General features: G+C 36.5%; 22 protein-coding genes, 3 long non-coding RNA genes, 4 other non-coding genes and 3 pseudogenes across 39 annotated transcripts; 22 read left to right on the top strand and 10 right to left on the bottom strand.

Moving 5' to 3' along the window:
- The first annotated feature begins 924 nt into the window (after nucleotides 1–924).
- On the top strand, nucleotides 925–9,163 carry LOC145203900 (DNA repair protein Ku70-like). The gene is made up of 13 exons (XM_080076265.1): nucleotides 925–1,249; nucleotides 1,428–1,534; nucleotides 2,126–2,291; nucleotides 2,644–2,757; nucleotides 3,411–3,526; nucleotides 3,921–4,033; nucleotides 5,342–5,528; nucleotides 5,953–6,124; nucleotides 6,652–6,718; nucleotides 7,318–7,455; nucleotides 8,244–8,437; nucleotides 8,676–8,842; nucleotides 8,957–9,163. The coding sequence occupies exons 1-13, from the start codon at nucleotides 1,144–1,146 to the stop codon at nucleotides 9,104–9,106; spliced, it is 1,797 nt and encodes a 598-aa protein (XP_079932391.1). The 5' UTR covers nucleotides 925–1,143; the 3' UTR covers nucleotides 9,107–9,163.
- Nucleotides 9,164–9,557: 394 nt separating this feature from the next.
- On the bottom strand, nucleotides 9,558–21,698 carry LOC145203899 (ubiquitin carboxyl-terminal hydrolase 37-like). The gene is made up of 27 exons (XM_080076264.1): nucleotides 21,373–21,698; nucleotides 21,000–21,147; nucleotides 20,645–20,752; nucleotides 20,290–20,415; nucleotides 19,320–19,472; nucleotides 19,122–19,262; nucleotides 18,843–18,921; nucleotides 18,399–18,502; nucleotides 18,143–18,276; nucleotides 17,680–17,756; nucleotides 17,408–17,455; nucleotides 17,059–17,163; nucleotides 16,838–16,972; nucleotides 16,332–16,452; nucleotides 15,515–15,714; nucleotides 15,266–15,328; nucleotides 14,840–14,977; nucleotides 14,032–14,280; nucleotides 13,141–13,187; nucleotides 12,949–13,085; nucleotides 12,821–12,880; nucleotides 12,504–12,542; nucleotides 12,055–12,435; nucleotides 11,173–11,277; nucleotides 10,650–10,743; nucleotides 10,344–10,485; nucleotides 9,558–9,742 (listed from the first exon to the last, which is right to left on the bottom strand). The coding sequence occupies exons 1-27, from the start codon at nucleotides 21,562–21,564 to the stop codon at nucleotides 9,715–9,717; spliced, it is 3,354 nt and encodes a 1,117-aa protein (XP_079932390.1). The 5' UTR covers nucleotides 21,565–21,698; the 3' UTR covers nucleotides 9,558–9,714.
- Trnas-gga (transfer RNA serine (anticodon GGA)) lies at nucleotides 19,706–19,779 on the top strand. The gene has a single exon. It is a non-coding gene; the product is annotated as a tRNA-Ser (tRNA).
- On the top strand, nucleotides 19,943–20,016 carry Trnas-gga (transfer RNA serine (anticodon GGA)). The gene has a single exon. It is a non-coding gene; the product is annotated as a tRNA-Ser (tRNA).
- Nucleotides 21,699–21,945: 247 nt separating the features above from the next.
- On the top strand, nucleotides 21,946–25,480 carry LOC145205379 (tetraspanin-15-like). Its single transcript, XM_080078076.1, has 7 exons — nucleotides 21,946–22,236; nucleotides 22,507–22,692; nucleotides 23,035–23,109; nucleotides 23,670–23,765; nucleotides 24,139–24,309; nucleotides 24,629–24,745; nucleotides 25,220–25,480. The coding sequence occupies exons 1-7, from the start codon at nucleotides 22,159–22,161 to the stop codon at nucleotides 25,310–25,312; spliced, it is 816 nt and encodes a 271-aa protein (XP_079934202.1). The 5' UTR covers nucleotides 21,946–22,158; the 3' UTR covers nucleotides 25,313–25,480.
- Nucleotides 25,481–26,757: 1,277 nt separating this feature from the next.
- LOC145205377 (uncharacterized) lies at nucleotides 26,758–29,707 on the top strand. The gene is made up of 4 exons (XM_080078074.1): nucleotides 26,758–27,516; nucleotides 28,336–28,480; nucleotides 28,552–28,658; nucleotides 28,775–29,707. Exons 1-4 carry the CDS (start codon nucleotides 27,262–27,264, stop codon nucleotides 29,018–29,020), a joined length of 753 nt encoding a protein of 250 aa, XP_079934200.1. The 5' UTR covers nucleotides 26,758–27,261; the 3' UTR covers nucleotides 29,021–29,707.
- A 1,366-nt stretch (nucleotides 29,708–31,073) lies between these two features.
- On the top strand, nucleotides 31,074–33,124 carry LOC145205373 (arylsulfatase J pseudogene; annotated as a pseudogene). Its single transcript, XR_013853644.1, has one exon. The product of XR_013853644.1 is annotated as an arylsulfatase J pseudogene (transcript).
- Nucleotides 33,125–34,001: 877 nt separating this feature from the next.
- LOC145205372 (arylsulfatase J pseudogene) lies at nucleotides 34,002–36,413 on the top strand (annotated as a pseudogene). Its single transcript, XR_013853643.1, has one exon. The product of XR_013853643.1 is annotated as an arylsulfatase J pseudogene (transcript).
- Nucleotides 36,414–37,893: 1,480 nt separating this feature from the next.
- Nucleotides 37,894–40,153, top strand: LOC145205371 (arylsulfatase B pseudogene; annotated as a pseudogene).
- A 477-nt stretch (nucleotides 40,154–40,630) lies between these two features.
- LOC145205375 (monocarboxylate transporter 12-like) lies at nucleotides 40,631–45,141 on the bottom strand. The gene is made up of 6 exons (XM_080078072.1): nucleotides 44,923–45,141; nucleotides 43,808–43,977; nucleotides 43,297–43,514; nucleotides 42,741–42,868; nucleotides 41,837–42,065; nucleotides 40,631–40,834 (listed from the first exon to the last, which is right to left on the bottom strand). Exons 1-6 carry the CDS (start codon nucleotides 45,088–45,090, stop codon nucleotides 40,683–40,685), a joined length of 1,065 nt encoding a protein of 354 aa, XP_079934198.1. The 5' UTR covers nucleotides 45,091–45,141; the 3' UTR covers nucleotides 40,631–40,682.
- Nucleotides 45,142–52,979: 7,838 nt separating this feature from the next.
- On the bottom strand, nucleotides 52,980–61,589 carry LOC145205374 (monocarboxylate transporter 12-like). Its single transcript, XM_080078071.1, has 8 exons — nucleotides 60,762–61,589; nucleotides 59,875–60,018; nucleotides 58,860–59,035; nucleotides 57,148–57,332; nucleotides 55,497–55,732; nucleotides 54,923–55,050; nucleotides 54,017–54,245; nucleotides 52,980–53,382 (listed from the first exon to the last, which is right to left on the bottom strand). Exons 1-8 carry the CDS (start codon nucleotides 60,997–60,999, stop codon nucleotides 53,237–53,239), a joined length of 1,482 nt encoding a protein of 493 aa, XP_079934197.1. The 5' UTR covers nucleotides 61,000–61,589; the 3' UTR covers nucleotides 52,980–53,236.
- A 102-nt stretch (nucleotides 61,590–61,691) lies between these two features.
- Nucleotides 61,692–65,031, bottom strand: LOC145205376 (very long chain fatty acid elongase 4-like). The gene is made up of 6 exons (XM_080078073.1): nucleotides 64,912–65,031; nucleotides 64,651–64,838; nucleotides 64,063–64,143; nucleotides 63,380–63,551; nucleotides 63,072–63,199; nucleotides 61,692–62,524 (listed from the first exon to the last, which is right to left on the bottom strand). Exons 1-6 carry the CDS (start codon nucleotides 64,970–64,972, stop codon nucleotides 62,333–62,335), a joined length of 822 nt encoding a protein of 273 aa, XP_079934199.1. The 5' UTR covers nucleotides 64,973–65,031; the 3' UTR covers nucleotides 61,692–62,332.
- Nucleotides 65,032–66,110: 1,079 nt separating this feature from the next.
- On the top strand, nucleotides 66,111–77,879 carry LOC145205671 (very long chain fatty acid elongase 4-like). Its single transcript, XM_080078406.1, has 6 exons — nucleotides 66,111–66,304; nucleotides 67,527–67,714; nucleotides 68,245–68,325; nucleotides 71,579–71,750; nucleotides 75,030–75,157; nucleotides 75,882–77,879. The coding sequence occupies exons 1-6, from the start codon at nucleotides 66,244–66,246 to the stop codon at nucleotides 76,122–76,124; spliced, it is 873 nt and encodes a 290-aa protein (XP_079934532.1). The 5' UTR covers nucleotides 66,111–66,243; the 3' UTR covers nucleotides 76,125–77,879.
- Nucleotides 77,405–112,462, bottom strand: LOC145205670 (short transient receptor potential channel 5-like). 4 transcript variants are annotated; one of them, XM_080078405.1, is made up of 19 exons: nucleotides 112,132–112,462; nucleotides 107,219–107,284; nucleotides 106,152–106,269; nucleotides 104,828–104,904; nucleotides 100,120–100,323; nucleotides 99,285–99,483; nucleotides 96,150–96,290; nucleotides 94,439–94,586; nucleotides 93,818–93,970; nucleotides 92,558–92,677; nucleotides 91,449–91,640; nucleotides 89,469–89,546; nucleotides 88,588–88,699; nucleotides 87,846–87,991; nucleotides 86,631–86,783; nucleotides 86,005–86,077; nucleotides 81,293–81,423; nucleotides 80,825–81,035; nucleotides 77,405–79,846 (listed from the first exon to the last, which is right to left on the bottom strand). In XM_080078405.1, exons 1-17 carry the CDS (start codon nucleotides 112,394–112,396, stop codon nucleotides 81,314–81,316), a joined length of 2,355 nt encoding a protein of 784 aa, XP_079934531.1. In that variant the 5' UTR covers nucleotides 112,397–112,462; the 3' UTR covers nucleotides 77,405–79,846; nucleotides 80,825–81,035; nucleotides 81,293–81,313. The 4 variants fall into 4 exon arrangements, with proteins under 4 accessions (XP_079934531.1, XP_079934529.1, XP_079934528.1 ...); XM_080078403.1 differs by lacking the exons at nucleotides 77,405–79,846; nucleotides 80,825–81,035; nucleotides 81,293–81,423 and adding an exon at nucleotides 81,625–82,410; XM_080078402.1 differs by lacking the exons at nucleotides 77,405–79,846; nucleotides 80,825–81,035; nucleotides 81,293–81,423 and adding an exon at nucleotides 82,808–83,123.
- LOC145205672 (uncharacterized) lies at nucleotides 100,405–102,205 on the top strand. 3 transcript variants are annotated; one of them, XR_013853699.1, is made up of 6 exons: nucleotides 100,405–100,857; nucleotides 100,954–101,105; nucleotides 101,197–101,286; nucleotides 101,459–101,519; nucleotides 101,603–101,728; nucleotides 101,848–102,205. It is a non-coding gene; the product is annotated as an uncharacterized LOC145205672 (long non-coding RNA). The 3 variants fall into 3 exon arrangements; XR_013853700.1 differs by having other exon boundaries at nucleotides 101,459–101,523; XR_013853701.1 differs by lacking the exon at nucleotides 100,954–101,105.
- A 6,141-nt stretch (nucleotides 112,463–118,603) lies between the features above and the next one.
- LOC145205668 (actin-related protein 3B-like) lies at nucleotides 118,604–126,074 on the top strand. The gene is made up of 12 exons (XM_080078401.1): nucleotides 118,604–118,715; nucleotides 118,777–118,832; nucleotides 119,806–119,918; nucleotides 120,497–120,607; nucleotides 121,232–121,327; nucleotides 121,805–121,912; nucleotides 122,511–122,654; nucleotides 123,590–123,763; nucleotides 124,169–124,261; nucleotides 124,675–124,800; nucleotides 124,867–124,950; nucleotides 125,340–126,074. Exons 1-12 carry the CDS (start codon nucleotides 118,669–118,671, stop codon nucleotides 125,433–125,435), a joined length of 1,248 nt encoding a protein of 415 aa, XP_079934527.1. The 5' UTR covers nucleotides 118,604–118,668; the 3' UTR covers nucleotides 125,436–126,074.
- Nucleotides 120,756–120,867, top strand: LOC145205731 (small nucleolar RNA SNORD67). Its single transcript, XR_013853713.1, has one exon. It is a non-coding gene; the product is annotated as a small nucleolar RNA SNORD67 (small nucleolar RNA).
- On the top strand, nucleotides 123,368–123,480 carry LOC145205732 (small nucleolar RNA SNORD67). Its single transcript, XR_013853714.1, has one exon. It is a non-coding gene; the product is annotated as a small nucleolar RNA SNORD67 (small nucleolar RNA).
- Nucleotides 126,075–128,626: 2,552 nt separating the features above from the next.
- LOC145205669 (uncharacterized) lies at nucleotides 128,627–129,641 on the top strand. The gene is made up of 3 exons (XR_013853698.1): nucleotides 128,627–128,767; nucleotides 129,332–129,421; nucleotides 129,486–129,641. It is a non-coding gene; the product is annotated as an uncharacterized LOC145205669 (long non-coding RNA).
- Nucleotides 129,642–131,338: 1,697 nt separating this feature from the next.
- On the top strand, nucleotides 131,339–132,881 carry LOC145204636 (uncharacterized). Its single transcript, XR_013853516.1, has 3 exons — nucleotides 131,339–131,941; nucleotides 132,131–132,220; nucleotides 132,528–132,881. It is a non-coding gene; the product is annotated as an uncharacterized LOC145204636 (long non-coding RNA).
- An 89-nt stretch (nucleotides 132,882–132,970) lies between these two features.
- On the bottom strand, nucleotides 132,971–165,184 carry LOC145204634 (inactive dipeptidyl peptidase 10-like). 4 transcript variants are annotated; one of them, XM_080077226.1, is made up of 16 exons: nucleotides 164,981–165,184; nucleotides 144,413–144,527; nucleotides 143,648–143,835; nucleotides 143,028–143,155; nucleotides 141,814–142,022; nucleotides 140,979–141,145; nucleotides 140,709–140,797; nucleotides 140,113–140,302; nucleotides 139,382–139,492; nucleotides 138,490–138,787; nucleotides 138,064–138,234; nucleotides 137,589–137,655; nucleotides 136,561–136,752; nucleotides 135,095–135,249; nucleotides 134,354–134,488; nucleotides 132,971–133,831 (listed from the first exon to the last, which is right to left on the bottom strand). In XM_080077226.1, exons 1-16 carry the CDS (start codon nucleotides 165,038–165,040, stop codon nucleotides 133,608–133,610), a joined length of 2,499 nt encoding a protein of 832 aa, XP_079933352.1. In that variant the 5' UTR covers nucleotides 165,041–165,184; the 3' UTR covers nucleotides 132,971–133,607. The 4 variants fall into 4 exon arrangements, with proteins under 4 accessions (XP_079933352.1, XP_079933353.1, XP_079933351.1 ...); XM_080077227.1 differs by lacking the exon at nucleotides 164,981–165,184 and adding an exon at nucleotides 157,202–157,389; XM_080077225.1 differs by lacking the exon at nucleotides 164,981–165,184 and adding an exon at nucleotides 152,390–152,855.
- Nucleotides 165,185–171,040: 5,856 nt separating this feature from the next.
- LOC145205284 (protein SGT1 homolog) lies at nucleotides 171,041–173,569 on the top strand. Its single transcript, XM_080077972.1, has 6 exons — nucleotides 171,041–171,243; nucleotides 171,411–171,507; nucleotides 172,042–172,237; nucleotides 172,781–172,860; nucleotides 172,987–173,115; nucleotides 173,199–173,569. Exons 1-6 carry the CDS (start codon nucleotides 171,179–171,181, stop codon nucleotides 173,304–173,306), a joined length of 675 nt encoding a protein of 224 aa, XP_079934098.1. The 5' UTR covers nucleotides 171,041–171,178; the 3' UTR covers nucleotides 173,307–173,569.
- A 5,108-nt stretch (nucleotides 173,570–178,677) lies between these two features.
- On the top strand, nucleotides 178,678–190,640 carry LOC145204801 (uncharacterized). Its single transcript, XM_080077388.1, has 5 exons — nucleotides 178,678–179,203; nucleotides 179,663–179,875; nucleotides 180,780–181,013; nucleotides 181,983–182,063; nucleotides 189,615–190,640. Exons 1-5 carry the CDS (start codon nucleotides 178,871–178,873, stop codon nucleotides 190,035–190,037), a joined length of 1,284 nt encoding a protein of 427 aa, XP_079933514.1. The 5' UTR covers nucleotides 178,678–178,870; the 3' UTR covers nucleotides 190,038–190,640.
- Nucleotides 190,641–190,872: 232 nt separating this feature from the next.
- LOC145204800 (uncharacterized) lies at nucleotides 190,873–199,487 on the bottom strand. The gene is made up of 11 exons (XM_080077387.1): nucleotides 199,095–199,487; nucleotides 198,685–198,780; nucleotides 195,934–196,077; nucleotides 194,936–195,027; nucleotides 194,660–194,846; nucleotides 194,063–194,264; nucleotides 193,305–193,438; nucleotides 192,766–192,849; nucleotides 192,118–192,203; nucleotides 191,689–191,805; nucleotides 190,873–191,298 (listed from the first exon to the last, which is right to left on the bottom strand). The coding sequence occupies exons 1-11, from the start codon at nucleotides 199,446–199,448 to the stop codon at nucleotides 191,199–191,201; spliced, it is 1,596 nt and encodes a 531-aa protein (XP_079933513.1). The 5' UTR covers nucleotides 199,449–199,487; the 3' UTR covers nucleotides 190,873–191,198.
- Nucleotides 199,488–202,870: 3,383 nt separating this feature from the next.
- On the top strand, nucleotides 202,871–207,749 carry LOC145205158 (actin-related protein 10-like). Its single transcript, XM_080077813.1, has 10 exons — nucleotides 202,871–203,109; nucleotides 203,925–204,145; nucleotides 204,552–204,704; nucleotides 205,258–205,386; nucleotides 205,456–205,530; nucleotides 205,995–206,123; nucleotides 206,193–206,292; nucleotides 206,510–206,595; nucleotides 206,676–206,807; nucleotides 207,285–207,749. The coding sequence occupies exons 1-10, from the start codon at nucleotides 202,971–202,973 to the stop codon at nucleotides 207,453–207,455; spliced, it is 1,335 nt and encodes a 444-aa protein (XP_079933939.1). The 5' UTR covers nucleotides 202,871–202,970; the 3' UTR covers nucleotides 207,456–207,749.
- Nucleotides 207,750–209,941: 2,192 nt separating this feature from the next.
- LOC145205361 (protein THEM6-like) lies at nucleotides 209,942–212,215 on the bottom strand. Its single transcript, XM_080078060.1, has 3 exons — nucleotides 211,900–212,215; nucleotides 211,252–211,463; nucleotides 209,942–210,395 (listed from the first exon to the last, which is right to left on the bottom strand). The coding sequence occupies exons 1-3, from the start codon at nucleotides 212,150–212,152 to the stop codon at nucleotides 210,141–210,143; spliced, it is 720 nt and encodes a 239-aa protein (XP_079934186.1). The 5' UTR covers nucleotides 212,153–212,215; the 3' UTR covers nucleotides 209,942–210,140.
- Nucleotides 212,216–213,401: 1,186 nt separating this feature from the next.
- Nucleotides 213,402–218,388, top strand: LOC145205214 (uncharacterized). Its single transcript, XM_080077884.1, has 9 exons — nucleotides 213,402–213,475; nucleotides 214,486–215,030; nucleotides 215,462–215,596; nucleotides 215,798–215,904; nucleotides 216,208–216,370; nucleotides 217,028–217,178; nucleotides 217,437–217,518; nucleotides 217,587–217,754; nucleotides 218,204–218,388. The coding sequence occupies exons 2-9, from the start codon at nucleotides 214,491–214,493 to the stop codon at nucleotides 218,343–218,345; spliced, it is 1,488 nt and encodes a 495-aa protein (XP_079934010.1). The 5' UTR covers nucleotides 213,402–213,475; nucleotides 214,486–214,490; the 3' UTR covers nucleotides 218,346–218,388.
- Nucleotides 218,389–218,728: 340 nt separating this feature from the next.
- LOC145203779 (uncharacterized) lies at nucleotides 218,729–222,871 on the top strand. The gene is made up of 9 exons (XM_080076090.1): nucleotides 218,729–218,982; nucleotides 219,129–219,304; nucleotides 219,379–219,414; nucleotides 219,534–219,581; nucleotides 219,931–219,963; nucleotides 220,279–220,446; nucleotides 221,064–221,204; nucleotides 221,806–221,998; nucleotides 222,751–222,871. Exons 1-9 carry the CDS (start codon nucleotides 218,810–218,812, stop codon nucleotides 222,869–222,871), a joined length of 1,089 nt encoding a protein of 362 aa, XP_079932216.1. The 5' UTR covers nucleotides 218,729–218,809.
- A 982-nt stretch (nucleotides 222,872–223,853) lies between these two features.
- LOC145203778 (phospholipid-transporting ATPase ABCA3-like) lies at nucleotides 223,854–243,849 on the top strand. The gene is made up of 31 exons (XM_080076089.1): nucleotides 223,854–223,910; nucleotides 224,125–224,228; nucleotides 224,872–224,988; nucleotides 225,480–225,597; nucleotides 226,273–226,446; nucleotides 226,939–227,006; nucleotides 227,178–227,291; nucleotides 227,798–227,950; nucleotides 229,875–230,004; nucleotides 230,548–230,702; nucleotides 231,219–231,374; nucleotides 231,544–231,724; nucleotides 232,162–232,244; nucleotides 232,308–232,504; nucleotides 232,916–233,028; nucleotides 233,490–233,590; nucleotides 233,922–234,018; nucleotides 234,081–234,185; nucleotides 234,426–234,554; nucleotides 234,956–235,142; nucleotides 235,715–235,919; nucleotides 236,438–236,651; nucleotides 237,318–237,470; nucleotides 237,526–237,722; nucleotides 238,920–239,045; nucleotides 239,845–240,042; nucleotides 240,390–240,577; nucleotides 241,074–241,244; nucleotides 242,157–242,341; nucleotides 243,017–243,105; nucleotides 243,621–243,849. Exons 2-31 carry the CDS (start codon nucleotides 224,157–224,159, stop codon nucleotides 243,768–243,770), a joined length of 4,326 nt encoding a protein of 1,441 aa, XP_079932215.1. The 5' UTR covers nucleotides 223,854–223,910; nucleotides 224,125–224,156; the 3' UTR covers nucleotides 243,771–243,849.
- A 491-nt stretch (nucleotides 243,850–244,340) lies between these two features.
- LOC145203777 (succinate dehydrogenase assembly factor 2, mitochondrial-like) lies at nucleotides 244,341–245,861 on the bottom strand. The gene is made up of 4 exons (XM_080076088.1): nucleotides 245,716–245,861; nucleotides 245,260–245,384; nucleotides 244,686–244,832; nucleotides 244,341–244,467 (listed from the first exon to the last, which is right to left on the bottom strand). The coding sequence occupies exons 1-4, from the start codon at nucleotides 245,857–245,859 to the stop codon at nucleotides 244,404–244,406; spliced, it is 480 nt and encodes a 159-aa protein (XP_079932214.1). The 5' UTR covers nucleotides 245,860–245,861; the 3' UTR covers nucleotides 244,341–244,403.
- On the bottom strand, nucleotides 245,845–247,564 carry LOC145203776 (COP9 signalosome complex subunit 3-like). The gene has a single exon (XM_080076087.1). The coding sequence runs from the start codon at nucleotides 247,494–247,496 to the stop codon at nucleotides 246,165–246,167; it is 1,332 nt and encodes a 443-aa protein (XP_079932213.1). The 5' UTR covers nucleotides 247,497–247,564; the 3' UTR covers nucleotides 245,845–246,164.
- A 1,873-nt stretch (nucleotides 247,565–249,437) lies between these two features.
- Nucleotides 249,438–253,388, top strand: LOC145203775 (tubulin alpha-1D chain-like). Its single transcript, XM_080076086.1, has 7 exons — nucleotides 249,438–249,545; nucleotides 250,043–250,271; nucleotides 250,651–250,755; nucleotides 251,046–251,242; nucleotides 251,498–251,995; nucleotides 252,395–252,588; nucleotides 253,145–253,388. The coding sequence occupies exons 1-7, from the start codon at nucleotides 249,543–249,545 to the stop codon at nucleotides 253,281–253,283; spliced, it is 1,365 nt and encodes a 454-aa protein (XP_079932212.1). The 5' UTR covers nucleotides 249,438–249,542; the 3' UTR covers nucleotides 253,284–253,388.
- Nucleotides 253,389–256,888: the final 3,500 nt, after the last annotated feature.

The following is a 256,888-nucleotide window of genomic DNA, read 5'->3' as shown; positions in this document are numbered from 1 at the left end:
AGCCAAAAATAGAAGCTTTCCCGGTGGAAATAGAAGCCACCAATCGCCTCAAATAGAACGACGAATAGAAGGCCGAAAATAGCCCCCCGCAAACATCAAAGTCCACGCTTATATAACAATGCGAAACATAAGCCGGTGTACGAATTCTTTTTCTCATATTACTTATATTATTTATTTTAAGGTAGCCATGTAATTTACACAGGGTGGAAACGACGCGTTATACACGAATCACGACTGCGGAAATATGTGTCATAAGGGAATAAACACTATGTTTACTGTTAGATCTTTCTGGAACCCGAAAAATGGCTGAAAATAACTTATGACTACCATAGAAACGGAAATATAAACATTAGTCTATGCAGAAATGAGGGTAAACATTTCCATTTCGTGGTGTGAAACGTTATTGCGAAATAACATGCAATCGTTTTCATAAACATTGCACAATAGTGTTGTAACCGCTACACGGCTAAACACGCAACACAAAAGTCACCGCGCCACGAATCAACTGCGGGTTATCAACTTGAATGCCCAAAACTCGGTAACTTATGTACTGGTTTTAAACCTACAAGATGCAAACCTTTATAGCGCTCAGGTCACGGTTGTTACAAGTTGTAAAACAGGTATGTTGTAAAACACGTACGGCCGAGAATATTAACTGAGTTCTAAACCGCAATTATTCATTAAAATGCTTTACAGAAACGTCAAGTGTAACATGGCTGGAAGCCAAATTGGACGTGGTTTTTGTTAACACGTAAATTAGAGATACAAATACAGCCTTGAGCCAGTGTATGACCAGTGCGGTGATTAGAAAACAGGTTTAATAGCCGGTCAAGTTTCTGTGTAGAAAAAGGCGAGGTTTGACCGGGACAAATACGTCACGACAATTACACGAATTAAAATGTTTTGAATTAAAAAGTCCAAAGTCCGAAATGTTTTGAATGAAAAGTTCAAGGTCCGATACAAAATCAAAATAAGCAGCACAAACGGCAGTAAATGCGGTATCTCGATTTTTATTGATCCGGATTAAACTTTTCTCGTGAAGGGGAATCACCTGTTGAAAAACCTTTGCAAAGGAGTAAATTTTACTTTCGAAATTCCGGCGTTAAGCAGCGGTTTAAAAACTGTTGCAAATCGAGAAAAAGCATGATTTACTCAGATGATGAGCTGGATACTGGAGAAAATGAAAACCAGGAGTCGTATACAATAAGCGGACGAGACAGTGTGGTGTTTGCTATAGACTGTTGCAAAGGTATTGTACGTTTTTGTTTTACTTTAAAGTCAAGGTCATGCAGTGGCGAATCATGGATTAAATTACAGCAGTGCTTTACAAATATAAAATTCCGATATTGAATTTTTTCAGAACTTGATGATATGTGAATGACGTGTAGTTTTTCTGAATTTTCTTAAACTTAAAATATTTTTTTCAGAAATGTTTGAATCTTGCAATGATGAAGAGTCACCATTCAGTCGTGTTATCACTGCTATTCATGACATGTACTTGAACAAGATAATAACAAGCGACAAAGATCTGCATGTATGTAGTTAAAATTATGTGTTTTCTAGTTAATGCAAAAATGTTATTTAATTTGGCAAACAAATGTGTGAAAAATATGCATGAGTACTTTTATTAAAATATTTACCTAAAATATTGGATTATGCATAAGTTTGGAGAAAAATATAGGTGTTAAAAAATGTTAATGATTTCCACCCAACAACCAACCACAGTTTCAGTTAATACTTACTCCAATTTGCTTGATGTTCTCTTGCTTTTTATTAGAATATGCACTAAATTGGTATGATACCTTAACCAGTGGTGGGATTCAGCCGGTTCGCACCGGTTCTGTAGAACCGTGTCACGAAATTTTATGAGATCAGCGAACTGGTTTACATTACTGGTTACTGTCAATAAACTTTTTGCAACAGAACCAGCCGAAAAATATGACTTCTGTGATAGAACCGACTGACAAAAAAAATGAATCCCACCACTGACCTTGACTAATAATCGGCTGTAAGTTTGGTGATCAATTTGCAATGAAAAAAGCACATAACTGGATGCAATTATCCAGATTTTTTTCATTTTGCAAACATATTTTCCTATTACATAGTTTTATATTCATGTTGCTAGGGTATTATCTTTTTTGGGACTGAAAAGAGCAAAAACTCCAGTGATCTATCCAATATATATGTGTGGCAAAACTTTGATGTTCCTTGTGTTGAAAGTATTATGCAATTGAGACAATCACAAGAGACAGACTGGAACACATTCAACACCGAGTATGGCTCTAAACCAGGTATATATTGAGAGCAAGTTAAAACCATCAGCCATCAGTTAACATCCTTTTTAATTACCCTAACACTTTTATAGTTTTGGGGTTGGTGTGTTAAAGTTTGGTGATGCCCTTAATTCATTTTTTCACAGTAGGCAGGATTTTAGAGAAAAAAATATACAGCAAAAGGAAGATGATTTTGATTTTTGCTCTTTTTTATACACAAATCTGAAAGCATTCATAAAACTGAAAAAGAGAAAACATGACTTTTCTTCGAGTTTTTATAAAATCTTGTTAATGTTATAACTTTTCATTGTAGTGACTATGTGAGCCATGTTAAGTTTTTGAAGTTATCAACTTTTTTTGCCTGTTTCAGATCATCAAATAAGTGATGTACTATGGGCTTGCCTAAATATGTTCAGTGGGACAACATATAAATTGTCTTCCAAAACTTTGCTATTATTCACATGGAATGATGACCCACATTTCGGTAAGCTTGTATTTATGTCCTAATTGTGTGAATACTTTTAATAAGGAGGAACATAAATTCATAACTGGGATAATCCCTGAAGCATCTACTGTGATATACTCTTGATAAAGTTGTTTTTGTACAAACTGTTGCTGTCAGGCAATGTGCTTTTGTGAATTTACAATAGAAATAGAAACACACACACACACACAAAAAAAAAAACACTATTGGTTACACTACCTTTTATACCCTGTCAGTTTTATAATGTGCTATAAACATGTTATTTACAAGATGCAAGTGGCCTGAGCGATATATTGAAATGTTACTGCACACAAAATTACATTTGACACAGAACTAATTACAGCTGATAGTCATAAGTTTCTGTTAACAATAGATGTAAAAAAATATCATAAACCTTAAATAGTAAAGCCCCCTGGATTGGCTGCTGCCATGGGTTTGAATCCCACCACAGACAATTTTTTCTGGCCCATGTCATATATGATAATGCTTGGAAGACAGGCTTGATTCATTATTATGCCTTCAAGGGACCTGGCAAACCATGATTGATATGTGAGTATACTATGGTCACCAGTCTGCGTGAATGCTTCAGGACAGACAGATTCCTGTTATGAATGTATGTTCGTCTTAGCTGATTAATCTCATGTCTTTGACAGGAAACAATAATGCCAGAAAAAGAGCAAAGGCTAAAGCTGGAGATCTACATGAACATGACATTGATGTCCAAGTTTTATCTTTCAACAGCAATTTTAAACATGAAAAATTCTACAAGGTGTGTTGCATGACTTTTCTCAGTCCATCACATTCATATCAACATTTCAACCATCACTAATTTTTTTTTTAAACATAGTTTTAGAATAAAAAGAAAAGTTGTTAGTAATGACTTTATGGGCAGCAGGTGATTTATATTGTTAGAAAATAGAAGTAATATGAACCACTATACACTGATTTGTTTGTAAATTTAAAGGCTCTTAGTGATATTAAGTATGGACATCAATAAACATATTTTTAATAAAATGCAATTTATACAGAACTTGGTTCAACTTTTCATTAAAGGTTATTAATGTAGTTCTTTTACAGAAAACATTTCAAAAAAGGTTGTTTATTTGTAAAATTTTGTATGTATTTGTAGTAACAAAGTCAATCAACAACTGCAATATATTTAGGACATCGTTTCAGACCCAACTACTATTGGGGATATGGCAAACCCATTGAATTCTATTATGAACCTGTACAGCTACCTCATGCGTAAATGTTCCAAACAACGTGCCTTGACCAGGTATGTTCTTATTAATAATATGGGTATTAGGGATAGGCCGAGCATTTTTTCGATGACGGCGATGCTCAGCCCATCCTAATAACTGACCCGAGTATAAAATTTGCAAATTCATGCCATGCTAACGTACGGCGCTAGTGTTTGAAAGGGTAAGAAAATTTTTTTTTTTACTTGCGTTAGGTCAGGGGTGTCAAACTTGCGGGTCGCATGCGGCCCACAAAGCCCTTCAATGCGGCCCACGAACACTCAACAACAATTGTATTATTTTGTCAGATATTTGTGCGGCCGTAAACATGTTCATTAAAATATTTGTACTGGCGGTCGTGACACAATTAAAACTCTTTTGCCAAATATTTTAAATTATAACTATTCTAAACAGATTTTGTGGTACTGAAAACAGCATCACTAGCCTAGTAGCCATATGCGTCAGATTTTTTGTACGCCTATTGTGTGCAAACAATGCGGAAAAACGGGAAGCACTAGCGTCACAATATAGATTATGCGGTAATAAACAATTAAAACTGATATTAACACTGTGCAGCTCAATCTGTGCATCAAGTTGGAAATTAATCTGGGCTTCTGGCGCGTCAATATAGTTGGTATATATGTGATTTTAACCTATTGCTTTACATCTGTAATTTTAAAATAAAAAACAGCAGGTAATTGGCGGCTGTTGGCGAAATAAGGATCTGCGATGCGGCCAAAGTAGCGAAAAGGTTGTTTAAGTGTACAGAACTAGATTAAAAATCACATGCGGCCCTCGGCATAATTTCCAAACTGCTATGTGGCCCACGAACCCCACGAGTTTGACACCCTGCATTAGGTGGTTAAAAACATGTTTTTCTGAGGCCTGTATAGCTTGATATACCTCTGGTGATGTAAGGGACCTTACATAACTAACATGGAATGGGGAATATTTATGACATCACAATGCACGGAGCATGCTCAGCTGAGCATCGAGCATTACCGTGAGATGCTCGGTGCTCGACCAAACAGAACATTTGCAGTTTTGTACAGACAAATGTTTTACCACCTTTGTATGTGGATTTATTAACCTGAACTAATGTTTCATGAAGCAAGTTGCAAATTGAGCAAAGTTGTAGGTTAAGAACTTGCGATTTTTTTGCAGTAATAATGCATTGTTGATTGTTACAAATACATGTATAAGATAAAATCGTAAATCAGGGTATTAAAGTTGTATCACTCATGTGCTAAAGATAAACAACAGGATCTTTTGTATTTTTGTGAAAATTAACATACTTGTATGATAACCCTTCTTTGTTACTTACAAATCAGTACTTGTGTTTTCAGGATACCATTTCGCCTTGCTAAAGGTGTGGAAATGTCAGTTGGAGTTTACACCGTAGCTCGTCGTGCCACCAAAGCTTCAGCAGTCTTATTGGACAGTGAAACCAACAAACAAGCACACCTTCACACAAACCATGTGGACACAAACACAGCGGAAATATTAATGCCAAGTGACATTAAGTTGCTGCAGGTAAAAGCTACTTAAAATACTGTATTTGTTTAATTCCACAATTTGTAAGCCACCAATGATTGTGAGGCATGTACTGTGGTATTAGATACTATTGTTTTTTGTAATAATTCTTCTGTTGTTAGTAAAACTATTTCTCTGCAATTATAGTCACACAAATAAGTGAACTTAACAAAACATGTGTTGAAATTTATTGTATACATACAAAGAACTTAAAATATGCAAAATAAAGGCAGGGGAGAAATAATACTGGCATTTAAACTTTTATATGCATGATTAAAAAATTAATGTTATTGAATAAAAACTGAATTACAAAACATTAGAATCACTCAAGAAAGTATTGTAGTCAGTTTTAAATAACTAGCAAGAAAAACTTACAAATAGTCACTGCTGAATGTTTCAACATTAAATTTATTTGTTTTTGTAGACTTGGGCTGGTCAAGATATTGTTTTTGAGAAAGAAGAAGTTGAAAACATAAAAAAGATTGAAAAATTGGGCCTAACAGTTTTGGGTTTCAAGTCAAGGAATAAAGCAATAAAGCTTTGGTATCATGTTCGCACTGCTCAGTTTATATATCCAGATGATTCCACTGTTAAAGGTAGTAAAATATGTTGTACTAACGTTTAAACCAAGTTTGTTTTACTTTTATTCTAGGTGGGTGAGTTTATTGTCAAGCTGCCTGCCTTGTTGCACTATATTTTTTTTTTCGTTTGATGAAGTTTGTGTCTTAAATTTGTTTCTTTTTTATCTTTGGTGGGTGGATAACGCCTGAACGAGTTATGCTCTCAATAAGTCCACTATCGAGTTGAATCATTTTTTTAAATTGAACGAATCAGATTCTGCTGGGTTGGAGTAACAATGCTTAAGTTTCTTGCTTAGGAAAATACAAGTGGCCACAAGATTTAACAAGATTAAAACCGACAACCACTTTTTGACCACAAGGCTAACTTGTTACACCTAACTGATGTTTAGATGTTAAATAGCTTGTGGCCCACATATTAAATTTAGGGGGTCTTTTATTTTCACCAATATTAGTACATTACACAACTAACTTTTGTCTTAATTATTGTGAATGATGTAGCAATTTCGTGATTGTAGAAAATGAAATTTGTTGTGATTTTTTAGGCAGTAACACTCTTTTTACTGCACTGCTCACTAAATGCCTGGAAAAAGATGTTGTTGCTATATGCTGGTGAGTGAACTGTGGTAAACTGCTTTTATGACTTGCTAGTTATGACTTACAAAGCAATAACGTTTTAACAAAACAAAAACTTTTAATCAATTGTCTAAACCAGTGGTTCTTAACCTTTCATGGACCGTGGCCCCTAAGTAACCCTGTAGGACCTGTGGCCCCCTTAAAAAATGTAAATGGCTATCTCATGTTGGAATTCGGTACTAATTTCGACTTTAAACAGGTCGAATAGAATAAAAGAATCCGTAATCGTAAAAACCTCAATATAGACAAATAGTATGTGAAATAGTCGATCGAATTAGGGTATAAAGTTAAAAAAAGGAAATGGATTTTAGTGGGTGTTTCTGCTGAATATACACCCGTGCCCCCCCGGAACACACCCCCTGGGGGGCCATGGGCCCTGGTTGAGAACCACTGGTCTAAACACTATGTACATCTTTTACTGCTATGTTTTTTAAACTGCCATAATTTGCAAATTATACATACCATGTCAAGTGCACATAACATTGTAACATTATAGACTATCTGCTTTTTGTTGACATCACCGCTCAAGAGGTGGTTTAAAAGCAATTTTACAACAACAATTTACATGTTTTCAGTTATGTTCCGAGAGCGAATTCTGCTCCAAAAATGGTCGCCTTGTTGCCACAGAAGGAAGAAATTGATGACAAAACGTCGGAACAAATCAAACCTCCTGGATTCTATGTCATATTCCTTCCTTATGCAGACGACATAAGGTTAGGCAAAGTTACATTAATTTGGTGTTGTTCAAGTTTGTGGTTATGAGAACAAAGACAGGGTGGTTTTGAACCCATTACCTTATGATATTAAAGAAATCTGTGATTATTGGGTTCCGTTAAGAGTTTATTTCGCCAGTGATACAAATCGTAGCAGCACAATTGCGCAAAAATATTCACCAAGCTGGATATAGCTGTGACACATTAATACCATAAAGTGTGACAAACTTGAGGGAAAGATGGTCAATCCGCTGCAGCTACAGCATTATGTGGCAAGGACTCACATTAGAGGGCGAGGTCGGTGCATTAGGACATTGAGATTGGGGGGCAACGTTGGTAAAACCAGTCATGTTGGGACCTAAAAGCTAACAACCGTTTTAGGGAAAGAGGGTGGGGTTCAACAGGAAAAGAAACCCTGTTTGGTTTAACTTCAAAATGATTGAGATAAATGAAAAAAAAAGATTATTGGCCTTTTTTATTTCACCTGTTACAACTAAAACATAGTAAACAATTGCACTAATAGAATCACTAACTTGGATATCAGTGCACAATAAAGGAATGCTACCAAGCACAAAAAATGGAGGGTACAATCAGTAGATCACAGCCTATGTTTTCTGTCACCAAGCAAAATAAACAAAACTCAAATATGCCAAAGCTTTACCATATTACATGCAAAATGTTATGTGACTTGAGTTTACAATAGAATTTGGCCCTTTGTTGAATAACCAGTGAGACAAAACCCCTCAAAGTCCAATGTTTGTAATAGTACAGTGAATTTCTATGTGCAGGAAAGTAGATATCAACAAAACAAACACCAGAGCAACAGACGAACAGGTTGCTGCTGCAGAAGCAATGATAAAAAGACTGAGATTTACTTACGACCCTGACAACTTTGATAACCCAGCTCTACAAACCCACTACAAAAACTTGGAAGCAATGGCATTGGAAAAAGATGAACCAGATCCAATTGAAGATCACACAAGTATGCAGATATTTTTTTTATTATTCTGCAGCTGATGTACAGCTTAGTAGCGGCTCTTAAAATATCTGTTTGCGCTACCTATTGGGGGAGTTTTTTTGTGTTTTTGCTCAACAGTTTTTTAAACAGCTAGACAGCTATGTTTTTTTGCAGCGATATTTTCTACATTACCAAATAATGAGCCGCTAAGAAAGTAAAAAAACAAACACAGTAATTGAACTTTATTTTGCGTTTTTAACAGTACCAGATTTTGAGAGGATCACTAGAAAAGCTGGTGCACAGATTCAGGCCTTTAAGGACCTGGTGTTTTCCCCTGGGTACGACCCTACACAAAAACCATTGACAAAACGGAAAGCAGGAGGTACTGGAGATGCAGTGGTCAAGAAAGTAAAACCAGAAACTTCTCAAGTAAGTAAAGAGTTTGTTGTAGTGCTATCTGCATTTACATATGATATAGAGTCTAAATTTTACATATAAACCTAGGTATGTGCACTAAAATATACATTTTAATTCCCTTTTCAGATAAATGTACAAGAGTATGTCACTGACAACAAATTAGGAAAACTAACTGTGCAAGTTCTAAAGGAAATATGCAAGGAACATAATATTCAGGCTTCTGGAAAAAAGGCGGATATAATTGCTGCTATTTCTGATCACTTTCAGGGTCTTTGATTTGTTTGTACTTTTTTACTGATCAAGTTCAATTTTTACATAAACTTAGTATTTGAATTTTGTGATTTTTGCACCAGGAATATTACTATCACAGTATGTCAGACCCAGGTGTTATACCGAATTAGCTGGTCACCAAGCATTCCCATACGGCAAGGCATAGGCTAGAAAAATCTAGCCTGTGGTGGGATTCAAACCCATGACAGGAGTCTTTCCGGGACTCAAGAGGAATATTGAAAATCAGAATTTCAGATTAGTTATTTACAACACTGTGCTGAAATCAAAAATTCAATTCTGATTAAAGAGTCCTGTTCTAAAAGGTCTTATGGTCATCCCACTTTTTCACTTATAAACTCGTTAGATAAGATGACCTTCTATTTATGTTCGGCCCTGTAACTCACTCACTTAAATCATTGGGAGGTACGTGAAGCACTGGTCTACCAGCAACACAGAATAACTTTGAACCATTTTATTTCAAGAACAAAATACTGTGCAATACATAACAATCCATTAATATGCAAATGATGATTGTGCTAAAATTATACAGACAATACCAACACTGAAAAGTCAGCTACTTAGCACACTTTGCACTTTGGAGTAGTGGGTGAAGTTCAAGGTTTGTAAAGAGAAAGTAAGTCCCTGAAACAAATTAAAAACTGTAAAAATTAGTACAAAGTTTGATTCAGATAAATATCCTAATAGATTCAAATAATTTGTTGAGACTTCAAATAATTTGTTGAGATAAGATGCCAGGCCTATTAAACGTGTTACACCATATGGTAAGGCATGGCCTGAGAAATATCTAGCTCTGCGAAACCAACGACAGGGGACTTCCTGGGATTCATGCTCTCAACTGAGCTACTCCGTATGTTTAGTTTGGCCAAGCACTGTTTCTGGCATATTAGGGCTCTACACTTTGGGTAGGGGTGAACAACATGGGCTGTTACATTACAAACATCAATTCCACATTACTCAGCATCTTAGGACTAATTTATTATTGCAAGATGGCCGAGTGGTTAGCACAACCGCTTAGTGTTCACAAGATTGTTGGTTCTAATCCCATCTCAACCACTTGTGCTACCCAAAGCCCAAAAAATATTAGAGAAACATAATGGGTATTCTGCAACACTTTCAAGCCAACATGACTCAATAGACTTAGGCAAATCAATTGTAGATATTGTGACTATAACACAGTTAGGCATTGTCTGCCTACATGTACAAAAGAAGCAAACAAACTTACTTGTGCAAGTAAAATAACAAGTATGAGGTAGATTGTCGTCCCAGTAAGACTTTACTTTCTGAAACATTTTCAACATGGCTGTCATCGAAACATTGCCACTTGTGAGCAGAGATGTCACTCAAAACATCGCTAACATAATGTCCTGTAAAAATAAATCACATGTTGCTAGTTAGTCACTACTAAACTGTTCCATTGGACTATTATAGTATGACAGGCCTACTACAGGATTTGGCACCCACAAGATTTCAATTTTACTATATTTTTGTGAAAGTGTGAATGATTTTGACATTATTTTTGGATTCTTACCGACATTAGAAGATCCTCCTTTATGACTCACAACACTGACCAAGCGATATGAATTTGCCTCTGCTTCTATTTCTTGGTCACATACATCATCAACCTTCAAAATACAATAAAAAAAATTCTCAATAAAAACTGGCAGTGGTTACTGGGGATTGGCCGGGCAGAGCCAGAACCTGAGTACTCAGTACTGAGCATTGCTGGTTTTGGTGTTTGGCAGAGCAGTTGCACAAACTAATTGGAGCATTAACTTTGTATATTCATGCTATGCTCACTATATAAGCTATTGCTGCCAGGCATAGTATCAAGTTTGAAGAGCTCTTTCTGGCAAATGTGACATTTGGGGCCTGCACAGCTTAATACACCGCTGGTGATGTAAGGAACCTTGAACAGCTACAAAACTGGCGTGGAATTGGGAATGTTTGTAACATCACCATGCACCGACCTTTAGCATGAAATGCTAGGCATTAGACCAAACAGAGCATTTGCAGTTTTAGCCAATCCCTAGCGGTTACATAATTTTACAAACCTTTTGTGACAACTTCTCTGTAGTCCCCTTTGTGTCAAGTTTTTCTGATGGTGCAGTTGTTTCCAAGGACGGCACCAGTTGTTGATTGCTGTCACTGGATTTGTTCTGCAAATTAATTAAATAGTAGCAAGAGACAAGCCAGTATTGCCCAGTCACTTTATATAGATGTTTATGTGTCTACAACCAGATACTTCACATACATATCAACATATGTTAGTACATGCAAATTCGAAATATCAAATATTTTTTCAAGCTTAGTAGACAATTTTCCAGGGTATAAAAATTGTGCTTGTTCAAAAATCGTTTTTTTTTTTTTTTTTTTTAAATGTCGAAAAATACAATAAAAAAAATCGTTCTGAACCAATTCATTCATTACAGACAATTCCAATTGTGGAAAATATATATGTACTGAACTGAAGCTTTCAGTGCACTGAAATTATTCTGTGTCAACTCTATTACATTGCATAAACAAAAACCAGAACCAACCAAAATCCTTTGCATTTGGGCTAGTGCAGGGTGTAGTACAACCTTTGATACTGTGGGGCTAAATGCAAGTGCCAAAATTAGATTGTGGGTCACACCCGTGTATAACACAAGGTGATTTTACGCTCATGTTGTTCACCTCTGTCCATATGCTTAACTACAAGTAAAATTTGCATTTGATTCTAGCCACATATTGCCAGGTTACAGAAAAATAGCATGGCGCATTAATCTGTTCGAAAATATATAGCAGTTAAACTCGTTTGCCAGTACATTTGAAATCCAAGTGTTTCTGCAGGCCACACAACCTTTAATCAAGGGCCACAGGTTGCCTACCCCTAGGCTAGTGTATGTAAAAAAATCAAGTTTTGAACAGAGAGATAACAGTTAGTTCTTCTTTACCTGGTTGAACACAGGATGAGTTACATCATCGTCATGATCAGATTCGTCAGACAGAAATGCATCCAGCTTTGTAGATCCGATTGTACTAAATGATGACATTGAAGTTGATTCAACTGATCCACTGCCATGTGACTTTTGAGGATCACTGCTTTTTTTCTCTGGTGAAATTGAAGGAACAGTTTGTGCAGTTTGTTTTTCTGTTTGATTCGCTTTCGTGAAGAAGCTCGTGCATTTAACTGGAGTGTTCGACAAGCATGCATTGTTTTTTGTTGTCTGTTCGGAGGTTCCAGGCAAAGACATAATGTTTTCATTTGTGTCTATGCTTGTAGTGTTGTTGTTAAGGAATGTTGGGACTTCGTTATTGTTGTTTAAGCTTGAATCCTTCAAAAAACAAACTTAGTAAAGAGTTTGATAAAAAATAGTTTTGTTACACTATTATGCAAAGTTACCTTGTCATTTTGAAGAGACAACTGCATAGCAAGAAGAACCTAAATAATAATAAAAACATTTTATTACCAAACCAAAATATCGTCGTTTAAGTGTTAGTGCATTTAGTACTACAACTTGTATGTGCAAATTTAAAAATATTCTACAAAGATATCTTTGGAAAAGGGTTAGGAAAACATCGTGACACAATAGCACTGTGGAACAATCACCTATCCAAAACTGCACAACATTTGGACTTATTCAGCACAAAAAGTAATAGATACTTTACCACATAATAAAGGATGTCAACCTTGAGATTACTTTAATACAACCACCTTACCTGTTCATCTTCTGATAAGTTGCGTAGTTTATCATGGTGTAATATGCCGTTGTACTGTTTCTACAAAACAAAAAAACAAGTTGTTATAGTGTAACATTAGGCGTAAGTTTAATACACAATGACAATACCTGCTGATTGTCAAAAAATTCCATTTCACTCATTTCTAAAGCTTTCGTGAGTTCTTTGTCGTCTTCGCTTGACAATAAATTGATCGTTTCTGTTTTTTCCAGAGGAGTATTTGTGTTTCCATTATTATTGTTGCATTCTAAAAGTTAATTTGTTAGAAGTGATTTTTATGGCTGCAAAAAGAATAGAATTACCTTTCGACAATGGGGTGTTGTTTAAGAATGTTGCAACTGCAGGCAATCTGTAATATAAAAAAGTTCTTAAAACTCCCAAATTCAAACACTTAAATAACTGGTACACATGATTTTGCCAACTGAGAATGGAAAATATTTTCTAAGTAACCAAATCAGTTAATAAATTTACTTGGAATATATATTTTGCCTCACTGGCCTCTTCAGTTCCTACAGAACCACAGAATAAAACATAATAAAAGAAACTAAAACACAACAAAGTTAAGTATGAAACCATTAAATTCATTGACTGGTTCTGTTACTTGAAAAATATTGTTCATTCTCAGTTATTTATTCTCATAAACAGTAATCGTAAATGACAATGCTGTCTGTTGGAGGTTCTGATACTGTTCAGTATCATCCAATTATTTGAATTCATTATTAACATGAGCATAACTAATGATAGGCTGCAGTTCATTATTTAGTATGCAATAAAACAGAATTGCCTATCAACAGAATTTCAATTTACGAAAAACATGTATACTACTTAACTTAGGACTAGGGCGATTATTTTTTGACTTAAAAAACGAAAAATTTTGACCTACAAATTGAAAAAATTCTGATTCTAGAGCCGTCTCAACTGGTCCCACCAACATTCCCCCCCCCCCCCCACCCCAGTTGTGTTATACTCACAGTGCGCCAAACTCACTTTCTGGTGAGCTTCTGCCACATAACACTTTATACCTAATTAATCATTATCCACCAATTGTGCCCTTCACTGTTTTTGCGCCCCATAACGTCTTTACATTGCGCAGCTTTTCCCGACTTGGTGATTGTTCAGTGCTATTGTGTCGCTATGTGTGCTTTCACCAAGCGAAATAATCTCAACTCAACTGTACATGATAGATGACTTACTTTGTGTCTGGTTCATCGTCACTAGCAACAATCACAACTTCCATCTGTGTTGAACCTGATTGTGGCTTCTCATGATCGTTGTGAAAAACACCTTTATCCACATCAGGCAGGGTTGTGTCAATTTCAACGTCCTTTGCACAGAAGTGATTGAAGCTGACATACAAGGGCAGTGCGACAGGTAGCCTCAGCTTTTCACTGTGATCTGAAGTCTGGTTGTACGAGTATCGCTTAAGGTAGATCATCATAATCCTGGCAGTAAAAAAAATCATAAGTGGGTCCTTTTTCATTTTAAGCAACAACAAAATTTGCGGACAGGGATTCAATGAAAGAATAAAAGCCAGATGCGTGTAATTTTTATCAGTTATTATGACACAGGTTTAGTGATAGGCATGGGTTTGTTTAGTCGCAGTATAGTTTTTCCAACTAGAAGTGATCTTTATGACCAGTCTACATAATGTGTTATTTTTTATTATAGCAGACCAGTTACAAGTATCTAATGCGTCGGCACTGGTCTGCAACCTTGTGTTCACCAACCACTAGGATACAAAACTATTTTGATTGCAGTTGTAACAAAAAAAGTTTTGATCAACATATTGTTTGGCAAACGACGTTTTGAAAAAGGATAAACTTATCTGAAAAAAGGCTATTAATGTCAAATTAGAATTTGCCTTGATGATTTACAAAGTCTCTTGAATTTAATCTTAAGCTGAAATTATTTGCGAACAGAAACAAAACCCAGAAAAAAACATAAGTCTTCAAAACAAAAGTAGGTTTGTGCAATTTTTTCAGAAATCCGAACAAAACTTACCGTGGTAACTTGACAATGTTTCTTGTAACAGTGGCTTGGTTTGACTTGCAATCTTCACACACATGTTCGATATTCTCCTCAGCAAAAGATGAATTTATCAAATGTTGCAAATGAAGAGTGTCTCCTGATTCATTAGTTCTGGAAGATAAAAACCAAACTTGTTAGTGATGTGCAAAATCTTGGAGCAAAGGGTTCAACCAAATACACCTTTTTACTAATAAGTCATTTGTACCCTGTTCAAAAGCTAATAGAATAAACACCATCACCTAAAACTTCACTATCAGTTAATCAATCAACTATGCTAACAGTAATAATCTAAATTGTTTGTTGCATAGTATTTACTGCCAAACAACTGTAAATTTTTTTTACAAAAAATGTAAGCCTTATACCTGGAGTACCCCTAAATAAATAAAAATAACTTCTTACTTTTGTTGCAATTCAACAGGCAAGTCATACCATTCATCCTTAGCCTTTGCGACAGATTTGCATCTGTGAAATAAATTCAGAACTAAAAACCAATATTGCAAGCTTGAGTTTAGAGAAAGGCCTTGGCTCATGAAGTCATTAACATTTTAAAATACCAAGTGAATGAAAGCATGGGTTTAAAATGCTGTGGACCCCTGGTTTATAGCTTGAGGAATAAGAAAAAACATACAATTTTTTTCTATAACTTACTTATTGCATACTATTTGCTGCACAACAGAGAATGAAAAGTTTTTTGCAACAGGACAATCAAGATTGTTCTCTGAAGATTGTTTTGTTGGTGTGACGTCGATGTTGTTGTTGTTATTTGCTTCAGCGACATTTAATTTGTTTGCTTTGGTAACATCTTCTTGCAACAAGTCGAGACATAATCGCAGAAACTCATGGGCATCCTAAAAGATAAAAAAACATACATATGGCTGATATTTTGGGATAAACCAAACTGAGCCAGAACCCAAGTACCAGACATCGCTGTTTTTGAGGTTCGTTGTGCAGTTGCACAAACTGCCCCGAGCATTTAATTTACATATTCATGCCCTTAGCATAGTGTTTAAAAGAGTACCCAGGAACAATAATTACTGTGTTAGATGGTGGAAAAACGTGTACCTCTGGGGCCTGTATGGCTTAATACGCCACTGGTGGTGTAAGGGACCTTGTAAAGCTACAAAACTAGCAAAAGCTTGTTCAAGCACCAAGCATTAACATGAGGAGCTCGGTATTTAACCAAACAGAACATTTGCAGTTTTGGACAATTCCTATTTGATTTTCATGAAAACACAATTTAAAACTGAACACTGGTTTTGGTTGGCTGGCCTTTAGCCACACACTGAGTTTATTTAAACGCAAGCCTTTCAAAGTGGGTTCTATCTATTTATTTACCACTTTACTATTTTATGAACTTTGTACACCATAAGAACAACAAACTGTATTATTTTTTACTGGGAACCTTGATACCATGCATTTTATTGCAAGATTGCAAAATGCAGTATAACAGGAAATCAGAACTCACATGCTGCAAGAAGCCATGGAATTGTTTTGCACTAATACTAATCGCATGTTTGACTTTTCTCAGCAAAACTCTCTTTTCAGAGTTAGTGGATGTACGCTGTTTCATCAGTCTTACCATTGACCTGGCAAAAAAATTGTAGATTGATAAATATATAATTTGATTAACATGTTGTGCCTGCAAAACATCAAAGTAAGAAAGCTGTTCATTGTCTTGTAAATGAAGACAAATTTGTAAGAATACAATAATTTCCAAGTACATATAACATCACAACGTAACAAATTTACTGTTATTATCATGAGACAAAATAAACTGAAATTTTGTCTAGGATGTGTTTATTACAAGCTTTTTAACCGAAATGTTCTATAACCTTATGTTACGTTTTTACTTTTTTAAGAGTGATGCTTTACATACAAATTATTTTCTTGTATTTTTACACTTGAACTGTTTTTTAATTGTTTGTTTTGCCGAACACAACACTATCACCAATAAGTATTTTTAGGACTTACAATAATAAGCTGTCGGTCTGTAACACACGATCTAGTTTCTTTCCGACAGAATAGAGATCATACTGGAATGGCAAGAGACCGAACAAGGATTGCAGGGTAGAATTCATGTAACAAGTATTTCCGAGGTTTTGAAACCTGTAAAGAAATATTAACAAAAAACATTTTTTTTTAAATTAACAAAATATGAGAAATTGTAAAAATAAAAAATGTTTGACAATTACCCTTCGCCTGAGGTAAATAAGTTTGCAGTGTCAGCAAGCGGCTGAAAAAGGAGATTTTCCTTGTTGTTGTCATTATTGTTATTGTCCCCAAACAATGATGACGTTCTGTGAAAAGTGCATTTTACTTTTTAATTTGTTGAAACATAGTTTTTTGATGACAATTTCATTTTCACACCAAAACATAAATGATCAATGATCATACATAAAGGCACATATTGTGATTATATGCATAATCAATTTGCAAAAATACTTAAGCAATTAAGTATGCAATTTTTATTCAACAAATAATATAACAGAGAAAAACAAATTAACTGATACGCAATTAACCAGAACTGTGTGTAGTTCATACCCATCAACAGATCCAAATTGGAACGGCCCAAAATCATTTGATGTTTTTCTGTAAAAAAAAAAATAATGTCAACAAAAGAGGATTTTAACCTTTTTTCTCATTACGTGGCAGGAGGTCACAAAAGTGAGTTTGGTACACTGTAAGTATAACATGACTGGGGGACTGTTGGTGGGACCAGTCAAGAGGGCCCTAGAACCATTCAGGTGTGGAAAGAGGGTGGGGTTCAATCCTAGTTGCAAAACTATGTTTGTAACTATCAAAAAAACACTCACTCAGGCTTTTTCTTGGGGCTGTCAGACTTTTGACCAACATCTTGCAGCAAAGACCTTCGTACACCGCTTCCCATAGCCTATGAACAGCACATGTGTTTTCAAAAAATATATATCAATTGCATTAATTCTGTGAGCAAAATTACACATAGACTCAATGCTCTTTTGTAACAACCATAATCAAACATATAATCTGCAGGGGGCAGGTATTATATCTATGCCAACATTTCAAAAAACAAATTTAACTACAACCAACATGTTAATACAACCAACCAGTTGCTTGGTTTTCTTTTTTGTGCATGTACTGTGATTAACATGGGTTTATCAGGGTAATAACACAGTTTTCTAATAAGACTGATTGAGTTTAGCTGCCAATTATTATCCCGATAAAGAAACATTAATTACTTGTACTAAATTCTGCCAGAAGGACATGAAAAAAATTTAAAAAAAATTCACATTCACAAACCAATTGGAATTTTGAAGGTGTTGATAGCTTTCTGTTTGGCGATGGTGTTGTGTGAACAATTCGCACTTTATTGAGCTCGGAGGCAAAACTTGGTGCGGAGGTGTTTGCTCCATAGAATGACCTCTTGGTAAGACCTGAAGTCAATGTAAAAAACATCCAAACTGAAGTCAATTTGTGTATTTGGTTGATACATAATCAGGGATTCTTAACCTGTGACATTGCCTTGTTTTGTAAAATTAGGTAAAAAATTATTTACCCGTGGTTTTTCTATCACTGCTGCCTGATGGTGGTGATGTGTTTTCTTTTTCGTCTGTTAGATCTGTGTGAATTTTTGCTTGTCGTACTTCGGCTTGCGCTCGTCTAATGCACAATGAAGATTAATACGTTTTTTAACACAAAAATATGTGGAAGGTGACTATTTGTAACCACAAGAAACAAAAAAGATTTGTAACTAAATCTTAGCCCTTAAAATATTTTCTTGTGGATTTTTATCGTTTGTTTAGAATGCAGATGCTTGGTTGACATTTGTCTAAAGTTCAGGGCCAATGATTTTATTTTGTGTAGTGCTTGATGAATTATCATTCAACCAAGATACTAAATTGCAAAACGGTTAGCAAAAATACAAAACACATTTAATGGAATTCTAAAAATAGCAACAAACACCAAAAAAATTGGTATACACAACTGAATATCATACAACCTGAAATCATCAAATTTCCTCTGGCTTTTCTTGGTCTCCTTTTTACCAGGTGTGACCTGAGTTATCTGACAATCCACACCTAATTGTACAAATAAATTTACAAAATAATTAAAAAAAAACTCATTTGCAACTACAGATGAAATAATTAATTTGACAAACTATTTTATGCAATTAACCAGATTATGCAAATAACCAAACAATTCTCAAAACAACAAAAGGCTGCAGTTTGAACTTATAATATCTTAAAATCTATTATTTGCAAACAAAATACATACTCACCTGATGTGGAAATGTCCTTTTTTGCACTTTTTGGGCTTTGTAGTTTGGAACCAAGCAAGTTCCTTCGCCCCAAAGGAGATTCTAGTGTTGGTAAAATGACATCAGATCTGGCATCAATTTGTGTTGTGTTTTTAAGGGGTGCTGCAACAAGATGGGAAGGTTATGTAAAGTAAAAATTATAGCAACTAATGAACTTACAAGTGGAAAGACGATTTCTCTTGTGTAAATTGTATTTGGGGCTAAGTGTTTTTCTTTTGCCATCTGTTGCCGTTTTCCATGGTGGATCTTTTGTAGGTGTCACAATTACACTTGTTTTTGGAGTGTTTGTTGTCATAACCAACCTAACATCACCTTCATAAAAAATATTTCAAGGCTCATTTCAATTTATTACCTACGAACAACATAAATGAAACATATTACAACAATGGGGCTATGGGATTTAGGTTTTAGATCTGTTTATTTTAAGTTGCAACCCTTAACGTAAACGGTGCACATAAAGCAGTTGAAAAAATCTTTATAACAAACTGTTAAGATGAACATAAATTCATAACTGGGATCAGCCCTTTCGGCGGATTCTCCACTGAGCCTGTGTAGCTCAGTTGGTAGAGCGCGAATCCCGGAAAGACTTCTGTTGTGGGTTCGAATCCCACCGCAGGCTAGATTTTTCTAGCTGGATTTAGGTTTTAGATCTTTTTATTTTAAGTTGCAACCCTTAACGTAAACGGTGCACATAAAGCAGTTGAAAAAATCTTTATAACAAACTGTTAAGATGAACATAAATTCATAACTGGGATCAGCCCTTTCGGCGGATTCTCCACTGAGCCTGTGTAGCTCAGTTGGTAGAGCGCGAGTCCCGGAAAGACTTCTGTTGTGGGTTCGAATCCCACCGCAGGCTAGATTTTTCTAGCCTACGCCTTGCCATATGGTGATGAATGCTTGGTGACCGGCTGATTCGGTATAGCGCCTTCAATGGCCCTGGCATACTGTGATTTATAACAAACTGTTTATAGTTCACACACAAACATGAAAAAAATATTTTACTATCTTACACACAAACCTCTGTCACAAAGCCACCAAGAAAAAAACGTTATTTCCACCCAATCTCAGGTTATTTCGGTGCGCAATGAAACAAAATGTAATTAAATAAGAAGAAAAAGACACAACCAACTTGTTCTTTTTGGGGCATTGCTCCCAGCTGGTGGCGTTGTATTTTCCTTTTCAGCAATATTTGCAACATTTTGGGGTATCTTTACTTTAGTTGCAGTTGTGCTGGATTTATCAATTAAACTCCCAACTGCACAAAAAAATATGTAAAAATAAAACCAATGGGAAATTTATTCTTAAAAATATGAGTGCTAAAAGTTTTAAAAATATTCTATGTTCTCTGAAAGCTACAAAAAGAAATTTAGACATTTAGTTGTGTACTCACTAGTCAGTTCCCTTTCTAAGCAATAAACATGTTCTAAATTCAAGCTTCAAAACTTCAAAAAATTATAACATCAAAATAAGTTTTTTAAGGGTACCTTTATCCAAGTTATGTGCTTTAAGTTTACCAGCAAGAACATTTTTGGATGGTGAAGCCTTGGCCAACTTAGTAGGAGTAGTTACATTGGTTTTACTTGTTTTTTCATCTAAAAACAAAAGCTATGAAACTATTTTGCATGTGCAATAGGAAGAAATATTGTAAATATCATCAAATAACAATCTGGGTAATTTTTTAGGCAAAAAATAGTCAGATATACAATCATGTTTACCATTTGGCGAGAAATTCCTAATAATCCGGATTACAATGTAAATTACTCAATGGATGTTATAACTGACGTAACAATTCTGCAAACTCACACCCCAACTTTAGATCATTTAAAAACAGTAACATACCTAAAACCTTTTGAAGAAAAACATCCATTTTATGAGCATCATCACGTGAGACACTTTTTATATTAAATGTTGAGCGTTTCTTGTGGGATGTAATTGTCACTCGACCAACAGAATGTTGCACTTGAAACTTGTCCATTTCTTCACCAATCTTTAAAAATAAACAATATATGCATTTGTTACCTGTTTAAATCATGTTAGCCTGTAAAATAAAAGTGCTGTCAACCCAATTTTGCTGCTATTAGTTCATTTGCACCGACAAAGACAAAAAAATAAAAATAGTTTCAGGCTTCACTCCTTAGTGTTGGTTTTTCTTTATTCAACAATTATTTACTACACTTATGTGCCAATACTTGTCATACTTAACACTACTTACTGGGATATCAATACGTTTTCCATAGGTAAACTCTACAGTCATCACATGTTCGCCTTTGGCAAGACTATTTGTAGAGAAGCTAATATGAGCTTGTTTCCAGGCCCGTTCAAACTTCCATCCTGCTTCACCCGACTTTAAAATACGAAATTCGACGTTCTTTGCTCGTACAGATGTCATCCACTTTTTACTCATTGATTTAAAGGTACAAACAGACAGCCAGAAATGTTGTTGTTGACTAAACAGAACATAAAACCCAAAACACTGCTCTAAGTTTACTAATCACGCGTCGACTTTGATACGCTTGGTGAACCTTTGGCGGGGAAACTCTGATCAAAGAAGATTTTATTTGCCGATCGTTTTCAATTTTCTTCACATATTTTTCAATTTGTGACCAGAAATAATACTATAAAACATAAAAACCCAAAAATAAACCACTATTTAGAAGAAATGGCAATGTTTTATCTATTTTTGGGGGGTTCTGCTTTGGGTGATGAAAATAAATGGTAAATTCATAAAGATCATAAAAAATATATGATTTTTGTGCTGAAGGTGTTTTGTCACGGTTGAGTGCACGTTAGTAAACAGTGGAAAACGAGAACCGCTAGTTTGGTTGTTTTTTTGTTTGTTTTGCTACTGAATTTAGGTCGTAAAACGTTAAATAGAGATCAGAAGTTAAATAGAATCTCAAACGCTCGCCAAATCTGGCTTTACCGAAGTTTATAGTCTGTCAGCAACCACTGTCCACTAGATTAACCATAAACGTAACTACAAAGAAAATCGACAACAATGTGCTGCTGTAAAAATCTCAGAAGTGTATATTTTTGGACCAAGTACATACTGATATTCTACAACTTCATTTTTCAGGTGTGTATTTAAGACATCCACGGATTTGAAAATTTTCTACAATTTTATTTGCAAAGTTTGCCAAAATTTAAGTTTAGTTGGGAATGTTAACAGTTGTACAGTGTTTTGCCCACTATTTGTAGCTCATTTGACTGGAATTACTTTTTTTAATCTTTCCACTGAATTTTGGGAGAATAACATGAATCAATCAATCAACAACTAGATTAGACAATATGGAAGTTTTAATGTGACATGAAACTGTACAAATTGCAAGTTTGTTTTTACCTACAGGTGATTGGACTTGCACTGGTCGCCTTGGGGGTGTATTCTGAAATCATGCGATCAACATTCACTGATACAGATCATGTCTTGGTTACCCCATCTGTGTTTCTCTTTGTAGTTGGCATTGCTGTGTTCAGCTTTGCATCGATTGGTTGCATTGCAGCACTTCGAGACAACTATTGCTTGATATATTGTGTAAGATTCTATTGTTGTACATGTTTGCTAAAAATAAGCCTTAAATGTATTTTTGATTTTGTTATTGCAAACTATTTTTTCATTTTGGGGGTCACCAAAGTACCGTGGCTAGGAGGTCTTAAACCAGATGATCAACCTCTTAGCGGCCTATTAAAAAGGTTTGGAACAGGCCATGCAAGGACGGAAACTATGTGGCCCCCGGGCGTCATTATTAAACTTATCCGGCCCGCTTTAAAAAAAGTTTGGTGACCCCTGATGTAAGCCATAGAATTTGATTCCAAGCTAAAAAAATTCATTTAGCAAACCATTAAATTCTTTTAGCAAACCACTTTTTTTTCACAGTTCATTACTATCGCTTCAGTCAGCATAGCCCTAGAGGCTGGAGCTGGAGTAGCTGCTTTGGTGTTTAAAGACCCTGTAAGTTGTAATGATTGACAATTACTGAGTGTGCATCCTTAATTCTTCACTTAGAGATTTTGCAGCAATTTCCGCTAACAGCAAAGGTAATTGTGCTTTTTTATATGTTTGGTTACAGAATGTAAAGTATCTCATGTCCAAACATTTTTAACACTGCATGTGACTGAGATTTTAGTCTTTTATCGCAAATGATTTGGTACAATCAGCACTTTTGCACAATTTCTAACCTATTTTTTACTCTTGTCAAAGTGCTTTGTTTATTTATGTAAAAAACACCTCTATTGCCACATGCTGTTTAGGCATTTGGAAATGCATGCAGATGCAAAGAAATTCAGCATGGTAAATTTCAAAGTTTTAGTAATTGAGAACGTTGTCATTCACTTGTTAGTCTAAACCTGCTTTGCTTGAAAACTAATTTTTTATGACATGGAACCTAATTGGCATCGCTTTGTATTGTTTTTAATTGTTTACCAATTTTACATGTACTGTATTGAAAGTTCTTACTAATTGCAATTAACACGTTCATGTGTATTAATTTGTCAACCTCTTTCATTTTGCAGGCAAAGAATTTTGTCAATGATTATGTAAAAAAGGGTTTGATAACATACTATGATGACCAAGATCTCAAAAACGTTGTTGACTATATACAAGTGGAGGTAAAAAATGTTTTTTTTAAGCAATTAAGACTGTTTTTTGGTTCTGCATAAAAAAAAACAGCACATGTCTTATGCATCCATTTACAGATTGTTGTGGATATGTTGTTTTTTTCTACATTTTTAAAGATATTTACTGCCAAACTTCTGAAACATATTGCTTTCCCCGTTTTATGCCTATTTTTAAAAAAATTACTGACAGGCTTACTACAAAATATTGCTTTTCAGTTTTATCCCAAGACAACTGATGTGTTTGACACCTTCTTTTTCCGATGCCTTTGTTAAATGTGTCTTACATTTGACTGCATTTATGTCTAGTGTTTATACAGCAACATTACTCCTCACTCTAACTTAAAAATATTAACTACTTGTTTAGTTTGAATGTTGTGGTGGAAGAATCTATAAAGACTGGCAAATAAATCCTTATCACAACTGCTCTGCACCAGGCCCTGCAGCTTGTGGAGTCCCATTTTCATGTTGTGTTCCAAACTTTGAGGATGATTATGTCATTAATTCAATGTGTGGATATGACACAATGGAATTAAAGGTTAGAAAAAGCATGTGTTGTTTTATCTAAAGACAGTGCATACCGTTTCAACCTATATAGTTTCATCAGTGAAGCTAGTGATGCATTGGCTAGTGTAGCCATCCAGTAGCACTCCAGTTTGTTGGGGGTATCAGGCTAAAAAGTCATGCGTCACATATTCTGTTCATGCCACAATTGGGCCTAAATTACAGAGAAAACTGGTTTACAATGGCCAAGCAACTTCTATATGTGAAAAAATTGTATACTCGCTTAGTGACTTTCCGTATCACTGTAAGAGTAAGGGTTGATTTGAGTGTACATTTTTGTATTCATCACTTAGATTTTTGAAGCTGTTCAAGTTATACATGTCTATGGATGTATAGATGCTGTCCTTGATTTTGTGTGGAACAATTTGGACATATTGGCAGGCCTTCTACTTGGGGTTTTTGTTCCACAGGTAACTTGTTTGTGTAAATCCTAATTGTTATATTTGTGGAGTCAAGGTAATGAAACAGCAAATGTCTTTCTGAGATCTGTGCAAAAAATCACAGGCAAACAATGACAGTCGATTCGAAGCCAGATCACAGGGTGTGCAATAAACTTGAAATAAAACAAGTCATGTTGTATGTGTTCTGACTACTGATGTGTGTTGTCTATTTTATTTTCACCTTACTTTCTATGCCATGGTAGGCTACTGTCATAGGTTCAAATGGGTTAAATTTTCTGTTGCTTGCCTGATTAGCTATGTTGATTCTGTTGAACATTGGGTCTGTAGTTATAAATAAAATAACCCGCCCTCAAGATTGCTTTGTCTTGCAATAAAACTAACAGTTTGACGGAGGACTCCTTGTGAGCATAACATATTGAGGCATTGCCCTCCCACCGAAGAATGAAAAAAAAAAAACAGTCCTAAGTACATTGTTCTTTACAGCTCGCTGGCATAATTGTGGGTCTAGTATACTTGGATGTTCTGAAGAAGTTGAACACAAAACCAACCCCTGAAATGGGATTGATGATTGGCTGACACTGGAGACATCAACTGTTTTTCAAGTCTACAATAAAATTTTCTTCAACTAGGTTTACTTTTCTGTGCCTTACAACTATGTACCACTGTGTCCCAGACATTAATCAATGTTCCTACCTTCTTTGTAATGTGCAACAAAAAATAAATAATGTCCGCTGTATTATTTAACACTTTATAAATTGTAGCTACCTACAACTTGAATGGTGTTTTACCTTCAGCACGTAGCAAAATGCTTCATGCATGTATTAAAACTTCTGGCATGTGCCATGGTACTGCGAGGATACAGATAAAGTATTGTAACAACAGTGTCTAGTACAGGTTTGGTTTACTATAGTGGTAAGAGATGATTTCAATCAATTTGCACGAGCTCGTAACTCCAAACACTATGTTGACAATGTGACTAGAGTTGTAAGTCGGGCCTGACTTTACACCCGATATATAATTTTTGTGGCATTTCCACCTATGGGCATGCTTTGCTTCGTTTTTTTTTTGGAAAAAAGATCGGGTTTGGTCTAGGTTTCGGGCTGGTACCTGCTGGTCCAATTTAGGCCCACTTGCTGCCCAAGATATCCTTTTAAGCTAGCGACTAATGTCCCAAGATCTTGGAAATTTTAAAAGCAGTTGTATCAGCCCTGCCTTGGACTGACAGCAGGTCTGAAAATATTTCCTTTAAGAGTTTACTGTACTAGTCTGACCTTGCATAAGAATACGGTACTTTCTGCCATTGGTTTGTATGTTTCGTTGCAATTGGTGCATGTTACCATTATCACATCTGGTATTATCACTACAGTAAAACCTTGGGACGTTAATACGAATGGGTTCAGTTGCAGATGAAAGGAACAAATATGACGCCTTAAAGTTATCATCGGTTCTTTAATCAAATAGAATCTGATACCTCTGTGTAAGAAGATTAGCCTTTCGACTGCGTAAAACCAAAACGAGATATTGCTTATATGTATTGGTAAAATACCACAATATTAAAAATACGCCCCCCGCAAGACTAAAGATCTTGAAAGACTGATTGCAAAAATTTGTTTTACACGATTTATAATAATTCCAGCCGATTACCCAAAAACATGTAATTGATTCAGATTTTATGTGTATGCAGGCCATATTTACCAAAAACTGTATGAAAGAAAAAGTTAACATTTATAATTACAATGTTTTTTGCGAGAACTGCGTTTACAGGTTTTATTTTACAACAGTTTAATTTACTGGAAACTAACTTTTCTGCGAAACGCTGGTTACATGGTAAAGCCAGCTAATACAGGGTTTTGTGTTTGCATAAGCACGGGGCAATCAGTTTGACCAGCACCGATGCCAAGACAAACAAACACGCACCGTGGCTGAGTTCCAATTAATATAAAGAGTAAATGTTACCAGAGCGTAGCACTTTGTTTTCGAAAAACTCATCTTAGCGGAAAGTCTAATCATTAGACTCTAATGTACAGAATCTGACCTTGACGGTAGGCTATATAAAGTCGGACATTGTGAGGTAAAAAGTAGCCTAATCTTAGTGTTCCAGCAGAGTGGTGAATTGGAGAAGGTGAAAGTACAAAACCAACTCGAAGTTGTAGCAGAAAGTTTTTTTTGTGTGGATTTTTTAATGAATTGTTTTTAATATTCAAAGATGAGCAGAAACTTATTTCGATAACTTTTCTTTTCTAACCTGACGCTACAAGCTTATTTTAGTAACCAAAACAATTAAATAAGTACCCACTTGGGCTACAAGCTACTTGACCACACAATGACCTTCCAAAAAAGCAGGAGACAAAACATGTTTCAAATGTGCGGCCTCTTTTTTTACCAGGGTTTAAAATTAAATACTCCGAGATTTGCTTTGTTGAGGTGCAAAAATCTCTCAAGCACTAAAAAGTTATGGGCTGAAAATCACCTTTTTAACCCTTGTTGTGTGTAACTTTGTAGAGTACACCCAAAAGACCGAAACCATGAAAGTAATCGTAGCTGGGTTGCCGAAAACCGGCACCAAAACTATGAACTGTGCCCTACACTTCTTGGGTTATAACAGACTCTACGATTATCCAGAAAATTCATACTTCTTGCACAAACAATGGATGAAGATATTCAAGGAAGGACCGACTGTAGACCTTTTGAGGCAAATGTATGACGACGTAGATGCGATTTTTGATACGCCCGCTTGTTTTTACTGGGAAGAGCTAGCTGAGGCCTTTCCCGAGGCAAAGGTAAGTAGGCTACGGTTTTTATTAAAATCTATACAAAACAGGCTGTTCAACCAATTTGTTACGCGATAGAGCAGGGGTCGGCAACCTTTTAGGTGACGCGTGCCAATTTACTTGTTATTTCCATGTGTTAATGACCTCGCGTGCCAACGTTTTTCTAAATAATAGTGGTTCGTGCCAGCAGATATCAATAATAAAGAGAAAGCAGAGTGTTTTGTGCATGTAAGGCTGAATTTTAAGACAATGACATGACAAAAACTATAAACAAGCAGTGTGACAGGTTAAATTGTTACTTCAATATAAACACGCAAACTTTGGCACGCGTGCCAGGGGTTGCCCCTGCGATAGAGCCTCAGTCTAACTCTAACATAATGGGAATACGCATAAATTGTCTGAATTTTATAAACTAGAGAGCTTTAACACAAATTTTACCGGCCAAATTGAATGAAACTTTTGTTTTCCAACAACTTGGCTAATCAAATTCGCGTTAAAGCTCCAAGTTTGTAAAAAATCGGACAATATATGATTTATGTTTTTCCCTAAATCCTCTGTATTATTTTTGACCAAAAACGGCGCCTGTGAAGCATATTCGCTTAAAATATGGTTGGAAAATGTGTTTTCTGAATACTTCGGTTGTAGCCTACTGCGAGATAGGTGCAAAATAAACCGAAATGTTTGCCTTGTTTACTATAGCCAATGTCGTATCTGTTTGTACAAATCCTAATTTGGTTCATGCAATTTGTAACTTAGCCTTAGTGCAACATATTAGGTTAATTACAAAGTGTTTGGTGCTATGTCTTGAACTTATTTATTTATTTTTAGATCATTTTAATGGACAGAGACGAAGATCAATGGTATCCGAGTTTCGTAAAGCAGATAAATGCTGTTAACAGTAGTTTGGTGTTGCGGTTGATACAAAACTTTACTTTAATGGGGATTTCGAGGCTGAACTACCGATGGCATTGTTGTAAGTTTATTGTTTTCATTGTTTGTGTCTAGCCGGCATGTAACCAGTTGCTTAAAAGATTCTGTTTACAGTTGCACTGTGCGGCGGTCGTTCATGTTGGCCTTTCGACCAAGTTACTCTGCTGAACGAAAATTCGATCAGGCGGATGTTCAGACAACATAACCTTTATGTAAAGGAGGTAAGCTGGATTCTTCCGTAAATTCTTCCGTGGTCCTGTTTTTCTTATCAGCTAAGTTTTGGACTAAAATCATATAGTCATAGTGTCATAACTTGAATTGTGCCTTTGTTTTAAAGCGAGCCCCAAAAAACAGACTTTTGGTCTACAAACCCTCTGATGGCTGGGACCCCTTGTGCAAGTTTCTCAATGTTGATGTGCCCGAAGTTCCATTTCCACACAAAAACAAAGGTGCCGAAATGTTTGAGGAATACAGAAAAACGAACGAATCAGTAAAAGCCTTTGAACGACATTTAGTGATGTGTATGTTTTTCTATGCAGCACTGGTTGCTTTTCTTGTTTACAAAATATTTACCTGGTTCTAACTAATCAAGAAATTGTGTTTGTCGACATACAATTCGTTTTTGATTGTTTTTTGCTGTTTTGCATTACAATTTAATCAAATTTTTATTTTACACAAAATCCAACCTAAATTATTATGATATGATTGTGTAGGCTATGGTTGTTATGCAATACCTCGTATTGTTATCTATAACAACTGCATATGTGATTTTTTGTGCTGCATTGTAGCCTATCTACATGTAGGCTATTATACAGTGTATGTATTCTCAGCCCTGTTTTTGCTGTTTAAAAATATTGTAAGAAATACCACTTTCATGGCTATATGTGTTAAGCTGGTTTTAACCGGTTGTTTATAATATGTACGGATGTAATCATGATAAACGCAATTGTTTCGAAGTTTGTTACACAACGGAAAAAGTAAGGATTATTGGTATAACTGTGTGATTAAAAAACAAAACAAAACGAGTAAACCCAAAATTTGTCATTGTGATCAAGGACACCCATTCAAACGCATGCGCTGCAACAACGGTTTAAAAACACAACAGCTAACGGAATGGCATGTTTCCAAAACCTGAAGGTTACATTCTCAATTTTGCAAATAATTAACAAATCGACGCCTATATGCCCAGCATCGTATAATTACAGCCATACAGTCAATATTATAACACAATAGAGGATTAGAGTACACTGCTGGCAATGTATGAGATGTATCGTGATAAATTAAATCTATGATACTATGATGTTTTAAACCAAAGGTGGGCAACCTTTTTGCATGCGCGGGCCAAAAAGTAATGATATATTGAGGAGGCGGGCCGCAACGATGGTCATGCAACATAGCACTGCTAGGCAAAGTCAAACACACAACAATTTTGTCATTGTATGTCACAATACTTATTCTTAGTAATCAACTAATAACTATCAACGTTCAATGCAACAACTCTTTGGTACAAAAATGGGATTTTACACACACATTCCGTCTGACCGATTAAAATAAAATACGAGTCGCGGGCCGCTCCAAAGTTGCTCGCGGGCCGGATGCGGCCCGCGGGCCGTAGGTTGCCCACCGCTGTTTTAAACGAATAAAAGTAAAGCCACTTTATGACAACGGTGTACAAAAATACTTATAGTTGTTAACTCAATGGAACGCATTTATGGAATACGGCACATATGTTAAGGCGTAAAGCTTTGTTAAACCTTTGTTGACTACTGGAGTAAAACCATTATGTCTATGCGGAATTTTTTTTGCGTTCGCAGTCAATAGTTTGGTTGGATAATGATATGATTTACTCTGGTACAAAACCTAAAAACGACTCTAAACCATTAACCAAGAGGGCTTTAATGATCCATTGTGTTTAAGACTATAAAATATTGCTCTGTCATATTTTGTGTGATCAATAGAATGCATTCTATTGATGTGCGGGTCGATTGTTTTGAAACAAATGTCCATTGTTTCTTGTGCGTGAGACAATGATAGCGTTTGGTTAACGTGGCATTTTTAAAGGAAGTACCGACAATCGTGTGGGTGGCAAACATTTCATGCCTTATTCTACTATTTTATAATGGGTTAGTCTATTTCATTACATTATAAAACTTTTTTTAAATATTCTTTGGTCCATTTAAATCGAGATTGACTGTAGGAATTTTGTCGTTGAAACAAAAGAAGATAGCAGTATAATGTTTTATTAAGCCCACATGAGATTAACATGGGCAAGATTTGGGTTTATTTTAACTGATTATATGCAAGACATGTTAAAAACCTTCCGAAATTTGACGTAGTTAGTTACCAAGTTCAGTCATGCGCATAATGTAAACAAACGTGATTGCAAATTTGCAACTGGTTTGGGAAACGAATGAATTTTGGTGATCCGAACTTTTGGGTAAGCGCTGTTTAGCAGCGAATAATGCAACACCTATTGCTATGTAGTTTATGTGTACGAATACAAACTTTTTTCAATAGTTTTGGTTCAATTCTTTTGGTTATGAATGTTACTAATGTCGTATCAGTATTGAAATTTCAAATAAACTTTAACTTGCTTTTGGTTGAGTATATTTTGATAATTAAAAAATCAGTACCCATTGTAGAAGTTTCTAACATTATTAGATCGGTTCTTTGACTATTCTTGCCTTTGTGTGGGGTAAAACTTTTTACTTGTTGCAAAGTGGCTGCAGACTACTTAAGGTTTTACACACTTCTGCAGACTAAAAGTTTCTGATGTTAGCAATTTGATGATTTGGTTGGGCATGCAGTAGAAATTTGGTGGTGTTAGCATTTTGTTGTTTGTACTCTCAGGTAATAGTAGGAATGTACCACGTAAATTTGCTGTTAGCATTTGCTGCTTTTGTTTTAAGCAGTATATGCATTTGCAATGGCAAACCTCACATTGTTGTGATACTTGCTGATGACTATGGTTTCAACGATATTGGCTACCATGCAGTGCACCATCATTCAGACATGAAGACACCATTTCTTGACTCGCTTGCTATGTCTGGTATAAGACTGGAAAACTATTACATCCAACCCATTTGTTCCCCTTCCAGAAGTCAACTAATGAGTGGCAGGTATCAAATCCACACTGGCCTACAACATTCTGTCATAACACCAACACAAGCCAATGGTCTGCCACTAGATAATATAATACTGCCGGAGCAATTAAGGCAGTGTGGGTATGATACACATATGGTGGGAAAATGGCATCTTGGTTTTTATGAAAACAGCTACTTGCCATGGAACAGAGGGTTTAATTCCTATTTTGGTTATTTGACTGGTGGTGAGGACTACTATACTAAATATAGGTGCTGGACTAAAGACTGCTGTGGTTTTGATATGGATTCCAATGAAGGGCCTACTAATGAAACATATGGGGAGTATTCAGCCCACCTTTTTGCTAGGAAAGCAAAAGAAGCAATTGATAAGACTGATAAGTCGAAACCTATGTTCTTGTATATTGCTCTTCAGTCTGTCCATTCACCAATGGAGGTACCAGATTCTTACTTAAAACCATTTGAACATATTAAAGACTACAAACGCAGAATGTATGGTGGCATGGTTGCAGCAATGGATGAAGCTATCAAAAATATTACTGACCATTTAAAATCAGCCAACATGTGGAATGATACCATTCTCATATTTTCAGCTGACAATGGTGGCCAGACTCTATCTGGTGGAAATAACTGGCCATTAAGAGGTCGCAAAGCTACCCTATGGGAGGGTGGTGTTCGTGGAGTAGGGTTTGTCCATAGTGAAGCGCTAAAACTGCCAAACCCCAACAACAAATCCAACAAAGAGATGATACATATATCTGATTGGTTTCCCACTATTATGTCTGCTAGTAATTGCCCCTTGGTTAACAACACACAACCTCTTGATGGCTTTGACCAGTGGCAAACTATTTCAAAGTATGCACCTTCCAAGAGGTCAGAAATTCTGCATAATATTGACCCATTGTATACAAAGTTTTATACAGGGACCAAATTTCAAGGCAATACTGTAAGATTGGGATTTGATACATCTGTGCATGCTGGTATCAGGTCCGATAATTGGAAGTTACTGACTGGAGAACAGGGAGATGACAGGTGGATTGAACCTCCAGAGTGGAACCAAACTGAAAGTTGGGTTTCACCCCTTGAAAATCCAGAGCATCCAGGTTTTCCAACCAATTCTGATCCTGCCAAACTTGTGCGACTTTTTGACATAGCAAATGACCCTTATGAGCGAGTAGAGGTCTCTGAGAAGTACCCAGACATAGTTGATACTTTGCTTGTAAAATTGGCTGCTTACAATGCGACTGCTGTACCTGTCCGTTATCCTCCACAAGATCCAAATGCAAATCCTAAATACCATGGAGATTTTTGGGGACCATGGGAAAAGTAAAGTTTAAAAACTGCAGGTTCAAAACCTTGGAATGATTAAAAAAGCCAACGTGTTAGTTTGTGTTTTGTGTTGGTGCTATTTTATGATTTTTCATGAACATCTGATGCACAATTTCTTCAATATTCTTTACACTGTATATTGTATTCTATTATGCAAAATTAATGCACTTTCAAATTTCTTCATTTGCTATAATTTGCCTTTTTATTGGGAATCGTAGTAAAACAATATGGTGTTAGAAAACACTGTATAACTGTCATATGGGAGAAGATTTCAAACCAAACCAACAAAGTATGCTTGTACACCAGTGTTGGTAGAATCAAGTCTTGAAGTAACGTTGAGGTTTTCAAAGTACAGCCCTGGACATGAAGCCTGTAAAAAGGCATAACTTGACATTAGTCACGACATTGGAGAGCTAAATAGCACATTGAGCGTTTTTGATGTTTGAATCCCATTTATGTTCTCAACATATTTTGCTTTGAAAAAGGTAAAGAAAGAAAATACCTAATGTAACTAAACTCAACGTTAGAATGACTGACCTACAATCAGTCTGTTCTTCTAATTTTTGAGAACATAACTAAGCTTGCCTTGCCAGCCCGTTATGGGAGATTGTTTCAAAACAAATGCTTTTCTTATGCGTTGCAAAATGACAGCGCTTGGTAGCGTGGTATTGGTATTTTTAAAGTAAATACCAACAATCGTTCTTATTGTACTATTTTATGATGGGTCGGTCTGTTTAAAGAAATTATAAAACTTTTAAAACACTCATTGGCCCATTTGAGCTCAGATTGACTGTATGATTCCAAAACCAAATGGTATTAGGAATTCTCTCATAGTACAAACAAAAGAGGACAGCAATATAACGTTTTACTAAGTTCACCTGAGATTAACATGGGCAAGACTTGCGTATATTTTAACTAATCATACTGAAGACATGTCAAAATATTTTACTTACAGTTTATAATTTGTATGGTTCGATTGCTTCCGAATTATTACGTACCTACCAAGTTCAGTCATGCGCATCAAGTAAACAAACGTGAACGCAAAATTGCAACTGGTTTCGAAAACCAATGATTTTTGGTGATCCGAACTACTGGGTAAATGCTGTTTGGCAGAAAATAACACAACAGCAATTGTTGTGTAGTTTATATGTACGAGTACAAAGGGTCAGCACCCATTGTAGACGTGTTTCTTAACATTTTTAAGTCTGATATTCTTGCCTCTGTGAGTGTGGACCTGCCTCAGTGGAAAACTTTGTACTTATTGCGAAGTGGCCGCAGACTACTTAAGGTTTTACAGACGTCTGCAAACCTTAACTTACCAGTTTCTGATGTCAGCAATTTGATGATTTGGTTCGATTTTGAAATCAACATGGCATGCAGTAACAATTTGGTGGTTGTTACCATATTGCCGTTTGTACTTTCAGGTGTTAGTAGGAATGTACCACGTAAATTTGCTGTTAGCATTTGCTGCTTTTGGTTTAGGCAGTGTATGCATTTGCAACGGCAAACCTCACATTGTTGTAATACTTGCTGATGACTATGGTTACAATGATATTGGCTACCATGCTAAGTTCCACCATTCCGATATGAAGACACCATTTCTTGACTCGCTTGCTATGTCTGGTATAAAACTGGAAAACTACTATGTTCAACCAATCTGTTCCCCGTCAAGAAGTCAGCTAATGAGTGGCAGGTATCAAATCCACACTGGCCTTCAACATTCTGTCATTAAACCAACACAAGCCAATGGTCTGCCACTAGATAATATAATACTGCCAGAGCAATTAAGGCAGTGTGGGTATGATACACATATGATTGGAAAATGGCATCTTGGTTTTTATGAAAAGGCCTTTTTGCCATGGAACAGAGGATTTAATTCCTATTTTGGCTATTTTACTGGTTCTGAGGACTACTACACAAGGTTGAAATGCCATGGTAAAGAATACTGTGGTTTTGATATGGATTCTAATGAAGGACCTACTAATGAAACATATGGGGAGTATTCAGCCCACCTTTTTGCTAGAAAAGCAAAGGAAGCAATCGATAAAACTGATAAGTCAAAACCTATGTTTTTGTATATTGCTCTTCAGTCCGTCCATGCACCAATGGAGGTACCAGATTCTTACTTAAAACCATTTGAGCACATTAAAGACTACAACCGCATGATGTATGGTGGCATGGTTGCAGCAATGGATGAAGCTATCAAAAATATTACTGACCATTTAAAATCAGCCAACATGTGGAATGACACCATCCTAATATTTTCAGCTGACAATGGTGGTCAGACTTTACGTGGTGGAAATAACTGGCCATTAAGAGGTCGCAAAGCTACCCTATGGGAGGGTGGTGTTCGTGGAGTGGGATTTGTCCATAGTGAAGCGCTAAAATTGCCAAAACCTAATTACAAATCCAACAAAGAGATGATACATATATCTGATTGGTTTCCAACTATTATGTCTGCCAGTAATTGCCCCTTAGTTAACAACACACAGCCTCTTGATGGCTTTGACCAGTGGCAAACTATTTCAAAGTATGCACCTTCCAAGAGGTCAGAAATTTTGCATAATATTGACCCATTGTTTACTCCACTGTATACCGGAACCAAGTTTAAAGGCAATACTGTAAGAATGGGATTTGATACATCTGTGCATGCTGGTATAAGGTCAGACAATTGGAAGTTACTAACAGGAGAACCTGGAGATGACAGGTGGATTGAACCTCCAGAGTGGAACCAAACTGAAAGTTGGGTTTCACCCCTTGAAAATCCAGAGCATCCAGGTTTTCCAACCAATTCTGATCCTGCCAAACTTGTGCGACTTTTTAACATAGCAAATGATCCCTATGAGCGTTTAGAGGTCTCCGAGCGTTACCCAGATATAGTTGATACTTTGCTTGTGAAATTGGCAGCTTACAATGCGACTGCTGTACCTGTACGCTATCCTCCACTGGATCCAAATTCAAACCCTAAATACCACGGTGGTTTTTGGGGACCTTGGGAGAAGTAATGTTCAAAAACTGCAGGTTTAAAACTTTGAAATGGTTACAAAATCCTACATGTTAATTCGTTTTTGTAGTGGTGCAATTTTAAAATTCTTCATGAACATCTGATGTATACCTCTTTCTACATTCATAATACTGTTTTTTTTATTTTGTCATTCAAAATTGATGCACTTTTTTCTGGTGCCAGATACTATCCAACAGGGTTTCTTTTGGGGGTTCATTTTCCTGTTGAACCCCACCCTCTTTCCCTAACACAGGTGGTTAGCTTTTAGGTCCCAACTTGACTGGTCCCACCAACGTTGCTCCCCCTCAGTCCTGATGTTCCAATGCGCCAACCATCTATTGTGAGTCCCTGTCACATAACGCTTTTTAGTAACGGCGTAGCTGCAGCCGCTTATCATCTTTCCACCAATTGCGCCCTTACCTTTATCGCGCTTTGTAACGTCCCAACATTGCACAGCTATTTCCGGCCTGGTCAATATTTTAGCGCAATTTTTCTGATCCGATTTGTCTCACCGACGAAATAAAGTCATCTCAACTTTAAAATTCTTAATTTTGACAGACTAAACTCAACCTTAGAATGGAGCTAAAATCGGTCTGTTCTTCTACATTGTGAGAACGTAACGACGTTTGCCAGCTTGTTGTGGGAGACAGAGTTAAAGGCTTGGACTTCTGCTGGGAATAATAAGTTGTGTTTGTGCATTTGGCAAAAAGATAAAGAGATATGCAGACATCAGCAGAAACTAAAAGTGTGACCATGAACTAAAAGCAACGTTGGTGGAACCAGTCAGGTTGGGACCTAAAAGCTAACCACCTGTGTTAGGGAAAGAGGGTGGGGATCAACAGGAAAAGAAACCCTGTTGGATAGTTTCAGTATATTATTAAACAGTACTAAAAAAAGAATGGCACAAAATATACAAACAGATAAATAAACAATTAACAAATAAACAAAGAAAAATAACATTAAAAATGAGTCTTTGGGTGGTCGCGTCTCAGAGAGGGGTTCAGGGCTTCAGGAGTTGACCATGTCCTAGCCAGTTGCAGATGCCTGTGGAAACAACTGCAGCAAATTATCTGCTCATGCAACTACCAAACATTAGCACACTTGCAAGTAATTATGTTAGTTCACACAGCACGCGGTGCTTGATATGTTTAAATAGTTTCAAAGTGAGATAAAGTGCAAGTCATCACAACAAAGACGTGCAAAGACAAACCCACTCACACACATACGCGCGCACGCGCTGAAGTGCAATAACAGTTAAGTTTACATATACTTTACTGGTAATACCAATTGAATTTGTAGTTTGCGTTACAACAGGAAAATTTGTTAGTAGAAGTGATACTATAGTGACAGTGAATAATGCTAAAAAGCGGTCATTGTACAGACATCAACAACACAAAACACATGCAGGTTGTTTGCCACTGTATCGAACCTTGGTTGTCTACGACTAAAAGCTTTTAGAAGCAAAGTGCAGGTGTTATGATAATAGTAGCAGGATAGTTACATAATTCACGTCGGTGCTATTAAGATTTGTGCAAAAGATATGAAGTGAAGTGATTTGCAAACATTCTTGCGCTAGGTGCATTTCTATTTTTTTGACGTACCAACTGCTGTAAAATGAGAATCGCTTACCTTTTGAATGGCTATAAAAACGAATTTAGTCTTGAGTTAACTGCTGGCTAACCCAGCCACGGTAAGCAAGAAAAGAATTTGTAATTATAATGTCATGCGGCGTAAAAAAACGGGTGTCCACTATAAACAAGTAAATAACCGGTGTCCACTATAAAATATAAGGCTCAAACAAGTGAAAAGATGCCTTTTTAAACAATTCAAATTCCTATTCTAACGTTGACCGAAAACTATCTCCAGATTAAGATTTCTATGATTTTGCGCACTCACCACGTTCAATCATGCGTACCAAACAAAATAAACGTCATGGAATTAATCTTTCAACACTTGATTCTAAAGTTCTTACAGCTGGTTTAGTTTAGTTATTTTATTCTGATTTATTATTATTATAAAGAAACAACAGAGTATGTATTCATGTTATTTGAGTGTTTCTCTACAATAAACATTTAATTTTAATGCACTGGGCAAGTTGCCAGTTTTGACTTGCGCTTACAGAAATCGTGACGAGTGTTTTTTCTCATTTGACTTGCCGAGTGATCAGTCTAGCGTTTTGCTGATTTGTTGTTAGTTGCAAAAATTTACTGGTCAGCTCCCAGTGTTGTACGTGGAAGTAAAATATTGTGTTTATTTTCAGTCTAGTGAAACAAGATGCATTGTTGCAATCTGCTGTTGACGTTTGTTGCGTTTATTTTCTGTGTTATATCGTTATGCAATGGCAAACCCCACATTGTTGTGATTCTTGCTGATGACTATGGTTACAATGATATTGGCTACCATGCAGTGCAGCACCATTCGGACATGAAGACACCATTTCTTGACTCACTTGCTATGTCTGGTATTAGACTGGAAAACTACTATGTTCAACCAATCTGTTCTCCATCGAGAAGCCAGCTAATGAGTGGCAGGTATCAAATCCACACTGGCCTACAACATTATGTGATAACACCACTGCAAAAAAACGGTCTGCCGTTAGATAATATAATACTGCCAGAACAATTAAGACAGTGTGGGTATGATACACATATGGTAGGAAAATGGCATCTTGGTTTTTATGAAAACAGCTACTTGCCATGGAACAGAGGATTTAATTCCTATTTTGGCTATTTGACTGGTGGTGAGGACTACTACACGAGGTGGAGGTGCCAAGGTAAGGAATACTGTGGTTTTGATATGGATTCAAATGAAGGACCTACTAATGAAACATATGGGGAGTATTCAGCCCACCTTTTCGCTAGGAAGGCAAAAGAAGCAATTGATAATACGGACAAGACAAAGCCTATGTTCTTGTACATAGCATTTCAGTCTGTCCATTCACCAATGCAAGTTCCAGATTCGTATCTAAAACCATTTGAGCACATTAAAGATGACAACCGGAGAATCTATGGTGGCATGGTTGCAGCAATGGATGAAGCTATCAAAAACATTACTGACCATTTAAAATCAGCCAACATGTGGAATGATACCATTCTTATATTTTCAGCAGACAATGGTGGTCAGACTTTATCTGGTGGAAATAACTGGCCATTACGAGGGCGGAAACTTACCCTATGGGAGGGTGGTGTTCGTGGAGTAGGATTTGTCCATAGTGAAGCGCTAAAACTCCCAAACCCCAACAACAAACCCAACAAAGAGATGATACATATATCTGATTGGTTTCCCACTATTATGTCTGCTAGTAACTGTCCATTTGTTAACAACACACAACCTCTTGATGGCTTTGACCAATGGCAAACTATATCGAAGTATGCACCTTCCAAGAGGTCAGAAATTTTGCATAATATTGACCCGTTGTTTACTCCACTCTATACCAAAACTAAGTTTGAAGGCAGTACTGTAAGAATGGGATTTGATACATCTGTGCATGCTGGTATAAGGTCAGATGATTGGAAGTTACTGACTGGAGAACAGGGAGATGACAGGTGGATTGAACCCCCAGAGTGGAACCAAACTGAAAGTTGGGTTTCACCTCTTGAAAACTCAGAGCATCCAGGTTTTCCCACCAATTCTGACAATAGCAAACTTGTGCGACTTTTTAACATAGCAAATGATCCCTATGAGCATGTAGAAGTCTCTGAGAAGTACCCAGATATTGTTGATACTTTGCTTGTAAAATTGGCAGCTTACAATGCGACTGCTGTGCCTGTTCGGTTTCCTCCGCAGGATCCAAATGCAAACCCAAAGTATCATGGAGATTTTTGGGGACCATGGGAAAAGTAAAACCCTAAAATCAATTTACATTTCACTGATTAAAAATACTTATTCCATATTTTACTTAATCTTCAGGATTCCTCATGAAACAACTTGTGATGCATATATATACCTAAGTTATTTTTCACTGTTTGTTTACATTTTGCCTTGAGAAATTTTACTAGCTATATTTTTCATTCTGTGTTTAGCAATTGCAATATTGTATGATTTTTATATGCTAATACTAAATGATTGTAGGATTAAAAAGTCACTCTGTAAACCACAAACAATAAAACTAGGTGTTAGGACCTCGTGATCTAGATAACAAGTGGTACCACTTTTTTGCAATTATTAACTAGTGCCATAAAATGTTGCTGTTCAAACTGATTCACTTCATCATAGTTGTGTAATAGGTAGAACTGAGTTGTTTCCTTTCACATACAATATGACCTATTAACTGTATGTTACAGATATGTTCCCACAAATGTAACTTATTTGATGTAAAATACATGCCCACTTGAGTGCTACAAGCAACGTCCAATATCAACATTTTGCTGTACCGTTCCAGTCATTACCTTTAAGGTTGTGTAAAGCGTTCAAGGCCCAACTTTCAATGTTTAAACACATACGGTATTACTTTATGGTAAGTTTTTAAAAGTATTTGGTACATTTTACTATTTTTTGAGGACACGGAAATTCTGCAGGAGCCAGATCAATGCCAAAACGGTTGAAGAGGTACTGTATTTTACAGTGGAATGTCGTGAACTATTCCATTTTTGATTGAAGTAAGCATACACCACGAGTATTTTGGCGTTGAAAGTATTTTTTCCAATTTCAGGAAGTAACAAAATTATTTCGGACATGTATGATTTTTTTTCATTTTTTGCAAACGAATTCAAAAGCTAACTTGTAAGTGCAAATTAGACACACACACCCAAACCACTAGAAAGGTGTCAGTAAATAATGTTTAATGAATAAAATAATGATTGGTCAATTTTCTATTGAGCGACTGACTTGATTATGTTATCATCAAATTTTAACTTTAAATAAAATTTTCGCATTAAAAGGCAAAGGAAAAACGAGAGAACGGCTGCCGCGGAACCGATGAAAAACGCTGATTCAAGCTTGCCTGTTGCATCCACACATTTTCCTGCCAATCCATAAACAATACAAAACTGATTAGAATTTAACAAAGTAAGTTATTACGAGTTAACGTGTTAAGCAGTAAGTTTACTTGTGTCTTATAAATAAATCTAGTTGGGATCTCATGTAGCCTAACCAAAAGTTAAGATACTACTATCAACATGTGACTTAATGTGTTTCATGGCCATACCGTATTTACTCAATTGTGAGTCACATGTTAAGGTGTCAAAAAAGGATGTTAACCGGACATCGATTTTAAGCCGATTTTGTGATGTTAGGTGACAGTGTTTTCGGTTTCCCAAAATTTGGACTTGCAACTACAACTACAGTTTTTGGTATTTAAATGAAACACTTACGGTCTCTTAAAACTACTTAGCGGTCACCCAAACCAAACCTTAAAAAAAACCTGTTAGGTGATATTGTTTAATAACGTTTGTTATGTTGATGCATAGTACAACTATTTGTCAACAAATGTTAGTCTCGCAAATAATTGTACCCAGCAGAACGTGTAAATTTAACAAATTTGTCATTGAACTGGTGTAATGCTAAACAAAATACTAGTTGTTTTATCAAGAACATGCAAAGTCAATGTGCAAAAAATTGAACGTGAAATCAATCAAAAAGCAGGGGTGTGCAAATAATATCGGTATGACATAAAATGGTAGCCGCACAAACGGTAGGGTAAAAAAAACTTGATAAACCGCGGCTTACAATCGAATAAATACGGTACAAGCTCCCGGAGTACATTAAGGTCCACTGTGACTAAAGATGTGAACGCAGTGGTGGGATCAGCCGGTTCGCACCGGTTCTAGAGAACGGTCTCACGAAATTGTATAAGATCAGCGAACCGGTTTGAAAAATATGACTTTTGTCATAGAACCGGCTGGCGTAAAATTTGAATCCCACCACTGTGTTAGCGTTGTGATTATGCACCGGTATCTTTGGTTTTAATATGTTTTATAGCTAATGTTTAAATGTAGTCCCAAGGGTAATGATTTACTCCACTCACCTGTAAGTACAGTTGTTGCCATGCCAACTGAGTGAGTTATGATGTTGCTGTAGCCATATACGGCCGCGTATAATTTTAAACCAAAGAAATCGACGATAAACACAGAATAGATTCCGTCCATACCTCCGCCACACAAGCCCAATAAAACGCAAGAGAAAAGCAAAGCGTAGTAATTCCTTAGAGATGATAAAAGTAGAAAAGTTGCGGCCATGACCAAGCACGCCATACCCTGAAAACAATTCAAGTAGTTTTATATCTGATCGGAAAAATGCTCCAAAACATATTAATAACATGAAGTCAATGATCCTTATGAGTTTAATTTCAAGATAAATATATAATGCTTAAATAAATTTGAATCAATGAGCATAAGGTTCATTGTAGTCTACATCCACCAAGCAACGAGCTTGGTGATTTTAGTTTAAAGTATACTGGTGATTTTAGTTTAAAGTATAATAAAGTTTAAAATGATTACATAGGATTTCGAAAGGTCTGTGTACGATCATTAAATGTTCTAACTTCTTGTGTTTCGTTAATAGATATTATTACAACGTTTGATAATTCCGTGTTGATCTTTCGGCCTGATTTTGATTTTATGTCTTTTTGAGATTTACAGCGAATTGCAAGCGCAGCAGAGTGGGTTGTTAGCATAAAGTTCACTGCCTATATATAGTTGTATGTAGCGCCGGGCTTTTCGGGTGCATTTCCAGTCGGGTTCTTAGTTGGGCTTAAGTTTAAATAAAACGTGCTTGATTCACGCCTGACTTTACACTAACCAAAAAGTGAGGTTTGTGCTATAGCGAAAAAAAACAGGTAAATTTTAAATAAAAAGCACACGGTTATATATGGACGTTGAAGGTTCAGTATTTTTTTTTACAGACTATTGTTTGTTCGTAACCAAACTCACCGAAAAAATGATCTTTTTTGATGTACATATTCTATCAAAAGTGATACCTAATAAAATTCTGGATATTATTTCCCCAGTCATCATCGCTGAAACGAGATACGACGATTGCATAGCGGTAAGGTTCACAGCTACCAACAACAAAATAACACGTTCATTTCAGTTTGCAATATATTTCGGCCAAGCATGAAAATGAAATGGTATGGGATCAATTTTACTACAAAAAAATCGGTAGAGTAAACATCGTTCCGGATCTTCGGCAAATTTGCACAAAACTTAGAGTACAAATGATTTGTAATGTGGTAAGGCTTTAACTAACCGACATTAGTTAATCCAGCTCTTCGCCCAATCTGGACAATTTTTTTAGTCCAAACGGGTCCGGATTAGACGAGGTTTTCTTGGTTTAGTGCAGTATTGCTTTGATACATTGTCTAGTTTTTTACAACTAAGAATTTGGGTTGTATAAAACCACTTTGAATTATAGGCGATATTTATATAGGCCTGATGTGTACATGTCATGTTTTAGGAGGATTTTCAAATGTTCTCGAAAAACACTTACTGTTAATTCCAAATGGAACAAGGTAAGTCAAACTGGAAAAATAAGCCATTGCAAAGGTGACCCATCCGAATGTGTACAAATAGAAAAGTGGTTGCGTATAAATGTCCAGGTGCACCCGTTTGCAAAATGCGGTAAGTCTTTCCTTATTGGTTTCATATTTGACAATGTTTGGTTTTGAATTTTCGCAAAACTGGAAATCTTCTGACGCACTGGTTTCTCTGCAATGGAGGAAATATTTGGTCATCTAAGTTACAAAAAATCTACAGCCCACCTGCTGTGAACAAATTCATGTCTTTCACGGACTAGACAGAGTAAACTAATATTTATTTGTGGTAATTTTTCAGCTGACAGACTTACATGGGTTTAAAAGAAGTTTATTACAGTCTCTTGGTTTTGCAAGATCTAAGGAATTGCAAAACTGAACAGTTGATCACTAATTGGTATGTAACAACTTTTAGGAAAAATATTGGTCTTTAATTAAACACAAAACATATATGGATAACAAACGTACTGTTCGCAACAAGTGTCTGGGTCTGTGTTTATGTTTTTGGTGGTTTTTGATTTCTCGGTTAACGACATCTTATATTGCTCCAAAAAACCAGGATCGAAATCTTCTCGCAACACTAGAGGTCGCATAAGAGCACCAACAACGGCAATGTTTAGGAAAAATCCGGCGATTATCTAAAAGATTAAGCAAACGATAGATTACATATTTGTCATACTGGTGTTAAGAAAAACTTTGGTTATGATTTAGTCCACGAGACATATACATTCCTTTTGAAGAAAGGATGGCTCTAAAACGCTTTTCTTTAGGCGTTTACAAAGGTGCATTCCTTTCGGCCTAGTATTTATGGGAACGTTAACCAGCTGGCCTGAAATTCGAGCACTAACCTGGCCCGGATCCGAATTATTTTTTAGAAGCCTGTTTAGGACCAAAAGGTAATTGGCAGGCCAGCTGTAGCCTGCCTACTAAAGAAGACACACTCAATGGACGATAATAGACAATGGCCTAAACACGATTTTTTGGGGGCTGTTGTGCATTAGGTTACATCCAGCAACTAGCTACTTAGTAGGTGATCTGTATTTTTAAATGTTCGGGCCCTAACCCGACCCGACGCATAGATTTACGTGTGAAGTTATTAGACCTTGTTTTTGATTGCCCTAAGAAACACACAAACTGATTACATAGGGTGAAAAAATATGTGACAGTAAACTTTGTGTAAACCAGTGGTTCTTAACCTTTTATCATGGCCGAACCCCTATGATATTCTTCAGCCTTTGGTCGAACTCATTTTGTGCTTTTGACTATACGTTTTTGCTGCCAACAAAGATTCGTTGCTTTACTGCTTATGAACAATGCGTACAGTGTTCTTTGTTACGTCAAATGTAACCTAGTTACAACCTTCCAATGTTTTGCCATCTAGCAAATAAAAATTGCTATTTTTAGCGACTATCCCTATAGTCTGATTAAAACGTTTGCCGAGTATTTGTACTTCAAAAGACCTTCGCCGAACCCTTGATTCAGCGTTGCCGAACCCCTGGGTTTCGATCGAATCCAGGTTAAGAACCACTGGTTTAAGGCCTTATCGTAACCATCGCGAAACCCTATGAAAAGTCCATCCTCACTTGAAATGCTCCCCTCCATCCAAAATATCCTATGAGCCATTGGTAAACCGGACAATAAACAAGGGCACCAACTGTCATCCCTGTGCAGATGAATTGAGTGGCGAGATTGAGTCGTTTCTTGAAGTAGCGAGTCACTATAGTCATGCAACATATTCCCACATTCGCCATACAGATGCCTGTAAATATAACCGGATTACTTGGGTAACTTACTTTTTTGTTGATCAAGTTTAGTTGAAATATCCAACTTTATAACTTTCACTACATGTAACCAGCCCAAAAATTTAAAACTTGGACTATACCAGTGGTTCTCAACCTTTCATGCGCCGTGGTCCCCTAAAAGTAACTTTCAGGTCTCGTGGCCCCCATAGGTAAACCCGTAAGACCTGTGCCCCCCTACCAAAAAATATTTGTAGCAAATCCAACTAAACTAGTCCATGATCTATCTGGAAAATTGTTTTGGTAAAAATAAACCTCAATACGGATAAATAGTGTGAGAAATAGTCGATTAAATTAGGAAATTAATTCATTTGCAACATCCACTTATTTCTGAGCATTATAAAAGAAAATGGCTCACTGATTTTTGGTGTATGTTTATAGTACCAATGCCTGAAGCGGGCCCGAAAATCAGGCCCTCTGGTATTTATGCCCTTGCCTGGTATGAGTCCCGCAAGGATTTGAATTTGTAGTAGTTGCGTTGCCCATGATCCGATGAAAATTGTAACACAGGCCATTATACCACTGGCCATACACACCCGTCGATACCCAAATCGTTGAATCCAAAAATGCACCAATACACCTGCAATGTATTGTTGTGTTGTCAAAGTTACACATCTGTAAATGAATGTCAAATTCTCATCTTACAAGATCTCATGTTCATTAACAGAATCAGAACGTTCACAACGTATTCAAGTAGTTACCGTGACTTAAGTGCTTAATCAGCATTTTGCTATGTTATTGCGGTTGGTATGTAGCCTACACTTGAACGACATTTAAATTACTACATTATAGATTTGTGGTATAAACTTGAACAAGAATATTAGTTTGCTGGCACTGTATATAGGCAGTGGTGGGATTCAAATTTTTTTATCAACCAGTTCTATCACAAAAGTCATATTTTTCAGCCGGTTCTGTTACAAAAAGTCCATTGACGGTATAACCAGTAATGCTAACGGGTTCGCTGATCTCGTATAATTTAGTGCAGTGGTTCTCAAAGTATGGGTCGCGACCCAAAGAAGGGTCGCGCATGGTCAAAAAATGGGTCGCGCTATGGTGATTCAATTTTGCACAAATGAACTATTACTGCAATAAGTAAACACAAACGAATTTACTTAAGGCAAAAATAAAGTCACATCACTCGACCACGTTGTACAGTAAAATGAACCAATCATTACAACATACAGACAATAGCCTTCCAATTTTACTGTTACGCACATGGCGATTGTAACGTCATAGCACGGGAAATAATAGGAAGTTAATCTTGCATCCCGGTAACTTAACAGGAGATGTAACAATTAGCGTTTAAGGATGGCCTCGAAATTGTAGTCCGTCTCGTTAATACATTTTTGATGTTTGAGGCTTGGGTCGTGAGATGTTCATACGGCCCAGATTTGGGTCGCGGTCAAAAAAGTTTGAGAACCACTGATTTAGTGAGACGGGTTCTATATAGTGATGTACCGAATGGGCTAAATTTCGATTCGGCCGAAACCGAATATTCGGCGGTTTTGCCGAATAAATTCGGCCGAATCATTTATGACGTCACGCGAAGTCGTACGCTACGCGTTTGACGTGAAAAAAATGTTTATCTACCAGGCAGCCAGTGCAAAATAGTTGTGTTTCGTCCTTATTTCAGTTCTGTGGGGTTTAAAATTGCATGATTGGCAACCTGCCAATGAATTACTAATTTGTTTGACTACCGTGGGAAAAACGATAATGTGTTGAAAAAGATAAACATTGACGCAATTTTCGTTATGTTTGGGCTTTTGAAAGATTGCGTGGATCTTAATAAGCAGAAAAGACACGTTTAACGCTTTAATTTGTGTTCGTAAAAGAAAACAAATTATTCGGCCGAAACCGAATCTTTGCAAAAATGATCGATTCGGCCGAATAAATTCGGCAAACCGAATATTCGGTACATCTCTAGTTCTATAACACCGGCTGAATCCCACCACTGTATATACGCATATATGTTCAGTAAAACTATTAAAACGTGGAAGTAAAACAGTCAATGACTGGTGTGTTTTTTAAGAGTTACATGTTGAACCCCTTCCATTTTATTTGCAAACAAAAATTTTACATGCCACCCCATATCCAATCTGATATAATCCGTTGATCCATGCCACGCTGGCGTAATCAGTGCTGTAGTCCCGCTTCAATGGTACATAGAACACAGAGAAACATCTTGTTGCTGCTGACCAATTGGCAACAGCAAGCATTCCACCAACCACCAGCACCCAACCCCAACCCCCGTCTGGTGCTTCTTGTATTTCCTGAAACTTACTTAATCTTCTTAATCTCCTACTTTTATTGGTCATTTTTAGCTACAAGCTACAGTATGTGCAGTTTAAGCCAATTTGCTCTACAACAACAATAAGTTTCTGTCAGAACTGCTGCCAATCAAGGTACTTGACTAATTGACTTCCTGTTGTAGACGTGCGGGCGTGCTTTAATACAGGCGTTACTCCATAAACAAACTGTGCTAGCATTTGTTGTTGAATTACCTAGATATAAATAGCCAAACTGCATACACAGTTCAAATCACACCATATGCAGACTAATCAAACAAATTATAAGTTATATCGATGCTTATCAATGGGGACCGATTAACCAAAGCACATTTAAGCTGACTCGACGTAACGCTACTAGAAGAAGGCGTAACTACAGTGCGTGACACAGAATACTTAGCTACTTTCAACTTTAATCACATTGTCTTGCTATTGCAGTTTTGTTACTAAACAATCAGTCTCAAATACATCCACAGTTTTAGATAGCATAAATTGTATCTATTCTAAACGCAGTTTGTTGTGCCTTCTCTTGCTCTATTTAAGCAAGCCTCCCTGTGTGGCATTGGGTGTTCCGCCTTTCGAGTACCTATTCAGAACTTCTGCTGACTTCAATGGCGTTGTTGACCTTTGCCCCGTCAACAGTCGGTCTTTGTTGGGTATTCTTGGCCTTTTGTCGCCTTCAGTTGTTACTGATAAACTAAAAGTTGTAAAATCACACAACTGTCCGCTTGTAGCGGCCTCTCTCACTACCATTATCGTGTGACTACAGCGAACCGGACAGATTGTCTTCTTTCTTTCACTCTCGTCTTATGCGGCGTATTCGCAGTTTCGCACATTGTGTTATTCTACGCCAGTGGTTCTTAACCTTTTTTCCTTGCTGCACCCCTTTCAAATCACAAACCAATTTTCGCACCCCCTTTCAAATCACTAACCAATTTTCGCTCCCCCTTCTGTAATTGCTTAAATAGAATAGACCTAACCAACCTTAATGGGTCAGCATCCCCGCACCCCCTAGGAACAGTTCTCGCACCCCTTGGGGGTGCGTGCACCCCAGGTTAAGAACCCCTGTTCTACGCTGATAGTTTGGCAGCATTTATAGGCGAGTAAAACTGACAGGGGATTTACATTGATATTATCTTTTTCTATACCTTTAGTTTGTAAAACTGATTTAAAGAAACTTTTTATACCTGGAAAAAGCAGTATGTTTATCCGGTTTCTTGATTTTCATTTGGGGTTAGTGGATTGTGAAGTTTATTTTCCTTTGCAGCACAGCGAACCGGACAGCTTGCCTTTTTCCTTTGGTTCTTGTCCAGTTCGAACCGTTGCTTGCTGTTGTACATTCTACTTTCAAGTGAAGCTATGCAATTTGGAACACATACCCAACTCGAAAAAAAATCTACGAGGGTTTGTAGCGTAGGAATTGCATTCAATATAGCTATAGTCGCCAAAAGGGAAATGTGTGTTCATTATGTTGGAACTTTTGCCCTTTCAGTTTCATGTTTGTTTGAAGTGCGATGTAACCCATATGCTACAGCTACATCACTACACTAACGCAGTTGAACTAAAAAAAGGGAAGCATCTATAAGAATTACTTACCTTTTAGATGGCTATGAAAACAAATTTAGTCCTGAGTTTAGCTGCTAGCAAACACAACGAACAAACCATAAGAAAAGTAAAATCCTAAAACCAATTTACTAAAAATACTCATTGCATCTGTTACTTAATCTTCAGGATTCCTCATGAAACAACTTGTGATGCATATATATATTTATATATTTATATATTTTTCATGTTATTTTTCACTGGTTGTTTACATTTTGCCTTGAGAAATTTAACTAGATATATTTTTCATTCTGTGTTTAGCAATTGCAGTATTGTATGATTTTTATATGCTAATACTAAATCATTGAGGGATTAAAAGTGTACAAGAAACTCTGCAAACCAGAAACCGATAAAACTAGTTGTTATAGCCCCTGATGCGGAATTTCCGCTGGACTTCTTAAAACAGTCGGAGAGGTACTATATATAGCAGTGGTTCGCAACTCGTTACAGGCCATAGACCACCAGTCCAAACCTAAACAATGTCGTGACCTATATTATTTTTGAAAACGTAAGTATACACCACAAGCAGTTTTGACTTAACTGTAATTTTTAACACCAGTTTTCAAGAAGTGACGTAAAATTATTTCTCCTACTCAATTGTTTTCTGACTTTGCGAGCGAATTAAAAGTCGGCGCATACACTAAAAACCACAAGAAAGGTGTCAATAAATAATGATTGCTAAATAAATAATGATTGGTCACTTTGCTATTAAGCGACTGACTTTGCTATGTTATCATCCGATTTTGACTTTAAATAAAATTTTCGCATTAGAAGGCAAAGAAAAAACGAGAGAACGGCTGCAGCGGAACCGATGAAAAACGCTGATTCAAGCTTGCCTGTTGCATCCACACATTTTCCTGCCGTTCATAAACAATGTAAGTTTTTGTGAGTAACATGTTGAAGCAGTGAAGCTACTTGTCTCTTGTAGGTTATCAAAAAATCATAACACAGTAAACCTTGACTAATCTGGATCTTTTCCTAGTTCAAAACTTGAGGTGCAAATGATTTTAGTGGTGAAAGGCTTGAACTAATCCACACGGGTTAGTACGTATCTTCGCCTATCACAGACAATTTTTTTGAGTCCAAACGGGCCCGGATTGGCCGAGGTTTACTTATTACCACCAACATTATCTCTGATGTGTTTCATGGTCTACACACTATACAGTTCTATGAACATATTAAAGTCCACAGTGACTAAAATTAGATGTGCAGGTAGTGAATATGCACCGGTATCTTTTAAATATATAAAAGTTAATGTTTAAATTCAACACAAGGGGTTAGGTTATACCCTATAGCAATGGTTCTCAAACTTTTTTTTATTGCGACGCCCCTGGAAAAGCTTTCTGGACTTGCGACGCACCAGCAAATAAAAGTTAATGAGGAAACTTATTGTTAAAGTTGTGTTTATTGATACAACAACAAAAAGCCACGAAACGGAACTATTCTGCGACGCCCTAGGAAAATTGAAACGACGCACCAGGGCGTCGCGACGTACAGTTTGAGAACCACTGCCCTATAGGCTACTCACCCGTAAGTACAGTTGTTGCCATGCCAATAGAGTGAGTTATGATGTTGCTGTAGCCATATACGGCCGCGTATGATTTTAAACCAAATAAATCGACGATAAACACAGAATAGACTCCGTCCATACCTCCGCCACACAAGCCCAACAAAATGCAAGAGAAAAACAAAGCGTAATAATTCCTTAGAAATGATAAAAGTAGAAAAATTGCGGCCATGACCAAGCACGCCAAACCCTGAAAACAATTTAAAATATTTTTTTTAACTCGAAAAAAAAAACTCTAAAACAATTGATAAATTTTAAAATTAGCCTATAGGATTTTGACATGTCCCGTATACGAACGTTAAAAGTTCTAACTTAAAGAAAACAGAAATCTTGTATGCCGTTAATACATGTTGTTGACTGACTATATATAGTTGTATGTCGCTCCGGGCTTTTTGGGTGCTCTTCCAGTGACCGGTTTCGGGCTTGAGTTAAAATAAAACGTGCTTGATTCAGGCCTGACTATAGACTTAACCACATTTGTGCAGCTATTTCACCAACGTTCGGGCCTATTTCTTTGTTTTGATAAAGATTTGGGTTAGGATCGGGCTTGTGCTTTTAGATGCGGGCACTGATTTCGAGCCCACTTGCAACTCGGTCACTGACACACCACTTTCCATAATCTTTACTAAGGGCCCCCTCGACTGGTCCCACCAACGTAAAGTGCGCTATAACGGAAAAAAGAGGAAAAATTAAAATAAAACGCACACGGTTAGATATGATTGTAGAAATTTCAGTACTTTGTTTTACAGACCATTGCTTGTTCGTACCATACTTACCATACCGAAAAAATAATCTTTTTTGATGTACACATTCTATCAAAAGTGTAACCAAACAAAATTCTGGATATTGCTTCTCCAATCATCATCGCTGACACGAGATACGACGATTGCATGGGTGTAAGGTTCACAGCTACCAACAACAAAAAGAACACATTTAATCTCAGTTTGCAATGCAATTCGGCAGTATAATGGATGAAATTTACTAAAAACAGGTACATTAAACCACCAATAAACCGGATTCGGTTAATCTAGTTACTCACCCAATTCAGACAAAACTCGAGGTACAAATGATTTGTAATGTGGTAATACTTTAACTAACCGATATCGGTCAATTTTTACTTGCTGCACCCCTTTCAAATCACCAACCAATTTTCGCACCCCCCTGGGTTTTTGAATTTATATATAATAGACCTAACCAACCTTAATGATTCAGCATCCCCCAGGAACAGTTGTCGTACCCCTTGGGGGTGCGTGCACCCCTGACCTAAAGTAAGCCAACCGCCAAAAGGGAAATGTGGTTATCTTGTCATACATATTGTGCTATTTCATAACCAAAAAACATCTGTATTGCATCAGGAATCAATCCTTCAATTATATTCCGTTTACAGCGCGCAGAAATAATCGTAATGAGAAGGTATAACATCATTGCGTAGTTTGTACAAGAATTAATGTGGTGTGATTTTATGGAGAGGTTCATTTGGTTTTAGCTACTTTTTAGAACATTTGGTGCCAACGAATTATAAATTCATTGTCTTAACGTAACAATTGCAGTTATTCAGCCTAAAAAGTCCTACTTTGTTAAAAAACAAAACCGAAGCAAAATGCCCAAATCTGTGGCGGTTGCGATATAATTTGTGCAAATTTTGCAATAGTGGTTTTCGTAACTAACTCGTTTAACTTGCTAGCTCAAAGCTCGCAAGGAAGTCAAATGGTGCAACGGTTTTATTCAACTGGTTTGTAAAATCGTGTTTGAACTTTGAAATATTTCCTGTTGCAGTTATAGTTAGGATGTAGATGCGACTTTGTGATCTGGTGGTTGCGAAATTTAACTTTGTGTTTTGTCCTGTGCTGTGATTGGACGCTGCTTTGTGTGGTAATTGTGCAAGAGCACATGTGTACGATTTAACGCCTTTATCCGGGATATATAAAAAACCGCACTGGTTCTCTTTAGCCCGTTTTACTGGTCATTCTCTTTTACTTGGGCTCACTTATATCAGCGTGTCGCTTTCTATCGTCAAGAAGTAATAAACAAACGAACCGAAGTGCAAGACTGGAGTTTCCAGAACTCTATCCTGACAAGCTCAGGAGCTTGGGAGGTTAAGGAGGGTGGTATACCTTGTTAATTTGTAGTGACGCGGTTATAACCTTGAGACTCATTAGCGACCATTTACATAAATCGATCACTACAAATCTACTTTTTGTATTGTAGCTAACACTACTGCAAGGTAATTTTAGTTTTTTATCTGCATAAAAGTATTTTTGTCTTAAGTATGTACCTTCAGCTATGTCTGAACAATATTTTGATTTCTTTCTGTATGTTTGCCGCTGTATATTATATATTAGTGTATAATGTATATTAGTGTATAATACACTACCAACACCACTATAACAAGTAAAACGTTGCTTTATTTGCAACCAGTAACGTTAAAACGACAAGGCCCTTCTTAAAAAAAGATTAAAAAATACAATGTCTCCACAAAAACAAAACAAATGGTCCTTTTGAAGAAAGTCAAAGAAAAACATCATCATAATTTCAGCTACTAAAAGCATTTCACAGTTTGGTGCATTTTAAAATATGAACAAACAATTAATCGATAACGTATGTGCTCAAAAGGGCTTCTCAGTATCACCGTACACTGCGCAAATCATTCAAGATAGTCTGGGGTTTTTTTGTCGAGCTTTTTAAGGTAGAAATGTCGCATAAGAAGACATAAGAAAAACGAAAGAACGGCAGCAGACGATCCAATGAAAAAAGCAGATTCCAATTTTCCAGTTGCATCGACACATTTTCCTAAAATCATTGAATTATTTTATGTGACACCTTGTGGCATACTTGGGTGTTAACATAGGTTATGCATTTAAGAACACTAAAACTTAGCCTAAGACTTTATGTGCGGCATTTAGCAGTGAAACCGTGTGCCGAAAAGGATTACAAAGTATGGCGAAAATATTGCTTTTGAGATGTGCAACTTTCATATCATGTAATGTGGCTTAAATGCATAATGTGGTTAAAACTAGAAGCCTATTTAAAAAACCACGTATGCTGCAGGGACTGAAACTAACACAAAAAACAGTTTTTTTTAGGTTGATTCTATTGTTATTATTTTTATGAAGCCTCACAACAACCCTAATAGCCCTAACCGTCAGCATTTTTTTTACGGGATTCAAACCCAGGACACTCCCGGGGACGAATCAAGGTTTTTTTATGTCTGTATACGGGTCAGGCGCGCAGGACCATTCGGCCAAGTTCTGCATTAAAAATATGTCCGTTGCGCCACCTACCGGAAACGAGCAAATCTGTGGTGTGCGTTCCTGTGTTAGTAGCTCTACCTTGTTATTTCGGGTTCGGGGCCCCTGTTTCAGGCCCAATTACAACGCAGACGTAAAATGATCAAGTACCACCAATAAATAAATTTGATACTTACCAGTTAGTACAGTAGTCGCCATGCCCAATGAATGGATGACAATATTTCCGTAACCGTATACTGCAGCATACGTTTTCACACCGAAGAAATCAACGATATACACCGAATATGCACCATCCATTCCCCCGCCACACATCCCAAGCACAACACAACCGATCACCAAGGCGTAATAACTTCTCAGCAACGAGACTAGTATGAAAACGGCACCCATCACCAAGCAAGCTGTGCCCTGAAACACATACAGTTACGAAATACCTGTGCTATGGATTTATTCGTGGTAAAGTCAGGTTTTATAAAAGATAAGAACTTCTTCATTTGCTTTCTTTTAACATAATTTTTTTTTTTTCAAACTTTATGCTAAACCCTTGTTGTAGCTTTGTTGAAGCCAGGTTTAGACCCAAACTATCAGTTTAATACTGAATTATCTGATCCAAAAAAATCAGAGCCAGTATTTGTGCATAAAACCAGTGTTTGGCTTTAATTTTTTTGTTCAGATTATTCAAAACTGTGAATAGTGTACCTAAACACTGAATTACGTTTAAGGAACGGCAACCTTTTAAACGTTGCTTGCTAAATTGCTTGTCATGTCAAAATGGTCATGGATTTCGCGTCGTAACATTTTTGTGTGAAATAGTGTTTGTGGCAGCAGATTTAAATCGTATTTCGAAAGCAAGCAATTTTGTAATTGTATGTTGCGTATGAGGAAAACAAGCGATATAAAAGTTTTTCGTTTTATTAAACTGCACTTAAATATGAGCTCGGAAAACTACTTAACGTGTCATGAAATCAAACACGCGTGCCAGGCTCAATACCACAATTTATATGTAGACTATGTATACTCCTAAAATTTGAGAATATTATTAGCCTGCGCAGGTTGAACTAGCAATTGTGTGTTATAAAACATACCGAAAGAATGATTTTCCTTGGTGTTGATATCCTATCGAATGTAAGTCCGTACAGAATTCTTGAAATAACTTCTCCAACCATTAAGGCAGAAACGAGAGACGACGATTGCATTGCAGTAAGATTTGCAGCTGTAAAATATCGATTTTAGTGATTGTGACGTAACAAGGACAAAGGAATATGTAGCTTAGCGCTAATTTTAGTTCATACTGAATCTTATGTCTGTGGATAATCGCATTTTGTAATGGTTGTGTAACAGCAGAAAGCATTATGACAGACGTTTTACGTCACAATAAAACATGACGAAACAAAGAGTAAGCAATTTTTTTCAAATAAACGTGGCATACATGGGCCCAATAGTGTATTTATTCCGAGTTTTCAAATAGTTTTCAATAATTATTTCGAGTTTTTTTGAAAATGTATACAAATGTTGTATTACAAAGATTTTTCAACGACAACCTTTACGCAAATGTGTCGTTTTATGAAATGTACACAAATGTTGCATGAAAAAATTTTTACTTTCTAAATCACAAGAAAATAACAGTAAAAAAACAATTTTACAATGTGTACTACTCACTGTCTGTTCCAAACGGTACAAGGTAAGTCAAGGTTGAAAGGTATGCCATAGAAAAAGTCACCCAACCAAACATATAGGTATAAAACAAAGGTTGTAAAAAGATGTCCAAGTGTATACGTCTGCAAAATGCTGCCAGCCTTTGCATGTGCGTTGGTTTTTTTGGACCATTTGAGATAGTTTCTGATGTAACGTTCTCATCACTTTCAAAAGCTTCTTCAATTTCGGCGTTTTTTTCGCTGCGTGGAATGAAAGGTTCTTGAAAATAAAGTTAAAATGACTGGTGTGTAGCTAGCTTCAAACCAGTAATAGGGTTAATTGTAAGATAATCAATATGTACTCTTGTAGTCGCACACGCGTTCTATATACTCAACCTTATTATCAGATAAATTCGAGGTTAAATTGACATTTATTATACCTGTTTTAAATCGGCAGGTTAGAGTAAGAATTTGACGTACGAACTATCGGTAACTTATATATCTTCTTATGTTATATATTATGTTATATCTTGCATTTTTGCATAATGTTACCGCACGTTCTCAGAGCAGAGGAAAATATGTGCTTTACATTGCATGAAAGTATAGATTTTCTCTGCTCTGATTCGTAACTGGTGTGTGACCACAACGTCTAAATGTTTCTCTCTGTGAAGGGGGCTAGTGATGTATGCACAAACACTAAACAAGTTAAAGTGCACATCAGAGTATGCAGACCAGTGGTTAACATTCAAGTCAGATCATGAAATGCAATATACAGGTCCAACTAATCAGCCCTGGTTTCGGCAAAACTCGTGTCTTAGCACTTCCTTGGAATTCCAATCTTCTTGGTTTCAGCAATATGCTAGTCAAGTAAAAAAGAACAGGCTTATCCTTTGACCTACCCATCCAAAGAGGGTTTAGGTCAGGGGTGGGGAACTTACTTAGTACTGCGGGCCGCATGAATTGCACAACATTTGGGGCGGGCCATTTTTTTTAATTCCGTATCAAATACCCAGAGCACTCAAGAGGCTTTATATTTTAACGCTCCTGATTTTATTTTTATTTGCTGCTACATTTGTAGCAAACAGGGCATACAGGTTTATCCATCATTTCTATAAAAAAGGGAGTTTGTCCATTCTTTCTGGAACACACTAGCTTCACCATCGATCTTTCTTTTTTTCCAAGATTAAATTTTAAATAACAATATAAGGATCCAACGATTTGCACAGTGAGCTAATAGCTCTAAAATCAATTTGAAACTAACGTCACGTGGCAAATGAATTGTTACTGCAAGGAGAGACAATCGAGTGGCTGTTACGTTACAAATAATATAGCAAGTGGTTGAATGTATGGCAATTGTATGAAAGTTTGACTCATAATGTTGAAAGGGGAGATATTGAATATAAATCACCGATAATGTCGAAATCATTCAAGGAAATATCTATACATCAAAATTTTATTCTTTAGATCCTATTTTGTATACTTTAACAAAATTGTGACGCGGGCCACATTAAAAAGGGAAGCGGGCCACATGCGGCCCGCGGGCCGCAGGTTCCCCACCCCTGGTTTAGGTGGTACGCAGTGATAGAAAAAGTCTTCAGGTGGTACGCGATCAGCACAAGGTTTTAAGAACCACTGATATAGACTGTGTAGGTTTCAGTCTTCGACAAACAACGTACCATTCTCTGTAGGTCATTTGACCACTTTTGATTTCATCATTGTTGTTTGCATCATTTTTACCTTCGGCAAGCTTAAGCGGTTTCTCACATTCAATCAAAAATTTCGGATCAAAATCCTCCCGAAGCACAATTGGCCGCATAACGGCGCCAACGACCGCAATGTTTAAGAAAAATCCGGCTATGATCTAAAAAATACAAGAGGTACCTCAACTCGTGTTATCAGCCATCAGGAATTTCCCCGGCATGTCCGGAATTCGGGCGTAAAATCTGTGTCCGGAAATATTTTTTAAAAAATACGCTTAGTATCCGGAATTTTAACGCCAAGTCGCTTAACCCAGGCCCGGCAACCTTTTTTACACTGCGGACCGGTTTTAAACCTGAAATTTGATCGCGGACCGGCCTTAGATAAACTGCAAATATTTAGCAATAAAAACGCTTAAATTAGTTTACCTTCCTCGGGATGCACGGGGAAAATGTTTCAAAGCGTTTAACCTGAAAAAACTATACGGCCCGGTAACGAGTTCCTCGCGGACCGGCGGTTGCCGACCACTGGCTTAACCTACAGAAGCTTTTACAATTATTTTCTGGGGGACTAGAAGGTTTACATTGTAACTGTTGTCTGTGCTGATTTTGATAAGGCTAGAATGCACCCTGTCGCGTACAAGCCGTACATTCATGCGAAACTAAGCGTCTTGAAAGTTAGCAACATTCTGTAAAAGGACCGGATATTGTAAAATATTCTGCTTCGTAACTTATTTTGAACCAAAACTACGCTTGTTGTCACTGTGATTCAAATGATGTTTTATCCAAAATGACACTGTTTGGGTTGGTAACGTGTGACAGCTTGCTACATAATGCATTGAACTTTGGCGTCGCCAAACATAGTTGTTGAAACCGTCCGGAATTTTGCCCACACAGATAAGGTAACCCTTACCTAACGCATACAGTAGTTTCGCTTGTTGAAGAATAAACCGATTTTTGCAATGAACCTTTAAGCACACAAAGCAGAAGCACTTTGCAACCCAATGGCCAAGGCCAAATATTAACCGAAAGTGCACCTTTGTTTAATATGTACATAGACTAATTTGAACTTATAGGTAAGATTTCTAAGAAACCGTAGCAGCCAACGCAAAGGATATGTTTACCTTTACACCACAGTCAATAATGCGAGTTACGTTGTGCAAATCGACTTTTGATTGTTAAAGGAGGTGGCTGACCTCTTCGGGACATAAGCTTTTAACAGCAAAAACGGATCAAAAATCCTTTATTTTGCGTTTTGTTCTTCAATGACGTAATAATTGATTACTTCAATGACGTAATCATTGATACGTTGGGCCTAGGGCCCTCTTCGTTATTTAGGGCGTCACAAGCACCAGTTTCCTGCCAAAGTCAACACGATATTTGAAACAGTACTGGAGTTTTAAGCCAAACGCTTTTCAAGGCCAGATTTCGACTTGCAGTGTTGCCAGGTGGCGGCTTTCCCGCTCAATTAGGCTGTTTTTTGGCATCGAGTTGCGGGTTGATGTCACTAGTTGCGGTTTTTCGGCGGGTTGTCAAAATGCCCGTTCTTTCGTTATTTTGCATGCATTTTGAAATGCGGTTGGAATGGGATTGTTTAAATTTACTAAGAATTCGACCAGACAACATTGCCGATTTGAGTCGGCCCGTACTTAACAATGTTTTACTCCATTTCGCTCACAGCATTGGTTTACCTGTAGAGCACCTCTCCAGCCATAAGTTTCAATGAGCCATTGGTAGACAGGGCAATAGATGAGAGAGCCAAGTGAGAGGCCAGCACATAGCAGCTGGGTGGCAAGGTTTAAGCGACGTTTGAAGTAGCGGGTAACGATGGTAAAAGAACACATTGCGACACTTGCCATGCAAATCCCTGTCAAAACATAAGCGCTAATTAACTGACAATAACACGCCGGTTGATGCAAGATAACGAAAAAACAATGTTTACAACCGGTTTTCTTGCAGCACACCAAACTAGGCTAATTACAGTCATATCCACAACACACAAACTTGAAACGAAGCTTTACTAACATCAAAGTAGCAATTTGACTGGCTTGAAACGGAGTCATTTTATAACTTACGGTAGAGCTACTAACACCATACGTTTCGCCTGATCCAAAAGTGCTTAATTTTCGATAGGTGGCGTAAAAAGCTGAATTATTTATTTAGCGGCTATAATGGGTTGGGTTGGGAAATATTTACATAAAACTTTTACATTAGTAACTAATTGTTTGGGGTAGTTTTATTGAATTTTAAGTGCTAATACCTTACCCCGACCCTAATAGCCCTAACCGTTAGCATTTTTTGAGATATACCGTTTTAAAAATTAAGCACTTTTGGATCAGGCAAAACGTATGGTGTTAGTAGCTCTACCATAACTTACAGTTGATTGTCATTCTTACTAAAATATTGCTTCACAATTACACAAGTCTAACGTGCGCCTTGACGTACACCCGTATAGTAAGGAAAGCTTGGTAAACGAAACACAGCAACACAACTACACTAAAATATCACCAAACTCGAAATAGTTGCACGTTAGGGAGTAAAAAGTGGAAAATGAGTAAATAGTGCAGCTAGTGGAAAAAGTATAATATGTTGTTGCAACCGGGCATTAAAATAAAAACATAAAACATGTAGGTTTTCGGTAATGGAAAAGCCAACATATCCAAAATAACTTGCAAGAGACCAACTTCGTTTTGTGAACGCAATTACCTGGTATAAGTCCAGTAAGGATTTGCACATGCAGTAGCTCGGTTGCCCAAGATCCGATAAAGATTGATAAACCGGCCAAAGTCCCAGTTGCCATACATAGAGGTCGAAATCCAAATTGGCGAATCAGGATAGGACCAAACACACCTGAAACAAAGTAATTCTTACGTTAAACATCCACTAAATTCTGCAACTGGTTGAAGAATGTGTATAGAATTAATTAAAGTAATGTGAAAAAAATGATGGCAGACGTTTTACAACTGGTCATTTTATCGCTTGCTTAATTGTGACTAACAACTTATTGGTCCCTAACCAGTGTGATTCAAAACCCAAGGGCGCTGTTCGTATTTTTCAGTCGTGCCGCTGAGCACTCATACCCTTTGTAATAATGATCAAAATAACAATTTCCCAAGATTTATCTAATTTGTCAGGTAAAGTTGGCCAAATATCAAAAACGGTTGCAACAGTGCAGCGCTAACTACTTGTAATTTGTTTTTGTTGACAGATGCTTCCCTATTATCCGTCATTGAATGCAGTGCCGCTTGTCACGTTTCAAAGGTCAGAACCGAGTACCTTTCGTGCACGGTGTTGAAACTCAAGACCCATTTGTGTTAACAATAGCGAAGCAATCAAGCCTAGCTTGCTTTGCAGACTTTAAAGTTTAAAGAAAACCCTAGTACAAAGACCATGCTAGGCCATAACCCAATGAATCAGCGTACTGAACGCGACAGGATATAACGCACACAACAGGTTGGCACCATCGATCGTGTCTTAGATAACCGGCTTGTATATACAAAGAGCACATTAACATTGCAAAGCAATTGCATGTACTAGATCAATTAAAAACTCTACTTGTTTTCACTGAATGTTCACAACAAAACATATCTTACATGCCACTCCATATCCGATCTGATAAAATCCGTTGATCCAAGCCACACTTGCGTAATCAGTGCTGTAGTGACGTTTCAAGGGCACATAGAACACAGAGAAACATCTCATGGCTGCTGACCAGTTAGAAAGGGCCACCATTCCACCAACCACTAAAACCCAACCCCAGCCTCCATCTGGTGCTGCGCGCATTTGCTGAAATTTACTCATTCGCCTAAGATTCTTACTTTCACCCGTCATATTGTGTTGTTGTGGCTGCCCAGATGCTAGTTCTTGTGGCTAAATTAAAAGTTAAGAACACTTTTGTTTGCGTAACAATAGAGCTCATAATGGACTCCATAACATAAGGCGAACCTCATAAAATTACGTTACATTTCGCTGGAACATGTACATTGCTTTGCGTTATCGATTAACTGTGTCTGCAAAAGCGCTCGGCACATTCATATTGTAAACAGTGTCGGGTAAAACACCAATGAGTTCATTTAAAAAGTAAAAGTATCTAAAAGATAGTTTAGTTCGCTTGTAACGTTTTGTAAATTTATACATTGAAATTTAATCTCCAGTCTGAAATCAAATTGACTCAAAGCCTAGTATTCATCTCATAAACCATGTTTACACGCTAAAGGACCACATTAAAACCTTCCTCTAATGCTGTCTACATGTTTCCATGTGTACCCCTTACTTCTGTATTTTAGAAAGTACTGCACATAAAACTGACTAATCTATACTGTTCTAACTTGTGTTTTGTAAACCAACTGTACGAGCAAAACAGCTGATTGGTGCGGTACTCGGTATTCTTGCGCACTGACGCTAACAAAAGAAAGCTGGTTTCTTCAGCCAGTAACAGTGTGGTAGGCGATCAGCTGATCTAGCGCAATCAATACACCGTCCGAAAAAGGCTAGCTGCCGTATCTGTCACCACCAGCAACTCAAACATTGACTGTAGCTTTATGGAGTGACGAAAGTACGCCACTTTAAGCTAGCCAGAGAGGCAAGTGATTAAGTACAAGTGCCAAATACACATCAAAAGGGGAGTAACAATAGGCAATGGGCCATCGGAAGTCAAGCATAACGTTAAAGGGTAACGGACGAATTTTTTTTTTAAAAGCAACATTTCACAATAGCATTTAACTAAGACAATTTCAGTAACATTACAAAACCTTTAAAGCACAACGCAAATTATACATTAAAACCCTGTAGCTTATTTATTCATACTAGATGTAAACAATATTAAGAACAAACTACGAAACATTTGGTGCATGAAGAAGAATAAATCGCTTCATACGAAATGCACTTTTGCTGTCCAATATTGCGCTCTTCCGCTATTCGATACTTAATTTCTTCAGCGTTCATTGCACATTGTCAGCGATTTATACACATTATTCATAATCCCCGATTTTAATGTGACATTCCATTATGCAATGTCAAAAAACACTTAAGGGTTTTGTGACATGACAAACGGTTTATCGTGTATAATTGCCTACCAAATGTCGACAACATGACCTATTTTATATGTATATTGCAAAAGTCGTTTTGCAAGTTCAAACAAATATTATTGCAGCTTAAAAACGAGTTAATCGCGTTTTCCTTGAGGTGGCTGGGCTTTTTTAGCTTTTCGAAAAACGTAAGTTTGAAAAAAGAAGTTAAGAAATAGAATAAGAAGAGTAATCGAGTATAAAAGGCACATTTTTGTAATCCAGGGACTAAAATTACAATCAGTTGCAATCATTGTCGAGCACCATGCAAAGAGAACGCCGAACTGGATCTAAAAGAAAAGAAAAAATATGTTCAAAAGTCAGCATTAAATCTAAGCTTCATTTACTAGGAGCATATGACCAATCGGTGAACAAATTTATACAACAATATAGGCTCTCTAAAAATATTAACGGAAACCTATTTTCGTTTAAAAATCTTTACAATCAGCAATTTAAAATGGCAACACAACTTTAAACAACTTAAACCAGGGGTGGGCAACCTGCGGCCCTTCATTAAAGGTTGTGCGGCCCGCAGAGACGCTTGGATTTCAAAAGTACTCGCAAACGAGTCCAATTAATACATATTTTTGAGCTGATTAATGCGCCTGGTGCTAGTTTACTGCGATCTGGCAAAATGTGGCTAGAATCAAATACGAATTATACTTGTAGTTAAGCATATTTGGTAAGAAACAAAGCAAAATCACTTTGTGTTATACACATGTGCGGCCCGCGATCCAATTTTGACATTCATAATTGGCTCTACAGTAACAAAGGGTGCCCACCCCTGACTTAAACAATTTGGGCTTTCCGTTTTGGCGCCAAATTTAAATGACTTACAAGTTGCAGTACAGTTATGTACTTTTTCCACCAAAGGTATTTTTGCATGTGAGGTCCAATTGCTGATAAGCCGTAGTATGTATACATGACTGTGTGGACGAATGAATTGGTTCCTCCAAATACATAAGCTACAAAACAAGGTACTTATTTCAACCATTTTTAGTAGGTTAGTTTCACATTTACAAGTTATATCTAACTGGTGAGCCAGGGTGTACTTTTACAAACTTGACATTATAACTTATATACGTTATGTAACAAAAGTTTTGAAATTAAAACACTTGGAAACACTAGCAGTGGTCAAATGTTACCTGTACCGCCAGGGCTGTATTTTACGAACAGCCACCACAAACAAATCATGCTGCTATGATGGTAGACGTGCAGGAAAGTGATTTGGCTGTATTTCTTGCGTACCGAGAACATAACGGTCTCCAAAAGTTCCACATATTTTGATGCATAATACAACCAACACACATTGGCCATCTGTAATACAATAAAAATATTTTTTACCCATTTAAAGGGTAAAGCTACTAACGCAAGAGCTCACAACTGCAAAGTTTGCTAAATACCAATATATAAGGCGGAAAGAGCACAGCTATTTAAATTGAGAGTGAGACTGGGTTAGGGTTAGGAGTTGAGCTTTTAGATTGTTATTATTGCTATTATTACGGGTTCGAACCCAGGACACTCCCGGAGACAAATCCTGATCAGTTTGTTTGTGTCGGTATATATACCCATATATGGGTCAGGCGCGCAAGGCCATTCGGCCAAATTCCTGCCCCCGTTTTGCACAAATTGCTTTGAAAATATTCGCTGATGCTCTTGCGCTACCTAACGGTATTGAACAAACGTGTTGGTGTGAGTTCTTGTGTTAATAGATTTTCCGATTTGTTGCGTTAAAATGCGTTTTAGTAAAGTACGCAAGTTTAGCAATCTTGTTTAATGCTGGACAAAAACTTAAACTGCACAAACGTATGACATTATCTCTACTCACCCGCCTGGGAAGGCCATTTTCACTTTGATTAACTTCTTCGCAGATCACGTTGTATTTGGAAAGGTAGGCTGTGACGAAAAACTGAAAAATATTGGCTTATTTGAAACAAAAACACTCCTGGATTATTTGGTTTTGTTGAAAATGTCCCCTAATACATGTGCATACACTACCAAACAGTTTCTCTCATGAATGGATGTAGTATATATGCAGTGGTGGGATTCAGCCGATTCATACCGATTCTATATAACCGTCTTAAAAAAATTATGAGACCAGCGAACCGGTTACATTACTGGTTACTGTCAATGGACTTTTTGTAACAAAGCCAGCCGAAAAATATGACTTTTATGATGGAACCGACTGACAAAAATTTTAATCCCACCCCTGCCCATATGTACTGATACATGACATTTTGGTGTCCTTTCCATGTTAATGTTTGTCTGCTCCTTAGCATCAATAAAAAAGTATGCTTAATTGACCACTGAAACATTTAAAAACTTTGATACATATGGGCCCTTTAGACTCATAGGGTTTCACATAGTTTTCACTAAGCTTTTGACCAGTCACAATGCGTGCACATTGTAGTCATACCTCGTACATCATGTAGGCAGACAAAGCTACCAGAACGGCGTTGTATGCAATAAGCAACCCGCGAATTCGGTAGTTAGGCATTTTTGCTGTGAATTTCCGTGCATTCCAGCAGAAATACAAAAACACAACCACTGCAATGACAGGAGTCCATGGGCTGCACACCAATGGCCATTCGGATGTTCTTGGATCTGCCAAGACAGTTTATGTTTTAGCATCTAATCTGAAGTCTGGTCTACTTTATACTTTACTAATTGAATTCACCTGGACTTGTATTAATGATAAAGTTGTAGACTTCAAAAACGTTAATATAAGATGTGGCCATATTTAAGCTGAACAACTTTAAGCTGAAAAAAGGTTATAAAAATGTAAACACCGTACTCTTAATAGCAGAATCTAAAAAATTAAAACTGTATGCCTTAAAAGTAACAGTACAGCAAGAAGTGTCTTAACAAAACAAAGAAATTAGACAAATTGATCCTTATATGTAATTGACCATTTCCTTCCGTTGCTGAAAACTGAAAAGAAGTGGGCAACACTAGATGATGACTGCCTTTGTTTGACGGCGCTACACCGATCATGCAAGGAAAAAAAGAATGTCAGGCATTTCGTGTTATGCTCTTGTTTTTAAACGTGACCAATCTTCGTTACGCATTAGGGTGTGCGTAAAACAAGGCGCCAAAGAAACATTTATCAAATTTTGTATGTATTTTAAGTATTATTAATGTGACATGCACTAAATAAGTTTTACTTTTTTGTTTTCCTTGTAAAACAAGTCCAGTTACTTGATGTAATATGTAGGTACTAGAGGTAATTATAATTATATAGTATACTACAAAAAGTTCTTATGCATTAAAAACACAAGTTGTCATAAAATGCAAACCGTTAGACGTCGCTATGGAGCAAAATGCTTTGTTGCATGCGGCAGTGCTGTTCAGTCAGCCATGAAACGCGTGACAACCGCATGTAATTTCGATAGCTTGTGGCATTTTCCAAGCCGCGTGTTCAACACCGATTCTTCGGTTGGACATTAGTGTTATACTGGTAGTGCTGTATGCAGTTTGCCGTTACTTGGGCCCCATTTTCTGTGGCAAAGCCTAGATTAAGAATACTGTGCAATTGCTTTTGTAGTGAAATCTTATCAATGAGTTAATGCAGAAATGTAGCAAAAGCAACATTGCATAGATTAAATTTAAAGTGATTGGGGTTGCAGTATAGAGAATTTTAACTTGGCAACAAACTCAAGGCTTGTGTATTGCACGATATACATACTTAAGTTAACTAGCAACACTTGGAAGTTAGAATTCAGTGTGGATGGGCATTTGTGAAGTCAAGCAGTCACAAGACTTGTCTGATTTTGGGCGTACGGGGGGTCGGTTGTGCAAGAACAGGCGGCTTGTCTCTGCAGTTAGGTGACGCAGGTCGTCCTTCCTGCCTTTGTATCCCTTTTTCATCGTTCATCGGAGTTGTATCCACTCTCCAGGCATACCTTCCTTCTGAAGCAGCTGTGCTTGTGTTAAGTCTAGGTAAAATTAGTTGCTGGCATAAGTCGTTGGAGTAGGCGATAGGCTGTAGCTTGTATTTGAATTGTCTGACATGGAGTTTTCTTGGAGAAGTGCGGTGGCCTTATACAAGACTGCCATTGACGAAAGAGCGGGTATGTATACTTATAGTTGCTGGTTAAAAAGGTTTCTAGACTGGGTAGCTTATAACAAGCTTTGTTTTGTGAGAAATATGACGGCTCAAATAAGAAGCGACATGCTTTATTAATCAAATGTTTCGGCAAATGCTAATTTCCATCATCAGTGATATGAGGGGTCACAGCAGTTGCACCCGTTTACAAACACTTGAGTCACATAAAAGATTGATAAAAAGGTGCGAAACAGGCGTCTTCGTTTTGATTACTGTGTATGGGAGCACGTTTTCAAACTGACTAAATATCTTTTGCTGAAAATACCATTGTCCGTCCATTATTAAATGGATTCTAGTTTGTTTTAAAAAGTGTTTTATTTCAGTTGACATTATAACACAGAAAGCTAAAACGCATGATTATACATTGTGGTCACTACTTAGCGACAATAGGCGTAAATTGCACGCTCCAGCGCCCGTGGATAATATTGTCTAACTTCTATTTAATTGGCGGTTTCATTGATGTAGAACATATTTAATCCACCAGAGTTGAAAACAGCCATTCAGCCTCTAAAGTAGTACTATAGTTTTGCTGAATATTGCCTTTAAGGCTGGTGTATGGAATGGTTATTGCGGTGTTTCAAAATACGTGATGTACAATGCTAAAAATCATGTGAGCACATCGAGAAATGACTCTTTTTGAGTAAGTGTTGTGACGGCTCAAAATGCACAATCCATTGCAGCAATACTTCTTGCGTTGGATGACCCACGCGAACGGAAAAATGTTAGCTAGGGTTGCTATGTCGATGCGTTGAATTGTAAGAAATGTGTGATAACGTTTTGGGATAGCTGGGCACAGTGTAACAATTTTATAAGGTCGCACACATGTGTTATAAAATGTATGCTTTCAAGCATCGATAAAAATGCCTTGTCTGCTATTTGGCTTCTGAAACTGACCTTAATGAAATAGGATTTTATGTAAGAAGCCAACGGACACACAGGCCGCTGTTAGTGAAATAAGAAGCTGCGGACGGAAATAGCGGAAACGTTGCATGTCTCTGTTTTGAGAGATATTCGTATTTGTGGGATAATTTAATTCGTTAACTATACTGCAGCGAAAGCAAATGAAAACATTTCATGTAACACGCCAGTCGGAAAAGGAAATTTAATTTAATTTCCTGCTATTTGTCCACGTTGGCGATAATTAAATGGAAATAAATTGTTAAACGCGGTTTTTAATACTTTTACAGATCCGAGGACGGCGCAATGGCCATTGGTTCACAGTCCATGGAACCCAATCACGGCTGCAGCTTTGTATTTGTATTTCTGTATCAACGTTCGAAGGTTAACGGCCAAAATGCCGACCTACCAAATTCGACCTCTACTTATTGCATACAATGCGCTGATGGTCGCTTTATCTCTTTACATGACATATGAGGTTCGTTTAATGTATGTTAACGAGTTAAGCAAATAATACAACACCTGTAAAGTAAATAGTCACAGAGTATGATGTCACTACTAACTTATGCGCTACTTACTTATGTCATGGGAAATGCATTAGTAAAACTTCAATTTAGGCTCATTTGGGCGGACTTAGACGTTTTACACAGTGGTGGGACTCTATAGAACCGTATCACGAAATTTTGTGAGATCTGCGAACCGGTGAGCATGACTGGTTACTGTCAATGGACTTTTTGTAACAGAACCGGATTTGCATACTTGTCACAAAAAAGGGGTGCATTTTAGGCAATTGCCTTTACAAAGTTTATATTTCACATTTAATGTGTTCAAAAAGTGGCACCCTTTCACCTATATTGTAGCGAGTAATGAGAAAAGTTTACGACCCGCCCTGTACCACGTTAAACTATTGTTGAGCCCACGCGAGTTCTGTCATGCATGACTTGCTTTGCTTACCCGTCCATGCCTTTGTGTGTCGTGAACCCACCCTTATACCAATTTTTTGCTTAGTTTTTCGTCACGGCTTATCTCTCAGACTACAATCTCCTGTGTCAAGCAGTCGACTACAGCCCCACTCCGTTACCCACCAGGGTAAGTTAATTTACAAGATTTTTATTCATCTTTTTATCTATCTTGCAGTGTATTTTGCTTTGGAAAGTCATTTTTCACTAAGTTTCCAACGTTTTAGGCCCAACACCAACCTAATCAATTCAAAACTGCTAATTTTCTTGGTGATATATAAATCTTATCGCCCAAATATATTGTAGGTAGAGAAGCTCGAAATAAGATTTAAAATCAAACTAATCAAGATATGAAAGTCTCTAGAAAAAAAGACATGTACACTGCGTGAATGTTGCGTACGCGACGTTTGATTGTTTGCTCTTTAGTCGTCTTGGCGGTTTGTAGCGATACCTTGGCTATGCAAACAAAAGGCATCACCATATGAACGAAATTGCCCGTAAGGTTTACCTACTGCGTGATGCTCACACATTATAAAAAGTGGGATATATTTCAAACACAAAACGTTCCTTTACTGCCCTAATTGACTAGTTGTAACTTAAAAATGTAACATTTGCAACACATTGTATATAACATGCACAAACTTTTTAAATTTGATGCTTTTCAAACTATTTTTCTGTGATATTAAATTGGTTGGCATTAGATGTGCTGATTTTGTGGAAAAAAAATTCATGGTTGATTGCACCCGCTTGCATGAAATTCCAAATTCTTGAGGATTGCATACATTAAAACGATCCAACGTACAGCAAAGGCTAACCACTTTCAAAAGATCACACGACCAGTAAACCGATTGGGTAGTTATTCCGCACAAACAGACAATCAATCAATTAATTGTTTATGGATTAACTTCCCCAAGCGAACATACCAGTAACAAGGTCTAGTTACTTTATCAGTTACTATTTTGAACGCTTTTCCCACCACAATGCAAGAATCAAAACCTCAGAAAGCAAATAAACAACCAAGCATTTGGTACTAATAAATAGAGATATATAGTAAAACTTGATACTAGAATACGATTTAAATAGTTGTTTTGTAATGTGATTTCGTTTCTCTTCCAATACCAAAGAAAGTGGTTCTTTACAACGTGACAGAAACGCAGCCCTCAATCACGTATCCGATAAAGGACATTTTGCGAGTCCTTTCCCTTTCAGACAAACATTTATGATGTGTTACAAAGTCCACTCTTTTGAATCTGCTTTTGAATAAGTATACTGTTCGGTAATTTACCTATTGGATAACTTTAGCCACTCTGTTAAAATAGATTTGCGATAAAATGTACACAGGGCGTTTGGGCAACGATTAAACACAATGGAATATTCTAGATTATCCAGAACAACGATACTATTGAAAATTGTGTGACCGACATTTTTATGCCGCTGTAAAAATGGTCCAGTTGTTTGCTGAGACAACAATGCTTGTGTGTGTGGGTATTTTACGTGACAAGGCACGGGATAGTATTCCATACGTTTTTCGCGTTTCCTCTGCGACTGGCAAAAGAATAATATGTTGAAACTGTTACTCCAAATCCGCCAGTTCCTAATAAAACCAGTCTTCGACATATGGCATAAACACACTATGTATCATCAAAAGGCAATTTTAGGCGAATGGTTGTCACGTTATGGTAAATAAAAGCAAGCGATGCAATTTCTAAGACTAACTTGAACTGCTAAACTATTCTTGAAATACTTGGCCTTATTTCCAAATTAGATTTATCGCATATATTGGCTTGTGTACTTTCCTATTAAAGCTATGTAATGCATGTATTTGTATCTAAAAGAAGATATACGATGGAAAAATGACGACAATGCACTGAACTAACTTATTTTGTCCAGGGCACTGTTACAACAGCTGTGCACGTTAAAACACGCAGATACTTCATTAATTCTGTTTAACTCTCAAGGCGTTCAGATTTCTTTAGTTTCTTGCTTAGGTTAAGGACTAGGCAGTAGGCACTGATGGTCTTGAACAATGCTAAGATTTGTCCAGCTGTTGAAATGGTTATTGACATAAGTCAGGTTGAATCTGATTAACCTTAACAGTTAAGAATAGCACACTGGTCAAGTTTGTTTATGGATAAACCTACCGCCCACTTACAGCGTCCGTCTTTTATCCTTATCCATGAAAGCTTACAATAAGCGGCGGTTTTAGAAATAAAAAGTCATTTGTTTGCTTTTAAACCGCTATTTGGAATTCGCACCGTCACAATGACCGAATGTGAAGTCACAATAGGGAACTGTCGTATGTAAACACCTGAAGACTTTCTCCCTAATACAAATGAAAACATTAAAGAGTTTTGTTCCACATATACGACACCTCGTACAAGATTTTAAACAACGATTTATGTTGATACTTTCCATCACTATTCCCATCAAGTTTATAGAGAGCTCTTCTGGCAAAAATAATTTTTATTCCGACGTTTCGACGTCCTACACAGGTCGTCTTCATCAGGGTAAATAACACTTTTATTTCCATATTTCCAAAACACAACCGTTGTAAGTACAAATTTTTCCAAGTACGTTGCTTTACACATTTCAGAAGGAAAGTACTCAGTTGCTATTGTTATCTACCCAATTTGTAATGTTTCTAAAAAAAGCTGACAGTAATTTGATTCCACATGCTTGAGACATGAATATTTTATCATCCCATGAGAGCAGGGCAAATATAGGGCACGCCCAAATCGGTATTTTATAGATACCACACCTTTGTGTGTAAATCTACGGTTCGATTCCGTTAGTTTGCTCTTCCGTCCCTTGGTTTGTGAAACTTTCTACAGTTCAAAAGGTCGAAATTTTGTCCTTTTGTCTTGTCGCGCCTTTGCTCTGTTTTGAAACTATACTACATGCAGCTATATTATAGTGTTTTATGGTATAACACCATTCAATGTACAATTAGACGTTATTCTTACTATTTTTTTGGTGTTATGGAATCAGTTTAGTCTATAAATGATTTAATGAATACTAATAAGACACCATAGCGACAAAGGACTTTTGCTACGGACGCAATTTTAAACTAGAAAGGATGCATGTATATATATATTTCCAATTTATACATTTTATACCCTATCTAGCCATTTACTTATTACATCATTTGACCTACTAAAATGATTTTTTAACCCTTAAGGGAAGAGGACCCTTAATAAATCGAAGTGTTTGAGCCTTTAAACCTTTTTTTAAAGTTACACATTTAGGCATCGTTAACGAAAGGCTAAAAGGCGTTTGTGGTCTCCTTGGAATGTCCATATTCCCTTTGGGACTTTTTTCCCTTTTGGGACTTTTTCTTCACTTTAATAGGCCTGTTTATATTTAACAAGGGCTTTCTGTTTCAGATGGCCAGTGTGTGTTGGTTGTATTATGCCTCGAAGTATCTCGAATTGGTGGAAACTGTTATGTTCTCATTGCGCAAGAAATACAGTCAAATCACTTTCCTTCACGTCTACCATCACACCAGCATGCTGTTCGTATGGTGGCTTGCCGCTAAATACCTACCAGGAGGTCAATGTAAGTTTAACTAACTTATTGGTTCAAATTCAATGCCACAGTTCTAAGAGGGTCTGGCATTGGGAACTGAACCCGAAAGTACAAGCCTAAAACTCGGCCCGAACCAAAATTTAGTTTGAAATAAAGCCCAAATTGTTGCCAAAAAATTTACCGAGTGTGTAACCAAGCCCGATTTATTCAAATTTAAGCTCGAGCCCGACCCAAAAAGCCCATACGACTAGGTTTAAGGCATTAACACAGTACCTTTTTTTTGGTCTGTGACCACCTTTGAAAGGTTAAATTTGTCCACGACCTTTCGTGTTTGTAAATTTACCCCTAAGACAATATCAACTTACCACAATTTAAATCACAATTTATGTCCTGACGGCCGTGCATTCACCAAAGAATTGTTGATACACGCTACACTTTTTTTCAAAACCTAATTTTATCCAAGAAAGGCCAACCCCACTACAGGTACATATTTAACAAATAATTCGATTTAAAGCCAAGAGGACATTAAAGGATTGTTAGAAAGCCGCTCTTGCGTTTTGCCCTAAAAAATCCACTTCGAATTATCGTAACATGAGAAAATTGCTTGTGCGCAAGTTTTGAAATACCTAAGTTATCTGTCACAGCTTAAAATTCTTCACGCCGCCCCCTATTAGACGGGGCAGAGTAAGTCAAGCGCATCGAACCGCAAGGTTTTACCGTAAATATTTGATAGTCCTAAACTTTTTGATGACAACCCTACTTGAACAAGGTAAGGCAAAGGTTAACTAAGCAAAAAGAAAAAAACGTTTTGTACCAAAATAATGACGTTAAATTGTTAGCCACAATTTTTACGCTTTTGAAATTTTAATCACTTGATTTGGGTCCGTTTTATGTATTTTTTTATTTGAGTGTTTTTAGAAGTAATAAATGAACAATACTTAAATGGGCTATCTCCATTTAGTATTTAAGCATCATCTTCAAAAACTATAACTGTCAACGTCACCAATAAAGGAAAGGCAGTCTTAGTGGAGAAACATTTAGTTTGGCCTGTATACAATGGCCTATACGAAACAGTAAGGCCCCAATTGCTTTGATAATTTCCTCATAAAGCCCCGATTATCTTGCTCATATTTCATCAAAAACTGTTATTCAAGTCACTACATCAAAAGTTGAAATCGGGCTCAAATTCTACAGTAGCAAGCTAACAGCTGTTCACTCCGTATAGTGGCCACCTACGACCCTTAACCAGTGGTGGGATTTAGCCGGTTCGCACCGGTTCTATAGAACCGTCTCACAACATTTTATGAGATCAGCGAACCGGTTAGCATTACTGGTTACTGTCAATTGACTTAATGTCAATGAACGGCGGAAAAATATGACTTTTCTGATAGAACCGGCTGACAAAAAAATTGAATCCCATCACTGCCCTTAACCGTTCACCCCATAGTCTTTGCACAACCCTGCCAGCAGCAATGCATTCGCAGCTCCAGCCATTCTATAGGTTTCCCGAACGCCATCGTTGCCGATCAATAGGTTTGACCGACTTTTTGAAACGACCATTTTAGGGTTGGGTTCCTTATTGGGTCACGACAGCGATTGAAAAATTTCAGTTGCCAGGAAATATGGCCGTAGCATCGCCACGTTTTATACACAGGAGGGTTGGTTACCCGAAAAACAGCGTTAATTGTTTTTTTCTAGATGTAATAATGTTGCGCTTTAAAACCATATGCAAGACTATTTATAGGTGGATTGTAAATGCATAAAATATCCAAATTATAAGCTTAAAATTACTCTAGAGTGGCTTTCGCTATAACAACCTTGGTTTATTTCCTGGTGATAGGCAAAACCTATAAACGCACCTCATATTTTTTCTAAAAATATACAATCACTTATTTACTATTTTTTGTGGTCTATTTTTGTCGGTTTTTTTACACGTTGATTCTCTACAGCAAACGTAGCTCAAAATTCGTTACATATACCCGCCAATCAGCAGTTCGCAATTAAAAGTTCCTACGTTGATCATCCCATGACTTTTGCGCAAGCAACCACGCTAGCATGAATCATACCGCGGTGTGACTTTTTGGATGTGTTGAAAATGTTTGCTCAAAGTGAAGGGGCGTCCGAATCGGTGCTTCATATCGCATCCCGCCGTCTTGTACCACCTTTCTCTGAAGAAGTTATTCGTTAACCTCAAGTAATAGAAGGCATCAACCTTTGGCCGTCGGTTGTTGGACCTTATGGTGCGCGTTGTCAAAATACAGCGTAGGCAACACGTCTTTTGTCTGAGAATAAAATTACGTTTAATGAACTTGTTCCATGAATGAACTGTTTGATAAAATTAGTACAATGAATATCTAGAGGTCATCATCTTTTTTTATTTGCTTCATTTCAAAGTCCTGTACTTCAGAATGTGTATTTAAGATATTTTGTTGTAAGTTTGAATGACAACGCAATTATATTTTAATTTTCTCATTCTATTTGAATAAGGATTACCCTGAGCACTTTGCATTCAAATGTTATGCCAAGTGTAAGACTTTATATCTGTGATATTAGTTGGTGCAGAGTTGTAAGCAGGTCTAAATTAGGACACGAACCCAGCCTAACTCGAATTTTCTTTCAAACAAAGCCCGAGCTGTTACCAAAAGTTGGTGAAATTAGGTACAAATATGCGGAGTGTAACGTCAAAGACGGCACGACTTATACATACAAGATGGAAAGGTTGATTTCCTTTAAACTTGCCATTCAATAGTGGGCACGGTCCTATTCACTTCCAATCACGTCAACACCTTAAGACGCAGATTGTTTCAAGTCATTGGCTCATATACATTATGTTATGGATATAGACGAAGTTGTCCAAACGCACGCATGACGTTAATGCAAATATCAAACGAACACATATTCGAATTTTGAGTTATAACTTATTGCTTTTCATTTCAAGGTCAACAATTTGTCTAAACCAAAATGTATTGGCATGATTTTTTTTTCTAACATAGTGAAATATAGATCTTTTGACAAGATCTGTCCCGCAAGCAATTGACTTCTTATTTTGACGGTCACTGATTGTTGACTGATTTTGATTCAGAAGCAATGCTGCTTCCTAAATTATTTTTCTAACATAGACTAGTTACATACAGACTAAACACTTTGACATGTCGGTGGATGACTTCAGGCTTGTCAAAGTTTTCAGCCTGCTGTTGTCTCCATCTCTCGTATTGAGTCTCTGGTGACTCGTGATTTATAATATACTACACACAGTTTGTGGACTACATTATGATGATGATTTAATCTGAGTGTATTTCTGTTTTGTAGCTTTTCTGTTTGGTGGAATCAATTCATTCGTTCATACAGTCATGTATACATACTACGGCTTATCCGCATTTGGACCTCACATGCAAAAATATCTTTGGTGGAAAAAGTACATAACTGTACTGCAACTTGTAAGTCATAACAATGTGTGCTTTTTGTGGTAATGCTAATTAGGTAAACCTTCACGCAAACGCCAATCGTTTTGACTTTTAATAACATGCAAAAGTAACCTTTGCAACTATATGCTATAATTAGTTAAAGGACTAATTTAAATGTGCACGCTTTTGATTAGGAGTAGTACGCACAGTATTCTTAAAAATTACTGTAAACTATATTAATGTTTTTAGGAGTGTTTAAATGTTAAAATATAAAGAAGATGTACCAAAGTTACATCAGTGTATATGGTATATCATCTTTTTTAAAACGACGTTTTTCAACTTCAAATTCGTTGAGGTTTTCGTAAATGGGCGACCACCTGAAATGTACAATTTTTTCCAAGATTTTTCATTGTTGCAAGTTTGTATTCAGTCTATTAAATGATGTGTTGAGGCAAAAATTGTCCAAGACCTCAAAAGGTTGAAACCAGTAATGGGATTCAGTCGGTTATATATAGAACCGTCTCACGAAATTTTATAAGATCAGCGAACCGGTTAGCATTACTGATATGAAATATAACTTTTTGTAACAGAACCGGCTGAAAAATACGACTTTTGTGATAGAACCGGCTGACAAAAAATTTGAATCCCACCACTGGTTGGCCCACTGTTTTTAATCAAAGCATTTTAAAAAATTAGCGCCATTGTTTGTCTGTTGAAATGACTATATATAGCATTGACTCACTTTTTTACCACTCAGAGTCAATTTGTCATCCTATTCTTTTACTGTATCCGGAGTTTGACAACTGGATGTGGTTACGCTGCCTGGATGTGCACGTTAAACATCGGCTACGCTATCAGTCTTCTTCTTCTATTCCTTAACTTCTACTTCCAAGCCTACATCTACCGCAAGAGCGCCACCAAGAAACAGAAGGGTACAGCTGTGACGAATGGAGTAGCTAAGAACGGTGCTGTCGCAAACGGAAATTTAAAGCACGATTGATGATAGATGCAGAGGCGTTAGCTACAATGGTTGTTCTTTGTATTCAAGTATTCAGGGCCCCTGCCTTCACAAAAAACGTCGACATTATAGATTTGCTTTCGTTTTTTTGCAATCTAGGCAGTTTGTAATATTTTATTGAGGTTAATTTTCATTTTTTTAGTTTGCTTTTGGAACTACCCCGTAAAAATGTCAATTTTTTTCGTGGCATTTTCAACTTGTGGGTTTGTAAAATTCTGCTGCCGATACGTACTTTCAATATAAGATGCATAACACTATACCTGTCAATGAAATTCTTAAATTACAAAAAATAAGGTTTTTATTACTGACAATGTTTAGTGGTAAATTTTCTGTTTATTTCTCTGACAGGGCATTTCAATCTCTGTTATATATCGCAAATGAATTGTTTGTCTTAGAATCATCCTCAAATAGCGTATGTGGTACTTTATTTCATGCTTTTGCAATTCTTTTAATATCGAAATCGGTTTTATATCATGCAGCAAGTGCAACTTCTAAAGTACTTTTTGAACTACACATATTTTATGATGACGTTTATATCAGCAATAGTTAGTTACCATTAATCAACAAATCATTCATTTGTTTGGGGTCATTTTGCAACTGTATCGATTCTACTAGGTTTGATTTACAGCCAGTACATACGTTACAGTTAGCAAAAACATCAGCTGATTGTGCATTTTTCAGTGTTGTACTATGCACTCTTGTTTAATTTGTGCCGATATAGAACTACCATAGTCCTATATGCTATAGCAGTTTGATATTTGTATTTGCCGTGCTTCGATTAAAGGGGTATTGTGACGAATAATTTTACGACAAGTTACGAGAGATATTTAAATCAAATAAATACGGCTGTGTGGTTCTATTTTTACTGCGTTTCCATCAGTGCCGAGTTTATGTGTGCGAATACCATGCAGTACAAAACTATGTGAATCTATTTTTGGTGTTTTGCGTTTTTAGTGTTTCTTTTGAATGAACCCCTTACAAAACAATTATTAGAAATCACACTTAACTTCCGTATTACAGCCAAAAGAAATGTTATTTCACCTTCATAATGTTAATAATCGTGCAAAATTGTTTATTAGTACATTGGACCATTTTATTACGATTGTACTAATGCACAATGGAAAGAGCAACGTAAATTCGGCACTGGCTTAAGAAAGAGCTGTAAATATTTGTTCTTGGGCGCCACCTTCTGGCAGTAATTAATAAATAATTTTAGGGGATTATGCAATTGCTTGACTTTCAATTCCAAATGTGCCGTTATGTTGCAAATAACTACAGGCTTTTGCGCGGGTCGTAAGCTTATGAAACATCGCACAAACCATTTTGCTTGCATGTGTCATGTTACAATTTTGATTTTCTTTGCATTATTCTTGAACAGATCTTCATTTATAAGTTTATACTTTTTACAACTTGTTCTAAAATTATAAGTGACACCTTTTGAAACAGTTGTCAAACTGCACGCCGTGAACGGTACGGAATTTCTACATAAATTTTGTTGTGTTCAATATGCAGCAATTGGTACAATGTTAAACTATAAATAGATGTATCGGAATGTTACACTTTAATTATGATTATAATTTTTGAGACAGTATTTCTATTATCCTCGTTTTTTGTTTCTGTTTTGAAGGTTGCATGATGATGTTTTGGTACAAGTTTCTATTGGTTGTTTACAAACTTTGCAACACGGATGTGTGACCCCTATATTATTAATTTTACAAAAACCATACCTTGCTTCTACAGTCTCTGATACTCTGTATGTCCTACTGCACACTAGAATACTTCAAGATGATCATCAGTTAATGAACTGTAAGTTTAGTTTCGAATTCTAGATGTGTTTTTCAGAACAAGAAACTTTGCTATAGTACTAATAGGTTGAATCAGTGTATATTTCCAGTTTAAGAAATATACATGTGCGCTTTGCAGATGTTGTCTTAGCTTCTTATAGTTCTTACTTATGTGCATGGGGAAGGGAATGAAAAAAAAAACAGAGGAGGCTTTCTTGAGCCAAGAGCACTTGCCTTCTTACTTTAACATTTGCTTAAGTGAAGAAAGAAAGCGCTTTGGTGAATAGAACAATATCGGGGCAAGATAAGAACGAAAAGCACAATGTTTCAAGAATAAAAACACACACAAGGCAAGAGATGAACAGCAAACAATCTGCAACCGAACAGTAAAAGTGCAATGCGACCAAAAAGCTACAAAACGTTTGTGTTTAAGATGCAGAGAGCACCTTAGAAGCCAGAGCTAGAACAAATTACTGTAGACGGACCCTAAACCAGGGGTTCTTAACCAGGGGAACGGTGCCCTATGCATTTTCCCTATTGGTAACAAATTTTGTACGTGTACCTCTTGGGGGTACGAAGCACTAAAGCAGGGGGTTCGACATGCAGGGTGAAATCATACCGTATTTAGGCATATTTATAAAGAATGCGTAACAAGTTACTTTGTTATAAGTTATGTCTAAAACGGGTTGGTTTTGTATTACTTACAATACTGTTTTAATGCATGCATCCAGCACGCAAGTTATAAATAGCTATTATTACAATTATGTTAATTCCTATTATTACCATTTTATTGACTTCCGTCGGCCATTTTAGTCAAGGGGTACGAGAAAATTTTATGAAAGCTCAAAGGGTTCAAAGGGCGCAAAAAAGGTTAAGAAACACTGCCCTAAACCAATAAAAACTGTTGTTAGATGTAACACTTCTTGAAAAAGGTCTGTACACTGGATGAAATAGTCTGCACTTATGGAATGTAAATAGGTTATGGGCATGCGCAGGATTTAACCTGGAAGGTAACTCCAAATGTGAATTAAGGTAACAAAGACACCAACAATGTTCTGCCTTTGTCAAAAGTTATGGGTGAAAATGAATTTTGAACGGTACAGAAATAGTGGAGACTGCTGAATTTAGGGAACTTATGGCGTTTGAAGAAAGTGGTGTCGTAACACTGTTAAAGAAGTGCATGGTAATGAAAATGCAACAGTTCAGTAGCGATTTGCAAAGCATAAGGCAACTACAGACAGGCTACGTTTAAGCATGATCAGCTGTTGATTGTTTTTAAATGGTAAAATATTTTTTGAACTATTCTATAATACGAAAAAAAATTCACATCCAATTCGAATTTTAAATGTAAACATTTGGATTACTCAAGTTATTGTTTGAAATTCTATTTTGGGCTCCCCTAGTTTGTTAAATTTTCGCCCAAGCGTTGCTTTTAGCGTAAGAAAAACATAACAACGAAAAGTGAAAAACGTGGTACTAAATACACTAAGCTAACTTCCTAATGTTGAAAAAGTGTTTGAACCCTAAATTGGGCCACTGAATTTGATTTAAACCGGTTTAAAGCGACACTTTTAGTGTGGAGCAAAAAAACAGGCAAACACAATAATACTGAAAAAGGCGGTACCAAATGTACCAAACAAACTTTTGTTTTTAAGAAGTTACTTTAAGTCTTCGCCGCTGCCTTCTGACACGAAGATCTCTCGAATCAGCTGTTGCAGCTTTTTGTGTGGTTGTGAAAATGCTTTTCCTTTCAGCGACACTTTTACGGTGCCGTTAGATGACCATCTCCCCGTGAAGAACTTTCTTCTTGACGTAACGCAGAACTACCAATCGTAGAACTTTCGTGTACCGCGTTTCACCCTCGAATAGCATAACGGTGTCCCCGCCCAGGTTAGGATCGATGCCTGTTCTTCTTCGTTGCTGATAAATACATTAGTGAATAACATATTTACACGTTCTTGCATATTAACATGTTAAGTCACTGAAGATGCCCGTTAAGCCTAAAAAAGTTAATCAGCAAACAGTGTACGTCCAACTGGCTTGTGATATGAAAATCCAATTGCTTTATAGCCCAAAAATTCCTTAAAAATCAGTTTTAAAAGTAACTATATAACCATGGTAAAACTTCTTTCGTGGATTCGAATCCCACCGCTTGTCAGTTTTTCTTACCTAGCGTTGCCACAGACCACCTTGGCTTTATAGCAGGACTAGTGTTTATGTAAAAAGGATTTTACCACTGAATGTGACCCGTTTCAATTTGGTGCAATGCTGAGCTTACGTGTGTCAATTTGGAGTTACGAATGAGGCCAATATATTTCTATAAAGGACTTCTAACCATTACTGATGGACCAAGTACTATTAAAATGGCTAAGCCGCTGGCAGCACTCAATGTATGTTATATATGTTGACTTTATTTTGCTGAGCACCAAACACACATAAGTCAACAGCTGCCAGTAAAATTGTCAAGTGATTTTAGCCGCATTGTTGAAAAAAACACCGGACGCATGGACTTTGTCAAAAACAAAACAGAATGGATTCACTCACTAGCAATGCACTTAAATGGTTTAGCGAGCCTTTATTTATTTAAATTTTTAATCAAAGTGTCTCCGCGGGCCGTAGAGCCCTATATATTACAGACCACAGGTTTCCCTTCTGTTTTAGAAGGAACCATTTGTACCAGACCATATATTAACCCAGTACTTATGAGCTCAGTCACTTATTCGCCTTGTAATAACGGTGTAGCTGCAGCGCGTTTAGCTTTCATCCACCAATTGTGCCCTCCACTTTTTTGCGCTCCATAACGTTTCAACGTTGCACAGCTTTTTCTGGCTTGGTGTTTGTTTTAGTGCAACTGTGTCGCTATGTTGTCTTTCAGCAAGCGAAATAAACTCAACCTACCAAGTTGATGTGGTTGGTTCCATTGCCAGTGACAGGAAAGTTCATGTTGCTCATAGGAGGAGTGTTGATGCGGTACAACCTCCCTGTTGCTCTGCGGAACGAGTTACCGATACTTCTCATCATTCTCTTGACGGTCTTCAACCTCGGAATGAGATTCATTGGAGGCGGACAGTTGATCTCGTTGCGAATGAACTTCAGCCATAGTTGCGTTCTGATGAATTTTCGCATAGTTGATTAGATTAGAAGTAAAAAAACGCTATTTTTTTTCCGAGAAATCCGCCCCCAAAAATGTTTTTTTCCTTTAATTTTTGACCCCAAAGAATGAAAAAAGTTTTTTTTGCAACCTTGGGTCAATTTTTTGTTTTCTAACCGGTTTGGAGGTTCCACAAAAGGTGAACACTGAACAGTACGATAGCCACTTGGCCTTCTTGGCAACGAAAAAAATCTAAGTCATGTTATTCATCCTACCTGTGGAATTTCCATTCCCTCTCAGAGTCGTCGTGTGTTTTCTGGAAACTGTTGCTCATCATAGCGATAAGCATGTTGACAAGCAGAATGATCGCACCGAAGTGATACAGGCCAATAATAACACCACCCGTCTAACAGCACACGAACATAGTTATGTAACAGTATTACCGAAAGCTGGTTTAATCCGTCTCTTTCAAAAATATACGTGTTTAATTTAAAGAATATATGATGTTGCCAACTTTATTATATTTTTCACACTTTCATCTTTTTTTTATTTTACTGTTTATACGATGCATGAAATAATGTATTAGCCAACATTTGGAATGATTTAATGAATTAAAAGCAGGCAAGAATGCATAACCTCAACGTTAATATCATGCAAACAACGCACAAAAGGCACATTTTATATTTAATACAAGCATGCACCAGAAGCTGGCGTACAAACACATGCTAAACATAAACAAAAAGTGAATGAAACAACATGACAGTGAATGAATGTTAGTGAATTTTATCTAAATTTGTATAGGGGTTGGTTGATTGGGCTGGCAAATCGTTTTCAACAGCTTTCTTAACTTTAAAAAACGCAGTTTATAAAATCTGACACTACAGCAAACCTCGGTCAATCCGGACCCGCCTGGAACCAAAATTTTGTCCGGATTAGGCGAAGATTAACCGAGACTGTATGTCTATTTAAATGTTCCCTGCTTAAGTAACACCCGGGTTCGTAATATAACATTGCACATTATTTATTTGTCATATTTTAATACTATCGAGACAACATGCTAATCGTACCAACGGCAGGCGTTTTTTCAGCCTTGCCATAACCAAAACACGACAAAAAGTTGATCAAAAATAACATCCATTTGCATTAATCCAGTTTTTTTTCGACTGGTTCGATATCACAGGCAAACCAAACTAATTGCTGATTTCAAGACCCGACCACTATCAAGTAAAATGCTTTAAATTTGAACTAACCACTTCCTGCAAAACGTATTTTTCTGTGCATAGATCTACTGGGTACCAAGCTTGTGGGTCACCATAGCCAAACAATGTCCAAAAGAACCCAAGCATTGCTGTGTCAATTTGGGTCATTTCGAATGTTGCCGAGCTTGTCAAATCTGAGCGAAATTAAGATGTGACGTAATGTGCTTGATCACATGACATGTGACGTATAATTTCTGTGGCCCATTCGGATTTTTTTCAAAAATGCTGATTTCGATTTGGATTTTAAACTGATTTGTTGAAATCAAAGTTTCTTTCATATTTTGAGAGGGGATATACTACTGCACAGTTATTTAGAGAGATTCATTGAGAATACAGGAGTTACGTATTTAAACGACTGTAATTAAGGTAACCTGTAAATTTAAGACCGTATAATGACTCAATTTAAAGATTGCTATATATAGGTCTATTGAACGTTTGAACGTTTTTTTAGATTGATTAGAATGCCTAAAAAGTGCATTTAAAAATAACACAATTTTTAAATGTTTTTCAGGCAATAGGGGTATTTGTTTTACAAAATGTATGTCTGTTAAAAAGCAACACTATCAACGCATGACGTCATCACATATGATGTCACACAAATAACTTCACCACTAAGGAAATATGGACAACAAGTACAACTTTGCTGGAAAGGAATTCACCCCAAAAAATCAATTTAAACCACGGCAGCCGGGATAGAGACTGACCACTATTTGAAGATGAAAATCCTGTGGGCAATTATCAATTTGATACCACGACCTGGGGTCAGCCTCGCCAAACAATGTCCAAAAATATCCCACCATTGCAGTAAACAGTGATGTAGGTACCATGCTGCTGTCCAAGGTAAAGTCTATACATCAGGATATATATGACCTCAAGTTTTTTTACTCTGTTTTGAGTTAACTTTTATTCTACTTTGGCAATTGGTACAGCGTGAGCCCCGGAAGAGCTCCCGTCGTTAGTTCGAATCCCACCACAGACTAGATTTTTCTGACCTGTGCTTTGCCATATGGAAATGCTAGGGAGACCGGCTAAATTTGGTATGACGCCTTCATTGGGCCTGGCGTGCTCTGCTTGGCTATTGAGCAAATTTAGTTTTAGAGGCTCTTCGCAGTGTACCATCCAATACCAGTTTTTCGGTTTCACACTACAGGACTTTTTTATAAGCTATTGCTGCCAGGCATAATATCAAGTTTATAGAGCTCTTCTGGCAAATGAGCTCTACAAATATTGCCAGAAGAGTTCCATAAACTTTAAGGACTTTTCTTTACCCAACGAAGAAAAAGTTTAACGTTTAAAGTGCAAATAAGAACATTCTGACAGTACTGTTAAAAGCCGCATGCATTTTAAACTAGAACTTTGCAGTAAACGTTCAATTCCAGTGTTTTAGTTAGTACTGAAGTATTTGAGGCTAGATAAAAAGCGGCCCCATAAAAAGTCGTATCCAATTCGACATCAGTGATAAGGTTTCAACTCCTGACCTCAACAATAGGATCACAGCAGGTCAGTCGGATTGATTTAGGTTGAAATGAAATAGTAGTTAAACTTAGCAAAGATGAAACAGCGAAGGATTTAAAGCTGTGAGCGTTGCAGAAAATTTTACCAATTCTTGTAAGCGATGTTGTTCGGGGCAGTTTTGGACAGTGTACCAAGTTTGTGGGGCCCCGTAACCAAACAAGGTCCAGAAAAGACCAGACAGTGACGATTCAAACTCCGTCATACGAAATGATTTATCACCAGGGGCTGTAAAATTTTGTTACTGCCTGGTTAAGGGCTGCATAAACCGTTTTTTTATAGATGATAAGGGTTTATCACAAATTATGTTTTAGTTGCGTCTTGATTTTTTTAAACTGTAATATATAATTAGTTTAGAAAATAAATCTGATTATTTGGAAATTCCGTTTTATCTCAAACTAAAGCCTATTACTATAAGAAAGTTCCGATTAAATGCATTTTCGGTTAAACGCAAGAGAAGAGAATTTCGAGTTGCAATCACTAAAATCGTATGCCAGAAATTGTCCAAAAATTGAACATTTAAAAAAATACGGCTGTACGGAAATTATGCTGTGCGCTTTTCTTTTTTTGACAAAAAATCAACCCCTCATGATCTACACCATATTAAAAATATTGCGTAAAATGGTGCTTTTATAAGTCTGGAAAAAGCCTCTAACGTGTTTAACACAAAAAGTTCACCAGATGAAACAGTTAGTATGATTTGAAAACTACCACACCAAAAAAATATGCTTTTACGTGTTTGAGCGCTACTTGGTTAGTGGACTACTGCAGCATCTAATTTACGAACCCAAAAAGTGAACATATTTTTTTCAGGGCAATTAGTGAAGCCTATGGCGCTTGAAACGTCCCAATATCCAAATAGAGCCCAAAACATGCCAGAAAGGGCGTCAAAAATGTTCGTTAACCTTTGCGATGCCTCGTCGAAGTCTACAAGGCAAAAGTTTTACCCTGAATTTTCACTAAAATTAGCACGAACTATTAAAATATAGGATTTTTTTCACTATATGAGCCTTCATTATCTTTTAAAAACTTTTTGGAAAGAAATTTCAACTTTTTTCGGAATTAGTTCATAAGTTATCTAGGTTGCTATTACAGTTACTACATAAGAATCCAGTTAATCGCATAATCCGTATTATATTGCATAGGGATTGTAAAACCTAGATGTAGTCATATGATAAAAAATAGTCCGGTTAATCGCATAAATCGATTAATTGCCCAAAAAAGTTGAACAAATTGATTATGCGATTAACCGGATTTGTCTGCATAATAAATTCATATGATAAGCCACAAATGTCATGAATGTATGAAGAACGCGAAATTTGACCATACGATGAATGAAAATGGAGCAAATGGCATGCTTGCATGATTTCTATGTGAATAGTGACTGAGTTTAAGTCTAACCAGTTTGGTACTGAAACTTTTTTCAGGACAATGTTCAGTGTCCAGCCATTTCAACGGCTCCCCGTAACCGAACAAGGACCAAAACATTCCCTCCATTGTTGTGTACAAAACAGTAAGTTGCATAGACACCTTATCTTCCAAATCTAAGGTTTTGTACATTAGAGTTGTAAGCTGGCCTAAAACTGAGGCCCGAACCCGAAATTACAAATCCTAAACCAGGCCAGAATCTGAAAGTTCAAGGCTTAAACCAGGCCAGAATCTGAAAGTGCAAGGCTTAAACCCGGCCAGATCTAAAGGTGGTAAGCCCGGAATCTAAAAGTAAAATGCCTAAAGCCGGCTAGAATCTAAAAGTGCATGCCCTTAAACCAGCAAGAATCTAAAAGTGCAAGACCTAAAACCGCCCAAAATCTAAATGTGCAAGGTCTTAACCTGGCCAAAATCTAAAAGTACAAGCCCTAAACTCGGCCAGAATCTGAAAGTGCAGGCCCTAAACTTGGCCAGAATGTTTTGTGGTAATACTAAATCAACCCTTTGTTCCAAAATAACTGAATCAGCGTGTACCATATGGGTTTTAATTCCTGGATATATTACTTAATTAAATTTGCGATTAAAACCGTCCTTATATAGAATATAAAATACAGTCACTAAGTAAAAATGTACGCACTTTCTTTACGCATCCTTTTTAAGTTCTATTCTGTAATGGCTCACTGTTTATAATTCCATGTGATGCAGAGAATTATCACCAAATGCACAAGATTTGTGATTTGCATAATTTCCTAATGTTGTGTTGGAAAGAAATCAAAAAACAACATTACCTTTGCAGGATACACACGCCGGGAGTGTTGTATTGTCTTCTGGTACGATCCATTTGGAAGCCAAAGGCAGGCTCTGTAAAACAATATTAGTAAATAAATGATTAATACATGCTATAGCGGCAGTTAAAAAAACATATGTAACCAGTTGTGGGATTCAGTCGGTTCGCACTGGTTCTATAGAACCGTCTCACGAAATTTTATCAGATCAGCGAACGGGATAGCATTACTGCTTACTGTCAACGGACTTTTTGTAACAGAACCGGCTGAAAAATACGACTTTTGTGTTAGAACCGGCTGACAAAAATTTGAATCCCACCACTGTATCTAACAGAAAGCTGCATACGGCAAATACACTTAGTAAGAATATTTTTGGGAAACACTGTTGACGTATAAACTTTTTATTTAACAAGATTTTAATGCAGGCAACCTTGGTTGTCAAAAATGTCAATTTTTGTTTATTTCTTACATTTTTACATCCATGTGTCTTTGCAAGCAGTTAAATAACGTTAGAATAGCTTTGGTTTGGGCTTGTTTTTATTTTGTAGTTGCGGTTTTTGGGCTTGTTTTGACAATAAGGGTAGCGCGGTTTTTGAGAATTTGAGCTGGCAAGACTTTTGGCAACTGACCGTGTTGCAAGTCGAGGTTTCATTGCATGTGCAGTGCTTGTTGCGGGCATAGGGCGTGTACAGTTCGGTGATTCCACTTCCAAAGGCGAGAAACACGATACAGAAGATTACAGAGAACCTGAAGGCGTCGTGCAGCATCAAATCCAAAGAAACCTACAAAAAAATGTTGAATTCTCCACTTATGCCGTCTTTCGAATAGCAGCAAATAGTCACACAACAGTACATGCAGTTAGACACAGTCATATTTATCTTCGGTGGGCGGGAACGCATTATGCTCAAAATCAGTTTGCCGGGGAGCTGCCTGTTTTATTCTAAGTCTGTTGAATCATTTATTATTTGATTTTTTTCTACTTGCAGTTGGTGACTTAAATTTATTCAATCCCACTGGGTTAGAGCAATGCCCAAGTTTTATGTTCGGGGAAATACAAGTGGCCGAGAGAGGATTAAAACCCACAACCTTTTGAACACAAGGCAGTTACCATCAAATGGCTTCTTTGCTAAATCAAGAATTATCCATGCACAAAAGAGACTTAAATGAAATGATATCAGCGTTGCGGTTATACGCCAGTATTAAATGCGGTAAACCAGGGGTGGGCAACCTGCGGCCCTTCATTAAAGGTTGTGCGGCCCGCAGAGACGCTTGGATTTCAAAAGTACTGGCAAACGAGTCCAATTATTACAGATTTTTGCGCTGATTAATGCGCCTGGTGCTAGTTTTCTGCGATCTGGCAAAATGTGGCTAGAATCAAATACGAATTATACTTGTAGTTGAGCATATTTGGTAAGAAACAAAGCAAAATCACTTTTTGTTATGCACATGTGCGGCCCGCGATCCAATTTTGACATTCATAATTGGCCCTAGTGCCCTACAGTAACAAAGGTTGCCCACCCCTGCGGTAAACCAACACAAAAACACAATTTTATGACAAAATGTTTTATCGTAATTGTGCGAAACGAGCTGCTAAAAAAATACAATTACAGACGACTCTGGTTTAAAGCAACTTCAACTTGCCAAACTTATTCTTGCGATTAACCGGAACATGCTACAGAAATACGAATTACTTTTTCAAATAATCTAGGCTACAAAATACATTTAAATATAACTAAAAGTAAAAATTAACATGCTTGAGGAGGACACATAAAAGTAAACAAATTTGGTTTGTAAAATTTGGGTTTTTACGAAACTTGAACAACCATTTCCATCACTTAAATCACCTGTAGGGGTCCGAAAGTCCTCTCAGCACGGAGGAGTTCCATGATCCTCATGTGAATAAGGATGTAAGACACAGCAATGCATATGTCAGATAGTGGTAAGGGATCCCACATATTGCCCTGCCAGAAGTAATTGTTTCCTCGGCTTCCTGTGTCAAAGCAAAGTCACGAAGGTTACGTAATCATAACGAAACTACTAGAAAGCTTGTATTTTAAGTTGAGTTTATTTCGCTTGGTGAAAGAACACATAGCGACACAATTGCAATAAAACAATCATCAAAAACGTTATGGAGCGCAAAACAATTAGGGGCACAATTGGTAGATGATGGCTGAACGCGCTGCGGCTACATCGTATTATAAAGCGTTATGTGACAGGAGCTCATTAGAGAGTGAGTGTTGCGCACTAAGAGTAAAACACGACTGGGGGAAACTTTTTGTTATTGCAAACGTACTCAAACTTTAAACTTAGAAATATGTTAGTAGGCATGTTGCTTGGTGAATAAAAACTATGTGTAGCTTTAAGTATAGAAAAACATTTATTCATTCGCCCTTAAGATTTTGAGATATAGCTTATTTATTAAGTTATATATCTTTAAATCCAAAGTAAGAACAACTTTATGTTTTTCTTAAACTTTTAGGCTATAAGCAAAATTATGCATAGTTAGTTTTGAGGCATTGGTTGGTGTTTTTCATTTAAAGCTGGTCTAACCAGTGTAGTACAGGCTTAAATAAAATGCAAGGTTACCTCCTGGATTCTGAATGATATGAATCACCCGGAGAAGCATGTAGAGAGTGTAGAGCACGATCGTACACATGTCGTTCCAGTTCCAAATGTCAGATAAATACTCTCGCAAACCCTGTGAAAGTATATGAAGTGTGTACCAATGTTGATACGAAAACTGGTGGTATTTAACACCGCATGGTAAAACATGGTAACCCAGTTATAATGAACAGAAATATTCCCACAGGCAGTGTACAGTGTTTCAACCTATAAGGTCTCATCAGTGCAGCTGGTGACTAGAGATACACAATAGGTGGAATCGAACAGAATAGGTGAGTTTCTTCCAACAAATTGGAGTGCTGTTAGATGGCTACACTAGTCAATACGGCCTATGTTATGTTATCAGCTGCACTGATGACACCTTATAGGTCGAAACAGTATGCACTGTCTGCAGCTTTTAAGTATACAGGCTCAATTGTTTATAAAAATAGGCTTAATTAGGATTCACACTTTTTCAGACTTGTTTAAGTGCTGACGGTTATAGATTTTTGGGTTGGGGTGAGGTGAGGTTGTATTTAAATTAACGTTATAATCTGGTTTTAGATACACTTTTTTGTTTTTTCTTACTTGCACAGCCATGCGGTGGTTAGTAACACCCCCAGTATAGACACGAAAATAGCTTAGTCATCATGATATGATTAAGCAAGATAAAACGTTTCTAAATGACCGTGATTACATGGACATGTAATTGTCATAGTTACGGCGTCGCGGTAAACGTCAAACGTATGAAAAGGTATAGGTTTATTTTTTCAAATATTTTAAATGGACCAAATTCGATGCAATGTTCAACTTAACAACCTGCAATCAAGGAAAAGTTTTAAAAAAGACAGATTCTCCTAAAATACCTGGTGATAAATTTCCCTCGCCTCTTGAAAAAACTTGCCCACGATCCAGAAGTAAGCGATGGCGAGGAGAGGAGAAATCTATAACAAACCATAAAAATATTAAACCAAAAGTTCACCCCGAAACATGGCCAAAAAAGTCCGGTCCGACTTACAACTCCAAAGTTGTACTTAAAAAGCCGTTGACAAACAATAATGAGGATTTACTTACTCTGTACAAAATATACTTTTTTACTGATTTCAATATGAAACCCATGTAAAAGAATCAAGTCAATAGATGATACCAGCTGCACTGATGGGCCCTTATAGGTCGAAACAGTGTGCACTGTCTGTAGCTTAATACGAAACCTTGTTCTTAATATTTAGAGGAATTACTAAAAATAAGTCTTTGGTTAGAAAGAAAACAACAGGTTAAGGTTGTCGTTTCTTTAAGCAAGAGGATCTTTAGTGAATTTAGCCTTTTTTGCCTCTTTATTATCTTGGCAACTTTCAACGGCCAAAATGTCCCCTAAATGTTCATAAACGCACCAATAATCCCTACTACTTATAGTTAAATCTAATGAGCAAAATAACCGCCGAAATAGACGTAAAAAGCGACATTCTTTATTATTCAAACGTTTCGGCAAATGCTCATGCCTTCATCAATTTAAAAACAAATTCTTGCTTGCATATACCCAGGGTAGGGACTTTTGCAGCACAATAAACGCGTTTAGAAGTTCACATAAGCATTATGGCGTGTTAGTCCTATAGACCAGGTGTGGTCAACACGTCGATCGCGATCGACTGGTCGATCGTCTGCTTTCGACTGGTTGATCGCACTATTTCTCCACTATTATTCAAAAGCTTATTATATAATTAAAAAAACAAAACAAAAATATAAAACAGCACTTCTGACATATAGACGCAACGCACAAATATGCAATGAGACAATAATTATTTAAATGTCACTTTCTTTGTTTCGTAACAATTGCTGTTTTGGCACCTCATTATGTCGTAACAACTACAATGTTTGTCGTCACAACTTGGGTGTTTGCAAAGCGGTTGTAATTGATTGGGGAGATTTAAAAGTTCCTTTTGGCTACTTTAATGAAAAATATGTACATATGCGACCAAGAACTAGGTGAAGCTTGACAATAAAACTCATGACTATAAATATGTGGTACTTGTCAATCAAATCTCATGCTGAAATTTGCGTTATTGCTTTATGTTAGTGGCAGCCTAAATTACTACAGATCAGTCGATCATGTACAATTGAGAAAATTTTCGCCGATCTTAACGTTTAACAAGTTGGCCACCCCTGCTATAGACGGAAGACCAAGCGAAATCCTTTTACATTGTATGATTTCCTGCCTAGGATGTTGCCTGAGAACAGGACAAGGTTCTTGCTGCAATATTGGTCACAAACACAGCCCACGATAGGAAGCGATGACGTAAGGAAGTAATGACGTTTCGGAGCCATTCTTAGAGCTTTGATTGACATCTACATGGTGCAAGTCGTGTTTAGCGTTGAATTTCCTAACCTGACCTTTTCGCTTAATGATAAAGTTGCTCTTGAAAGTTGACCGAGAGGTTTGGGGTTCAAATACCGGGCAATCAATACTGAAAGTTGTATGCTTGTTTTTTTAAAGCTAAAATAGTCATCTTTTGAGGCACTTTTTTGCGTCTCCGTAAACAAATGACAGTGAATTAATCCAGTGGTCCCCAACCTTTTTTCGAATTCCTGCCTTAACAATTCAAAACATTTTTTCCTTCCCAATAGACTACATAGTAGACGCTAATCCATACAAGAATCAATTAAAATTAGGTCTTTTACTAACTTTACAGATTATATTTTCAGAGCTTAAGTGTCTATTTCCAAACCACATTATGCTGGGTTTTGGTGGTACTCAGCGATAGAAAAGTCGTCAGGTGGTACGCGATCAGTATAAGGTTGAGAACTACTGATTTTTTTCTGTTAAAAAGGAACAAATTAATTTTTCTTACCCCGTCTGACCCTTCAAGCACATCGTACTGCATTAAGATGGTGTTTGCAAGCAGCATAATGATGAATACGATCTCAGAGACGACCCAGCACCAGAATTTCACTGTTGGATTTCCCATAACTCTCCCTACAGCTGATTGTGGGGCAAGAATGAGGCCAAGACTCAGAAAAGGAAAGAGCAAACCCAGAAAAAGCTGCGAGACACAAATAAGTCAATTTTTAGCGTTTTAACAGAAATAAAAACGCGTTGGTAAAAACAAAATCTTTTTACATGTAAAATATGTGAAGTAAAGAGTGGGGCCTAAAAACTGTAAAGGCAAAATTTTAACATTTTTGCTTTTCAAAAAGAATTAAAACGCTTTTTTAAAACAAAATCAGTAAGTTTTATGCAAAATATTAACAATTAACGAAAGCAAAAGTAAGGACCCTATAAAAACATTTTTGATGTTTTTAACAAAATACAACGCTTTTTGAAAACTACATTACTTAGTATTTAACCTTAAGAGAATATTTTTTTTAGGTAAAATTCGTATTTAACCAAAAGGGAATATTTTTTTAACGTGATAAAAGAGGGCCCGTAGAGTGCTGTAGGATTCAAGAGGCAAATGTTTCGTTAAAATCTCGTTTGTGAAAATACATTCTGCATCACCAAAGTGCCAAAACCATATCGAAACCATATCTATATATAGTGTGTGCAAGACCTAACGGTTTAAGGTTGATAATTAATTGATTAACTAGTCGGTGGTACATTCTAAATCAATGATGCACTACTTCCTGACAGCATCATATCTTAATTAGCCTATGAAAATTTTTGTTATTGTTATTAATTTAACAATACCAATCGAATGGCTGCTTGTGACTGTTAAATGTAGCTTCAATGCATAAAAGAAAAAATAACTGATGGCACATATATATTACGTGCTTTCTGTGCTTTGCTGTAAAACGATTTAAAATTCAACGTATTTTAACTATTATGCTATATTTTACACAAATTTGTTCATAGCAAGTTTAGAAAATTCCTAAAATCAAACACTAATATGTTTGTCAAGACAAATTTTCCTAAAAAACTAATTCATTTGGAAAATATTTTTTTATTCCTTTTTTCATTTACCTGTGTAACTGTTGCCTTGATGCCTTTTAAGCGACGGAACAACTTCCCTTTCTGAATGTAGATTAGAGCCAGTTGTGAATTGTCAGAAGTTACGAAATCCTTCATTTCAAATTTCACCGCCTGCAAAAAATATTGTGTTAGGCAGTTTTCGATAAATGTAGCATCAATAAAAGTATATCTACAAGGCTAACTGTGTTCAAAAATATCAAGAAAATAAGTTTTATTGCTAATAAAGCTGATAGTTAAACGTTGGCAACGAAACGTCTAGCCTTTTCAAACTGTAAAAATCCAATGGAATTTGTTTTTATATTTAATCCACTTGTAATCTGCAGACAGTGCACACTGTTTTGACCTATAAGGTCTCAACAGTGCATTCCTCTGTGGTTTATGCCTAGTTGTGGCACCAAACAGAATAGGTAAAGCATGGTTTTTTAGCCTGTTACTTCCAACAAACTGGAATGCCGTTGAATGCCTATACACTGGTCTATCTCTTGTCACCAGCTGCACTGATGAGACCTTATAGGTCGAAACAGTGTGCACTGTCTGCAACATACTTATCATTTATTGGCTTGATGCTTTTTACGAATAGACTTGTAAGTATAGTATTCCGTAAGTTTTAACAATCGTTCTGTTTTATAGTTTGCCGTTACGTAGAAATCGCATTAAGTGGACGCTATTTGGTTGGCGCAGTAACCTTGTATTTGACTTGTGTCTTTATCCTGTCTTGTCCTTATAGCTCAATAAAAAAGTGGGAGCGATTACATCAACCAAGTGAAGGCTGGTAAGAAGAAGTACATTAAAGTAGTCAACTTTTCAAATCAAAAATACCCCATAAGTATCCCATAAGAGGTTGACTTATCGAGAGCGGACATAGCATATTTCATTTAACTGAGAATGGAAAGCATTTTCCAAGTTACGAAATCTGTCAATGAATTCAATGGAATATATATATATTTCGCCTAATGGCATCATCAGTTCCTTATTCAAATAAAATCATAAGGAACTTTTGAATAAGGAACTGATGATGCCATTAGGCGAAATATATATATTCCATTGAATTCATTGACAGATTTCGTAACTTGGAAAATGCTTTCCATTCTCAGTTATACAATTAAATAAACGGTGATCGTCGATGACCATGTTGCCTGTTGAAGGGTTAGATACTGTTCAGTTCAAATACTCTCATATTTCATTTAAATATACTTTCACTCGTTAAGTCCCTTATGATACGAACAACATCAAACAAACAAAATTTACAACCTTTTCTATAGGTTTGAGATAGTGCTTTGATTTTTGTCTTCTTTCACTTGTCACGTGGTCGTCCTCATTCAAATCTTCCGAATCCGAATCCTGGACATCATCATCTAGATCGTACTGCATCAAATCAGCCAGTTCACTTGCTGAACGAACTTCCTGTAAAATTTTGTTATTAAAGTTTAAAGTGATTAAAACAAGAAATAAAACAAAGAATACATTTTTCATAAATCTAAATCTAAACAGTAATTTGGCTTGATAAATTTCTTGTTTATTCCATTATCTAAGCAAAGCGTGCTTCAAAAGCCTTGTCCACAAAATAGGAAAACCTAAGGGTAAAAGAGAAGTTATACGTTTCAGTTTATTTAACTTTACCTAAAACAATACCCAATGTATCACATAAGTGCATACAATGGACGGTAAATCCGGGTCTTCGCCTAATTCGGACAAAATCTAAGTACAAATAATTTGTAACGTGGTAAGGCTTTAACTAATCGACATCGGTTAATCAGGATCTTCGCCTAATTCGGACAAATTTTTGGTCCAAACGGGTCCGGATTAACCGAGGCTTATTGTATTTGTCACTCACATTGCCAAAAAATGTTTTTAGTCTGTATTTTTTGTTACCTGGAGCAGTTGAAGGGCAAATGTCTCGCAACCATCAGCCATGCTGCAATATGCTTCTTCCACCTCTCGTTCCCTCTGTGCAAGCTGGTGCAGTTCGTTGAATAAATCCATAGAGGCGTTAAGCGGGTCCCACGACATGCCCTTTTCACTGGGAAACAACACACCGTCACAATAGGACAAACTTTTCAATTCTGTATATTTCGGTCATTGGGGAGCAATGTGGTAATACCGGCGGCCCTTGACACTATTCGACAAGGTTTTTTCGGTGTTTTTTTCTTGTCGAACCCTTTCCTCTTTTCCTAACACTGGTTTTTAGGTCCCCTCGACTACCTCCACCAACGTTAACCTCAGTTACATAACGACTTACAATAGCTACAACGCTTTCAGTTATGACCCACCAATTGCCCCTTTCTCTATTTTGCGCAGATAACGTTTTAACGCTGCGCAGCTATTTCCGGCATGGTGATTGTTTTAGTGCTATTATCTCGCTATGTTTTCTTTCACCAAGCAAAATTAAACTTAACTCAACTCAATACTCAATACTTAAGACATGTACAATGTCGGGGCATTGTGTAACTGTGTGCCGAAGAGTTACTATCTTTTAAAATTCAAAAACGTTTTGAAACAGGTATGCAAAACAGGCCGACAAACTCTATAAACCAGGGGCCACCAACGTACGGCTTTTTGGGATTATTTTTGTTATTTATTTTTTAGGAAAATATCTATTTATCCAACCCAAACTATGCCAGTTTGACTTCGTACGAAAGACAAAGTTAGAAAAAGGCAAAATCCTGTTGAGAAAAACGTTTTATGTGGAACCCCTGACTTATTCAAATATCTCTAAGCTGGGATGTAAAGGAGGGTCTTCCCTAACATTCAGGACTTCCCAAATATAAATATTTAAGTTGTAGGGAAACAAATGTTGCAAAGCTAAAACTCTAAAGAAACAAACGGTTTATAGTCTTAAGAAAATGAAAGCGTGCATTCTTTAGGCAGAACATAAATTATTAGTTTAAAGTTTGATAAAAGCTAAAACATTCGCTCTGTTGAAAATCGTTTTCAAGTAACGCTTCCAGCTTATAAAAAAACCAATCTCAGAATATTATTGTGTCCAAATAACTAATCCTTTGTATTTTGTACGCACAGCCAAGTATTTTAGGTTACAAATAATTAACAGCCAACAATGTATTGATGGGGTGACATATAATTGAAACAAGCGTTCTGTTTTTAACCAATGTTACATATTTAAGTGGATTTCCTATTCAGCAAGGCTGTTTGCCATTGACATGTGTTAACATCCTAAAGAGCACATGGTACTGAAACGCAGTTTTGGCAAGTCTAGTGTATTTCAATTGACTGGGTTTAATAGAATGTTTTTGTTTTTTTCATTAGACTACTGACATTTGCTTTAGAAGGTTTTAAATTTCCAAATCATTCCATTAAACTCAGTCATTTGTTCCAAAAAAACTGTAGCTCCAAATAAAATGTCCTATAGAGAACTTTTTCGTCTGCAAGGGGTGTCTTACCAAATCAAACCGGTTTTTCTGACATTTTCATGCAATAAGGCAAGAGCTAGTAGATAAATATACTGGCAATGTATACACAGTGATTTGCAGTACGGACATAAAACGTCCATAGGGATTATACGAAAAAAGCACACGTGCAATAATTTACATCCTAAGAGCAAAATGGGGTTCTTGCATAGGCTTACTTGAACATAAGCAGCATAAACGACGGGCTTGCTCTAGCTTTGTAATGGAGCAATCGTTCCATAACAGCATCCCAAGAGTATGGGTCGAATCCTTCGTCGAGTATAAACTCGTTTTCGCTGAACGTAAGCCGATGTGAGTACCTTAAAGAAGTAACAGGTTAAGAAAAGGATTAAAGTTTATGTACAGCGTATAACTGCTAGAGAACTTAATACGCCTTCATAGGTCTCGGCGTACTGTGATTTATACATGAGCGTGCCGTGATCGCTGGCCTGCACGAACGCTTCAGGGCTGATCCCAGTTATAAATTTATGTTCATCTTAACTACCAAAGAGCTTGTGTGTAGCGGATACAATCTAGTGCAGGGGCGGGCAACTTCTCCATTCGGCGGGCCTGATATGGGAAAATGAAGTACTTGGCGGGCCGGATTCCTGAATCGATACATTAATCGCGTATTTATCCAGTGATTTAAAACGGATTTTTGACCCCCTTACCAGAGTTGGGGAACCTTTTTGTTTATAAAGGCTACAAACGATTTATCGACACTCGTGTAGGCCGCATAGACTATTTCCCAGGCCAAGGACAGTGATGTTCAAACTTTTTGACTTACAGAATGGTCGTTTTGCTATTTCCTCGTAGTTTGTAGGACTTACGGTCCAAGCTAATTAAAATTCCTCACTACATTTTCATCTTCACTACAACATTCAGGATTTATTTAACCTTGAAATTGCTGAACCTGGAGTTTTTGGTAGTCCTATGGAAATCGCTTTATGTACCACTATGGGAACATTGGGCTTGTTTGAAAACCGCTGCCCTGGAACTAATCAAAAAATAATCTGCAATAAAATCAAAAATACGTTTCTGTCTATTTTTTTCAGCGCCTGGTGCAGTCGGTTATATCAACATCTTAAAAATGTATTTTGCCATCGAAGGCCGCACTTAGTGCCCTAAAAGGCCGCATGTGGCCTTTAGGCCGCAGGTTCCCCACCCCTGAACTATTAAAGTAGGACACACACAAGGTTGGTAGTTATGTCGTAACAATGGACGTATGGTGCAATGGTAACAACAGCGGGAATTTTTTTTGCTATTGGATGAGTTACTGTCCGTTACAACTGTAATTTGACGTAGTAAGCAAGTAATGGGGGATTGCGGCAGACTGTGGCCGCGGGTCACATTATCATGTAAGACCGGAAACTGTCCGCGGGCCGCTCAAAATCCCGACGCGGGCCGGATCCGGCCCGCGACGGGGTTTTCAGCGGCCCGCGGACAGTTTCCGGTCTTACATGATAATGTGGCCCGCGGCCACAGTCTGCCACAATCACCCACTACTTGCTTACTATGTCAAATTATAGTTGTAACGGACAGTAACGCTCCCCAATAATAATAAAAACTTTCCTGCCGTTGTTACCATTGCACCATACGTCCATTGTTACGACATAACTGCCAACCTTATGTGTGGTCTGCTTTCACGGTTTCCTTTGTTTCCACACGTGTACCCTAGTTATAGTGTTTCAGCAGTACCTAAGTCTGTGGTGTATGCATTAAATTTGCTGTGGTGAATAATTTTATGTTATATCAGTTAGATTGTTTGGACTGTATTGTAATTGTGACGTTCTTGATTGTATTTGGTTTAGTTTAGGTGGTCAAGAATCCGTTTTAAATCACTGGATAAATACGCGATTAATGTGTCGATTCAGGAATCCGGCCCGCCAAGTACTTCGTTTTCCCATATCAGGCCCGCCGACTGGAGAAGTTGCCCGCCCTTGGATGGCATCTCGAAAGCTATTTCCATTTTGGGTAATTTCTTGTTTTTGTGCCGATGCACACGGCTTGCTTTGTACTCTTAACACCAAACAATGCCCTTAATTTTGCAAATCATCCTCTGTCATGTGACCTGTGACGTCAGAATTCTCTGTGTGTGGAAACAAATGCGGCTTGAGCGAATATTTGCAAAGAGTCAGATTACCAGTTAAACACTAAGATCTGGTTTCAACTGGCTGTGAACTTTTGCATTGAACCGATACCGAATGGCTTGAAAGCACTTAAAGCTTTGGAGTTTGCGTCTGTTCTCGCACGTACACTGAAGTACACAGTTAATATGCTAAGCAAGGGCGCCTAGGATAAATAGTATTGCGTGCTTTAAAGCATTTAAATATAGCTTTTTACCGACAGTCACTGTAAAATGGTTTCTTTAGTCAAGTAGAAAACTAATCACTGATTAGTTTAGTAATTAGCAATCAGTAAAATACTGAAATCCTTGGTTAATCCGGATATGTTTGGGTGAAAAAAATTGCTCAGATTAGGCGAAGATCCGGATTAACCGATGTCATTAGTTCAAGCCTTTCCACAATACTAATCATTTGTACCTCAAGTTTTGTCCGAATTAAGATCTGGACCTGTTCAAACCGAGGTTTTTCAACAATAAACTAAAGTTCATAAACAATATGTAGACACAACACAGTTACTCCTGCAGTATTTAAGGCCCCTCGACTGGTTCCTTTATAACGTCCCACAGCCGTGTTTACCCACAATGCGCCAACGGTAACTTGTGAGCCCCAGTTACATAACGTTTCATAACACAGTGTAGCTGCGGCACCTTCAACCATTATTCACCAATTGTGCCCATCACGGTTTTTCGCTCTATAAGGTTTTTAACGTTGCGCAGCTATTTCCGGCTTGGTGATTGGTCTAGCACAGTTGTAGCACGACTAGGGATGGGCCGAGCGGAGCCTGAACCCGAGTACTAGGTACCGAGCGTCGCTGTTTCTGATGCTCGGTGCTCGGCTGAGTAGTTTCACAAACTGACCTGAGCATTAAGTTTGCATAATCATGCCGCGCTAACATACCAAACTAGTGATCAAAAGGATATCCAAAAACAAAAATAACCGTTTTTTAATGCGTTAAATAGTGGAAAAAACGTGCACTTCTCGGGTCTGAACAGCCTAATACACCACTGGTGACATAAAGGACCTTGGAAAGCTACAAAACCAGCGTGAAATTGGGAATGTTTGTGACGTCACAATGCACCGAGACTGCTCTACCGAGTTCGACCAAACCAAACAGAACATTTGCAGTTTTGGCTCATACCTAGCGAAATCAACTCAGCTCAACTAAGTTATCAGAGCAAATTTACTCACTTGTATAGCAGCGCTAGTATCTTGTAGTTGTTTTTGTGAGCCGCCATCATAAACGGAGTTAGACCAGGTTCAAAAGGTGAAGTGGTGCCCGGCATAACTTGTATTGAAGTCTGTGGATCCTTTTCAAGCAGAAGTTCAATCGTTTCAATGTATTCGCTCTGGATTGCATAGAACAAAGCGTCGCCCATTGCAACACCCTCTGTAAGATATAAACAAATTTATTCAGTGGACTCGACCTTTTTTCTTGTTTAACCAAAGGCAGATGGAATAAAGATGAAAATAAATTCATAACTGGGTTCAGCCCTGGTGTGTCTATGTACACCAGCGATCACGGCACACTCATTTATAAATCACAGTATGTCATTCCCTATGCAGGCGTTATACCGAATCAGCCCTTCACCGAGCGTTCCTATATGGCAATGCGTAGGCTGGAAAAATCTAGCTTACGGTGGCAGGAGGTTTTCGCGAAAGGCAGGTTTAGAAGATAAAAAATCATTCTTAAGTTTTTTCAAAAAACATTATTTCAATAGACACTTAAGCTCTGGAAATATAACCTGTGAAGTTGATAAAAGACCATTTTTTACCGATCTTTGTATGGTTTAGTATGTTGTATATACATCTACTATGTTGTATATTAGATAGGAATAAAAATGTTTTGTATTGTTAAGGGAAGAATTCGTCGAAAAAGGTAGAAACCACTGCGTTACGTGTTAAAGCTTGCGACATTTGTTATTTGCAAAAAAGCACCATTTGCAATTTGGTACAGTTACATAAAACGAAACACAATAAAACATAATGCGGTGCAATGGGACATCCTGTTACAATGTAAACTTACCGACTTCGTTAACGATGAATTTCACAACATCAACATGGTTGTTAATTGTGGCTAAACTGAGGGCAGTTCTGTCTAGCGAATCCACGCAATTTACGTCCAAATGGAAAAGATAGTAGCCCTGTTCCACAAAAAGGTTACGGAGGCCTTCAATGTCACCGTCGGCCGAAAAGTGGAGGAAGTCAAGTTCATGAGAGTTCAGTTCGCCTAGGGAAATATTTTGTTACATTTTCAAGTTTTGTTAATTCTATTCGAATAAGAAAATGGCGACTATTGTTACCCTGCACTACAAAAACCAGTGTGTTGTTTCAACACGCCGGTGTGTTTCAACCACACTAACGGTGTGTTCCAAGAACACGGCAGGTGTGTTGTTACCGCGATAATCGATGTGTATTCGCTAAACGTCATGCCGCACAGTACGGACAGCACACCAGGTGTGTCGTTTCAAGGCCAAGGTGATGGGTTTCAAGTCCAAAAGCACAGAACAACACGCCGCCGTGTTGTTTTGTTGCTTTCCTTCTTTCCTTTTGGCTTTGGAAGTCACTCAACCGTAACGGCGGGAACGCACGAAACGGCTTTTCAGGTTCTTTTTTCTTTTGATTGACTAAAACTTAGTAAATTGATGAGTAAGAGACTCAATATCGAGGCTAATAGGAGTTAATTGAGTATTAATTGACAAGTTTTAATGTATTCAAGACTTTTGGACAATGTGAACAGGATGGTGTTGCAAATCTAATAAAGGTTGGTATATTTACAATTTTACATATATTTGTGCATGTATAAAACATATGTTTGTGTTTTGTGCATGTTGTAATGGCTTGTTGTTTTTTGTATTAGAATAGACTGTTACCAAATGACTGAGCGAAGTGGTTTTTATGACAACTTGGTATCACTGTCAAGTAGAACACATGCAAAACATGCATTCAAGTGACCTCTATTTGCATTTTTTGCCAAATTATTACAGTTCTGTTGGCAAGTGCTTGAAAGTGGTAAAGAATTTAACTTTCAACAATATCAATTCCTTTATACCAGAACTTTCTGCTTAATGATTACGTATTTCAAGTGTTTAATTTGTTGCAGAGTCCTGTACAAAACATAATGATGCAACTGACCTTACTGTGCATAACATGGATTATTGAACAACCAATTTTGTTACAAAGGCGGCACATGGTAGGCATTAAACCCAATGTTTATGGCTGAGTTGCAAACAAGTAAACATGTTTGAGATAGTTACATTTGGGAAAATACATCTTTTTTCATTGTGCAATAGCATATTATTCTAGTGTTCTTGTTGATGGATACATTACTTATACATTGCTTTATATACATTACTTGTTTTTAGACAATCAACATTAAGGGACACTCAATATCACTTGCTACCAGAAATCTTGAAGGGACATTTGGTATGTGAGTTTAATTGGCTTTTAAGTAATCGGCCTCTTTCTCCAGCATATTTTAAATATATGTGGTGTTTACTGATTTGCAGATGGTAAACGTAAATGATGTTCTCAAAAGTGCCACAGGGGAACCTTTAGATAATCATATGCTGGCTGATTGTTTGTGAAAGGAAATTCCTACAAAAAAAAGAAATGTTGTCATCTTCGAAACACAGGTATTTTGATTAGATCCATTAGTAACTCCAACAAACTTTGATTTCATGTAACCTTAACCATTACAATCACATTAACTGGCAGTAAAACCTTGTTTAATAACTGGTTATTTACTTTACAGGACCAGTTTGCAACATCGCCTGGTTATCCAAGTGTTGTTGTCAATAAGAATGAAATGAACAGGTTTTCTTCTGGTTTCGATTTTTCATTGTAATACTTGTTATTTTTATTGTAGTGATATTGAACATGCCATGACTGTGCATATGCAATATGCCTTGTTGAGCACATTATAATTATATAGCATCGGACATGCAGTTCAACTTTTGTTTTTGCGTGTATTTTTTACCTGTGTTTCCCCCACCGTTACATTCATGCCATAACTTTGTTTTGTTTGTTCTGTTAAACGTTATGTTCTGTTTCTTCGATATATGCGCTATTTTGTTGGTACGGTACTGTTTACAATAAAATACAAAACGGTATTTGGTGTGTCATGCTTTATAGCTCTAAACAACACGCAACACGCGTGTTGTATGAGTGTGTTCAAACAACACACCAGGTGTGTCGCAAAACTGCAGCTTCAAACAACACGGCAGGCGTGTCGTTGAACAACACACCTCCAAACAACACACCACCTGACAACACGGCTTAGTGTGTCGTGTGTTGTATACGGCTTCAAAATTGGCGTGTTGTTACAACACACCGGTTTTTCTAGTGTGAAATCAATATATATAATGTACACCACGTTATCGCAGCTGTAATATACATTCTCAAGCTTAAACTTGTAGTATTTTCAAGGGGGCACAAACGAGGGAAAATTGTGTAAATTGTACAGTTAAGAAAATTGAAAAAACACCAGTGATCTTATTTAGTAGCATTCAAATATGATATTTGACTTTTATAGTGTCATTTAAGAACAATGCCCAGTAAACCTCGGTAAAATCGGATTCGGTTAATCTAGATCTTCGCCTAGCTCGGACAAAACTTGAGGTACAAATGATTTTAATGTGGTAAGTCTAGAACTAATCGACATCGGTTAATCCACATCTTAGTATAATCCGGACAATTTCTTTGGTCTAAACAGGTCTAAATTGACCGAGGATTACTGTACCAGAATTTTCTCGAAGTGGCATCAGCCATCCAGTCTAGCAAAAGCCCCATGTAACCACAAAACGCCATGTGTTTTGAATTGCACATCATATGATTTATCTAAATTTATCTGATTTATCATTATAAATGCAGCAACCCCGAGTGATATGGCGATTTCATACGAGTCCTAATGTTAGGAAAAGACAAATTATTCATAACTCTATGGTTTTTATTACTAGGCAAATACATTTAAACCTTCAGGAAACAAACGGCCATTGGCATTTACAATTGAAAAGTCAGGGCAGAATTACAATGCATTGGCTCAGCAAAAACTAAACTGGTTATATGCTAATGAGCCATACCTGACCGTTTTAATATTAATAACTGAACGTTGACGTAATTTCAAGATAATTCAACGGAATATTACGTAAAGGTCGTTAACACGGGCAACGTAATAGCACTGACATATATTACAGGTCATTGTATGGTTTGATATAATTAAATGTATGATTTATACCAACGTAAGTTAAAACTGATTTCATGAAAAATTTCAAGGCATAAGTTTACATCTTGGGATAAATTTACCCCAAGGGGCAGATTTGACATGCCTTTGGGTTAAATATAGAAACATATAGGGCAGGGGTGGCCAAACTGCGGCTCCTTGAGCCTTCGATTGCGGCTCTTTAATGTTGCGCATGTATTTCCTCCATCCCCAGCTTTCTGAGTTATTAACTTGATTATAAAACAATGCATTCTATCACGTATTAACAATAGACGACTGATTATTTGTAATAACCACTGTACATTCCGAAAACCGAAACGACGTTATTGTACAAAAGTGTGCCTAGCTTGTGCATTGCAGTTAAATCAATTGTCAGGATTAAGTTGTGAGTTCGGGCTGACATTTTAAAGGCATTTTGCGGGTTATACTAGCAATAACTGCGAAGTTTAGCAAAAAATGTCGTTAAAAACTCATTGCAAAAAAAGAAAGTATGAACAGAAAAATAGAACTTTTAAAACAGAATGGGACGAGGAGGTTGCATTCACTGATAATGGAGGCAAACCTGAGTGTCTTATCTGTCAAGCTTCGCTTAATCATTACAAAACTAGCAACTTGAAACTGCATTACGAAGCTAAACACAAAAACTTTTCCATTATATCAGCATAATTTCAAACACCTTGCAGCCCAGGTGGAGACTCGCAGTATCACCACACAACAATAATCGTTATTTGATAGCGTACACTTCATTGTAAGTGAATAAATTCGTTTCGGATTTTTTGTGTTGCGGCTCTTTTGAAACTAAGTTTTGTGATATGCGGCTCGTGCATGAAGCAGGTCTGGCCACCCCTGATATAGGGTAACCTAGGGTACATGGGCCACTAAAGGATCTGTTAAAGTACTTTAAAGGGTTCGGATACCAAGACCAATCAGGAAACCCATTTTTATGCACATTTTAAACATTGTTTAGGCTCGTTATAACTTACTTTGTCTAACCGTTATACACCTTGTACACCAAACACTGATTTTATAGATTCCATTTGAATAAAGAATGTAAAAAAGATTGTTTACTTATCGATATACATTATTGCAGCATGTCTTCTTAAAGGGATTTTACAACTTTTGTCAAAATTTTAATGGGGCCCGTGAATGAATAAAATGCTAAGAAACACTGATCAATTGTTTTCTATTTAAATAAGGTTCTGAAATGATAATAATTACTTTTAGATACAGATTATTGTAGCATGTCTTATAAAACGATTTTAATACTTTTGACAAAATTTTTGATGGGGACTGAGACCGAAATTTTTAGGAAACACTGATTTAACTTTTTCTATTTGAATAAGGTTCGGAATGAAATTGATTACTTTTCGATAAAGATTGTTCTAGAATGGCATCTACAATGGAATTTTACAACTAAAAAAAAATATTACAGGGTTCAGTGACCGATTTTTTTTTGAGACACACTGATTTAATTTTTTCTATTTGAATAAGGTTCTAAAATGAAATTATTTACCGTCATCAATCATACGGGGAGCGATCATTATTCGATTGTCCACACTCTCTCCATTTGAATGGTTCGATCTTACTGACCTGCAATGTGAACACATTGAAATTAACGTAACTAGAATATTAAAGCACAAATCACAGTACGCCAGGCCCATTGAAGGCGCTATACCGAATCAGCCGGTCACCAAGCATTCACCACCATATGGCAAGGCGTAGGCTAGAAAATCTTTATGTTCATCTTAGAATATTAAAGGAACTACATCATCATACTGCATTCCAATTACCAAATGACTCTTTTAAAACACGTTTGTACGTGTGTCCTGACGTGGTAGATAGTTAAAACGTGTTTCTGTAAATATGTGATTGGAATTATATTGCAAATCTAGTTTTTAGCTTGGAGGGTGTCCATTTTCTAATTTCTAATGACGAATATGCAGACAACTACTTTTAAATTAATTTGCACATATTCAGTAGGGAATTAAAATGTAATTAGTTACGTTATATTATTTTGTTTCTTGTTTAGTTGTGTCATAACAATGACATTCTATTAAGGTTACGCCCTGTGTAACCTGGTTTTTTTTGAAAATCTGATAATATTGTTTCTAAACTAATCCATGCAAATTACAAAAACGAACATCTCATTTCATGATTAAGCACTTAACACGAATGAACTACACTTGTTTGTCGCAACCTTGCAGTTGTATTGCTATGCAGGGGGCTTCTGCAGGCGTGTTTGGGGATTTATGCATCCTTGCCTATGACACTACATGCTTCAAGTGCCTGTGCAATGTTCTGACTAATGGACCGGACAAATAGAGTGAGTAACAACAATAAAAATCAACAGGAAACGTTTACCGCTTCACTGGCCCGCAAACAAGCTGCTAAATTATGTCTTGGCCTGCTCTATACACCCGATGCGTAAAAGATTAGGATCCAGAATTATAATAGGATTTTTATCATTAAAGTTAAAATTCGCTAGACCTGAAAACTTGGACTTAATGAATTTTGTGATAAATGTACAGGCTTTTGCCTATGATAATGGCATGACTGAGTAAAACGTCTAAAACAAAAAAGATCATCTAACAACTTCAGGACAAAATATGTACACGCCTAAAAAGATTTGTTTATGTTAATGGTTTTACTGACTAAAAAGTTTTAAAACATCACGGATTTTTATATTTTTGCCCCTTCCCAAAAAAATATGGATGTATTTGCTTCTAAAAACTGCCAAACTTCATTCCTAAGTAAAGAAATTTCTACACACAAAGATTTCCGTTCGTCTGTTAAGTACATTACACAACAAAGTGCTTCTATAAATCGAGTCTTCTTACTTTCCGCGGGGGTTTCCACGTGACATGACGTCACTGAGGAGTTTTTCGTCACGTGATGTGATGACGTCGTGCTCAGGACGTTTGCGTTTCGGACTTAAACTTCCAGATGTCAGTAGTGCTGTAAAAAAGAAAAAAAAACGTCATCTTATCATTTTATCACATTCGGGGTATTCGAAATTGCTGTAAGAATATGAAAAACATCACTAAATTGTTTTTGTTTTCTTGCGTCAATGATTTGTACACTTGTTTTGCTAATTTGTAAAAAATATTTCTGCCAGGTAAGTTGTGTGAAGGAAGCATAGTTGTAAGTTGGGTCTGGCCTTTGGGCTTAACTTTATGTAATATAAATTAGCTATCTAAGTAGCTAGTATAGCTGGATTTAACCCAACAGCCCGAAAACGTCTTGTTTAGGCCATTGTTATTATCGTCCTTTTTGTATGTCTTCTCTATTATAGGCATGTCAATCAAACTTTCGGGCCTAAACGGACTTCTCAAAAACGATTCGGTTCGGGTTCAATCTAATTTCAGACCCGCACACAACTATGACAGGCAAATGCTTTATTAAAATTGTTAAGAGTGTGATTATACTGCTTAGCTCCGTTTATAATCAAGCTACTTATGACTCTTAGGACACCGAATTTATAAGCGTGCTACAGATAGCCACCTGTGATTATGCATGATCTTATTGTTGCACTGACAACTGCTGTGTTATACACGACGAGAAAGAGCGGCGGTCTTCCTGTGGCAATCCTGTCGCTTGTCACATTTTGTCTAGCATAGGGTATTGGCAAATTATGTTTTTTAAAACAAGGCCCTAAATAAGCTCAAATGTGATACAAATGCGGCACAAATGATGAAAACAGACAAATAACCTGCTGCTGCCAGGCATAATATCAGCCATTTAGAGCTCTACTAGGAATTGTATTTTTGTAACGTCATTTCGCAGTCCTATACAGGTCGCCTTTATCAGAGTAAATAAAAAGATACTGCAATTAAAAGCGAAAATATGGGCATTTAGATCCAAGTGTTTTTGGACAAAAATACTGACATGAATGATTTTAATTTACCTTCTTTTCGCAGCAAAATGTCCGAAGCAGCAGCTTGGTCTTCACTTGTCTCTTCTAAACTTCTCTCTACGTTGTGGACGCAACAGAACAAAAATGTGTTATTTAAAACCACACATATTGCAATAACGTTTGACTGAAAAACAATAACTTGGATTGATAGCCCACCCGGCGCATTCCAGACAAAACAAAGACACATTATTAGTCAACAATGCAAGTTATGTGCTAGCAACAATGTCATTGGTTTCGTGTATTTGCTTGTGCTTCTGCATATAGTGTACATTTTCACTCAATCTAAATTCTTCTTAAGTAACCGTTAAATGCAGCATAAACTGATCACCAAAGGTTACATTAAATGACGCACATGTGATGTAATTTGACAAGGTTTTTATTCATTGCTGACATAACCTCCAATTTCACCTTTGGGAGTGTTCCACCGGTATATATGAATAAATACATATATTTACACTGCCTTACTAGGTACCCATATGCTTTATTTTGCTGTGTAATGAGAACTCAAAGGGAAAACCGTCGCCGAAAACGCAGCTTGCAAATACCTGAATTGGCATTAAAGTCATAATACATAGATAACACTGGTAAATATAACTATGTAACAAGTGCGGTGTTACTTTTAATACGGAGAGTAATATACCCAGAACCGCTGACTATATGTATATAAATAATGGTAATCAATTTAAAACAACGGCCTATACGTCAGCTAATTTATTTATTTTATAACCTCAACAGTGCAATTGAACAGCATTAGTTATAAGTACGTTTAACCATGGTACATCATTTGTGAATTTTCGCATTGCTGCACTATATTTTATTTGTATGTAGTGAAACAAAAGTACGCCAAAAAATCACAATTTTTAGGGCAAATTTTAGTAAAAAGCCAAGTTATCTATATATAACCGGCAGAATTTTTTTTAAACTTTAATACATATAGGCTATCTGTTTCATGAAGCGCTAAAAATAGCCCACAAGCACTGGGAAAACATCTAATCTTTCACTAAATCTAGAATCTTCGTTTTCAGTAAGTGTCAAACTACCCAACACTAACTTAAATATCAACTAAAAGTTGGTATTTTACGGTATTCCTGTAAATCTATACCTTACTCGATCTGTAATACAACCCCGATTCTTCTAAGCATGACCTACAGAGGTTTTCATGCACAAGAATTTCAAGAAAAAAAAGCCTGTCCACCATTGAGAAAACACGAAAAAAACAGACGTTCGGAAGCACTCCTGTTGTTCGAAGTTTAAGGGGCAATGTTTGGTTTGAAAACTGATATGCAACCATGCGGATAGATTGGTCTGCTTTGACCTCAAGCTAGACTTGTTATATGTCTATGCAACCACCACATGCCTTTTTTTGAATTGCCAAAAATTATTTGATGTAGACCTAACATACAGATACCACCGCATAAAACGTAAATATTTTGGATGATTTTAACGTATTGATTGATCTGTATTGACAATGGTTTAGAATTTATACTATTTCTACCTGAAAAGCATTGATTACACAACAATTATAAAACAGAAATGGATTTTTTTGGGCTCGTTCGGGCCTAAAAACTAAGAAATGATCGATTAATACTGTTGTATATTTAAATCGTTTAAGTCATAACTAAACATAAACTAAACCTTATAATTTGAATGAAATGAACAAGCTTCAGAAAATTTCTGACAACCAAAAAGCGTTTAGCATGATCACTAAAGCGTGCTAACATTCAAAACCGCTAAAACGTCAAAAGTTTATGCATAAATGGCAGGGAAACCATATGGGTTACAGTTGACATAGCATGTAACCGCATAAACTTCCCGTTAGCGCAGTCATTCGCAAAACGGCCATCAATCAGGGTAAACATGGATGTACCCACGTTTTGTAACCGGCTAAAGCAGGCTGTAACATGATTGGCTTGTCAATTTCGCACGACCTTCCCTGTCCAGACTCCAATGCCCCTTTTGTCAACCCATCAAAACACTCGCTTCAACCCATGATTCTTCAAATTTTGAAGCTCATGCACACTTAGACACATAGTTTGAAAACTGACTTTTGGCTTATTTAAATACATTTTTCTTGCTTCTACAAACGCTTTATTGCGTTTTACAATTCCGAATGGCCTACTGACCGAAACATTTCACTAAAATTTAAAGTTTTATTTACCATGCACTTAGGAAACTACCTTGCGTTGGGTTAAAGGGACTAATGTTTTGATAAACGTTATTTTAAATAGCTTAGCGGACGCCAAGCATGTAATCACTTTAAACGTTGGCTTTAGTCTAGTTTAGCTAACAGTGCTTACAAAATCATTGCGTTTACTAAACAAAGATCAAAAACTGAAAAATGCACACAATTTGGAGGTATTAACGTCTCAAACTTATAAGCAAAACATCGAAATTTAGTTACCCCACAAATTGTAAAACTGCTATCTCAGCGCATTTTATCGGAATTCGTTCATAATAAGCATCAAATTTAAACTAATACCTGTCAAGAATCCATAATAAACAAAAAAAATTAGCACAGCTAACAGCAAGCAAAAGTATATCTTTGCTAACCAATACAACTTCTTCAGTCTGTAGCCTACATTGCTTCATATAACATCACGTTATAGTTGGGTTTCAGTATTATCAGCTACGGCCGGAAGACGCTCGTCATATCCATCAATCATAGTTACTGCTCTTATAGCCGTAACCCCGAACTGGTGTAATTAAATAAACGCTAAAAGCCTTAAACCGAAACTGCTAAAAGCGTGTACTGGAGACTTGTGACGTAATAATATAGAATCTAGGTTGCAATGACTTGGACCACAGAAGTTAATTAAATCATAAATTTAATAATTCGGCTTCTAAAACAGTTTTACTTCAACAAATTTTGGTCCCAGATAGTATTTCCCTTAACTATCAGGCATAATGAAACGTAACATAATTGGAAGATTGTAGTTTTGAAAAATGTCATCCATAAATTGACGGTCTCATTACATAAAAGCTTTCAAAGTGAAGCATTTCTCTGTGGAATTGGTCTAAAAACCCATCTAATTTTCTACACTTTTACATTTTTAAATTTTGGTTAAACCTTAGCGGCAATAATGAAACAATAATTGCTAAATTCAAGATGCCATTTGGCACAACCTTTTTCATACATTGTGACACACTAGCGATTTTTACCGAATTACCGAAACTAGCAAACCCCTCCAGCCTAAACACCAATGTTTTTACCTCACTGTGTGGCTTGGCACAGCTGCACCTGTTCAGTTCTTGATGGAATGTTGATGATCCATTGGACATACGCAATGTTGACAACTGATAGACTTTTCTCGGTATATTAGCGGAAAGCGTTGCCATATCCGACAGCTATAGCTTCATTTACATCTACATATGTGCGCGAATTTGTACAAATTGGCCTGCGCTCACATGAAGCAAAGGTTTCACGTACTGAATGGCCACACACTGTTTAACATAAGCACTGATTTAAAAGATATGTTCGGAACTAACAAACATACACCACAAAACTGCGTTTATGCGACTTAATTTATCTACAAGACTTTTGATTTGTTCGCACCAATGAATTGATTCGTTACTTTATATTCAACAGGTGCATATAATATTCGTTGGCGCCAGTATTTACCGTAAGTCAAAAAATAATGCAGATAGTCACTGAATTCATTTTTGAGATTGTGAAATATAATCTGACGTCGTGACGCTATACTACCTACGTATCGTTGGCAACATGACGTCATGCAATAACGATTCAAACAGGCATAGTAAAAAGACACGAAACCTTTGAAAAATCTTCCGACTAAAATTAGTTGGGAATGCCCTAACAAAATATCTTTTACGCGGATTGCTACCTAAGTACAGTAAACTTGGGAAAATTGCACTTTCTAAATCTTCTAATCCGGAATTTTTACGTTATAATTGCAAATGTGTATATCAAACCATGGCTACTTGTTACACTGCATATTTATCGCCACTGTTTATAAAATTAGAGCGAAGACACTCGATTAACTGACTGCCATTAAAACAGCAGACATGACGTAACAGTCAGTTGTGCAGTTTATCCCAATCAATGCCAACAACATACATTACATTGTATCAATATATATTTTTTATCGTTATTGGGTGGTTACTGATCCCAATTAAGGTGATTAGTATCAACCATTGTATAGATAAGTTCTAAAAAAATGATATCGGTTCGTCCTGATCAGTGCTGGATTAAGGGTCTGCTGGCCTGTAGGCACATTTTATAAGTGGCCCGAAAATCAGGGTTACCAACTAAAAAAATAGAATTATCAGTGTTGCAAAAGCATTGTCACAAAGATCGTTGTTGTAAAGTGGCCTGGATTTTTGACTGGCCTGTAGGCACGTGCCTACTTTGCCTAATGGTTAATCCAGCACTGGTCCTGACCTTCGCGGTTTACTGTGTATTGGAAAGCTTTGTTTTGTGGCAGTTACGCCATACGCTGGCGTCTATACGCACTTATTGTAACTTATAAACGATTTTTTGACACCAAAGCAACGTCTGTGATGCCTTTAGACTTGTATAAAAAACACCCTTTCTCTATGATGTATATAGAAATGTCCTGGATTGGACGTTAAAGCAAACCAATACCAATACTATGTCCGTAAACCAGTGGTTCTCAATTGTGGTCCATGGAATTTGGCGATAAACTGTTGATGATTGCATATTACATATTGATAGAGGGTCAAAATGATAGTTGTTGGTAATTTTATCTTACTTTTTGCAAATCGGTTTTAAAGAATTATGTTTCAAGCCTAAATGCTTGTTGTGTGTGCTAATTACTCCAATCTTGCCCCAAAATGGAACTGTCCCGGATCTTATCTTTACTATAGGCCGGTGGGCAATTGCCTGAAACGAGTTGAGAATCACCGCCGTAAACAAAAGAACTAACCTGATGGTGTTCCAGAAGGCGACTTGGCCAATTTTTTCCTCGTGGTGTTGGGCGGCGTGGCAAGAAACAAAGTAGTAAGGGTGTTTCTACGGGATGAGTTGTGGTCACATTGCACGATGTTGATATTACCAAGACTTCCACTGCGACCGTGCGGCGAAGTTGGGCCAGTAAACCTGAATACTGGCAGCGGGATAAACGTAGGAGCCTGTCTTCCTGCTTCTCGCTGCAAAGTAGTACGTTGCCTTAAAACAGCCCATTTGTCCATGCTTGCTTGGTAGACACTGCGTCAAATGGACTGGTACACTACGACGATTAGTGAAAACTGACTTGAGCGTCAAGATTAGGACATTTGAGTCAGTTTTGTGACCAAGTAATTAAATTAACGGCGCCGACAGTTTTTGAGCCAATACAGGATTACTGTAACTCGACGCTTTAAGCATAAAAGCATGATGCTTGAAGCGTCGTTTGCGTTGGTATGTGTTTGTCAGGCGTTTGTCGCTGTGATTGACCTGTGAAAATGCGAATGGTACAAAAAACCCGACTTATGGAATTACACTAATATCTAGAAATGAGTGACCACTTTGTATGGTGAAAATTGGCATAAACTTTAAATACCTTAGCTTAATGCTTAGCAATGGTTTAAATTCATTTGACGAAAAATGCCGTACAACAGCAGTAATATTGCTAGCAGGGAGTCGAACCGGAACTGAAACGGAACTGCAAACTGGTTTTTGGGTAGCTTCCATGCTTAATGCCGTAAATTACAATTTCAAAAAAACGAACCTGACCTTATGTTTTGCCGTAGAACCAGTTAAAATGCAGACTGTATTATTTTTTGGGAATTACCACGGCAAAAAGGATTGATTTCAGAACAAGTTACTGAAGAATACGCAAAAAAACAGCTATAAGGCGTGTCAAAATGACGAAATATATATAGTGTTGCGCAGCGTTCGGTCAAACGGTTTCAAAACAAGCAAACCAGCTCGAACCAGGTAATTTAAGTGCTCACCTGGAACAAAACCGGAACTCATAAATACATATCTTGTGAAACATAAACCGTATCCGAGCCCCCCCAAAACAAAAAAATAATAGTCAACCTGAACCGAACCGAAACCCTCACGACAAACGGTTCTCTCTCGCCAATAGTAATAGCAAATATGGTTGTTTGTGACCATCTGGCAAAATCGTGCAGTGACTGCACCACATTGGTTAAACGCACACACCTAAACGTGGAGCAACATCAACGCTTCATGAACTTGTAATTTTACTAATTGGTCCAGATTTGCTGATGCGTAAAGTTTATGTAGTTGCAGCTGGCCAAATTACGTTTAGATTCGGATGTAGGTTAGTCCCTAATTGCGTTGAAAGCCGCAAAAACTGTTTCCAAAATTTTACGCAGTCTGCTTACAAAGCCACGTTTACGAGGTTGAGGGTTTGAAAATATTGTTGTAAAAACTTACAGGACAACCTTCTAAGGATGCACTATAAGCTCCCATTCGGAGGGCAAAGTCCAATCAAATTTAGCCATAGAAGGCATGTCAATAGATTACGTAATAATGTTACCTGTCTGATGTCTTCATGTGATCCGAAGCTCAGACCCTGGCTCACAGTAGCCAGCCTTGGCACTTTATTTTGACTCATTTTGAAATGGTTTTCGTTTTCTATCTACTGTCAAGATTTGCACACATATTTCCTATGGCAAGCCACCAAATGCTGACACATGAAAATAAATTACAGCATTTATTAGTAATAAGGGAATTTGAATCAAGTAAAACAACACACGTTACTAGTGTTTAGATTCTTTACAAAAATGAGTTTGAAACAAAACTGTTTACAAAATAGTTTTGGCATCGAATGTTTATCAATTGTTAAGTTTTGTTCGGTCATAACCGTTGCAAATTGCGCAACAAGAGCAAGAGAAAAAAGAGAAAAGTAAGAAACAAATAGTGAGCAAATGCGCTCATTGGTAAAAGGCTTCAATTGTGAATGACGCATCCCTCAAGTTCGGTGTTTGTATTTCGAATGAGAGAGACGGACAATTAAGAACTGTCAACCAACATTTTGACATTTTGTTGGCTTTTTTGCAATTCTAACTTCCCATGCAGACAAGGTGCAGGCTTTCCACCATCTTAATATCGTCCTAATATTGTTGTCTACTGTCTGCTATATGTCACATCACACAACATATTTTTGAAACATAATCGTCATGTAACCAGTCGAAATTAAAGCTTTTTTACAAATGATAAACTAGTTTAGTAAGAAATATATGGGTTGATAACACGGAAGAAGCAAAAATAGCTTTTTCCAAAAAGCTTTTAAGTTATTATTTATCAATTAGATAAAACTCGGGGTCAACTTTTACACACTTTTAGGCCATGTTTGAGTTTCGGTTTGACGATCAGTTGACCGCAATTGTTTTTACCTAAGGCTGCAACTCAACGACAATGGGCGCTATGGTGGACCGCACAAGAATCGAACGTGTTTGTTATTAAAACTAGAGATGTACCGAATATTCGGTTTGCCGAATTTATTCGGCCGAATCGGCCACTTTTGCAAAGATTCGGTTTCGGCCGAATAATTTGTTGCGATTCGGCCGAAACCGAATCTTTTACGAACACACATTTAAAGCGTTAAGCGTATCTTTTCTGCTTATTACCAACGAAAATCTCGTCAATCATTATATTTTTTTAACACATTGACGCTTTTCCCACTGCCGACAAAAAAATCAGTAATTCATTGTCGGGTTGGGAATCATGCTTGAGGCAATGTTAAACCCCACAGAACTAAAATAAGGACGAAACACCACCATTCTGCACTAATTGCCTGGTAGATAAACTTATGTTTTCATGTCAAACGCGTAGGGTACGACTTCGCGTGACGTCATAAATGATTTCGGTTGACACACAACTTAAAAAAATCTTGCGGTTCACTAAGCTTCTTGCCATTGACCAAAAAGTCAACCTGCAGCATAAAGTGCTTCTGTTTACATAGAGAAACTTGATATTTCTTTAAATTGCCTAAATAATGCAAAACCATTTATTTAAACAAACTGGGCTAGTATTAACACATTTTTTATTTTTGCTTCAATTTTCAATTTCTGTCCTTTTTAAGTCAACTAATTTAAACGTCCAGACATGATTTATGTTTTACGCTCAATTTACACGTTTTGTACACTACCCTATCTCGACTACTTTTGTTTCCGTGCACTTGAAGCTAAATCATCCTGAGCAAGATTGTTTTTCCCACTGCCGATCTCATTCAACCTTAGCCTAAAAAGCAAGGTCCGCTTCGGTCAATTTGAGAAGTCGGAGATTGCATTACGTTGATAACACTTGTCTGCACTTACATGCCTAAATAATTCATCTCGAAAATGATTCTATGATGTTTGGCAAATTGGACCGTGCTCCCTATTTTGTGACTTCTTTTAGCACGACTGCGCTTTTTTCCCGGCTCAAACGAATTTCTTTCGCATAAATTTTACATCTACCCATACAGTCGACAGTCACTAATGGCGGAAGCTTATATATTACACCTGACACTGTTGCTATTCATATTTCTACAACACAGCTCTAATTTACATGCAAGCGTAATTCATGTTTTTATCTTATAGGTCTAAATTTTCAGTGAAGCCTTTGCAGTTTTAACTCTAAACAGTATTTTGTTGTTTAAGAACCAAAATGTTACGCAACGGTGTTTCTCCTAATATTTTATTTATGTTACGGTTTTGTATAGCACAAAAACTTTAATGATACCAGTATAAAAGAAATATTTTCCTTTTGGAAACACAAAGATTACATCCGCCTAGAACAGGGGTCGCCAACCCGCGGCTCCGGAGCCGCATGTGGCTCTTTGATCCCTCTTATGCGGCTCAGTTTTTGAATTTACTAAATGTTGTACATTTGAATAAAAATTATGTGACGATTATGCCGAACACGAAAATTGAAGTGCAGTAGCATGACTGTACTCGCTTGTTGTAGTTACCTGCAACCCCATCTCTATACCATCAAACAGTCTGAAAGTCTGAAAGAGGCAAACTGGCGGCGCGCAGGTTAATACGCAATATGAGACAATACTATTTTTGTTTGCAGTGTGTGTGCGCGCGTAACAATAGCTCTTTGTTAATTGTTACGTAACAAACGCGTTAACAAAGGAATACAAATCTGCAAAAACAGAATATGCAACGCTACGTAAAGTTGTTTTCTCTGCTGACGAGACTAGTATACCAGTGTGTCTAATATGCAATGAAACACTAGCTAACAACAAAAAGTCGAATGTCATAAGACTAAAAACGTTTTGCATTTTATTTTAAATTTTAAAACGACTTTGTGGCTCCCAGTGTTTTTTTTACTACGTGAAACTGGTCCGAGTGGCTCTTTGAGTAGTAAAGGTTGGCGACCTCTGGCCTAGAAATGTTGGTAATAAATTTAAATCCTGCCAGTGTTTTGCATACTTCGATTGATAACCATGACGGCTTTCAGCGGTGTGGGTATTTTTAGCTGGAGAATCTGGCTGGTTTTAGGCTTAGCTTAGGCCTACACATTTTCACTTGTTTACAGCTGTTGTTTTTCGTAGAAATAGGGTTTAAGGAAGGAATTACCCCCAACTTGACAAATTCTGGGATTTGAAATTCAAGTCAAGCGACAAAATTGTTGCCAGATCATCGTTAGTTTTGTAATATAAACCCGTGGAAACATGCCGAAAAACTTGTTTCAAAACAAAAATGCAAACTTATACATTATACATTAAACTTATACATTCGCAAATTGTACGAAACTTGCTTTATATTCTGTATGCTAAAGATAAACATACATTCATAACTGGGATCAGCCTCAAAGCGTTCATGCAGACCAGCGATCACGGCACACTTAGTCTACAAATAAATCACTATTGAAGGCGTCATAACAAATCAAAAAAATCATACTATCTTTTACAGTTTCCTAGGCCTATTTAAAAAGCATGTTTGTTCTGATCAAGTTTCACAAAAAACATGCACCTCACCAAGTACTACAAGACATACTCAAACTTTCATTTCAAGTATGCGACGTTATATAATCGCGAAATCTGCAACCTTGGTCTTTTTGTAAGGTCGCAAGCAGCACTTTTTGTAAGGTCGAACAAGGGTGACAGGCAGTTGCAATGTAGGCTACCATGTCTAATTAAAGGACACTTAGATTGTGATGTTAGGTCAAGGCAGTGGTGGGATTCGGCCGGTTTGCACCGGTTCTGTAGAACCGTCTCACCAAATTTTATGAGATCAGCGAACCGGTTAGCATTACTGGTTACTGTCAATGGTTTTTTTGTAACAGAACCGGCGGAAAAATATGACTTTTGTGATAGAACCGACTGACAAAAAATGTGAACTGGGTCAAGGTTATTCTTTGTAATTTGTGAGGGACAGGGTTATTAAAAATTGTCTTGATTTCTCTCGCTAAGATGAGCACCGTTAAATAAAATTGACATTTCCGTCCACCTGGTTAAGTCTGCAAGCTGAAATGCTCATGCTGCTGTATTTGCTGTGGCATATTTGGACCATTTGGCAGTTTTTATTTTAAGCTGCAAACGTCATATAGTACTGTATTGAAATATTGCGCATTGAAACACTTCATAGATTGTAAATAAGTACTACTTAGCGTGTCTTATATAGATTATAATTTTTTTTTTTTAATTTACGAAAAAAACACATCAATTGCACCATAATCAGCCCGGCTTTCCAACCCATGAATACAAGTATTTTGTGTTTTGTAAATGCGTTTTGGCAACTTATGTGAAATGCATTAAAAAAACATTTTTTGTTAAATATTTTTTGTCCATGCGTAGGTGATAATTTTAGCGTATATAAAATAATAATATGACTGCTTGTTATGGTTAATTTTTAATATGATTTTGATGAAATTATGGTTGCAGGTGGCAGGAAAAATATGCGGTCTTCCTCGACGTTTGCTGAATTTAGGTGGATCCAAACTTTTTTCTTGCAAAAACATAGTTTTGTTTTTAGTTTGTCTCTCATTTAGTCAACTTAGCACTTGTTAAGATTTAAATTTTAATGCGTAGATCTTTTGCAGACTTTGGTTGTTAAATTGTAAAGGCGGTGCAAGATATCGTTTTTCATGTGTGGTATACAATACATTTTAATGGGTTGAATGGTTTGTCTTGCCTGTTATATTTATTTACCACTAGCAATGCAGTTTAGTAATAAAACGGCTAAACTAAAAGAAAAATAAATAACTTTTGTATTTATGAGGTTTCCATGTAGTCTCCCCAAAAAAACTACCCAGAAAAAAGAAAGCTACTTGATTTAATACATCTAATTAAAGTGTAAATTATTGTGAACAAGGTCCATTGATGGAAATTCTGTCATATGAGACTTTGAGTTTTTTCCTGAAACATTGTGTTTAAAATTTCTGTTTTTGAAAAACATAAAAGTTACTAAGAAATTGATGAATCCTAAACAGATAAACCATTAAACTTTAAAAAATATTCTTTGTTTTAAAGCTTAGGCCATTCTGTCTTGTGACATTACTTAAAATCTGCCTCAAAATGGCTATGGGAACATTGCCAGCCTGTGTTGTTGACATTGGAACTGGGTAAGTATTTAATAAATATGTTTAAATTCTTTTTTAAATACTTATATCTTGTTTTTTACAGATACACAAAACTTGGGTATGCAGGAAATACGGAACCCCAATTCATCATGCCTTCATGTAAGAATGGTTATAACATTAGTTATCAGTTAAATTTGTGAAAAAAATATTATTATTGTTGCCTGTATCAACCAAGTATCCATATTTGTTACACTTGTGTGCAAACAAACTGTTTCTTGTTCATCCTTCGTTTTAATATTTTTATCCTAAACTTCATCATGTGAAAATATTTCTGTTTTGAGTTAAGCTGAGTTTAATTTGCTTAAATAAACAATCATAGAAACACAGTTGCTCTAAAGCAACCTTTTTTACTGTGGGGCCAATTACAATTGTCAAAAGTAGATCGCGGGCCGCACCTGTGTATAACACAAGGTGATTTTACTTCGTTGCTTACCAAATATGCTTAAATATAAGTATAATTCGCATTTGATTCTAGCCACATTTTGCCAGGTCGCAGAAGCATCAGGCGCATTAATCTGCTTAAAAATATATAACAATTCGTCTCGTTTGCCGGTACATTTGAAATCTAAGCCTCTAAAGCAGTGGTTCCCAAACTTTTTTCTTTTAAGGCGCATTTTAGAAAAAACAAAAATTATTTGGCGCACTTCGAACATTTGAATAATTTTTTTAGCTGATAAAGGCACTAACTCTGAGGTCATAAAGCCGCTATACAGGTCACTTTCATAGTTAAATAGCCTAGTTTAACATCTCAGAGACGTGGAGCATGTTGGCCTAGTGGTCTAAGCACCTGGTACTGCTACTCTACTTGATTGATTTTAATTTCAATATTTTTTGCGGCACACCTAATGACATCTGGCGGCACACCAGTGTGCCGCGGCGCATAGTTTGGGAACCACTGCAAGTATCTAACTTGTCGGAAATAGCTGCACGCTGCTGAGGTATTGTAAAGCGCAACAAATTAAAGGGCACAATTGGTGGAAAGATGGTAAACATGCTGTGGCTACACCGTTACTACAAAGTGTAATCTAATATTTGATTATAATATATATATATCTTGTTTGTGATTATGCAGGCATTGCTGTCAAAGAGTCCGCTTCAGTTGGTTCAAAAGTAGCAAAGGGTGTAGATGACTTGGATTTTTTCATTGGTGACGAAGCACAAGACAAACCCAACTATTCTGTGAAGGTTTGTCAAGTTTTGTTTTGCTGATTTCCAATGCAAAAAAGTGCCATTGGCCCAGCAACTTATGTTAGCCTTAACACACTTCTGTTTGCCTTTCGTTTTCGATACCAACGTTTGATACTGAAGGCCGGCTTACACTATAAGAATACAGGCAACTTTTTGCCAATACGTACTTCAGACAGCACAAAATCAGGAAAAAAATCCGCCAGATTACTTATTTTTTTCGCTATCTGTGGAGATCACATTTTCCGCATTTGTGTGTACGTGCATGTACCCCCACCATGGCAGATAAATTGGCTAGTGATATACAACTAAATACAACATTATATTTAAGTAATCGTTATGGAAGGTACATACACATGGTACTCGGTATCGGTGCTCGGTTCAAAATCTGGTATCGTCCCATCACTTTAAAATACCCAATGTTGTTATTTTGTTGTTGACAGATCCCACCATTAAATTAAAGTCTGTTTTTGTAATGGCTAACATTGTTAAGTTGAATATGTAAAAGTGTAATAGACCTTTTCAAACTACAAACTGTTGCATAACAATCAGTCAGATAACCTTATACTTATCTGCAGTGGCCAGTTCGCCATGGTATTGTTGAGGATTGGGATCTGATGGAAAAATTTATGGAACAAATTATTTTCAAATACATGAGATCTGAACCAGAAGATCATCATTTTTTGATGGTTAGTAACAAACTGTTCTTAAATAGTTTATTTCCTGACAAAATGATGAAATATCCAAACTTGATTAGTCATTGCAGTGAGTATACAGACTTGCTTGGACCTTAATGTGTTCAATACACAAAGCTTTATTTGTAGTAAGGTATATTTCTGCACAGTGATGAGTTGCACATGCTTCTGTGTAGAATACTCTGTTTGTGTTCTGCACAGCTGATGTCATTTTATGATGACCGCAACAGTGCACAGGGGCCATCTGAGTGCTTTAGAAACTCTTTTTTTCTTTTCTTCTAGTTATTTGTATAATATAGATCATAAAGTGTAGTATTTGTTTCTGCCATTGCCATCCACACTTAGTGTCAGTGTTGTAATTAAGAGCGTGTCAAGTCATATGCAAACAATATATATGATGCTATTTTGTGAGTATTTCATGTTAAAAAAATTTGTGTAAGGTCAATATGTCACTTTGTACTTTATCTTATGTAGTTTTTTTCACGACAAACAATAACACTTATTAAGAATGTTTCAACCATCCGTTATGTATGCTTAGTTAAAATACAAGGTTATTGGATATTACTGATTTGTACTTTAGACTCAGTTTTATGTTTTACCACTGCATTTCATTTGCAGACTGAACCTCCACTAAATACCCCAGAAAATCGTGAATACCTTGCTGAGATCATGTTTGAATCATTTAACGTTCCCGGTCTTTATATTGCAGTCCAGGTAAGTTTAAAGAAAAGTTGTTTAAGATGCTGTTCAAGTAAATGAAAAATTGTACTGGTGCTACATCCAAAAATAACCAAAATATTTTCTGTATTGTGTTATTTAATCCAATACATACTCAACAAGTCTATTGCCATACGATGCATTAGCATTTAGATCTGTTAAACTGTATATGAGTCACTAACAAAACAAAATTTAAAACACTGCCTTGACAATACCGATATCATGTATTTGGAGATCGCATTTACTTAGTTATAAGCTGCATTGATTGTTTGCCTCCGTTGAAGTGTTAAGAAATTTATGTTGATCATGTAAAGGTGCAAATATAAAGTGTATTAAATTTGTGTCCAAATACAGGTGGTCTAAAAAAATTGGCATGACTTTAAAACTGTAAGACACATAAACTTTTGGGTAATCTACTTCATAAATAATGGTTTGTTCAATTTCCATCAGTGACTTAACTTGCAATTTTTTTAGGCTGTGCTTGCTCTTGCTGCATCTTGGACCTCTCGATCAGTTGGTGATCGTGTCTTGACAGGAACCGTGATCGACAGTGGCGATGGAGTGACCCACGTTATTCCTGTTGTAAGTATATATGTATCCCGCCCTAACATATAAACCAAGCTTCGGTTCTTGTTAGAAAACATTGTGTAAAATGGTTAAAACATTACTGAAATGCTTGTCTTTTTTGATACAACAATAACATTAAGGATTGCCCTACATTCTACTGGAATAAAGTTTGTTTGATTTGATAAACTAGAGTAGCCTGAAGTGTCAATGGTTTGTTGATTGGGTCTTTGTGGTATATATGTTATTTATTTGGCTACATAACGACTATATCCTGCTAGCTTGCAGAAGTATAATTGCCCAAACCTGATCTGAAAAAAGTTTAGTCTGTTTGCAAAAATTGCTGTGTCCTACCCTGTTACCATACAACAGGGGTGCACAACTATTTCGCCATGACAGGGGGCATTGCAGTTCCTTATTTCACCAACCGCCATTCTTATATACATGTCTGTGGTAGCACAAACTCATTTCTGCGGCGGCGGCATAAGGCCATATGGCTGCTGGTTGTGTGCCTCATCAATTTAAAAATAATTGATAATTATCATGCAAGGGCTCAAAACGGTGCTATAAGGAAAGAAATGGCACACACTGACATTATTTTGTTGTTGTTATTCAGGCTGAAGGTTATGTGATTGGAAGTTGTATCAAGCATATTCCCATCGCTGGTCGTGACATCACCTACTTCATTCAGCAACTTCTGAGAGAGCGAGAGACCGGAATCCCACCCGAGCAATCCATGGAAGTTGCCAAAGCTGTCAAGGTGTTTATCTTATATTTCAAGTTTTAAAGTGGTTCACTGCCATAAAGTAAAGCATTGCTCTTCAAGCTTTCATCTCCAATGAACCAAGTCTTAGAATATTCAGAACAATAATGTTTTCTGTTGAGATTTACAATCCCCATTCAGTTAAACCAGTGGTTCCCAACCTTTTTGTAGTCACGGACCCCTTTTATAAATGTCATAGGTTTGCGGACCCCCAACATAATTTAAGTCTTTCTATGTTTTTCACTTCTTGCATTATACATTATTATACGTTTGCTTTTTGAGGCAGCATTTTAATCAACCTTCACAGTCCTCGCGAAGCCCAGGTTGGGAACCACTGAGTTAAACAAACTATGCCTTTAACCGGCGCATGCTTAACTGGATGCAGATGTACTTTGTATGTTCAGGGACAAACAACCAGATTGAGGTGGTCGGCATTGAGTAGAAAAGTAAAAAAACATGACATGACAACCTGAAACAATCTTATGACCCAATATTTGCAGGCCTCTGAATTAAAAACTGACTTATTGTAATGTAATAGAACCAAATTAACAAGTATGAGTTGCTTCTGTTCATATAACAGCAACGTTTTTTTCCTCTAGTGTTTTTACTCGGTTTTTGTATGTTGAATTTAAAAGGCATATTATAGTTTTTAATTTTTACCCTTATCAGTCAGCATATTTAATGTAGATTCAAAGTTTAGTTTTTTTGCAAAGCACAGTGATGAGTTGCACATGCTTCTGTGTAGAATACTCTGTTTGTGTTCTGCACAGCTGATGTCATTATATGATGACCGCAACAGTGCACAGGGGCCATCTGAGTGCTCTAGAAATAAAATTAATTATATATATTAAATCTGAAAAAATGTTTTGGTCTAAATTTTCTTGAACTTTTTTAAATTTAAAAAACTGTAAACATTATTGTTGTTTATCTAGGAGCGATTTTGTTACATTTGTCCTGACATTGCCAAGGAGTTTGCAAAATACGAGGCTGACCCTAAAAAGTGGATCAAAGTCTACGAAGGATTGAATTCTGTTACCAGACAGAAGTTTAACATTGACATTGGCCATGAGCGTTTCCTGGGACCTGAAATCTTTTTCCATCCAGAGGTATGTAGTTGTATACTTATGACTGTTAATTTCTGAGAACTGCGAAACAAAAACTCGTTTACAAAACAACAAAATGTAAAGAAAAATCCGTAAGATCAGAAACTTCTTTGTAAATTGGTTTTTTTCAGACACAACCAGCACTAGGGACAATTTTAAAGTTGACATACAGATGCTAACTGCTGCTTTGAGTTTTTGACTCGTCGTAGCTATAATAGATATCACAGAAAAGTTTGTAGTGAGATAGTGAGACTTATATTTTCTTTGTTACATCTTTTTACAATCTAACATGAATTTCTTCCCTATGTTAGGATATGTTGAAACTTTGCAAACGCATAAACTTTTTAACTGGCACCATTATTGGAGTGGTTTGCTACATAAAGCTTGAAATATTAATTTGCTTTTCAGTTTTCCAACCCTGACTTCACCAATCCTATCTCAACCGTTGTTGATGACGTCATACAGAATTGCCCGATTGACGTCAGGCGTCCATTGTACAAGGTTTGTGCATTTTAAAATTGCTTCTGAAAAGCCTTTAATTCTTCTCATTGGTTTCTAAACTGGGCTCTATTACACCCCATATGTGCAACAAATCAGTGATTTGGCAAAATTTATCAATAGAAAAAGTAGTATAAAATGACATGGCCTTTATTTAATGGTTAAGAACAGCTGCCATGAAAAAGGCAGGCAACAGTGCTTGTGATTCGAATTCGGCGGGTTCACTGCTGAGCCTGTGTAGCTCGGTTGGTGGAGCGTGAGTCCCGGAAAGACTCCTGTTGTGGGTTCGAATCCCACCGCAGGCTAGATTTTTCTTATTGAGCCTGTCGTACTATGATTTAGTAAAGGAGTAAACAAGAAAATAATTTTGACATCCTTGGATCCCTTACAATTTTGTTACCTCTTATTCAATGCAGAACGTAGTCCTCAGTGGTGGTTCAACAATGTTCAAGGATTTTGGTCGTAGAGTCCAGCGAGATTTGAAAAGAATCGTTGATGCAAGACTCAATATTTCCAAGCAACTCAGTTCTGGAACAATTACAGTCAGTTATAATAAGATTTTTGTAACATGTCCACTGTCAATTCTAACTCAAACATTTTTTGTGCAGCCCAAACCCATGGAAGTGCAAGTTATTTCACACAGCATGCAACGTTATGCAGTATGGTTTGGTGGATCTATGCTTGCCTCCACTGTAAGTGTCTATGTATGATTTTTTTCCAATCAAGTAAAACTCTAACAAACAAACAGACATTTTGCCGTCCAGATAAATAGTGTGCACTACATGAACAACTATGTTCTTGGGTCCAAACCATTGGGTCCGTTTTCTTTTCTATTCTTGTAGTTTGGTATAGAAAAATCTATTTCCGAGGCGGGCTAAAGTTAAATAAACCGGACTTGATTCGGGTCGGATTTCACATTCGGCCTTATATGTACCGCAATTTTACCAACTTTCGGGTCCAATTTGGACTTTGTTTCAAAAAATTCAGGTTCGGACCGGGTTTTGTACATAAACCTCCCAGTTGTAGACCCGCTTGCAACTGAAGACAATCTCTAATCGTTACCATGTATATATTTCCACAGGCCGAGTTTTACAAGGTATGTCACACAAAAGCCGATTACGACGAACGTGGGCCCAGTATCTGTCGCTATAATCCCGTCTTCGGCACAATGCAGTGATCTTTATCCAGTTTTTCCAAATCATCATTCACAAAAAAGCAGTCGGAAGCAAATCGGCGGTGATTCCCCCAACCACCTAGGTGGTTTCCCCGACTCAGCACTATGTATGCACTTAGCTGATTTGCCTTTCAAATGCTCAATTTTTGGTATTCGGTTTCAAAACATATATTGTCACTGCTGTTTTACGTTTATCATATTGTTTTCGCGTGCCTATTTCTTCGGCTATGGAGCGCACTATCCTAAGGATATGCTACCCTGTACATAAGCTGCGTTTAAAATGCCCCTATACGGATCTATTGTGAACATTATGCTTTTTGTGTAGTTAATTCCTTGAAATTTTACGCACATTTTTACAACCGCTAGGCGTCACTAAAGATCAGGTATTTATTACTTTCAAACCAAAAACAAACATGTAGTTTTTAAGACGAAATTAATCGTGTGAATTGTTAGCCTACGTTACGATAATTTCACTCGTATTGGTGATTTATCGCTCAACAGTTAAATCGACATTTAATCCAGATCGTTGTGAATGTAAGGACACTGTATTCTCTCTTTTAGCGCCACGTGACCTTTAGTGACCTTTCAATCGTCAGTGGACCACGTACGAGATTTGCGCAATAAATTAACATCATAATCGAATTTGTTGTAGCCTAACCTTGAAAACCATGTGCAATATGGCAGTGATGACAAATCGGTTACAACAAGCTCCCTTTAAGTCAGGGGTTCTTAAACTGGGGGGGGCGCGCCCCCCTAGGGGGGCGTAAAGGGTTCGCAAGGAGGGCGCAGCACAATCTGGCAGCAAAGTTTTAACTTGCAAACAATTGTAAATTAATGCATTGGAATTATGTCGGCGCTGATTTCGAACTTATTGTTTAAAGCAGAGGCGTGCAACATACGGCCCGCGGCACCTATTTTCGTGGCCCGCGCAGACTTCAAATTACTCTATAAATTATGAATACTTTTTACTGTTAGAGCATGGAATGCGGCCATTTGTACACCAACACTGGCATTTTTGACTTTGTACAACGTCACACCCTTATAAGGTTTTAACCACTGTGACGACATATTCCCGTTGTTGCATCATCGTGTGCATTATGAAAGAACAGCCTTTAATGATTCAGTAACAAGATTTATAGGTGCAGTAAATATATTGAGATTTATTCTACGAAACGGTTAGCACATATCCCATTGATCAAAGAGTATTCAAAGAGTTACTTGATTGTGTGCCCCTTTTAAATAAACTGTTGAAAAAATGTATATGTTGCTTAATTGTCTGGCCCTCAGCATTATTTTAACTGTATGTTGTGGCCCACTGCGATAAACAGTTGCACGCCCCTGGTTTAAAGTATAAACGCTTCATTACTCTGAAATGGATGTCCAATTGTATTAACCAAACTTTTCCCACTGCGGGCCGCCGCATAGTTTACATGCCCTAGTGCCGTCTTCTCAAACTTAGCCCATGAGGCGATTTTTATATGGGCGCCACGATATGGTCTTTTTAAAACCCCATTTAAAATCTGTTAAATTGTATAGTTAGTCTCATCTTACAAGGAATGCTTACGTCATAATTGACACAAGAAGGCAATTGTTTGCGCACAATTAACACTTTTTGTTTTGTCTGTGACGTAATAAACTGGGTTTGGATCAATCCTGGGCGTTGCAATCCTTTGAGAGTCGGTAATATTAATTTTACATGTCGTAACAGTAAACTTTCGTAAGGAGTAGATTAAGTTTTGACAGTAACAAAGTTATCAATACGATTTGGCAATCCAAAAATTGGGTCGCGAGCCGGATGAAATGACCTTGCGGGCCGTAGTTTGGTGACCCCTGTACTATATAGTCGGCTGTACATTCTTTATTTGTTCGCAATTTCACATTAGAGATTGCCCTGACTTTGAGTGAATCAACAATTTCTGGGCAACATATGCGTAGTTTAAAAGAATACTGGCAACGTGTCTCTGTGTTCGCAAAAGCCTACTTTTTCGCAACTTATCAGTGTTGAAGTGGCTTTTTCCAACGTTCGGAACTAAATTGACAGTAGCTTAAAGCGGACCTACCATGTATGTTGTTTCCAAAAAACAAGACAAGCATCATTAGTGCTAACGTTTTTTAGGGGGGGCGTGAGAATAAATAATTAGTGTAAAGTGGGGCGCGACCGAAAAAGTTTAAGAACCCCTGCTTTAAGTGGTGAATTGGTTGTTTCTGATAGCTCTGAGCCAGAACTGGAAAAATCAATCCTGTTTTGTGATTGTGGATAAGAAAACTGCAGGATTTTGACAAAACAACACATTGAGTTTGGACTTGAATTGCGTGATTGAATTTTGCAAAATTTTGGATTTTTTTGAGATATTTTGGTCAAATCCATCTGCAGCGATGGATGTAAGTACTCCAAACATACTAACCTGTACTAAACGGCCCCGTGAATGGGCCTAGCGTATTATGATTCATAAATGAGTATGTCGTGATCGCTGGTGTGCATAAACGCTTCAGGGCTGATCTCGACACGTGTTTATGTCCACCTTCGCTGTAATAAGCAGAAGACCACCACTTCATTCAGAAAATGGCTTTTTTAGGAATACACACGTTACTAACAATTTTAACGTTTTACAGTTACAGGCATCTAATTCAAATACTTTGGTCAACCTAAAGGCGACTAAGGGTTAAACTCTGGTAAACGGTTATGAGCTCTGAATAAGATCGGTTAGCATTCTGTAATATAAAAAATAAAATGGGAACGTATCGGTTTGCCGAATTAGCGATTTTACAAAAAAAGTGTTGTGATTCGACGGAAACCGTATATCTTTCTGCCACACAACTTCAAAATGCGAAAAGTGTCTTTTGAGTCTAGTTACAGGCCGCAGAGACTGCGAAATCGCAATGCCACAACACAACGTAGCCTACTATTTCGCAAGACGTCATAAAGGTTTCGGCTGGATTTATATCGGTCCACCTGCCTATGTGGTTTCGGCTCCTCGCTACAATAAACTCCACTGATAGGGCCTCGCACGCCATCTTGAACGTCTAAGATTTTATAAAATTTTCCATTGCACTGTTGCCTCTATAAAATAGGGGATTTACCATGTTACTGAAACTGGTTTTGCCCCTTGTGATGAAATAAATCTCACTTAAATTCGAAACCTTGCCACAGTTTCACTGTAGATGCGATTTCTGCTTGCTGAGAACTTTTCTGTGGCTGCTAGATCTCAAAAAACCTCTACTGCATTGAATTTTGCGTTGTCTTTGGTATACAGTAATTAAGAAAGGAAAATGGATAAGCAAGACAAGGCTAATAATGACAACCGTTCGAACCAAGGCAACCCGAATAATGAAAGGTAAGTAGTTGATGTGATATCTGTATTTTTTAGATTTGAGCCCATTTAGATGCTTAATCCTCAAGACAGTTACTAAAATTACACTACAACGCATAACAGCAGTTCCCTTAAATCAGGGGTGGGCAACCTGCGGGCCGCGTGCGGCCCTTCAGTAAAGCTTGTGCGGCCCGCACAGACGCTTGGATTTCAAAAGTACTGGCAAACGAGTCCAATTATTGCATATTTTTGAGCTGATTAATGCGCCTGATGCTAGTTTTCTGCGATCTGGCAAAATGTGGCTAGAATCAAATACGAATTATACTTAGTTAAGCATATTTGGTAAGAAACAAAGCAAAATCACTTTGTGTGATGCACAAGTGCGGCCCTCGATCCAATTTTGACATTTATAATTGGCCCTTCAGTAACAAAGGTTGCCCACCCCTGACTTAAATCGTTTTTTTTTTTTTGAAGTATACATTTTAAATTATTAAATAAACTCTTTGTAACTAACTGCTACTGATATGATATGCCATAGTGCTTATTTTCTATGCTTCATGAAATCTTTATTCTTTTGTTTTTATGCAGACATCAAGGCCACTCGCCTAATTATCAGGGCGAAGGCACCAAAGCAGATTTGGACAACCATTCCAACCAAAAGAATCGAAACAACCCAAAGTATAACAATGAAAATGAATTGCGTTATTCGACAATAAACTTTATTATGTTTTTGTTTTTACAGTTACCAAGCTCCCAAACAGAAATGAAGAAAAGAATAGAAATGTTTTGTGTGTGTTGTGTTGATTACTTAAACTTTAACCTCGTATAAATTTAAACTATTCCAGGATATGCTGTTTCGATTTTATGTGCCCGTAAGCATATTTTGGCACTTGCTATATGTTTTATGGTAAATTTTTGTGTTGATGGAAATTCGGAATAAAACCTGTCAAAATTAAGATGTTGTTGACAAAAAGTGCAACTTGTTTAAATGCGTCGTCGCAGACCGAAATAATTTCCTAAAAAGTCAAAGCTACACGAAACATTCGCTTTTATTAAAGCATAATCAGTATTTATTGACATGTTTGGTTTCAAAACCGTAAAGACTCGCCCAAATATTTTTCACCAGTCTAACAGAACGAAGCCGTAGCAAATAGGTCAACCAGAATAAAATTGTTCAAGTATATTTTGAATCATACCGCCTGACTACGCAATTGCTATTGTTAGCACGGTGGTGAAATAGGATCAAATTACACTACAGTTCTATTGGCGTAATACAGGGTTGTGCAACCTTTGATACTGTGGGGCCAAATACAATTGCCGAAATTAGTTCGCGGGCCGCACCTGTGTATAACACAAGGTAATTTTTCATCAATCTGCTCAAAAATATATATTAGTTGAACTCGTTTGCCAGGACATTTGAAATCCAAGGGTCTCTGCGGGCCGCACGCCCTTTAATCAAGGGCCGCATTTGGCCCGTTGGCCGCAGGTTGCACACCTTTGTTTTAAAATTCTGTGTTCTAAATCCACATAGACACGCCAAAATAAATTTCTAAAACCACGAACCTATCGCAAATAGGACAACCAGTAAAATTTGTACAAGTCTACTTTTGGAACATCCGTCTGACTACGTCATTGCTAATGTTATCGCAGTTGTGAAATAGGATTAAATTACACTACAGACCTAGTGGCGTAATAGTCTTCAATAGTATAATGAATTGATTTCCCAGCATTTGTTGTGTATTCTTTAATTTGTTTGTTGTAAAGTTTTTAACCTGGACATAATCGAGATCCGAGATGGGTTAATTATGCTTGGCAGAAGTGCAGAGAAGCAACTGGTAACAAACAAAAAATGAAGTAAATCAAAGTGTTTTTAGTTTTGCCATAACACCCAGCAAATGGTGTAAATATCGAGTGGGTGGGGCTAAACTGTATTTGTGTAGGCTACGGTAAGCAAACGAAACTAAGGTATCGACCAATCGAAACCAAAATCTCGCTGATGGAAAATCCCACTGCTATTTTATAATTGCCTGTAACTTCCCGTGATGTGTTTTGACCGCAAATTAATTAAAAATTACCAGGCTACTTCATGTTATTTGTAGTTGCTACTTATGCTAAACCGCCTCACGGTTTTTCAAGTTAAAGCTTATAAATATGAACTTCTAAGCTTATAAATATGAACTGACATTGTGGTGTTGCAAACTGATTTGTTTACAGTGTCGATACATATATATATCCAGTAGTGTCAGCCGGTTCTATCACAAAAGTCATATTTTTGAGCCGGTTCTGTTACAAAAAGTCTATTGACAGTAACCAGTAATGCTAACTGGTTCGCCGATCTCATAAAATTTCATGAGACGGTTCTATAGAGCCGGTGCGAACGGGCTGAATCCCACCACTGTAAATATCCAAACTTAAAACCCTGTATATATCCAAACTTAAACTGTGGACTACATTAAATGTTTGAAAATTTTAGCCTCAAGTTTCTTAAACGTCCTAATTTCTCTAAAAACCAAACAAGATTTTGTGTGTCAAAATATCACGAGGAAAATTGACCCTGCAATCGCCTATAAGTCGTGTATAGGCAGGCGCAATGATGGCTTACAAACAACTATTACAATACATTAATGTGTCTGTCACCCAAGCCCTTTATTACGCCACATAGCATTAAATTACGTCATGTTCGTTCGGCAAAACTCGAGTTTCGCCAGGTAGAGAACACAGTAGCGTTTGTCGCACAACATTTGATTGGCTATAAAAGTCAGCACCAGATTTAGCAATTCGACAGAGAAGCGTTGCTTAGCACACGTTTGGGTTCGTTGTGTGGAGCTGTTAATTGGGCTTTAATTTGAGAGATTAAAAGCTAATGTGTACTTTATGTTTATTGAGTTGCTAAGGATAATTATGCTATGAAGTTTTGTTTGTATATTTAGTTCTTTGAAAGCGTGCTTTTTCGGTGTGCAATTAAAATCAGAATTAGTTATGCTTATTTGACGTTGAATGTGCGTTTAGTTTCACCAACACTAACTAATTTTCTATGTTAAACTATTTTTGCTAGTCGCAGAATTAGCATTCAAGTACAGGTTTATCACTGAACTGAAAGTTATTTTGTTTCTACATTTGCTTGTTAAACCAAATCTACAAAATGGACAAAGCCAGCAACGACAACAAATCAAACCAATGCAACCCAAATAATGATAGGTAACTTTTACTTTTACTATACTGTTTAAGCTAGCATATCTTACGTTTGTAATGTGTGTTCTTTAAATACAAGTTCTCTGGCCATTTTTGCACTTGTTTAAAAGACTTAATGCTAAAACGGCGCGCAAAAATTGGTTGAACAAACTGCATATTGCAGAAACATGGCGTTTATCACCGTTTTGTGTCTAGATACCAGGGTCACCAAGGAAGTTACCAAGGAACTGGTACCAGATCTGATTTGAACAATCATTCAAACCAGATGAACCCCAACAGCAGCAGGTAGGTTATTGCGAGTTAATACAATACAAACGAAACTACATTATGATGACATATTAAAGCCAGGCCGTTATTTTGACATTACCATTTGTAATGACTGTACATTGGCATGAAAACACTACAGAGAAAGGCTATGGTGCTAACTTCCAGTCTTTTTTGCTGCTTACTACTTTAGTTATCTATTATAACAAATATCCATTTTAATTTTGTTATATTGGACACTAAAAGTTACATTTTTTCTAGTAAATTTTCATGTAGGATTTTTAAATCTTTTGTTGAAGGCAGCTAATTTTTATTTCTTTTTTTTCAGCTACCAAGGAAGCAAGAAGTAACATCTTCGTCTGTCGGTGTCTGTTTTATGTGTATTTGTAATTGATGTATCATAATTTCAACCCTTGGACCAACTAAATTGTTGTTTTTTTGAAATTTTCGTAATCTTTGATTGTCGCAAAAACGATTAGTCGAATGGCTGTAATATTAAAATACTAATACTTTGAGAATACAGTGTGATAAATCTAAATTCGCCATTTTGTATTTCTTTTCTAAAATTTCGGTGTACTGTGTTTTTGGAAAACTAAATCTAAAACGAGAACTGTAGGAATTCATAATTTTATGTGACGAAAAATTGCACCTTTTGTTTCGAAATAAAACATATTACAGTCAATGTTATACATATTAATCTAAAACCTTGGTGCAAGGTACATTTTTTGTTGTGACAAGTCAGTCAACTCGTGAAAATCAAATCCAGAAAAATGAAAACTCGTAATAAGTTTATTTGTGTGAAAATTGCACTGTGCAAAAAATAATAAACAGGAACATAAAGTGATGTAAATGCACACAGTCCGGAATTGCTAAATACATTAACTTTGCCAATAATTTGCTGCACTGTTTTGAGCAGAATTAAAAATGAATACATTCGCTTTTTTATCCAAAAATGTGATTGGGGGTTGATTTTATAACAAAAATACCTTTTTCCTTTTTGTCTGATATAGTCATACTTTGTACTGAAAACACATACAGTAAACCTCGGTTAATCTGGGCCCGTTTGGTCCAAACAATTTGGGTTAGGCGAAGATCTGGATTAACCGATGTCGGTGAGTTTAAGTTTTACCACATTACAAATCATTTGTACCTCAAGTTTTGTCCAAATTAGGCAAAGATCCGGATTAATCAAATCTGGTTGAAGCGAGGTTAACGGTATCATAGTTTAAGCTGCAAAATTATCTGGTATAATACTGCGTATCTGGTATAATACTGAGAGCGGTAAGGTCAGCAATATTTTGAGCTTAAAAAGACCCAAAACTAACATATAATGCTGTGCAATATGTAAACAAGACAAAAATATATACCTAGCGGTGAAAAAATAACGAAAAAATGGGTAAAATACATTTCAGTCCGTCCGCAACCGTGGCGGAGGCAATACAATGTTCAATTTGTCGTAAAGGCAGTTCCGTAGAAATAACCGCGCCGTGCTGTACATGTGTTTTGCAGCGCGTTTGTCCGACAATCTGTGGTCTTGGTCAGGGTAGAAAATTGTGCTCACTGCGCCCACTGGCAGGTCTCTCTCCACGGCAAGATAGTCGAGCAGTAATGAATGCTGCCACTTAATTCTCCCTGAGAATAAATTACAATTTCAAGACATGTTCTGATTAAATTTTATGTTTGATTGAGACACATGCACCACTAAAATATATGCAGCACAGATTTTTATGTGTCCTCACAACAGTTTATGCACAGAATTGATTTTCATATGTCTGAACATGCACACACAAGTTCCCTAAGTACGCTGATGACCACTGTGTAACATTAGCTGTGCACTCTGTAGCCATTTAATATGCAGCATGGACTTTCATGTATCTGTTGATACACAGGGCCACTGTGAGCAACATTGGGTAAGCGCTTGTGACCACACATTATTTAATTTAATTAAGGATCACTATACGTAACATTAGATGTGCAGGCTGTATCTATTTACCAGTTAACACGCAGTATAAACTTTGTTTAACGCTAAGAATATACAAACAGTACACCACATTGTTTGTAATTACGAACTATTAAACTATCTGTGTGTTTTCATTTAATAACCATGCAGTTCTTCAACTAATTCGTTGGCGTTACGAGTGATTGTAAACTTACTGTCTTTTGTCCCATGAAACGCAAGCAACTGTTTGGAATTGGGCAGAAAGCTTGGTGAACCAATTAGATTGCTTCGTTCGTATCCGACTGGGTTAACGTCAGGCAATCCAAACATCGCTTCTGCCTTGACGGAAGCTGCAAATACAGTGGAAACGGTTAAGGTTTGGTCGGGAACAAGCGGACAAAGAGTCTGTTACCTAATAGCCCACTTTTGGCACTGATGGTTATAACAAAAAAATTGAGTGTTTTAAACACCCTAAATTGTGCTTTACATACATACGTGGCAATCTTTACTGATAATTTTGATTGGTTTAAGCTTGAAAACAATTCCAGTAACTAACATTATCATTAGAATTGGTTAACTTTAAATGTTCTATATCGATACGGTGGCTCAAAGTTGTAAGTCGTGCCGGGTTCGTGCTTAGTTTTTGATTGACAAAGGGGCTTAATTGGGACCTGACTTAACATTCTGTGTCCGTAGTATTTTAAAATTACAAAAGTAGTTAGTTGCTGGACATAACATAATGCCAAGGGCCCCTAAAACGATTATCCATGGTGTAACTCCGGGGTGTATACTTTTTTGTAAGTGAACAATATCTTATATATATATATTTTTTTTCCATCTTAAATCTCATGTAAAAATTTTTGCGATTGACTCTACCATCAATGGTTTTATTGAACTGAACACGAGTCAACGAAGCAATCCCTTAAAGACTTTTCGCATTCCATTTAAGTACTTACAATACAATTTCCAATCCACAATTGGTGAAATTGCCACTCCGCACTCGAACGTCCGCTGGGTGTCGCTGAGTGCAAGCAATGACACGTAACCTCCATATCCGGTTCCGATAATTCCCACGGTCGAAGCCAATACCTTCCACTTGTCTTCGAGATACCTGAAAATGATTTCATACTTGCATAAAAGGTTCACAGCAGAATTTAGGTTTAGATTTCAAATGTACCGGCAAACGAGACGAACTATTATATATTTTTAAGCAGATTACTGCGCCTGATGCTAGTTTTCTGCGACCTGGCAAAATGTGGCTAGAATCAAATGCGAATTATACTCATATTTAAGCATATTTGGTAAGCAACGAAGTAAAATCACCTTGTGTTATACACAGGTGCGGCCCGCGATCTAATTTTGACAATTGTAATTGGCCCAACAGTAAAAAAGGTTGCCCATCCCTGTTATAAACTAAAATTGCAACAATAAAGGCGTCCAAATAGGACAGGGGTCGGCAACCCCTGGCACGCGTGCCAAAGTTGGCACTTTTTGGCACATATTGAAGTAACAATTGAACCTGTTACACTGCTTGTTTATTGTTTTTGTCATGTCATTGTCTTAAAATTCAGCCTTACATGCACAAAACACTCTGCTTTCTCTTTATTATTGATATCTGCTGTCACGAACCACTATTATTTAGAGAAACGTTGGCACGCGAGGTCATTAACACATGGAAGTAACAAGTAAATTGGCACGCGTCACCTAAAAGGTTGCCGACCCCTGAAATAGGAGTTGTACCGAGTTAAGACGGTCACCTATGTGTAACTTTTGGTAAAAATTAGGCCTTAAAGTTTTGCGACTTTGAGCACATAAAAGGCATTCAGAGCAGTTTATTTATTTTCTTGACACTGTGTTCAGTTGATTTGTCTTGGAGCCCGGTGTATTACTTAATAAATCAAACTCTTACCAAAAATGATGGCGAACACATGTGACAAGAGAGTCACTTAATGCAAGCGATGCAAAAAACACTCTCTTGGTGTGCACCGAGTTTTACGTATACTTATATACAAACGAAGAAACATAACAAAATTCATGGCAATATTTACACTTTTTGTACTAAATGGCCACATTTCTCATTATGTAGCTATATGTACACATTTAGATTCTTAGTAGCCATTACATTATTACCCCTACCCAAAGTATTATTAAAAGAAATGCAATGCAAGGATAAATTTCTGTGGTGGACCACCTTTAAAGTGTCACTCATATAGAAACTTATCAACAACTTGAATATATTCATAACTGAGATCAGCCCAGAAGCACCGATGCAGACCAGCTGCGATCGCGGTACACTTATCGATAAATCATAGTACGCCAGGCCTATTAAATGCGTAATACTGAATCAGCGGGTCTTCCAAGCATTTTTTAATAGGCCTGGCGTACTATGATTTATCAAAAAACTTGGTTTCAATCTACTTACTTCAGCACATTGTGGATATCTTCTACCTCTAGTACTCCAGGTTGATTGGCAACCTCCTGAAGAAGTTTGTCACCTCTGTTGCCCGAGCCTCTCCCGTCCACCAAAACGGAAATGATGCTATCCTCCATTGTGACGTATTCGGCAAATCCGAGTCGGAACCGGAAGTCAGTATTCTGGGAATTTAAATCCCCTCTAAAAATAAATAAGGAGAAATATTGTTGGTGAAGAACTAAAAAATCCTAGGTTTGGATCTAAAAATTATAGCATCAGCAAGGCAACTGTTTAACAATATTAAAGACCGTAAAATGCGATCAAACTTAATTAAATAGTCCACCAAAGAATCATATTTCATAGGTACGATACGCAGGTCTATTGAAGGCGTTATACTGGATCAGTCTGTCACCAAGCATTCCCATATGCAAGGCACAGGCCAGGTACGACGGGCTCGCCGCTGAGCCTGTATGTTGTTCAGTTGATATAGCTCGAGTTCCAAGAAAGGCTCCTGTCGTGTGTTCGAATCCCACGGCTTTAAGGCTAGATTTTTCTAGCCTATGCCTAGCCACATGAAAATGCTTGCGGCGACCCTGATTCGGTACAACGCCTTCAATATGCTTGGCGTAGCCTACTATGATTTACATGCGAGTGTACCGTGTTCGCTGGTCTGAATAGACGCTTAAGGGCTGATCTCAGTAAGGAATTTATGTTCTTCTTATCTGTTAGTACAAGACTATTTCTGCTTTACTTTAATTTCACACCAAAATTAGGCTTCCATGCCAGGCAAAATCGATCTATGGTAACGTATTTGCTGCTTAAACACACTCTTAATATTGTAGAATGGTTGGAAAATTCGTGCACTTGAAATTGAGTCCATGTGAATTACAATACAAAGCACGTTTTTTTTGTTTTTTTTTCACGGGGTTCGAACCCAGGACACTCCCGGGGACGAATCCCGATCAAGGTTTTTTTTATGTCTGTATATGGGTCAGGCGCGCCAGACCATTCGGCCAAGTTCCTGCATGTTAACTTACACGTGAAAGATGACTGGACGTTTCGCCACCAAGTGGTCAAGTGGAAGCAGATATTTGAAGTTGATTTCTGAAACAAAACAGAAAAATGCCCAAATTACCGTTTTGTACAAAACCCAAATTGCCGTGGCTTTTTAGTAGCAGACAAAACATTTGATTCAAAACTAATAAACTAAAACACATTTCAGTTTAGTTAAGGTTAGTGTTTCTTTGGTTTTGTGATAAATACATTTCTCTAGTATAGCATCAATCAACAATATGTTATTAAGAAAAATGCTTATTATGGTTTATTGGTGTTTATCCACCAGCGCGCGGACTATACAATTCTGTCTCTAGGTTTTATTTCCTGATTTTAATTTGCAAATAAATTTACCAACAATGGGTGATGGTTTCGTGTTACTAAAATTGACTTTGCCTAACTCCAGGTACCTTGTTATAATTTAAAAAAAGACATACTAACTTAAAACTGTTTACTTACTATTTCCGTTCGATTTTATTGTTCCACAACGATACCACGAAGTAAAGTTTTTAGTTTGATTAAAACTGCTTTCTGTAGCTGGCAGCCGGTGCGGTTCGATTCGGTCGTTGCTTGGATCAGATGAGCGATCGGTAATTATACTCGCTATCGACGAATAAGGCATCATCGGGCCTAGAAATAAAATTAAAGCATCGTTCGTGTGGCTTGGCAGTAATTAGAAGCTGAAAATAAATTGTTGCAGAAAAAAATAAAATAAAATTGAAAACCCAAAAATTTGAAAAAAAAATACAAAAATCTTAGTTCTTGACATAATTGAAAAAGGTAAAAAATGCTATAAAAAAGATTTTGTTGTCGAACCGCAAATCAGTTCAATTCTTCTTTAAATTAAAGGAAATCGGGGAAAAATTATTTAAATTCCGAACGCACCTAAGCAGTGTAGCAGAAACCAGCTTGATGACGAACCGAACTCCGCGTCATGATACCGACACGGCTGTGACGTCACCATGACGTCATTCTCGTTTGTCGCGGAACAAGGGTCTACGTCATCACCTTCACACGTCAAACATTTGCGTATTGATGAATCGACAGAAACCGAGTAAACGTGACGTTCGCGCTCACGACGCTCGGTGCTGACGTAATAAACGACGCGTCGGGTTGCGTCATAATGCAAAAGCTTCGTTACTTCCCAATGACCGTCGGTCAGGAACTTTTTGTAAGGTGGTTTCTGTTTAAAAGCGTAGAGTTTAAAGTGTGACAAGTACAAAGGCTGTGGGTACAGAACCCAGGTAAACATTAGTTGCAAAGATGGCGGTTTCATTACGTTAGATCAGTGGTTCCCAACCTTTTTTGTCCTGTGCACCCTTTTAGTCGATATTCAAATCTAATTCCCCCCTATAAATTTAGTTTGCTAAAATATCGTGCAGCAATAACACATAGCACAGACGACCAGAAAGAGATTATTATTGTAACACAAGTTTCCCCCTAGTGGGGAATTCCCCTCTGGTTGGGAACCGCTGCGTTAGAAGCTTTTACATGTGTTACAGCAACCGCGCACTATAACCTTGTGAGTCAAATTTGGCGTTTACATACAATATATTATTTGGTCCTGTGTTTAAAATATAATGTATCGAAATATTGGTTTGGTAACTTAATAATAATAAATGTACACAGTATATGCATTTGCGTTTATTATTGCTTTCAAAGTTTGTGTCAATTTATATCCACGAATTACCATTTTGACTAAAAAAAGGTAAGGTCATTATGGAAAAGAAAAAAATGTGTAATTTTAAACAGTTCAGTTGCTTAGCGACCAACTTACGTCAGTGTAGTTGATCATAGCCACGTGACGAAAATTCCCCTTGGTTCCATACCCGGCTTGGGTGACGTAGAAAAACACCCCTGGGTCGGTGGACAGTAGATAGGGAGAATTCTAAAGCAAAAACTCAGGATAAGCACAAAGTTATATCCCACTATTTTAATTGGCAATAAAATGTTGCTGTTATTTTCTCTTTAAAATCGACAATAAAATGTACTCATGATTTACAAGTTCTCTAGCTGTTTTAATGTCTTTTTAATGCAGTGGTTCTCAAACTTTTTCATTATTTTTTCAAAACGGTCCCTTTGCCATTATTTCGAAGGCTCGCGGTCCTTAAGCCTGAATGTGTATTTCTGAAAAACGAAAGTTGATTGCAGGATTTTAGCTAGTTATGCAAAATTGCGCATAATAATGTTCCAAAGACAGCTTGTGACATCGCACACAAGACAAAAAACATTACGATTGTGCGCGAACAATTGCATTTTTGATAGTTGCCATTCAGTAAAGGCTATTGTTTAGCAATGGAGACAGTCCATTCTCATTTATATTTTGATTTATACTTATTTTGTGGCACAAACTGACGCTAAATAAGGTGACAGAATTACTTCAACCTTTTCGCGGTCCCCCAAAATTGCCTCACGGACCCCTAAAGGACCGCGGACCCAGTTTGAGAACCGCTCTTTTATTGATTTATGTTTTATTAAATCAGGGCTCTTTGACATTTTGTTATGTACCATATAAGGAATCCAGCCTCCGGGTGTCGCACTTGATTTCTTGACCTGTAGAATGTCGTCAACGCATGTTTGCATTGTCGGGTAGCATTGTTGCGTAACACTGACCGATTGTGTACGGTTTGACCACGTGATTAACAAAGCTTCGCTATCCAGGGTCCACGTGACTGCATGCAACATCTCTAAACGTTCCCTGCAAAGAAATTGTTTTTCTGCTTGTAACTATTCGTATTGTTTTGGTTCTTAACTGTCTGTACCAATGGTTCCCAACCGGAAAGGAATTCCCAAAAATTGCATGTTGTTTGTAAATAGACACTTAAGCTCTGGTATACGACCTCTTTGCATAGTTTAGCATCTACTATGTAGTGTATTAGGGAGGAATAATTTTTTTTTGGAATTGTTAAGGAATTAATTCGTCGAAAAGGGTCGGAAACTACTGGCCTACACGTTTGCTTAACAAGACCTCATATTACTCATAATGTTGCATTAACACAAGTCAAATAAACAAGATTCAATTTTAAACCAGTTCATTTGTTCATTCCTGTTTTCATTGCGGTCTGAAGGCTTTGAACTTCGCAAATACAAAAGGTACAACTGACCTTTCAATCAGAGGTCGTATGAGTTGCACTTTGTTTTTCATCTTTAAGTCATAGACGAACATCGTGACTGTTGGATTGTCATAACCAGCCTACAACAAAAGGCACGAATATCAAGCAAAAAAATGGATTCAAATTCGATATGCTTATGACGTCACAATTAGATTAGGCCGTCAGCCCGTCACATAACAATATCATTCGGTCTGTGAACAACGCCCCAATATTTTCAACTGTCAGACTAAATTGTCGTTTTGATTCGTCCAACGTATGTACCTTTGGATACGGGTAACCATCGGTTTCGGCGTAGACCAGAGGGGAATTCCCCTTAACGTAGGTCGACACTTGCTCTCTGGCGACCCCGGTGTCGTCAAAGCGAGCAAAAGCGAGAAAACGTCCGTTCGGCGACCACCAGTGGGCGATGTTGGTCTTCAGTATTTCTTCTGCAAAGCCAAAGTTTTGTCACCATTTAGATATACTGTTTGTTTCAGAGTTGTAAGTCGGGCCAGGCTTTTCGTGCCGGGTTCGGGCGTAGGTTTCTTCTTCTAAAAGCGGGCCTGATTCAGGCCTGACCTTACACTCTGTGTCAGTATATTTTTGGAATAAATAGCTAACTTATAAGTAGCGAGTTACTGGACCTGACCTAGTGTCAAACAGCCCTAAAACGCCTTGTTTAAGACCAATTGTCTATTCTGGTTGTTGTCTTTGTCTTTCCTGAGGCTTTAATGTATAATCTTGTCAATCAACCTTTCGGGCCTAAACGGGGTTCCCAAAAACGATTCGGGTTCGGGCCGGGTTTCGGGTTTGTACTTTCGGGTTTGGGCTCTAATTTCAGGCCCGTTTATAACTCTGGTTTGATTAATACATAAGTAAAACAATACACATAATAGAGTAAACCTCGGTTTAACCAGATTCGGTTCATTCGGATCTTCGCCTAATTCGGACGAAACTTGAGGTTTGAATGATATGTAATGTCGGAAGGCTTTAACTAATCGACCTCGTATAAACTGAATCTTCGCCTAATCCGGACATTTTTTTAGTCCAAACGGGCCTCGATTAACCGAGGTTTACTGCACATAGAAAACAAATATACACACGTATGACTTTTTACCTTCGTAAAGCCAGTCGGCTAGTCCGTTACTAACTAGTCCAGGTTTTCCGTCTTTTGTCAACCTCTGTGCATTGTGAGTAGACGTGACTTCAGACTTGTAGTAAATATCACCGTTCAAGATGTAAATCATCTGCGTCCCGTTCGGCCCAAAACCAGCAAACTGAAACACGTCGTCTGTATTGTGGTGGATGAGTTGAGTGTGTCGGGCTCTAGGTAAAAGAAACTAGAGTCAGTTTGTGGTCCGGGTACTCACTTAAGTGTTTAAGTATAAGCTTGATTATACAAAGTGTTTGAGTGTTTACTTTGAGTATTTGAGTATTTTGACTTATCGGTTATAATTCAAGGCTTAGCCTAACTATTAACTTCAAGTGTTCTAACTTAAGCTATTGGGTAAAACTTCCGAAAGCTGTTGGAATGATTGTTACTTTGTGTTTAAAGGTATGTGAAATAATTTAGATCTTGATGTTTGGTTTCAAACAATCTTTGCAGTGTCTGCTAATCTTTCTCACGATTTTTTTCTCTGCAAATTTAAATCACCTTTTTTATCATTATCAAGTTAAAATCATGTATAACACTCTTCATTCTGCCACGTTACTACCAATTACTGCCAGTGCATAGGGTATTAAGCCATTGCCTGTTAGTGGTCGGTGCAACTGTGTGTGCAATTCTTTAAATGATCAAGAACGCACATACATCTACACCGGCTACTTATAAGGCTCTTTCGTCGCTGCGTTACCTCAATAGTTGCCAAACAACCAAGTAAACAAGAACCTCCAAGTTCTAGTTATTTACAATCTCTTTTGTAAGTGTTCATGGAACCTGGAAGGGTAATGTATATTCTATTTTACGAACTCGACCTTCTGAATCTAAACATGATTGCAATTTCATAATAATACTGTTACGAATTGTCATGTGCAATTGTGTGGGGACGCAAAAAGCATTTACGTTAATAAATGCTGGGAAATATAGGGACACCCTTGAAATTGGGTAACACATATATCCGTTGTAAGTATTGCAAAATGTTCATGTGGAAAACTAATAAATAGAATGTACCATTTAAATTGCAAATATATAAGTTAGGAAATCCACCTTTCTAGTTTTTAGATGAATGTTGCAGCTACTAGGTTCCAGTCAAAAACTTCTAAAGCGTGCACAGGTCGTTTGACAGAGAGCCAAGTTTGTCGACACATTAGCAACACAAAGAGTAGACTTACTTTAGCTTGAGGTCGTAAATAAAATATGAGGCGTTGAATGAGTGGCTGTAGATTGGCTTCTTTTCGAACGACAGAAGGGCATACCGCAGATTGGCAGAAGCTTGGAAACCGTTTATGTCGTAATCAGCCTGAAAAGACTCGGTTGACTTAAAAGCAGTGGTTACCAACCTTAGGTTTTTCTTTTATGGCCCCGTTAAAGTCGTAGTTTTTTTATACCATTTTTTCTGGTTATACCTAGGGGACACTAGTAAAATAACCAATATTTTCAGAGCGCACTATTGATAGAAATAAAGAAAAATCACTCATTACATTTAAGCTCAAATAAGATCAAATTAATTTTTTCGTTAACAACAAGTGCACCTTGCTACTTTCAAGGTTTTGAGAGCCTTTGCTCAATGCTTTTGCTAAATTCATTCATTTATTTGCCTTCTCTAACCACATTTTGTGTAATGTATATAACTTCATCGAATTACCACCATAGCTTTAAAAAAATCTAGTGTTTTGACAAAATTCATATCAAGTAACAACACACCGGAAAACTAGTTTATCAATTTAAAAATCGTTTTGTTCAATATAATGTATCATTATTGCAACGTTGTTCCAAATTTGAAAATAGTCACCATTGTGCGTTCTGGAATAAGCCGTTCTTGGACTCCATTCGGTCCAGAGAGAAGCCACACAATTCCGTTTTTATCTCTCCACGTCAGCTTGTCATTTACCCACTGGGTGTCGCTCACGAGAGCGTTATTCCAGGGTTTGTCTATGATGTCATCGACCTCAGCGGATGGAATTATGGTCACTGTTTCATCTAAAATGCAATATTTATGAGTGAGGTGCACAACATTAATGAGTAAGCGAAAACTGAGCTTTCGCGACGTTTACTTAGGATTAAAGGCTCTGATGCAAAAACAACAGACTTTACATTCAGTGTTTGGAAATGCACAGAATTGGGGCGTTTTCAAGGGCGAAATTGTGCTGGACGCAATTGGTGAATGGATGTACAAGGCGCTTCATCTACATCATTTTGATACAGCGTTATTACAAAGTACGGCTTGAGATGGGTTGTATCCGGTAGTGGGATTCAGCCGGTTCGCACCTGTTCTATATAACCGTCTCAGGAAATGTATGCAATCAGCGAACCGGTTAACATTGCTGGTTACTGTTAATGGACTTTTTGTAATAGAACCGGCTGAAAAATATGACTTTTGTGATACTACCGGCTGACTAAAAATTTGAATCCCATTACTGGTTGTATCACTCGACCATGGGTGTCATTACCCTGATGAAGGTGTCTCGCATGGGACATACAAACGTCGGTATATTATAATAAATACTGCTGAAAGAGTTACAAATTTGTCAATAAACTACAGTACCATTGGTCTTACCTGTGGATAACAGAACAACTGCAACAACCACGAATCCACAAACCATCAAAATCACCACCAGAGCAATCGCCATTCCCTTCCAATTCCTCTGTTCCGGATTATTTCCGACCAACTCCTGAAAAATAATAAAATATCGTGTGATTTCTATGAAAACGCTAACTTTCATTTTGGCTAGTGTGATCATCTAACAGTAATTCAGTTTTTTGGATATAACATGCAGAAAAGCCATGCCAACTTTCATTTAGTATTTTAAACTTGTGTGACAGGCTCATCGACTTTAAGCGGTTGTGATATATTAATATCAGTCTTTACACGGAAAGGGCATTTGATGGGGAAAAACAAAATCAATCATAATAAAGAGAGTTGCAATTGCACAAGCATCGACCGAAAAGTCAAGGGTGTCTGTAAATTTATATTGATTTTTCACAAAAAGATTGTCATTAAAGCTACTGTCAGACGAATAAGACCTTTAAGTTGAAATCACTCAGTAGAAATAGTAACCATTGGCAGTTTTAACTGTTAAAATTTGTTTAGTACCAACATGGTTAAACATACAACATTTCATTTAGCTGTAAAGGTCCCACGTACGTCATTTGTTTTGCTTGATATTTTTTCCAAAGCAATCAAACCAACGATGACTTAATTAAATAGAATCGTTTTTAAAAGGACTGTAAACATTTAACTTGGATGACATAAACACAGTACTGCCAACAATTTGGGAAGAATAGATATATGACATGAGCGTCACCATCTCCGAAAATGATTATACTGAAAAATATCAGACCCTCCAACAGACTGTATGGTCATTGACGATTACTGTTTACAGAATCAGTCAATGAATTTACATGGAATATGTATATATTTCGCCTTGGTATCTTCAGTTCCTTATTCAAATAGAACCCATCTGTGATGATATTTTACCATACATTTGGTGAGTAATAAAAAACAACAAAAATGTATGACTCTGTGGACAAAACTGTTCCCCAAATGTTGTTTTGTAGCATTTCCTTAATTGAATGGGAGCTTTTTTGCGGCTAATTTATATCTTGATAACGTGTTACCAACCACGAATGACAAGGAATCCATTGAACTAACGCCATCTACGAACCACGCAAGAAACCACAAGCACCATAAGCAGACCCGAAACCAACCAGTCGATTAAACTCATAACGTACAAGCACCCAATCGTGGTCCAAAATCAATTAAAACCAAATCAGTTTTCAATGTACCAAAACCGCAGAGTAAACCTCATAGGTGCATCAAATCTGCCAGCTATCGATTGAAATGGCTCCTACGCGGCCTAACGGTGACATAAAAAATGCATGGACCTCTCGGCGTGCTGTCCATCACACTAGTCCGGCAGGGCCATTGCTACATTGATAAATGACCTATGGCTAATGAATAGAATACACCTCATCAGTCTTTCATAAGTACTGGTTGAATAAGAAAATATCCCTAGTATATATATTTGTTTTTAACATCCAAAGCATGAATTTAGATCTGAAATTTCGATTGCAATTTTGGTTTGGTGCATGTATTGTTTTGTAGAAAATGTAAACTTTGACATGGAGCCCCTTTTTTGAAAAGGAATGTACATAATATCTAGCTTGAACAGTTTAAACGTGACGTTTTCACGTTCGACCGTTTATCAATTTTTTTGTACATAAATAAAAACCAAAAAGTACAGTATTTTCATGTCCTTATTGCTAAAATATTCCAATCAGAATTTTTTTCCTTAAGGTAGAATTCACGCCACAAAAACGAATGTATCTCGTAGTCTAGGACAAAGTTATGCCGAACAATATCAAAAATTGCCTAAAATTCTATCAAACGGTACTTTTAAAAACCAACGACTCGAGAAAAAATGATCAAAATCACCAAATACCTCATCACTCTCAAGTACAGCAGAAGATTGGTTTTCTTTCTCATCTTCAACCTTGTTTAGCTTTCTGGTGCCTGTTTGATTTTTGGCCGCAGTTCTGCAGTGAGCATCGATATGCGACGCGCGACGTGGTAGAATTGGTGTACAAGCAGTATATACATGAGGCCGAGTGGCGACCAGCATCTTTATTACACAAGTTTTAGACCAAAATCACACAACTGAGTGTTTTTCGAGTCGGTACTGTTGGATTTTTTCAAAATTTTATTGCGTTAGTTTTTTTGTTATTTTGGAAGTTATGTAACAAAACTCGATGTAAAAAAAATGCACCGTTTGTAGAAATTGTTCTTTAATTGTTTTAATTGAGAGGTGACTATAGGGCGCTTTTAAATTGTTTTAAACCGACCTAACCTGACCTTCAACTTTTTTATAAACCTGCATATAACTTTTGCTTGAAAACCCGTTTATTTTTTTAAATTAAAGTATGCAATAATATCTATTGCATATCAGTTCTTAAAACTAAGTTTATTTCATACTAATACCACTACAATATTAAAAGAGCACTTTTGACCTAATTACTTTTCTTTACAAGCTTTTGCTTTTTGAAAAACTTCGAACTGCAAACACACCTCTTCTGGATTTTAAGCCTTCCTCTTCAACTGCAAAGATGTTTAACTGATAATCGGCTTTGCTCAGCACTCAAGAGCCCACCTTCATTTACTGTACAAGCGCTAAAGAGAAGAAATAAATGGGGGGGTCATTTCCAGACCGCCAAGAGATTTGGCCAACGAGATAGTGACGAATCGATACTTGGTCTCAGCACGGAAGCTGTCTTCACTATTTGCGGGTTTATGTCTCTTTTTCAATCGACCGCAGCTCAATTACGAAGTGCTGAAAATCTGCATTCTCATTGTGTGATTTAAGCAAATATGTTTTTCACTTTTAGAAAGTCTACCCTACATTTAAATTATATTTTGTTTTTGTAAACAAACTATCTCATGATCTACAAGTCTTCTGTTGATAATGATTAATAAATCTTCAAGCCTACTAGTTGGGCGTTTCTGCAGAAAAATCTCATGATAACATAACGCTTTTATGGTTTCGCTTCAGTCAACGTCAACAAGTATTCATGTATCTTTTGTTTCTTTACTTTATAACGGATTTCGCTTCACCTTTTGTACCGTAGTACCTACTGACCAAATCTCGCAAGTTAACTACGCCTTATTGCTTAACTAAATTGGTTCTGGTATACGGCAATTTCTCAAAACAAAAACTCCACATCCAATCTGTTACAAATGTTTTGAATGGTATTACCTATAGTATGTATCCAAATAATACCCATTATGCCTGAAAGACCTATAACACCTCGTTGCCACTGAACATGCTACGCTTTGACCCAACACCTAAAAACAAAACTGAAGCCATTTATAGACTTCATGAAACCCTTTTAGTCGTTTTTTTCTAGTCTTCTTCGATTCGATGCAACTGCAAAATGAACTCTGCTTATGCTGTGCTTGTACCCTTAAAACTAACAACCGATACCTGTCTAAGATCGCGCCAAAACAACGTGTTACCTGTCCCTCAACTTCTATCTAAATGCAAAAAAGGTAAAAGTAACGATGGCATTGATGCTCAGAGTACACCAAACATCCCTACATTAATCATGAGAGTCGGTTTGGACTGTATGACAGTTCATCGATGATCTATCCCTCTCAATGGTCGTGCCTCGTGTACCCCAGAGGGTGATCTGAAACCGAGCTGATAATCGATAAAGCTGCATGCAATTAAGACGCTATAGGCGCTATAATGACTGCCGGGTTGGGATTTTGGTAACCCAGTTGCCTTTTAATTATGATATGTTTTGGGTTGATTGACATTTCATGAAGTGGTAAATGGCTGTTGGTGCATTGATAGTTGCGAAATGATGTCCTAAGTTGACAAAATGTGTTTTTTTTGTTATAATTTGAGTTGTGATAATTAAATCCAAGGTTGTGTAAGATATTGCTGATTGCAATGAAAGATAAATCACATCGACGAAAAACAGATTTTCAGTAATTTTGTAAGGGGAAGACATGGTTAAGAGATTTTTTTAAGGGTAATAGGATCATAGACGTAACAGTGCTTATTTTAAAAGTTATATGTGTTTTTAAAGATATATGTGTGTCTGTAAGTTCTCTTGAGGGAATTCATTTATACACTGTTGCTGTACAATACATCCAAATTTATAAAAGTCACAAACAAAACGCCTTTTTCAACAAGAAATTAAAACGGTTTTCAAATCATTTTAAGTGTTTTACACATGAAATTATATTTCCAATACACACATGACGAAATTTAATCCGTAAAGTATGCAGCTTTCAAATTGCTTTTATGTGACAAATCGTGGTTCAATAAAAAACAATTTCGCGTGGAACAAGGTTTAATCCTGTCCCTTTTATCTTATCGTATTTAGAGCCTTAGGTATATTGAAGTATTTATTGAATTGTTCTTTGTTGGTTATTTTCGGTACAAGCACGACAGATATTGTCTCCCCTCCCGAACTGACAATTATAATGCTCTCGTGCCTAGCTCGGGCAGCTCACATGAATGTTTAATGCGCTGCAAAGTAAAAGTATATACAACGGCTTGAAGCCAAAACTCATTATGCTATAGATAACCAATACTTGTAACGTTGCTACATGCAATTGCTATATACTTGCAACTGTAACAAACATAATAAAATGAACGTTGTTTAGGCCCAATATATGAAACCCTTGTTTTACACTTCCGGGAAAAATTGATATGCTCAACCTAATAACTTAGATTGTAAGACAAAATTACAAAACGAACACAAACACAATTTTAATTGGGTGTTATATACGTGTGCCTGATAGCACTTTTGTTGACTTTGAACCTTAGACACACCCAATCACGAAAAACATTTGGGATTTGGCCTATGTTTTTTGACATGTTTGCAATTATCTAACACAAAGGTGCATTTGTCACATAACCTTTTCAAACAATAATATTGAGACCAGACCACTTAATTAAAAAAACATAGTGTTCTTTTTTTAATTTTAGGTATAAATTCCAAAGAGTGAAACCAATGGAAGATCAAAAAAACATGGGTAAAACAGACTCAGTCAGCTTCAGGTAAAGGAATATATATTTCACCTAAATTACAGCATCACTTCTTTACTTAAATAGAATATTTACGAATCTTTTTTACGGGTATGTTTTTGTGTCTGTTAGATAAATCAATCGCCTCACATGATATCACCGAGTGCTTGACCCATTTGGTCAATTTTACTCCTGAAACTTTAGGCAAGCGACAGCGACACCACACGAGACAAGTTAAGCTCAAACTATCTCACTAGATGTCGCTTTCAGTGAGATATTTCTGTTTCTGGGGGCTGCGCAGGTTTGCGTTTGATCGATCAGTTAATCAATATTCTGAAAAAGCGAATGGTGCATTGCGAATTAAAAAATAATTGGTGATTTGTTAAAGGAAGTGAGTGATTTTACATTTGCATTCATGATGACAATACTAGTGACAAAATGTTTAGCAATAAAAAAGTAGACGGCTTATAACATTCAACGCAAAAAATGTTTTAGCTCATCTGTGTTAATTACCCAAGTGATACTATGAAGCTGTTATGTTTATCATGCAACATTTTAGGGCGTTGTGGTCATTTTGCTGCATATTTAATCATAATTTTTTTTTAAATCCTTGCCAAAATTTGATTTTTTGGGGGCATGAAAGTACACAAACGGTCTTAAAAAGCGGAAAGGTGGTTGAAAAAGTCTGTAAATGAAAATACCCAAAATTACCAATTTAAAGCCCTAAGTATAAATAGGAGTGCTAAAGAATTTGGCAAAGTCATTGAAAGAAAATTTAAACCTAAGAGTTCGTTGGAAAGCAGATTTTCGTTATGGCTGATGTCAAAACTTTGACCACATGTTTTCATAACAGTTAAAAAATGTAGTTATTCTCCGCAGGTCACCCATGCTACCCGAGTTTTAACTTTTCCGGTCTTAATGCACTGTGAGGCTCTTAACACGCCAATAACGAAAACTTTTAGTAATGGTTTGACGGCTTTTGACAAAAAAGTAAAAAAAGTACTTAGTACCACAGAACATTGGAACAAAGTTCTTGGTAATGCTTACATTTAAAATATGTGATAAAGCGCAAGATTATTTTAGCTGTAACAATTGCAAAAAGCAAATATTTTAAAATTGTGATTATTAAAACATTTTTGATAGTTTTAATTCCAATAACAAGTTTTTGTTTTTGGAATAAACTAACGTTGTTATATCTTAAAACTATGTCAAAATTTTAGCAGGAAAATATACCCTATAAGAAATTTGTGATGGCCAGAAAACATAAGAATCGACCATATAATCAATATTGACGTCCATGTTTATTTTTGGAATGAACACATTAAAAAAACATTATCTTTAGTGTGGGCCAATTTTTCTGTACCACGCCTATCCTTTCAGTACTTTATGAGGGTCATTTTGCCAGCACCACATCAAAAATACATAACCAACGGTAGAAAATAGGTCAAGGAGTCAAAATGGCAAAAACGCGCCAAAACGACGAACAACTACTGGGTGTATAGGTAACTGTCAACACATGCCCATGACTTATTCATCAAACTACAACGAAAAGCTCGATATCAAACTAGAGAAGGCAGTACACATTCGATGGACTTGTAATCAATACCTTAAAACTCATCAATGCCCATCAACCAAAAAATGCATTAGTGGCTCTGTGGTTTTTTTCACAACGGCAAAACGTGTCAGAAAACAAAAATAAACTGTTTTTTATCCTTGTTTCTAGATTAGGGTATTGGTAAAGGAGTAGACGGGCCAGGTTGGGGGTTAATGGCCCCCAATATTGGCCATGAATTATTTATGGGCACTAAATAACGCGAGTTCGTAATACACGATTATATGATAGCAGCTCCTCTGATACCAAAACCCTCTTACTTGCTATATAACACGCATCTTGCATAGCAGGTGGCCAAGTTTTCGTTTTAATATTCAAGTCTCTCCACTAAAGCCTTTTGTCAGAATTAAGATCACTTTTATCGCTTTATGATCACCATGCACCTAACGGGTGTTAACAATACGCTAAAAATACACCGGCACAAAATAATCAGGTCAGTTTTAAAAAAACAAAGTTAATACTTTTCAGGATTTATGTGTAACAAATGTACGTTATAGGTAACAATTATTTAACCACAACATAATACCCAGTATACATCAAATTTGAACTAGTAAAAATAAATTATAATTTTCCAGTTATGTACTTATTATTCGTTTAAACGGTTTTGTAGGCTTAAACGTAGGATGTTGAGCAATTAGTTGGTTAAAAACGAGTTTTAAGTTACAAATAGTGGTTAAAAACACCGTCACGTTCAAATTGGGTTATTTGACCCGAAAAATCTTGCAGCGTGACAAAATGGGATCGAATGTAACCTACAAGCGACATGGCATCATTTACAGCGCTCTGTACGAATGATTTGTTATTTGTAATTACGCGGGAGAAGACGTCAAAAATCCGCTTAGATACCAACAGAGTTATAAGTCGTTTCGGGGATAAGTTTGTACAAAACAAGCTTGATTAGGGCCTGACTTTAAACTCGGCCGTATTTGTGCCAGAGTTTTACCAACATTCGGGCCCAACGCCAAGTTGTTTGGGCTTGTACTTTCGGGTTACTACTTCGGGTTGCAGTAACATAACAAGGGCAAAAGCTAAAGTAGGTCTGAACTAAACAACCACAAATAATAATCACGGTCAATTTAGGGTATTCACACTTGATTAAGTCTTACCATAGTTGCAAGTCAAAAACAAGAAACAACAACTGATTACAAAACTGCATACAGAGTCAAAGACAAAACCCTAAAGCAATTGTGATCTTTTAACCTTGTACTTACCTTTTTGAAATCAATACTATAGTTCAACATAACAACACCATACACGAAGTCATAAAACGAAACGTGTTTTTGTATCTAACAAAATGGTTAAAAAATAAAACATGTCTTAACAAAAAACCTAAACCTCATATTATCAACCAACATTCTCTTGCTTGTTGATTGGAATTAGTGCTTACCAAAACATTTCCCTGCATTGGCGTGGTCTTCATAACTGGTTGTCGTTTACTCCCGAACAAAGTAAACCTCCTCGCCCTATTAAACGAGCCCGCTGCCAAAGCTGACTTGCTCATGGCACAAATTGCAGTAGACCGACAAGTAAAGAGAACACAGAAAAAAATCTCACAAAAACAAGAGATCTGCCTTCCAAAACAACCTGAGTTTCAAACAAGCGTCTGCAGCAAGCAAGTCCGACTCTCAGTCATGCTCTTAACGTTTGCAGACAGGCAAATCCGTTCCGCGCCGAACGGTATCAGGCTAAGCAAATTCCCTGTCTTGACGACGTCTTGGGAATAGGGCTCAACACGCATAGAACATACGGCTTTCCAGCAAGGCCCGTCAATAACACGGTGGAGCATTAGACCGTATAATTGGATGGCAAGAGCAATATATTCACCGCATATTACCCTTGTGTTCCAAGGGACCTTTTCGTTAAGTGTGAAATTATTGATTACACGGTCGAATAATGATTGACAGGATTTGATGTTAAGCTTAATCTTAACAAGTCTAAATGTTTTAAGCTCTTCCAGTCAGCGTGTAAAAGCCTGGACCAAACATTACACACAATTATTTTCACAGGGTGTACATTTCACCGAAAATGTTGGGTCGTATAGTCAGTGACTTATTCAAATAGAATCTAGCTAGTCTAATTTAGATCCGGCAATTTGCCAAACGCCATTTAACGGAACGTGGTAATGTCAGTCTACTAACATTCATACAACAATTCACGCTCATTCATAATTCATAAGGTTGTCAACATAATTTTGCGTACCGGAACACGTTTAAATGACCTTCAACAAGTGTATAGTTACCATTCTTTATGTACTCCGTCTTGTACAAAACAAACGTTTACGTAAACATCCGTAAAACCAAATTAAACCAAAAAAGTTTGTACAATCATTCATATCATACTTTTTAGGCCAAAAGTACAACACATTTACGACCAACACTAAACCGGTTACCCCTTGTGACTAAAACGCACATTAGACCTCATTAGCAGGCAACCGCAAGAACCTCTCTGCATTCTCACGGGAACAGATCATGCAATACCCAAAAAGGCCCGAAGGCAACAGATAGCATCAAGCAAAACGCTTTCTTGTATAGCGAACGTGCGGCAAGGTTGTTTGTTGTGCTTTGATTTGACATGTGTCAGCTGTGAAAAACAGGATGTGGCAAAAAATCAATAAAATTAAATTAAGTTCTGAGTGCCACCTTGATGCATTATGTGATGGGGTGCTGCGACATTTCGTTAGCCATGTGACAAATGTATATTTTCCAATACAACGCAATATGCCTAAACGGCCGATCCTTTTTTGTTCAGGACCAATAGCGCTTTCAAAAGCACCAAATACCTGATAATCTTGCGCAATGATGATTAATCGCACGAAATTATAACATGAAAATAAAATGAAGTACTTTAAACATCTTATTGGGCCAAATATCAGTTTTGATTTTGACCTACGGTATCACAAATAGTCTAAACTGTGTCTTATTTATTGCCAAACAAACTGAAATTTCGACACGATCATTAAACAAAGGAATGCCACAAAATGGTTTAGTGCCCAATAAAACTACTTTTACTCGCCAAATAACTTTTCACGCTTTTCTGGCTCTTTCTAAAAGTTACTGCATGACTTCATAGGCCAAGCGCACAAGGCATTTTACCAATAAATGTTGGCTAAAATTTTCTATGAAGTCTTTTGCATCACCAAACTGGATATATTTTCAAAAATTCCCAGCTAATTTCGAGGGGATTATTAAGTCACGTTCCCTGTGGTACAAACAAAGTCTCAATCGATATATTGAATCTTTACAGAATGCGCCCAGCCATCCGATATACATTAGTCGTCTGATTCCACGTGACATGCTGTGACAATCATTCCAAGGCAAAACAAAAATAGACTAATGAATAACCATCAAAAAAAATTTATAGCAAAATTGGAAAATATCGGAACAAAAAAGGAAAATGAATAATTTGAAACGTCCTAGTTTGGAAGATATTTTGTTGAAAAACAAGTCTGGCCTATGCAGAACAGTATTAAATTTATTTCAAACTTTATTTATATTGACCTAGTTGTTGATATGCTTTTCAGTTCATTGTTCGTTTTAGACAAGTTTTTTATCGATGTTTATTTGTTGTTGTTTTTACAAACAAAATACGAACCCTATTGGTGTATGATCTGTGTTGTCATCGACATGGACCCCAAAATAAAGACAACCAAAAAAATTTGTTTCATACGAAACGAAACAAACGTTTTTGAACAAATCTTTGCATTTATACGAGCCATGACACATTATGTGACATATTTTTGGCCGGAAAAAATCTGTTCCAGGAACTTCTTGTTCGTAGAAAATACTTCATGCATTTTACAATAGCTCAGGTCTAGGTTTACTTTTGCTTGTAACAGGGATTTGACTTGTAATTGTTGAAAATAAGACAAAACAAGGACTCAAGTCTAAACAAGGACATTTCTTAGAAATCAGGACAATAAAATTTTCTAAGACATTGTCCTTCTAAATAAGGGACAATCTTAGAACTAAGGACGGTATGGCAACCGTGTGTATGTATGTAGGTGGCGCACCTCAGACAATTTGGACACGTGCTTGCCCGGCCACAAACAAACTGTCGTGAGGTACTATTGCGCCATCTACCGGATTAAATATAATTGCCAGCATTTCCACTTGGTGACAGTATTGGTAATATGGTCATCCAGGCCCAAATTTTGAGCGGAGTTAAGCTGTACAATCCGGTACTTGAAAGGCGCCTAACTAAGCCACGTAAAGTGTAGGAATTAAACTTTATGTTTCTTTACATTGTTTACAACAAGGGGCAAAATTATATGCAGCCGGTATTCACAATGTAATACTTGGTAAATTAACAACGATGTTTCATATGATTTGCACATTTAGAGGAAATGCATTTGTGTGTGTTTTTTAAATTACAAAGCTTCATTTGGTCAAAGTTTTAAGTAATGACAAAGTCCTCAACAAAATCAAATAATATTTTTGCATTCAAGTTTTAGGTTTTTTAAACAGTGAAATTATTGTGTGCTGTAGAGTTAAATTATACCCAGATGAGAAGACCAAATTGTTTGAAGCATGTTGCATTTACATTAATGACGTAACTAGAGGTAGGCAATATCCTCTGTTCAGATTTGGCCTTCATATACGACAAGGTCATACACATGAGCATGAGTGACGATTGTCGATTCGATCACAGGATGATTGATTGATTTTCCACATTTTCGATTCGCAAGGTTGGTGCGATGCAGCGGAAAACTATATTCGGATTGTCGTTAATAAAATCAACAGCTTGTAAAAAATCGTTTATTCTGAAGGAAATATTACAAAAAATATTTATAAAAATAAACATAAACATTGTAATTTATTGTCAGACCGCTACGCAATTTAAATCAATCGGTTGGCAAAAAAATGTTTTTCGCATTTGATGTTCGGCTGATTCGTTTTGTAAACTAACATATATCGTTCATACTTTCTGTATAGTTCTGCACGAGAGAATCAAGCCCTTAGACACCTAAATAGTGGACAAAAATTGTTCATAGCGCTTGTAGAATATGTGAGTATTTCGTTCTCTTTCTAATACAAACAACAAAATGTACAAAAAAACAAAAAAAAAACACATTCCTTTGTGTAGTCGGCAAAGCATTCGTGCTTGCGTTGTGTTTGAATGTTTACATTGTCGGCACAAAGCCACGTCGTCTCGTGGCTAAAGGGTCAAAGATAAAGATAATAAAGGTGTTGATTGAAGGGTTTATCCGCACAGCGATTTATGTAGTATTTTCATATCTGACGTGATGACAAATGTATCGGTCTGTGTAAACCAGAGATGTAAGTCGAGTCGGGCTCTGGGTCAGCTGCAGACTTGAATTTATGTAAGGAAATCCGGCTAGATTAGGACCTGGTTACCAATTTTGTAATTTTTCCGTCGCAATTTCACTTTTGTCGTATGATTTGGCATGCGCACTTGGTGTATTGATTTGTTGCATACAGCCGTCTACTTCATAGATTTTTATGAACGCCTACCTGCCAGGTTGGCTCATTTGGTTAATTTAAAATTAAAAGTGGAGACAGTAGCCTACCTGTTAAAGTCCCATATGAAACACATTGCGTTTTGAATTTATTAGCCTATTTGTGAATAAAAACCCAAAAACCACCCAAACCAAAGGTGTGCAATGGCATAGAAAAGTACATAGACCCCCTTTTAAATAATCAAGTTCGAATAAGTTTGTTTAAACCCACCATTTAGAAATTGTTGTCATTCATTTGTGCACAGGAATTTTAAATAGTGTATACAAACAGTTACAGTTACTTCCACAACCGAACAATAGAAGCGTTTTAGAGAAAGCGTATTTTCCAGAGCACTGACGCACAAAGTTCGCCGAAAAAGTGCTTGTTGAAACAGTGCATTGTCTGGCAAAGCACGAAAATACCGAAAGCAAACACGGTAGTGGAACAAATTTCGCAACCTAAACGACCAATTTCTTGAACACTGAATTTTGGGCTATTTTTAACCTAATGTATACCGTTTATCTGTAATCTGAATGCACACAGGCAGGGTAGTATTTGGAAACTGGTTTAAAGGAATCGTAAAATGTACAGTATTATCAATAAACCACCAAATTTGGAAAAAAACCTTCGCTTGATAACCCGCAAAATACATACACATTCATGTAGGTATTTTTAACAATCATACCTTTGTTACAGATAAACCAATTGTTTGTACATTAAGTAAAGAACACATTGATTGTTACCTCAAAAGGAACTGTCGTATTCATCTTCACGTAGTGTCTTGTAGCGGTTTGTAACAGCAAAATACAACTGAAATTTAGCCTTACAAAGCTCTTAGCTTAGTTTAAATCCACTTTTTCTCAGTACCTTCTCTGGCATCCCTACTGACTACAAGACAAAAGTTACTTTACCTGCCAAATTTCAAACAAAAGGCGCTTCATATTGATTCCAATCAAAAGGACGCAGCCTTTACAACTCATCGCACTGTTTAAATGCCTTTAGTTACATGCACCAAGGGAACAATATACAAGGCTACTGCCATTGCGAACTTCTGACATATCTGAGTTAAAGTTAAATGAAGCCAAAAGCTAATTTATCTTGTTTCTGGAAATTCCAGCAAGGCGCAAGCACAAAGACAAAATCACAGACCGATTCAAGAACCATCACGCTCCATCGAACTTGGTAGCGTTGTGGCTGAATGAATGCACACAGGTTTTTTTTCTTTCAATCCTTAATCTGCCAAGCAAGACTAGCAGAGCAAATACTCTATCTCCTGTGCATAGTCTGTGTCTGTCAAAACCGTTCGCACGTACCTAAAGCGTGCATTATTCAGGGGCCATAAACATAATGCACAAACAATACGACTGCAACACTAATTGTTTTGTAAACAAGTGAAGCATACTTTGACTTATCCAAATAAAAGAGAATTTACAATAGTTATAAAGTTACATTTAACATTTTTTTGCAATATCTTGATTAGTGCTGGGCCCATTTAAGATAGTGTAACATTTGAGTGATTAATGTAAGTCAAAACTTTAGTTATCAATTGAAATTTTAGAGATTTAATTTCCAAAAAAGCGTTCTGTAGAGAGCCAGTTTGTTGTCTTTTTTACAAACTTATCAAAAACAAAAGAGCCAGAGGGCTTGTATATATTGAATACAGTTGACTGAATATCTTTTTAGCATTTGTTGTTGTTACATATAACCTGCGCAACACTTGTTTTTCTACAAAATGTATTTAGCAAAAACAAGCTCTCTGTAAGTTTTGTTTTTAAACAGGCCGCAAGTGCATGTTCATTGTTTCTGATATTACCAACTGCTTAAAGGGAATAAGCCTAATTGCCTTGTTAAAAGTTACAAGTCTGTCATTGTAATTTGTAGTTCCTTCGGATAAATAGACTAAGTTCCTTTACAATACCGCCGGTACACTAGCCATCTATTTTTTTTAGAGTGGTTTAGCTTATGAAATGGTCTATAAAGTCAAACCATTATACATGGAACCAACACCATAATGGGTTTTCTTCTTAAGCTTAATACAAATAGTAAAAACAGTTTTATCGTAACTGTCGCAGTTTCTAATCAATTGACATATCCTTACAAAAAGCGCTGACCAACTAGATATTTCTTTTCTATCACTGTATGCTTTATACGACTGCCTTCATAGGCTATAAAAGCAACCAATAACAAATTATCTGTCTCGTTTGTTACATCCTAGCTTGCTGTGTGAAGGATGCTGCCTTTTTCGATATCTCGATGTGAATTCAAACCTCGGGGGGATAAACGACATCAATAAACGTCGCCTGATCTGGCATTGAGACCGCAAGCGCACCCGGACATGAAATATATCTCGAAAAGTGCCAAGATATGTTCTTAGCTACAGCCAAAAAGCTGCATTTCTGGGTGACTTACTGCTGTACACAGCACACAGTCAAGCTAGCGATTCACAGAGGGTGGTAGTTGATAGGGAGGTGACAGATTCCAATGTGACATCAACGTTTCCTGATGCCTTATCGATCGAACCAGGTAACTAACAACGGTTAATTGAGCGCTGTAAACGACCCGACTGGGTGTAATTGAAGTGCAAAAAGCACAAACTTTACAACATAGGTTCGCTACTTTGGACAACCCTAATTGTGGCAAAACAATCAAAAGTTGAGCCAATAAATGACTTTTTTCGATAACTTTTATATAGATTAGGAACGTTACATTTCCCCCCCGATTAAGTTAAATGCTTTGCTAGACCGAAACTTTTTAAATGTTATATTTAATTTGATATCATTTTTCCACGTTTTACCAGCAGATCCTTGTTCAAACAGAATAATTTAAAAGGAGACTTAAATACATCAAGCGCAATTCTTTTTGAATGTCTATGTCACTTATTTTTTTTAATTGTTGCGACCCCTTGCAAAAGCAAAACAAGAGTTAGCTACATCTGACTTAAACAGACTTGTTTAATTGAGATTTTTAATTGCATCAGAACCGTATGAAATCATAGGATCATAGTTGACAAGATCTGTCAAAAACGCTTATCTCGTGTCATGCATACAATTATCACATATTGATAATACCCCGGCCAAGCTAAATCGATTGCATATGGTTCTATTTGTAACTTGAATCAATTCGGCCATAAAATCGTACACTGTATCTCGGCAAGGGTTATATTTATGATCATAAGGACGTCCGTTTGACAAGATTACCTTTTTATATCCCAACGCTTTCTTTGTTAATCTTGACTTTTTTCAGTTCCAGTAAAACAAAAATATATTTTGGGATATAAATCTTATTCATTTTCCTGCTTTTTTCTCGTCAGTAATTTCTCCTTGATCAACATGTGATTTTTATTGGGCTTGATGACTGCAACCCACTTACAACATACCACAAAATTATAGGGACTAACTGGTTTAAACAACTGACTCATTTTTTCCCTAAACCCCTCAACATACAACAAAGTCTATAGCAAACCTAAATGAAAACTACACGCATAGCCTTGTAAACGAAACTAACACGAACATGTCAGTAATTCTAACTAGACTGCCTTTATATTGTTGCTCAAAATGACATGGTGTAATATTCAAATAAACTCCAGCATGTCTACTACAACTTTCATTGTATGACTTATAATGGCACAAAGTAATGACGAACGTTTGAACAACAAAACATGCCATTTCTGGCATCTTACGGACTGGTATCCTAAATGTATGAATTAAGAAACCACTGTACACGGACTTAAAAAGTAATTTAATTTAAAACATAACTACCAGAGAACTTGTATGTATAGAATACATCTTAGTGCAGACGTTTCAACAATCGCTGTTGTTGTGACAAAGATGTATTTCCCTAAATACAAGTTTTCTGGCAGTTATGTTTTAATCAAATATAAGAACATATAAGCGGTCTATAATCTACACAAACACGAAACCTGTCAGGTCAGAACACGCGTTTTGATTAATTTCAGGTCTTAATTTGACATTTATACCCTGGGCTGTATATAAACACCAGAATAAAGGGGACAGTTTGAGCTAAAGGCTTCACCAGGTACCGGTGTGGTACTTGTCATGCTAAGTATTTGCACCCGACACAATTTATATCAATAATTCATCGCAAGGATGCCAAGACAGGGACTAGATTTACAACGAAACTTTCGTCAGTCACAGGCCGGCAAGACCAGGGCATAACCCCTTAGGCTGAAGCAAGGGAATTACCTTTAATGAAGCCCCTTCCGCGCTGCTTCGGGGTTAATTATGAATGGCGGAAAATATATAACTCGCTTTAGTGTAGTTATGCCTGAAGTATTTAATATTTGTTAGGTATTTATTCAAGCGTTGAAGGTGTTTTAGTACAAGCCTCACGAAAACGTATTTACTGGTTTGACTAAACTAAAAAACGTTGTCAAATTATCTGAAATTACATTTTTAAATGAAAAACACTCGACGTATAAACTTGAAAGGCGGTTTGATCAAAAAAATTTAGCATTTGAGCTTATGTAGATAATGTGTTTTTTGCTAATTTACAATAATCGCATTGATAATGACAACAGCACTTGTCAAAACGTTTTCAATAAAACTTAGGCAGTTTTATGTCCCATCAAGATGTTTTTTAAAATCTCACAGAAAATACTTCAAGCACTTACTAATACTGTCAGATTTTCAAGAACAAAAATTGATGAATTGATGTGATAATGCCGTTTTAATTGCCATTTTCTCTAAAAACTAAACAAACTATTCTTCTACGATTAATTAACGCAACGTACAAACTCATTTTTTACGACTAGTGTTAAAGAAATCTGCACATCGAAATCAAATCTGCATTTCAGCCTTTGTTTATCAACACATAATTTCATCTCAACTTAAGACAGGTTTTAAGCAGTTACCTAACGCTGTTTAAAAATGCCAGCAACCATCGCTAACCTTTTCTTGCCGCGGTTTGGCCTTTTCTTCTGCTGCACGTCAACAATTCTGCACTCTTCATGATTAAATTGGCTTACTCTTCGTCACAGGCCATTGGGCGCAAGTAGTTAAAAGCAAGGCCAAGTGGGATGGAAAATTGCAAACTTTTCAATTTGAAACAAACTTCAACTTTTAACTGGTGTAATGCCAAGCGCAGAGCAAGTATAGGCGATTGACCAATGAAAAATTTACACCTGGAAATTGAAACACCTTTTTTCGACTTGTACAGAAAAAAATTAAAACACTAAATCAGTCATTGTATTTTTATTCTTTCATAGAACAACAGGGTGTATTTATGCTTTTATTAGTGTGTTTTTACATGTTTTTGTTTTTCAGACACTAACGATGCTTATAAAATCGAATGGCATTTTTTTGTGAAACAATAAAAATACAGCGACTGATTTAATGTTTTCACTCTAAAATTTTCTGCAGTTATTATTTTAACAGTTTGTAGCTGGTGGACCGAAAAATTATCAAATAACGATTGAAAAATGTAACCTTGTTCCTTTCGTGTCACCATATTTTGTCACCAAAGCATTTAAATTTCAACCAATACTGCGATGACAAATCATTCGGTATCAGCTTTTCCATTATGGATTTTAAACTAATTACATATGTGATGTATTTCTATCCTTTGGGAATAATTTAGGGGGGGATATTAGTTGAATTGTGGGAATAGATCAATTCGATCGGCACTGCGAACTATTTTTCGTCAGACAAACGTATCGATTAAAATGCTTTCATTTGCAACAGAGACCTCTTGTGGTATTTTTTCATTAAGATTGTGTCCACTGAATGGGGTAAGTACGTCATGTACCTTGCACAACTTTGCGTTTGTCTTAAGATACGAGTGGCTGGAAAAATTTTGGTCCCTGAGTTTTTTGGCTGAAAGAAAGACGAAGGGAAATAACTAACAACACCAACAAACAATATTGCAACAGGGGTGGTATGTCGGGCTGCTGTTTTAGGGCTTTAATTAAGGCATTAATCTCACCATAATGCACATAACTTTCGGGCCAAATGTTTGCCTGTTTTAACAACAAATTTTTTGATTGTTTTTTTTTATTACACTTCCGGGTTGGAGCCAATACAACTTTGGTTTCAACGAGGCCTAACATTCATCTTGCAAAAAAACTAAACTAAACCAACTGTTCAAAATAACGAACTAGTCGGTTCGAAAAGTTTCTTAACTTATCACATTTTGGTTAGAACATATGCAAACCCCGAGACTTGCGCAATTACTCATCATAACATACAAGCAAGCTTCAAAAACACTGATCATCAAAAAAGAGGAATGAAAATATCTGCAGCAACAAGTTGTGTAATACAAAACTCTGAAGATTACCAGAATTGTTAGCAGACATATTTTCCAACTGCTTTTGGTCTCGAACTACCTCTTCTCATTATTACACTTCGCATTACACTTAAAAATATTGAATGAAAAACAGTTTTAGGTACAAAACTTTTCGGGTGGATTAAGAAACTCTTCTATCATTGGAGTTATTGTGCTTAAAGCAACACAACTTTCATTTTAACATCAAGAATGATAAATTGAAATTTAAGTGTTATTCAATTTGGCATCCTACAAAGTCAGTATTAGAAAAACGCTTTTTCAGAGTGCCATAACTTGCTTAATACAAATAACCAAAAAGTCTTTTTTCAGTTTTAAATACGCTAGTTGTTTTGTTACACTTGTTTAAAACGTTGGTTTCAATTCTCATTTATCTCAATTAGATTTCGGTCGGCCCTAAACCGATAAAACTAATTGTTTGTTCAGACCCAAGTGACCATCTTGCAAAATCGTTACCATGTTTCTTAGACAGCGCAACCTCTGGGGTATTCGTAGAACTAATTGAGACAATTGCGACGCTTCTGTTGCTTTTAAATTGCTTCATAGTTTTAAAACAAGACAGACAATTAATCTTAATTTTAACTTGGTAATACGACATTTTTCAATTCGTGTAAGTAATAAAAGAATATCAGAATTCAATTAGAAAAACGCGTCTTATTAACAATATTGTTGTTTGTATCAACCAAACTGATTTTCTCAACGCAGTAATGCAAGGTTAATATTTTGTCAAAACATAATCAATGGTTGGGTATAACCTACATATGCTAAAATAACTGTTTAACAAAGCAAATTGTACTGTGCAATATTTGCCAGTTTGAATGATTTGAGGTCAAAATTGGGTTATCAATATATGACCTAGAATCGCATTTTGTATTGCTTGTTATAAAGCAAATTTGTAGTCACACGACTGTTTGCCAAACTTCTGTGACTGTGTCGAAAGTGTGACGTAGAACTGACGTCACGAATGATGCGGTTAATTTGACCGATTTTTTTCGACATTTTGGAATTTGGAACACTAGTTTTACGCTTTTTACATAAAAATTAAGTTTTGCTGGCAAGGAAACAAAGACGTTACTAGAACAGAATAATTGTGTTGTACTATAATAATAGTTTTGAGGGTTTAAAGATTGCCTTGGCCGTTGTTGTCGGTCTGCAAATGAATTACTAATATTTTGTCAAGAGTGCACAAAACAACAAGGTCGTAAGTATCGTTATAAATTATTCGGCCGAAAACGAATCTTTGTAAAAAAAATCGCTGATTCGGCTTAATAAACTAGTTTTCAACTAAACTCCACAATGATGAATTAGCTACATGCATCTTTTTGTAGCTAACATTACAGATGGCATGATAAATGTCGTCAACGTCTATACACATATTAGAGAAACCTAAAGATAGTAACTTACAACGTGTTTATCGACCGGCAAACAGCAAATGAAATGACGATATATATCGATCAAATTTGAAAATGATTTTGCAACACGAGATTTCAAGGCTTTTCATGAGATAAAGCCCTAGTTGCCGCAAGAATTTGGCTCTGTAACTAATGCACTGACTTTGATGCCCAGCGGTTTGTTACTGTAACTCACAGAAGTAATAGACTTCTGTAGTGCGGTTTATGCGCATTTACAGACTTTTTACAAGTAAATCTAAACAATCTTTAATACTGCATTCAGATGTATTGACTAACAAGCTGTATAACATGTCCTTAATTGACAAACTGAATACAACGGTATACTTAAACTCATTTCAATACAAGTCTACTGGGGCTAGGCGATACAACAATGGACAAAACAATTTGTCCATTTTGAACCCCTATTGAACAACCCCTAGTAATGGTATTCTGAGTTTGCGTTGTTGTTATGCTTTGGGTTTTATGATTAAGGCCCATCACTCTTGTACAAAAAACCTAAGATTAGGTCTAATGATACAGTTGATTTAAAAACTGTCGTTAGAAGAAAAATAATACACACAACCTGCTTTAACTCTCAAAACCCAAGTATCACTACCTATTTTCTAACATCTCTTAACAGATTAAAGATAGGAGTTTCTTTAGCACACAAATCCAGCATCCCCAAAAATGTTACCCTAACCCCAAACAAGTCACATTTACCCCGGGTTACGGACCCCAGCTCCAAATTTACTTTTAACGAAATTGTCTGTCTAAATGTAGCAAATTAAACTTAGATTAAACCAGCATAGGTTTACAACGTAACCAAAAACTTACCGATACCATGGACTTGTTTTTGTCAGAATCAGACTTTCCGCCTTGGTTTGCTGACAGCATCTTGTCGTTTCTTGTCCGTATTCTTGCTTTTCGTCTCCTAACTCTCACTGATTGGGCCCTTACGATTAAATATTCATGAGATCAGCGCAATTTGTATCCGCCACTTTTTTGTCAAACCCTTTTTACGTCTGTAAAGTGAAGAAAAATGCAATGGCGTTAATTCTGACACAGACTGACGAAGAATACGTAACTTAGCTGGGATTTTTTTCTATAATTTTGGCTCTTAAACTTTTTATTGTCTGCACACTAAGAATTTGTTCTTTGCTTTTCCATCAACTTTGCAAGCTAAAAGTAGAGAAACATAGCCAAACTTTAGTGTTATGTGTAAGACTGCTTTTGTTGACGACAAGTACAAAATGAAGTTATTGAGTCGTTACATATACACTATGTCCTAAAACAGCGTTTCCCGCTGTGGGTCATAATTTATACCTGGGGTCGGCCAAGTCGGTGGCTCCCAACTAGTTTTAGGCCATGGACCACCAGCCCCAATAAAATAAACTTACGGACCACTTCATGTTTGACATAAATGCCTTTAGTCTAAATTGTATTAACAAATAAAATACAAAAAAAAACAGTGCTAAACATTCCTTCCTGCCATTGTTTGTTCACTAGTGTCTAAACTAGTAATAAGGCTGATTATTGCCTTCTATTATAATTGGCTGTCAATTGTTTTTACCACTTCTCGAAAATCTGCTTTAAAGGAATATATTTCATGCTAATATGCTTGTTGTGAATATTTACTTTATTCTTACTGATAACAATTGGGACATTCCGTCAATTAAACTGTTGGTTCATGGCCTGGGAACCACTGCCCTAAAATATGAGATGTGCGTTGCACTCAGCACGCTTGTAAATCACTTGCAGTTCGAGAGTCAACGGCAAAAGTTGACTTGCCATAATAAATATAACTGCCATAATAATTTCGCTACAAAACAGTTTTTCTTCAACCTATTAATTTCTAAACTCCGGGGATAAAGTATTTCTCTCGGATTCGGACAAGGTTTCTTGCGTGGTCACTCACGCTAAGTAGTTTTACAAGTGATCAAAATAAATCCATCTATTTCGATGAGCAATGAGATGAAACGATCAACCATTTCATTTTTACATCCTTAATCCGAGGTAGAGCCAAATCTGCTTTGCAATTCAAAGTGGAAAATATTCGTCTGAATTATTTACAGTACGATCTAGTACTCGTTCTCTCTTTCCTGCAATTCAAACACTTGGTCTTGTATGCAACCCAATACACTATCGTTGGTGTATGTTGCTTAATAGCAGTGTATCACAACGTTTTGATGTCTTGGACATTTTTTTATGGAGTTAAAAATTATTTTTCATGTCATGAGGTGGTCGCGGACTCACGAAACTTTTTCACGGACTCATGTGATTCCACAGACTTGGAATTAGGAAAAAAATTGAACTTATATTTTGCTGAACTTCTAACAAATTTTTTTTTTTTGATATTACACTGACTGTCAGAGACGCTTTTCAAATAAGGGTCCCTGTTAACTGATTTCGTCGTACAATTCAATGTTTAATCAACAACTAAAATATATAAGTGGCATATAAATGCAGACCAAAACTCCAACCAAATTTAACAGTTTTTTTACAACTTCTTTGGTACTTTTCACGCGTCTACCATCTATGGATAACGCTAAAACGATTGCTTATCGATTTCCTGGAGACGATTTGATGCCTTACGCACCTGGTCTTTGCGTTCTGGCGTTAAACAAGATAAAATTCGAATCTAACAAATCACAGCAGCATGCCCTATAACTACGTAAAATAGTAAAAACGTCAACGTATAATTTTTTTCTTTTCTTGTGAGTACGAATAATGTTAGACGTAAAAACTTTTAAATATTGTTTTCCAAAAACAGATTAATTGAGAAACGCCACTTTCAGCGTACACAAAATCAAAACAATGCATTTGAAACAATCTTGTATTCCAAAAGGCAACTAAAAACTGACATAAAATGTAGCTATAGTAACCTCATTTTCGTTCTGTTGATCTTTGGCCTTTTTAAAAATCCATGTTATGCAGCGTAACCCTCACTACGGCGTAAAATACTCTGTGAGACGTGAAACCAAATATTTCGAGTTTCGTTGCTTTACTAAAACTGCACTGCATAGAGAGGTGACAATCGCAGTACCGGCTTTCCTAGTCAATTTGCAGTATTTTCGGACCTCAGAGAAACTATAGCGGTATCTCAAATTCTGACAGATACAAATCGATACCACTTGGAACAGGCGACGAGTGCAAAAACGAATAACAAACGCCAAGCAACAAAGATTGACGCGTAAAATATTGTGCGCCGAAGCCTGGTGCTTCTTTTCCAAATATGTTGGTCGTTAATAATTTAGCGCCAAAAGGAAATTCACAATAGCACCATTGCGGGCCAGCTTACCAAACTATGCGACCTTTCGCGCCGTTGTGTTTAAGCCACCGGGCTTTGGGTCACACACAGAAGGGTTTAGGCTACTCGTAGTAGAACTGCGTTGAGGACATGCTCAGGGTCGAATGGCGTTTGATCTTAGGGATCTTGAATTTCTATTTTTGAAGACTTGCTTGTAGTCAACCTGAGTTTTTAATAAATTGTGTTTTTATGTGTGTTAACGTTTTTTTCTCTATGAAACCACATTATGTTGTGAAATTATGCCAAATGTTTATAGCCCATGTTGGCGAAAAACGTCTCAAATTCTACAAAAAAATAATGCGTTTGGCGTCAATGCTCTCTAAATCTAACGAAAATTATCCAACCCTTTTAATTATCCACAATTTAGTTCTATTACACATAGGCCTACGTCTCGTTATCAAAGAAAATATAAACTCTCTTTGGGTAGCATAAGATTGTGAGAAAAATGATGACTAAACCTGATAAACTTTTGCATTTCATACAATCTCTTGCTAGTTTTTCCCGATTTAACAACTGGTAAATTAACCGGATTAATCACATTTCAACTAGGTTGTTAGATGTTACGTAATCTGATGCAATACTGACAGCATTGATGTTGTGAACCATGATCTAGCGTCTTAACAATTGGTATGTTAACCATATTTAAACCAAACTGTTTTAATCAAGTTGTATTAACGGCTGTCATTTGTTTGTTATTTACCAAAATATCATTTTTCCCGACCTAATAACTGCCTTCATTGCATTTTCACGATTACTTTAACATTTTAAAACACATCTTACTAAGCTTGTAGCAAACCTGTTGCTAATGTTAAAACTACAACTCAAACTGTCTATAAAATGGCACTGCATTGCACATTTGAATGACAGCTTCCTTTTTGGAGAGTCCATAAAATGCAGAGCACTTCCAAGAGACAGCCCAAGTTAAGAAGAATTGATTGCCCATAGAATCAACAAACGAATCACTTAAAAGCCCGCTTCGATCAATAGGATTCGACCTAAGAGATTACGGAACAACGCTGTCATTGTGGTTTCGGCACAGGCGATTGTAAAACAAGAATATACTCTCTAGGACAGAATGTGACAAATAAAGAAAACAAATTAACATGATTATTGAGATAAATCTGTCAAACGAAAAATGTATTGTTAAAAAAAATAAGAATCCTCTTTCAAATAATCCTTACTGGGAAGAAACCGAACAATATTCTGTGGCTTATTAATATTATATTACTGACAGCTGAAACAATAACAGAGTCAAAGGTTAAAATGCCACCGTGGTAAGAGTATAAAGACAATATAAGTGAAACATATTGGCAATCTACTGGTGTTTGACGCATTTTTACTTTTACTTTTTATTTTATTGTGATATTATATATAATAATATTATACCTATAGGTATCACGTCCTATAGTCACATAATTGTTTTTATGTTGGCAATTTATGCAGTTTTTGATATTTTTGAAACCGGACCAACACGCAATGCATGTAAGTTCCATTTAAAACAAAGTTAAACTATTAAGTGATGCATTTTAGGACCATTGCTTAACCTCGAGCCTCGATAAAGACTTTATTAAAAAAATTGCCAAATCGAAAACACATTTTTTGAAGTCCTTTTGAAGATAAGTACCCTATAACTCCTAATTTTTTTGCAAGGTTACATGTAAGTATCATGAACAGTTTTATTTTTGGGCAGAAGAATTATATTTGAAAACTTAACCGCCGTGATATTTTTTTTTCAAAGAATTGTTAATGAGTCTCAACAATTTAGCACGTTTAATAAACCTGGTGCGATTTTAAATCATTAGATGTAATTTCCAAACAATAAAATGTCATTTTCGCCGAATACAACCAACCAGTTTGTAACATTTGAATTCTTATTCCAATCATGGACCTTTTAAGTCCTGAGAACGAACCCGTTTTTGAAATTCGTTACAAATAAAATTAGCTGAGTAACGTTCAAAGGGTTTTGGCACTGTTACTTTGCGCTTGGCAGGGAGCCAAACGGGAAAACCTCAGCAAAGAATCGATGTTTTTGATGACACCGCCACTCTTTGGAAGCTGTAAGACCGCCCACATAGATTTAATGTTTTGTAAGAGGGCGTCTTTTTATTGATCCACGGTCTTGTACGGCCTAAAAGTGTTTAAAAGCGGTTTTCGCGCCCTATTTGTAAGGTTATAGATCGAAGGTGGTTAGCGTAGGCTACAAAGCGCACATGCCAGATTTGACACATTGACCTTTCGCTTTGCTAGCATTCCAACGTAACAAAAACACAAAATTTAATGGTAAAAAAAATCTTAAAATTTTGTATTGATATTTGATACTGCGCCTCTAGAGTTTCTTTCCCGGGGATCCCGGACTATTTCACCAAAAATTGCTATCCCGGGAATTTCTCTTTGTCCCGGAATATATCTGGACAAAAATTGGGTGCTTTTTAAGTTTCACTCTTCAACCGGAGGTGCGACAGCGACACACACATGATTTCCGTGAATTAAAGGGTTCCCCGAGGTTTCTTGAACATGAATGATAAACTGTTCTGTTGTTGCGAAGTTGCAAACAGTATAACAGTGTTAGAACCCACGTTATAGCTCTCATGTTTGTCAAAATCTGGCAATTTATATGTTTTACCCGATACCCGTTGTTTTATTTTGGACACAAAATGACGTACATGAAGCCAACAAAGGCTCAGTAGAGCGTAACAATGGGTTGGACAACTAGTGTTTATTCACACTTTGCTATTGATCAGTGAGTGGTTATAGTGCCATCGACTTGTGCCACAAGGTTTGGGGTTATAATCCTATCTCGGTAACTTCGTTTCCCTCAGCAAGAAACTTGAGCGGCATTGCCCCAACCCAGTGGAACCCTGATGGGTTGAACTAAATTCAAGCTAACAACTGCCCATGTAGAAAACTGATTTCAATTAAAAAAAATTAATTATAAAAAATATTTAACAAAAAAGATTCAAAGAGCGTGAAATATAACAGGCAGCTCGGCGGCGGACTCGTGAACATAAAGCATTGATGCTTTTGCGGCCCACTAAAAATAAAAATAAAAATGAAACAAACAAACAAATGTTATAAATTTAACAAAATCCCTGGATTGACGTTGTTTTCGTCCCGGAATCCCGGGATAAGCCAAGTGGCAAATTTGAGAAACCCTAGCGCCTACACACACCAATTTTGTTCCAACCAGCTAATCCGCCATTGTGAATCCAGTTCCTCCGTGGTGTCTAGTTGTGACATCCACAAGATGTGGTTAAACATGGATTTCAGCCTCTGAATCCAACAAACTCGCGTGTCGTAACCTGGTTCTACCAGCTTGTACGGCTGATGTGTCTCGTCACCAGCTGCGCTGATGAGTCCTCATAGGTTGGAACAGTGAACACACATTGATACACGGCTAACAAATCAAACAAATGTTCATTGCAATCATATGAAAGTCATTTAAACCCCAAATATAATGTTGGATGTTGAAGCCAAATAATTATTATCATTTTATATTATTACACTATAGATAACATACGAAAAAAAATGTATTTTTTACGCCTGATTGGTTATGTTTAACAGACCGGAACGTAGTAAAGTTGCTGGAATTTTCTTTCGCACAATTTGATTTTAAATATTTTTGTGTATTTTTATCAAAAAACTACACTTTGAATTAATTTTATTAAGGTTGTGACATTGTCTGTGCTTCTTAAGTATCAAATTTATGAATTCTGACGACTTTACCCATGGAAAGCGACGTCGGTATCTCAGAAAACACATCCCACCATTCCGAAGCGGTGATTAAACCGAAGTTAGTCACTTTTGTTTTGTTTGTGCAATTTTGCCTTTTGACTGCTAAGTTTAGTGGTCAAAAATATGCATTTACATAAAAGTGCATAACTTTTTTTGCTTATAATTGTTATTGGACAGCCCAAACAGCAAACAATCTTTGTTCAAAAGCCCGAATTTTTTCTGCAGATTTGACTGGTATCAAACAGACAGTCATGTCACCATCAGCGTTATGGTAAAAAATCTGAAGAAAGAAGACATGGATATCCAGATTAAAGAAAACACGGTAGGTTTTCGTCTTTTAAAACTGTTACGCTTTTACACTTAGTTCTTTCTGCAGTAAGTTTTTGGCAAAATTATGAAGCCTGTGCAATAGCTATAATTGCATGTGCATTGATTATATTTGTACTTGTAGAAACAATCAAACGTTGATAATGCATGTAATAAATAGATAACTTCAAATTTTATTTATTATATATTAGTTGCACAAACATATGTTTGCATTTAAGGTAGCTTTACTTTGTTGGAGCAATGCATAGTTTCTTTCAATCAACTGGCTGGCTGTAAAAAGAAAATGTCAAAAAAATTGGGTGAAACAAAACATTGTCAAAAAAGGTTTTCGGTGAAACCAAAGCAATATTTTATTTTAGCGCAATTGTCCTGCTATGATTTGTATCACCGGCGAAATAAACTCAACTTAAACCCAATGCCAAAGGTCATACTGGGCTGAAATGTATTTGGTTATGTCAAACTGCACTACTATGTATAGCTGCATAATATTTCATGAGGCATTATTTTGTTTATTGTTTTGTTTCTGTAGCTCATTGTGAATATTCATCCTACACCAACAAACGAGCAAGCATATTGTTTGAGCTTGAACCTTTCACATGCCATTGTGCCAGAAAGATGTTCGACAAAAATTCTGTCAACAAAGGTGGAAATAAAACTAGCAAAAGCTGAAGATATTCGATGGATGGCTTTGGAAGGTGACACTGACATCATTCTACCAGCAAAAAGTAAGAAGATAAAATACATTTAAATCTTGACATGTACAATATTTGCAGTATATACTGTTTACAGTTTTGCTGTGCTTAAATTCTATGTCTATTATTTGAATTGTCTTATCTTTGGTAACAGATTATTTGCAGTCAATTCTACATACTTGATTTTTTTTTGTTTTTTTTTGTATAACTTGGTTTACAATTTAGCTTTAGTTCATGGTATGTCTGCCAATACAGCAAACCTCAGCTAATCCTGACCCATTTGGACCCAAAAATTGGTCTGGATTAGGAGATCCATAGTAACCGATTTTGATTAGTAATAGTCCTACCACATTACAAATCATTTGTACCTCCGGTTTAACTTGTACCTTTTGTTTAAATTAGGCTAAGATCCGGATAACCTGAATATAGTATAATCTACGTTTACTGTAGAATGAAAATGTCCAGTTGAGAAAAAAGGTTTAAAAATGCAATGAAGTAGACCATCTGGTTTGCTGTATTTGTTTATCAATGTGTCAAGTTATGATTAAGTGTTGTGTTATTGCCTATTTTTGTTAGTTTCAGTTGAACCAAGTCCAGTCAATCCTGAAGTAAATAAATATCCCTCCTCAGCTCATTACACTCGTGACTGGGATAAGGTACAGCAACGTTTTATTTGCTTTTATTTCGCTTGGTTTGTACTTCTTGTAAGACAAGCAAGCATAAATTGACTTTGGCACTAGGAATGTTATTCTAGTTTTTATTGTGTGTTGTGTGCTCTGAAGTTGGTTCAAGAAATCAAAGAAGAGGAAAAAAATGAAAAACCGGAGGGAGAAGCCGCTCTTAATCAGCTCTTTCAACAAATTTATAAAGATGGTTCTGATGAGACTAGGAAAGCAATGAACAAATCCTTTGTAAGTTATGTGTTAATTTTTTCGACTTGCTCTTACAATTTTACTTGATAAAATATATTTTATGTTTCTGCCAATAATAACAGGTTGAATCAGGTGGTACTGTTTTAAGCACCAATTGGCAGGATATTGGCAAAGAAAAAGTTGAAGTTAAACCTCCTGATGGAATGGAATTTAAACAATATGAGAAATAAAATGAGAATGCACTTGCAATACAAAGTATCTTCAGGCCTCTAAGAGCTTTTCTTGCAACATATTTCATGGGTGTAAAAAATGCTTTTCTGCATAGTTTTTTTCTCCCCAAAACTGTTGTATGATAAGAGTTAATGAGAAAAAATTGTTGTTTATTGTGTTAATTTGATGTGTCAATGTTTGATACATTTCCCAACCTTGGGTTGGCCTTTGGTAGTGTGAACTGCATTTTATTGTTTTGTACAATAAACGAAAACCAATTCCATGTTTTTTTTGAAATTTCGTCAAACACTTTTATGGCACTATTGGGGCCCAAGCTTGGTCTCAGACAACAATTGACAAAAAGCAAAGAAGTTTTTTTGTTTAAGTTATGTTTACAATGAGTCCGTCATTAAGTTGCCTGTTTTATTGGAAGTCTATTGAATCATTATCATTAATTTTGACTGGTGACGTCATTTTAGTTCAAACCATCTGCTTTAACATGTTGACGCAATGCCTCTGACGTTTTTTAGATTTAAGAGATTGTCTGTTTGGTCTTGTGTTTGTTAAGACCTAAGAGTCATTATACACTGGTTTGTTGCAAAAAAGTTGTTTTGTTGGTGGTTTCTGGACTGCCCAATGTTTCCCTGAAGCATCATATTTTCCATTACTTGACTTTGAAACCTTAGCGGTTTGATCTACTCTGATCTAGGATTAAATGACATATTTTTTAGGGTTCGAATCCCACACCAGACTCTTTCAGTTGAGAGACTGATTTCGTTTGGTATAAAGACTTGCATAATGTGAAGCTTTTTGTCCGATTAAATAATAGTTCAAATTATACTCACAAATTGCGATGATCTTATTACTAGATACTGTTTTCGTTCTGTCAATTGTTTTCTCTTATAACAGTGGTTCTCAAACTTTTTTGAGCGCGACCCAAATTTGAGTTTTATGAACATCTCACGACCCAAGCCTCAAACATCAATAAATGTATTTTTTCTTGTACGAGTACTTACTCATTCTTGAACGCTAACTGTTACATCTCCATGTTCAGTTTCGCATGATTAACTTGTCCTATCATTCCGCGCGTTATGACGTCACATGCGTAATAGTAATTTTGGAAGGCTATTGTTGTATGTTGTAATCTGTAATGATTAGTTGGTTCAGTGTGGTCCAACTTTATTTTGTTGCGGGCCATTCAAAATCGTTAACTTACTACGCGGGCCAAGGTTTAAATTTTTGCTGGAAAGACTTTTTTTCTGGGTCAAACTCTAGGGGAACTATACATCTTTTTTATCAAAAGATAAGTTTATTTTTATATTTTATAGTTTTACTGAGTAGAAGCTGTCAAAAACATTTTAACACAGTTTCCACTCTAGCGCAAAAATGCCTCTGAACGGTTTATAGAAGCATAACCCTTTATTACATAACAATGCCTTGTCATGCGTCACAATAGGAGATTTAGCAGTATTTAGTATGTGGTAATCCTCACATTTTGAAAAGATTGAATTATTGAAAACAAAACTTATAGTTGTCATTAAAATGTTGGGACTTTCGCGGGCCAACAAAATTATCTCGCGGGCCAAAATTGGCCCGCGGGCCTGCAGTTGGACCACGCTGAGTTGGTTCATCTTACTGAGCAACGTGGTCGAGTGAGGCTGTAGTTAGCTACCGCTGTTCTGTAGCTGGTTGCCATCAAAACTTTCAGAAAACCACTTATGATGCAATAATACTCCAGGTTACTGAGATGAAGCCACAATTCAGTTATGATGGAGAATTAAAAATACTTTAAAAATGAAATAAAAAAATGGTTTTGGCAGAATTGAATCACCATAGCGCGACCCATGCTTGAGTCGTGACCCATACTTAGAGAACCACTGTCTTATAAAGACAGTTTTACGTCGCTGATGTCGTTTTAAAAATTATGTCATATTTCTAGGTGACTTGCTTAAATTGCCTAGCCCAGTGGTTCTTAACCTTTTTGGTGTGGTTAACCACTAAAGTAAATCACCAAGTCCGAATTTCCCACTCTGTTATTTTGATAATCATGTTTTGTGTCCAACAAAAAATGATTCTTTAATCAAAATAATTTTGTGAAGCGATTTGGTCGGCACCTTAAAGGTATACTGAAATCTTATTTAGTGATTTCGTGGGTAAGTAAAATTGTGTTGGATTTTGAAAAATCTCATGTGCTTGCAACAGTCATTTATCGCACCACAATCAACAGACCAAATGCATTTATTCGCAAACAATAACAAAGTCATTGATGCTTTTAGTAATGTCTGTGATGTAACAAACGATTTTTGGATTTTTATGCGCCTTGTAAAACTAGGTGAAGTTAATCTTACCTGTTGTTGCGGAAAATATTGTATTAAATTAACTTTCAATGGTTGATTTCAATCCACGGGCCCGAGTTTGGTGACTTCTGACTCACATAATTTCCCTCTAAAAACATTAAATTTCCCACCGGTTAAGAACCACTGGCCTAGCCTTTTAAGATAAGAATAGCGCTGCACAAGTATACAAAACGTGGTAAAAACAGATTCGTCAATTTCTGTCTCTTTTTTTCGCTAGTGATAACACCGTCAGTGGGAGCTAAAAAGCAAAAAGAAAAGTGCCTTTTTGCAAATTCACTCGATTTAATTCCACATGGAGCAAACAAATGAAAACCTAAACCACTAACACTAAATAATTGTATTAATGAAACCTTATAATAGGCTGTATCTGAACCGTTCGTATTGTACCATAAAAAAGCTATTACGGTATCTAACTTCTGTTTGGATTAGTCAGCAACGTGGTGTTTTGAACAACTTCGTTTTAAAAAAGTTCTTTTTATGTAGCTCATTGAAATTTTATGGTCAAAATTCCACGTAAATACCAGCTGCGCTAACCAAACATTCCTTTATAGCACTGTAGGCCTACAAAGTGATATTGAACCGGCGTAGCGTTGATAGAATATTCCCTTCATTTATATCTCTTCAACGATTTCAATGTTGATATTTTATTTTCATTACAACGGAATGCGTGGATGTGAAGGTCATAATTTCACCTTCCTGTGTCTCTTGTAGGCTACTGTTGTTCGGCTTTTGACTGTGTTGTGTGAAACGAGCCCATGGATAAATTATTAAAGTGCTGTAAACAATGTAAATTCACAAAACAAGGGGTCATGCCAAGTGAACCGGAATCTTTAATAGGTTTTACTTTCTAAAGCCAACGTAAGAAGACCATGGATTTTGTTTTAATTTTTGAAGTCATGTTTTTGGTAAAATGCAGCCATGATGCTTAATTCATGAGTTGTATCTGATTGCTCAAGGTCTTAAAGTGCAGGAAAACCATAGAAGGTTTATCTAAAACTGTCTCTCAAGTGTGTTCTGTGGTCTTGTGACAGTCTACAAAGCAATTTCACCGGACCCGCAAAAGCATCTTGGTCTTTTAAGCTTCTACCGTTTAAATTTAAGTTTAGAAGGCGTTTTTAAAACCTCTTTTTTTCTAATCCACTGCGTTTTTAAACCTTAACTGGACATTTTCATACTACAGTAAACCTTGGTTAAACCGGATTCGATTAATCCAGATCTTTGTCTAATTCGGAAAAAAAGTTTGAGGTACAAGTGATTTGTAATGCTGTGGTAAGGCTTCAACTAATCGACATCTGTTAATCTGGATCTTCGCCTAATCCGGACAATTGTGTGTTTGTCCGAAGAGGTTCGGATTAACCAAGGTTTACTGATGTATTATATCGTAAGTTACAAAAGACCACATTTTACCAACAACATGATCTAATGCGGGGTATTAAAGTGAGTATATACCGCCAACCTACTTAAACAAATCGCCCCGTGTTCTAGCGTACATTCTATTCTTCCAGTCAATTACTAACTGGTAACACCTGATAGCTTGGCTCTGCCTGTTGAGATTAAGTAAAATCGGTTGGCACCGTCGAAAATTATGAAGTTACTTGAGGGTTATACTTAATCTATTTTACTCCAAGTGGTTTAGAATCTAATTTCGAATTACGTAATTTTGCTCGAAAGATTGTGGGTTCTAAACCCGTTTGGTTTTTCCCTTTTTCCGTTCAATTGAACTCTACTGTGTCATCTTGTAAACTAGGTACTATTTATTGCATTGAAACAAAATAATAGTCACAGTTTCATGAATACTAAAGCAGGTTTGGAATGTGGTGCACTTGGTAGAGTGCCAATTGTTGCGGGTTCGAATCCGAATCCCACCGCAGGTTTGATTTTGTCTATGATTATTTCCATGGGAATGCTTGGGAAACCAGTTTAATTTGATATCACGCCTCAAAAAACTCCTTTTTATCATTGGACTGTACCAGAACGTTTTGAATTACAAATTGTGCGCTTCGTTGCACCTAAGCCGTAAATACCAAATCAATTAAGGTCTTCACCTTCACATTGACCTTATAAGGAACACGCATTTTAATGACCATGGTTCATTCAACGCGTTTGCTATTCACTTGGGAGTATTTAATTCTTTTGCTTAGACGCTGAAAATATTTGACCTTTTTTATGCGGAACTGCAGATACTTTTTAACTTATCTGTGAAAATTCTTGACAGTTATTACATGGCGGAACGAAATATATAAAATTTGAAAAAAAAAATTATATTAAATTTGAGAAAGTAATTTTTTTTGATAAATATTATCGCATAGCAAAAGCCGCTGGATTTTGTTGGGGTCACAACTATTTTGAAGTCTGTTTAAACCAGGTCAAACAAAGTAGGCGTACCAGACCAATAACCGCATGCATCTAAAATCTGACATACTAAACCAGGGGTGGGCAACCTGCGGCCCGCGGGCCGCATGCGGCCCTTCAATAAAGGTTGTGCGGCCCGCAGAGACGCTTGGATTTTAAGTACACTGGCAAACGGGTCCAATTATTACATATTTTTTAGCTGATTAATGCGCCTGATGCTAGTTTTCTGCGATCTGGCAAAATGTGGTTAGAATCAAATACGAATTATCCTTGTAGTTAAGTATATTTGGTAAGAAACAAAGCAAAATCACTTTGTGTTATGCACATGTGCGGCCCGCGATCCATTTTTGACATTTATAATTGGCCCTACAGTAAAAAAGGTTGCCCACCCCTGTACTAAACTATAGTCGGATATGGTGTATTTAAAAGGCCTTCTTTTGTGTCGAAGGTTTATAAAGCTTGAAGTGAAATTTGAGCCGAAATCAACGTTTACCAGGTGGCAAATTTCCTTAAATGCGTGCGAGGTAACAGGCTATTCTTGCGTGATGCTATGCATAATTAATCCGGGGCGTAAAAACGTGGCAACGGCGTCGCAAGGGCTCTTGAAAGGGATTAATTTTTAATGAATTGACTCCGGCCGTGCGCCTATCCAGGGACCTCGAGGTCTCAAACGTTACTACAATGTCAACCGGCGACGACCACGCCATAATACACAGCTCTCCACTGAGCTTGCTTGTACATAAAGGCTTACACTGCGCAGAGGATTTCATTTACTAAGAGACGGAGTGCCAGAGATCACTAAAAATGCTCGCGCGAAATGGATGACAATGACTTTTAAGACGTATTTGGACAGAATGAAGCGATAGAGTATCAGCATGCTTTTGCGGGAATATATATTATGTGTTTTATTGCAAAGTTGGATTCAACACACAGCCTTTGCTATTCCAATATCAAAGAACCTGGATTCAGTCCAAGTACCAGTTCTTAACCAATTGTGTGTGGATACGTGTACTTGTGGGACGTTTAGACATCCTTTTGAGGCAGCAGTCCGAGACCAGACTTTGTTTGTCGCATTTCCGTCATCAACTTCCATGGTTGGTGGGAAATCACTTGGGAAGTTAAATTCTTTGGTTCAGCCGAACGTGAATTTACTTTACCCAGTTTCTGTTTTATTCTGTCGTGCTTTGGAAGTTAATCGAATCCCACAGGTTAGTTTTTTGTTTGTTTACGGTAATTGTTATTCGTTTTAATGAATCTAAATAGGACGACAAATCAATGCCTTCAAAATGCACTCTTTTACCATACAGTGTAATATTGTACCAATACGGGCCCTAATCTTTTGCACATACTGGAGACACCAGAGATTTTATTTTATTAAAGTCTGCAAGTGTAGCAATAAAACGCTTGTTTTTTCGTTTTTTTTTTTTTCGGTTTCGTTTTTGACAAAAATTGCAGATTAGACCAGTTTTGGAGGCCAAATGTGTAGCAATAGAGTTTACAATCATTATACGACAGCTAAAGCACATACACTTCGACTTACATAATGTTTATTAAACGGCTCCTAGATGAAAAATAACACTTAACATGACAACAGACATAACATATTTGGTATTTTGGATCAATTTAAAAATTTCACAGAAAACATTTAACGCAACTTATTTTGTTAGTTCATAGAACCGGTTCTGGACGGACCCGATACAGAACTAGAAGAATCGTTTTTTACCAAGCTCACAGTTCTCATAATGCGACAAGGAAGGCTAAAAGAAGTGCTAAGAGATAACTTCTATCCTTTTCGAAATACACTGGAATATATTGATCTTTCTTACAACCGGATTACTTACATTGCCCCCGATGCATTACTGGACTTAATTATGCTACAGGTATAAAGCAGAGAGCTTACGTTTATTATACAAAACCCGTATTTGAAACAAAGTCGTGGACATGTTTGCGATGGATAAATAGACGTGTTCAATCCACAACTTAAAAACATTTCAGACACCCAATAGAGATCTAAGACAGAAAGTACGTGCCCGAAACCCGGCACAAAAAAACGAATTGGGCCCGAAAGTTAAATTTATTAAAGTGACAATACGAAACGAATGTTGCCAGGCCCAAATCAAGCCGACTTTATTCAAACCTTTAGGAATCCGTTTTGAAAAGTTTTTAATTACAAATTACAACGGCTTTAATTACAACCCTGCTATAGGCAAGTATTTAAAAATCATTTTAATCAAATACACTTTTGGACAGCTTGTAGCCTATATCGAGAATGCATTGAAGTAATCGCCTTTGTCAGCATCATCATAGTTTATATGCCCAATGTGAATTGTAAAATTTGTCTTTATGGATTTAATCCGATCAACAATAATTGTGTCTGGTCCAAATCCGTTTATCCCATAAAGAGCTTAGTGTTGGCGTCGCCTCTGACGATTGCGTAAATTATTGAAAAGGGCAACAAAATCTGTAAAATAAAACATTTGAACATGAACATCGTTAAATGTTTTTTAAGTTTCTATTAATTGATTTTTGATTGAATTTTTAAGCTAAGAAGTTGTGTACTTTTTTTTGCAACAAATACTAAGGTACGGCCCACCTACGAACTATTTCCTACATATAAAAAACTGTCTTACAGAACAAACATGTCAAAAACTTTGTAAATCATTGTGAAAATAAAACGGAATATTTTTTGCAATGGTCTTTAATTTAGTACAATGTTTATACAGTACGTGTGACTTCCTAACAAACATTTATTCATTTTAATTCCAAACATATTTAATCATTCAGGAGATTGATCTTCGTTTCAACAATCTCAAGCAACTGGGAGGTCCGCTCTGGTCGACAGGAAAAAATTACCTGCCGTTCGTTGCGGTGGGGAGCAACAGGAAATTTTTGACTTCCCTTCGGTTGCGTGGCAACCCTATCACGTGTTCATGTGGTCTTGCAAGGACCATCATTCTTCATGTAATAATTCCAATTGATGATGGGTCAACTTGTACTTTTAACACATCTATGGTTAAAGTAAGTATGAAGAGCAGTTTTTAGTCGTGTATAGTACCGAATATTCGGTTTGCCGAATTTATTCGACTAAATAGGCTATTTTATCGCGTAAAATCGCGTTAACTATTGTAATTTTAAAACAGTATGGTTTTGCCACTTGAAACAAAAGTTAGTAATTCATTGGCAGACTGGCAACCATGACAGAGGCAACCTTTAACCCCACAGAACTAAACCTTTTCCTGGTAGCAAAACCTATGTTCTCATGTCAAACGCGTAGCGTACGACTTCGCCGAAAGTCGTAAATGATTCGGCCGAACTTATTCGACAAACTGCCCAATATTCAGTTTCGGCCGGATCCAAAAATATTCGGTGCATCTCTAGTTTTTAGCATAAATTTTTCCACCTTTTGAAAGTTATCATCACGGAAGGCGTGTCGGGGGCGGGGCATCCAATCACAACCGATAAAATTTCCAGAGCGATTATTTTGGCCCAATAAAGTCACAATGTTATTGATTAGGGTTTGATTCCGTTTGAAAGGTTGACCATTAGACGGAATCCATTAAAATGTCAGTCGATTGCATTGCATACAATGATTTTCCATTTGCCCCGAATTAATCCGAAAGTCTATCAGAAAAATTACTACAATACAGCTTGTACATTAAAAGCGAAAATAAAAATAGATTGCAACTATTGTCTAGTGTGCATTTTTTGTTGGTTAAGTGTATCAATGGTTTAGTGGTGTTATTTTTAACACATATATTTTGGAAGCATTGCCAATATATGTTCTAGGTTTCTTTGCATTTGAGTTAGTAGACTCCCAAGCCTTTTAAACACTTCTTTAACACCCAATATTGCTCATTTTCAATTACAAAGAATACATACGTAAATTTACGGGATATTTTTAAGTAACAAATGGTGTAAAAATCATTACTTCTCACAGTGTACAAAATGAATACTTTGATCAATCATAATCATTTTGTTACTTTACAGAACAATGTATTTATGACGTCACAATTCAACATTGCAGAACCATCGGCACAGCTGCGGTTATCAAGATTAACTTGTGCAACGGTAAGAATGATTTAAACCCTTTTATGACATTTTATTGCCATTATGCCAGTACCATCGATTACAACGTCGCTTGGTTATAACAGGGACGTTATACAAGATCAATGGTAATAGGGTTATTTTGGGCAAGTTGCTCATATACATGGCTGGAAACGTTAGGTTCATATTGTTCTTAAACCGCAACGCTTCTTGAATCGATAAACAATATATGAAAGCACTTTAAACATAACATATGTTGCTTGTGGTCAAAACAATTGCTAGAGTCGATAGCAGTGGTTCCCAACCTTTTTCGACGAATTTCTCCCTTAACACTACAAAACATTTTCATTCTTCCTTAATATACTTCTTAGTAGATGCTAAATCAAACAAAGACCATTAAAAATTGGCTCTTTTATCAACTTTACAGGTCATATTTCCAAAGCTTATAAGTGTCTATTAGTAAATTCCTCCCATGTAAGGAATTCCTTCCCGGCTGGGAGCCACTGGTCTATTATGTTACTTACAGCATAGTAATACATTTTGTTGCTTTTAACATGTTTTTTGTCGGCTGCAGGCATTTTGGTAACATTTTTACGCTTACGTTTTAAAAAAAAAATCAATTTGGACAGATTAGTAGTTCGTAATCAGTACAGCATCTTGCAAAGATTATGACAATAGATTGGCTATCCAATTTCTATGCTTGCGTGCAAGTAAATCCCTTGGGACCAACCGGCTTTTGTCAAAATCTTTAAGCGGCCCTTTAATCTGCAAGTTTTTTGACCCTTTTAATCCGGTAATCGGCACATAAAATCAATCACGTGTTGCTGCAGCGTGCTTGTAAAATACGTTCTTTATAATTGTAACTCCATTTGCCCTCTATCATGCTTTCGGTATTGTTCCTACAATACATTGCTATGCACTTATAAAGCACATGAGCTTTAAATGTAGTTAAAGTCTGTATCTACTAATCCGCGCCAATTTTTCTCCCCAAAATAGCCCAATCTCGATTTGTTGCCTTAATAGGCCGTACTAGGTCAGAAAGTCGCTGAAATTGTGGCACAAATGAGACAGGGTGTAACGTCAGTGTCAATGTACACACATACTTCTTGTCATACAAGTTGCTTTATGGAGTTTGTGATTTTCAATTCTGCGATCTATGTAAGGCTATTGAAGTACGAACTCAATTTCTTGCCAATTATCTTCGGTCATTACAAGCACTTTTCTGAGGGACAAGGAAAATTGAGATCGATTTCAAAGAAAGATGAATTACCCAATTTCAAGCCCTAATGCGCACCTGGCATTTACAGGCATCTGGTTTGATTGACTCTGACAATTGCAATGATGTATTTGACGGACGTTAATTAAGGATCAATACAGTTGATCAGGTGTAATGTGTTTCTTAATCCCAAGTACGCAAACCTAATGAGTCTGTGAAAGGTTTTCGTGAGTCCGTGATCACATCATGAAACACTACATTTTTTGCCAATTGATATTGCTTTCAAAACTTTAAATTTTTCTAAAGTTCGGCCGAGATGTACAAACGTTGAGAAATATTGCATTTGGCCCTCATTTCTGAGACGGGCATGCGAGCGTTTTTTGCACAATGTGCTCGAAAATGTGCAGGTGAAAATGTGCGCACATTTTTTGAAAATGTGCAGGTGCCAAAATGTGCAGGTCAAAATGTGCGCACATTTTTTGAAAATGTGCAGGTGCCAAAATGTGCAGGTCAAAATGTGCAGGTACCGAAATGTGCAGGTCAAAATGTGCAGGTGCCAAAATGTGCAGGTCAAAATGTGCGCACATTTTTTGAAAATGTGCAGGTCAAAATGTGCGCACATTTTTTGAAAATGTGCAGGTACCGAAATGTGCAGATCAAAATGTGCAGGTGCTAAAATGTGCAGGTCAAAATGTGCAATCGCTCAAATGAAGTGTTGATATTTAATGTCAACATATGTACAGTGTTAAGGCGCTTACATGAATGTTTTATTAGTGTTGTGGTTATAAATTGTGCCAAAAATATTAGTTACAACCTATAAATTAAAATCGGATTGATAAGAAACTTGTAAAAATGCATGTTGTTTTTGTTGATATGGCAAAGCATGAAATGATCCAACATTCAGGATGTAAGAAACACTGTTTTTCAGACTAGATATGTACATGATCGTCACCTCAAATGGTTTGACTTTATTGTTTTCAATTTAACGCCTGTTAGCCTGTAGCCTGCCCAGCTTCTACAGATTTTACAATTAAACTTTCTCAATGATTTTAAATATAGTATGCTCATATGGCAGTCAAGCTATTGTTTCCGTCAGGCTTAACGCAGCACGCTTGTAGGATGCTTGCATTGGGCTGGGGGGCTTTAAGAGCAAGCAAACGACAAAGCTGGGCTTGTGTGGTCGGTTTTATGCATCTACTATATGTGTGGTTGTTATTGTGCTGTTGGAGAGTATTTAATGTACGTCTTATCTTTTTAGTACTTTTTTAAACGCATTGAAGTGATTTTACCTAACTTATTAAAGGGTGCATAAAGTTATTACTAATTGAATTAAAGTCTGGGATGAACTGATGTTAAACGACTTCGGCCCAGACCAGGAACTCTGGACAGACGAAAGGTCAAGCTTGAACGAAGATTGTTTTTTTCAAAGTTACTCATTTTAAACTGTCAACAAAGGGTAAATTTTGTGAAGCAAAAATTAAGTTTATTTGAAGAAAAAATCAAGGCACCAAAACAATTGCTAGACATCATAACCACCAAGGAAACTGGTGCAGAAAAACAAGTCGATTTGCTATTATGATAAGTAACAAAGAGTTAGACACAACAGAGTATTTATGAGGATATGTTTTTTCAAGGCAAAACAAGTTTACAGAAGTAAGCAAAATTGTCAGCATGTTGTCAACCATGCAACCACAGGGCCAGCTGATTTCTTTAGTGGAGCAAAAGTCTGGAGGTCTCATTTATCCTTTATCAGAGTTACTGCAACTGCAAAAAGTTGATAACAAAAGAAACGAGAGGAAAAGAGGAGCTGGACTACCATATGAGTATACTGTGATTAAACTCAAAACCAAGTCAAAGACCCAGCTGTCCAGTGATTTTTATTCAATGAAAACAAATGAATTATTAGAAAGTTTTCCATCCTTGGGGTTCTACTGCACAATTGACAAAAGGACTTTGTGTCTTTGGAAGAAACTCAAATGACAACCTTCAAAAAGAAAAGGACAACCACACAGTTGCACAGCAATCTTCCTAATGTTTGACATTTTTTATTTGTTCGAGGCTCATTTACATCACATAACTTGGTATATAGGTATTTAATTAGGTTAGTTTTGAAACCCACACAAATACTTGATGTGATGCCCTAATTTTAAGTTTGCTAAAACATTCATGTTATTGCTTCTGACTTGCTATAGTGTGCACCAGATAGCTAGAAAGACCTACTGTAGGAATGTCATAATACACCAAAATATCAGTAGATGTTTTTGCAAAATTTGTAATTGTTTCCTGACTAATATACAGAAACTAGATGATTGTCATTACAAATGAAGAAGGTGTATGTTTCATGTGGGATTGCAAATAAATCAATAAACTAAAAGTGATGTGAACAATAGAAAGACGAAGAGACTGAAACAGCCAGAAAGAAAAGTAGGATATGGAAAATCATTTTTTTGAGACCGCTGTGGGCATTCTGTATTATAATTTTGGTAAAAAATATGTACAATGGTAACAAAACAGGTTTCGAAAAGGACAATACTGAGTTGTCATGAAAAAATGACAGATGTGCAATGCAAAAGTATAAGTTCTCACCATTTATGTAGGCATCACTTTTTTGCCACTGCATTTGTTTCAAACCATATTGTATTTTCATTTTTTTTTTGGCCCTCAAGGGTCATATTCTGTTTAGTTAAAAAAACTTAATCCACTGCATTTAACAAGAAAAATAACATACCTATATAAGTTAATTGATTTGCACAGAACACTATTTAAAATAAAAATGCAGGGAAAGGTATGTAATTGAAACAAAAAAATGTTTATGTGAAAGGGACAGAAAGACTTTTTCAGTGGGAAAGGGAAAAATTTTGGCACCTGCACAATTTTGTGCACAACAGTTTGACCTGCACATTTTCGAAAAATGTGCGCACATTTTGACCTGCACATTTTGGCACCTGCACATTTTGACCTGCACATTTTGGCACCTGCACATTTTGACCTGCACATTTTGGCACCTGCACATTTTCAAAAAATGTGCGCACATTTCGACCTGCACATTTTGGCACCTGCACATTTTCAAAAAATGTGCGCACATTTCGACCTGCACATTTTGGCACCTGCACATTTTCGAAAAATGTGCGCACATTTCGACCTGCACATTTTGGCAACTGCACATTTTCAAAAAATGTGCGCACATTTCGACCTGCACATTTTGGCGCACATTGTGCAAATTTTTGCCGTAAGCCCTGTTGTCATTTCTTGTTATGGTCAAAACAGTTTGAGGCCAGAAAATTCATTTTTTATTTGAATCTAAAAAATACCTAATTAACCGATACTATTTTAATTTAATGCTGCAAATAAAACCACTTTCTTGAGTTCAATCAACGTTTTTGGCTCGATAGAACCAAACAGCATAAAATATATACGACCTAATTTCCGAATTTTTCTAAATCTGTACAGTCTAAAGATTTAAAACTAAGTCCTGAAATAAGATTGGATGCTTTTACAATATTGAGTTTTTTTGACAATACTTGAAGACGATTAGCTTTTACTTGAAGTAATTGTTTCCAAACACTTGAATGGGTTTTTCTTGACATTATCTACACTCGAAAGGATTTTTTCTGGCTACATTTTTCATCAATCTTCTAAAATCTACTCCAGAGCGCCCTGAATTCGTTTTCAGACCGCTTATCGTTTTCTAAACGAAAAACCAACTGACAATTCTTACCAAATCAATGGAATCAATAGCACTTAGGTGCGCAGTATTTCCCAAGCTGGATTAAAATGCATTTTTTTGCATTTTGGTAAAGGTGTTTTCCAAAGTGAAAATAAAACAGTGGAGAAAATTAACCGTATTCCCAATTTAACATATTTTAGAAGACATTAGACAAAAGTACCTATTAAAAATACCAGAAGGCTTGTTAGCAAGGAATACAATTGATTGCTAAGGTTTCAACAATCGCTATCGTTATCATTGGAAAAAAATAATAGGTTTAAATGGGGTGTGTGATACCTTTTCCACTGATGGATCAAATACAAGTAAAATTATTATCAGACGATCCGCACTTTTATATAACAAAAGTTGAGTTGAATTTTTCGCTTGGTGAAAGAAAACATAGCGACACAGTTGCACTAAAACAATCACCATGCCGGACAAATCGGAGCGGGAAAAAGTGAATGGCACAATTGGTGGATCAAGACTAAACGCGCTGCAGCTACACATAACTTATATTATGAAGGTTTACGAAGCGGGAGCTCACAAGAAAATGAATTTGCCGCGTACGAAACACGTATATTTTGAGTTAACAGCTGCCGGTCGAATTCGCAATTGATTTTAGTCGCATTGTTAGGTTGCCGAAATATAGTGCCGGAAACATCCATCTGTTCAGAAACAAAATTAGAATCGAATATGCTTGCTATAGCTTGCCACTAAAAGTGTGCAGCAGGCCACACATTTGAAATCCAAAGGGGTCTGCGGACCGAAAAACCTTTGCACATTAGGTAGCATTTGGCCCGCACAAAGTATAAGTCGGGCCGGGCTTTTGGGGTCGGATTCGGGCTTTTTTTTTCACAAACAGGCCTGATACGGGCCTGACTTCACATGGTGTGTTAGTAATTTTGTTGATATAAATTACCAAGCTAAGTAGCTAGTTCAGTGGTTCTCAACTGGTGGTCCATGAACCACTAGTGGCCCATATTGACTTTTTGGGTGGTCCAAGAACCGCTAGTGGCCCATATTGACTTTTTGGGTGGTCCAAGGACCACTAGTGGCCCATATTGACTTTTTGGGTGGTCCAAGGACCACTAGTGGCCCATAATGACTTTTTGGGTGGTCCATGGACCACTAGTGGCCCATATTGACATTTTGGGTGGTCCACAGGACGTTAATTATATTTTTTGGGGTTAAATTGGAAATAGGCAAGTTGCATATAATTTATAGCTTTTTTGGCCAATTGTTGTTATCTGTTATCTGTCCTTAGAATATAAACTATATATTTAAATAATATTCTTGAAGACAACATGCTTGTTGTGGATGCTTTTTTATCCTTATTTGACAATGGACTGGTCCACAACATTTAGTTCATTGGAATGGTGATCCATGGCCTGAATCGAGTTGAGAACCTCTGAGCTAGTTGCTTTATATAACCTAATGACCAATAGCCCTAACACTTCTTGTTCATTATATATATAGCATATATGTATGCAGGTTTTTTTTAAGGTTTGGTTTGGTGACCGCTAAGTAGTTTTAAGAGACCGCAAGTGTTTCATTTAAATACCAAAAAATAGCCATATTTGTTTTGGGGAAACCGCTGGAGAAATTTGGGGGACCGTTTCGGAACAATCAAAACTTTCGGGCCTAAACGGGCGTTTCAAAAACGATTCGGGTTCGAGCTCAAACTTCGGGCCAGGTTTCAACTCTTGGCCCGCAGGTTGTACACGCCTGGTTAAAGTAATTATACAAAATCTAAAAATACAAAATCAGTAGCCAAATCCAGCGTTCCTAGCTGGATGAGAATATGACAATTTATTGGCCTCGCCACTTTCCAACAAAATAATATAAAGTTATTACTAGGCATTATACTTCCAGAATCAATACCGATAAGATTAGTGTAAGGAAATTTGATTCAATTTACTGCACACAATTGAATCATACTCGTCACAAGGCTTATATAAAATCGATAAAATGTTTATAATATACATTATGTGTTTTTCTTAGCTTGGCTATATTGTTTGTATCATATAGTATTAAATCCCAGGCCAAATGGATTTCATTTAGTTGTAAAATCACAGCATTAGGTGTATTTTTGTCCACTCTTTAACATATTGGCGTAAATGGTGTAGACCTAAAACTTGAATAAAAACTAGAAAAGTTTCCGACTCGGGACTAAAATTTCTTTACTTGGACCAAAATTGCGGCGTGATTTGAATTGCTGAAGTTTGGAATGAATTAAATTGCCGTTGCTTAACTGAATTCTAAAACATACCACTATTGTAGACAATTTAAATTGTGACTTTAATTATTGTTTTCTGCCCAGAAACAATTGTAAGCTTGTGTATAGCAGAATTGTGAGCGAGTTGGAGATTGATAAGAGCCGATCCTGTGGCCTGAACTTAAAAGTACAATTTCGAAACCCGGTTTGAACCGGATTTTTTTCAAAGAAAGCCCCTAATTAGATACAACTAGATACAACTATGTATTTATGACTAATCGCATTTTGTGATGACTTCTCGGTATAACATAATGTACATTTCGTGAGACGGTCTCACGAAAACCTTTCACAGACACATTTCATTTCACGATTTCGAGTTAAGAAATACTGCTGTAGACAAAAAAAGAGATGTATCAAAAAGTGCATTTTTATCTTTAGGATCGCGATGACACGAATTCACACCGAGAAGCGCGCCCTCCAATGGAAAACTTTCCGCATCAAACACACGAAAGCAGACTCACAGAATCTCACCAGGACCTTACAAAGTGGGTTATGCGTTCCTTAACGCCTTCTCAAAGGCACCACATAGCGGATGCAAAACTGAATATCTCGGTTCCGCGTGGTGGCGACGAAGAGCACTACGAGGATCACAGTAACGTTGTACACCGAGTTTATAAAAGCAAAGGCGATTTGGATATTCCGCTATTGGTTACAATGACCGCATGGTTTCTTATGATATATTTTGGCATAGTTAGGTTTATTAAGGCAAATGCTCTTGACCACGATCAGCATTTAAACTATTTAAAACTTGAACCACCTAATGAAGAGTCAAGCGATACTGAATCAAATACAAAGTCTTAATCAAAATGTTGTTTCTATTAGATGAAATAAAAATACTACAGAAAATGTACTAGTCCCTATTGTTGTCGAAGCGACATGGTTTATTCGCCAAAGTTTTGGCATTACATTACGCTGACATCATTGGAATATTAGAGGTGATTGCATTTGCAACAGAAATGAAATAATGAACAAATTTTAAAACACTGTAGGTGTCAAATTTTTTTATACCTTTAGTAGAGTCTGATTTGTGAAAAGTCTATGGCATCGTCCGTATTGAAATCGTCTCTGCAGCGTTTTACAATGACAAGAAACATAATTGTTTTTCCCATTTTTTTCTTCTGTTACAATTAAACCTGTTCTGCAAATTTCTATGTCTTTGCCATTCAGCTTTCTCGCTCTCAGCTTACACAATTGACTTCACTCTTATGACCGTCGTCAAGCCAAGAATAAGCAATATGGCTCTATTTTTCAAAGATGCGTTCTGAATCACAAATTCGTACCACTGAGGTGGCGTTGGTAATAAGATGTGTTTTAAATTCGTTCATTTTTATCCTCTGTGCGCGGTCAACGATTTAATGCATTATACTCTCACAGTGTGTCCGCTGTCGAGCTTCCATATTGCAAGTTTGTTGGAGCATTTCATATTTGACATGTTTTTAATTAGGAAGTTGCTGACTTTATTTAGGTTCACCCATTAGGCTTCACTGGGTTGTAGTTGCTAAGGTAAACACTAATGGCCAAAGCGGGATTTCAAGTTTTCTTATTTTTAAAAAATTTTGAAACTTAAAGTAACCCTGACTCATTATGTTGTTTTCCAAGGCCAGGCAATATTGATATTACAGCCACACCAATAGGATTTGGCAGTGCGTATGTGTATTTCAAAGCAAAACAAACACAGATAATTGTGGCCACTGGCGGTCAGGTAAAACTACGATGTAAAGTGGCGCAAAAGAAGAAAAATAGTCACACAAATAAAAATGGAACTAAAAAACAACACAATATCACTGAAAAGTGTAACAGATCGTCGTTATATAGAACACATATAGAGAGTTTTAAAAAGTATGGCAAAAAATAAATATTAGTGGCGAAAATTGAGGTAAATTTGTTTTGTTTACCAACCACAAATGACAAGGTAACATAACGAAAGAAAAAATATGGAACAAAAGTTAAAAAAAGAGAGTTTTAATCGTGCATCTTGAGAACTTCAAGACTAAGTCGTTTAATTGGGTCGTTATATTTCTTCAGGAAAACTGCGGGAACAAGGCCTTCGCGGTGTTTATATCTAAATTGCAAAAATGAAGTTTATGTTACTTGAATTTGAAAACAAAAAATAAATACATTAGTAAAAATGAACACCTAAATATATCATTGTGGTTCTAAATCAGAGCCGAATTGAGGCACAAACTAGGTCAAGAGTGTCTTTAGCCTGTATCAAGCTCGAACCCGGCCCGACTTACAACTCTAATGTATCATATACACCGAGTGCTATTTGTTACATTGTGAACAAATAATTTGAAGTGTATCTTTTATGATTTAAAAATTATTAATGCTAGCTTTGTGTGTGTTGCAATGAGCTCTAGTAAATCAATACTTTTTTTGATTATTTTTTTGGAATGCTTATTATTTCAAGGTTCGAACTTCTATAACTTGGCTATTTTATGGAAATGTTTACCTTGCATGCCACCAGCCGTCTTCGTTTTTCGTTAAAACTTTAAGAATCGCGTTTTCACCAAAGCTCAATTCGTCTCTGTTTTTCGCCACATAAGCCAACTTGCTGATGTACTCACAACTGAAATAAATACACAAAGTTTAACAAATGTTTCAGAGATAGGTCGACATAGCCTAGTTTAATGTTCTGTATAACTTTTTTATATCTCGAATCATATTTAACTTTCGTGAAAATTGAACTGTTGGAAATAAAAAACATCTTTATTTGTCGATTGTATGCACTCACGAAACCTTTTCACGAACTCAGTAAAACCTTTCACGGAATCACGAAACCCGTTACGTAATCACGAAATCTTTTCACGAACTTTATTGACTTCACAGAATTAAGCTTGTTTTTGAAGACATGACATTTTTTGATTAGAGAAATTCTTACCTTGTTCGGCTGATTGTATCGTCGGATGAGAGGGTGGAATGTATCGTGTGGTGTCGACTTAAAGACGATCTTGTCGATGAGGAACCCTGTAATACCAATATAACCTTAGTTAAATGTTCAAAACGGTTATATGACTGTTATAAAAAGATAGCAAAAGCACAAAAATCGACTGATTCACATTTGCTTAAATTTTATACGTCTCTGCGGACCGCACAACCTTTTTAGGGTTTAGAACCAGTGATTCTCAAACTGTGTACCGTGAGAGATTTCCAAGTGTGCCGCGAAATATTCCCTTTTTTGAAGTGCAAACATACTTGTTGTTTTAGGACTTCATGACGAAATACGGGTGTGCATGACAAAGTTTCCATGCTCATATGTTTGTTATTGGTTATTAAAAGCATCCGTACCCATGACAATAAAATTAAAAATTACCATTTTTAATTTGTTCAACTTTTGTTATGTTTACCTGCGAAGTGTGCCACGGAAGAAAATTTTAGTTGTTTAAAGTGCCGCATGCTTAAAAAGTTTGAGAACCACTGGCTTAAAAAATGCTTTAATTCGCAAGTCGAAGTTGTATGCCAAACATTTGTTGTTCAATGGGCACCAATTAATATCCTTCAAAATACAACACACAAATTTATTGTTTACCTGACTGGAAGTACGAGACGACGATGGTGACGTTGCATCTACAGAATCGAAGCTTTTTCGGCGTTCAGCCAACAAGGCAGAAGTCTAAAGAAAAAAATTGTTCGTCAAACTTCAGATCAAATTGCAGTTTTTTTCATTCTTTCGTGTATGTTACCATAGACTTACGATTTTTACCTTTTTACCCCTTTATTACTTTTGACAACAAAATTTAGCCCCAAAACGCACATATATCCACCCAAGAGGCCTAATTTACACTTCAGGGCGAAATTTAAATTTTCCCTCATACGGTAAACCTCGTTTCAACCAATTCGTTTAATCCGGATTTTTTCGCCAAAATTCGCTTGATCCGGATTTTTTTGGACAAAACTGGACGTATAAATGATTTTTAATGTGGTAAGATTTAAATCTTCGCCTAATCCGGACATATTTTTAATCCCAACGGGTCGGAATTAACCGAGATTTACTGTATTTTAAAATCTCTACCCTATCAGTAATGTTTTAAAGGAAATCACAAATATGTTTTTTAAATCTTGGTTTACCTTTAAAAGTGGTTGTGAGTAAGCATGACTCAGCAAATTGTGTTCTCTGCGTAAAAATGCGGCTGGTACGTAACCCGTCTCTCCTGTTTCGTCATCATCCACGTGACTTGTGATGCGACGCACAAACCACCAACCTATAATAAAATGCATGGCGTTGTATAAACTTTGTTTCACATATATACTGCGTTAAAATAATTGAAATTAAACTTATTTGATTAGTATGGAAGTAATTTAAGATCAAGGAATTATAAATTAATCTTCGCAAAAATCAAATTATAAGTACCAAAGACAAATAAATTAATAACATAGCAAAACGGAACCAATTTAATAACAACTTTCGGCAATTTAACCTCTTTGTATTTATAATAACTAATGAAAACGTCTGTTTAACAATATAATTGCAATTTAATTGAGATGAAAGTAAATTCATAACTGGGATCAGCCCTGAAGCGTCTATGCAGACCAGCGATCACGACACACTCATACATAAATCACAGTACGCCGAGCCCTATGAAGGCGTTATACCGAATCTGCCGGTCACCAAGCATTCTCATATACATAGCCTACGCCTTGCCATATGGTGGTGAATGCTTGATGACCGGCTGATTCGGTACAATGCCTTCAATGGGCCTGGCGTACTGTGCTATTTAATTAGTTAGTATGTCAGATTTCTTTACTAGATGTTAGATTCAAAATATTGAAAATTGTTAGATTTACAAATTTTTATTTCTTAAAACAAAAAAAAGAAAATTTCGTACCGCTGTCACTTTTGGCCAAAACGTCAACTTTTTCCTTTTTTCTCAGCGAAATAATGCCCTGTTTTGATTGGTCGTCGTCTGTCACGTGATTCTCGAGTGCAACGTAGACTTCTGATTGGGTGGGAGGCGAAATATCGATAGAGTCACGTGTCGAGATTGAACTCAAGTCGGGTTCAGATAAATGAGTGCTGTATAGCGACATCTGGCGGAAATAAATAATTCAGATTAAAACTTTGCTGACAAATAAGCTAAAAATAATGTTAGGAAAATAGCGTTTTTTTGAGTTTTTTAGGCACTGGGATGGCAAAATGCTGTTTAAATTAGTTTTGTTTACATTTTAATTTATTTTTAACAGTTGTTTTTTCGATTAAACTTATTTTTTGTTACTCTATATGGCTTCGTTGGGTTTAAATTGTCCTGTTTGAGAATAAAAATGCCTAACGACAACAACTAAACCGGTTTGTCCAAATTTTTAAACAACAGAAAAAAATTGCCAAAAATTAACAAACATAATATATTTAAAAAACTCGCTTAAACGAACTAAAACAACTTTAAATTTTTTTTTTTAACACACTTAATGTTGGGCCTTGTTCTCACCGCGGTTGAAGAAATTCTTCCAACGACAGAGTTACCGTCATCAGAGTCAAGAGTATCACTCGATGTACTCGACTGCCAGTCACCATCGTCCGACCTTCCATCGGTTCCATCAAAGTTGCTCTCTGTGATCTCAACGTTTCGCGTGGTCAGCGAGCTGGTTACGTAAAAGTAGGTCTTACCACCTCCGCTGTGACGTAACAATGAAACTGTTATTGACCGCGAACGTGGACTAATTTGAAGTAAATTTGTGGATAAAAGTTACAATTATCTACTTACCACCATTTCGAAGAGCTTAGATCCGTGTCCGTAGGCGCGAAAAAGTCCTCGACCACAGGGTATGAATGCAGTTTTTTGTAGTAGACAAGCGCCTGTGGCAAAATACATCAGATTATGGTCAAAAGTGATACTTAAAAGCCGCGCCTATCCCTAACACAGAAATGAGGTGATTTTATTTTTGATTATTTCTTTTTCGTGACAAAACCACTTTTAACCACCTGCTTAATATCCGGTGTCAGCGAGTCCTTAAATGAGTTGTTTCATTTTATTTAAAAGCGCATTGAAGACCACCAATTAAGCTCCTCTAGTTTCAAACAGAAAGCGGCCATGACGTCATGATGTATGACGTCACAAAATTTTGGCGGTAATTTTTTATATTTTTCCAAATGCACCAAAAAATCATTTGTTTTTCGCAGCAACATTTATTAACTTAACAGGAAAAACATCGATGACCCCTTGCGTGACCTCTGACTCATGACCTGAACCTAGTTCACTTCAATATTTGGTTCGAACATTATGGAGTCATCTCAGTACTTTACTATCCCATTCATAAATTTAACACGCACACTGAACGATCTTTTGCTTTCTGAGAACTGAACACGCACATATAATTCTGTTTTTTGGACATCGGTAACTCTTGGAAATTACCAAATATAAACCGAAGGGGGTCGTAAAAAATGAAACGCAAGCTGTGGGAAACTGATTTTATTCCAAAATATCCGTTTAAGATGATTCTATTCGAATGAGAAAAAGATGATTTTTCTATTTTAATAAGAAACTGATAATTAAAACCTATATATAAGTTTGCAATTTCTTTTCTATTTGAATAAAGTATTGTATATCAGTGTCTTATGATGTTTTCACAAGATACAAAATTTAGAATATTATTTCTTTTCTATTTGAATAAGTTGTTTTTAAACGAAAAAAATAGTATTTAACCCAATGTTTAAGACAAGGTAGTTTTTTGAAAAAAGGTTGTAAGTGTGAAGGGTGCTTACCTGAAAATACACGTTCATTGCGTCAATGACTCTTAAACGCCTCATCGTTCCTATGTGATGTGTGATGCTCTGCAGAAGAGCCTTGTTCTTGAGTTTCTTGAGGAAGTAGCGGGGTTCGGCCATGAACTGGTCACTATCTATTTCCTGGTAAAATAACAAAATTCAATTACAATGTATGAAGTATGTAGAGAAAATAAAACAGCATTTCAAGCCATTGAAAGCACAAAAAAATAGGTTTGCAAATGTTCTGAGCTAAAAATATTGTCTAATTTTTTAACAGTAATAGGTGTTCGTTGTATAAAGTATGGGTTAAAATTAAACCAATTTGGAGTTGGTTAGTGCAGATAAATAAAAAAATCGCACAAACCCTGGTTTACCCTAAAAACGGTTTTAAAGTCACAACGACACAATTTGTCCTGCACGCAATTTTTTTCTTGGAAAAGTTGGGACTAAAAAAACAGTTTGTCCACACTTGCCCTGCTGAGTCAGAGCGCGCTCCGTGACGTAACATGACACGTCACAACCAATCGCGTCATAATTACATTTGCAAATTAAAAGATTTCCCAAGGTGGGATGTTTTTAGATTTTTATCAGTGGTCATGTCCAATTACGTGAGATAAAAAAATATTTTTTTACGATTTTTATTAGTTTGAGTTGAACATTTTGCATCATGTATTTTTGTGTTGAAACGTTTTAGGCATTGAAATAAGAATAAAACGCATTATAACACTTTTAAGCATTGATGTAACGTATTACTCTTGAACGCATGACGCATTAATGACATCATCGCATATAAACGTCACGCATATTGGACAGAAAACGCAACCATGGCGCAAAACTATTTCTTCCATGTTTATCACTGCGTGGCTGAAACCCCTAAATCACATAATTCGTAACGGTTCCGAAAGTGCATGACAGTATGCTTGTGTGAACAACTACACCTAAATTGGCATAACTGGTTGCGAAACGCTATTAATCAGTTCCGGTAGGGCTAGTTAATCATATCTGATGTATGCATGGATATGACTATAATATTCGCAATATATCCGGTGTTTTTCTCTGGAATTGCGAAGAGATGTTCCATTTTATTTTGGTTACGGCTTTTCGAAACGGAAATATGTACATGACGAAATAACATTTTTTTAGTGAAATCTTAAACATCCAACAGTCATTTTAAGCTCCAATGACAATCGTACATAACAAAAATTAAAGCCAAAAACCTGTTTCTTATATCATTTAACTTTTGCAGTCACGTTTCAAAGAAGGGTCCCTTCGGTTTGCTATAGTACAATACAGTCTTCGAAAACATTTGTATAGATTTTATGTTGAACAAAATTCACAAACTTTGGACGTTTGAGGACGTCGTGCACGAATTTTGACGGAAGCGTTTTGTGGCATTACAGCTATTTCCTAATATAACCGCAAGTAGTAACTCGTTTTATGTTGGCATCAAAAATCAATTTGACATCAACATGAATGCAAACGAAGTGGAAACGACCATTAGTGCAAAACGGAAGGTCCAGAGGTCAATGGACGTTTACATTGATTCAATAACATACTTTCGGAAAATCTTACAGCAAAAGCATTGCGCTTTGCATTGATGTGAAATACACTGGTTTATCCTAGAGAATGCTTACGTTGTAAAATAAAGCTTGTGGCCCTTTTTCGCTAAAAAGTTGTGCGTATAGTTTTAAAGTGGTATAATAGTTTTAAAATATATCCAGTACATTTTTTGGAGTCGTTAGCGGCACACACCACACAATAATAAAGATCACGTTTTGCGAAAGGTTGTGCGTATAGTTTTTAAGTGGTATAATAGTTTTAGCATTTTTGCGCTAAAAATATATCCAGTACATTTTTGGAGTCATTAGCGGCACACATTAATCATAATTATAAAGAACCTCTACAAGACATTGTCAACTTCAAAACCTTTGAAATCAAACACCTTAAAGTTCTTGCGAATTCGAAACAACATTATGCGCACGTGCTCAATACATTTTTGACCTTTTAACATATCCATGTATTTAATGTAAACCTCCAATTTCACTTAAAATTTAATGACTGTCGCTTTTATCGGAAGGTGTACAGTTACAGTCAATTATGTCAACAATTAGTGACGCACATGCGTTAATATTGCACTCACAATTAACACATTAGTGTGGGTCGGGTCTTAATTTTCCTCCCAATACCCCGGTAAACTATCTCTAATGGTTTAAAACTTCCCAAACGCCTTAAACGGTTTTCCAATTAATTAAAAAAACATTGTCGTGGAGCAAAGTTTGTAAATTTGCCGCACGTAGGTCTGTAACAATTCAGAAACGGGAAATAATTTCGTTGTTTTGTTTGCTAAGAATAGGAACAGGCTTCCGTCGGAACTATCATAAACTGTCAACATTTTGCACGTTTTCAGACAAATGATTTGTAGCAATTTAATCGCGTCCGATCAAAATACATTAAAATAACTTTTTTAGCATTAGTTTTGTACCAAATGGGGCGCGTGTGTGGGAAATACCATATTTTGCTTTTATGCGAAGTCAATTTTCTCACGACTTGTCTACACCATTCATAAAAATCAGACGTTATTACTAAAAAGGTTTTTTTCCAAACTAACATGCAACAATTGCAAAAGCCTGAGCAAAATAATAACTTCACACAAAATCTGGAAAAATGTAAACGTTTATTCAATGATTGATGATTTGCTGGATTTTTGGTTGGTTTTAGTTTATTTTTGAATGAGTATGATGGTCTTACCTTTTGCAAAGAGTTCTGTAGAGCTCTCATTTCTTTCCACTTTCTATAGACAGTAATGTTGCTTCCATCTTTTCGCATTACCAGCAAAATGAAGTACTGAAATAAAAATCCTCGAATTTGAGAATTTTTTGTCGCGGCAAGCACTACATTTTTGTTTCAAGTTTTAGTAAGTGTATTTATCAATAGGCGAGTAAGGCGATATACTTTGTTAATTTAACGCTTCTGTATTAACGTATGTCATTATCAGTAACATTAATTTGATAACGATACATTCAACGAAAATTATATTTTTTTGCAAAAAATGCAATTGTGGTCCTCGCGTTTTTCGCAGTTTTACTAAAACTTTAAATGCTTAAATTTATTATTATTGCCTATTTTCACTTTTTTAAATACATGCAACTAAAACTTACAAAAGAAGTCTTCGGCATTTGTTGTTTATGAATCCCAACAATTTTCACGTCGCTCAGTTCATGCACGTGACCTTCGTCGGGTTCAAAGGTCACATCATTGCAGTTGGAGTCTTGACAAATCCTCTTCATACTTTTCGGATGCACGTCTTTGAGTTCCTCACGTTTTACTGTGTCTTCTTTCTGTTTAAGCTCTTCTTGCCTTTGTGTTAATGTTGCAGTAACTTGAGCTAGCGTGGTCAATGGCATTTCAACTGCTCCAAAGGCCTGGCAAGCTTCGAAACGTGATATTCTATCTTTAACCCTGGGGGCTGGTCTGGGTGGATTAGGCGAAGAAGTCGGTACAATGTTCCTCATTTCGAAAGTCGCTTATTTATCAGTCGTGCCTTTTTTCTATGAGCTAAAGAAAAAAAAGAAATAAAATCTAATTACTGTCGGTGTATCGGAATTAAAAATACATTGCGTGGAATCAATGAAACGCAACGTGAGGCAACGTAGGACCGGAATCTTAAAACAATATTGTGTCATATTGGATGAAATATTAAAAGCACATTGTTACAATTTCCGGAACTAACGGATGCAGTTATTTTTAAACATACGTGCTAGCCACACTTTTTAACGTGGCTTGTAAATAGATTTTACTGCGACGTTTCAAGCAAAACGTGCTTATGTAGAATACAAATTAAAAATAAACAAAAATTCGTAAAGTCATTTTAAATCTCCTGGAAAAAAATCTAAAACAAGACCAGGTCATTTAACGGTTACTCCATCATTTTTGCATGCGTTTTCGGCCTAATCGATTTTTTTCTAACGGTTGTAAACAAAAGTCTGCGTATGATGGATGACGTCTGTGTTACGTATACGTAGCAAAGTGAAAACTCATTCGCCGATAAATTCAAAATCTCGGATAATTATTTACATAATATACATCTGATAATGATCTAATACTTCGTAACAAGTAGGCTACACAACTTTTTTACAAACGTAGCAAAAACACACTATTGTTCAGACTAAAATTATTTTACAATATTATTTACCACTTTACCAAGCAAATTCTACGCTGTTTTGTACTTGACACAAACCTAAAACACCAACCTCATAAATAAAACAGCAAATTACACAGTCCAACACGTGTACACCTGTGGCTGTACCTATTTTTGGCCTTGAAACTTACTAAATGTAAATGTACACCTTCACTCGCAAATTGAAACAAATCCTTTAATAATAGGTTGGAAATCACCTAAAAAACCACACTACTTTGTGAATACAAATTGGGAAGCAAGATCAAGTACGAACCTCGGTGGTAAACCACTTCAATTTAGCTTGTGACTGTAATGTAACCTCGACTGCCGGATAAAGATTGAAAACAAATCGCTTTTGGAAGCTCTTTTTAGGTTAACAGGAATTGCTTTTGCTGTGCGCTTACATTTTTTCGTGAACGTTTTGATTTGTAATGTCACGTTTTTGTAGTTCATCTCATGTGACCTCATTATTTCCTTTGATGATGTCATAGTGGAAATTCTAAAAGTATTGACGTGACATTGGCCGTAACCGTTTTTTGTAGTTGTCAAGTATCATAGAAGACTACGTAGTTAACACTTCGTGCATATGTATACGCCATCCATATATTTATTGTGTCTTTTATTAAACATTGTTTTAAAGTTATATTTTTTGCGACCATTCGTTTTAGTTGTTCTATGGTTTGTTGGAAAACCTCTCTACTTGAAAAAAAATACCAAAACTAACTTGAACTAAAATTATACAAGAACTACCAAAGACCAACTTCTGACTTATAATTTCGACTTCTTGTATCAGATGGCATTTCCTACCTGCACTTAAACGTTCAAACCTTCCATTTATATACTCATAAAACTTTACAACACCAGTCAAAACATCACCCGTGATTCTCAAAACACAGCACACTGATTAGTTAGTAACCAAGGTTTCAAGAAACAAAGACTGGTAGTTGACGTTCTGCACTGACCGCTATCGCAAACAAACTTTACCCAAAGCGACAGTTGACAAACATTTTCTTGTAGCAGAAAGGCCATTTCCTCTTCATTGTGTGCCCTTCTTCTCACCAGCAAGGCCGAGTGACTCACAGTTACAGCCGCCAGCAAATCTCCTTTAGCGGGCAAAAGAAATTCTGCACGTATAGCGATTACGCACCTCGCGTTTGAATACTACCTAAGCTCACGTTAGCAAGTCCGCATGAATGGGACTAGCATGAAATTCGCTGCTGTGATCACTTCCGTTACCAGGAAATTAACTGCGTGAAATTTTGGTGTTTTGTTTTGCCTGCTTTGTATGTGTAAAAGTTGGTGCAAGCAAATAGATTGTGCACCACCTGTTTAGAACCTTATGCCGTTTTATTTACCATCTTAATATCTAAAAAATGCTAATAATCTTCTTTTTTGCTTGTATTTTTTGCAGTGTAAAAAGAATATAACTGAAAATTTTATGAAGACTTCGAATCACCTATTTTCGCTCATGTGGTCTTGATAATTGACAACAGAAAAAAACTGTCGAAAATCTAAGAAAAGTAGGCAAAACCCGTGATACCTGCGGAACTTATCCTTACCACATAAAATCCTCACACCAAAATTCTAATCTTAGAAATGTGTATTATCCTCGTTTACAGTTATAAGAACAATAAACACACCAAGATACAGTTAAGTCAACAAAGTTTTTCCCACACGTCGACATTTCAATGTGCAAGTTTGACTCTGTTTTTCTCTAACAAGTTTGGCAATATTCGGTGAGATGGACGATGGAGAAATGCAGAGCGATTTTTCCATATGGCTGTCAGAAATTACTGATCTTACAGGGGATTTGAAGTCACATGTCAATCTTTCTTGGAAAGTTCTGTTGGCGTTACTTGCTTTTTATTTCCTGTTTGGCATAATCTATATCACTGCAGAGTGCGGAAGATGTTTTTCTGCTAAAAGCGTTTTGCGCGAGTCTCTGATACCATGCAGATGTATTTCAATGAACCAAGCAACATTAGGCTGCTGACTGACTCTTCAAGCACGAGTCAGATTGTGACGTAACAATGTAGAAATTGTGATGCGTAACAATGCGCATTGTGACGCAGCAAAAGTATCTTGAACAGTTGTGTATTACTACTCTATTAACAAAGAAATAAGGCAAACAACAATTAAATGTCAATTTTTCGGATGAAAGTTTGCCATAAATTACGTAGGCGATTAAGTTGTCATTTCAAAAAATACTACGCGGGCCACTCAGAACTTTCCTGCGGGCCACGGGTTGGACGCCCCTGGTCTAAACGTTGCGCAGCTATTTCCGGCTTGGTGTATATTGTAGCGCAATTGTGCTAAATAAACCCAACCCAACTCAACTGTGTTCGGGTTGTTCAAAATTTGTAGGTATTGCTCCCAAATCAACTCTTTGTCGAAGAATATATGTTTGTAGTTGAATATACATTTCTACAAATACATTTGTTATTATGGGATGTTCCATGTTTCATTCTAAATTAGTTCAAGCTATAGACTTAATGGTTCAAGCTACTTAAACGCCAAAATTGAATTTCTGGCACCATCTTGTGAGGCACTGTTTGTTTCACTTCGCGGCTCCTAGTCTAAATATTGCTGGATTAACGCACATATGCAAAAACGTAAAATTGCGTAATATAGGCTTTAAAAATTGTAATGTTACATGTGGTTTGATATTATTTTGTTGTTGTTAAAACAATCACCCCTAACCAAAATATGTTTTTCTGTTCTGGATACGATTTCCATGTTCGCGCAACTGCATTTGCAATTTTTCACAAAAAAACACATTGAAATTGAAAAAGTTTTTTAGGTGAATTTTCTACGGTTTTGTCTTGGTTTTGAAATGTAGGCACGTCCAAACGAGCAAATGCCGTTATTTAATAAAGGATATGCGTTCGGGTTAAAAACTCCGGTTGTTTTGGATATTGGGGAAGCTTACACAAAGTTGGGATTTGCTGATGAGGCCGAACCCCGTGCAATTATTCCAACGACAATTGAACAAGTTGGTAAGATCAATTGCCTCACTTTTGTTTGTTACATTCGTTGGTCGTTAACGGCTGAAATATGCTACATTCGTTGGTCGTTAACGGCTGAAATATGCCTGCATTTCTTGCTAAGACCCACATTGGATTTTATGGCACATTTCGCCGAGATCTCGGGTGTGCACGAAGAATTTTCAGGTGTGCAAGTGTGCACGAACCAGTTAAGTGTGCACCACCTCAAGAAAAAGCTAACCGATTTACAAATATTTAACAAAATCTCAAAATAGCCGTCAAATGCAATTGCGCCACTGGTTAACTAATGTAACTAATCTGGAAAACAGAAGTTATTTAGCATCCAGGCCTAATGTTTTGTCAATAACGCAAGAAAACAACAGAAAATTTTGACCGAAGGCTTCTTTCGAGGGGTGGTCAAGTGTGCAATCAAACTTGAAAAAAAAAGTCTCGGGTGTGCAGTTGCCATACTATCCATACTGGGCTAAGACAACGTGTTTTTAATGCCTTAATTGCATTGTTGACCGACCTACTATAGTATACGACTCATAATTGCTTAGTTTTTTACGGACAGTTGACATCAATGTGCAAAAACATACTTGTAAAAAAAGCTTTTTAATATTGTCAGGAAACATGTTTCAAATTTCTAGTTTCTCAAAAAGAAAAGTCAAACAAATGGCAAACTTTAGGTATATAGCTTTTAAACTGATTACATCAACCTGAAAACTACAATTGTTGCAGTCTTTATACTGTTTCACGTAACTATTCCACACTAACAATGTGATAAAGTAACAATTCAAATAATATTTGACGTAACTTGACTTTAGGTGGACCAGTGTGTTATATTTTTGGAAGAAACAACACAGCTTTATTGGGTCATGACATTGGATCAGACTTTGAAAAGAGCATTAAATTGTTTTTGGAGAAAATTTACTTCAAATACTTGCAAGTCAACCCTAACAACCAACGCGTTATCCTTTGTGAGTCATTGTTGAACCCTACAAAAGTTCGCGAGACAATTGCCAAAGTTCTTTTCACCAAATTTGATGTAAGTGACATTTTTTTTAAAAGTTATGTGTGCCTTTTAGGTGCTTTGATACAGTGACACAGAGCTGACATTACTTTGGTTTCTAAGCAGTTGTTTGGCCATTGTAAACCAGTTTTCTCTGTGGTTCATGCTCAGTTGTGGCATCACACAGAATTGGTAAGGCATAGCTTTTTGGCATGTTACTCCCAACAAACTGGAGTGTCGTTCAATGGCTACACTAACCCAATGATTTGTCACCTGCTGCCATGATGAGACCTAATAGGTCAAAACAGTGTGCACTGTCTGCAGTTTTTTTAACGTTTATTGGATTAATGCTTTTATTGTGTAGAATGATCAATGCTTTAAACTTGAGATGAATGTGCTATGTTTGAAATGAGTGAAATGCTTTTTTGATGTTTAACTTTAGGTACCATCAGTGTTATTTGCGCCTTGTCATCTCTTGGCATGCTTCACCGTTGCAACAAGTACTGCCCTGGTTCTTGACTGTGGTCATACAGAAAGTGTAGTGATTCCGGTTGTTGAGGGAACACCATTGCTGTGGGCTTGGCAGTCTGCTCCAGTAAGCTTTATTATTTTTCTGACAAAGAATGTAGTAGTTCCCTCTTAATTTATTGGGTAGTGTTTATTAAACTTTTCACTGTAGCACATCGTTAACAACTTAAATTTCAAATTTGTCAGCCTTAATAGAAAAACAATGGTCATGGTTTGAAGCTGATACTTCAGTATGAACTTTTGATGCCAATATTTGACAACATACCAATTTGCCTAATATTGGACTGTTTTATAAAAACAGATAATAAGCAAAAATCGTTTCTTTTAATAACAGAAAGATATATTTCACCTTAATAAATAGGCATCGTCAGTTTCTTATTCAAATAGAATCCAATTTGCCTATTCATATTTACAACCAAATATTTATCATTTTTCTGCAGACCTGTTTCTATTTGTGCTATCAGTTCTGTGATTTCCATTAGGGCAAAATATATATTCCATATTTATAAGTGTTTGAAATGATGACCAATATATTACATAGCAATATTACAGCATGTTTTTTTATTTACTATACCAGTGTGTCTATGTAATTTAACATATTTTGTTATGTGTCTTTAAAGCTTGGAGGTGCGACTATTCAAGATGCAATTATGCATGAAATCAAAGAAAAAGGAAAAATAAAATCTGAGAATGAAAACTTGCTGCCTGTAGCATCAAGGTTATGTGAAACTGTTCTGGAAGATATAAAGGTATAAAACCTGTCATAATAGGCTTTAATTCATGGGATCTTAAAACATTTTAAATTATTTTATTTAAAGGTGAAAGCATGCTTAGTGACTGAGTACCACCGAGCAAAGCAAATACAAGCAGCAAAAACATTAGAATTGGAAAAGGTAGAATTTTGTTTATATTTCTTTACTGGCCAACTGAAAATCTTTATCATTTTTTTGTCATTAATTTCACCAGTCCTGTAGTGAAGTCATTACTGCTTCTAAAACAAAATTCTTACATTTGAAGGTATTTGAAGTTGTATCAAGATACTTAACAATATAACCGCCCCCTTAGTTTTTCCAATATTTAATTTACCGAATCAAATTCGTCTATTTAAACAATTGGTACATAGTTTTTTTTATTGCTGTTAAAACTCAGAATGCAATTCTTAACAAAGCTTTGTTTTGAAAAATATATACAGCAAATAAATCAGTTTTGTTTTTAAATTTTAAGTCTCTATTTTGTATTCCCATAAAACTAAAATTTTGTTTCTTAGTTTTCATTTTTTTAACAAAGCAACCCATCTTTATTAGAAAACACTGTACAAACATATAAATTGCAAAATTAACCTCAGAATATCTTGCAGGAAAAAGAAGCTACATCATTAACTGACATACAAAGACCTCCGGATATGATTTATCCAATAGACGGCAGATCGCGACTGTTTATTCCTGGACCGATCCGCGAAGAAGCAGCAGAGGTCCTCTTTGAACAGGTTCAGTAATTTTACACCAATTAGCAGATGTTTAATTAGGTCTGAAACTTTAACAATGTTTTGTTGTAGGACAATGAAAAAATGTCCTTGGCCACATTGCTTTTGGACAGTCTTTGTCAGTGCCCCATTGATGCGAGAAAGGCATTGGCCCGAAATGTTCTCGTTACAGGCAAGTTATTGTTTATATCATTTAGTTAGTGCCATCTAAAATATTTCTGCTTGTGACTTTCAGTCATTTGAAGACTAAAATTTTAAACCTTGTGCCATTCAGTCATTTAAAAAGAAATTTGCACCTTTTTTAGAAGTTTTTAATTTACATACAATTACCAAAAAATGAAAATTTTTACATAAAGATAAATTTCTACATGTGTTTTTTCCACATGCAGGGGGAACAAGCCTTCTTCCAGGATTCAAACACCGACTTTTATTTGAAATGAAGGAAATAATCAAAGAAGAACAAAGATACGAAAAGGTATCACAATTTTCTTTTGCAAGTGCCCTACATAACAATCTTATTTTTTGTATAACATAACACTTTACTTGTACATGCAGCTTTCAGAATGTGAGTTTCGAGTTCACCAACCCCCAACTAAGGCCAACCTTGTGGCATGGCTTGGTGCTTCAATTTTTGCATCACTAGACACTTTTGAAAAGCGCTCAATAACGAAAGAATATTTTACACAAGTAAGTATAAAAAACAATAATTCAACTCATATCAATCAATACAAGACATAGCTATGTTACACACTGCATATTTGTACACATCTAAATTATACAATGGTAAACAGCTGACTTATTTGCTCTTTGTTGAGGGCAACATACAGACCAATGTGTATTGGGCGAAACAAATAACGATACACAAAGTGAAACTGTTTCAGTCTAAAACCACAATCCCAGCCTTAACATATGTCACTGTTAGCTAAAATGCCAAATTCTGTCATCAATGCTTTAAAATTTTAGCGATGCAGCCATCTGTTAAAACTTAAAAGCCTTTGAAGACCACCTGACGTAAATCATAAAACCACACTTAGAATGCAAATTTTTATTGTCATGAAGTGTATAACATGTGAACAATATTAAATACTGTATGACTTGTTAGTTGTACATGGCACTGGCAGTAGCAGGATATGTAGCAGAAACATATTTTCCATTTTTGTTTAGCACAACGGCAGATTGCCAGATTGGTGTGTCCTTGACATAAAGTCACCCGACAAGATGCCAGAAAGGCCGAACACTCTGCCAACTGGCAAAAAGTTCCCAACGTCCCATGTCCCTTCTCGGAAATCCACAACAACTGCACATTTAGACACTCACTCTAAACCAAGCAAATAGTTCCTGCTAGTTGGAGTATGCATGATATTATATTGTGTAGATGTTTTTGGTTTATACAATGCATTGTTTTGTGTTGTATTTCTGGTGCATGAATGGACAGTTTGTAAAGCTGTCATTGTAATGTGCATAATCATGTTGTGTTATGGCAAAATATATAATAGTGCATTATATGAATTAAATTTCAATAATAATGGGCACGCATCAATTTATAAATGACATTTACCTAAAATTTTGAAAAACTGTTATGTTTTTCCCCACACAAAGCACTGAATAATAAATACATGTATGCCACCACCACTGGCGTAGAGTACGGGGGTGCCGCGCACCCCCGGCCTTGACCTTTATAACGTCAAAATCGCATCTTTGTTTAAGTTACGTCGGTTTAAAAACGTGTTTCCATCTAAACAAATGCGCTTGCACTCACGCCATTGTTTAAACAGACGTCGGTTGAAACGTAACAATTGCAATTGTTTCGCAATAAATGGGCATTTTAATGCAACATAAACATGACTTATAAACTAACGTTTTAGTATTATTTGTCGCAATAACTCTCTGCAAATAAAAATAAATATAAAAATAGTTAATATATTGATTCCTAAGCTGAGTTTAATGTCCGTTTACAAAGCTCTGAAACGTCCTAAACTTGATCCAAGGTGACCTTGGTTTAAGCGTCAACAATACATAGTCGGCTATATTTAAAACGTGAATTGCTTTACTTTTATTTCCCGCCGTAACGCGTTACTTTAAACTAAATCGTTGTTAAAATTGCTGATTCGGCAAATCGCCCTTTCGTTACATCAGACGTTATCAGACGCAGAGCAAACGTTCCAATCGAACACAAAGAAATTGCGCCAAGTGACTATTCGTAAATTAATGTGATAGAAACTACATGCTAAAGCCCGTAAAAAGCGTCGTTATTTGGTCTTATACGGTTATAGATACTGCACATGGTATAGGCATCGTTTTCCAAGATCAAAAGGCGCACCCCCGGTAGTTTGTAAAACTCTACGCCTATGGCCACCACCACTGGCGTAGAGTACGGGGGTGCCGCGCACCCCCGGCCTTGACCTTTGTATAACGTCAAAATCGCATCCTTTTTCAAGTTACGTCGGTTTTAGAACGTGTTTCCAGCTAAACAAATGCGCCCGCACTCATGCTAACAGACGTCGGTCGAAACGCAACAATTGTAATTGTTTCGCAATAAACGGGCATTTTAATGCAACATAAACATGACATAGAGACTAACCAGGGCTGCCAAAGCTTGGGTTTTGCCCCAAGATCTTGGGTTTTTACTTGACGTCTTGGGTTCTTGGGTTTTATTTAGAAAATTATAGCAATTCTTGGGTTTTGAGTCTTATTGATGAAATAAATATATGTAAGAACTATTTTAACGAGAAAAGTTTTTCGGGTAGCTGCAGTGTTTAGACCATTTTATCATCTCTTTTATTTTCTAGACCCTAATTCTTTCCAGATAGTATACAGGGAAAGCAATCGTTACACTTAAAAATACAAATAAATCAATGCTTGTTAAACATAAAAACTCTAAATATACTGTAGAGTCTACAGTGTAGACATTACTAATTTTATGAAAAAGAAAACAGATTATGATCATCAAACAGCCAAGAGTGAAATGGCGATTGCTGCATATTTTATTGAACATAATATTCCCTTTCATTTCCTACCAGTTTGTAAAGTTGCATTTCTGGACTGTAAATTGTCAAAAATTTGTCAATGAAGAGGGGTAAATTTCCTAATTAATTGCATTTCTAACCACATTTTGCAATCTTGGGTTTTCATTTAAATTCTTGGGTTATTTTGCTGGGAGTCTTAATTGGGTTTTGTTGAAATTCTCATTGGCAGCACTGAGACTAACGTTTTAGTATTATTTGTGGCAATAACTTTCTGCAATAAAAAATAACTGGGAAATAGTTAAAAATAAATTGATTCCTAAGCTTGTTTAATGTCCGTTTGCAAAGCACTGCAACGGTCTAAACTTGATCCAAGGTGACCTAAGTTTAGGCGTCAGTGAATTTAAAACGTGAATTGCTTTTACTTTTATTGTCCGCCGTAACTAAATCGTTACACAATTGCTGATTCGGCAAATCGTCTTTCGTTCCATCAGACGTTATCAGACGCACAGCAAACGTTCCGATCGAACACAAAGAAATTGTGTCAAGTGACTATTTGCAAATTAATTTTATAGAAACTACAGGCTAAAGCACGTAAAAGGTGGTATTTGGTCCTATACCCGTACAAATACTGCACATGGCATAGGCATCGGCGTCAATTATCAAAAGTCGCACCCCCGGTATTTTTTAAAACTCTACGCCTATGGCCACCACTATCAGCTTTTATTAGTTGTTGTTTTTCAACCCTTAGTCAACACTTTTACCTGAAGTAGACATAAACATGTGTAACTGATGTGGCCCTTCATATCACTGATATTAGCATTAGCATTTGCTGAAACATTTGCACAACAAAGCATGTCACTGTTTGTTTGTGTTTTTTTTTCTCTTTAGGCCGTTATTTTCATCTTAAAACTTTTATCAGTAGATCCACAGGCAACACTGAATTTAACAAAAAATGTAGGTATATGGAATATAGGTACAAAGCACAATTAAAAAAAGTTTGGGGTAATCTCAAAGCAACATTCTGTGTAAAACATAGCAAAGAATAAAAAAGTGTTTATTTGGTAGCTTCGCTTCTTAAATTTTGACTTGAGGTTCTGTTGTAATCAATGAAATGTTGAAGCTCAGCAGAAACAACCGGTCTTGGAGGAGACTCGTCAACATTTAGAAACTTTTTCAAAATATTGGGTATTGATTCTCCACGCACACTCATCTTGCACAGTATGACACAGTACACAAAATTGTCTATGTCTTTGAATGGGCTGATGAATTTTTGCTCAAAGTAAAATGCATCATCTTCCCAGTACACCAGCTGAAATAAGAAAATCATAGCTTGTAAAATAAATTAAATTACAATTTTAATAAAGCTAAGAGAATGATTGGCAATAAACTTAATTACTCCAATAAATTCAACTTTCAATGAAAGTTACAATGACATATTAACAGAATTTTTAGCTCTTCCGGCAGTTTTTTATTGTAATATGCCAACGTTTCGATGTCCCATACGTTGGCATATTACAATAAAAAACTGCCGGAAGAGCTAAAAATTCTGTTAATACGTTATGCCTGGCAGCAACAGTGTATTTACAATGACATAGTCGTGATGTGATGAAAACGTGAAATTCATAGATCAAGAGTTTTCCATATTTTTTAGCAATAAACTTTATAAAGAACAGTTACAGATGTCACCTGAAAGACCTTAGAAGACTTTACATATACAGATAAAAGATTGTTTTCTAAGGCGTGTAGGGTTGCTCATTCAGTAGGGTTAAGGAATATTAGTGACTCTCCACAAATAGAGAAGAGTATACATGATAAAAAGGGTGTACACAATAAAATAGATAGATCAGTAGTCATACCACAGTAATTAAAACACTGTGCCGATAAAATGAATGAAATTGATGTTGTTACTTAAGTAAAACCAGTGCTGCTCGGACAACGATCACTCAGTATCAAGTGAGCCCTTTAGATTGGACCTACAGTTGTATAAGTGGTGAGCTCAAGTTACAAAATGCTGTATAGCTGTGGCTCACTTAGTCATGTTACATCAATAGTGCTCTCCATACTGTTTCAACATTGTGCAGCTATTTCCGGGTTGGTGTTTGCCCAGTACAATTGTGTCACCAAGTGAAATACACTCAAATTACAAAGGAAGGATTGGTACTAACCTTGGTTGATATCGTGTATCTTTGCAGCCCCTGCAGTGACCGCCTGTATCTTAGTACTGAAGCTGTCATTGCCATAAGATAATTCTGTGATGTTAAAGCAGGTCCAATTCCAGTTTCATAAAGAAATGAAAAGCGGGCATAGTCAGCCATCCTGCCATATCTTGCATTGTTCATGTGTAAAAATACGTCCAAATCAGAAGGCAGGACCACACCTAAAAGCATTGTTTTGTTTGAGTTTTGTAACTATTTTTTGTGTACATATTTGATTCAGATAAGTGTAGCTGAATTTAGAAATTACAGCAAACTATTAAAAAAAGCAATGGCATTAACTTAAAGGTCTTTCAAATCCATACTTATTAGACCCCTGTGCCCTAACTAATTTAAGCTGGTTTGTTTCAAGTCACTATAAAACCAACTAAAACTCTAACCAACCATTTACAGAAAAATACACAGAAGGCCAATATTTTGTCACAAAAAGTGCATTCAGTGCAGTAACTTAATTTGTTTTAAACAAAAAGAAATGCAATGGTATTGCATTGATCTTACAAGCCACAATTTATTGAAATATCACTTTGTCACAGGATACACAGTCGAATCGCACACCCCGGCATAATTCTATCCCTACTTTAAAAAGGACAAAACACTTACTTTTATATGTATGCTCATCAAACACGGACTGTGGATTAGATGGTCTTCCGAATTTCCGAAATAAGACAAACAAAAGCGCAAGATTCAAACGAAAGGCGTATAATAGAAATCCGCTGGAAACTATTGTCAGAAACAGCAGAATCCACATACACTTGATATAGACCGAACCTTCCCAAAAATGGCTCAGTGCATAGTACCATGCTACGGCGAAAACCGATCCAATAGCAAAAGTTAAATTTTCCACTGACGCCATTTGTAACAATAATAGACAATTATTTGTAAATGGTAAAAAATATTCTGAAATTAAACATATGAATAAATATTTTCTTCCAACATTATCTGTAATTATTTGTACCTATACACATTTTTCTTAGCTTTTCATCGGCCTAAATCACGAGACACGAATCCAACTCGTGTTATAAAAAGTACATGAAATGCCTCGCCCTTTCAAAAACACGAAGTCGCTGGGATTTTCCCCATTGCGTAAATATAGTCAATTATGTAATTAAACGATGCTGACGTCAAAGCAGCGTATTTCTTGTTGCATTTTCGTTGAAAACTTTAATTTTAGATCTATCAGCTTGTGATTGTATTAATACAAGTTCGAGATTCAAAGACCATTCACGATTTTTCTAAGCTATACTTTTCTCCCAACAACTATTTTACTACCATATCTTTTATTTTATAAATACCCCTCTCATACTGCATTTTAGGGACAAGACAAGATTTTAACTAACTCTGTTTTTGTCAAAGTTTAAAACCATGTTTTGACTTTCGTTGGTTACACTAGGTTCACAATGTACAGCATAACAGTAACGAATAGCAACGAAAACTAAACATTACTCCTAAAAATGATTTTGCGAAAGTATATGTTGTGCGAACATTATAGCCCAAAGCCAGGTTGTGGCAATTAAACACTGTTTTCGCTGCCCGTGGCAGTAAACTATATAGTTAGCCTAACACCAATTGACATATGTGTACTTTATAACTCTTGCGTAGAAAGCTTGACCTACCAAGGGAAGACATATTTTTTCTTGTTTTCTGTCTGGGGCCTGGGGGCCCAATGGTGAATGTGAGACATATAATATTTTTGAGATATTCTTGACAAAATAGGCTACTGTTAAAAATACTCTTTCTGCTTTTATGTAATCAAGTTTGTACATAAACATATCTTAATGTTGTCTTGGATGTGCCTTTATCTATCTTAAATTTTGCATTCCAGGTAATCAATTAAACGGCAAAAGCGCTTTGAATTTAGTAATCACTGGGACGTACATCTCAATAAAGGTGGTAGTTACTCGTTTGGTGATGTCTCACTTACAAAAACATTCTGTCTGTCGCTCTAAATCGCCTAAGGCAGCGATTGCCGTATCACTCTGTAAGTCAGGACACTGCAATCAAGGTGCTTCGACCTAGTTATAAGGTGTTGCTAAATACAAACGTTTTGGGGGATTAGTTTTACCTACTTTGTTTTTGCAGAACACAGTTTGTGATCTAAACTGTGTAAGGTTACTTTAATAGACGTTCCTTGCTGCTGTAGATAAATACTGTGCCTGGAAATCTTTTTCTACTCGAGGTAATTCATTGTCTAAGCTGCAACTTGTTTAGGCTCAGCCCAGAGAATGAATCTGCTTTTGAACCCTAACGTTTTAGTTCATTTTATCAGGTCATTTCTCGGTTAGTCAAGTTTATGGCTAGCATCTGTTGGTTGGCGGTTGCTATACGACGCATGTGAATATATAGCAGGGAGTCGAACCGGAACTGAACCCGAACCCGCGAACCGGTTTGAGCGGTTAATTTCATTAAACCTGAACCGAACCCGAACCGCTAATTACGATTTCCTAAAAACCCGAACCGGAGCTGAACCCTATATTTTGTTTGGCGTTGGACCCGAACCGGAACCGAACCAGTAAAAATAGCAGCCTGTTTTATATTTTGTGATTTTTTTCAAAACAGCGCACTGAAAAATACGCGAGATAACACTTATAGGGCGTGTCAAAAATAACAGTGCACGGGCAAAACTCTTTTGGAGTTTGATAAGGCCAGGTAGATGATGGAAAGAATTAAATTGAAACGAACAAAAATTCGAACCGGTTTAAAAGCCGCAAACCGGTTCGGACCGGATAATTTGCCCAAACCGGAACAAAACCCGAACCCGAAAATATACATTTTTAAAAACCTGAACCGAACCCGAACCCTTTAAAACAAAAACAAGTGGACCCGAACCGAACCCGAACCTATATGACCAGCGGTTCGACTCCCTGATATATAGTAAAAAGGGTATGGTGACGTAACACAGCAGATTGTAGCAAATAGAAGTGTAAAAAAGCAACAAATAACAGTTGAAGCCAAATACTGACGATTTTTCATGAATACATGATCAGCTGGACAGTATTAAAATTATTGACATGTTCTCTAAAATGAAAAGCTACAATGAGCAGGCGTTAGGTTTTTTTTACATGCACTGTGGTTTGCCAAGACAGAAGTGCTTGAATAAGAGAATTGCTTAAATATTGCAAATTGTGCTACTGCGTTGGTAAAGGTTTCTTTCTTTGAGGCCAAATACGTTTATTCGTTTTTGTACAGAAATCATGGTCAGGTTAAAAGCAGCTATCATCCGCGGAGTAACTGTTATCAGTGGACTTGTAATTGTACAAAAACTGTATTTATTATCAAGAAGTCCACATGACAGATACGAAAACGACCTGGACAATTCTGACGTCCAAAAACAATCGTATCTTAACAACAATGCATTTCGGGCGCTTCATAACAATCAACAAAGAGCACACGCAGTTAAAACAGCAACTGCTAAGGCTACGAATGTACTGAATCTTCAAGACACTGCAGTATTTGATGAAATAGAAAATTTTAGTTCTACTGAAAAGCTGAAACAAAATGACCGACCCACTAAGGTAATGTCAGAAAGGGAGTTCGTATTATTGATGCAAAAAATGCACAGTGGCACAACTTTAGAAACACCACTAGACTTTGAACATATCCGCATTGATGTGGACAACGTAGGCTTGGTTACTGTTGAAAAGTACAAACAACTCAAGGTTGAAGAGTTTACAAGGGAAAATGCAAATCCAGCCAAGAAAAGTGACTTTCCAGTCAAGCTTAAGGAATTTCCCGTAAGTATGCAAAACAGTGTAGCATAAAGTATCCGTATTTGTACTTTTAGCAATTATTTAGGCATTTTGTAGTTTATTAATTGAATTTTAACGTTGCTTGTGTACATTTGAGTGCTGTATATTGGTGCTTCGTGCCCAATTGGGCTGTTTTTTTTACTTGGAATTGCTGGTGGATTACTTGTTTGGGGTTGGTTGTTAAAAAAATGCCATTTGGGGAAATTTTCCGTACATTGTTACATTCTTGTGTCTATTTAAGCAGCTAAATCACGTTAAAATTGGGTTTGTTTTAAATTTTTCTCGCAGTTGCGGTTTTTGGGCTAGTTTTGAAAAGCAGAGTTGCGGTTTTTGAGAATTTGCTCTGGCAACACTGTTACATATTTTTGTTTGATCATACATTGTGAATGAATTTTTTTACGTATTTTTATTTCAAGGACTCTATGCAAAGACCAAGTCCTTACATTCTGATTGCTGACGACACGAAAACAGTTTTCGACGAAGAAGTTAGGAAAGATTGCCAAAAAGAAAAAGAGAGAGGGTTATCGTACGGCGACCAAGACATTTCCAAGGTACATTTTATGGAAACAACTTGTGGTATACTAAAGGTTTTTATTGAGGGCGTTGGTTTGACGAGATTGCACATGCGCAACTAAAATAATTTTCTCATACCATACTACAACATATATGTGCTTAGACATGTGTGTTTTGAACCCCGTGGTTTGATATACATTGTACGTTTTCAAATGCGTTTTATCATTTTTTTTCTACAGTTGCCCGAGGTTCAAAGAGTACTAGAAAGAAATACTATGCCTATTCCAAACATCATCCATTTTATTTGGTTTTCTTGTCGGAAATTTCGAGTCCATCACTATATCAGGTAAGTTTCATACGACAAGAATACAAAAATTCTGGCGAGAATTAAGCCGCACAAATTGTACACTGGACATTATTAGGGCTCGTATTTGGCCTAATAGTTATATTTACCAATATGAAATGATCGCTGGTAAAATGTCAAATACGAGTCAATTTATTCACAAAGCAATTGCAACTCAGGCCACTTAGCGAGCCCAAGTCAAATGCCGTCTCCTGAAATGACTCAAATTCATCAAATTAGAGAATTAATTAAATTAGCACCTCAGAATTTTACTGCTAAAATTTTCATTTCTCTCTCCTGTTTCAGTTTACTGAGTGCATGGAAGTTTCAGTCGCCGGAGTTGATTCTTTTCCACACAACTTGCGAACCGAAGGGTTACTACTGGGACTCTTTCAAAAGCTTTGTCGGCGACACACTGAAAATCGTTCAGCGAACTCCACCGCTACAAGTGTGGGGAAAACCCGTTAGGGTAAGTCCGTCTGGTCCAACATCATTGTCACCATAGGCGCCGAGTGGGCGGTGGCGGGGTGGCGCCGCCACTTTGAGTTTGTAAAGCACACCGTGGATATTTTGATTTGTTTGTAGCGGTATAGTACGAAACATCGTAAAATATGAAGAAATTTGGGAATAATTTTAATTTAGACAAGCATGTTGGCATTAGTGCTTTGTTTATGACGTCAAACACACAATTGTTGGTAGTGAATGTATGGCCATTATTGTGTACAATACGATTGGAGTGCTGTAATAAATGGTTATTTTAGGTAATACAAGAGCAACAACTTGACGAAACATTTTTTTGATAATAACGTTAAAGCAAAGTGTTTAAAATGAACATTAGTTTTTCTTAAAAAAATTAAGATTTTGACGAACGTTGCATTCTATTGAAAGTTTATTGTGCTTTGAATTGGAGCTCATGTGGTTGCACGCATCAGTGACGTTACAAAAAGTGACGTCATAATTTACGTCTGCCACCTTGCATTTTTGTAAAACTCGGCGCCAATGATTGTCACAGTTAACTGTCGTGTCGTGTCGTGAACGTTTGCATTTCGTTTTGGTGACACAACACTTTGGAATATTGTTAAGTTATCTGGATTACGCATGAAATGATTTGTATTTTGGGTTTTAGAAAGTGGAGCACATGTCAGATGTAGCGCGACTCCAAATCTTACTGGAAGTTGGTGGTATTTACATGGATGACGACTTGGTTGTTCTCAAATCCTTAAATCCGCTTCGCAAATCCGAAATGGTGCTGGGCGAAGAAAATTACGATGCCGTCGGTAGGCAAATTTTAATCCTGCCATGTCTTTACTAGAGTTTACAGATAGGTAGTATTATAATTTAGCAATATAAGTAGGTCTACATACACGAGTGAAAACTATAAGCAAACAATACCTCATGTTTCTATTTTTTTTTAATTCCGATGTCAATTTTTTCAATGTATTGTCATTGAAAAAGGCCATAGACTTTTTAGTCCTTTTGACATTATGATCCTTTTAAAAGAACTATCTATTAATTCTGTTACGTTGTTTTTGTAGCCAACAGTATTATCATGGCCAACAAAGATTCATGGTTTCTGAGGAGGTGGTATCAGGAATATTTAAGCTTTAACGACTCCAGGTAAAAAATATTCTTTGCTAATAGTGTAATCAGTCAATCAACGTCTTTATAACGTTTCAATATTTTAGATGGAGCGACAGTTCGTGTTTTGTTCCCTGGTCGCTATGGCAACTGTTTCCCGACACGATTCAGGTGGTAAAGGAAAAAATGCTACGTCCAAATTGGGAAGAAATCCGATTAATTTATCATGAGCTGTGGGATTGGCACAACAGCTATACTATGCACTTGTACTCAAGGTATAAAACACGCAAAACACAAAGTAGGCTATGACCAGTGGTGGGATTCAGCCGGTTCGCACTGGTTCTATAGAACCGTCTCACGAAATTTTATGAGATCAGCGAAACGGTTAGCATTACAGGACTGTCAATGGACTTTTGTAACAGTACCGACTGAAAAATATGACTTTTGTGATAGAACCGACTGACAAAAAAAATTTAATCCCACCACTGCCTGTGACTACTATAAGTCAGTGATTATGAATAAAATCAAAAAAATCTCTTGAGGCCCCCAACCTTTTGCGCCCCAATTACATATTTTTATTGTTAAAAAGGTCGAAAAGGCTAGAAAACTTAAATTGAGCACCCATAAATAACCTTTGTCCAGGGCAAAACATACACAAGGTTTGCAGTAGAAATTGGTAAATGACAATACAATTAATGTCGTAGCGTATCGGTTCAATTTTCAGGTTTATGCTGAGCATGGAAGGTACACAGGAAAGAAACTTGAAAGAGCTGTCCATCCTCAACACAACTTACGGCCAAATCGCACGTTACGTAATATGGGATGATGAAAGACCTCGTGACATCTCAGATTTAATTTTTGATTAGTTGTATTTTGTTGGCGCACTCAATAAATGTTATTTATGTACTAGTTTTGCTATTGTGCTGTATTAAAAAGATTTTTGTGGCAGAGGGGACTTTTGTTTTTAAAAAATTCCACAAGATCATCACGTGACACCGCATGAACTTTTACCTAGTCCCGCCGTTTAGTCGACGAAATGAAAAACAAATGCAAGTTTAAAAAGATAGAGAACTGCAAGAAAAATATAAGTATTGCAGAATTTAGTTGAGTTAAATTTATCCAGTGATAAATTTAAGCACTTTTTCGGAGACAGACCTAATGATCTGTTTCTATATTGCGTTTTTGCGATTTAAAAAAAATATGTATTTATTTTAATTATTCCTGTACTATTTGCTTGACAAACAGGGCTGCTTGACAACTCGCGTTTTGTGGCAGAATCAATTAGAATATGTTTTTGTAATACTGGAAACGTTTCACAAGAACCAGCACAATGGGTGCACTTGACAAGCTTTCATTGTTGATTTGGAAGAACTTTCTGCTTCAAAAACGAAGACCCATTGCAACAGTTATTGAACTGCTTTTGCCCATTTTGTACACAATTATTCTTGTGATAATTCGCGATGCGATTGATGTCACTAACCACACCAATATGACAACATGGAGGTATTAAAATCCTGTTTAATTTATTTAACATGCTAAAAAGGAATGGCTGGTGTACCAATAACTAGCCCTTATTTCCTTATTTTGTGTGAGATTTATAAAAACACAGTATTTTTGTTTCGGTTTATTTGCTATGCTTTTTGTTGCAGTGAATTCACAGTGGATACCTTGCCAGAGTTTTCCATTGGATCATTGCCAGATAATCTGAAATGGAAAATTGCATATGCACCCAATGATGTGGTTTTTTACAACGATGTCATGCAAAGTGTAGAAACAAAACTTAACCAAATTCCGTTGACAAGAGTTGAAAGGCAATGTGGAATAGGTGAGGCTTAGTTGTTTTTAGGAACTATTTTTAGGAGTCACTATTATGTGTTTTACAACCTTTTATTGTTTCAGGCATTCCTTTGTTTCTGCAAGTTATGGAAAACCCTGGTAAATATAAAACCTTGTGCTCATATGTTTGTTGGTGTGGCATGAACATACCTTAAAATAAAACAGGCTGAAAACATTTGTAAACATGTTTTGAAATTTAACCACTGTTTTTTCTGCAGCCAATGCCTTACCACTGTTGAATTCAGCTCCACCAGCAGGTCCTCCAGGTAAGATAATAATAACAAAAATGTAACATATAAGTGTCTGTGTCTGGGGTCGGCAATTCCTGGGAAGCGTGCTAAGTTTGTCACACAAGATGATTTTTCATGGCACACCAACCTATTTGCGTGTTTATATTGAAGTACTAATTTAACCTGTTAACCACACTGCTTGTTTTAGTTTTTTATCATGACATTGTCTTAAAATCCAGTGCATCACTGATAAAAACTACCAACTTTTTTGTGATTAGGTTACACTTGCTTGTGGCAATTTGTTTTTTTTATCGAATTTCAATTGAATTTTGAATGCAGTTTTTGATTTTTCAACTTTTTTATGCTGTTGATTTTTTGTTAGCAGGTCCAATGGGTGGAGGTACAATGAATCCAGCAGGTATATATTATAACATGTAATGTGACATTTTTTTACTGCAATGAGCAAATTATAAATAAATTTACTGGGCCTTGTAGACATAGCACTGTATAGACTAGCATGCTACTTAATAAAAAAATTAACCAAGCCATTTTTATTTTTGGATCAAAAAATTTGTCCGGTTTAGGCACTAGACTAGATTATCCTATGTCCATTAGTTCAAGTCCTACTTATCACAAATTGTTTGTACCTCAAGTTTTGCCTCAATTAGGCAGAGATCCAGATTAATTGAATCTGGTTTAAACGAGGTTTATTTGTTTGTTGATTTGAATGTAGCGCTTGCAGCATACAACTCATTTCCGCGAGCCCTGCAGACCGTAGTAGATGAAATGGCTGCTAAAGCAAATACAACAAGGAATCAAATTTTAATGGTCCCAATTGTAAACAACAACATGGCAAATTTTACTGCTCAACTTGTTGGAACTTACATAACCAAAACATCAAGTTAGTAATACAACGTTTTCATTTTTTTTAAATACTTGTCTCTTTGGGTGGATTTGAGCTGTCTGCTTGATTGCAAAACTGTTGGTTCTTTTTTACTTGATTTTTTCTGGTTTTATTATTAAGTATCGGGGACTTTATTTTAATTCAACCCATCTAGCTTCACTCTGTTGGATCAATGCTGCTTACAATCCAGAATAAGAACCCTGAATCTTGTGCACCAACCACTCAAACATATTATTTGACCGTTGCTGTGTTATGTGGTTATATTTTTTATGATATAATCTTTTTTGGATACTTTAAACAGAGCTAATGGTTTAAAAAAGCTTTTTTGCTTGCTTTAAACTGAGCTGAATTGTGGATTATATTAATTAAATTATCTTTTTGTCATTTTGTTGCATATTATGTGCTGTTTATGTTTAAAACATTTAAGTTAATATCCTGTTAAACCAAAAATGGCAGTTCTAGGCATCTAATACATGACCCTTAGTCAAAATGAAAACTGTCCTGTTAGTGTTACAATTTGGCTATTGTCATATTTTTGGATGTTTAATGGTAGTGTTTTTTTACTTAGTTTTATTTTTAGTCTGAAACCAATAAAATCCTTTTTTTTGTTTCAGTGTGTTTTATGGGGGCTAGTACGCAATATTTGGGGGTTAGTTCCAATGGATCGTCTGGTGGGAGCAGTGGCATGGATATGGATATGGATGTGCCTATAAAGGATTTGCTATCCTTTCTATCGATTGTTCCTAAAGTTTCTCGTAAGTTAATTTTTTGATTAATACTACTGAGTACCTTTTATGCACTTAAATTTACATTTAGTTTATATGCTATTTTTTTCATCTGGTACTGTTCTTTTAGCTAGTGAACACATGTCTAGATCTGTATTGTTATGAGCCTTATGTGTCTCTAATATGATGTCAAACATGAGGCATCAATAATATGAATTTTCTAGTACGCCAGGCCCATTGAAGGCGTAATACCGAATCAAGTCGGTCTCCCAAGCTTTCCCATATGACAAGGCACAGGATGGAAAAATCTAGCCTGCGGTGGGATTCGAACCCACAACAGAAGCTTTCCCGGGAGTCACGCTCTATCAACTGAGCTACACAGGCTCAGTGCTGAGAGGTGAAAGCATCATTGTCTGTCTAGCTGTATGGAAATTCTGGGGAGACGGGCTTAATTCTGTATTACACTTTCAATGGACCTGGCATACTACCATTATTGATGGGTATGCCTTGGTCGCTGGCCTGCATGAACGCTTTAGGGTGGATCTTAGTATGAATGTTTATCTTAGCTTAACAAGTGACAGGGTTTAATTTACATTCCCTTTGTGATAAATATTTTGGTTTTTGTTATTAGTGAAGCCATTTGCCAGTGAGCAAGACTTTTTGGATTTTGCGGACAATGAGACCAACCTCAACACAGTGTTGGCTTGTGCAATTTTTGACGGAGATTTTAGCAACACAAGCATAACAAGTGACAAGCTCAAGTTGACTTTGAGATTTCAAGCTGATCCACTTAATTCACAAAGCAGAAATCCATTTGCTGGAGGGTAATTATACGCCTGGTTCTTGTGCACCTGATCATGTGATTACGTTTATAGGATGCCCTTTATGCTTTGCAACTTGCCGGCGTTTACCTGTTTTCGACTTTGACAACAAAAAATGATCAATGGTTATGGCGGTAGGCGTTAGTCAATCATGGAAATGTCTGTTAAAGCCACAAAAACAGTGAAATAATGTCAAAACATATGACATTTGGGTCTTTTCTTAACCCCAGATAAACATTAAAATGTAGTGAGTAAGTGCTGCAAATTTCAACTTTCGGACTGCAAAAGTGCAGGTGGTTTAATAGAGATTTGAAAATTAACCACCAAATGTCCCAACTTTGTTTGGTAGGGGGCCTGTTTTTTTGCAGTGGTTTCAAGTTAATATACATAATAATTTTGTACACTAGGGAGTCTATGTCCACCAGACACACCAAATTACCTCAGCACGCTTGCAACCAACCAAAAAACCTAGTCTGAAAGCAATCAAAAACCTCTAAATAAAATGGTTATGAATTAACTTTCAATGGTTATGCTAATATCTATGTTTTTTTGCAGTGTTTTTTTTGTTTCATTTAAAAAAAAAAATTTAAATGAAAAATCTGTTTTATAGTGTAATAAACTGGTTTCATTTTTGCAAAGATTAATGATTGAGCAGTGGAAATCATTATAATAAGAATTGGATTCAATATTCTGGATTCAAAATGAAACAGGCTGTTGTTTTTAGTTTTCATTTTATCAAATTTGTTTTTATTTAGGGTCAGTCGATGGGTGACACATCTTTTGTTTCCTTCGTTCCAAGTGACAAGACCACGATCAGACCGAGATCCGACTGGTGGAAGTCCAGGGTATTATAAAGAGGGTAGGTACAGTAAATGATAATTTTGTTTTTATCCTCGTTGGGAAGAACAAACCACAGTTGTTACCAACATGGCCATGATCCCATGAAATTTGAATGCATTTGTATTCAGGTTTTGCCGTCGTAGGTATCCAATTGCATTTTTGTTTTATTTAATAATACATGAATACATTTTGAATAGTTGATGTGATTTACTAGTAAAAGAATGTGCAAAATAAAATGCATGCCTACAATCTTCCGAATTTAAATAAACTTGTTACTAACCTCCACTAACCAGTGCTGGATTAATGGTCTGCTGGCCTGTAGGCACATTTTATAAGTTGCCCGAAAGTCAGGGTTGCCAGCTAAAAAATTAGAATTATCAGTGTTGCCAAATTATTGTCACAAAATGGCACGTGCCTACTTTGCCTAATGGTTAATCCGGCACTGCCACTAACAAAAGAATTGAATAAATTGAACACATAACTACAGTGTTATGAATACAAATCTAATTGCTGTCAGCCTTCTTCAAGTAAGAATACACAAAATAAAATGCAGGAGTACATTTTTGACGAATACAATTTAAATTGTTTGTTGCTTATAAACGAGAAGTATTTGAGAATACATCACCCCTTTTTTTCATCAAATTTGGTCCAAAAAACTTTTAAATTGTTGGTGTCCTCTGACAATGTAACCTGATTTGACAACATTTTTTTTTATATTACGAAACAGCAACATGGAGAACTTTGTGACAGAACGTAAATACAACTGTGGTGTAAGCGGGCAGTATAGGTTGGTTTTAGCACTAAAATGTGTCAGTTTTAGAAAGCATACATCTTGTGTTAATTGGTCAAAACCACCATTTACATAGATTTTATTAAATCAAGCTTATGTTGTTAAACAAAGTTTACATTTTTACCAAAAATTAGCAATTCAGTTTATTTTTTTCAGGTTTCCTTGCTTTGCAGCATGCCATCTACTCTGGTATTGCTTTAACCATTGCTGGAAGCATCTCAGTTCAGCCAACATTTGCTTTGAAGCGCTATCCTTACCCACCCTATGTTGAAGATACCTTTATAAGTATGTAAAGGACATTTTTTTGTATTTTTAGTTTTTTACGCAATGGTCGCTTAACCATTTGAAGGTAAGTATTGTTCAGTACTTTAAAAGGGCTAGATAGCTTTGGATGGGCAATAAGATGATCAAAAATGGCTAAAAAATGCCATTTTAAGGAACCACTGGTTTAAACTGTTTGTTGCTTGTGGCGTAAAAGACATATATGTTGTCTGTGCAGTTGCAATTCAAAGAACCCTTCCACTTGTGATTATGCTCAGCTTTATATACACATCTCTGGTAATAGTGAGAAGCGTTGTACTGGAAAAAGAGTCAAAAATGAAGGTAATATACATTACAACATTGATGTTGTGTTTGTACACCAGTTTTATGGGCAAATTACTACATTATGTTTAGTAACCTGCAGACAGTGCATACTGTTTTGGCCCACATACTGTTTTTGTGCAGCTGGTGACAAGCCATAGGCCGCATCGGCTAGTGTAACCATCTAACGGCTCTCCAGTTGGTTGGGAGCACCTAATATTACTTTAAAAATTGAATCTAAATGTTAAAAGAAAATGTCTTCACCTTTTAGAAAAGTCAATGGTCTTGACCTGCCTCTTTTTTTCATCAAGCCAACTGCAACACTTTGTTTTGCTTTGAATGCTTTTTCTTGGCACATAGGAAAATAAACAATTTTAATTTGTAAAGCCTGAGACCAGTGGTTTGTAACTTGTGGGTTATTACTTTAAGAGGGGTAACTTAACAGTTTGCATGAGGGAAATAACATTCTTATTTTTTAGTTTCATGACCTTATCCTTTTGTTTTGTCATAGTCAGTAATTTTAGTATTTTAAATAAGGGGTACTGAAATTTATCTGGTCGCTCTCTGGGGTAACAATAATAAAAAGCTTAAGATCAGCTTCCCTGAGAGATTGTTCGAACAATAGTTAGAAGCAATGATATAAATATATTTGTTTCCAATCCAGGAATACATGATGATGATGGGTTTATCCAACTGGCTGCACTGGCTAGCTTGGTTTCTCAAATACATCTTGTTCCTATGTGTCTCATGTATCTTTATTGCTGGTTTATGTAAAATTGAGGTAGGTTTTGTAAGTTCCAAATTTATAACTTTCTAGAGTAATTTTTTACTATCAGTAGTCAAGTGTGCTGTTAGATAAGGGCAGAAAGTTTGTCAGATTCTGCTCTTTAAATAATGTGTCTATGGAGTAACGAGGCAATTTTATTTTTTAAACTCCTTATTTTATTTTATTTAAAAAAATTAATAATATTAGATAATGTGTAAAAGTTTACAGTAGGATTTTGTACCATTAGAATGATTCTCGTAAGGAAAAATTCAAATTTAGCAAATTATTTTATTTGCATGCAGTGGTGGAATTACAATTTTTGTCTGCTTGTTCTATCACAAAAGTCCTTTTTTCAGCCGGTTCTGTTAAAAAAAGTTCAGTAACCAATAATGCTAACCAGTTCGCTGCTCTTTTAAATTTCGTGAGACAGTTTTATAGAACCAGTGCGAACCGGCTGAATCATACCACTGCTTGCATGAAAATAGTCTTTACAACATTTTTGACAGACTCCATATGGAAGTGTGCTGACCCATAGTGATGTCACATTGGTGTTTGTGTTCTTGCTGTTGTTCTCAGCATCAAACATCACCCTTAGCTTTTTCATGTCAACCTTTTTTTCCAAAGGTTTGTGAAAATTTGGTATGTTACGGCAGGGGTTGGCAACCTTTTTTGCACTGCGGACCGTTTTTAAACTAAAATTTTGTCGCGGGCCGGTCTAAAAAAAACTACAAACATTTAGCAATAAAAACGCTTAAATTAGTTTATCATCCCCGGGATAGTTGGGCAAAATGTTTTGTAACATTTCACCTAAAAACTATACGGCCCGGTAACGAACTGGTCGTGGACCGGCGGTTGCTGGCCACTGTGTTACAGTATTACAGGCCACGAAAAAACGCCAAGTCAAATAAAAATTTTATTCAAACTTTTATAATACAAACCAAGATTCGGCCACTTTGTATCAGGTAACCCTAAATCAGAGTTGCGAAACCTGCGGCCACGGAGACAAATTTGTTTGTTCATGAAAATGTGTATTTAAAATACATGTAATGATTAAAATGTATGTGAATCCATAAAACATTTTTGCTAGAGTTTTGGCTTTAAATACTGGCCTTAATGCATTTTGTGTAACTGGAAATGTAAGTTACCAGCGCTGTAGCAATACAGGTCAGACTTTTTTTCTGTTAAGTCTGTTAGAAGAAGAAGATCGGCCCAATTAGCTGCACAATGTTGATTCAGTATCAAGCGAACACAAAAGAGTGGACAACCAAAATAACTATTATGTATTATGTACATTTTCAGCTAACGTTGGTGCAGCTGCTGGAGGCGTTCTATATGGACTCACATACATGCCTTACTTGTACATGCAAGACAGTTACGACTCACTGAGCACAACTGTCAAGTTGCTGACCTGTATTCTACCTAACCTTGCAATGGCAAACATGTGCCAACTGATTGCAATGTTTGAAGGAAAAGGTGGGGGAATTTGGGTAATTATGGTAAAAGGTAATTTGTTCATGGTGGCATTGATTCGTCTTTTGTTAGTGCAAGCATAAATGTGTTGTTGCCATACTTCTTAACTTTGTTTCATTTAAAACATAAGTTTAAAACTAGGGCCAAAATTTGGTCTGTTTTTAGTAGTTTTTTGACATGGTAAAAGAAAATATAGCAACACAATTGCACTGGAACAGTGGTGCTCAACCTGTAGTACCCTTGCCACTAGTCAGGGGTTGCCAACCTATTAACTGCCTCGGCGAATTAGCCCTGTTTAGAGCAAAACTTGTTTGCCCAATCATATTGGTGGTACATGATCCGTGAAAGGTTGAGAAACACTGCTCTGGAACAATTTCCAGTGCCAGAAATAGCTGTGTTATGTTTAAATGTTTTTTTGAGGATTGGTGTCTCTATCCAACGTGTATTGATTTTTTTTATAAAGTATTATTTAGAAACTAATGCCATTTTATTCAGGAACTGGCATACAGTGGGGAAATATATATGAAGGCGTCACAGTGAATGATGACTTCACAATATCACAGGTTTATCAGTTTCATTTGTCAAAAAACTAAATACAACACTTTACAGACAATGCAAAAAATTATGCAGATCATTCAATGGCCAAAAAACTGATTGGTTTGCACAAAAAATTTGCTTGACTTTGCAAGACAGCTGAACAAACTTACAGATTTAACATGTCTTTGTGTGTTTAGGTCTTCCTTATGTTCATATTTGATTGTTTCTTCTACATGCTGCTGACAGTGTATATTGAGGGTGTTTTGCCTGGAGAATATGGACTGCCCAAGCCCTGGTACTTTCCATTCATGGTAAGCAGCATTTGTTGCGATTCGCCCAAAACTTAATCTTTTATGCACACAACTTTGGATTGCAAGATACACTTTTCCCATACCTCATACATACCAAACTACCAAACTACACAATACTTACAATCTTAAAAACTAGTATAGTTTTCAAAGCATTTATCTGTTAGTTCTTTTCCAATATGTCTCTCTAGCAATATTACAACCCACGCTTGTAAAACAACACAAATATTTCGTTGTCGTAGCATTACTTTTTGCCTAGTAGCAATATCAACGCATTTCTGTCAAAAGTGTAGCCATTAATTTCACTTAAAGGCACAAATGATTCAAAAGATTTGCCAAAACTGCTCATCAATTGGTTATTCCAAACCCAACCTAGACAATTTTATGCATCACTAGTACTGGTGGAAAAGCACGTCAAATTTATGCCAGATACTGGACTAGCCCATCTTTGTATAGGATTTAATGGTACAAAATTTTTGATTAATGGTCGTAATTGGTGTTGCTTGTAGAAATCTTACTGGACTGGCATGCCTGAGCTTGCAAAGCCAGGTAAATATGAAGACATAGAAATGACAGGCAAACAAGAAAATGAGAAAAATGAGTTTTTGGAAGAGGAACCAGCTGATTTGGCTAAAATTGTGGAGATCAAAAATTTAAGAAAGGTAAATAAATTGACAGCTTGTTTTTAACATGGGAACTACTTGTAAAATTACTAAGTAAACATAATCTATTAAATACAAATTTGCAAAACTTACATTGATGTACTTTGCATAGCAACTTTGAAAAAAATGCTAGTTTGTGAAATTATGAGGCAAGTCTGTTACACCCCAGCCCTATAGACCAGGGGTGGCTAACCCGCGGCTCTTCGTCTGGTTTTATGCGGCTCTTACGTCGTTGTCGAAGTTGGGGCCACTGTGTATATTTTGGTTAGTATGTCGCGATCGGGTACAAAAATTGTTAAATTTAAAGTAAAGCTTTAACAATTTTGCTTTTGAACAAACTTATTATCGGTATGGCCTCAAACCTTGCCTTAAAACTGCAACCTTATGTAGCAAATGGCTTGATTATGATAGCATATATTCAATTGTTGAACAATGAATGGTTGCTCATTGTTACGTACAATGCGAATGAAACACAAAGCAACAGCAATATTTACAACAAATGTGTTTCAAAGTAAATAATGCTTCAATCCGTTGTTTTTCGGGTTATGACGAACGTTATATTTTATGGGCAGTTTTTCTTGGCTTTGAATTGAGCGAGTGTTGGTGGTGAATGCATTAGTGACATCGCAACGAATTTTGTTTCGCCACTTTGCATTTTTGCTAAAATCGGCGCCTAAGTTTGGGGCGCATGCACGTTAGATGAAAATACTGCAAAGTTTTGCTGCAGGGAAAATCTTTTGAGTAAAGAATTTTGTCAAGTTAGCCTTCAAACTGGCAGTGAAAAAAGATTTTAGCAATTCTCCAGACACGAATTTCACTGCACGATTTTTTATAGAACGAGAAAAAATGGGTTTTTTAATTTGTATGTTTTTGTTTGTTGGATTCGTTGAAATGAGAGTTTTGTGTGCGAGACAGTGCAAACCATTTATTGTTGAAAATGACTGGCCCGTGGTCTGTACAAGTCAAATTGTGTCATTATTTTGTTGGTGTGCGAAATTTAGTATAAATCTGGCTAAGCACAGGTTGCTGTGTGTGACATAGTGACGGGGCATTAAACATATGTACTTATGTGTATATTGTGGCTCTTTGTGGTAACACAATAAAAAATATGGCTCTTAGGCTTTGACCGGTTGGCCACCCCTGCTATAGATTATAGGATCCGGATTGACATATTGACCACCTGTTTGGTATAGTCAGCAATGTATTCAGTGTATAAAGGCTTTCATTTTTTTGTGAAGCCTATTTTTTATATTTTTAGTGCATTGATTCCTAACCAGTGTATTTCAGTTGCCCCTTAGAGCAAACTGATAAGTTTCATTTACCCTCTTCAAACTGTAGATCCATTATCATTTATTTTATGGCAAACAACTCAATGAAAATTGCAACTTTCACTTTCTACTGCACAAAGGACCATTGCCAATGATCATCAAAAGAAAGATTATGTCATGACATCACAAATACAATATTTAAACTTACAAGCTATGTTTACTTAAAATACACATTTTACCATGTATTGTACACACCAGTCAGTCTGGTTTAATAAAACATAACTTGACTATTGTGATGCCTAGTCAAAGGTATATTGTGTTATTGTATCTGGTACACCCCTTTGAAGTGCAACACTTAGTAAAAATTATGATGCACCCTGGGGTGTACAATAAAATCTAGTTGAAAAGCAATGTTCTAATGTCCCTAAGTCAGTAGTTCTCAAACTGTGCGTTGTGATGCCCTGGTGCGTCGAACAATAAGTTTCATCATTAACTTTTACTTGCTGGTGCGCCGCAGGACCAGAAAACTTTTCCAGAGGCGTCGCAACAAAAAAGTTTGAGAACCACTGCACTTAGTGAACAATTTTTTTCGCAAATAATTAGGAAGCTTATGCCTTGAATGCAAATTTACTATTCAATCATTGTTTATGTTTTAGGTATTCCATGCAAATGGCAAAACAAAGGTTGCAGTTAACGATTTGTCGCTCAACATGTACGAAGGGCAGATAAATGTTCTACTGGGTCATAATGGTGCTGGAAAAACCACAACCATGTCAATTTTGACAGGTAACAAGTTTGTTTTACCTTTACTCCAAGATTCTAAAGTTAATTGAAAATTTCCCTATTCTGACTCCAGTCTCTTTTAGACTTCACTTTTAGACTCCAATTTATTCAACTAAATTGACTCAATCCAAAAAGTTTATGTTTTTCTTGCATAATTTCCCTTGATAAAATTAACTACAAGTTTCAGTCATTGCACCGGTGATTCTCAAATTGTGTGTCGTGAGAGATTTCCAAGTGTGCCATGAATTATTTCATATTTTTAAAGTACAAACATTTCCTGGAGTCCTAGGACTTTATGACAAAATACTGTTGTGCATAACAACGTTTTAAAGTCATATTTTTGTTATTGGTAATAAATAGCATCCCTACCCACTGCAAAAAGTTGAAAATTGATTCTTTAAACATCATTGTTATGTTTAACCGTGTGCCATGGAAGGAAATTTTAGTTTTTTAATGCGCCGCATGATTAAAAAGTTTAAGAACCACTGTATTACAATATCAACACTTTTGTGGTCAAACAGATTTGTTTATTTTTGTATTGTTCAGGTTTTTTTCCACCAACATCAGGAGAAGCGAATATTCTGGGACACAGCATCATAACTGATATGAGTGGCGTTCGACAATCTCTTGGACTTTGCCCACAGTTTAATATCCTGTTCGATTTACTAACAGTCGATGAACATCTTTATTTCTTCTCACGGGTAAAACCAGATAACATCTAAACAAAATGGTTATCATTTAGGTAAAATATAATGTTCTGGGATCTAGATTGTTTATATTACATGTTTTTTTTTCTATTTAAATATTTTTTTTTCTATTTGAATAAGGTCCTAATGATATCATTTGGATAAAATATATATTTCTGAGTTGTGTATTTTACACATTGTTATTTGAATGTAAAGTTTATTCTATTTGAATAAGCAACTAACATATTTGAGGTAAATTTTTTGTTCTTGGGTTGTTTATATTATTTATTCTATTTCAACAATTGTTTTTATTTGTACGAAACTGATGATATGAGTCAAATATATACATATTCAAGTTGTTTATGTTATGCATTTCCAATTAAATATTTTTTTTATTTGAATAAAAAACTGATGGATGATATGACTTTGATAAACATGTATTCCCAAGTTGCTTAAAGTAATTGACTCTGCTTAAAATAGTTAAGTTGTATGTGCTTTAGGCACAGCTAGCAAAATAACTTGTGTTTGCAGCTTAAAGGTTTGGACAAAGTTGCAGCACAGAAATGTGTAAATGATATGAGGAGTAGTTTGAAGTTGGATGACAAGGCAAAATCACAATCACATACACTGTCTGGTGGAATGAAGCGTAAGCTATGTGTCGGAATTGCACTGTCGGCTGGCTCAAAGGTACAGTATTAGCAATCGTTTTTGTGAGCTTTTTGAATATTTTTCAACACGGTTTTTGCAGTTTTGTCTCATCCCTAATACTTATTAACGATCACCACCCTAAGCTGTATGATTAATATAATGTAATAGATTTCTTAAAATTTTATCAACAATAAAAAAACCTGTTTAGTATGTAATCTTGGATGAACCAACATCCGGGATGGATCCGGCAGCAAGAAGAGCAATCTGGGATGTAATTCAAGAGTATAGGAGCAACTGTTCGATGCTCATTTCAACACATTTCATGGACGAAGCAGATTTACTTGGAGATCGCATCGCTATCATGGCTGATGGAAAAATCAGATGTGCAGGTAATTGGTAAAAAATAGACAAACTAATATGCAACTTTAGGCAAAGTGGTTTAGAACAGTGCTTCCATTTTTTTTTATTTGAAGAAAAAATCTTTTTGCCATATTTTGTTTAAAGTGAAATTGTATTCCGATGTATACATGATGCTTTATTACCAAGTTTGTAGAGCTCAGCTCTTCTAGCAAAAACAATTGCCAGAAGAGCTCTATAAACTTGATATTATGTCTGGCAGCAATAGCTTATATATTGATGCTTTAGTACTTTTAGCAATATTGTGAACATATTTTTAGTGATGCTGTATAAATTATTTCTCTTAATGATTTATTGCCTAAAATGTTGTTACTGATATCACTGTTATAACTACTCTGCAATAGTGAACTACCTTCTATACACGGTACCCAAGACTTATTTTTACCTTGTTTTGTTTTGTTTTTTATAGGGTCATCAGTGTTCCTTAAAAACAAGTTTGGGGTTGGATATCATGCCATTCTTACCAAGACGCAGGAATGTGACACCATGAAAGTATGAAAAAACAAAATACCTGTCAAAAATTATCCATTTTACACCAATATTGATTCTTTGCAGTTGAACGACTTTTTTCACTCTTATGTCCCTGACTCACATCTGGAGAGGACAGCAGGAGGAGAAGTATCCTTCCTTCTTCCATTCCATTCCTCTCCTCAGTTTCCGGAACTGTTCAAGGCATTGGAAGAGCAATCCAAACAACTTGGAATCACAAACTTTGGTGCCACTGTAACAACTTTGGAGGAAGTCTTCCTGAGGTAGAAAAATTGAAGTTACCATGTTGCTTTGTTTTAATTTTGATTGTTTGGTGCTTGCACTAAAATAGACCTCCCAATGCACATTGTGGGGTACCAAATTGTTAGCTATAAAATCCTGATTTTCACTACAAATACAGTTGGAAGCTTGCATTATCTAAAGAAACCACTGGCTTGATTTTCTAGATGTATACATATAAAAAGCTAGATTTTCTGCATAAGTACTAATACACAGAGCATTTTTCTGTGCAAATTAAGATAGAAAAGTAGATTTGTATGCAAACGCAGATAAAAAGCTAGATTTTTTGTACAATTGAAGTTAGAAAACAATATTTTATACTAATGCAGAAATAATGCTCGATTTTTTTCATAAAAAAGCATTAGATAGTTTATAAATTGGTTCTTGCATTGTAGAGTGACAGAAGATGCAGAGACAGCTGTTGAGGCTATAAGCAGGAGAATGTCAGTTCAAATGTCCTCTATTTTACAAGACAATGTTGAAAAACCAAAACAGGGGCATGTAGCAGGTATATCATAGAAAGTATTAAGCATTTGAGCTTGAGTTAATTTCGCTTGGGAAATAAACACATAACGACAAAATTGCATTGAATCAATCACCAAATTAGAAATAGCTGGACAAGGTTCAAACGTTATGCAGCGCTAAGTAGTGGAGGACAAAATAATGACCAAGCATGCTGCAGTTACACTGCCTTAAAAGGGCTTATGCAATAGGAGCTTACCAAAGAGTCAGTTAAGAGCACTGCGGGGAAAAACATAAATGGGAGAAATCGTTGGTGGTGGGTACTAGTTGAGAGGGATAGTTTTGTTTAAAGTCCGTTGAAGGTTTTTTAGTGGTAGGTTGTGCCTTACAAAGGTGTTTATTGAAAACTTTGTGTGGTAAGTTACAAATGCATTTCAATTTTGAGAAACTTAAATAGGAACTTTTTAAATTTAGGAATTAAATACAGTGTAACATTTAAATTGTTAGGTGCTAACATCACTGTGTACAACACTGGATTTATTCTCTGGTGTCAACAGTTCTACGCTCTGGTTGTCAAACATATCTTGCATTCAAGAAGAAACTATAAGGTTTGCAACATAATTTATCATTATTACATTTCCTAAAAAATAAAAATCGCATAAGAGTGCATGTATGCCCAATAAAACAAAAAACCTGTAGTGTGCCAGGCCCATGAAGGCGTTATACTGAATCAAGCCCCTCTCCCAAGCATTCCCATATGGGATGGGACAGGCTAGAAAAATCTAACCTGCAGTGGGATTCGAACCCATGACGGGAGTCTTTCTGGGATGCTCTAAAAAAATGTATTCAGGTGAAATTGATATTTGTGTGAAACAAACTAATACTAAGACGAAACTTTCTCATGTAAAAATATTTTATCTTTAAGGTTGTTTTTTGCAGGTTGCCGTTGCTCAGATATTGGTTCCTGTGGTGTTTGGAATTTTTGCAATACTTCAAGTGAAATTCCCTCCATTTGTTCAAGACAATGTTCCTCTAGGTAAGCACAGGTGGTTCACGTTTATCTAAACTGTTTAAAATATTCATTTTCGTGCTTTTCAGATGTTCACATTGATGCCTATGGAAGCAGTAATGTATTTGTGAGCGCAAATGATGTGTCGGATTTCACCCAACAATTCAGTACATTTTACAAAGAACAGTTTGCAGGTAAGATAAAAAAAACAGTGTTTCATACCGGAATGGATTGTTATACCAGAGATAAATAAATACATTATGGCCAAATTATCACAATGAAAGAACAAAATAAAAAATATGCAACCATTCTTTTGTAACCCTTATTTTTTTTTCCAGTTTGGTATGAAACACAGCAAAAAACATACATGTGTCAACAGCATAAATGTATTGTATAAAATTACCTTTCAATTAATAAAAAATATACATTTATAGACACACCAGCCAAAGTTTCGATGCTCACCGAAGAAGACATGGAAGAATTTCTTTCGAAAAAATTTCAGAGCGAGGGCGGCGATTTCAATTCACAGAATCTTATATCTGCCACATTCACTGGAAACGAAAGTAGGGTTAAAAAAATAAGAGAGATCTTTGTCTTTTTTGTTTGGTCTGTCACTAATGTTAAGTTTGTTTAGTTATTACCAATAATAATGATCTTATTGCTATACTTTAGTTACAATAATAACAAATAGGGTGATTATTTAGGATTAGATAATAAAATAATAGGGTTAAATAATAAAAAGGTTATTATCTGATGCCTACAAAATATTGGCTTTAGTCATTACAATATAAGTGACTTTATTAAATAATATTTTGCAACAATCCATACTAATTTTAATGTAATCCATGGAACTTTTGTATTCTGTGATTTGCATACGTAATTTTGCTTACTGTTTGAGGGCAGCTAACAATCGAGTAAATATGGATAGTTTTTTATCATCTGAAATTTTTTCTTTTTCTTTTAGCCACGAACTCTTATGAAAATGTTGCATGGTTCAACAACCAGGCTTACCATAGTCCCGCTACATCACTGTCATATCTTGATCAAGCCTTCATACGGTTTGTGGCAAACCGATCCGACTTTGCAATGAAACTCATTAACAGTCCACTACCGAGAAAGACCTCAGCTCGTGTACAGGAGGAACTAGTGGGGTAATAAAATGTTTGTTACTTAAGTACATTCTCTTTTACTTTTCTATTGTATATTTGCGGCAAATGTTTGGTTACAAGTATACAATTTGGTACCTGAGACTAGGGATTGGCCAAAACTGCAAATGTTTTGTTTTGTCGAACACCAAGCATCTCACGTTAATGCTCAGTGCATTGTGATGTCACAAACATTTTCAATTATACGCGAGTTTTGTAGCTTTCCGAGGTCTCTTCTATCAGTTGTACTGTCCTTAGAAGTACGTGTTTTTCCCACCATCTTATGCATTTAAAAAACAGTTATTTTTGTTATTGGATACCCTTTCAAACACTAGCTTTATATGTTAGCTGGTGATGAATATGCAAATTAAATGTTCGAGTCAGTTTGTACAACTGCTTGACCGAGCATAAAAAATAGCGATGCTCGGTAGCAAGTACTCTGGTTCTTGCTCAGCTTGGCCCATCCCTAATCATTTGTAACACAATTGCTTCAACTTTTGGGCCAAATGTTTTATCGCTTTAAGTGTTAAATGTGCTCAAAATGTGTTAAAACAAACTGAGTTTCTAATATTTTATAGATCGCTGTCTGGGTTTTCTATTGCATTTAATATTGTCCTGGGATTTTCATTTCTGGCTGCTTCATTTTGTTTGTTCCTGGTCCGTGAGAGGGTGGATCGTTCATCCCTGCTTCAAACATTAGCTGGTGTTGACCCATTTTGCTTCTGGTTCTCAACATTTGTTTGGGATTTTGTAAACTTCATCACACCATGTCTGGTTCTTATGGTAAGTTTCTGGATTTTCTTGTTTACAATTTTTTGTCCTTTTTATCTTTAGATTGTTTTATCTCAGCAATTGTCAAAATGCTAAAGATACTTACATGCATTTACTTTTTATTATTTTTTTAAAAAAATTTATAAATTGTGTATCTATCATCTTTAAATCTTGTGTTGATGTCACTTATGTGAGTTTAAAATGATGTTTTCTTTCCTTATTTGTGTGTATGTTTTTTACTTTAAATTTATCTGATTAAATGTGAGCTAAAATGTCTCAAGGAGTATCATACGGTAAACCTTGGTTAATCTGAACCTGTTTGGACCAAAATATATACCTGGATTAGGCGAAGACCCGGATCAACCGATTTCGATTAGTTACAAGTCTTAACACATTACAAATCATTTGTACCGCAAGTTTTGTCCGAATTAGGCAAAGATCCGGATTAACTGAGGTTTACTGAACATTAAATGGCAAAAAGTTGTTTACATCAAAAGTAAACTACAAAAATTTTTATTTTTATTTTTCAGATTATGTTTGCAGCTTTCACCATTGAGGAGCTAAACGACAATGCTGGAATAGTTTTTCTGCTTTTTATTCTTTATTGCTGGTCGTCTCTCCCTCTAATGTACTCCTTGTCATTCTTGTTTGTCGTTCCATCCACTGCATTAGTCCGACTCACCATCATCAACATGATCACTGGCCTTGCCTCGATCATAGCTGTCAACATTTTGTATTTATTAGGTATGGGAACTGCTGAACTTTTTGCTTATTTAATCAATTATGTGATTTTTTCTGAAAATTTTTGTTATTTTTCCATTTTTTGGGTAAGCAAAAGTACTGTTGATTTGCAGGTTTATGTATTTTTTTCGTTCAACAGGGACTTAGCATTAGAAATATGGTTTAGGTATTTTTGTTTTAACATGTATTGTTTCACTATCAAGGACAGAAGTAATCTATTTTCAGTTTATGCAACCAATTTTATGATTTAATTCATGGTTAAATTTTTTTATTTTTTTATTATTTTTTTATTTGTGGTGAACAAAAATACCGTTGATTTGCAGGTTTATATAATTTTATCTCTTTTAACTGGGACTGAATATAGAAGCACAGTTTAGAGCTTCTTTTACCCTGTATTGATCTACTTGTAAAGAAGTAATCATGAATTGTTCAACAAGTATGCATGGTTGTTCTTCAATTATTTCAATACTGCTGCACTCTTTTACCATTGTTTCCCTAGTTTGTTTGTTTTTATTTTAGTGTATTTTAAATTTTTGCAGCTTTTTCCAATTCTGTGTCTTTAATGCAAAAGTTCTATTTAATCTTTAGTATTAAGGCTGGACCCAAAATACAAATACAATACTGTACTGCAACTTGCATTTTTAAACAATTGCTATTTTCAATTTCCAGGCTTGAACGACATAGCAGAAACATTGAACTGGATTTTCTTATTCCTTCCTCAATATTGCTTGGGTCAAGGATTGGCTGACGTTTACACCAATCATAAGATGGTTAACGTCTGTACCTCAACAGCAGCTATGGAAGAGACATGCAAAACTTCTGGTTGGTGACACTTTCACATCCTTAAGGCTTCAACTGAATATATTTTCCTTTGCAGACATAAACTTCCAGACTGACTATCTTGCATGGGAATCTTATGGGGTCGGAAAATCTGTTACGTTTCTCGGAGTACAGGGTGTAATCTTTTTTATCATCATATTCCTGATAGAATTTGATTATCTCCCTTTGGCATGGAGACTACTCAGCTCTGCCATCAAGTGGCTGTTTTCAAAAGTTGTCCCACGAAATGGCACTGTAAATGTTCTTTTTTTGGTGTGATTATGTAGTATTGTTAAAACTTTAAATTTATAATGTTAAAAAATCAAGTAAAAAATGATTCACCAGGCCTACAATAAAAACTGGTAGCTCTATATGAAATCTTTACAAATCAGGTTTTGTCTGCGCACCAAGATGATAATTAAACAAATAAACAAACAAGATATCCAAGAGCTTTGTGATTTTATAAAGCAGTGGTTCCCAACCTTTTTCGATGAACAATTTAAAACGTTTTCATTCCTTCCAAAAATATTACATAATAGATGCTAAATCATACAAAGATCGTTAAAAAATTGGATCTTTTATCAACTTAAAAGGTTATGTTTCCAGAGATAAATTGTCTATTTACAAACCACGTGTAAAAATTAAAGTAAATTCCTCCCCTCAACCTTAGAATCAATTGATTGAGCAGTATCTGACCCTCTGACAGGCAACATACTTAACGACGATCACTGTTATTGTCCAAGTACAACTCTAATTATGGAAACAGGTTTCCAGAGAAACAGAATCAGTCGTTAAAGGTTTAAGAATATATATTTTCGCCTATTGCCGTTCGAATGCTAGGCGCGTTTCATCCGCGTCTCTGATAAGACTTGATTGGTGCGCGGGTTTGGGCGTCATTGCTTGCCAGACCCATACGCGTACAGTTAGCGCCTTTCCACCTGTGAAGTGGTTTGGGTGTTGGTTTTTAGCCTGTTGATGTTTTATCTTCATTTTATTGTTGCTTTTTTCTCGCTTTTACAGAACTGACGATGCCAATAGGCGAAATATATATTCTTAAACCTTTAACGACTGATTCTGTTTCTCTGGAAACCTGTTTCCATAATTAGAGTTCCTCCCCTCAAGTTTTATAATTCCTTTTTGGCCATTGCCATAAAGCATGAAAGGGAAAAATACATATTTAAACATATAACTGAACTTCACCTGACAAAATATTGGTTGGATACAGTGGTGGGATTCAGCCGGTCCGCACAGGTTCTATAGTACCATCACACGAAATGAGATCAGCCAACCGGTTAGCATTACTGGTTACTGTCAATGGACTTTTTGTAACAGAACCGGCTGAAAAATATGACTTTTGTGACAGAACCGGCTGAAAAAACATTTGAATCCCACCACTGGTTGAATACCAACCCAAAATTTTTAGTAGCAAATAAATTGCAATAGTTAACGCAGGGACCTTTAAGACGAACTTCTGCAGAAGATGATGAAGATGTTGTGAATGAGAAGAAGAGGTTGAATGAAACTCCTTTGGAAGAGCTGATTAAAACTGACCGACTTCTTATACACAATCTGAGAAAGGTAAGGTCCAAAATAATTGAATATTTAGGTTAAAGTTATTTATAAAAAGTTTAGAAGATTATATATCTGGCACACAAATTTGTTGTTTTCAACATAACATAACCATTTCAGTTTTAGAATTGATATCTTTTGGAAAAAACAAACATATAACTATTTCCCAATCTGTAATACAGTATAAAACAGGGGTGGGCAACCTGCGGCCCTTCATTAAAGGTTGTGTGACCCGCAAAGACGCTTGGATTTCAAATGTACTGAAAAACGAGTCCATTCTATTATATATTTTTGAGCAGATTAATGCGCCTGATGTCAGTTTTCTGCGACCTGACAAAATGTGGCTGGAATCAAATGCGAATTATACTTATATTTGAGCATATTTGGTAAGCAACAAAGTAAAATCACCTTGCGTTAGACACAGGTGCGGCCCGCTATCTAATTTTGGCAATTGCATTTGGCCCCACAGCAACAAAGGTTGCCCACCCCTGGTATAAAACCTTTTTAAATCGTTTTTGTCATGCTTCACAAAAAAAACTGATTGCTATCTATTGCGCTTCTCAATTATTATTTTAGGTTGCTGAATTATTTAAAAAAACCAAGGCTTTGGAGATTTAAAACAGAAAATACCTTATGTAAATTCAAAGCATGAAAATGCGGTAAAATAATAATTAGCGTTACAAAATTGCAAAAAAATATTAAGTTACAAAAAATATCCAAGTTAAAACAAGTTTTTGACGATTTTTGGGTCATTTTTTTCAGTATGGTTTCTCATAAGAAGAGAAAATGGACATGAATTTTCTTTCAGGTCTATGAGACAGGTTCAAACAGTTTTGTAGCAGTTGATAATCTGTGTATCGGAATACCGGGAGGGGAGTGCTTTGGATTGCTTGGAATAAATGGGGCAGGAAAAACAACTACTTTTAAAATGCTTTCCGGGGATTACAAGTCAACCAGTGGCACAGCATACCTTGAGGGATTCAACATCAACAAAGACCTAAGAAAGGTGGATTTTATATTTGGGTTACAGCCTGTTCAGTTGAGTTTATTACGCTTGGTGAAAGAACACATAGCGACACTATTGCACTTCAACAATCCACAGGTCTGAAATAGCTGCATTTTTCGGTGAAAATAATTGAGGGCAAAATGGTAGGCAATGACCAAACATGCTGCAGCTACACCATAACCAATTGTGCCATCCACTTTTTTGTGCTACATAAGTTTTAATTTTGTGCAGCTATTTCTGGCTTGTTTGTGCAATTGTGCCGCTATGTGTTTTTTCACCAAGCGAAATAAACTCAATTCCTGCCCTGGATGTAACAGAGTTTTAACTGAGTACTTTTTTTAACGCAGGTGCAACAACGACTTGGTTATTGCCCTCAGTTTGATGGATTAATTGAACAAATGACCGGTGCCGAAACCATTCGAATGTTTGCACGGCTACGTGGTGTGCCAGAAGCCGAAATACCTAACTGTGTTGAAAGCCTTGGAAAGAATCTGCATTTTGCTCAGCATTTGTACAAAAACTGTGGCACATACAGGTATGGTAATATGTACATGCAATCAACTATTCACATATTGTACATATGCTTGTGTATAGTTTTTTAAACCAGCCTTCGAAATGTTATAATATTGAGGTTTTGAGTGGTTAGCGCACTTGCTTTATGCTCACAAGGTTGTTGGTTCTGATCTTAACTCAGCCACTTGCGATTCTCTGAACAAAACACTTAAGCGGTATTGCTTTGATCTGGTATAATCAGGCATGTTGTATTAGGTTTACGTTACCAACCTCTAAATAATCAAACAAAAACTAATGCCACTTGCAAAATGTAGACAGTTTCTTATCAGCATAACCCATTAAACCATTGCCTGCCCAACGAGAATAAAATCAAAAAACAAAAGCAGTTGCTAATTGTTTTGTTGAAGCAACTTTATCTCTTTTTCCTGCTATGAAAACCGAAAGTTCGTTCGTTTCCTGCCAGCTTAAAAGTTTTTAGAGCCACTGACTGATGGCAACGAAATTATAATATTTTGCAGCGGAGGTAACAAGCGCAAACTGGGCACTGCTATTGCACTAGTGGGGAATCCTCCTGTTGTTTTACTGGATGAGCCTAGCACAGGAATGGATCCTGGGGCAAGACGGATGTTGTGGGATGCTCTTGCTGATGTCAGATCTCAGGGTTGCTCCATTGTTATTACTTCACACAGGTGAAAAAAGTGAATATAGTAAACCCCAGTGACATGAATCTTCACCTAATTCAGAGTTATATTGGAGTACGACTGATTTGTAATGTCCGGGATATTAAGTACAAAATATTTGAATCCAGATATCCGAATGTCAGGCTTGTAACAAATGACTTTGATTTTTGCCTGACATGAGCGTAATTTAAGGTTTTTCCTCATTGCAACATATTCCTAAACCCACAGCCACAGGTATGCTCACTGGCACATTATGTAATGTAGCACCATGAGGTCCTGTGTTTACATTCCACGGGGTGTTTTGTCTTAATTGGTCCCAAAATTCCTGTGCTAATTACCCCGCCTTGCACGTAATCAATCGAATATTGCTGCGAGGAAATTGCTGTGACCTAGTCTGCTGTGACGCTTTGCCTCGTGAGACTTCTCTTATACTCACAACGCTTCACAATGACTTGAGATTTTCATGTGCAGAATTTATCACTATTTTTCAAACTTTATTGTGTCCTTTATTGCCTTCTTTTCCTGTTTATTCCTTGTTTAAAAGTATCATATTCAACCGTTTAAATAGATAGGGTCAGCTACTTGTAATGGCCACTAGTGGCTCCAGCTGATCCATTTTTGTTTGCGCCGTTGCAATTTGAATGTACATACGTAACCGATTACTTACTGCGCGTGAACGAAATAAATAAATGAATGAGCAACTTTTTGGCAAATTAATCTGGGTCTACTGTATATCGTTCAATTTTGTTCCAAAAAATACAAGCCTTAAATCTGGCATAATATTGCTGAAAATGAAAAAGGTTGACAGATAGGCCCAAATCAAGTCTTTTTTATTATAAATCCCAGCCTGATTTATTGAATTCTAAACACAAAAAATGACTAAATTTTTTGCCAAAATGGATTCTGTTGCTCATCTTATAGCATGGAAGAATGTGAGGCACTTTGTACTCGACTTGCTATTATGGTAAATGGACAGCTGCGGTGTTTGGGAGGCCCACAACACCTTAAGAATAGATTCGGTCAAGGCTACACTATTGAAATGAAGATGCCTATTTCTGCAACTGATTTTTCAGCACCAACGACTTTTATGAAGCAAAACTTTCCTGGTAATATTAGAATTTTAATATTATTAAAAACTGTTGCTACCAGACATAATGTATTAATGAGTATCGCTTTTCCAGTAGTTTTTATCAGAATTAATCAATGTTTTGACGTCCCATAAAAGATGCCTTCATCAGGATAATTGCATAACATTCAAGACAAATTTCTTATAAAACGACTAAAGTGACAAAACACACCAAAAACAGTGATAACAAGATTGTACAGCTATAAACTTGCACCAACGAAATGATAAAACATAGTTCAATGGTGTAAATTTATTAGAGAGAACCAACTAGTAGTCCCCCAAAAGGCTAAATGGTTAGTGCAATCACCTTGCACTCACAAGTTTGTGGGTTCTAATCCCACATTGACCATGTATGTTACCTTGAGCAAGATACTTTTGTAGCTTGCCCAAAGGAATCTAATTAGTTGACCTAAATCAAATCAGTGATTCAAAAGACAGCCTAAAGGCAACTTATTGTGCAACACATTTAAACATTGCCCACCTACCTACTGCAAATAAAACTGGTACAAACACATAAATGTTTTTTTTGTTTGATTTCTGAAATGTTTACTTATGTTTTGTTTTCAACAGTAACTAGAAATAAGGAACTACTGATGTACATCTGTTTTATAAAATGCATTTGACTAGCAATGTTGAAAAAAAAACTTGTTTTAAGGGTGTGATGTGAAAGATGATCACCAGGGATTGATAACATGCCAAGTGAAACAATACCTACCTGATGGAACTGCTCTTAAGCTGTCCAAGGTTTGCCAGGACAATTCTTAACAGTGGAAACAAACTTATTTGTATTTTTTTATGTTTTTTGAGGAAAACAGGTTCTCAAGATTTCTTGTATCTTTTACTAATTACCTTTAAAAATAATGGCCATGTTAGGAGTTTGTTGCTAGCATGTAAATGCGACATTGCAAAAGCAACAGTGACTATATATTTATGTTTATAATATTGACCAAATTGGTAACTAATTTTTCGATTCTTGTGGCATGCCACAACTCGAGCTTCTGCATGTTAAACTGGGTGTCAGTTATGTTGTAAAAGCAGCAAGTGTTTTCCATCAAAATCAAGATTGTTCAACTTGTTTCTTAAAAGGGAAACTAACTCAATTTTTCAAATCTTATTTTCCTTTTTTTGTGTGGGCATAAATTGTAATATTTTGAATCAAGTGCTATAGCAAAAAGTTAAAATATCGCTTAGATCAAATCATAGCAGTACAATGCCACCTTTTAATTTAAAATGCAATCAATTTTGTTTTATCTATGTAGGTTTTCTACTTGATGGAAAAGTCTAAGTCTGAGGTTGGTGTTATGGAATACACTGTTTCACAAACTACACTAGAACAGGTTTTCCTCAGCTTGGTTCGTTGGCAGAAAGAGGCAGCTGACAATGATGATGCCGATAAAAAAAATGACTGATACAATGTACTAACTTTGAAGTTGTTTCGTGTTAAGTTGACTGCTAATAAATTATTATCGTTTTGTGTTTTCAAGCAAATGGTTTGGAGGCTTACATTTCAGGAGGCAGATGTTAAATTTATTGGCACAAGCTTTCAAAAAAGAAATTACTTGTAAAGAGAGGGTAAAAAATACAAAGTTTGGTTGACTGCATAAACAACTTTTTCTGTGCTTTAAATAAGGACTTTTTTATAAATGGCAAATCAAAAAAGAATTAGTTATATGGTTAGATTACCTTGATTTTGACAAATGCAATTTCAATTTGCCATGCCTCGTCTTTTTATCAACTGGAACATTATCTTAATTATCGATGAGCTACAATTTTGGAATCAATGTAAGATGAAATATCTACATGTAAATTTACATGCTATTTTTGCTTTGAACCAATAAGGTTCAGTACCTCGCAGGTAAAATAAATAATATTGTGTTATTTCCTGGTACACTGGACATTGACAACGTATTTATATAAGCTAAACTCTTCATAAAAAAACGAGATATACTCTTTTTGAACCCCAATGGCAAAAAGATGACTGATTTTCAATTGATTTTATTTAAATAAATAACAGAACAAAAAAGTGACACTGCAGTGGGTGATTAATCTTGCACCGGTTTATAATTTAATGGAGGCTGGACGAATCTTTCTTCCTTGTTTTGATTCCTAAAACAAACAAAATAGGATTGAAGTTCGTTGACATAAATTGCATTACTGAATAATTAAATACGATTTTGGTAGTAAAATGTTTTTGCCCTAAAATGGTGTCTGTTTCACACCCTTTCATCTATGTAAGGATGTTTAGTGCAAATGTGTCACAAGTTATAACAAATAAACCAAACTGTTATGTAAGACCAATTAAAATTCAAGAAATCGGTAATTACCTGCAATGTTCTTGTAGCATTTCCATGATATCACTTGAAAATTCGTCAGGTACAGGTTTTGTTCCAACCATCCAATAATACAGGTCCCACTCATTGCTGGGTTTGTTGATAAGTTCGTCAAAGGTGGAGAGTTGAGTTTCGTTAAAGCTAAAAACAAAATCAAAGTTAGCAAGTATATATGTCTGTTAATAGTGTAAAATTATAAGTATCCTCACACATTTTAATAGACAGATCCACTAAATCAGTGGTGCCAACCTTTTTCCACAAATTCCTCTCTTAACAAACATTTTCATTCCTCCCTAATAGACTGCATGGTAGATGTTAAACCATACAAAGTTTGAAGTTGAGTTTTTTATCAACTTCACAGATTATATTCCCAGAGCTAAAGTGTCTATTTACAAACCACACCTAAAAATTAGAGTAAATTCCTCCCCCAAGTTTTCAAATTCCTCCCTGGTTGGAACCACTGCACCACATAGCTTTTTTATGCAATTAACCAGACAATGAGATTAACTGGATGATTTCCTAAGCTAAAGACTTCAGTTATTTTTGAGAGCATTTTTACATCTTATACCTGTTTAAGTGTTCTGCTGCAAATGTGCTGAAAATGAGGCAATTCTCTGAAATTCCACGCTTTCGACTTTGCCATAGAAGGCGAGCTCTCTTCTTGGTGATTGACTCATCTCTTGGGCGAAAGTTCTGACGACATAGGAAAACACAAATAGATTGAACATTTGATTTTAGTGTTTGATTGTCAAGAAGCAAACAGTCTTGAAACTAATTAATTTGCAGCGTCCAGCAATAAATTGTCATAAAATTTGTCCAGATTAACAGATAGCAATTAGTTAAAGCCTTACCACATTATAAATCATTTGTACCTCTGTCAGAAATACACAAGGATTTTATCAAGTTCTCTACCGGGGAATCAAGATACACCAAGGATTACTGCATAGATGAAAATTGACTGGTAAATATATTAATCTTCATAATACTATTTGTACAAAAGACAAGTCCATGTCTTTTCATTTACCTCTGTGTAAACAGTTTCTGTCGAAAATCGAGCGCAAAGTCTTGCTGCTTGTGGTTGCTTGGACAGCAAACAAAACTTGCAAAATTGACTCGCTAACATGATTAAAACAAATATTAAACAATAAGAGCCCTGAAACATTAACATGAAAATTATGGTTTTTGTTGCACGGATTATTAAAACAGGAACTTTAATCAGAAAATAGTTTTTTTTAGGCAAACACTCATGGAGGTTACATTAGTAAACATACTTATTTTCTTTTTAATTAGTGAATACTTGACAGTAATACATGAAGCCTCAAATTTGGCAATGTCTGTAACGGCGAAGACAGTTTTGATAACAAATTTCCATAACAGACCAATTCGTCAAGAAATGACAGTTTGAACACTAAAAATAAGTATGCAAGTCTCTTTGAAATAGTAAATTCATGAAAATAAATTAACGCAGATTCATCACTTGTACATTAACTTTGACAAAATTGACGAAGGCCTGCTTGTCGATGCCGAGCTCGACAACAAAATGCTTCCATCAAATTCCTCCTCTTGAGACCCAGCACTTTTGATTTTTTGCACATACACTGGATTTACTTGGATATTTTCATCCATCGCAGTAAGTTTACGGTCGAGTTCTGTAAAGTCTTGTATGTCCCGGTCAATTTCTTTTAGCACATTTGCAGCATTGTATTTGACCGAGTCGTCATAGAAGCTTACCATTTCACTCTCGTGGTCAATGTAAGCACAAATTTCTTGATCTTGAATCATTTGTCTAAGGTAGGTTTCAGCCTGCTCCGGGCCTGTTAAATATGCCCTTGAAGCAACATCTGAGAGAGAAAGCGTAATAAAAGTCTTAGTAAGGCGTCGGATGTTCCGTTTATGTAACGATGTGAGTACTTGCTTCACCAAGCCTAAGTTTTTATCTGCGACAAACACACTTTGGTTTGCTTCGATAACTGCATTAACTTTTTCTGGTTCACTGGTTGCATAAGCTTGAACAAGGCTGTTGTATTCATTGCAAAACATCTTGACAAAGCGACTAATAACTTGAGAAGTATACTTTGGTGGTGTTACAAATTTTCCCTCAGTCAAAAGCGACACTAAAATATATTTCTTGTAAGCTCCCAACATAATATGGCTAACAACAGTAGCAGGACAGGTAATAGCTTGCTCAAAAAAGTATAATGCCCTGCTGTAGTTTTTCATAGCAGCATAAATCATACCTCCATAGTAATAGTAGCATAGAAAGTGTTTACATTCATACCAGCCATTTTCCTTGGCAATGTCAGTAATCTCTATGTCTAGGTATTGCAAAGCAGGTTTCATACACTTTGAGTCCAAGCACAACTGACAAAGGGCTGCATGTAGAGATGTCAATTGAGAGGGGTGGGCTCGGATTTTTTCCAGAGCCATACATATGGGTTTGATTCCTCTAATAGCCATGTTTCGTTTGCACAACTCCTGTACCATGGTGTGGAACATTTGGCATAAATTTCCGGTCGCATACTGCACTTGATCAGGGACACATTGTCCGATGAACATTTGAGTCTGGAAAAAAATCTGTTCAAAGTCCTCGGCTGATGTAAATGCAGTCGGCAATAGAGAAACTTTAGCACATAAAATATAAAGAACCCCAAGTGAATGTTCTTGTATGTCCAAAGCCTCTAAAGCAGTGTCCAAGTGTGAGACATTTTTAGTAAGAAGAGGCCATGACTTGTTCATGTATTCACATAGTTGACTGAACTGTTGTTGTGTTGACAAAGTTCTCACATTGTTGACAAACTCCTCCATAATTAGCTAAACTCCACAGTACAAACAGTAAGTCAGTACAACCTAAATACAAAGTAGAAAAAGTACCAAAATAAAATAAAAACATGTGTAAAAGTGTATCTTTGGATTCTTTGCAATCTCAATTAAAATAATAAACAAAACTGTTTCAATTTGTTAATTGATACACAATAAAATTTCATGAATTGGCAATTGCCTTGCATGCCTTATATTGTTAAACTATACATTGTATACAAACAATTACCACTCGTAATTTTTGGGAATAAAAGAGCTTTTAAAAAATAGTCTGATACGTATCCAATCTATTCACTAGTTCATGGTAGGGTAATGCAACTGAACAGCTGCCTAATTAGTAGACACAAACCTACAGAGGTATATATTTTAGTCTAGTGTTTTAGTTAAAAAATAATGTTTTGTAAAACAGTTTGTAAATGTACGCGACACGTGACAGTACGGTGTTGTTTTCCATCACAAAACTAGCGAAAAAAATTAAGGCCAAATAGTAAGTTACGGGTATGTTAAATATGGCCGAAAATAGTTAATAATTTGCTTCATATTTCGTTTTATTTAAACTTTTTCTTGTAAATGTTCTTGTGGTATTTCGCTCGTCACGCATGGGCAAGTCCGCCGACCACCTTTACTTTACTATAGAAATCAACATCGTACTAAAACACATTTTAAGATTTTTTAGGGGGCAAAATAAATTGGAAACTATACCAACACCATAGCTCCACCCAATAAATTTGCAATTGACATTTTTTTTAAATAGTAGATATTTAAGCAAGAAGAACAAGTACCCATACATGTAAGATAAGTGACCAAACACAGCTGACGAAACAGGACCTTAACGACATTTGTTCTTACTGCAGAATAACAAAATTTTAAGCGTCATGTTTTGCTAAGTTTGTGTAAAATATATGCATATATGAAAGTTACATTCGACAATCTAGCTTATTAGCTTTAAAAAAGTTAACGAATTTTATTTTCAGATCAGAAGTGACATTAATGCGTTCGCCGCCTCCAGTGAAAACGATTGCAGTTAGGTGAAAATTGAAACAAATTCAATCGAACTTCAGTGTCTGTTTTGTTCAATAATTAATGATTTCACGTCTGGTTGCATCTGTCCCGTAGACGAATGTAGGTGACTTCGATTGATTGGATGCGTTCGATCAGACAACAGACTGTTAATACTGGATTACGTATTCCAGTTTTAAGAGTTTTTAGAAGCAAAGACTCAACTTTCCCCTTGAGGTGCGTATTTGGCGCAAATGCTGCATCGACTTAATCAGTGTCAAATATGACACATCGCGTTGGGCGAAGGGCAACCCTATAATGATTGGGTGGTCAATTAGAACTCCAAAATTATAGACTTGTTAATAAGTTTGAGTTTTTCGGATGCGACTTTTTATTCATGTTAATTACGTCTTCGTGTAACACACACATGCAATGACAATAAAAAACAAATAATTACCAACGAGAAAAAGGAAAGTGAAAAACTGCACACAACAAATAGGCCCATAGTTTTTTTGAAAATAAAGTTGGGATGCTGTCTTTTTATTTGGTCCATGTCATTATAGCATGTCTGGTGACGGTATAGTTTATTTGTTAAACCGTGGAATTTACATTTTACCGCATAAGTTGTATATGCCGAAATTTTTGTTCAGACTAGATTTTTCGAACGTTTGTGTTTTAATCAACTTAAAGAATGCTTCATGTGTCCATGACGCAACGCATAGTTGGAACGCAGTGACACACCATCGAATGCATGCAATCGATGCATTGATTAATCAATTCCAGAGGCAGACGGGCAAAAAAAACAAAACCTGTTTCGAAATTAAATTATGCGGCTCGTGAGTTCCAACGCCAAGCGCAACTTCAATCTTTTTTAACCAATTAGCATCGTGCTTTATTGTGACGTCATACGGGGTATATGAGGCGAGGCGAGGCCAGCCACGCGTTATTCACTGTTCGTTACAAGCTGCGTAAAGTGCTTTGTTGAAACGTTGTGTTTGTTTCTACTTTTGTTTGCAGAATTACCAAGCTGTCATTATGGTAAGTGTTTGCAGAATTATCGTGTAATGTATCTCATAATATCGTTGGGAATGTTTTGTCTTTAGTTAGGACATAGCTTTATAAGTAAATGGCAATGTCAATCGTTAATTAAGGTGACCCTTCGGTTTATAAAGGCTAATATATGCTGCACTGTATAGGCTCGAGTCGTGAAGGTCAGTCTAGAATTCGTATTTATTAAGATGAACACAAATTCATAACTGGGATCAGCCTTAAAGCGTCCATGCAAAACAGCGATCCCAGCACACTCATATGAATCACAGTACGACAAGCCTATTAAGGGCGTTGTACCGAATCAGCCGGCCACCAAGCATTCCCAATAAATTTCTTCTTAGTTTACTTTATATAACATCGTGTACACTGTACATTATTCAGTCCAATATGGTCTTGTCAACGAGTGTTCTGATGAGATCTTTTATGTCGAAACTATGTGCACCGTCTGCAGCTTATACTTATCATCTGTTGGCTTGTTTTTCCAGCGTGAATGCATTTCAATCCACGTCGGACAAGCCGGAGTGCAAATCGGCAATGCTTGCTGGGAGTTGTATTGCCTGGAGCACGGAATTGCTCCCGACGGTCAGATGATGGAATCAAAGGCCTGTGGAGGTAAAGTGGGTGACGATTCCTTCAACACCTTCTTTAGCGAAACCGGAGCTGGAAAACATGTCCCTCGCGGAATTTTTGTCGATCTTGAACCAACTGTTGTCGGTATGTTACTTTTTGTCTCATAGAAATATGTTAATTACTGCCTAAATAAACTTAATAACGCAGTTGTGGCAAGTGTATTTTTTGTGCCGCCGTTTGACGTGCTAAACGGTCTCGCCAGAGTTGTAAACGGGCCAAAATTGGTGCTTAAGCCGTCCCGCAAAAACTCGAATTATTTTTAAAACTAATCCTGATTTAGATCAAAATATTGTTAGGCTTGTGGCATAAATAAAGGTATGTGTAAAGTAGGGCCCTAAAATTTTGCCCGAATTTTTGGCTATATAAATGCGCTATATTTTTGTTACCGTTTGAGTTGCAATGTATCCAACGAAGATAAAACATACGTGTATGAATAAAGCGAGTTTTTTTATTTTTTGCTTAGATGAGATTCGTAGCGGAACATACCGCCAGCTTTTCCATCCTGAGCAGATGATCACTGGAAAAGAAGATGCTGCAAACAACTACGCTCGTGGCCACTACACCATTGGTTAGTTCAATGTTTGTACCACATTGGATTGCTAACGTATAACTAACATGTGTGTTCGATCTCGTAGCACCACGAGTGCATATGACCCGTAAAGTCCCTTAATAATTTGATTTTCAACTTGTGCATGATTAACAACCAAATTCCTTACTGTTTTCCAGTATTGGCTTAAGTTTGACTGTTTAGGGGAGTAAACTGCCAAAACAATGTTTTAGGGTCTATTTCTTGCCCCCTCTGCTAAAGAGTAGTGAAGTTGCAAAAAAAATGGGAAAAAAACTTTCGTTTGTGTTCAGGAAAAGAATTGGTGGACTCGGTTCTCGATCGCATCCGAAAATTATCGGATCAGTGCTCCGGTTTGCAGGGGTTCCTCATCTTCCATTCGTTTGGAGGAGGAACCGGTTCCGGGTTTGCATCCTTGTTGATGGAACGGCTCTCCGTCGATTACGGAAAGAAATCGAAATTGGAATTCGCTGTTTACCCTGCTCCACAGGTATGTATTCGAAATAGCTGCTGAGGTGAAAAATATATAGGTTAGTCTGTAACTGATTGTAAGCTTTTCAAAAAAAAAAAAAAAAACGTTTTCAAACCTTAAAATAGATAAATTTAAAATTTGTTATTTTTTTAATGTTTTGAAACACTGAAAAATGTTTTCATAAGCTTTGTATGTTCAGCATAGTTTGACTCCGACAATAATATTATGATGAGGTATAGTAAAAGTTCATTGTATTTTTATTCTGTCTTATAGGTTTCCACTGCAGTGGTTGAGCCTTACAACTCGATCCTAACCACTCACACCACTTTGGAACACTCCGACTGTGCTTTCATGGTCGACAACGAGGCTATCTACGACATCTGCCGTCGTAATCTTGACATTGAACGTCCAAGCTATACCAACCTCAACCGGCTCATTGGCCAAATCGTATCTTCTATCACGGCTTCCTTGAGGTTCGATGGAGCTCTCAATGTCGATTTGACCGAGTTCCAAACCAACTTGGTGCCATATCCACGTATCCACTTCCCATTGGTCACTTATGCTCCCGTGATTTCAGCCGAGAAAGCTTACCACGAGCAGCTATCAGTGGCTGAAATTACCAACTCGTGTTTCGAGCCTTCTAATCAGATGGTAAAGTGTGACCCAAGACGAGGGAAATACATGGCTTGCTGCATGTTGTACCGTGGAGATGTGGTCCCCAAGGATGTGAACGCAGCCATTGCAACAATTAAAACCAAGCGCTCAATTCAGGTAACAACAAAATACTTTAATTCTATAGCACAGGATAGTTGCTTACTTTGGGTCAAATTGCTCACAGATTGGTAGAAGGTTATTTTTATTCTGTTCAAATTTATGGGAACTTTATTAGTTTGTTATTCATGATAAATGTATAGTTTAAACCAGTGGTACTCAACCTTCTACTGATTGCGTACCACCGGACGACATTTTCTATTGCTGCGTACCACCTAAACCTCGTTGTAGAACAAGAGATAGGCTTATTCTTATTGACACTATAGTGGACAGTATATTTCTAAAGCAAACAAGGTCAGCAATTCCAAACAAATGCCACACACGAGTTTTCGCTCCAGTTAATTCAAACCTTTATATTTTTCACGCTTTAATCTGACAAATTTCTTCTGATTTGGTCAGTTCGTGGATTGGTGCCCAACCGGTTTCAAAGTTGGAATCAACTACCAGCCTCCAACTGTGGTTCCCGGCGGTGACTTGGCCAAAGTACAACGAGCTGTTTGCATGTTGAGCAACACAACTGCCATTGCTGAGGCTTGGGCTCGGCTTGATCACAAGTTCGACTTGATGTATGCAAAGCGTGCATTTGTCCACTGGTAAGCAAAAAGTTTTGGTTTGTTTTACAGAAACCGTTCAGGCTAACGTATTTGAAAGCAGTCTTACCAGCACCAAGCCGAAAATAGTTGGTTCAATGCTGAGAAGCGCAAAATAGTGTAGGGTGCAAGTGGTGGATATAAATAGGAATGTAACAGTAAATCATAAGTTATTTCACAAGGACATCGCATCTTAAGCTAAACTAAAAATCGTATTGTCCTACTACGAAACTGACATATACAGCATACGAGGCAGGCAACGGCGCTTGTGACTCTATTTTCAACGTGCCCACGAATGAGCTGTGTAGTGCTGTGAAGCTCAGTTGGTAGAGCGCGATTCGTGAGGTCGAATCTCAACGCAGGCTAGTTTTTTCTAACATGTTCCTTGCCATATGGGAATGCTGGGTGAACAGGTGATTCGGTATAACACTTTAAACAGGCCTTGCATACTATGATTTATGCACGAGTGTGCAGTGATCGCTGGTCTGCATGAACTCTTCAGGGCTGATCACAGTTATGAATGTATGTTCATCTTCCCTAAAACTTCAACCTTTTCCAGGTACGTGGGAGAGGGAATGGAAGAGGGTGAATTCTCTGAAGCTCGGGAAGATCTCGCAGCGCTGGAGAAGGATTACGAAGAGGTTGGAGTGGATTCAGCAGAGGGAGATGAGGACGAAGAAGACGATGATGAATATTAATATTCATCACTTTTTTGTTTACAATGACTGATGACATATGGCTTGGTGATTTGATGTTTCCAAACTTTTGTTTGATTTGCTGATAATAAATAATGATGCAGTGGCCCTTTCAGTCTTTTTTTGCGATACACTCTCATTACTGGAACATGTAGTAGATGCTATATATCTTCACCGGCTACACTTCTTTCAAGAATATAGATATTTAAGTAGTAGTTAAACCAATTTTGTAGGTTACTTACGTTTTTGTAATGAGTGCTTACAGCCGGTTTTTAGTAATAATGTCTTTCGGTTAAATCGCACCGATTTGTTTGGCCGAAACCGAATCGTTTGCAAACACGACGAACGTGTCATATTCAATGCTAAGAAATCTAAAATCTCAAAAAAAGTTTTATAGAAAACTTTGTGTCATGTTACAAATGATTCGATTTATTATAGGTTGATCAATTGATTATTTGGTTTTGGTGCACATCAGATGTATAGACGTTTTGATGTATCACTGGGTTTTGGTGGTGGTGCAGAAATGCGTTATCCGTTCGTTGAGTGTAACCAAACGTAACAATGCATAACAAAACAGACGCAACGCCTGCAAATATTTGGTGTTTTATGCTGATTAAAAATCGTCGAAAAGTACCGTTCTAAACACGCCTGATCGTACTAGCGCGTTCCGAAACACCATACTACCCCATTTTATTGATAAAAGAAACAAATATTTTTGTATCATTTCGAACCTGTACATGGTTGGCTTGCTGTAGCACGCAAAAGTGGCTTCAACTGTTTTAACCCGTGGTAAAGAGCCTACACAACCCAAATTATTGGGCCTAAAACTGTTTTATTTGAAAATAATCTATTCTCCTAATATTTCTTTGCACATTGTTACGTCATCATGTCTTGTAACGTCATCAAATCGTGTGGCGTCTTAACACAGAAGCATTGTCCTTTTGAGAGCGCAACCTCAGTTGTGTCATCAACCAATCGCACTATTCCATATCACATCTGCCGATTTTCTCTGTACCTCTTCAATAAAACTGAAGCCAAAGGAACGTACAGGACGTTTCGGTGTAAAAAATCCTTTGAAAGAAAGTCCGCGAAAATTTGAAAGTAATATGTTTTGGTCTGCTGGTACAATGTGCGGATAAAAAGTGCATCAAATGAAGCGTCCCCTTTAACGTTACGCTTGACATGTTTTAACGTGTTATGGTTGACTGAAAATCATTTGTTGTTACGGTTTACAGCTAAAAACAACCACAAAGTTCGCGACATGCAGTTGCTTGCAAGGTCAATCACCCTTAGAGGCAACTGAGGCTAAAGTGCGGCGTTTGTGGCAAATCAGCGCCGCCGAATGCGCTTTTGCGGCGTGGATGTTAATCATTGATTGCGTCGCAAGTTTTCCACAGTTACATTACAAACAAAACGTTCGACTAACGTGGTAAGTTACAAGCAGTCATGGTGACAAAACACTTGTACAGTGTGATGTAGGAAAGATATTGATTTCGGTGCAAGTTTGCTGAGTATGTAGTTAGGAAAACGAAACCAGGTCATAATGTTGAAATGTGAGGTTGAATGCACAGTTTTGCTGTTTGCAGGTTTAAATGTTAGCTAGTATTTACATTTTAGGCGGGTTTAAAGTATACAGAGAATTATGTGCTGTCAGTTGACAAGTTTTAAAGCAGTGGTGATTCCATTAGTGAGTTTAAGGACTATAATTTTCTGTTATTCCGAAAGATGTAATATGTAAACCTGTTTGTTAATTGTTACGATGGTTGACTTTGTGTATGGTTGACTGCTTTTAACTCGTTTGTTAGTCTAACTCAGCGGTTCCCAAACTGGGGTCCGCGGTCCTTTAGGGGTCCGTGAGGCAATTTCGGGGGGACCGCGAAGCGGGTAAAGTAATTCTATAATCTTATTTGGCGTCAGTTTGTGCCACTGAACAAGTTTAAATCCAGAGAATTGAGAAATCGACTGTCTCCATTGCTAAACAATAGCCTTTATTGAATGACAACTATCAAAAATGCAATTGCACAGCTAGCGAAAATCCTGCAATCAACTTTCGTTTTTCTGAAATACACATTCCAGCCTCAGGACCGCGAGCCCTCGAAATAATGGCAAAGGGACCGTTTTGACAAAATAATGAAAAAGTTTGGGAACCACTGGTCTAACTGTAAACAATACAGTACAGTGGGAGAACATATGTCGAACTGTACAAATTAATGTAAAATAACTTTTTCCACCCAATGAGTGTTACAATTCCGTTACTTGTGTTCAAACAGATAAAACCAGATAGCTCAGCATTTGTCAGACATAGGAAATCCGTTATCAAATATTTATTTAAAAGTTTGTAATGAAACTTTAATCTCCGGTGCTATGAGCAATTCATTAAACAAGTGTTATTTCTCAATGGATGACGACAGTGCTTTCGTCATTAAAACTCGTAATATTTGCTGACGAGTTTTACGATCGTCCATAAGTAAACAATGTGCGGATGGCCTGTAAGATTTGTTTGTTTTTAATGAATTTACAAGTGATTATTTGAGATTAAAGGTTTGTGTCAGTTGTTGGTAAAGAGTTTACCTTTTTTCCGTCCTCTTTAAAATTCCCTGCTTTTATAAGCGTATAATTTCTTAATGGGTCCATGAATGGCTGCGTCCTTTGAATGTGCAGCTCATTTTGAATCCTTCAACATTTGTAACTATAGATAGGTATTTTATTGAACTATTCTACTATTGGCAGTAAGTTTTTGTCGATCGCTTTATTTAGTGCTTGTAACATCGTTTTCACGGAGATGCGAACACTTAAGCAGCTAACCTGAGAATGTCAATTGCTAAAGTTGGTGTCCAACTTATGAACTCAACCAGACATTCGAAATGTTAGCCTTTCATAATCGCTACCGCCTATTTCTAAACCAGCAGCCCTTCAAGTGAAATCTCTATTTGCTGATCAAACCACCTTCCCCTTTGCTATTTTCCCAAACTTGGATATGCTACGAATGTTATTGTGCCTCGCTATTCACAATAGCAGTAACGTTTTGCGACAAATCATACTAGCTCCTAGGCCACGCTTCACAACATGCTGGTTGTGAAACTCTGATTGTTATCTGTGTTTTGTGAACGCTTTACCACTTCCAGGCATGATTGGCGTTTTTGGACTGACATTTTTTTAGGCAGGTAAGCCAGCAGAGTGAGTATAATGCTTAAGACTAGTTGATATGAGTTCAACAAGGCGTAATCTTCGTGCTTGAGAGCGTCCAGTAGCAGGACATGCGTAAAATTGGTTTTAAGGATAAATTGTGATGCTAAGGTCAGACGTATCATAATGAAGCAGTACAGAACCTTGTGTTGCACCTTTGTAGCATAATTTAATGGACATAAATTTGTCAGCATCAATGTAAATCGAAGTAAGTAACAAATTAGCGCGATTTTGTTGCAACGATTTGCTTCATGAGGCAATTTAATTAGTGGCTACGTTAACTGTACACATCAATCTTACTAAAATGTAGGTATAGTGCATTCAAAAAGTAGAGTATGAAACCTATATTTTGCTATAAGTGTTGACAAGATTGAGTTATATGCTTTGGGTTTCTATATAGTTGACAGTACAGTAATAAACCG

This window comes from Phallusia mammillata, chromosome 8, assembly GCF_965637545.1.
Source record: "Phallusia mammillata chromosome 8, kaPhaMamm4.hap1.1, whole genome shotgun sequence".
NCBI classification, from domain to species: domain Eukaryota; kingdom Metazoa; phylum Chordata; class Ascidiacea; order Phlebobranchia; family Ascidiidae; genus Phallusia; species Phallusia mammillata.
Note: the sequence above shows the minus strand (reverse complement) of the source record. Positions and strands in the feature narration are given on the sequence as shown.

What these genes read in the sequence shown, in the direction of transcription:
- LOC145203776 (XM_080076087.1), bottom strand. Translation starts at nt 247,496, where the DNA reads ATGGAGGAGTTTGTCAACAATGTGAGAACTTTGTCAACACAACAACAG.
- LOC145204800 (XM_080077387.1), bottom strand. Translation starts at nt 199,448, where the DNA reads ATGAGGAACATTGTACCGACTTCTTCGCCTAATCCACCCAGACCAGCC. An exon ending in TACAGAACTCTTTGCAAAAG is followed by an intron (nt 196,078 to 198,684) that starts GTAAGACCATCA and finishes TTATTTTACCAG; the next exon opens with GAAATAGATAGTGACCAGTT. An exon ending in GAAGAATTTCTTCAACCGCG is followed by an intron (nt 194,265 to 194,659) that starts GTGAGAACAAGG and finishes TATTTCCGCCAG; the next exon opens with ATGTCGCTATACAGCACTCA.
- LOC145205670 (XM_080078402.1), bottom strand. Translation starts at nt 112,396, where the DNA reads ATGGACAAATGGGCTGTTTTAAGGCAACGTACTACTTTGCAGCGAGAA. An exon ending in ATCTCAAACCTATAGAAAAG is followed by an intron (nt 92,678 to 93,817) that starts GTTGTAAATTTT and finishes TATTTTTTGCAG; the next exon opens with GCGGTGAAATTTGAAATGAA. An exon ending in GGACTTTCGGACCCCTACAG is followed by an intron (nt 86,784 to 87,845) that starts GTGATTTAAGTG and finishes ATTTTTTTGTAG; the next exon opens with GTTTCTTTGGATTTGATGCT.
- LOC145203778 (XM_080076089.1), top strand. Translation starts at nt 224,157, where the DNA reads ATGCTCAGCTTTATATACACATCTCTGGTAATAGTGAGAAGCGTTGTA. An exon ending in CACATTCACTGGAAACGAAA is followed by an intron (nt 234,555 to 234,955) that starts GTAGGGTTAAAA and finishes TTTTTCTTTTAG; the next exon opens with CCACGAACTCTTATGAAAAT. An exon ending in CTGCTCTTAAGCTGTCCAAG is followed by an intron (nt 243,106 to 243,620) that starts GTTTGCCAGGAC and finishes TTATCTATGTAG; the next exon opens with GTTTTCTACTTGATGGAAAA.
- LOC145205374 (XM_080078071.1), bottom strand. Translation starts at nt 60,999, where the DNA reads ATGACGGGTGAAAGTAAGAATCTTAGGCGAATGAGTAAATTTCAGCAA. An exon ending in CCTTACTGGACTTATACCAG is followed by an intron (nt 59,036 to 59,874) that starts GTAATTGCGTTC and finishes ATGTTTTGACAG; the next exon opens with GGATTTGCATGGCAAGTGTC. An exon ending in GGCGACTACTGTACTAACTG is followed by an intron (nt 53,383 to 54,016) that starts GTAAGTATCAAA and finishes CAATGATTTTAG; the next exon opens with GAAAATGTGTCGATGCAACT.
- LOC145205379 (XM_080078076.1), top strand. Translation starts at nt 22,159, where the DNA reads ATGTGCTGCTGTAAAAATCTCAGAAGTGTATATTTTTGGACCAAGTAC. An exon ending in ACTATTGCTTGATATATTGT is followed by an intron (nt 22,693 to 23,034) that starts GTAAGATTCTAT and finishes TTTTTTTCACAG; the next exon opens with TTCATTACTATCGCTTCAGT. An exon ending in CTTTGGTGTTTAAAGACCCT is followed by an intron (nt 23,110 to 23,669) that starts GTAAGTTGTAAT and finishes TTCATTTTGCAG; the next exon opens with GCAAAGAATTTTGTCAATGA.
- LOC145204801 (XM_080077388.1), top strand. Translation starts at nt 178,871, where the DNA reads ATGCTTTTGCGGGAATATATATTATGTGTTTTATTGCAAAGTTGGATT. An exon ending in AAGTTAATCGAATCCCACAG is followed by an intron (nt 179,204 to 179,662) that starts GTTAGTTTTTTG and finishes TTATTTTGTTAG; the next exon opens with TTCATAGAACCGGTTCTGGA. An exon ending in CAAGATTAACTTGTGCAACG is followed by an intron (nt 182,064 to 189,614) that starts GTAAGAATGATT and finishes TTTTATCTTTAG; the next exon opens with GATCGCGATGACACGAATTC.
- LOC145205376 (XM_080078073.1), bottom strand. Translation starts at nt 64,972, where the DNA reads ATGGCCACATCTTATATTAACGTTTTTGAAGTCTACAACTTTATCATT. An exon ending in TATCATTAATACAAGTCCAG is followed by an intron (nt 64,839 to 64,911) that starts GTGAATTCAATT and finishes CTGTCTTGGCAG; the next exon opens with ATCCAAGAACATCCGAATGG. An exon ending in CTGCCTACATGATGTACGAG is followed by an intron (nt 64,144 to 64,650) that starts GTATGACTACAA and finishes AATATTTTTCAG; the next exon opens with TTTTTCGTCACAGCCTACCT.
- LOC145203900 (XM_080076265.1), top strand. Translation starts at nt 1,144, where the DNA reads ATGATTTACTCAGATGATGAGCTGGATACTGGAGAAAATGAAAACCAG. An exon ending in AACATGAAAAATTCTACAAG is followed by an intron (nt 3,527 to 3,920) that starts GTGTGTTGCATG and finishes CAATATATTTAG; the next exon opens with GACATCGTTTCAGACCCAAC. An exon ending in AGATGATTCCACTGTTAAAG is followed by an intron (nt 6,125 to 6,651) that starts GTAGTAAAATAT and finishes GTGATTTTTTAG; the next exon opens with GCAGTAACACTCTTTTTACT.
- LOC145204634 (XM_080077224.1), bottom strand. Translation starts at nt 146,477, where the DNA reads ATGCTGGTCGCCACTCGGCCTCATGTATATACTGCTTGTACACCAATT. An exon ending in ATGGTTACCCGTATCCAAAG is followed by an intron (nt 140,798 to 140,978) that starts GTACATACGTTG and finishes CTTTTGTTGTAG; the next exon opens with GCTGGTTATGACAATCCAAC. An exon ending in GAGGCTGGATTCCTTATATG is followed by an intron (nt 139,493 to 140,112) that starts GTACATAACAAA and finishes TTTTTGCTTTAG; the next exon opens with AATTCTCCCTATCTACTGTC.
- LOC145203775 (XM_080076086.1), top strand. An exon ending in CTGTTTACCCTGCTCCACAG is followed by an intron (nt 251,243 to 251,497) that starts GTATGTATTCGA and finishes TCTGTCTTATAG; the next exon opens with GTTTCCACTGCAGTGGTTGA. An exon ending in AAGCGTGCATTTGTCCACTG is followed by an intron (nt 252,589 to 253,144) that starts GTAAGCAAAAAG and finishes AACCTTTTCCAG; the next exon opens with GTACGTGGGAGAGGGAATGG.
- LOC145205375 (XM_080078072.1), bottom strand. Translation starts at nt 45,090, where the DNA reads ATGGCGAATGTGGGAATATGTTGCATGACTATAGTGACTCGCTACTTC. An exon ending in TGTTCCATTTGGAATTAACA is followed by an intron (nt 42,869 to 43,296) that starts GTAAGTGTTTTT and finishes TGTTGTTGGTAG; the next exon opens with CTGTGAACCTTACCGCTATG. An exon ending in GGCAACAACTGTACTTACAG is followed by an intron (nt 40,835 to 41,836) that starts GTGAGTGGAGTA and finishes ATGGATTGGCAG; the next exon opens with GAAAATGTGTGGATGCAACA.
- LOC145205668 (XM_080078401.1), top strand. Translation starts at nt 118,669, where the DNA reads ATGGCTATGGGAACATTGCCAGCCTGTGTTGTTGACATTGGAACTGG. An exon ending in CCAATTCATCATGCCTTCAT is followed by an intron (nt 118,833 to 119,805) that starts GTAAGAATGGTT and finishes GTGATTATGCAG; the next exon opens with GCATTGCTGTCAAAGAGTCC. An exon ending in AAATCTTTTTCCATCCAGAG is followed by an intron (nt 123,764 to 124,168) that starts GTATGTAGTTGT and finishes TTTGCTTTTCAG; the next exon opens with TTTTCCAACCCTGACTTCAC.
- LOC145205158 (XM_080077813.1), top strand. Translation starts at nt 202,971, where the DNA reads ATGCCGTTATTTAATAAAGGATATGCGTTCGGGTTAAAAACTCCGGTT. An exon ending in AAACATTAGAATTGGAAAAG is followed by an intron (nt 205,531 to 205,994) that starts GTAGAATTTTGT and finishes AATATCTTGCAG; the next exon opens with GAAAAAGAAGCTACATCATT. An exon ending in CGAAAGAATATTTTACACAA is followed by an intron (nt 206,808 to 207,284) that starts GTAAGTATAAAA and finishes ATTTTTGTTTAG; the next exon opens with CACAACGGCAGATTGCCAGA.
- LOC145203779 (XM_080076090.1), top strand. Translation starts at nt 218,810, where the DNA reads ATGGGTGCACTTGACAAGCTTTCATTGTTGATTTGGAAGAACTTTCTG. An exon ending in ACCAATATGACAACATGGAG is followed by an intron (nt 218,983 to 219,128) that starts GTATTAAAATCC and finishes TTTTTGTTGCAG; the next exon opens with TGAATTCACAGTGGATACCT. An exon ending in TTACATAACCAAAACATCAA is followed by an intron (nt 220,447 to 221,063) that starts GTTAGTAATACA and finishes TTTTTGTTTCAG; the next exon opens with TGTGTTTTATGGGGGCTAGT.
- LOC145205214 (XM_080077884.1), top strand. Translation starts at nt 214,491, where the DNA reads ATGGTCAGGTTAAAAGCAGCTATCATCCGCGGAGTAACTGTTATCAGT. An exon ending in TTAAGCTTTAACGACTCCAG is followed by an intron (nt 217,519 to 217,586) that starts GTAAAAAATATT and finishes TCAATATTTTAG; the next exon opens with ATGGAGCGACAGTTCGTGTT. An exon ending in ACTATGCACTTGTACTCAAG is followed by an intron (nt 217,755 to 218,203) that starts GTATAAAACACG and finishes TTCAATTTTCAG; the next exon opens with GTTTATGCTGAGCATGGAAG.
- LOC145205377 (XM_080078074.1), top strand. Translation starts at nt 27,262, where the DNA reads ATGAAAGTAATCGTAGCTGGGTTGCCGAAAACCGGCACCAAAACTATG. An exon ending in GAACTACCGATGGCATTGTT is followed by an intron (nt 28,481 to 28,551) that starts GTAAGTTTATTG and finishes TTCTGTTTACAG; the next exon opens with TTGCACTGTGCGGCGGTCGT. An exon ending in ATAACCTTTATGTAAAGGAG is followed by an intron (nt 28,659 to 28,774) that starts GTAAGCTGGATT and finishes TTTGTTTTAAAG; the next exon opens with CGAGCCCCAAAAAACAGACT.
- LOC145205361 (XM_080078060.1), bottom strand. Translation starts at nt 212,152, where the DNA reads ATGGCGTCAGTGGAAAATTTAACTTTTGCTATTGGATCGGTTTTCGCC. An exon ending in TGATGAGCATACATATAAAA is followed by an intron (nt 211,464 to 211,899) that starts GTAAGTGTTTTG and finishes CAATGCTTTTAG; the next exon opens with GTGTGGTCCTGCCTTCTGAT. An exon ending in GATACACGATATCAACCAAG is followed by an intron (nt 210,396 to 211,251) that starts GTTAGTACCAAT and finishes TTCTTATTTCAG; the next exon opens with CTGGTGTACTGGGAAGATGA.
- LOC145203899 (XM_080076264.1), bottom strand. Translation starts at nt 21,564, where the DNA reads ATGAGTAAAAAGTGGATGACATCTGTACGAGCAAAGAACGTCGAATTT. An exon ending in CAGACCGACAGCTTATTATT is followed by an intron (nt 16,453 to 16,837) that starts GTAAGTCCTAAA and finishes TTTTTTTGCCAG; the next exon opens with GTCAATGGTAAGACTGATGA. An exon ending in AACATTGTCAAGTTACCACG is followed by an intron (nt 14,281 to 14,839) that starts GTAAGTTTTGTT and finishes TTTTACTGCCAG; the next exon opens with GATTATGATGATCTACCTTA.
- LOC145203777 (XM_080076088.1), bottom strand. Translation starts at nt 245,859, where the DNA reads ATGTTAATGTTTCAGGGCTCTTATTGTTTAATATTTGTTTTAATCATG. An exon ending in GCAGCAGAACACTTAAACAG is followed by an intron (nt 244,833 to 245,259) that starts GTATAAGATGTA and finishes TTTTGTTTTTAG; the next exon opens with CTTTAACGAAACTCAACTCT. An exon ending in ATGCTACAAGAACATTGCAG is followed by an intron (nt 244,468 to 244,685) that starts GTAATTACCGAT and finishes TGTTTGTTTTAG; the next exon opens with GAATCAAAACAAGGAAGAAA.
- LOC145205284 (XM_080077972.1), top strand. Translation starts at nt 171,179, where the DNA reads ATGGAAAGCGACGTCGGTATCTCAGAAAACACATCCCACCATTCCGAA. An exon ending in TCCAGATTAAAGAAAACACG is followed by an intron (nt 171,508 to 172,041) that starts GTAGGTTTTCGT and finishes TTGTTTCTGTAG; the next exon opens with CTCATTGTGAATATTCATCC. An exon ending in AAGCAATGAACAAATCCTTT is followed by an intron (nt 173,116 to 173,198) that starts GTAAGTTATGTG and finishes CAATAATAACAG; the next exon opens with GTTGAATCAGGTGGTACTGT.
- LOC145205671 (XM_080078406.1), top strand. Translation starts at nt 66,244, where the DNA reads ATGGAGTTTTCTTGGAGAAGTGCGGTGGCCTTATACAAGACTGCCATT. An exon ending in CTCTTTACATGACATATGAG is followed by an intron (nt 67,715 to 68,244) that starts GTTCGTTTAATG and finishes TTTTTTGCTTAG; the next exon opens with TTTTTCGTCACGGCTTATCT. An exon ending in CCACTCCGTTACCCACCAGG is followed by an intron (nt 68,326 to 71,578) that starts GTAAGTTAATTT and finishes TTTCTGTTTCAG; the next exon opens with ATGGCCAGTGTGTGTTGGTT.